The sequence below is a fragment of the Halichoerus grypus genome, chromosome 2 (assembly GCF_964656455.1).
Source record: "Halichoerus grypus chromosome 2, mHalGry1.hap1.1, whole genome shotgun sequence".
In the NCBI taxonomy this organism is placed as follows: domain Eukaryota; kingdom Metazoa; phylum Chordata; class Mammalia; order Carnivora; family Phocidae; genus Halichoerus; species Halichoerus grypus.
The window spans coordinates 164,559,084-164,840,946 of NC_135713.1; the positions used below are offsets into that span (position 1 = coordinate 164,559,084).

Genomic DNA, 281,863 nt, shown 5'->3' on the forward strand with positions numbered 1-281,863 from the left:
TTCCTGAAGGAGGTGCTGTCCAAGAAGGGTCTATGTTTGAAGGCCAGAGGTGAGAGTAAGGCACCTGTAGGCACTACAAGCAATTCCATGTGATTGGAGCATCTAACTTCTGGCCAGTCAACCAGCCTCTAGGTGGAGGAAAAGACTGGTAGGGACTGTGTGGGTTAGGCAGGAGAACTTGAACTTTATCCTACAGGACAAATGGTAGAGAAGAATTGAGCGGAGGTCAGCTTTACTAAGGTCAGATTTACCTTTCCCACAGCTCACTGGGATGGGGTTGGGTGAAGAAATGTATCTGAAGGGCTGAGATTGGAGGCTGGATGAACAGCAGTTGCAGTCCTAGGGACACAGATGGGCAAATTAGATAAATATTTTAGGAGATATGGCTGTATTGGTGGGATGGGGGTGGGGTGAAGGAGAGGGAGAATGATAGAGGGAGAATGATAAAGGGAGAATTTAAAACAAATTTCAAATATTTGTTGAAAAGATGGTTCACGGTATCTAACTTCGGTAGGTAGTGGTGCTATTATCTGAGAAAGAATGAGAGGGACAGTTTTGGGGGTAGAAAGTGAATTATGTTATTTTTTTAAAAGATTATTTATTTGAGAGAGAGAGAGAGCATGAGAGCATGTGGGAGGAGGGGTAGAGAGAGAAAATCTCAAGTTGACTCCCCACTGAGCAGGGAGCCAGAGGTGGGGCTCGATCCTATGACCCATGAGATCACAACCAGAGCCGAAACCGTATGACCGATGAGATCACAACCAGAGCCGAAACCAAGAGTTGGAGGCTTAACCAACTGAGCCACCCAGGTTCTCCGAAAGTGAGTTATTTTAGAGGTGTGTTTGAAACAGTTCAGAGATGTGTATGGAACAGCTGCCTGGAAACGTTCCTCAGGCAGGTGGCCGTAAGGAGGGAGGGAAGGACTGAAGTTTATCAAGTGGCAGTCCCAGTGAGTGCGTGAGATTCTGCGGGGTGGGTAACCGGACAGGTAACCAGCCAGGACCCCCCAAGCCCACAGAGCCTGGCGTGGTGTAAGCAAGGTCGCCCGCGGTGGGTTCACGGCGGCAGGGGGCGCACTTGGATGCGGGGACGTGAAAGAGGAGGCTGCTGAGGCTCCCAGGGTCCTGGAATAAGTTAGCTCCCAGAGCGTGCCAGGGAGACCTAGCTGAATCTGGGGTAGACCGAGGGTCTTCTGAGATCCGGCTAGCGACTCTGATCCGGGACACGCACCTGGGCTGCCGAACCTCCCCAGTGCCCGGGCTCCATCCCCCTGCCCTAGCTCTCTGGGGGCAGGACCATCTCTTTGATCAGGCTGGAAGTCCCGAGCCCTCCCGACTCCACGCGCTCTTCCAGAGGCGCTGCCCGCCGCGTCACCAAGTAGAGAGGGCCCTTGAAGTTGACGTCCAGGAATGGGACGTAAGGGGGTGGAGGTGGTGCAAGTCAGTGGAGATGGAATGGTCAACTTTGCGTAGAGATCCCCAAGGGGACCAAGGACAGCAGGAAGGGGAGGCAGTCTGGATGGGAGCAGACCGTCCTAGGGTACAGACAAGTCCGAAACCTCCACCTAGGGATCCCCAAAGGCCATCTTCCAGGGACCGGGCAAATGGCACCCAGGAGAGGGGTCCGTGAATCAGGAGAGCAGGGAAGAGGCACACCACGCCTGGACAGGGGTCCGGGGATCCGGGATGTGCAGACAGCGCCTGGATGGAGGACACTGGGGACAGGTGAGCGAGGAATCAGAACACAAAGCTCGAGGCAGCCGGGGATGGCAGCGTTGCGTGGGAGAAGCAACCGAGGCGGCGGTAGCGGAACGACCCACACGCAGCCAGAGCATCGGGACGTGGTGCCCAGGTCAGAGGGGAAGCTGGGGACTACTTAAGCGGCCCGGAGGAGAACGGAGCGCAAGAGCCCAGCTGGGTGTCAGAAGGAGACAGGCACGCAGTCCGGAGGGTATCGGGACTTCGACCGGAGGAACTTGACCCAGGTAGGGCTTCGGAGTAAGGCTCTGGAGAGACGTTGGGGCAATGCCCCCGGGGATTCCCAGCCCGGCTGTGACTCCAGCTGAAGGCGGCAGAGGAGAGGCACGACCCGCCGCTGCCCCTGCCCCCCCCTCGCCCCAGCTCTCTTGTTTGTCTCCAAGTCCGGCCGGAACCGGCTTCTGCTCGCCGCCGGGCGGGCGGGCGGCTGCTGATTGGTCAATGCCTGTTTCCAGCCCTCACTCAGCCAATCAGCGTGCGTCAGTGTTTTCATCTCGGGTTGGAATAAAAGCGCTGGAATAAAAGGAGACAGAAAAGGCGCCGGCCGGGCCCGATACACGCTGGTAGGAGCCGGGTGAGCTGGATCTTGGGGACCTGGGTCCTGGGCAAAGGTGCTAGGGGGACAGAAGGCGCACGAATAGAGACATAGGGAGAAGACGTGTGACCGATGAGCCGCCAGGAAAGAGATGACGAATAGAGGAGACTGCTAGGAGATGGAGGGACGGGGGTCCGCTTCCATGGGAACAGACTAAATGCCGAGGAAACAGCCCGGGAGGGGGGTCGCGCAGGTGGCTCGCGCCGCCGGTTTGAACCGGCTTCGCCTCTCCCATGCGGGGTTCGCGTGGCCGCAGCGCCTAGCGACCTAGACGGCGGCCAATGGCGCCGCAGTTTCTAGCCGTCAGGCCAATGAGCGGGCCGGGGGCGGGCCGTTCCGGACGCCGTGCGCTGATCTTGTGGTTGAAGGAACCAGCTCTGAGGAAGGGTCTGGAGTGCGGGCGGGAGGGCGCCTGTCAGGGTCCCAGGGAGTGGCAGCCCCCAGGTATGGCCCTGCCCAGGTATCCGGACCTAAGGTGCCTCTCCTGCCAGTCTCCAAGCTATGTCAAAGCTGCGGAGAGCCAGGTTTAATTCCACGTCCCTGAGCATGTCTTAGTCCCTCCTGTCTCCATGCCTCGGGTTACCTCGGAACCAGCCGAGGGAGAGGTCTCCCTGCCGGGCCGGGGCCGCTGTCCCGTAGCTGAAGGCAGACGCGCGAGCCCGCCGCGGACAGGCGGGCCCAGGACCCGGGCCGGGCTGGGGCTTCCTTCGCCGCGCGCACCTACCGCCTGGGCCGCGGAGGGGTGACAAGCGCCGCGCGCTGCGGCAGCGGCCCGGGTTGGCCGCTCGGGCTGGGCAGGGCCGGGCGCTGACGCCGAGGTCTGTGTGCAGGTGGCTGCCGAAGCCGGAGCCGGGCCTCCGCGCCGCGCCATGGCGCCCACCCTGGCCACTGCCCATCGGCGCCGCTGGTGGATGGCCTGCACAGCCGTGTTGGAAAACCTCCTCTTCTCGGCAGTCCTCCTGGGCTGGGGCTCGCTGCTCATCATGCTCAAGTCGGAGGGCTTTTACTCGTACCTGTGTACTGAGCCAGGTGAGACGGGCGGCTCGGGCTCGGGCTCGGGCTCGGGGTGGTTCCCGGAGTGGGAGCTTTGGGAGAGGGCGAGACAGCCCTGAAAACCCGGCCAGCGATCCCCCCCTCGCTGCGCAGCACCTCCCCTTGAGCAGAAGCCCCATTTGATCCTCAGCCAGCTCTGCCGGGTACGTGTCATTGCCCCTGTTTTGTGGATGAAGAAACTGAGGCGCAGACCGATCTTCTGGCTTGCCCAAGGCCACACAGCTGACTGCGGTAGAGCCAGAATCCCCCAAGTCCAGGGTGTTCTTCCCGCCGCCTAAGGAACATCGCAGGACTCCTCTCCTTCCAGTGCGTAGCACATCACTTGCCTTACACTAAATATGTGGCTCCCTGACTGTGAGAAAGAGGAACTCCTGACTCAGTGGCTGGGGTGCAGAAAGAGAGAGGAAGTGGCTTGGCCTCCACCCCACTGAAGGTTCATCTGGAATCTAGATGTGTTTTAGTCAGGCCATTATGGAGTCTCTTAAGGGCATGTCAGCTACAATTTCTTGTCTATTTTTGCTGCTTTATGATTTTCCAAAGGACATTTCCTCCCACAGGCTGTGAGAACATCCCAGTGGCCTTCTATCTGCACGCCATCGTGGAGGGAGGCAAGGCGGGTATTTAGGGAAATAACACTGGTTCTGTCCTCTGTCTTTGCCACACCATTGGTGTTGCTGAATACAGGCTGAGGATGCTTGTTTATAAGGAATCTAATCCCCACTCCTACCTTCACACCCCCCTGACCCCGTCCGAGGATCCTAATTGCTGTAGATCAGTAGATTCAGCCAAACAGTGGGACCCAAGTGGCTCCCCACCTCTACCCTCCTACCCTCTTCCTGGGTAACCTTGATAAGAAATGTTTCCTTCTGCCCTCCGCTGTCCCCAGCAGTGGCTCCCTAATAGTTGAACTCTGTAATGTCTCTTCCCAGTGCCTTTGTCAGCCAGCCCCTGCGTGAGTCCCCTTAGAGGGAGATAGCCCAAGTTTGACCCTCTGAATCACACCACTGGCATGCCTTTTCCTCTTAGCATTCTAAACTGGGGGGAAGAGAAAGCATTGGACCAGCTCATGCTGCCTGTAACCCCATGTAGAGTCCTTGTTTCCCGTTCCTGATAGTCCCAGGAGATTTCTGAGTGTTTCAGTCTCTAGGGAAGCTTTGCTGGACAGGTTAAGGGCAGGAGAAACGGAGGGGATGCAGAGGTCACCTGGGAGAGGGCAGAGAGTATATCATTTATAACCTTTAGCCTTTAGCTACTCAGAAATATTTCCTAATAGCCTAAGGGTTCTTGGCAGACCTTTCCGCACATCAGCAAGAAATCTTGGGAGATGGGAGAGTCACTCAGACCTTGTTCCTTGAACAAGCTTTCTGCTTTGCCCAGGAGATGTTAGCAGATTAATGACTCTCTGGAAGGAGCAGTTCGGAGTGTTTGGCTCCTCCTCTCCCTCCCTCTCTCCTCCGTTTTAGATCATGACCCTTCCTGCCTCCCTCTTTGATGGATTCATTCAGGCTGCACCAAGGGTTTTAAAAACAGAGAGAAACAGCATCATCCCCAGATGAAACTTTCAGCGTCTCGTCCAGACTGAGGGACTGTTGTGGTTGATTTGGGGGGTGGGGAGGGACCTACTGTACAAGGTCAGATTCTAGGTTTTTTTCCTGAGATTGTCCACTGATTCAATTTATTTTATGGTCTTGGCAGCCCTGGGGCTGGTCACTTCATTCCTGCCTCAGCCTTGGCTTCTTCCGCCGTCTAAAGGGGGAGGAGTTGCTGAGATTGTGGCGACACAGTGCTGAGCTGGTGCTGAAGCCCGTGAGAAGCTTGACCCGTCCCTCCTATAAACCAAAGTGAAGGTGAAGGGTCAGGGTGGAGGTTGAACATCAACTTCTTATCCCGTGCCTTTGCCCCTGCCTTTGATTTTGTTTTTTCTGACTACCTGGCAAACCTGCTGACCCAGCATCCTGGATGGACAGCCCTGCCGATTCCACATAGCTTATCTCTCTGGCCTCCCTGCTCCTTGCTTCTTGGAGTCCAAGTAGCCTGTTGCCTTTTGGAGCCAGGAGTCTCCTCCATGCCTTGCCCCACTGGGAGTGCTTGGAGGATTTAGGGTCAAGGTTTTTGCTCAGGTCTAATATTTTCAAGCTTGGTGGATGGCTGACTGGCAGAGAAGCAGTTGGGCCATTTATGGAATTTATCGTATTAGACTTGTGAAAAGCTGACTGGTTTGCAGCTGCTTGAGATGCAAATTCATCAGCTTTTTGTTGCTTGTAGGACCTTTGCTTTGAGTTGTTCTCTCAAGAAAATTTGCCTAAGCCTGTTGAAAGGTTCTCAGAACTCATTCTTGGGACTCCAGCCAGAATCTGGCCCTGGACACGGTGTTGGGTTCCAGCGTGGTGAGGTGGGAGAAGGAAAGAACCTGTTTCTCTGCTGCCTCTCAGCTCTTTCTGCCTGTCCCACCACACGAGATTGATAAGGACCCGTGCCCCGCATTTGGGCTCTGCCTCCCCAGTCCCCTCTGGTGTGGATAGGAGGCTGACTGGCTTCCCAGCCTAGGAAGTACGGGGCTTTCCCAGGACTGTGTCCTTTTGGCCTCCGGATGACCGCCATACCTACCCACTCTTGACCTCTTTCTTCATCTTCTCTGTCATCTGATGGCCTGCTTGGACAGGGTCAGGTCAGGGGGCTGTTAATCTCCTCTTCATCTAACCTCCATGTCCAGTAAGCATTTATTGAGGTATTGCGCTGGGGGTGCAGTCCCGGCCCTCAGGGAGTCTGTAGTCCACCAGCATCAGACACACAGACCATAGACTTCCCAAGTGGTGGTCCGGACTCCAGCGAGGGCAGTGGGGATCTGGTTCAACTTGGGTGGGAGGGCCTCTCTGATGTTTAGGCAGAAGTGTGGAGGGCAAGAGAGGTGAGTCGGGAGAGGAGGGGGCAAGGAGAGGTGGGACGGGGCCAGGGCCCACAGGGCCTAGGAGGCCACTTGGGGAAGTTGGATTTTATTCTCAAGGCAGGAAGAAGTGACAGAGGCAGAGGAGGGTGACGATCAGATTCACCTATTAGACTCTTAGGAATTGTTGAGGTCTTGCCACATACTGGGCATGGGGTGCGGGTGGGAGTCGTGGCCTCTGCCTGAGGAAGTCACAATCCGGCTCATCCGTGGACACCAAGGCTGACCTGAGTGCTCTGCTCTTGACCACTGCAGTCTCTCTGCGTGTGCTGGCAGGCGAGCCTTACCCCTCACGAAACACTGCAGGAAGCTGGTCCCCTGGGCCCCGAGGGGGCAGAGGGCTGCGGTCAGGCAGGGAAGCAGAGCCAGGCCTGGTCCCCCGCACGTGGGCCGAGGCTGCAGATGTGGACAGGAGACATTCCCTGCTGCTTGGAGGCCCTCTTTTTTTTTTTTTTTTTTAAGATTTTGTTTATTTATTCGACAGAGAGACACAGTGAGAGAGGGAACACAAGCAGGGGGAGTGGGAGAGGGAGAAGCAGACTTCCTGCGGAGCAGCGAGCCCGATGTGGGGCTCGATCCCAGGACCCTGGGATCATGACCTGAGCTGAAGGCAGTCGCTTAACCGACTGAGCCACCTAGGCGCCCTGGAGGCCCTCCTTTAATGGTCTCCTCCTCACGCAAAGGCTGCTGGCTTTTGAGAGCTTTTGAAAACCCACCCTTTTACTTGTATTGCTGTGAATGTGACTGTTTCCACTAGGCCTACTCCCCCCCACCCCGGGTTTATTTTGGATTTAAAAAAAACAACATTCTGTAGCAACGGGGTAAGAAGGTCTGAAGGCTGGTGCCCACGGCCTCGCAACATGTCAGAGAAAAGAGCTGGCGCCCTCAGCCTTTCCTACCAACCCTGCCTTTCTTCTTCCCATTTCATGACCCACTTTCCCTCTCCCACATCCGCTGGCCCCACCTGCCTTCGTGGTGTTGCATTAAGGTTCTGTCCAGCTTGGGTTGACTTTCAGGGATGATCTTGGGGGCAGTCCCATTCACACTGGGGGTCATTAAGGGCCACCTGGTGCTGTCCCTGACACGGTGACAGCCTTGTGTGTCTCCGTTCCTCCCGCATATTCCCTCTGAAAGCCTCTAACCCAGGTAGTCCAGCGTCAGCACAGCCTAACGGTTAAAAGCAGGAACTTTGAAGCCCAGCAGCCTGGATTCAAGTCCGGCTTCTCCATGCTGTGCTATCTATGAGACATCGGGCAAGCGACGTGGCCGCTCCAAAGCTCTTGGTGTGCTGGTGTGGAGTATGGGTGGGGGTGAGAGAGCACTAAGTGACACGGAACGAATACCACTGAATAAGTGGCCGGCACACAGAGGCAGTCTGTGGCCACAGCTCGGGGCTAGGCTCCGGCCTACCCAGGATGGCCCGCTGACTGTCTGTGTCCTGCCTTTTGTTTGCTCTGCTTCTGAGGCTGACCTCTCACCTACATCCCCCTGTTGGACCGAGATACTGCTTCCTGTTGCCGGATAGACTAAGGATTTGGGAACGAGACAGGAGATCCCGGGGCAGGGACCATTGGCAGGGAGGTCCAGAGGCCTGCATCCTGGGTGGGGGGGGGGGGGCTCAGTAAGCAGTCAGAGAAGGGGGCTGCTCAGGAGTTTGGAGGAGCCTCCAGCCCAGTGCCCTTTCTCCTTTAAGCATATGCAGCCAGTTGTTCGGCTCCCCATTCCCTTTGTTTCTCTGGGGTGGGAGGAACCCCCTCTTTGACCCAGGGATGCCAGGGGAGCCCGAGTGGGGTCATAGCACCCCCTTTCACTGTACAGATTGTGTGTGAGTCTTCTGCGAGGAGGCCTGAACAGTGCAGGCATTGTTCTCTCTTCCCGGCCCCTCAGCAGCCTCACAGCAATTCGGCACACTCTGGCCACACCAATTCCTTGCCTGTCCTCTTGGTTCACCTTCCCAGCCGGGCTGGGCCAGGCCACTCTGGCCACCCACGGAGAGGCATCTGTTTGATAAACAGGTGCAGGTGAAGTGCAGAACAGGCTGGGCTGGGGCAGGCCTGCGCTCTCGGCTGCGAGCAGAGGGGCACCCTGGGGCTTGACACTTCTTTGGTGCTTATCTGTTTGTGTCTCTCCTGGCCCACAGTGGCCCAGGTGGGAGCAGAGAGGGAGGAACAGCCTGGGTGTGGCTGTGTTTGGGCATCTGCCGGATCTGTGATTATTCATGTGGGCTGTTTACTGCCAACAAAGCTGGGCTCATCAAAGATTTAGTCTCCTCTAGGAGCAAGGGACTCTCTTGCATTGCTTCATGGGCAGACAAGAGAGGCCACTGAGACTCCCTACCCCAGGCTTATCTGTTGCTGGACATCACTGCCTAGAGGCAGGCGTGCAGGGGTCAGGCAGTCCAGTTGGCAGGGATTTTAAAGAGAGAAAGCTGGAGATGCCTGGGTGGCTCAGTCGGTTGAACATCTGTCTTCATTCGACTCAGTCATGAACCTAGGGTCCTGGGATCGAGTCCCACATCGGGCTCCTTGCTTAGCCTGGGGGGAGACTGCTTCTCCCTCTGCCTGCTGCTCCCCCTGCTTGTGCTCACCCTCTCTATCTGACAAATAAATAAATAAAATCTTTTCTTTAAGGTTTTGGTTTTTTTAAACAAATATTTTATTTATTTATTTGAGAGAGAGAGAGCACGAGTGAGGAAGAGAGGGAGAAATAGGCTCCCCCACCGAGCAAGGAGCCCGACATGGGGCTCGATCCCAGGACCCTGGGATCATGACCCGAGCCGAAGACAGACGCTTAACCGACTGAGCCACACAGGCTCCCCTAAATAAAATCTTCAAGAGAGAGAGAGAGAGAGAAAGCTAGTGGCCCAAAGTGTATATAAGTCCCTGTTCCTATGTGTAGTGGCTCCAGGATGAAAGATGGGGGACAGGGCGCCTGGGTGGCTAAGTTGGTTGAGCATCTGCCTTTGGCTCAGGTCATGATCCCAGGGTCCTGGGATCGAGCCCCATGTCGGGCTCCTTGCTCAGTGGGGGAGCCTGCTTCTTCCTCTGCCGCTCCCCCTACTTGTGCTCTCAATCTCTCTGTTGAATAAATAAATAAAATCTTAAAAAAGAAGACGGGGGACAGATACCCTTCCCTCCATTCCTGCCTCTCCTCATGAGTGCCCTCGTCTCGTTATCTCTAAACAATCCAAGATGTTTCCACCGCTATCCCCAGTTATGGCAAGTCAGAGGGACTGCCTTGAGTACATTGCCTTGGGATTTATCTTCTCTCTTGTGGCGAGTACAGTCTTGGATTTAGGGGTCCAGCTCTGGGGAAACCAGGGGTGGGCACCCTGGGGCCTCTACTCAGAAACAGTGCTGCCTGGCTCCGTCTGTTTGTTACCTGCCCGGCTCTGGCTCTCCGCTTGCAGCCGCAGACCCCAGCACGCCCCAAGCCCTGAGTCCTTTTGTGTTCTTTAGTGCAGTCACAGGCTCCAGACCCTGTGTGGCCACAGTCAGGGTTCACAAGCCAATGATCCTGGACCCCGAGGTGCCTTTTCCACCCTTCCACTCTGTGACACCTGCTCTGCTTTGCTCGTATCTGCACACCAACCTGGAAACGGCCGTTGTGGTGTGGAGACCCTGTCTTCCCACTTCACGTCCAGTTCCTGTTGCTGCTGGCCGCCAGGCGTCACCTGAAACCAGAGCCAGCCTGAGGGGCGGCTCCGCCTTTGCAGAAGCTACCCCGCGGGGGATGAGCAGCGTCTGTGGGGGTTCTGACCGGGATGCTGATGGACTCAGGTGGTCCCGTTGGTCATGTGTTTTGGCTGTCAGCAGAGTGGGGCCTCTTTTAGGAAACAAAGTGGCAGGGATTGGGGGTGGGGAGAGAATCTGGCTTGTGGCTCGTTAGGTTTTGTTTCTGTGGTTTCAGGAGGTTGACCTTGTGCCTTTTATCTCCTTAAATCCCCTCTATCTTCACCTTGGTTCCATACATCCTATTTCCTTTCTTTTCTCTGCATCCTTTTGGCCATCGTGATCTGATTCCATGACTTCATCGTTTCATTCATTCAGTAAACACCTGCTGTACACCAGGACCTGGCGAGGGGGCGAGGCCCGTGGGAGACGAGACACAAAGTTCCGCTGCACACACAGGGTTGTGGAAGCCTGCCCCCAGTTCCTTTGTCCAGCTCTGCCGCCAGCCAGTTACACCATCCCAAGCCTCCCATAATAGTGATGATAATAACAGCAATGTGCAGCTGTTGTTTATTGAGCACTTTCTATGTCCGTGTGAGCTCTAGAATGTTGTCCGGATTTCCTCATGTATCTTCACCTGACTCTAGGAGGTAGATACAACTATTATATTGTGCCATTTTACAGATAAAGAAACCGAGATAGAGTGAGATTAAGTCCTTTTTCCAAGGTTATACAAGTAGGAAGTAGAGGAACCAAAATTGAAACCCAGAGGCCAGGTTCTGGCACCTCACCCTCAGTCGATGTGCCCCCAGCAGGGCTTGTTAGTTAGAGCTTGGCATATAGCATGATTCACCCTCAGTGCATCCTTTTCCATGACCTTGGGGCAGCCCTGGGAGGCCTGGGCAGGCCTTTGCAGACCTCAGCTTTACAGCCCTGGCGCCAGAGGGCCGCAATCGGGAGGCGGGCAGTTATCGGGAGAAAGGTGTTTCCTTGACTCTCCCAGTGTGACCTCGCATCTAATCAGAGGCTGCTGGTCTCTGGCAGGATTAGTCAGCATCTCTAACTAGCAGTGCCGGGAGAAGGAGAGGCTTCCTCTGCCGCCTTCCGGCCTGGGCTCCACCCTCCCGCCCGCGGCTGCTGCAGCACTTCGTCCTCCCTATTTTTCGTTGTCTCGGTGCTGGGTGGACTTTGGAGGGGCAATTAGAGCCGAGATTGCAGGCAGCACACGTGTGGCCACAGGGGACAGCAACACTTGACCCCAGCAGGGAAAGTAAGAAAGGTGGACCTCAACAAGTGAAAGCTAATGACTTGGGACTGTCTTATAAAAACTTCTCCAAGGGGTTCAGTGGCACAGCGTCTGGGGTGCTTGATGCTGTGAAAATACCAGGGGGAGGTAGCAGATGGCTTATATGCTTGAGAAGTTTCCAGTACCTAGTAGTGTAGGAGGCCCGCTCACTCTTCCCCTTGGCTGACCCAGGAGGACCCGGGCACTGCAGTGACACCGGCAGCTTGTGCCTCCCGGGTGGTCTAGGATCGAGCCCTGACAGACGGGCTGCTGTCTGTTTCCACGGACAGAGCTGCTGTGGCCCCACAGCCTAGGCTGGGTCCTGAGGCCTCCTCTTCTCCGGTGTAGGTGACTCTAGAACGGGAATCCCAACCCGGGGCTCAGGCGTGCTTCAAGGGACACAGGAAACCCCTGAAACCGTGGGCAAGCCTTTGTGTGCATTTTCTGAGGAGGAGGAGCATAGCTTCCTTTATTGGATTCTCCAGAGGGTTTGCGACCTCCACAAAAGATAAAAGCCTCTGCATTATCGCTCCAAGGGGCCAAGTGGACAGCCGAGCCTGCTTGCAGTAGCCAGAGCCAGCCCTGCCGTTTCCAGTGGGGTCTGAATGTGCATCTGCCCCTCTGATCTTTGGGAATCCCTGCCTCCACCCTGTGATCAAGTTTCCCTCCCTGTACACACACAGAGATTGTCACCAACGGCACGGTGGGGGGCACAGCGGAGCCGCAGCAGGAGCACGAGGAGATAACCTGGATGAATGGCTGGCTCACCTGCAAGGCCCAGGATGAGATGCTAAACTTGGCCTTCACCGTAGGCTCCTTCCTGCTCAGTGCCATCACCCTGCCTCTGGGCATCGTCATGGACAAATATGGCCCAAGGAAGCTCAGGCTACTGGGCAGGTCAGTGCAGGGGTTGGGGGTGGGCAGGTGGCATTCCTGGGCTGAGATCCCCAGTCGGGAATCCTGGTCCCTGCGATCAGGTACACTGTGGAGCTCCCTAAATGCTCAGAACCCAGAGCGGGGTTCCTGTCCATTCTGCCACCAGCTTAGTAGGACTGTGACCCTTGCCGTGTGCCAGTGCTGTATAAAACAGGCTCAGGGCCCCAGGCCCGCCTGGGCAGGCTTGCAGCTGCTTGCTGTTAAGAACACTGGTTTCCACAGTCTTTTTGACCTTATACCTCCATCAGAAAAAAAGGTTTTGAACACGTACCTCCATTATAAGCATGGAATTATCAGTCACATACACATATGCCATTCTTAATGTTCTATGTGCTTTATAACGCATGTACAAAAAAAAGGTCAGTTAAAGTGGCTAAGATTAAAAATGATAAAATAGAAGTGCTGCTGCTTCTGCTCCCCCCAGCACTCCAGTGAATCATCCTGCGCTCCTCCCGAGGTACCTGTCCCTGGTCTATAAAGCTCCAGGCTGCCAGACTCGGAGTCGGTCCACCAAGCAGCTGGTCCTCTCAGGCCACGGTCCTCCCCAAACCAGTCCCCCTGGGAATGATCATCCGCAGGGCAGTGGTTTGCAATGCGTGAGACCCGTGACCGTGAAGGGAACGGGTGGAGGATCAGTCTCATTCATTCTTTGGAGCTTAAGAGGCCTTTGTCCTCAGGATGGAGCTAAGCAGAGAGGATTCCAAAGCTGCCACTCATCTCCCTCGTGCCCAGTGGGGTTCTGTCACTCGCCCAGCAGAGCGGGCGTAGGAACCTGGGGAAAGGATCGTGCCCTCTCGCTTCAGAGCCGTGGCCTCTCCAGTCTGAGGATGGGAGGAGACGGTGCAGTGTGGTGTTTACCAGATCTGCCTTTGGGCCTTGAATTCTAGGTTAGACACCTGCTAGCTAGGAGACTTTTGAGAATGTGTGTCTTTTTTTTCTTTGTTTTTTTTATTTTCTTCATCAGTAAAATGGAGCCAATTATACTCCTTAGAATTGTTAAATGAGAGAATGTATGTGAATTTTCTGAAGGCCTCTGACCAATAGTAAATACTTCCAAAGAATACTATTAACCAGAACAATAATACTAAATACTGTACTATTTCTGCTTGTTTTTAGTGCCTGCTTTGCTGTCTCCTGCTTGCTGATTGCATATGGAGCGAGTAACCCAAACTGTGAGTATGCTTTTCCTCTACCTTTTTGTCAGGGCCTGGGGAGAGAGTGCCCAGAGGTGCTCCCAGGCCCACCTGCTCTAGAAAGCCGTGCCAGGCCTGGTGCTCAGTGCTCAAGTTAGAGGGCATGCCTGTTAGCCTTCACCCAGTTACTTGTCTTAAATGGGTGGCTTGGTAAGCCAGCAGTCACTCCAGACCGACGTCTGAGAGAAGCTCCTTGGGTGTACGGTAGTCCCATCCCAGCACCAAGCCAGGCCAGTCCCCGATGGCCAAGCTAATGGCCAAGCTGAGATGAGTTCTAAGAACCAGGCCAGCTGAGGGGTCTGTGCATAAGTTGGGAGCTGAGTCCCCTGAGGCAGCCCAGGCCAGCCCTGTAAAGATGGCTTAGAAGCTGGAGCGCCTGGCTGGTGCAGTTGGAAGAACATGCGACCCTTGATCTCGGGTCGTGAGTTCAAGCCCCACGTTGGGCGTGGAGCCTACTTTAAAAAAAAAGTGGGGGGGGGGGGCGCCTGGGTGGTTCAGTCGTTAAGCATCTGCCTTCGGCTCGGGTTGTGATCCTGGGATCAAGCTCCGCATCGGGCTCCCTGCTCAGTGGGGAGCCTGCTTCTCCCTCTCCCTCTGCCTGCTGCTTCCCCTGCTTGTGCGCGTGCTCTCTCTCTCTGTGTCAAATAAATAAATAAAATCTTAAAAAAAATTAAAAAAAAAAAAAAAGACTTAGAATCCAACTGGTATCCAAGCCTGTTCAGTGGAACCATTGCTTCAAGGACTTTCAGAACAAACACCAAAATCTTAGCTGGGCTCATCCACTAATTTTTGAGCACCTGTATTTTTGGTTTCAGTGAAGCAGCTTCTTTAGGCCTCTGGCGTGCTGCTAAGGTCAGTGGACAAAGAGGGGTGGGGATACACCGTTTGCAGGAGCCCAAGCTCTGTAAAATAGGCTAGAGGGGGGTGGTGAGGAAGAGGCTGTTGCAGCTCCCCAGGTGTCCGTCACTAACCCCAGATGGCTTGTCATCCATTCCGCTTGCTCCCTGCGAGGCACTGGGCCAGGCCCTCGCCTCCCTGAAGCTCAGCTGTGGTTCCCCGATTATGAGCTCTCTGTTTCCTTACAGCTCTCTCTGTGCTCATCTTCGTTTCCCTGGCTCTGAATGGCTTTGGTGGGATGTGCATGACTTTCACCTCATTAACAGTAAGTATTGATTTTTTAAAGATCTCTCGTTCAGTCATCGCTCTGTGAGTTTGAGGCAGCTTTTGTTGGCTTCAGTTTCCTTGCCTTCCATCTGCCTACCTATGCCTGGACCTCCTAAGCAGGAGAGGGCTGCTGGGGATGAAGTGGCCTGGCAGCAAAGCCAGTCATGGCCTCCTGGGCTGTAGGTAGGTCTGAAGGCAGCCAAGCATGGCTCTCAGAGCAGGCCCATCCCTTGCCTGCTGACCTTGGCTTAGGTGCTGAGGAAGCCAGCTCACTAGCTGTGTGCCCAGAGAAGACAGGAGCTGAGAGAAAAAGGCTGCCACCCACATTCTTTTCTCTCATTTTCCACGGCAGCTCTGGCTAACAGTGCAACCTAAAAACAACCCTCCCTTGGAATCTCCCCACCCCGAACTGTTGCCTTTGTCCAGAATGGAATGAAAAACTCAGGGGCGTACATGGCTGCCTCTCTTCTTGGTTTTCTAAATGCCAGCATACAGAGAGCCACCCTGGGGTGGGAGATGTTTTCTTGGGATGCTTGAGTGCCCCCTTATCTATAGCAGCAGAATACCACAGAACGTGCTTCTTTGTGAGGTGAGAGAGGTTGTTGGAAGAAAGGAAGTCAAAGAAGGCCAAAAATGTCTTCCCTAGGAGGAAGAAGGGAGCGCTCTGCAGGCTGGCCCTTCAGAGCTGGCCAGTGGGAAAGAAGTGAGAATACTTCTTCAGAGAGATTTCTGTCTGACAGGAAAGTCTGGCTTGCCTCAGTTTCCCTGTGAGAAGGTTTTTATGACACAGTACCTGCCATCGCCATTTGCAGGGCGCTCCGGTCTCTTCCACTAAGGAGTCAGGAGTCCTGCTGTTGAGGGGCTCTTGCTTGGCTTTGAGGGAGCCCTGGGGCTGCTGGTCTTCTCGGAAGGAGCTTGAAGAGGTGCTGGCGTCTGCGGGACCCCCTGCCTGCAGGCTCAGAGCCCGCGGCCAGGGCCAGTGCCTCTTCTTTTCCCCCTTCCTGTGCTTTGCCTGGTTACCTTTGTCCCGGTGGGAAGGGGTGACTGTCTGGTGGAAGCCCATGGAAGTGGAGAGTTCAGAGAAGTCTGTGTTAGGGGAGAAAGGCACAGCCGGGGCTGTGTATGTGGTATGCTTGGGCTGTAGGTGACACGCAGGTATGGGTGACAACGGGTGTGACTGACGTGCACAAATCTGGGAACTCTGGCTGCCTTGTCCTCTGTGATTTGAGGAAGATTGACTTGGTACTCTTTTGTGCATTTTTACTTCTATTTTTTTAACCAGGTAGATTTCTTTTTTATATTTATTTTTATTTTTTTTAAAGATTTTATTTATTTATTTGACAGAGAGAGACACAGCGAGAGAGGGAACACAAGCAGGGGGAGTGGGAGAGGGAGAAGCAGGCCTCCCGCTGAGCAGGGAGCCCGATGCGGGGCTTGATCCCAGGACCCTGGGATCATGACCTGAGCCGAAGGCAGACGCTTAACGACTGAGCCACCCAGGCGCCCCTAGATTTCTTTTTTAAGCAGCTGTATCCCCTTCCCTCTCAAATTCCCAGGGGAAAACAGATGTCGAAACTGTAAGAAATATTTTAGAACTATCCAAAGTACACAAATCCCACTAAGTTGTGTAAATTTTGTGAAACAAAAGTCATGGTTCTGTTTGTTCTTTGACAGCGTGAAAATGACCAGCTCTTTCATCAAAATGAAAATTAAAAACCTGGCATCATCCCCATTATTTTAGTTATGCTGTGCCTATGTTGTGGTAGTTCTGAATTTTGGGATAAAAAAGAGATGGGTCTTGAATGTCAGGAGTTTATGCTCTGAGATGCAGAAGGATGCTTTATTGTAATAAAGCACAAGACAAATGGGTAAAAACCACCACACCATGAACCACCTTAAAGAAAGCCTTTGGGTGTAGGGGGCACCTGGCTCAGTCTGTTGAGCGTCCAACTCTTGATTTTGGCTCAGGTCATGATCTCACGGTCCTGGGATCCTGGGATCGAGCCCCATGTCGGGGCTCCACACTCAGCCTAGAGTCTGTCTGTCTTCCTCTGTCTCTGCCCCTCCCCCCACTCGCTTGTGACTCTTGATCTCCTGGTTGAGTACAAGCCCCACGTTGGGTATAGAGACTACTTTTAAAAAAAAGAGAGAAAAGAAAGATAGCCTTTAAAATGAGCTTATAGTTGTTATCAAGGAACATTTAGGGGAGGCTAACAGGCCTATAAGGATTTGTTTTCTGGATTTTTTTTTATGATTATAAACAAAAATGTTTTTATTTTAAGAAGTCAATATTTTAGGAATATATAGACTGTAAAATTCTATAAGCACACCTTCATCAGTTTAGAATATATCTCTTCAGTATTAAAAAAAATCTGCATATGCCAATGTTATTCTTTTTTGAAAAAAGGCTGTTCCAGCTTGCCTTTTTCACTTACTTCTTTCACATGTTTTTCTGCCGGTACTTAGAAATCTGCCTTATTATTTTAAACTCTAGAGCTCTACCCCATTATGAAACAGTTTTATGTTACTCTATAATATAGATGTACCATAGTTTATTTAACCAGTCTCCTCCTCATGGACACTTGGGTTGGTTTCCAGTCTTTCTGATTCATGATGATGCTAGAGGGAACACACCCCTGTGTAGACCTTTCTGTAAAATAAATTCCTGGAAGTGGGACTGCTGGCCTTCCCCATAGGTTCCATCCTGATACTATCGTACCAGCATGGATGAGAGTGGCCCTTTCTCCACACCCCTTCCCCAGACCCTGTTATTAGTCTTTTAAATATTACCCAGTCTAATCTGGTGAAAATGATATACCATGATTTTTTAACATTTTTTTTAAAAGATTTTATTTATTTATTTGACAGAGAGAGAGTGCAAGTAGGCAGAGAGGCAGGCAGAGGAAGAGGGAGAAGCAGACTCCCCGCAGAGCAGGGAGCCCGATGCGGGGCTCGATCCCAGGACCCTGAGATCATGACCTGAGCCGAAGGCAGACACTTAACTGACTGAGCCACCCAGGCGTCCCTGTATACCATGATTTTAAGAAAATTTTTCTTTAATTGTTTGTGAGACAGAGCATCTTTCTACCTCTTTTTTGTGGTCATTTGTATTCTGTGACTTGTTTCTTTGTGCGATTTGTCAGTTTTTTCTCCAGGGTTGTTTATCTTTTTTTTTTTTTTTTAAGTATTTTATAAGAGCTCTTTCATATGTGTAAAAAAATTAACTCTCTTTCTGATTGAGCAAGGGATCTTACCCTAGGGTTTTTAGGCCTCTGGGTGATCATGAATAAGCTTAAGGAAGCCTGTACTTCCCTTGAGATTGTATGCAAGCAAACTGTGTGTGTGCAGGTGCATTTTTCTGCGCAAGTGTCTGTTGCTTTCATCAACCTCTAATAGGTCTGTGTGAAGGTCAAAAGTACTGCAGCAGGAGCATTCCTGTTAGCTCCTCGCTGTCCCACTGGGAGTCAAAGGTACACAGGATACACAGTGACCAGGCAAGAAAACCATTTGATTGTTAGCCTCAAGGGTTGGGTTAGCAGAGATCTGTTTAAGGGAGGCTGGTGGCTTGTCTCCTAAGGTCTGCCTTCTTGGGTCTAGAGCAGGGGTTAGCAAACTGCTGCCCCCAGGCCAAATCCAGACCACTGGTAGGTGTGGGGCGACCCGAGCGGGTGGAGGCCGGTCGCACCGGCAGTGGAGGAATTCACCCCAGGCAGCACGAAGGACACAGAAGTTTATTGAATCCAAGGAAGCAGCTGGGCAGGACAGCGAGGGAGAGACTGTCTGCCAGGAGGCAGTGCTGGGGGGCTGTGGCTCAGGTGGGGAGTCAGGAGGTATGGGAATGTGTGGAATTTTCCTTTTTTGGTACCGGTAGGCGGTTGCAAGGGGCCCATTGGTGAGCTAGGGCTCGCGGCTGTTCGGAGGCCGCTCGGCGGACGACTGTGTCTGCACTCAGCCCGGCGGTCACCGCCGATAGAGCCTGAGGGGTCTGTCCTCGTGGGTGATCCTTGCCCCCCGCACAGCCCTTCTACCCCACTCGGCTTCCAGGGCTCACACCTGCTGCCACCGCAGTTGCGGGAGGGTGCGGATTGTGAACAAAGTTTCGTTTTTTGTATTTTTTCGTGTTTTTCAAAGATTTTATCCATTTATTTGAGAAAGAGAGAGCACAAGCGGGGGGGGGGCAAAGGCAGAGGGAGAAGCAGACCCCCCGCCGAGCAGGGAGCCGGACGCAGGACTCGATCCCAGGACCCCGAGATCATGACCTGAGCCGGAGGCAGACGCTTCACCGCCTGAGCCCCCCGGCGCCCCAGTAACCAGAGTTCTACTGGAGCACAGTTGTGCCTGCTGTTGACTGTTTGCCGCTGCCTTTGTGCTGTGGGGCAGAGTGAGGTGGCTGTGCAGACCGGCCGGCCGGCAAGACCTAACATACATGCCATCTGACGCCTCACAGCCTTTGGTCGAGAGGCGCCAAGAAGCGGCTCAGTTACTGTTCCCTGACACCCATGCCCTCACCCCCATCCTGCTGACCCCCCCTTCTGTGTACGTGGGCCAACTCCCTAAGCACTTTCTAAGTCATTTTCCCCCTCCGCCACTGCCCCTGGCCTGAGGGACCTCAGTGGGCATTCTCCTGTCCGGTGCTGTCTCAGATGAGGGCTCGCATGGCTCTCTTTTCCAGAATAGACCCCAAAAGGGGAATGAGAAGCCGGAGCTCTTGGGCAACGTTTTAGGGCTGACCAAGGCTTCTGCTGAGCAGGGCTGAAGAGCAGAACTTTAAAAAGCAGAACTGTCAGGATCGGCTCCCAAAGACGCCGAGCTAGCAGCACAATGGCACTTTCTGTTTGTGTCTCCCACCCATGCTCTAATTTGGGGGACAAAGGAGTCTTCAGGGTTGCCTTTAGGAGCCTCCTAAATCAAATCTCCTACAACTTCTTTGGGGCCTTGGATAATCACTCTGTGATAACCTGGGAATCTGGGGGAATGTGTTGCCATGGAAACCTTAATTTGGGGACTTTCTGAGGGTTTTTTTTTTTAAGATTTTATTTATTTATTTGAGAGAGAGAGAATGAGAGAGAGCATGAGAAGGGGGAGGGTCAGAGGGAGAAGCAGACTCCCTGCGGAGCAGGGAGCCCGATGCGGGATTCAATCCCAGGACTCCAGGATCATGACCTGAGCCGAAGGTAGTCGTTTAAACGACTGAGCCACCCAGGTGCCCCCGACTTTCTGAGTTCTAAGGAGGTTTGTGTTGCATGGGCTGTGGTATAAATAAAAGTGACCAGGGGCTGTGAGCTGTCACCCCATTGGTGGAGAGGGGGCCTCAGGTTGGCAAAATGCCTTTTCCCCACAGACCGGGGCGAGATGGCCAATAGAGCCTGAGAGGTCTGTACTTGTGGGTGATCCTTGCCCCTAGAGTGGAGGCTCAGAGGGGCAAGACTGGATCCCATGCCTGGTGGGCTGCCTGACAGCCAGGTGGCTTTCCCCCAGGTCCCCGCAGCAGAGCGTCTGAGCTGGGCCATGTGACAGCCTCAGGGGAGGAGGGTGACAGGTCACTCCATGGGAACAGAGCACTCCCTGAGGTGCAGAGCCTCAGCTTCCCCGCTGGACATCTGGACAGCACTCTTTGGTCTGTTTGCCCAATGTCTAACGTTTGTACAACCCTTTAAGTCGCTTCATTGGCTGGAGTGTAAATACCGGCCGGCGGCTGAGGCGGCGTCTTTGGGCCGCCACCCTGCGATCCAGGGCCTGGGGTTGCTTAGAAATGGGAGCAGATGGCAGCCAACATTGTGGACGTATCTTTTCCACTTCATTACTCTGCACCCCCCGCCCCCCCGCCCCCCCGCCGTGTGGGCGGGACAGGGGGTTCTGAGCTGGAAACCTCCCGGAGGAGTGGTTACAAAATGTTGGCAGGGTCCTCAATGAAAAATTTCTCTGTGGACTTTTCCTATTTGACTCACTGAAGTCTGACTTTAAATCTGAGGAAGAAATGATCCCATGGGAGTCCCAACTGTTTGATGAAAACAAAATAAATAGCCTTCTTCAAATACTGAGAAGAGGTGAAGGAAAAGAATCGGGGTACAGCAAGGAAGCGCATGCCCCCTGGTTGGGGGGTGGGAATTTTGCATTTCTGCTCGGCTGACCCATTTCTACAACCAGGAGAAAATCCCCACAGCACCCCAACCAGCCCTCTGGGAGCCTAGGTGCCAGGTGAGCACGATTCCAGTGCCTGGAGCCAGTTCTGTCTTTTGATTTCTCTCCTGTGCCTTAAGAACCCAAAATAGCCAGCTGAAAGCCATTGACCTGGGAAAAATTCGCCCATCGGAAGTTCTGCCTTGTGAGTTTGCTTCACCATGTGACATGTCCAGGGGTGAACAGAAAGTGTAGTGGAGGCATCAGCGGGGCTGGACCTGGCTGGGGAGGCAAATGAGGTAGTTTCGGGAGTGGAGTCCCTCCTCCCCACCCCTCCAGCAGTGAAGCGGAAAGGTGACCACAAGGACCTTTTCCTGGCAGTGTGTGCTTGGAGCTGCCCAGTTGTTTGGGGTTAGGAAATAGCCCAGCTTTGCTGAGCCTGCTTGTCCAGACTGGTACCTGGATCCCGGCCTACGCAGGTGGTACAGAGCCCTGGGTGCGCACACCAGCCACCTTTGGGCAAGGCTCACCTCTGGAAGGGGCCTTGTGGGCTTTCCCTGAGGCCCAGGGTGTGCCCCCAGCTGGTGGGCTTGGGAGACCGGGGATTTGCAAAGTCAGTGTGAGGGGCGACGCAGTGGCCCTTCTGTCCCTGCCTGCCAGCCAAGGCCCGTCTTGGGGGCCCGTGAGTAGAGAGGCATCTTAGAGAGGGTCCTCCAAGGAGGCCAGCCTGTCGTCCCCATCCTGGAGCCCAGGCCTCTGGGTCCCTTGTCCAGGAGCCCTGTTCCTTGGCCAGGACTCCGGGGCGGCGAGGGGGGAGGCGGGTGCTGCCTGCAGCTGCTGTTTTCCCCTCTGGGGAGGTCACACAGCCAGGGCCTGTTTACAGGGCCGCCGAGGGGCTGAGAATGAGTCACCACTGTATCCCCGAGCGAGCAAGGCAGGCTTGGAGGCCGGGTTCTGCCCTGCAAGCCTGTTCCAGCCCTGGCCCATGCAGAGGCAGCAGAGCGGCTAGGGGAAGCCCCCGGAGCCTGGGGAGGGGGCCTGTGTTCCCCACCTGTGAGAGCAGTTGTGAGTCCAGAGTCAGGAAACCGCCCGTGCTGAGTGTTTTCCCCATCATCTGTCATTGTAGCGCTGGCTCCAGCTTCCTCCTTGGCAACGAAGCTGGCTCTCCCCCTCCACCCAGCCCACGAGGCACACACTAGGGCACTCTGCCCAGTGCTCAGCCATCCCTCCCATCATCAGGGCTCCAGAGTAACCACTCTGTGCAGATGAGGCCGTTTGGAGGCAGAAGGAGGGTGAGGGTGGGAGGGAGGAGGAGACAGACGTGAGGATGAAATAGGAGAAAGTCCACTTGAAGGTGTGGCCCTGGACCATAGGGAGGTCAAAGGATGAGAAGGGGGCAGAGAGGTCCCAAAGGAGCATCAGAAGGGATGTAGAAAACCTCTAGTGGGAGAGCAGACTGAATGCTTAATAAGGAACAAATAGAAGGTGAGAGGTGAGGGTAATTGCCTTGGGAACCAAACTCAGGTTTCCAAGAGGCAGAGTATCCCAGTGGCAATGCACAGAAACTTGACCCACTTTGAATCCCAAATTTGACCCTGACCAGTTGGGGGGAGTCCCTTGACGTTTTTAATCCTAGAGTTTTATACCCAATAAGTGAGGGTAAAAAGTTACACCTACCTCATTGTTTTGAGGGCTTTTAAGATAATACCTATAGTAGGCATTAAAAATAGTTGCTATTATTATTATATGTTATACTAATATAATTATGCTATGTTATTATATATTATTATTTAATAATAAGGAAAATTCTCTAATCAAGCTGCTCCTGGGCACAGCAAATGGGGGAAATCTCCTGGCAGGTATGGCAGCTTTTGGAGGAAGGGAAGGAAGCAGCTTAAAGGATAAAACACAATTAGTATTAACATTTAAAAAATAATTAATGTCCTCAGGGAAATCCTCTCTTCTGTGCTTGCTATTCTTTTGTGACCACACATTGACTATTGGTGGGATGTTTATACTTTGGGTTTCATTGGTCAAGGTCACCCTTGACGTTCTTTTCAGAGGGATTTCATCTGACATAAATGAGAGGTAGACCCGAAAAGCTGAGACACACTTTGACTACCTATTTAAATACTTGTATTGGTCAAAAAAAAACCCACCATGAACTAAGAAGAAGTTAAAGGACGAACTAGGAAAACATACCTGCAGTACGTAGACAAACTGTGACTCTTTAATATATAAAGAGCCTATATAAAATCAATATGAAAAGATTAACATCCTCATAGGAAAAAAGGACAAATGAGGAATATAAATGACTGATTCTTTTTTTACAATTTTATTTATTTATCAGAGAGAGAGAGCACACAAGCAGGGGGAGTGGCAGGCAGAGGGAGAAGCGTTGCCTATTTAGGGCGTCCGTAAATGACTGATTTTAAAAATTGTAGAAAATGGGGGCGCCTGGGTGGCTCAGTTGGTTAAGCGACTGCCTTTGGCTCGGGTCATGATCCTGGAGTCTCTGGATCGAGTCCTGCATCGGGCTCCCTGCTCGGCAGGGAATCTGCTTCTCCCTCTGACCCTCCCCGCTCTCATGTGCTCTCTCTCATTCTCTCTCTCTCAAATAAATAAATAAAATCTTTAAAAAAAATAAAAATAAAAATAAAAATTGTAGAAAATGTTCAAAGTCATTAGTAATTAATGTAAATTTTTTCTTTTTTTTTTTTTTAAGATTTATTTATTTATTTTTTTTAACAGAGAGAGACATAGCAAGAGCAGGAACACAAGCAGGGAAAGTGGGAGAGGGAGAAGCAGGCTTCCCGCAGAGCAGGGAGCCCGATGTGGGACTCGATCCCAGGACCCTGGGATCATGACCTGAGCCGAAGGCAGACGCTTAACGACTGAGCCACCCAGGCGCCCTAAATGTAAATTTTTTCAATTTCTTTTTTTAATCATGGAAAAAGTTATATATACATGGTATTAGAAAGAATAGTATAATGATCTCCATGTACCCATCTTGCAGCTTAAACAGTTATCAACTCATAACCAGCCTTGCTTTGTTACTGTCTCCACCCACCATCCAGACTATTTTGAAGCAAATATCAGTCATTGATTCACTTCATCTGTATACACAGAGAAATGGATTTTAAAACAAGGATGTTGGGGCACCTGGGTGGCTTAGTCAGTTAAAGCGGCTGCCTTCGGCTCAGGTCATGATCCCAGGGTCCTGGGATTGAGACCCGCATTGGGCTCCCTGCTCAGCGGGGAGTCTGCTTCTCCCTCTCCCTCTGCCCCCTGCTCATGATCTCTGTCTGTCTCTCTCTCTCAGATAAATAAATAAAATCTAAAAAAATAAAAATAAAGATAAATAAATAAAACAAGGATGTGGATAAAGTGGCAAATATTAAAAATAAAGATAACACACAATGCTGGGATGGATACAGTGAAATAGACACTCTTCTATGCTGCTGGTGGGAGTTACCAATCGGTGTAAGTTTTCTGGAAGGGAATTTGGCATGGAATATCACGAAAACTTAAAAATGTGTATTCCCTTTTGCCTAATGATTCTACTTTTGGGCATTTACCTTAAGGGAATAATAGCTGTGTGCACATATGTTTATCTTTAAGAATGTTAATTAAAAAGGACCTGAGTTCCAACATCAGAGAAATGGTTGCATAAATTATAGACCATCCAGATAAGGAAATACCAGGCAGTCATTACAAATTATGTTGAAGGTGAATACTAAGTTAGAAAACATTTAAAGGGGTGCCTGGCTGGCTCAGTTAGTGGAGCATGAGACTCTTGACCTTAGGGTCATGAGTTTGAGCCCCATGTTGGGTGTAGAGATTACTTAAAAAATAAAAGATAATAAAAACAGGGGCACCTGGGTGGCTCAGTCGGTTGAGCAGCTGACTGTTGATTTTGGTTCAGGTCATGATCTCAGGGTTGTGGATTGAGCCCCACGTGGGGCTCTGCAGTCAGTGCAGTCTACTTGTCCCTCTCCCTCTGCTCCTTCCCCCGCTAGTGTGCACACACTCTCTCTCTCGAGTAAATAAATAAAATCTTTAAAAAATAAAAATAAGGGCACTTGGGTGGCTCAGTTGGTTAAGCGACTACCTTTGGTTCAGGTCATGATCCTGGAGTCTCAGGATCTGCTTCTCCCTCTGACCCTCCCCCCTCTCCTGCTCTCTCTCTCATTCTCTCTCTCAAATAAATAAAATCTTAAAAAAATAAAAAATTAAAATAATTAAAATTAAAAATCTTAAATAATTTTTTAAAGAAAGAAAAAAGAAAACATTTATAATATATCATGTAAAAGGGGAAAAATTTGTAAAACAGTATGTAGCATATGATCCCAGTTTTATTTAAAAGTTATAGGTATTTTAGGAAATTGATTAAAGGAAAATATATCAAAATAGTAACATGACTATATCAGGGTGATTTTTATTTTATTCTTTCTTTATGTATACTTTGTTTCAGATGTCTTACAATGGACATAAATTGTTTTTCTAATCAGGAAAAATAATCCTAATTTAAAATATAAGACGTAGGTGTTGGCCGGAAGGCTGTGTAGTAGTATGGTTTGACCTGAGGCTCTACCCACCCTAGGAATCGCCCTGCTGACCAAAATAACATGTTGGGGAGTATTTTCTTGGTGTTGCTAAGAGTGTTGTGGGCAGGGAGAGGCCGAGCAGCAAGGAGGGCAGCTGAAAGGCTCCTGTCCTTGTCTAGGTGTGAAGGCAAGGGCCTCATCCATGGGCAGATGGGAAGTCAGTATCTTTTCCCAGCTTCCTGCTCTTCCCTGTCCTGGATCTAGTTCTGAGGAGAAGACTCCAGAAGATCAAGCCAGGGTTGTATGCTAGCCCCAAGTCCATTGTTCTGTTGGCCCCTGTCCTAGGTTAGGGTTAAGGCAAACTTGAGCTTAAGAAGGTAGAAGGAAAAGGGCTAGCTAGAACACTGTCTGCTTTTTTAGAGTATTCCCAGCCCTGTTGGAAAGTTGGAGACACTCTTTGTGCCCAGAGGTGACTGCAGCAACAAGAATGTTTTTCTGGCTTGACTTTGCACCAAGTAGCCTTTCCTATACCAGGCGCTTGGCCTCTAGCTGCTCTTCTGGTTGGGTTCTAAGCCCACTTGATCCCTTTCTTCCTTCATTTTTCCTGGCTGGAGTGGCATCCCCGATTGGAATGGTTCCCTCCTTCCATATAAGCAGAACAAATCTTTGGATTCTTCCTGGGGCAGATATGACCCCAGAAATGACTCCCCTACAAGGCTGCCTTGCTGGATCAGCCAGCACAGAGCAGCCCGAATATGTGAACTCAGGAACTGAGACAGTCCTCTGAACCACAGCATACCTGGGAAGCAGGTGTGCAAAGAGTAAGATTGGCACCTTTAGGGTTCAGCTAGGTGTTCCCTGGCACACAGGAGCATGTCACATTTCCTCTGTTTCCCACTGGGGGGAATTTCTCTATGCTCTTTCTCCCCCTTAAACCTTGTCTGAGAAGCCTGAGTGGACAGAGGGTCCACTCTATGTGAGGGCTGGAAGAAGAGTTCTTTGTGTGCTAGGAATTTTGGGGGAAGCCTGGATGACCACCCTGGCCCCATGTCATAAAATGGTTTATTGGCTATATACTATAGATTTTTCTTTTAAAGATTTTATTTATTTTGACAGAGAGCACAAGCAGGGGGAGTGGCAGGCAGAGGGAGAGGGAGAAGCAGGCGCCCCGCTCAGCAGGGAGCCCGTTGCGGGACTCGATCCTAGGACCCTGGGGATCATGACCTGAGCCGAAGGCAGACGCTTAACTGTCTGAGCCACCCAGGCACCCCTATATACTAGAGATTTATTCATGTTCCTCTTTAATCCCAGGATGCCAAAACATCGTAAGTATCTTACTCGTATTTTTTAACAGTGATATCGAGACAAATTGACATACCATACAATTCATCTAAAGTATACAGTTCAGGGGCGCCTGGGTGGCTCAGTCGTTAGGCATCTGCCTTCGGCTCAGGTCGTGATCTCAGGGTCCTGGGATTGAGCCCCACGTCAGGCTCCCTGCTCAGCGGAGAGCCTGCTTCTCCCTCTGCTGCTCCCCCTGCTTGTGCTTTCTCTGTGTCTGTCTCTGTCAAATAAATAAATAAATCTTAAAAAAAAAAAAAGTATACAGTTCAGTGGTTTTTAGTATATTCAGAGTTGTGCAGCCATCACCATAATCAATTACATCACCCAAATAGAAACTCTGTACCCATTAGCATTTCCTCCCTATTTACTCCCAGCTTCCTCTACCCAAGCCCTGGGCAACCACTAATCTATTCTCTGTTTCTATGGATTTGCCCATTCTAGACATTTCATATAAATGGAATCACACTATAATGTAGTCTTTTGCGACTTGTGTCTTTCACCTATCATAATGTTTTCAAGGTTCATCCATGTTGCAGTATGTATCAGTACTTCTTTTTGTGGCTGAATACTATTCCATTGTATAGATAGACCACATTTTGTCTACCCATTCATTCATCGGTGGGCATTGGGGTTGTTTACACTTTTTTGATATTGTGAAGAATGCTGCCATAAACATTCACGTACAAGTTTTTGTGAGTCCATATGTTTTCATTTCTCTTGGGTATAAACCTAGGAGTGAAATTTCTAAGTCATATGGTAACTCTGTGTTTAACTGTTTGAGGAACGGCCAGACTGTTATCCAAAGTGGCCATGTACCATCTTAAAATCCCACCAGTGGTGGATGAGGGTTCTGATTCCTGTGCAGTCTTATCAGTGTTTGTTAGTATCTGATTTTTTTATGATAGCCACCCTAGGGGGTATAAAGGGATATCTCATTGTGGTTTCAATTTGCATTTCCCTGTGATTAATGATGTTGAGTCTATTTTGGCCATTTGTATATCTTCTTCGGAGAAATGTCTGTTCAGATCTTTTGCCCATTTAAAAAAATAGGTTATCTTTTTATTATTGAGTTGCAGGAGTTCTTTATATATAGACATAGTATATAGACACATGACCCATATCAGATGTAGGATTTGCAAAAATTTTCTCTTTTGTGTGTTGTCTTTTCACTTTCTTGCTGGTGTCCTTTGAAGCACAAAAGCGCTTCATTTTGGTGACGTCCCTTCCTTATTTTTAACTGTGGGCAAAACAGGCAGAAATGACGAGGGGCAGGAATAGCCAAGTTCAAACTGTCTCCATTCCGCAACAACGGATGGGCTTGCAGGCAGCAGTGCTCCATGATTAAGAAAACCCCAGGATGATTCCAGGCAACGGGGAGAGCATAGATGAGGTCCGTGTGAACAGCAGGTTGGCGCTGCGCTGCACATAGTGATCCTCAATGCCCAGGACGCTGTGGGCATGGGATGGGAGAGCCTCCCAGCATGGCAGCGCAGCCTCTCCGGGGGCTAGTGAGAGAGCCACAAACTGGCGGTTGGGGAGGATGTACTTTGCCCTGCATCTGTTTGAATCCGTGATACGTTGTCGAATTTACCATGCCTGGATTTGTGTGGAGTCATGGGAGGGGGCGGGGGGGGATTAGCTTTGAAGTTGTGTCAGATAGGCCCTCAGTGAGCTGTTGTGAGGTGTGAGGAGGACCTTGCTGGGAAGAGAGACTGAGTCTTTCTTGCCATCGGTCTTCTCAGGTGCCCATCACCTGGAGAGGGAGAGCTCTCCTTGCACTTAGAAATTCAGTAGCAGGAATCCCAGGCTAGCTCCCCTGTCAGCCCTGAGGGAACTGTAGAATTCTGATTGGCACCTTCCAGAAGCCTGCTGTCTTAGAACCGAAAGCAGCTTTTGCTGACATCTGGTCCTTCTGGGACGCTGATATTTTTATTTATACAGTGACACTCTCATCCCCAAATAGATTCTTATTTTTAACAGGCTTGCTCCCTTTGAGGGATGCCTGAGGCTCCCAACTTCGCTCGCTGGCATCTCAATGTAAACCCTGCAAAGACAGGAAGGTCCATGGCTTGTGCCCGAGCAAAGAAGGAGGAACACTCACCAGCCAGGAAGTCCAACAGCTCTGTCTTTACATCCGGAGTCCGAGTTCTGCATTAATCTAGCCTTCCTTATCAAGCTCAGTCGCAAGGGAAAAACTTCCAATGAGCTGTAATTACCGCCCCTCATTGACCCAGGGAGGAGAGCAGATAAGAAATGGTGCCTGAGGATACCCTGATTCCCTCCCCCACTCCCCCCCCACCAGTCTGCTGCCCATTCTCTCAGCGGGTCCCCCTTGCTTCTTGTCTTTCAGCTACCCAACATGTTTGGCGACCTTCGGTCCACGTTTATTGCCTTGATGATTGGATCCTATGCCTCCTCAGCAGTCACCTTCCCGGGAATCAAGGTGAGGGTGTGGCCACCTCACCCTCTTGTCCTAGTGTCTGAACAGAGGCCCTTCCCAAGGCTCCTTCAACCTTCTCTGAAGAGGGAAGTAACTGTGGGAGCTGGGGTTGGCCCCTCCCCACCACCCACACCTGGGAGGATGCACCTGGGCACCACAGGAGTAAGAAAAGAAAACCACTGGGCTGTGGGGGAGGGAAAATTCAAGCCTATCGTACAGGGTGTTACCGCAGGCCGCCTTTACATTTCTGCTGTTTCTGCACTGGGGTAGAGAAAAGGGATGGCTGAGTTAGTTTGTCACTGGTCACCCCACCCCCCGGTCTGTTGTTGCTGGGCTGTTACTGTCCATTGGCCAGAACACGGCTCTTGGCTAAGTTGGTTCAGCTGTTTCCCTCGCAGGCAGGATTCGGAGCCTGTGGAAGTCACGCAGGGTCAGGAGGAAGCAAACACCTCACAGTCCACCGGTTCCTAGTCCCCACTCCAAGTACTGTTGTTCCTGCCATGCTTCAGAAGCAGCTTCTCCCACCTCTGGCCTCAACACAAGTCGAATCCCATTTCCTGCGGTACCTAGCAGGGAGGCCATAGATGAGAAGGAGTCCTAGATGTGGGCTGGCCACCGGGGAATCGAGGCGCTGGACGGTGTGGGGCCAGCCATCCTGTGGACTTCTACGGGTTCTCACGCTTCTGGAGTGTGGAAAAGCCCACAAGTTCCTCCTCTACCTCTTCTTGCTGTCTCACTGCTGGTCCCCTTCCCTCCCCCACCCCAGGGGTGGGGGCTGGGCAGCTGTCTGCCAGGATACTGGGGACTCCTGCGTTGGAAATAAATGGTGGCAGTGACAACAGCTAACAGCTAACATGCTCGTGTTCAGGAGGCTTCCCACCTGCCAGGCCCTGTACTGAGCACTCTGAGGATCCCAATGCTTAGCCCTCACCAAAGCCCCATGAGGGTGCATGCCAGTACTACGCTCGTTTCACAGAGGAGCAAAGGGAGACATCCGTCGGTTCATTCCTTGAGTATTTTTTGACACCTACCATGTGCACTCTTCAAGGCGCATCAGCGGACAAGGCTAGCGGGTTCCTGTTCTCAGGGGGCTAGACTAGTAAGGGACAAGGAAAGTAATCAAGAAGTCCGTAATCTCAGCCAGGGCTGTTCCCTGGGAACTAGTGATGTGACAGTGCCGGGGGGCAGTCAGGGAAGGCGTCTCCAAGGAGGTGACATTTGGCCCAGGTTGGAGGCACAGGGGGTTAATGACGTGCCAAGGAAGCTGGGATGATTGGGATGCAGGGTATCTGATGAGCAGACAGCCGGGCAGGGCTGAGCCTCCTCCCACAGCTCCTCGCAGGGAGAGCAGAGCTGCCAGATGCCCCTGCCCACCGGCCTTGGCTGCCCTCTGCTAACCTGCCCCTTGGCCCTGCGCCGACCCTGCTGTGCCTCTCAGGTCATCTACGACTTTGGTGTCTCCTTCATCATCATCCTCGTGGTCTGGGCCAGCTGCTCTGGATTGGTTTTCCTCAACTGCTTCTTTAACTGGCCCCTGGAGCCTTTCCCGGGGCCGGAGGACATGGACTACTCGTAAGTGGACGCGGCGTCTGCCCCTACCCCCACCCTGGCCAGGGTCCCGGGCAGCACCAATGGACACTCTCCTGTGGCCTCCAGGGTGAAGATCAAGTTCAGCTGGCTGGGCTTTGACCACAAGATCACAGGGAAGCAGTTCTACAAGCAGGTGACCACGGTGGGGCGCCGCCTCAGCGTGGGCAGCTCCATGAGGAGCACCAAGGAGCAGGCGGCCCTGCAGGAGGGCCATAAGCTGTGCCTGTCCACCATTGACCTGGAGGTGAAGTGCAAGCCAGACGCTGCAGGTACCCACCTCACGGCCCTCACCTTTGAGGCCTGCCTAGGATGTTGGCAGGGGGGTCTGCGCCCCTACCCACACGTCAGCGACGGGGAGGAGGCAGCCAATCCAACCTGGAAGCCCCAGCCCCCTTCACTGGGGCCAGCAGCAACCGAGGGCTTTGTGGGTGCCGTCCCACGCAATTGCCACTTCATCCCCAGAGGGCAGGCGGCACCCCGCACCCTGGTTTACAGATGAGCACACTAAGGCCCCGAATGGGTAAGGAACTCATCCAACTCACCACACACACCTGGGTGACCCAAGTCCAGCACCCACACATTTAACCTCACCCAGGCCCATCCCTGCATCCAGCACAGGGTGATTTGGGCAGCAAACCAGGCCTCCTCTTATGGTCCACCCAGCCCCTGGATGGTGGGTGGGCTGTGGGCCACGGGGGTGCAGGCCTCGGTTCTCCTGAGCGCCCTCGCTCTCCTCCCCGCAGCGGCCCCCTCCTTCATGCACAGCGTGTTCAGCCCCATCCTGCTGCTCAGCCTCCTCACCATGTGCATCACGCAGCTGCGGCTCATCTTCTACATGGGCGCCATGAACAACATCCTCAAGTTCCTGGTCAACGGCGACCAGGACGTAGGTAGGTGGCCCCTGGACCTCAGTGCACATACCCACAAGAGGGCACCCCGCGAGCGGTGGTCACTCCTGCCTGCCTGAGGTGAAGCCCCCTGCCTGGAAGGTGTTAGGCCGGGTTGGACCGGAAATAGCAGGCCCCAACTGTTCTCTCCTGTGGCCATTAGAATGTCCCAGTTTGGGCAGGGAGTGGGGAGGGAGACTGAAATAAGGACATGTGTTCAGGGTGTGGGGCGTGGGACCGTTGACTTGCATGTTTGTAAATGAAAACACCGTGCAGAACGGAGTACTCCACCTGAGAGCTTGTTGAAAGACGGGCCCACCCAAAGGCAAGCATCTCCCCGCCCCTGGAAACCGCAGGCTTGGTTCTCGGGGAGGCTGTGTGCTGAGTATCCGCTGGAAACTTTGGGGCAGTCTGCAGCTCTGGGATCTGCACCCTGAACTGGGAGGGCGAGGCAGAGGCTTCCTTGTGTGTGTGATCCAGTTGAGGCTTGTTAAATTTGGTAAACAGAACTGATAACGCACATGCCACTTTTCTAAAACAGCACACAAGGTCTTCAGCTGATTAGAGGTTTTGATTCTACAAAGAAAATCAGTACTTCCTCAGGGCCTGAGCTGAGTCAGCTTTAGTCATCCCTAAGCGGGACAAACACAGTCGGTAAATCCTTTTTATTGGCAGCCCCGTTGGGGTGCAACTGTTTGTTGGTTTAATTGTTTTTCCCTAGGGGAAGTTACACTGGGCATCGCAAGGAGTCAAATACAGTTTTTAAAGGGGATGAGAAATCGAGCTTGAACAAAAGGGAAAGATGACAAAGGGCCCCAGACAGCACTGGTCCACTGTGAAAGTGGGCGTCCCGTGGCAAAGCAAAGTGGAGAAGCACGGGCTGTTACGTGCCTTTGCAAAATTTCGTGATGACGCCTGACACGGTGAAGGCCCCAAGCAGCCCTAGAGGAAAAACTCACCTCTTTAGCTTTGTGTTGTCCAGTGATGTTGCCCCAGATTTCTACCACAGAACATTTCTATTGTGTAACACTCCTTAAACGTTGTGGACCGCACTTTGGGGAAAGCTGATCTATCATGTCTAAACACCCTCTATTACAAGCTCAGGCCTGGTGACGAGAAGCCCCTGGAGTGTCCAGGGAAGGGGCCCGCACCGGCTCTTGGAAGGCAGATCTCCCTGTCACTGAGTCGTGGGCCTTTACTCCAGTTCTCTAAGAAACCTCTTGCTGCCGGAGAGGAATTTTTCTCAACTGTTTCCCACATTCAGAAAGTCAATTAAAAAAAAAGTCAGTTTCGAGAAGTAGAGAAAGTTGGGCCAGGAAATTCAGTCTGCAGCTGACGGGGCATTGGTTTTTCCCTGTTCTGCTCTTGTGAGCCATGGCCCCCGACACCCCCCAGCCAGCGGCTCCCAGGGGGGCTGCTGCAGGACCAGGGAGCTGGTGCAATGGAAGAGACACCAGCTCTGGCTGTCTGAGGGAGACCCGTGGTGTCGGATGTTGGGCTGGGGTCAGGGCGGATGCTGTGCCCCTCCCTCCCTCCCAGAGAGAGCCGTTGGAGGTAACTGAAAGAGCAGTGTTCCTGAGGGGCCCGGTTTGCCCAGTCTTTGGCACCCACACCACTTCCCTGTCCTGGTGCTCGGTAGGCACCGCAGGCCTGATTCGCCAGCCCGCCTGTGACGAGGCCCCGGCTGCATGTGACTGAGGCCTCAGCACACAGGAAACCATCCGCAGAGGCCCGTGCTGGGCCTTAGCGCCTCTGTTCCCAGAAGCCTGGCTCAAGCTCGGCTTCCCCCCGGCACTCGGAGAGTCAGATCTTGGTGGGAAATGGCATGGGTGCTGGGCCCAGAGCTAGCCTGCTTCCACCGCCCCCCCTTTTCCCTGTAACAACCTCTGAGATTCTGCTGCTAACCTCTCTCCTTTCTGCTTTCTTACTTTTGCTTTCTTCATGCAGTGATGGCCACTGGTAAGCAAGGGGACGTCAGAGAACACTGCAATATTCCCTCCAGTCTCTGTTTTACCAAGAAACGTCCCTCTTGGCAAGAACTGTGGGTGGGGAAAGGGGCAGTCAACTCAGCTTCTGTTTGCCTGAAAAAGTCCCCGTCATAATTTTACTGCTCTTTGAAGATTGGAGCCGTTACATCAGAGCCCCTCTGAGTGGTGCCTTCCTGGTATACTGCTAGAGGCTGGAAACTAACAGCTAGTCCCACATGAAGCCTCAGTCCCAGGCATCGGTAATTTTGTGGTTCCCAAGTCATAGACACTTCCTGGAGCTTCTCTGGGAGGTCATTGTGACATACTGGATTTCGTTAGCCGTTTCTTGGAAATAAGCAGAAGATGTGGAAAGGAGGATGGGGTGCCTTCCCGTTGCTCCGGCTTTGATTTCAGAGTTTAAAGTCTCTAAGCACCCCTCAGGGCCCCCAGGGACCCAGGGGGTGGTCTGTGGAAGACCCCAGAAGGGTCTGTAAAGTCTCAGACTCCACCCGGCACCTGCCCCAGGCTTCTGCTAGGGCCTCCCCGTGACACAGCCCGTTTTCCTCCCCAGTCGGCCTCTACACGTCCATCTTCGGTGTGCTCCAGCTTCTCTGCCTACTGACAGCCCCTGTCATTGGCTACATCATGGACTGGAGGCTGAAGGAGTGTGAAGATGCCTCCGAGGAGCCTGAGGAGAAAGATGCCAACCAGTGCGTAGATAGGGCCTGTGCCCTGGCTCCTGGCCCCCAGAGTCCGACAGGGGCGGGGACAGGGTGGGCAGCTTGGGTTTTGAAGTTCGCAGGAGGCGAGAGCGGGTCGTGCCCAGAGCTACTCGTAAGGGCTTTAAGACACGCTCTCTCTCGGGGCTCAGCACACATTTAAGTGTATCGCTTCCTTATGACGATTCTTGGGTACTCAAAAGTTAGGGTATCACTGGGCTGGATGAAAGAAGGGGAGAAGGCGGAGGAAGGTGTGTGTGCGGACACTGGGTGTCCAGCCATTCTGCTGTTGGGACTGCACTCAGACGACCAGCACAGTGGGTGAGCGATGTTGACGCGGTCCTGCTTGCCTGCAAGGCTCACTCCCCTCGGTGGGAGCAGTAAGTTGCCACACCCACAGTATGCATTGCTAGATCTGTTCATGATTGTCAGGATTCAACAAGGTGCTGGACCCCGCTTTTGTAAGGGTTGGGCTCCAAGATCAGAGGATGAGTTAAATGCCGTCTTCCATGACTCCGCCTTAACGTAATAAGCAACGTTTATTGCTGTAGGCCCTGTGCCAAACACTTAACACAGAGCATCTCAGTTAAGCCTCACAGCACCTCGATGAGGTGCATACTAGGGTTATACCCATTTTACGACTGCGGGAACTGAAGTTAGGACTTTGAGTAGCTTGCCTGAGGTCACATAGTGAGGAAGCGGTGGGCCTGGAACTCCCCGTATGTCTCCAGCACTTGGCACTCATGCTTGGATGTTGTACAGTCGTCCATGGGGTATCTGTGTGGGCACTGGGCCTGGAATCGGTAATGGTGAATTCACAAGGAAATAATTACCGAGAATGCTCTGTTATCTAGGTCAGGTCCTAGAGCCAAGAGATTGTGCCCATTCCGGTTCCATCTGCTGCATATTTGTTTCTCCTTCACCCCCTCCTGCCCCCAAAGGGGAAATCCACTCCCTCCCTTATTTGACTTATTATCTGACTTATCATTAGCTCCCTGCAGGATTTGGGTGAAGTCGGAGCCAGTTCATTTGGGTGAAATCCTGACTTGGGCACACTCCGCTCTCTGCCTCCCGATCGTTTGTGCTCAGTCTTCACTGAGGCAGTGCTGTGTGTTGATAGCTGTCTTCTCATATCCGACCTCTCCACTGAGGTTCACACTCAGTGCCCAGTCAGGAGTGTGCAGTGGGAGTGTCCCTAGTGCTGGTCTAGCCCTGACAGTCCCTCGGACATGCTTGCATTAGTCTCTGAGTCTTGCATTGTCCACAAGCTGTTTCTCCTGAGGCCTGACTCCCTGGGAGAACCCATCCTCCTCAGGAAGCCCCCAACTCCAGTGTGTGCTCTGTCTCCACAGAGGCGAGGAGAAGAAGAAGAAGCGAGACCGGCAGATCCAGAAAGTCACCAATGCCATGCGGGCCTTCGCCTTCACGAACCTGCTGCTCGTGGGCTTTGGGGTGACCTGCCTCATTCCCAACCTGCCTCTACAGGTGGGTGTGGGGTGAAGGAGAGGCCAGGTGGGCTATGGGACAATGAGACTTAAAGGTACCTGATGTGTCATGGAAGCCATCCACAAAGACAGGGGTGACTTTTCATTCATTTAATCCAACCAAGCAAGCAACCAGCCCACTGTTACTTACCGAAGGTTCTTACCTGCCAGGCTCTGTGCTTGATGCTGGGGGTGAGCTCTAAATGAAACTGGGATTATCTTTCACAGAAGACTCTTCTCTGTGAAGGGGTATCATTCTTCGTGGCCTTTTGGGCACCTTGCATGCCACGAACACCACCATCATACCATTTCCTGGAGCTGTATGGGGGAGTTGTATGGCTACTTGCTTTGCATTTGTCCAAAGAGGTCTGGGCAATCTATGGCCTCGGTGGGACCATCTGCTTCTCCGTACAAGAGTGCCTACAGGGTATCTGTGTTGTAGAGGGTGAGAAAGATGGTGACGATCACTGGGCATCAGGGTTCAAAAGCTTAATTCCTTTACACAAGATTTCTGATGCTTTTGAAACCTGACTTTTGGCTGAGATTGGGAGCAAAGTAGATTTTGTCATCTGCCCAGCTCTACCTTTAGGTCCATTAAAGTGTTCTGGTGCCAATCCCCAAGGTAATGGATACTCAAAACTCATCATTTCTTACTTATTTTACTATGTTTTAGTATTATCTGTGCTCTGGAGATTTTTACTTCTCATATGGTATTGGTGGGCCTACTGCATGATGGCGCATCACCGTGAATCTCTGTCCTCCTCATGAACTTTGAAGGGTCATGAGTGATGGCGTTGCTTCCGCATGAATTAGACCAAGTCCAGATACTATCTTGGGCCAGGTCCAGAAGGAAAGTGAGAGTCTCTCTTTTTTACAAGTGGCCACACGTTGAAGTACATTGAGCACCCAGGTGTGCACCAACCGTGGGTACTACCCCGTGTATGTGCTGACGCTGTCTATGCAGACCAGAGTAAACCGTCGGAGGCTTGTACTAGTTCCCGGTGAGAGTGTCCTTGCATCCGTGGTGCCCCCCAGCTTCCCGGTGGCTGCCCTCTCTACAAGACCGGCAGATCCTTGTCTTGACCACCTTGTCCGATCGAAGGGCAGTGCTCAGTAGGAATAGTCATCTGCTTTCTGTTTTACTTAGTTCTCGTTGAAAGAGAAGTTCTGCAGAGGCAATAAGACGAAGGAAGTGGGAAGGGGGAGCCCGCACTGGTATGCGCATGCACAGAGGGGCACAGCCCTCTTTCAGCACTGCAGAGAGCAGCCCCTGCCCCCTCCGCCGCCCACATTCCTGGGAACAGGTCCTGGCTGCTGAACAGGACGGCAGGGCTGTGTGCAAAGGGCAAACAAAGGGTCCTAGTGGCAAGATGGTCAGCTCTCGTGCTTCTCGGGAATCATTTACAAGTGCTTCTTAGAGCTTGCTCAGCCTACCAGCGGTGGCCTTTTTGAGAAGCTGAGCTTAACTTGGGAGGGGAGAAGGAAAACTAGCTGCCTATAGGGCCTGGATGACCAGGCACAGAGACCTCTGGGCACAAGTCTCAGATCAGCAAAGGTAGGAGATCAAGTCATGATTAATGATCTATTTAGTGCTGTGTCGATACACACAGAACGACCAATCCTTGGTGGAGGCAGGAGGAGCCTTTACTCGATGTTTGCCAATTTCCATGGTGCAAACGCTTCCATCGTGGCTGATTTTAAGCAGCGTGAAAGCCCCGATTGTGGAGTTGGACAGAGATTGGCGGTGACGCGCCGTCATGCAGTAGTCCCACCGATGCCACACGAGAAGTAAAAACCTCCAGAGCACAGATACTAGTAAAACATAGTGCAATAATTCAGGGAGGAGTTTTGAGTATCCATTACCTTTTTTGAATATAACTTAATTGTAAGTTTACAAATTTAATTTTTAGTCATGACTGTCTTTAATAGCTGGCTCACGAAATTCCTGAAAATTCAGGAACGGGCCCTGGAGACCTGGTGCGCACCCACGCCAGGTTGCCAGCGCTCCCATTGCTCAGGACCTCTGAGGACCCTCACGCTCTGCTCTCCCTCTGTCAGATCCTGTCCTTCATCCTGCACACGGTTGTGCGAGGATTCATCCACTCTGCTGTCGGGGGTCTGTATGCAGCTGTGTAAGTGCCCATTGCTGTGGGTGGCCTGGCGCCCGTGGTAAGGGAATGGCCTGGGGGAGGCTCGTGGTGGGACTGAGGTTCCAGAGAGGGCCAGCCGGGCATCTGGGCTCATCTTGTATCGGGGGACGGGTACCAGGACTCCTGTTGGCTGTGTCAAGGGACGGTCACGGCTGGCGAGAAGTGGGTTGGCGGGCAGACGGCTGGGTGCCCACAGGCCTTGGCATCTAACACGAAGTCAGCTCCCCAGCCAGGGGCCGTGCTCCTTTGTAGCTCGCTGTTGCCTCGGGGCTGCCGCTCAGCTGCGTCCTGGGACCGCCCCTGGCTGCCCACAGGAGGGGCCAGGGGTGGGCTTGGCTGCCCCGGAGCTGAGTGTCGATGTTCCGATGACCCTCAGCAGGGGCAATGACATGGGTAACTGAGCCCACAATGTGTCAGACTGTTTTCACCCTGAGTCTGAAAGGGCCTGGTTCCGCCCATCGCCTTCTCATTTGGCCAAGGCTAAGATGAAACCTGCCTCCTTTTCCAAGAGGCCACACGTGCAGAAGGAACCACCACAGCTGCTCTTCCCCCTTGGGCTGGGGCTTGGCTCAAAAATGGAACTCATGGGGTAGCGCCCGGCTGGCTCAGTCGCTAGAGCGTGCAACTCTTGATCTCAGGGTTGAGTTTGAGCCCCACATTGGGTGCAGAGATTACTTTAAAATCTTAAAAGAAAAAAAATGGAACTCAGACACCATCTGCTGTGTCTCTGACCAAAGACTGGTTCGCTCGTTCCTCGCTGGGAGCCCCTTCCCGCCTCTGGGGCCGCAAAGCCGCAAAGCCTGACATTCGCTGAGGTTTTGTCAGAATTCTGTCCCCCTTCCAGCAGCATCCCACGGGGGTCATCCCAGGTCTGCATGTCGTCCCCCACTGCACCCAGTGCCAGGAGGAAGTTGCTGCTGCCTTGGCAGAGTCGGAGAGGCCACCGAGAGCGTGATGCCGAGTTTCCGCGATTACACAACGCTCCTCTCGACGAGGGCGTGGCCGAGCCAGGGCCCGCGTCCAGCCTGCTCCCCGGGCCCGGTTCCCAGACTCCCGCCGCCACCACTCCTTCCACTCAGCCCGGCCAGACACCCATGGACCTGGGGCACACCCGGGTTGGGTGGGGTCCTCCAGAATCTGGGGTCTCACACTGGTCTGAAAGAGCAATTCACAGTCACAGAACTGCTTAGCAGAAATGAATCCAAGGCAGGCCCCCCACTGTTCTCTCAGGCAGCTCCTGCCTCTGCTCCGGTGCCAGATGTGCAGCCTGGAGGCCCCAGCACCCCTGGGGCCAGGCCGAGGCCGAGGAGCATTTGGAAAGCCCGCGAGTGGCACCTGTGGTGACAGGTCCCCTATCGTCCCGGCAGGTACCCCTCCACCCAGTTTGGCAGCCTCACAGGACTGCAGTCACTGGTCAGTGCGCTCTTCGCCCTCCTGCAGCAGCCCCTGTTTCTGGCCATGATGGGTCCCCTCCAAGGAGACCCCCTCTGGGTAAGAAGGGTCTGGGGCTGTGGGCTATGGGCATCTGCCCCACTCTGCAGCCTCCGAGCTGGGAGGCATCCCTCAGGAGCTTCCAGAGCCCCAACGGCGGGCAAGTTGGGACTTCAGTTAGGATCGATTCAGGGTCCCCTGGTGACTGGTGGCTGGGCAGGAGGAGAAAAGTATCCTTTCTGGACCTGATTTTGGGGTGGCCCTCCCACCAGGGGTTGGGATTCCTAACCAGGCACGGTGAGCTTGCCCCAGTCCTGGTCCCATCCCTGGATGTTCACGTCAGTAGGTCAGAGGTGGGGGCCTGGGCCCTGAGGGCTTCCTAGCGGCCATGGACACTGGGAAACTCTGACGCTGGAATGTGGAACGACGGGCCCTTAGACGGCTTGAACCTTCCAGTTTCAGTTTTTCCTTTCTTCTCCTGTGACCTCACCTTTTCCAGACATGAGTGTGGGGAAGGGTCTTGAGCCGGGCTCTGCGAAAGACCACAGCTCCTGCCCCGTCCCCTGCCTCACGTGATGGCAACTCTCATTTCGGCTTCTCCAGGTGAACGTGGGGCTGCTCGGCCTGAGCATGCTGGGGTTCTGCCTCCCCCTCTACCTCATCTGCTACCGGCGCCAGCTGGAGAGGCAGCTACAGCAGAAGAGGGAGGACGACAAGCTTTTCCTCAAGCTGAACGGCTCCTCCAACCAGGAGGCTTTTGTGTAGCGCCCACCGCCTCAGAACTGTGGCCTCCTGCCCTTGCTTCAGTGACTCACCAGTGTCCTTCTCCCCATCCCAGAGGACCTCCATGCACCCTCAGGATCCTCTCCTTCACATTTTGGAGCCCACGCTCCCTCCCAGGGCCCTGGTCCTGCTTCGGAGCTCTGCAGTGGAAGGACGGGAGAGGGCCCGGATGTGCGATTTTCCTACTGCTGGAAGCAAGGGCTGCCGTGGGCTTTGCTCTGCCACCCTCGAGGGGCCCTGGGGCCTTGAGGCTCCGTGGTGCCTGCAGGGGGAGCAAGGAGGACCCCCCAGCAGGCAGGCTCTCTCCCTTAAGTGTCTGGATTCTGCCTCTTGCCAAAGCAGTGGGGTCTGCCATCTACTGCCTGCCACCTGCCTCTCGGCTGCATGCCCACTGGCCACACCTGCCCAAGGACAAAGTCTTGCGCTGTCTGCTCCCCCTCGCCTGGCCCCTCGACCTCCTCCCTTGGCCAGTCTGAGGCTGCCTGAGGAAGGAAGGACCCGCTTCCTGTTGTTGGTGCTAACTCCTTTGTAATTCCAGCCCCCTGTGGCCTGTCCATGACCTGGCCTCCTGTTACAGGCCTGTGGAGAAGCCCCCCCTGGCTTAAAGCCTGGGGAGGGGATGGAGGACTGGATAGCCAGGCACCGCTCAGGGGCCAAGGACAAGGCTGATTAGCAGTCCCTCACCTCCTCCCTCAGGGCGAGGAGCAAGTTTCCACTGCCTCCTTCCATCCAGTCTGTGACCTGAAGGGAATTAAAACAGCACCAACAGGGCACCCGCTACACACAGCTGTTCGTATGGGGGTGGAAGTCAGGCTGTTGCCGACAGATGGAGGGCCGGGCCTGACTGCGGAGATGGATGGTGAGGGGCCTCGGGGTGCGTGACGTGTGGGATGTGTGAGAGATGTGTGTGGGGTGGAGCTGGGGTGTGGGCTCTGGGTGTCTGCCCTTATCCTCCCGGAGGCGGCCTCGCTCTGGACCTGGAGCTTGTCTGAGGCTGCGGGGTTGCAGCGCCCCCTGCCGGCAGGCTCCTCCAGGGCCCTGGAGCTGTTTACGTGAGAGAGGCCCCTGTCCTCTGCCAGGCTGGCCTGGCTGTCCAGCCACCCGCCACCTGACTGCCCCCAGAAATGTGTCTGAGACTTCCTGGGAGTGCACAGCAGGGCGGGTTGATTTTTAGGTTTATACTTTCGGGTCTTTTAAGTTTTACCAGACTCCTTTTTATAAAGCAATAAATCCATTTTCCTCCTGGGAAGGGATGCCCCTGCTAGCATTTCAGTTAATGGCTACACGTGCCTGTTTTGAGCTTGAGAAGAAAAGGCAAGGCAAGATTTTTCTGCCACTGACCAGCCCCAGTCATACCCAGTCGCTCCCCGTCTCTCTGGGTGATTGCCATCTTGGGAGCTGCGCTGGGCCAGAAGAAGACCTTACTCCCCGAGCTCGCCCCCAGACAAACTGGGCTTGTGCAGACATTTTAGAAGTGGGGGCCACCCCTCCTCTGCTGTCTATCCCAGCCAAACAGCGAATCCTGACCCTTTCCATCCCCTACTCAGATTTCCTACTCCTGGCTCAAACGCCCTGAGGGTTCCTCCTGAGCTCAGGACAAAGGGTGACACCAAGAGAGTCTCGGGCTCCAAGAGACAGAGGCAGAATGCAGTGAGGGGAACTGGTGGAGAACAGGAAGGGAGAGACCCAGGCCCAAATTTGAGCTCTGCATGAACAGTTGAGCACCTTGAACACACCTCATTTTCCCAGGCTTCCGTCCAGTCCACTCAAACATTAAAAAGCAAAAAACGTTTGTTTAAAACAAACATTTTTAAAAAGGAGAGAGAACCTAGATCAACATTTCCCAAACCATTCCTCAGAGCACTAGTTCCTATAAGATGTTAATTATTCTCACTTAAAAACAAAAACTTTCGCAGTCAGGGGCGCCTGGCTGGCTCAGTCAGTACAGCATGTGACTCTTGATCTTGGGGTTGTGAGTTCGAGCCCCACGTTGGGCATAGAACTTACTTTAGAGAAAAGAAAGAAGATGGTCAAATCTGGGAAACGCGGGGTTAAAGTCAAGCGTGTTTTCTTACAGCAGCGGGCACTTGCTGCACCCGGCGTGTTCCCGGGGGGACCGGGGGGCCCCAAGAGCAGGGGCGGTGTGCTGCAGAGGGGGCCCGGGTTTTAGCGGCCGCAGCCGGCCTCCACGCGAGGCCCAGTGGCCGCCTGCGGCAGGAACACCTCTGGCGCTTGTTAGAAATGTGACGGCCAGCTGTTACCTCTGGCCTAGTCTACATTCGGCTAAGCCCCGCCTGGCCATCCTGTGCCCCCAAACGTTGGAGACCTCATTCTGCTCTGACCTAGGGAGTTGATGGGTTACATATTTTCCTGTTACCATCCTAGCATCATGATGACAACCGAGGAGTTAGACACCATTCCTATTTTATAGCTGGAAAACTCGAGGCCCGGAGGGTACAGTCACTTGCTCAAGATTAGAGCTGGTACTCAGAGGCTTTGGAAGTCCTCAGAGAATCCAAAGCCCTCCAGACCAGGACATTCCATTCAGACCTCCAGCCCCAGGGCCCACCTGGCCCTTGGGAGCAGGGCCAGCAACAGCCCCAGGGAAGGGAAGCAAAAAGCCAGGCATGGTCTCCATTTCCTCGAGCCAAGAGCTTCCTTGGAGCAGGGGTTGAGCTCTACTTCATAGAGTCGTGTTGGCTGATGGGTGCTTGGGGGAGCAAATCTCCCCCAACCCTGAGAGGAGTGCCCTGGGAGGGGACGGGACCACGGGCTGGTCAAAGGCAGTGGGCATCAAGGGGCCACAGACCTTTGTCTCCACCTCCCCTCCCCGCATTCTTCAGGCTCCCGGTGGGAAGGAACAGGAAGTGATACCTGGAGTGAGGTCAGAGTGAGGAAGGGGGTTGGGCCACCCTAGGGAGCATTGTCAGGAGTCCCCTCCTCTCTAGTCTCCCTGGACTCTTGTCTAGGAGTCTAGTCATTCCTTTGTGGTTGGCTCTCTCCAAACCCTCCTGGGGGAAGGTTCCAACCCTCCTAAAGGCCACAGGTATGGTTGCAGGCCCCTGGGGGTCCCCTTCTGTTTTGTTCTTTCTTCTTTCCCGCTTGTATCCGGAATTGGCCTGGTCAAAAGAACGTCTGCTCCAACCTTCCTCGTCGTGGCCCTGGGCTATGTAGTCTGAGGGGACATCATACTGCCCTGGGCCCCAAGGACCCTGAAATGGGGACACACCTGGTATTGGGGGTACATAGGCAGGACTGCCCCAGGCAGCAGCATGAATACATTCAGCCCAGTGGAATTTCTGATGCACTTGCATGTCAGCCTATGTGAGTTTGAGTGACTACGTAGGGGGGTTGGGGAGGGGGACGTGCAGACAAGCAGTTGGCACTTTGTGGTGAGGGGCTCCTGTCTGAGAACTCTGAGAAGTCCTTTCCATGAGATTGGGCTTCGGGGGGCTATTTAAGCACCAGCTCCCCTCCCTCTGAAGGAGAATACAATGGCTTCGCATGGGCTCTTGGGGTGGTGAGGAGCCTTATCTGTACCAATTACCAGGGGCCCAACTCAAGGGACATATAAATGGTGGGATTATGAGGACTTGGAGCCCGAGACCCCCAAAATGAAGGAGTTAGTTTTCATAGGCGGCAGCACCCCACCGCCAGGGTTGGGGGTAGGTCAGGGAGAATAGGTGGGCTCTGTGAGCCTGTTTCCACCCGTGCCCTAACTTCCCCAAGCCCTGGGGTGAGGATGTGGTGCCAGGAAGGAGGTGTGGCATCGTCCTCAGGGGTGGCCGTCCACGGGGCAAAGCTCTGTCTGCCCGCAGGGAGCCACTGCCTGGGCCCCTGGGTCTCTGCAGGCCGCGTGCCCACCTTTGAGTTAGTCATTCTCAGCCTCCCGGGGTGGATCTGAGAGCAACCGGGGCCCCTGGCAGCTCCCAGCCCCATCCCAGAATGAGGCTCCATCTCCCTGTGCCAAGGAGGAGCAGAGGCTAGAGGCCCCACCACAAATACTATCTCGGTGACATTAGGCATGTCCTGAGCCTCAGTTTCCTTATCTGTAAAATGGAGGTAATGCCCTCACTGTGAGGCAGGTGAACATGGACACACAGCCCTTGCACAGTGGTCTACTTGGTACTTCGTAGGTACTTAACAAGTGAGAGCGTTATGTTTCTGATTCTGGAGGCGTGCAGAGAGCCCAGGGAGCGAAGACCACCCCCTCCCGTAAGCCCATCCTTACCATCAGACATCTGCTTTAGGCACCTCGGACCAGAAGAGACTTGTGGCCAGGTGGAGGAAGGGAGGTCTGCTGCTCACCCCTCTCCCTCTCAGAAACGCTCTCTATGCAAAAGCTTTAAGAAGTGGTCCCGTTGTCCGTTTTTCTTTTATGCCTCACATTTTAGTTAAGAGATTTGGCCCCAAAGCTTCTCGAGATAATTTCTAAATGTTGAGGCACCTGCCGGTTTATGCCAAGCGGGGTGACTCCGATCGCGGCATGTGGGCAGCACGTCCATGCCACCTCCTGTGCCCCTGCTCGGCTGTGCCCCGGTGTGCGCGTGTGCACGCGTGTGTTCGGGTGTGTTCGGGGCCCGTCCGGTGTGATCGCGTTTGGAGGGATGTGTGGGGGCTCGTCTGCGTGCCACCTCTCCAGCTGGCCAGAGAAGAGGGAGGGGGTCTTGCCTCACCGAATCCCTTCCCATGGCTGGGAAGGCCTGGGTCCCGAGTGGTGCCTGGAGGATTCATCGGTTCCCCGAGTTAACCAGGGGCAATAGCGTCACCGTAACTCAGTAACAGACCCCGACGTCCTGCTCCATGCTGTCTCTGGCACCTGGCTTACCTCCTGGCACACAGTAAGCACTCAATAAATGTATGCTGAGAATGACTAAGAACTGCTTCCTCCTCCGCTTCTGTGTCTCTTCCTAAGTCACACATCTCTCTGCCCCTTGCCTTTTGCTCAGATTCCCTGTCACTTGATCGAAACAAGCTCCCTGACCCCCACCCCTCCCCTGTGCTGCACTTGCCAGCCGCCAGCTTTGCTGGTTTAGCCTTCCGCTCTGCCATTTCAAGAGGTGGGGGAGGGACAGAGTAAGGGGCCTCTTGGGTGGGAAGACCAAGGCTCCTGGTGAATTGTGGTTCTAAAGGGAGCTCACTCTCGTCCCTTTTCTTTTGTCCTAAGGTGGTGGTCATGGACATGACTGCTCCTCCTAGAGATTTCCCACCAAGCGGGCCATCCTCCTGCCGGGGCCCTGGGCAGTGGCAGCAAGAGATAGAGAGCGAGCCACTGGGTGTCCCCAGAGAATCCCCAAGGAGATCCCCACCCCAGGGAGGGAAGGGGCAGCCTGGCTGGGTGGAGGGGGCTTGACGCCCAGGGGATGGATGTAGATGGCCTGCCACATCCCTTTGTTGCTACCTTTCCTTTTCCCGTGTTTGACTGAGACAGCTCAGAGAGATATTTCTCTAATATGAGGAGAGCCACAGCATAAGGTCTCTGGTGATGCAGGGGTTGTTAGATTTTGACCTCCGTGCCAGGGACACAGGAGGACCTGGGGGGACGGCCACAGGCTCCATCTAAGGGGCAGTCATGACACCATCATGGCCATGTGGAAATGAGCCTAGTGTTGTCAGATCTTCTGAGTTTTTTCAAGAGAAGCTGAAAATCCAGGGCGCCTGGGTGGCTCAGTCGGTTTAGGCATCTGCCTTCAGCTCAGGTCATGATCTCAGGGTCCTGGGATCAAGTCCAGGGTCGGGCTCCCTGCTCAGGGGGGAGTCTGCTTCTCCCTCTCCCTCTGCCCCTCGCCCCCCAACTCGTGCACATGCTCTCTCTCTCAAATAAAATCTTTTAAAAATTTTAAGAAAAAGAAAAGCTGAAAATCCTAAATTTTATTATTATTTTTTTAAATCCCCATTTTCAGGGGCACCTGGGCGGCTCAGTCGGTTAGGTGTCTGACTCTTGATTTCAGCTCAGGTCGTGATCTCTGGGTTGTGAGATCAAGCCCCAAGTTGGGCCCCTGCATTGACCATGGAGCCTGCTTGGGATTCTCTCTCTCCCTCTCCCTTTGCCCCCTAAACCCAAATCCCCAGTTTCAAATGTTGGCTCAAAAATAATTTTTTTCTTTTAATTATCATGGCTGCTCAAATAGCTTTCAAGCATATGCAGGCCAAACACTGTCAGAGGTAGGGAGATAGAAGAGGAGTAAGTAAAGGGCCTCCTTGCCTCTTTTGAGTGCCCAAAGCAACTGCTTGTCTATTTCTTTTTTTCTTTTAAGATTTTATTTATTTATTCGACAGAGAGAGAGACAGCGAGAGCAGGAACACTAGCAGGGGGAGTGAGAGAGGGAGAAGCAGGCTTCCCGCCGAACAGGGAGCCCAATGCGGGACTCGATCCCAGGACCCTGGGATCATGACCTGAGCCGAAGGCAGACACTTAACTACTGAGCCACCCAGGTACCCATGCTTGTCTATTTCTTTGACTCCAGCAGGTGACACATTTGTCTTACATCAGATTGTGGCCCTACCTGGGCCGGGACCTTTTTCTTTTTACCTTTGTCTCCCCCTAGCCTGGTGCATAATGAATGCTGTGGAGTGCGCAAGTGGGTTAAACACTCTAGTCTGGCTTCTAGAGTGGCCGGAGTCTCTATTTAGGAACAGGGAATTGTCAGGCAAAGTGCAGGGCAGAAGCAGCAACCCGTCCTTACTGGCCGAGTGCCTGCCCATGGCCTGGACCAGCCGACACCTTCCTCCGCCCCATGGGCCCAGCCCAGCAGCCAGGGTCACACGTTTATCTTTTTTTTTTTCCTGTCTGGTGTCTGTCTCTCCACCAGAATGAATGCTCCCTGAAAGCTGGCGCATGCCTTGCTTTGATCACTGTGATACCTCTAGTACTTAGAATGGTGCCTGGCATGGAACAGCTGCTCAATCAATATTTGGAAGATGAAACTTGAAAAGGGAGAGAGAGAGACAGACAGAAAAGAGGCTGAACCACGCTGAGAAGCTGGGGGAAGAGCATGCTCTCGCCCGCCAGGGACAGAGCAGAAGATGGAAACAGTGAAACACAGTCTCCCCGAGATATCCAGAGATGGGTTACAGGTGAGCCTGTGGCCGAGACAGCAACAGGGCCTGCCTGCAAGAGAAACCGGGCGGGCGGCAGAACTTTGAGATGCACAGACATGAAGATGAAGGCAAGAGGAAGACCGAGATGGAGCTCAGAGCGCACAGACGGGGGAAGGAGACAGGTGCGAAGAGAAGATGGAAGAAACACTGGGCTGAAGGTCACCACCCAGACAGAGCAGTGGGACAGAGACTGAGACCACGGGGATGGAGAGAGGCAGAGACAGGTCTGGACAGAATAGGCAGGAGGAGAGGTGAACAGAGACAGAGAGAGGAAAGACAGAGACAGAACAGAAATAAAGCTAGAGAGGAAGACAAAGGTACAGAGAGAGATGGAGGAGAGATGGAGAGAGGGTTGGAGAGGGAGCTAGAGATGGAGAGAAGACAGAAAGGTGCAGATAGAGATGGAGAGAGGAAGAGAAACGAAGAAGGACATAAGAGGCAGAAGGTCGCTGGGACCCTCGGAGATTTTAAGCCTGGAGCATGGAGAAATAGATTTGAGGGGGCAGTGGTGTCCATCCCTCCTTCCTCACAACACCCCCTTCCCCAGTAACGGTGATGTGGAGACGTGCCATGCACCGCACAACATAGCTTAAAGGACATCGCCTCGTCTTCTGATTCCGAGCTCTCCTACGAGGCGGGCACAATCATGGCCTGGTTTTAAAAATGAAGAAGCTGAGGCACGGAGCGGTTAAGTGACTTGCACAAGCTCACACAGGTGGGAAGTGGCAGGGCTGGGACTCTGAGGCATCGGGCACCACGGGGTCTGCTCCCACAGTGGGGCTGAGGGCTCCCGGGGGGCCACAGCTGGAGAGAGCTGCGTCACCCAAAGGTGAGGGCGAACTCAGCACAGCGGAAGCACGGCTTGCGAGAGCAAAAGAGATGGAAGAAACACAGCAACTAAAAATAAAATACGGGAAAAAAACGTGGACCTTGTTCAGACACTGAACTTACCTAAAAGAAGCTGTAAAATAGTATTTTCGAGATAATTAGGGAAATCTGAATATGAACCGGGTAGGAGATAATATCAGAAAATTATTAATTTTGTTAAGTATGATAAGGGCATTGTGGGTTTTCGAGAAAATATTCCTATTTCTAGAATGCACGCTGAAACACAGAGGGGGGAGGTGGCACGATGTCTGAGATCTTTAAAAAGTTTCAGCAAAGAGATGTCACGAGAGTGGCAACATCTCACCAACAGTTGAATCTGGGTGACGAGCACTGGGGGCTCCTCAAGGCCCTCAGGGGCTGCCCCTGCCCCCGGAACAGATGTACAGTTCCCTAGCTTGGCACCCAGTCCCACCTGTGTGCTCACACATGAAGCGTCACGTGCTAACCAGAGGCCCTTGTAGAATCCTGCCTCTGGGCCTTTGCACGTAATAGTTCCCCTCTGGAGATGCCATCTCCTCTTCCAATCTGGTTCAGGTGCCGTTGTCCTGGGATGCTTCCCACACCTCCGCAGCCCAGGAGGCCTCCTCTCCTGGCTGTTTCTCAGAGCAGAGCTGTTTCTCAGCTGTTTCGCTTGTTTTGCTGTTTACTTTTCCCATTGCCCAGCACGGCCTCCATATCCCCTTGTCTCAGCTCTTGTTAACTAAGAGGCAGCTCAGCAATAATTCCTCTCATCAGGCAGGGCTCAGTCTAAACATCACCTCTTCTAAGAGCCTTCCCTGACCACCCAAGTAATGTCGCCCTGTCCCGCCTCTCCATAACGTTTACCACTACTTGAGGCTATTTCTGTATTTGTTTATATTCCACTTCCCCCCACTGAACAAGGGACGGACCTGGTTTTTCTAAGTCACCCCTGTATCCTGAGCGCTGAGAAAAAGTCCCAGGACGAGGCCAGGAGCTTAATCAATATTTATTGAGTGAATGAGTAAATGTAGTTGTCCCAACGAGACTGCAGGCTCCCAGAGGGCGGGTTTGATTACTTTCTGGAGAGAGCCAGCACATGGCAATTGTTAAATAACCATTCATTGATATTATGTAGTTGAAAAAGCCCTATACTGAAGAGTCAGGGGACCGGGGTCCAGTTAATCTTGGACTTTGGGTCATAATACCTCTTCTCGGGCGCCTGGGTGGCTCAGTCCATTAAGCATCTGCCTTAGGCTCAGGTCATGATCCCAGGGTCCTGGGATCAAGTCCCACATCAGGCTACCTGTGCCTGCTTCTATCCTCTCCTCCCTGCTCATGCTCTCTCTCTCAAATAAATAAATAAAATCTTAAAATTTTTTAAAGATTTTTATTTAGGGCGCCTGGGTGGCTCAGTCGTTGGGCATCTGCCTTCGGCTCAGGTCATGATCCCAGCGTCCTGGGATCGAGTCCCGCATCGGGCTCCCTGCTCAGCGGGAAGCCTGCTTCTCCCTCACCCACTCCCCCTGCTTGTGTTCCTGCTCTTGCCATCTCTGTCTCTGTCAAATAAATAAATAAAATCTTAAAAAAAATAAAAATAAAAATAAAAAAATAAAAGATTTTTATTTATTTATTTGACAGAGAGAGAGACGGCAAGAGAGGGAACACAAGCAGGGGGAGTGGGAGAGGGAGAAGCAGGCTTCCCGCGGAGCAGGGAGCCCGATGCGGGGCTCGATCCCAGGACCCTGGGACCATGACCTGAGCCGAAGGCAGACGCTTAACGACTGAGCCACCCAGGCGCCCCTAAATAAATAAAATCTTAAAAAAAAAAAAAACCTCTTCTCTTGGCCTTCCTTCAAGGGGCTTGGACTGGGATTTCTGGGGCAATCCACGTGCCTACTTTAGGATTTGATGAGGAGTGCCCAACATGCGCAGTGCTCAGGGCTCTGCTGAGGTACCCGTAAGGGCTTGCCAGCAATGTGCCCCCTGCTGCCCCCTCCCTTCCCAGGTCCCTATCTTGGGCAGCCTGCTCACCATCATCCTGCTGTCCCTCAAGTCCAACACTGGAGTCATAATCTTCCTCTGTGTAAATCTACCTTTCCAGTATTCTCCTGAAGGTGGTACTGTCTACCCAGGCTCCCAGGTCAGAAACCTGGGTGGTTTTCTCCTTTTCTCCCTCTCAGCCAATTAGTCAACAAACCTTACGGATATTACCTCTTGAGTTGCTTCCCTCCCCTGCCCTTTCCCATCACTGTCCATCTTCACCTGGACTTCTCCAAGAGGCCTCCTAATTGGTCTCCACGCCTCTGCTCTGGCCCCCTCCATCCCCTCTCCACCCACCCCTCAAAGTGAGCCTTCAAACACCAAACTTGCTTAAACTTCTTTTTTAAAAGATTTGTTTATTTTAGAGAGAGAGAGAGTGCATGTGCATGGGTGGTGGGGGGGGCAGAGGGAGAGAGAGAATCTTTTTTTTTATTATTATTTTTATTTATTTGAGAGAGCGAGAATGAGAGAGAGAGAGAGAGAGAGGGAGAGAGAGAGAGAGTACATGAGAGGGGGGAGGGTCAGAGGGAGAAGCAGGCTCCCCGCTGAGCAGGGAGCCCAATGCAGGACTCGATCCCGGAACTCCGGGATCACGACCGGAGCTGAAGGCAGTTGCTTAACCAACTGAGCCACCCAGGCGCCCCGAGAGAGAGAATCTTAAGCAGACTCCCTGTTGGGTGTGGAGTCCACCACATGGGGCTCGATTTCAAGACCCATGAGATCATGACCTGAGCTGAAATCACCAGTTGGATGCTTAAATGACTGAGCCGCCCAGGCGCCCCAAACTTGCTTAAAACTCTTAAACGACCCCAGCCCCCTTAGGATGGACTCCAAACACCTTATCATTGCCAGGAACTGTATTAACTGCCCCCAACCCTCTCTCCACCCTGCCTGGTAAACTCTTCCCCTCCTAGATCTCAATTTAGCTGGTAGAGCATCATGCAACTCTTCATCTCTGGTGGTGAGTTCAAGCCCCACGTTTGATCTCTGCGTGGGGAGTCTGAGCCTCACGTTGAGTGTGGAGATTACTTTAAAAAAAATCTTGGGGCGCCTGGGTGGCTCAGTCATTGGGCGTCTGTCTTTGGCTCGGGTCATGGTCCCGGGGTCCTGGGATGGAGCCTCATGTCGGGCTCCCTACTCAGTGGGGAGCCTACTTCTCCCTTTCCCACTCCCCCTGCTTGTGTTCCTTCTCTCACTGTGTCTCTCTCTGTCAAATAAATAAATAAAATCTTTTTTTAAAAAAAATCTTAGGAAAAAAACAAAGAAACAACAACAAAAAAGACCAACAAAACAAAACAAACCCGAAAAAACACCCCACCCCAAAACCCACCCCTCTCCTTCCAGGAAGCTTTTGCTGACCATACCTCCAGTATAATCCCACCAAGCCTGTGTTTCACCACTCACGGGCTTTTTCTCGAACCTATCTTGTTTACTCTCTCAACAAAAGCACAGGTTTTGGGTACACAGCAGGTACTCTGCAAATACTTATTGGATGAATGACATCACACTAGGCTGCTGGGTGAAAATCTCCATCACATGCTCATTATCGACTTGAGCAAGTCTTTTAACCTCTGCCTCCTCCTCACCTGTAAAGGCGGACAGTAATGGTAACTTTTTCTGGTAGAGATGTCTGGAGGAGTCAAGTACTTAGAAGAGCATTTGCACGTAAATTTGGTTATCGTTAATGTTTTCTCAGCACAACCCTTTCCTGGATCTCAACCCACCGCACCGAGGGGACCATGCGTGCGGGTACAGAACACTCACACCTAGGTCCCCACCAGACACCTTGATGTCTGCTCCGCCTACTGCCCAGGTCTTGCGCCCGCCGGGGGCCCACCTCCGACGCTGAAGCCGACGCCACGGCCCATTTAAGGACGGGAGGGGGCGGGCCCGAGAAGTCTCCGCCTTTGCGCTGAGGTCAGCGCGCACCGCTGCGTGTGACGCTTTGGTTGCCGCAGAGACGCCCCGCCCCCGCGCGGCGCTGCGGAACCGGAGCTCCGGGCGGCGTCGGCAGCGGCGCGGGAGGCGGCAAGGCCGGGGCGGCAGGAGCCGGCGCGGCGACCGCAGCGAGAGCGGCGGGGACGGAGCAGACCACGACGAAGGCGCACAGGCAGCCGGGCCGGGCCGGGCCACGGGGAGAGCGGCCGCCGGGAAGCGGGCGGGAGGCCGGGCGGGCAGCGGGCAGCCGCCGAGCTGCGGAGCGACATGGTGCTGCTCAAGGAGTAGTGAGTGTCCCGCGGGCCGTGCGGAAGCGAGGAGGAAGGGAGAGTCGGGGATGACGATCAGGGAGCTTGATGGCCTGGCGGAGGGGATGCAGTGGCCGGACGCGGCCCGAGGGGATGGAGAGCAATGGATGGGCTGGTGGGCGGCCCAGCAGGGGCTGAGGGGACCGTGAGGGCCGGAGAGGGCCTGAGGTGGGGCCAACGGGGATAGGGAGATACGGACAGCTCCTACGGTGGGGCCTGAGGAACCGTGAGGGCCGAATAGGCCTGAGGAGAGGCCAAGGGGACAATGAGGGCTGGACAGGGCCTGAGATGGGGTCAAGGGGACAGTGAGAGCCAATAGGGCATGAAGAGGGGCTGAGGGGATGGAGATGTGGGGCGGCCCTACAGTGGGGCTGAGGGACGGAGGGGCCCGCCAGAACTGCAAGAGTGGCTGAGGGGACTGGCGGGAGAAGGAGGAATAGAGACCGAGGAGCGGTTAGACAGCTTCAGGAATGGAGCTGAGATGATGGGGAGGAGTGTGAGGGGAACCTGGAGTATGAGGAGTGGCTGCCTTAGGCATCAGGGGAAGGATTGTAATAAGTGCACAGAGGAAAAGGAGCAGGGAGTTAGGGCCAGGCTTCGGTGACAGAGGAAGGGTCTGAAAAGATAGCAGAGGGGACTGGTGGCATGACGTGGTACCCAAGTGGTAGGTGCAGAGGAGGAGGTACTTGGAAAGAAGCTTAGGATGTTTGCTTGGGACTTGGGGACACTTGGGTGAGGAGTCCAGAAGATATTGGTGAGGAGCTGATTTGTGGGAGTTAGAGTGATGAAGAGGGCTGGGATGTTACCAGGGTAGAGGACAGTTTGGAGAGGGCATCTGTTTGTGAATATATATAATAAATACACATACTGGAGTGGGGTTTGGGGGACAGGGGCAGCCTGTCTCTAGGGCATTCTTAGTCTTGGTGCAAAGAGGATAGAGAAGTTGCTTTGAGGAATTGAGAAGGTTCCCATAAAGCCATTAATTGATGAAAGACAGTGAAGGTGAGGGAGTTCTTGAGTAGTGACTGGGGTGGGAAATGAGTGACTTCTGGTAGGTGTTGCAGGGAGATAGGCTTGCTCCCGAAATCCGGGGGATCAGATGACGGGGTGGGATGTTTAAATTGCTAAATCTTTCAAACACTAGATGACTGATCACTGAAGCTAATGGTTCCAAGTAAACATTTCAAGACTTTTTTTTCCCCCAAAGAGGAGAGATCGAATGTGTATGTGCAGAATTTACAGTGAAACTGCTTCGCTGGAAGGGAGGGCAAGTGGGCAGCTTTGGGTCAGAAGCCCAGAAGTCCAGAAGTGGGAGATGTCCCAGAGCAACTGGTAGAACTCAGTTGGTACCCAGGCAGGTGTGCAGAGGGCTGTTTCCATTTTGTCACTGAAAGCACTTTGCCCCATTCCATGTGGCTTGCTCCTTGGAGGTGTTCAGGACATTTAGGACGTAGTGTGGAGCCTTGGATAACAAAGGGAGCAGAGACCCAGGTGTCATCCCAGCTTGACACTTCATCTGAACAGCATCATTTTGAAGCCCCTCCACTTCTAGTTCTTGACATCCAGGATGATGTTGATCCAGAGCTCTGAGCTTTATATGGTGAGGAGGAAGAACCTTGGGATCCCAACAGGAGGAGAGAGTGGTACACTTTGGATTTTATTATTTATTTATTTATTTATTTATTTATTTATTAAAGATTTTATTTATTTATTTTAGAGAGAGCGAGCGAGTGGGAGGGGGGAGAGGGAGAGAGAGAGAGAATCTCAAGCAGACTCTGGCTGAGGACAGAGCCTGATGTGGGACTCGATCCCAGGACTCCAAGATCATGACCTGAGTCGATATCAAGAGTTGGATGCTCAACTGGTTGAGCCACCCAGGTGCCCCAGCACTTTGGATTTTAACCTTGATTGTCCAGACAACAGGCTTTTCCCATTCTCCTGATCTTTTTTTCTGTTCCCAAATGAATCCTAGAGTCTATAGAAACCTGTAGTTCTGTGAAGAAGGTCAGGCAGGGAAGGGACCTTTGGAAGAGATCTGAGTGAGTTCTGAAGAGAGGTCCTTCCTTCCCATTCTTTGTTCTTCTACCGTTGAAGCCTGCCAGGGAAAGGTCCAAGGTGCTGGGGATGCACAGCCTGCTTGGCATCGGTGTTTCCTTCCTGCCTGACTTGTGCCGTGTGTGTGCATCCTGGGGCAGGGGACGAGGAGGGGGGCATCCGAGACACTTGGGGGGGGCTGCAGTGCTGCAGCTCGGGGAAGGGTGGAAGTGAAGGTCACACTGAATGAAGTGAGCACGGTTCCAGTCTCAGCCCAGCACTGCCCCTGTGGCCCTATTCTTTGGAATTGCACTCTATCGCTGCTGAAGTGGTTTTGCTCCTAAGGAGCCAGGGAGAAATGTCTGGGCGCGCAGCTGGGATGTAAGAGCGTCCTGTCAGGAATTGGCTGATGCTGGGCTCTTTTGAGGGGGAGACTTGGTGCCCGCCGAGGGCCTGAAGTTTTCCCTGTTGATTTTTCTGACACTTCCTCTAACAGGATTCTCCTTGATTTGATTTCGGCAAATTCTTGGATGTGATGCTTACTGCTGTTCTTGAAGATAAAAGGCGGATTGTTTTCTAGGAAGTTTCTTCTGAGGGTGCAGATATTGTGGCCTCCAAGTCGAAAGTATTTTTCTGCACTGTCGGCTTTCTCTGATGGGAGGAGGGTATTTGTGGCAGCATCCAGTAACCTGCAGGATTGGTGTTACTGGAGTCATTCTGGAGGAGGTGGCTTAGCAGGCAGTAAGGACTTGAAGCCCCTTTTGGTTTTCCTGCTACTTTTCTGCTCTGTGCCTTGCCCTTAGTGAGGTGTTTTTCTCAGACCCTTGTGTGCTTCTTGCTACATGGGGGACCTTCGTGGATTTAGAAAATAGTGAGTGGACTGTTTACCAGCCTGGAACACAGATCCCAATTGTTGGAACCACTGCATAGGAAGGAGAACATAGCAGCTCATGCTTCACCAAGCATGCAAGGGGCAGAAGGCTCCAGTGGGTTCCAGCTAAGGTCTGGGAACTGAGAATCTAAGCTCGGGAGCTGGCATGATTTGTGGTTTTGTCTCAGCTCTCTGACCTCACAGCTTTGAACTGGGGCTCAGCTGTGGCTCTGCCACCAGCCCCCGTACCCCTGTGGAATTCCGACTGGTGCGGGACCTTGCTGGCCGTGGCTTTTCCGTCAGGTTACCGACGGTACCTCCAACAGTGGGTGCTCACTGAAATGGAGAAAGAAAAGAAAGCAGTCAATTGGGGTGCCTTTGGACAGCTTCTGGAGGTCAGGACACGAGTAGAGTGTCTGCTCTTGGTGGCTTTGTCACAGGAGCTTGCATTGCAATGCCCTGCCCCCGAGCAGAGAGAGCTGGTATGTGCTCTTAGGGTGATTAAGCCCCGTCCTCGCCTTCCACCTTGAGGGCTATTGTTAGGAGATGGGGCCCACAGAGATGAAATCCCCAGGGCCTGATTCTTCAGGTCTGACTCCTCATCTTGGCTTCAGAGTTTGCAGGGACAGGTGCTTGTTTTGCTGGGAAAGATGTTAGTGGGGGAGAGGGAGAAAAGGACAGCTCCAAATGTGAGTCAGAGGCCTGGGAAGTAGCTGGTAGAGGGACGGGTTTGCACTGAATCACAGAGTTCTAAATGGGACCTGAAGGGCACAGATGATCCTGCCTCAAAGCACTCAGGGGGCCATTCTCTGCTGGGTTTTTGACAGTGAGTATATATTATGTGCAACAAAACATTTAATACTGTTCTAAGATGATGCTGTAAGAATGTTGGGCAGCATTCGGAGCCTGAAGTTGATACTGTTTTCCCTCTCTTATAGTCGAGTCATCCTGCCTGTGTCTGTAGATGAGGTAAGTTCCTTTTCTTCCTTTTTATTCATGGTTGTATATAATTGCTTGTGACCATTAGCTAAGTTGGGCTCCAAGTGGCCCATACTCTTCATGTAGTTTTCATGGTTGTTCTAACTTAGAGATAATCAGTACCTGATGAGAATTTTCCTGGTGCCACTTTCTGTCGAAGGAAGGCACTTATTTTTTATATCTGTGCAACCTGCCTTAAGCTGTTGGCCTGCTAGGTGACTTTGACTAGGGATTAAACGAGCCCCCCCCCTTTTTTTTTAAGATTTTATTTATTTATTTGACAGAGAGAGAGACAGCGAGAGAGGGAACACAGGCAGGGGGAGGGGGAGAGGGAGAAGCAGGCTCCCCACGGAGCAGAGAGCCCGATGCGGGGCTCGATCCCAGGACCCCGGGATCATGACCTGAGCCGAAGGCAGACGCCTAACGACTGAGCCCCCCAGGCGCCCCTAAACGAGCCCCTTTTACCTGCTAGGACTGTGCCTAGTGTGCATGGCTCTCTCTGGTTGTGCAACAAACCAGTAGGGCAGGAAATCTTCGAGGCCCTCCCTAGCCATATTCTAGGTGGCCGCTGGGAAGACCAAGGCCCGGAATCCTTTTACGGAGGGCAGGGAATAACAAATGGGCTTGGCTTGCCCTCTGTCCTTTTATAGTTTTAGGCCAAATGCTCCTGTGTATGGGGACCTGGCGGGATTTGCCACCAGAAGGTTCATAGGCCATGCTGACTCAGAATAGTCTCTTGGACAGCAGAAAACTGTCATAGAGCCTCCCTTGTCCCACCCTTTCTTTGAACTTCCTCCACTCTCCTCTCCTGGCGCAGCCTGTTCTTTGCACCCCTTCCCCCCGCCCCCCAGCTTCTAGCCAGGCTCCAGTTTGGGTGAAGTTTGTCAGCCAGTGTGGTGCCCTCAGTCATCATCTTTCCTGTGGTGTCAGCATGAAGCTTCTGTGATAACTTACACTCTGTTCCAAATATGAAATGGACCTTTGAAAAATGAAATCAGGCCAACAGAGCCTGCAGCACACTTTAGATGAGACAACTATCCAAGCTTCCTGACCCCAAAAGGGGTGGGCAGGTATTGGCCCTCCAGAGGATTGTCTCCTGTGGTGGGCTACACATCTGATAAGAGCTGTGGAGATCTGGAAGAAGGAGCCAGAGATGGGCCTCGAACACGCTCTGGGAGTTTTGGGAGAGGAGCATAAGAGAAACGAGACTGGGAAGCTAGGGAAAGGGCCTGGAAAGGATAGGTGTTGCTGTCCCTGGAGGCACCTGACATGTACGTGGGCCCTGGGAACCGTGTGCTTACGCTGACAGGTGTTGGCTTGGGGGGTTCCTGTTAACCCACCTCCTTCGGGGGCCTTGCTCTCTTTGTGAAAAATAAAAGTGGTGATTTTCCAAACCAGGAGGCCAAACAGGAAGGCCCAGCATGTCCCTTGCCCTAAAACTCACCTCTTGGGGGTCCAATAACACTCTCTCAACAGGATGATCCCACCCCCCAAGTCAGGAAGATGTGTCCCAAAACTCGGGAGTACCTCAGTGTGCATTTTGGGATGAAATGGATCTTTTCACAGGGAGTATCTTCATTGAACAAGGATGGAAATGTTTCTGAGACGTGTGGCCAATCCAGGAGAGCCAGGACTGTTCGGGAGCAGTATTGGCTGCTCTGCATAAGCCTGGAGATTACTTATGATGGGGCCAAGCATGGAGGAAAAAAGGAACTCACCTTGAGAGCATCTGCAATTGGCAGTTTTTCTGTAGTATTGAGGAAGTGATGGGGAGGGGTGAACAGAGCCTAAAGAAGCTTGGGAAGTAAGCGCTGGTTAGGATTCATCTTTCTGCCTGGGAATGGTCAACCTGTTCTCAGCTAGAAACCACTGATGAGGAAGCAAGTGCATGGCCTGGGTATGGGGGAAGTAGGAGCTGCTTTTCTAAGATTTTTTATTTTTGAGTAATCTCTACACCTGCCATGGAGCTTGAACTTAAAACCCTGGGATCAAGAGTTGCACGCTCCACTGACTGAACCAGCCAGTGCCCCAGAGCTGCTTTTCTGATGGCTTGAACCTTAGTTCCAGAAGATCAGAAAATCTTGAATGGGGAAGCCAAAGAAGAAACAAGAAGAAAGGTGATCAACCTTTTCAGTCTTTATCAAAAGCCCCATCCTGACTCATGGTTCCCATGGGAACAGTCCAGCATCAGCTACTGTGGGATTCACTTCCTAATTGAAAGCCTTGATTTGAGGCCCTCAGGGTGGGCTTTCTTTCTTTCTCTCTTTTTCTCTTGCTTTCTTTCTTTTTTGGGGGCCCTCAGGGCTGGCTTTGCTTTGCTTTTCTTTTCCTTTCTTTACTTTCTTTCTTTCATCTATCTATTTATTTACTTAAGTAATCCCTAGACCTAACATGGGGCTTGAAATCATGACCTTGAGATCAAGAGTCGCATGCTCTTCCCACTGAGCCAGCCAGGCACCCCTCCTCAGGGCTTTCTGTTGTAGGTTGGGAAAGAAAAGAAAGAGAAAAGAGAAGGCCATGGCTTTATAACCATCCTGATGGTCTGAATCAATATTTTAGGGTGCAATTAGCTTCTGTCTGGCCAGAGCCTTTGGCCTAATATGGCATAGGGTTTCTAGGCATTCTGCTGCAGAGCACGAAAGCCCTGGCTGTTTGACAAGGGTGTGTCCACCAGTGGTTCCTGGCTTAGATAGGCCCACCCCTTTCCATGTGGGCAGAGCTGGTTTACTTCCCGTTTCCAGAGATATATGGTACCATTCCCCTGTGGTACCTGGCCCAGCAGGGTCACATGGGTGAGACCAGCAGCTATGCTGTTTTTCATGATAATGTTTTTTGTCAGTGTCTCAGGCCCACCTGCTGCATCTTCCTGGGCTCCCACTCCCAGTGATAGAGTCTCTATTTTTCTTAGCTGAGTGTCTTAGTTCTTTGGGACAAGGGCAGGCATCATTGTCCTAGGCCTGAGGAGGCTGGAATCCTGGTCTTGCCTCCTTGGGGCTCTTTATCTGATGTAATGGTCTGACCCCCACCCCCATCCGAGTGTGGCTGCCTTCTGCTTTCCCAGGGCATGGAGCCCCTGTGCCAAAGGGAAGCCTTTGACATGAAAAGTGTCCCTCACTTGCGGCTTATGGAGGCCAGCCTTACTTAACCCCTTTGGATTAACAAATCTGCCTTCACTTGTCTCATTGGGATTAAAGGATCAGAATATCAAGAGAGATTAAAGGGGGAAGATGCCAGCCCAACAGACTGATCCTCTTAGAGCTTGCCCTCTGATTCCTCTGATTCCTGCAAGTGAAGGGGATTAGTCTCTGCCTGGGGGCCCCTCCCCAGACAGCAGTACCAGCCGACCACCCAGTCGCCTTCTTCAGCCTGCTCTTTAGGATTCGAGTCAGTGGTTAGATGTTCCTCGGCTCTTCTTTAAAACAGAATTAATGTTCCTTCTTAGGAACCCCTCGCTTAGCCAAACACTGACCCACTTGATAGGGGTTTCGTCTCGCCTCAGCCAAGAGGTGGACTTGGAAAAGCTCAGAGACAGCTTGGAGTTCCCTGAGGGCATTGAGGCAGCACTGATGTTGCTCAGGATTAGCAAGGTCAAGGTGGCTGGCTCACACCCAGATGTTCCTCTTTATGGGATTACCTGAGCCTTGATCGCTTGCCTGGGCCTTTCCTTGGCATTTTGTACTGGGTTTTTACTTTGGAAGTTAGGGCTCTTTCAGTTTTATGGTGAACAGTGAATTGTCCTGGTGTGCTGCTTCCCCTTCCGCACTTTGCTCAGAAATTTCCCTGCGGTGCTCATGAAGCTGCCCAGTAGAGCGGCGTCCAAGTTTGAGGTGCAGCAGCCCCGGAAGCTGCCCCTCCTTGCAGGCAGCGGTGTCCGCGGCAGCCACCCACAGATGCGGCCTCTCTAGTTTCATTTCAAAAGGAGAAAAACCCTTGTCTGTCCTTCCTGGGAGTCCCAGGAGTTTGGGGAGGGGATGTAGAGGGTGAGGAAAACCTTTACACCCCCGGCGTAATCAAGGATCTTTCTTTTCTCATACTCCCTAACCTGTTGTTGCTGGCGGCCCTGGCAGTGGCGGGGAGAAGGCGTCCTTTGGTATAGATGTAACTTCCTGCATTAACTGTTGCTGCTCATTCTTTTTTTCTTATTTTTCCCTCCAAACAGCTGCCGTCAAAGAGCAGGGAGCAGAAGGGCCAGGCCTGGGCAGTGCTCAGGTCATTGGTCCTAACACTGAGTTGTCCGGAGGGGGTTAGAGGAGGCCAGTAATCTTGACCAGTGACTTGCTAGATGGCCTATGACCCACATAAAGGAAAACTAGGTCCTTGCCATCTAGTAAGTGCCAACACAGAGGGTGCACTTGTCAAATTGGGATTAAAGGTACATACTGTGGGGTAGGAATCTGTGTTATCCATTATGGGAAACAGGGCACTTGCTTCAGCCCTACCAGGATTCTGGAAAGCATCTGGAGGTTTGGTTGCCTGCAAGACTGTTCTCTGAGCTGTAGGCAGGGTGACGAGCTGCACAACACTGGAGAAAAAATAAGTAGATGAACCAGTTTACAGCCGAGGTTGTGGATTTCACAGAGCACTGGGCAGCTTTCTTTAACAAGAAGTCCTGTGTTAGGATCTGTTTAAATGAATGGGATAAAGAGACTTCTAGCAGCCAACCCAGATCTTGTTTTAGGGTCTTAATACCAGAGGCAGATTCAGGGAAAAAGCTACCTTGGACTCTATAATGTGTTTTCTGGATAGTGGTGTGAGGTTAAGAATATTCTCCTGCCTCCTTAAGCCTTGATGGAGGATGTAAAGATGGGAAGGAGGAAATTAAATGCATCTGATAGCTAAGGAGAGGCCACAGAGCAGCGTTCATAGTTGCTGTGGGTGGATTAGGGCAAGGTCCCATGTGGAACTGCAGAATAAGGGGGATGCGGGGTGGGGGGGGAAATCCCAGAGTGATGTCTTTGGACAGGTGCTGGTAACTGGACTGTGTGCACCTGTTGAGAATTCTGCCCTGACAATAACTCCTGTCTCTCTGTCCCTTTAGTATCAAGTAGGGCAGCTGTATTCTGTGGCTGAGGCCAGCAAAAATGAAACGGGTGGCGGAGAAGGCGTGGAGGTCCTGGTGAACGAGCCCTACGAGAAGGACGGTGAGAAAGGCCAGTACACACACAAGATCTACCACTTACAGAGGTATGTGGCTGAGCAGCAGAGCCAAGGGGCGGCCAGGTATTGAAGCGGACATAGTGGATAACTGGGGGTGTTTCCGGGTCATGAGCTGGGCGCTCAGGTTGCTTCACCTGTGAGAGTGTGTGTGAGTGGCTCTCCTTTGCTCATTTAAAGATTTTTCACTTTTTACATTTTTTAAAAATAAAATACTTGCCCCAACCAGGCTCCCAGTCCCCAGAGGTGGTAGAGTTTGGTTTCTTAGTTGTCTGAGTATAGGGGTGTGTGTGGGTGTGTAAATGGGCGCTCCACTTTCTGGTTCTCGGACGCACGTGAGATCAAAGTCTGCACACTGTTCTTGGCGTTGCTCCCCTGCTGCCCGTCACCAGAGCTGCCCCCCGCCCGCGCGCCCTGCCCTGTTCTTGCAGAGCTCACCTGCCGGTGTGCAGGAGCTCGCTTCACCAGCCCTCCCTTGGCAGGTGCTTACAGTCATGTCCAGATGCTGACGGGCAGTATTCCCGTAAGATGCCTTCTTGCTGTATTTGTGTGTGTAAATTTGTAGTAAATGCTCCTAAAAGTGAAATTGTGGGACAGGTAGTATTTTAAATTCTGATATTGTAAAATCAGTTACCAGAGAGATTTTGGTACTTCTCTGTGGATCAAAGGCATAAATATTTAAAAGTGAGTCTGATTTATATAGCAAACCACACAAATTTGCTGAATCTCTAATTGAAACAGTAATATTTCAGTAGACTATAAGCTGACAAAAAGGACACTGAAAGCCATAGTAAACATACACCAACCTGGGTGCTCAGTCGGTTAAGCGTCTTCCTTTGGCTCCAGTTATGATCCCTGGGTCCTGGGATCGAGTCCCATATCGGGCTCCCTGCTCTGCGGGAAGCCTACTTCTCCCTCTCCCTCTGCCGTTCCCTCTGTTTGTGCTCTCTCTCTCTCTCTGACAATAAATAAAATCTTAAAAAATATATATACAACAGCTTGAATGGAAGTTGAACCAAGCTAGTTTTAGAAACTGTACAGTACTGGAAAAAATAAACGTGATAAATCTTTTTTAACTGTGGTAAAATATACATAACACAAAATTCACCATTTTTACCATTTTTTATTTTTTTAATTTAAATTTAAATTTAATTTTATTTTTTATTTCTTTTAAGATTTTATTTATTTATTTGACAGAGAGAGACAGTGAGAGAGGGAACACAAGCAGGGGGAGTGGGAGAGGGAGAAGCAGGCTTCCCGCGGAGCAGGGAACCCGACGCGGGGCTCGATCCCAGGACCCTGGGATCCTGACCTGAACTGAAGACAGACGCTTTATGACTGAGCCACCCAGGCGCCCCTATTTTTACCATTTTTTAAAAGATTTATTTATTTGAGAGAGAGAGAGCACGAGAGCGGATTGGGGGGCTGGCAGAAGGAGAGAGAATCCTAAGCAGACTCTGTGCTGAGTTCAGAGCCCGCTGAGGGGCTTGATCCCAAGACCCCAAGATCACAACCTGAACTGAAACCAAGAGTTGGCCAAGTGCACCACCCAGGCAGCCCCCCTTTTTCTTTTCTTTTTTTTTTTTTTGCCATTTTTAAGTTCAGTGGCAGTAAGCACATTCACATTGCTGTGTAACATAAACCAGGATCTTAATTTCTAGTCACTGAACTGACTAGAAATGAAACCAATTTCATTTTTATTTGGCAAAATCCCTGCTTTAGCATAGTCTGCTGCTTGGAGCTATAAAAGTGCTAGGCTGTAGAGGTCATGGATTTTGTGAGAGCGGGAGCCAGGAGGAGGGCAGCGCTGTGAAGTGGGGGAAATCTCATCATGATCCCATTTCCTTGCCATTGTGCTCTTGTCCCTCCGTGTCTCCTCTTCGTCTTCATCCATCCCTACCTTGAGTTGACTGCCAGCCAATCCTTACTAAGCCATTAGCAGTTGAGTAGAATAAGGCTCAGGACATGCCTTTCCCACAGTGCATTTGTGTTTATTTAAAGAGGACTTTGCAAACCAATAGTGAGGTTGGCAGAAGGGGCCAGTTGCTTCCTTACGAGTCAGTTGGTCCAACCAAAGTGTCAGAGAGGAGGTCTGTACCTGTGGAGGGTGGGACTTGTCTACCCTCGTCCTTAAAAGAGAGCGGGTAAACTTTGAGCTGCCACCACTACTCTTTACTTAACCCCAAAACCCTCAACTACAAAAACCAAATCAAAACCAGTGGTGCTGGGGCACCTGGGTGGCTCAGTTGGTTGAGCGTCTGCCTTCAGCTCAGGTCATGATCCCAGGGTCCTGGGATCGAGCCCCATGTCGGGCTCCTGGCTCAGCGGGTGGGGAGCCTGCTTCTCCCTCTCCCCCTGCTCATGCTCTCTGCTCTCTCTCTCTGTATTTCTGTGTCTCAAATGAATTAAAAAAAAAATTTTTTTTTTAAAAAGAAAACAATGGTGCTGAGCGCCTTGACCACCTCTCCTCATTAGGATCAAAGCCTTCCTGTCAGCCATCTAGTTGCTGCCATCAGAAACATGGGTTCCCCACCACCCTCTTCCTCATCCCTCACATCAGATCAAGTCCTTTTGACTCCTTAGTATCTCCAGCACGTCCATTTCCTTCCGTCCTCTCTTGCCTGGATTACTCTGGTGCCTCCTGACTGCACGCGCTGCTTTCCCTTCCTCTGCACAACTTTGAGTGTTCTGTCCAAAGACAGATCTGTTGCTGGCTTAGATGGATCTGGATGGCTTTCCTTCGCCTTTGGGATAAAGTCCAGACTCTTTCTTAACCTAACTTACAAGATCTTTTATGACCTAGCCTCTGCACGTTCTCTTATATTCTCTGCCTCATACCTTACACCGGCTACTCCAAACTTCCCTCTCCCTCTCTCCCAGCTTTTCCCAGCCCACTCCCATCCTTTTATCTCGCTCAGTCCTACTCATGCTTTACTCTGTGTGTTCATTTAATTCTTCCTCTCCCTGAGGAGCCTCCCCACACGCCATGCCTCCCACACCGCGTTCTCCTAGTGCTCTGCCCCCCAGAGCCCAGTGCTCACCCACCGTGGCGCACACTTACAGTGCTGTCCTCTGCCTGCTTAGGTAGACTCCCCATTAGAATGGAAGCTCCGTGAAGTCAGGAGCCATGTCTGTGTGATTTCTCTAGGTATCCTGCTGCCTGGCACACGGGAAGACTTACTTGAATGAGTGTGGCAGTGAGTGAATGAATCTCAGAGGGTTGCTCTGAGTGCCTGGGTTAGCTCTCTGCCAGGCCTAGCTCTTTTGTCTTAGGCCTCAGGCACTAAAGCTGATGAGATTGTTGGAGCCTACTAAAGACTGCATAGATTACCAGTTAAAAACTAAGGAAGAGGAATATATGTATCTTTAAAAAAAAGGCTCATACTATACATGCTGTTCTGTAACCTGAGACAAAAAGAATTGAACAGAAGAAATATTTTGTCCTGGGAGACAGATAGCCCTGAGGCCCTTGTGGCCTCCCAGAACTGATGACAGCAGATCAGATCATCTTGGATCCCATATTCCAAGTCCATCAGCCAGTCACTGTGGCCCATAAACCTAGACTGGTCCACTCTTGAAGGTGTCCCATCCTTGGCAGTGTGTAGTATAACGCCCTGGGCCCGGTGAGCTGGGGAAAAATGGGTCATGATAATGTAAGGACTGATAAGCCATGGCCGGTAGCCAAGGGTCCCACCTGCCGTCCTGTTCCTGATGGGTGGTGAGATGCTGGGGTGAGTTGTGGGGGGATGTTAGTAGGCAGCTGAGTTTGGGTGTCAGGCTCCAACAGGAAGCTTCTCACACAGAAGAGTAACCTGCTTATCTCACGGAAACTTGCTTGCCAACCCCACTGAAGAAGCTGGAGCTATGGCCTGAAGAATGTGATGTAAAAGCCCATTGTCTTTTCTGTTCTCCATTTCTCTTCATAACCGCCTTTTCTTACCACAGCAAAGTGCCCACATTTGTTCGAATGCTAGCCCCAGAGGGAGCCCTAAATATACATGAAAAAGCGTGGAATGCCTATCCTTACTGCAGAACTGGTAAGTGCAGACCTGGCCAGAAGCTGGAGTTTGGGCCCCAAGCAGACGCAGGGTGTGGTCAAGTAGGCTCGAAGGGTGGCCGTGAATGAGGGTTTTGTGTCCCACCTTCATTTTCCAGATGAAGTCAATGAAAGGATGAGCTTGGGGATCCCCCTCAGGCTGGTGGTGAGTGTCAGTGTTGTCTGGTTCAGTTTGGCAGCCATCTGGGTGGGAACCGCCAAGTGATGGCACAGAACCAGCCCCTCTTGGTTGGGAGGGTATAATAATTATGATTGTCTTTACCGATTACAGAAGTAGTGTTCTCTGTTTAAATTGTGGAAAATACATACAAACAGAAGAAAATCATCACCCCGGATTCTTCCATTTCTAGATAGTCAGTGTTGACATTTTGGTATCTTTTTAGCTAATCCTTTTTTTAATGCTTACGTGTTTATCTCCAGACACATTTTTAAGACAAATTTTAGATCAAATCATACTAACTCTTAAATTGCTCATTTTTTACTTAGAGTCTTTTCCCCGTCACTGTGTAGTCTACTATTTCTTAAATTTGTAATGTCTGCGTAGTATTCCATCCTATGAGAGCACTATGATCTTTTTAAACCACTCGTTTATTGTTAGATACTGAAATTTCCAGTTTAATGTAATATATTTGGGTTTGGCTTAGAAAGCAGCTTTGAGGCCAAGGAACTCTTGAGTGAGGCAATGATAGGAAAGGACCTGTAGGGTGACCTTCTTGCCCTGGGGGAGGGCCAGGCCTGACACCAGAAAACGTAGCAATGAAACCCTGATTTTGTTGGGGAAAAGTTGAAATAAGCCCAATTTCTTTATGACAAAGGATTTAGAAACAGCTATCCCCTAAATATATAACACAGAATGTACATGTCAGATTTGTGGGGTAGGAGACAAGGAGGAGGGGGTGTCACTGCTAAGAGCCCTGAAATGATGGCTTACGCAAAACCAGCATGTTCTAGAATTTAAGGTGGGGGTAGGGGTGGAATTACTGTCTTTTTCTTGGCTAGTCTCCTATCTAGAATTTCTGGAAAGGAAAGACTTGAAGGCAGAGAACTTTCTGTTCTAGACATTCTGGGGTTCCCTTTGAGTAGTTCAGACTCTTAGCTTTTTAGGATTCCTAGGTCTTGAGGGCTAGTACTGATCCATATCCTTAGAGGTCCCCTGGAACTTGGCTGTGAGTTGAGTGGCCTTTCCCCTAGACAACTCAAATTTGTCAGTGTAGACAATCTGGCTCTGGGGCCCTCCTGCCAGCCTCTCCTTACGTGTACTGTTACACTTGCCTTATTTGTTGGACTTCCCAGATTGTATCTGGTGAGGATGCTCCACCCATGTAGTCCTTATCCTGTGGACTTTGGGAACGACTAAAGTCTAGAGCACAGTCATTGCTGTCTCCAATCCTCAGTGGCCCTAGAGGTTCAAGAACCTTGTGTCAGGAGATGTACAATCATGGGTGGAACCTGGGATGTGTAACACTTAGAGTTTCATTGATGTAGCTGAAAATGCAAACATTACTACTCCCTTAACATTGAGCAGGAAGTTGTTAAATTCTTGGGAAAGAGGCAGGCACATACATTCTTTTTTTTTTTTTTAAGATTTTTTGTTTATTTTTTAACAGAGAGAGAGACAGCGAGAGAGGGAACACAAGCAGAGAGAGAGGGAGAGGGAGAAGCAGGCTTCCTGCCGAGCAGGGAGCCCGATGTGGGGCTCGATCCCAGGACCCTGGGATCATGACCCGAGCCGAAGGCAGACGCTTAACAACTGAGCCACCCAGGCGCCCAGGCACATACATTCTTAAAAGACAGTGTGCACTGTGGCTGGGTGTGTCTGGTCTAGGGCCAAAGGTGAATTTTCTTTATGTCTAGGAGAGTTGCCATTGAGCATGCGTCATAAGAACCTTAACCAACTTGGCATAAAGGACGCAAACAGACAGCGCAGACTCCTCCATGCCTGGGTCAGTGTTCTGCATACAGAGCTTATGCCGATTGAGAGATGCCCCAGTGCCTCTGTCCTCTGTGTAATTCTTGGGAGAGCATGGTACAGCTGACATGGGCATTTTTCTAGATGCCAAGTGTTCCTTCACATATCGTCCTGATCCTTGGCCAAAAGAAAAAAAAGATGAAAAATATAATTTCTAAATATTCAAGTGAGGAGGAGAAGCAGGGAGTAGGGGAGGGAAGGTTGGTTTCCTCAGTGGCTGCTGGCCTCATGGTGAGAACCCTCCATCATACAGAACGAATATGTTGAATCTTAGATCTATTTAGTTAGACATTGCTCTTTGAGACTCAGAGATAGAAATAAGAAGGCTACTTTCCAGTTCCCTCTGGGGATTGGTGGCAGAAAGATCAGTCGTTCAAACCCCTTAGCTTGGCCAAAGTAGATTAAAGTTTGGGGTGAGAATGGATAAAGGAGCATAAGGTAAAAGTCCACATACCCTTACTCTGAGTGGAACAAAAACAGATTTGTGATACTCTGCTCACTATCAGCTTTTTCTGTCCTCTTACCTTATTTCTTTCTGTTTCTTGCCTCCTGATGCTGATGGGTTGGAACAGGAGGAGGGGGTAAGATGAGGCATGGCCTGTGAATGCAAGTAGGAAGAGGGAAGTAAACCTTAGCCCTGGCCTGAATACAGTCTCACTAAGCCATGGTTTTACAGTACCTTATTAGTCTTATTTGGAGAGCACTATTTCCCAACTGCAGAGGATTTCCTGAGACTCCTCCAGTGTACCTAGGGTTGCAGTTTGAAGAAAAAGAAATGGTCTGAATGCAGAGGTGTTTGGAGGGACAGGGAGGACTAGAGAAGATTGGAGGAGATTGTTTGGTCCCCCAGGTTGGCATTAAAGGCCAGGGAAGGTCAGCACCCTCATAGGTTAAGAAATCTAGTTTGTCAGAACTGAGTGGATCCTTTTCTCAGGGTCTAGGAACGATGAATGTATGAAAACCCCAAATGCCGATATATTAAGTTATATTGAAATACAGAATTACTAATGACACCGGGCGTTCCTGTTTGCCGATTAAGGTGTTCTTCCCTTGTGAACTCTTCTCCATGGGAAACAAGGTAGAGTCAGAATGCCAGCATGCGGTGGAAATGCCCATTGGCTTAAATGATCAGACTCTTGTGTCCATTGATTAGCATATTCTGTCCCTACAGAGGCCAGACATGCCAAGTGCCATGGAGAACATGGATTCAGAATCAGGTGGTTGGTTGGGGAACCTTCGTGGCTCATGTCATCAACCCGGGCCCGGCTGCCGCCGCGGTCTCCACTAGAGATGGGGCTGCTAGGTGGGCCACGTAGGCGGCCTGAGGCTGCGGCCGCCAGTGCAGCACGGGAGAGTTTCTGCCGACCTGGCCTCCTCGGCCTCCCGCTCAATGAATAGCATGCCCACCATTTCCTTTTTGTTAACTGCTTTTCTTCAAGCTGATAACGGGGCGATGACTTCAGTAGGCCATGTAGTTATAATCCTAACCTGGTGCTTTCTTGCAAGTATCTTTCATCGGCTACAGGGAAATGACTAGTAGTCTCTTGGATTGTTTCTCTACAAGGCGGACCTTATCCCTTATATCTCACCCTTTCCTCATCTTAATCTCAGAGGTAACCTTAGTTTCAGTTTTGGAGTTACGGAGTTTGACTGTTAGCCCCATAAACTCCAGTATGGCCGCGCGACGTCCATGAGAGACTGAGACAAGTCCTAAGTTCAGAGGTACAGAGTGATCTAGGCTGTGGTCAGGAGGAGAGCTGGTTTGTTCCCCAGTGACATTACAGCTGCGGTCATTTTCTCTGATAAATAATTGAACTGTGCTTTCCGAGGGGTCTCATTACAATGAGCAGGAGTGCAGAGGGCGTGAGGTTTGGTTACAGTGGGAGGAAGCGTGCAGAAGGCAGACAGACAGTGCCTGGCCCAAAGTGCCCTCTCTGGCCCCCAGGAGGCGGCGGGACAGCAGGTGATGCTCTGACGGCAGAGTGGCAGGTCCTGGTGCTTGGGCGCGCCAGAGCCGGTCCCCTTTCCTTGCCCAGCTGGAGAGAATCTCGGGGACTTCTAGTGGCATCGCTTTAATGAAATTCCGGATTGGGTCTCTTGGGACTTCTGTATGAGGGAAACTTGAGGGTTGGTGCATTTGAGGGACCAGATGCACTCACGGGCCTTGTAAGGCAACTGTGGACTAAGCCCCCGGGAGTGGACAACTCCTTTCTGCCGTGGTCCCTGGGGGTGAGGGGCAGATATTCATTCAGCCTCATTAATCTTTTTCTCTCTTCTTTCCATGTCCTTGCCATGGAGCAGTTATTACGGTAAGAATTCTCGGGGTGGGGGGGCGGGTATGTATGTGGGGGAGATCTTAAATGATCTATAAGAAAAGAAGAAATAAAAATGTCACCGCACTGGAGGTTCCTGGGTATTCGTCTCTGTCAGGGGACTGCCGTCCCTGAAGCTTCACCCTTTCGCTCCTGCTGAGGAATCTGTTAACTGGCACAGTGGCCTCTTGCTTAAGCTGCATTGGCATGTGGCTTTGTAGGTCCAGCAGTCAGGACCGTGGGGCTCACGTGTGCAGGATGACCCGAGGCTCTCCCCTGCCCTTCCCACATCATGCCTTCTCAGGGTTTCTGAAACCAGGTCAGCTGACCCGACTGTGGCTTTCCCACATGTGCAGCTGTAGACCCCGGGGAGCACTGTCCATTGGCAAAATTGAGAAGTCAGCAAGGTGTCTTTTCTACATCCGCCCCCTGTGTCATCGCCCCTTCTCTCCATCCTTCGGCTCCCTCATCCAGGTGCCTGTCCCTGCTGCTAAACGGAAGCAGCTTCTGCCAACCTAACTCCGGCTGAGGAGTTCAGAGGTTAATAGGCGCCTCCCTCCGAGGAGCACCACATTTCAAAGAGCACTAAGGGAGGAAGCACCAGGGGTTCAGTTGAGAGAACTTCAGGCTTCAGTAAAAGGCTGGCTGGTGGATGGGGCACTGGTGAACCATTCCTTCTCGTGTTAATCATTAGTGCTCTGTGCGAAAGGCAGGATGGTCGAGTGGTTAAATACATGGATTTTGAAGTCAGACACATAGGGTTTTGAGGCCCAGCTCTGTCATCTCTGTGGCCTTGGACAAGTGACCTCCCCTCTTTGAACTTCACGTTCCTCGTCTGTAAAATGAGGATGATATTACTACAGCCCTCGCAGGCTGGGATGAGAATTGAACAAGAGAATGTGCCCCTAGCATACCGTGAGCTCCTGGTCAAGTTAGCTGGTACTGTAAGGCAGAGGCTGGAGTCTCTCAACCACCTGCGATCAGGAATGGGAGATGAGGGCGCCTGGGTGGCTCAGTCGGTTAAGCGACTGCCTTCGGCTCAGGTCATGATCCCAGGGTCCTGGGATCGAGCCCCGCATCGGGCTCCCTGCTCCGCGGGAAGCCTGCTTCTCCCTCTCCCACTCCCCCTGCTTGTGTTCCCTCTCTCGCTGTCTCTCTCTCTCTCTGTCAATTAAATAAATAAATAAAATCTTAAAAAAAAAAAAAAAAAAGAATGGGAGATGGTTACTCTCCAACTTCGAGGCTGGTGACTGTAGGGTGTTTTTTCCCTTGCAGAATGAATACATGAAAGAAGACTTTCTGATTAAAATTGAAACCTGGCACAAACCAGATCTTGGCACCCAGGAGAATGTAAGTAATGCTTCCCAAGAGCCCAGGAACTTCCAGGCTGCAGGGTGGGGTCTTGAGGCTCTGCCCAGGAGCTTCTCCTTCCCTGTCCCGGGGCCTTCTCTGTGGTCCTCTTTTAACAGCCTGTGCCTAGACCCTTTCTCCAGCATGGGATTGCTCTGTCTCTAATTTGCAAAACATGATCTCCAAAGACTCCTTATAGAGCTTTCTCGTAGAGCTAAGATTGGTCTAAAATACAACTCTTGGCACAGAGGAACTGTATATTTTTTTTTTAAGGATTTTATTTATTTATTTGACAGAGAGAGAGACAGCGAGAGAGGGAACACAGCAGGGGGAGCGGGAGAGGGAGAAGCAGCCTAACCACTGAGCAGGGAGCCCGATGTGGGGCTTGATCCCAGGACCCTGAGATCATGACCTGAGCCGAAGGCAGACGAACGACTGAGCCACCCAGGCGCCCTGGAACTGTATTTTTAAAACATGAAGATTACAGCCTCTATAGAGCACAATGATAACTCCTCAATTTTAAAATGCACCTGTCCTTTTGACTCTAGCAATTCCACACCTAGGAATTTATCATGTAGTTATGCTTTCACATGTATGAAATAACCTATCCACAAAGAGATTCATTGCAGCATTCTCTGTGTAGCCAAAGATGAGAAACAGTGTAAGAGCCCATCAGTAGAACACGGTCAAACTGTGGCACACCATACGGTGGTATATTAGGCAGCCATTAAAAAGAACCGATAGAGAACAGTCTTCAAGATAGACTGTTCAGGGAAAAAAACATGATGCAGAAGAGTGTATGTATGTGCTACCATTTGATTTAAAAGAAAAATCTGTACGTGGGTATTTGTATGTGCATGGAATCTGGTAGTGGTGGCGTTACTTGGGAGGGGCTGGAAGGTAAGCAAGAGAAAGTTTTTTAAAAGCATCAAAGTAGGGGTGCCCTGGTGGCTCAGTCGGTTAAGCGTCCGACTCTTGATTTTGGCTCAGGTCATGATCTCAGATTCGTGAGATTGAGCCCTGCGTTGGGCTCCGTGCTGAGCGTGGAGTCTGCTTGAGATTCTTTTTCCGTCTCCCTCTGCCTCTCCCCCCTGCTCACATGCATGCATGTGCACTCACCCTCTTTCTATCTCAAATAAATAAATAAATAAATAAATAAATAAATAAATAAATAAATAAATAAGATCTTTAAAAAAAAAAAGGGCATCAAAGGAAGCAGTCTGTGGCTAAACAGGCGGTATGTCCATGAGTGTTTGTAGTCAGCCTTTACAGACGGGAACATATGGAAATAACGTAAGTGCTGTAAGCAGCCCGGAGTGTTTTGCCCTGCTGAAATCAGAGCATTAGTTCTCACATGTGTATCTACTTAAAACCCTCCTCCCGTTCCTTTGGGTAACTTTGTGTGTAATTCTTTACTGGTAGGAATCTCACATCTGTGGCTACGGGAATAGCTGTTCCTGGGTCTTCATTCTGGATAAAGGGTACTTTGTAGCTGACAAAAACTACACCGTGGTCCTCTTGTTCCTGCAGGTGCATAAACTGGAGCCTGAGGCATGGAAACACGTGGAGGCCATATATATAGACATTGCAGATCGAAGCCAAGTACTTAGCAAGGTAGGGACTGTTGAACTGTTTAACGAGGCCTTTGAAATACAAAAATGACTTCTAAGTGTCAGAGAAACCAGGAAACCATACCGAACTGGGATCAAAGGGAAAGTTCTCTCCTGGCTATTGTTTGTTTTATTTTTTAAATTAGAATTAAGAATTCTCTTGTCCTGACTTGGGGATTCCACCAGGAAGATAGTGGCCTGTTTGGTTTCTGGAAATTATCACCGGACAGTGTAGGTGCTGAGGATAATTTGCTCAGCTGAAATGACAGAACCTGAAACTAGTTCTCAAATTCATTCATTTTTCCAACCCAGTAATTAAAAAACATCCTGCCTATTATGTTTGGAAGACTATGTTCTGTGAGTTCCAGCAGAATATATGAAAAGACAGATGCCCTGCCCTCAAGAAGTTGGTGGTGGATTCTCAGAGTAACACATGGTAGTACACACCTGGAAAAGGACAGCCTCTGCTAAATCATGAACTTGGAGGGAACAGGGACCAGGTCTGTCCTACTCAGTGCTGTGCTCCTTGGAAGTATTCTTTTAGGGAGGAAAGGTTAGATTCCTGCTCATTCAGTACTCTTCCTACTTGACAGAGGCCCGTTGGGATCAGGGCAGAGGAATTTGGCTCTCTGCCCATTGGTGGGGAGTAAGTGTTTGCTCTCCATGTCCCAGGGGTATGATACCTCTTTCCTGGAGTCACTCTCTCTGTGCTTAAAATATCTTGATTTGTGCATTTCCAAAAAGATATGAAAACCATCTTGTATTTTCCTTGCCTATATCCTCACTTCCACCCTCAAAAGTTAGTGGCTTTTTCAAAAAACTTTTTATTGAAGTATAGCATACAGCAAAGTGAATATATCCTAAATGTGTAGCTTGATGGCTTTTCTCAAACTGAACATACCGAAATATTTCTCAAACAGAAATGCTAACAGAGAGTATGGCTCTTTGTGTATTTTGTCACCTCTGGTTGTTTTGTGTGAGGAGAGAGAAGCAGAGGTGGGGAAGACTTAATTAATGTATTTGTGTTTTATTTGTTTAAGTATAGTTGACACAAAAGGTTTATTTTTTTTTAAGTACACATAGATAATCTTCTTAGCTTTGGGAAATACTTTATAACTTGTGTGTGTATGTGTGTGATTTGTTTTTTTCAGTATTTTTGTTAAGTAGGTATCATAGTAAGTTTGCTTTTCCTAAGCCCATATTAGTGCAGAAGAACACCAAAGATTAAACTTTCCTTAGGGCTAATTCACACCCAGCATTGGCTACATTATAACTAGGTGGAGTGAGACTGACAGTAATACAAGGATCGGTTCTATACATTGGACATTTCCAGTAATGATTTTATTAAACAGGTCAGTTAAAAAAGATAAAAAGCGCCAGAGGGAGATTGGATGAGATTTCAGGTTTGACAGCTAGTTCTCATCTCTGGCCATGTTTTAGAATCACCTGCAGAGGTTTAAAACAAAACAAAACAAAACAAAACAAAAACTCTGCTGCCCTTACCTGCAGGTGTTTTTTTTTTTTTTAAAGATTTTATTTATTTATTTGAGACAGAGAGAATGAGAGAGAGCACATGAGAGGGGGGAGGGTCAGAGGGAGAAGCAGACTCCCCACCGAGCAGGGAGCCCGATGCGGGACTCGATCCAGGGACTCCAGGATCATGACCTGAGCCGAAGGCAGTCGCCCAACCAACTGAGCCACCCAGGCGCCCTACCTGCAGATATTCTTACTTGCTGGATTTTAGGTGGAGTGGCCCAGAAATCTGAATTTGGAAAAAGCTTTCCCTGGTAATTTGGATGCTTATCCCGGGTTGAAAATCTCTGTTTTTAACAGTGGAAATATGTGCCTGCTTTAATGTGGGTAAAATTGAAAACAAACCATGGCAGAGAAAATCACACAACTCTCCTCTGAGGCAAATGTAAACAGTTCTGTATCTTGTTTATAACACTTTCCCATATTTTCACTATACCAGCAGCTTCAAGACTGGTATGAAGTGTACTCTGATGGAAAAAATCTAATCTCGGTCCCCCTCCCTCTCCCTTCCTTTCCCTCCCTCTCTCTCCCTCTTTCCCTTCCTCCCCCAACTCCAATTCTACAACTTCTCTCAGGATTACAAGGCGGAGGAAGACCCAGCAAAATTTAAATCTATCAAAACAGGCCGAGGACCCTTGGGCCCAAATTGGAAGGTGCAGTTCATACCCTCACCACCGGGGGGCAGGGTGTAGCATGGGCAGACCTCTCCCCAGGGAGGAAGGAAATGGCTAGGGTGGGCTAAGGGAGAGCCAGAGGTCGGCCCTCTCAGTTACCTGCCTGCCTATATGTGTGTCTCTAATACAGCAAGAACTTGTAAATCAGAAAGACTGCCCATACATGTGTGCATACAAACTGGTTACTGTCAAGTTCAAGTGGTGGGGCCTGCAGAACAAAGTGGAAAACTTTATACATAAGGTAAGTGACCAGGGTGAGGCCTTCCCCGTGTGTGTGTGTGTTGGTGGGGATGTATTTTGCCCAACAAGAGAAGATCGTACAATCCACGTGACTTGTGGCCAACGGTGGCAGACATCAGAATATTTCAGTCTGATTTCCCAGACCCCCACTTCCGCTTTCACTTAACTGTCCTCCAGCTTAATACCGTCTATCCAGGGGCACCACATGTGACAGGGAAGGAAACTGAAGCCAAAAAAAAAAAAAAGGAAACAGGAATCTAGGGTTTACTATGACTGAACTGCAGATACAACTCAGTCTTTCTCTTTTCTTGAAGCTGAAAGGCAAGAGGTCCTATGAACCAAATTCTCCAGTGCCCTGAATTCTTGAACTGGACAGACCTAAGGCATTTTTATAGCTTTTTCTCTGTGTTAGAGCCTCGCTCTTGGGCCCCCTTTCATAGACGTTGGCCAGTTTTAACCTGGCCTTAGGCTCCAGAGACAAGAGGGGAACTTGGCACAGTTGTTTCTGGGCCTTGGCTGAACCGTGAGCTCGTAGGCTGCCTGTCTTGGTAGCATTTTGGGCACAGGGCCTAGCTGTGAGGCAGGTACCCATCCTCTCCAGGGAGCTTCCTCCTTCTTGATGTGATACCTGTTGTCACATGAGGGCAAAAGTCACTGACTTTTGGGACCTGTGGGCTCATCCATATAAGCCAGCCAGGCACCTCTCCTCCCCGCCCCTTCAAGACAGTGGGCTTATCGACATGGAGATCATGGGAGGGGAGCTGCAACAGTGGCCTCTCCCTTCTGGGTTCTAACTAGGTTCCCTCTTTTTTGTAGCAAGAAAGGCGTCTGTTTACAAACTTCCACAGGCAGCTGTTCTGTTGGCTCGATAAGTGGGTTGACCTGACTATGGACGACATCCGAAGGATGGAAGAAGAGACGAAGAGACAGCTGGATGAGGTAAGTGGGCTCCTGGAGGAGACTGGGCTCTCGACTCAGTAAATCCATGAAGGAGACTGTCCTGTGGGCCTGTGGGCCAGGTCATGAGGGCGCCGCCTGTGGCTCTAGGAACATGTCGTGTCCGCGCGACTCAGGCTGGTGCCAGGTAGTTTAGAACCGTAAGGGAGAGAACAGCTAGTGCTCTTGAATTTGCAGTCTAGCCGAGGTCTTGGCATATTCAGAGAGACAAATATGGCAGTGTGTGCTGCATGCCAAGTGAGTAACTCTGCAGTGGTTCTTCAGAACTCGTGGGGTGGGGGGAGTCCTGCTGGGCTGCAGGATTGGAGGTGGCCCTGGGAGGAGGCAGGCTGGCCCGATTTGTGAGCACCATGCATGTCACCCACAGAGGACGGCAGCAGGTCACACACAACTAACTACTCTGTAAGGTTGTTTTGAGCTATTTTTATAGAGTTTGGACCCTTGGCTCTTTGGGGGGGAAGGGAGGGCTTGGCGTGGATCCAAGGAGGAGGGCTGTCTGCTCCATGGGAGCTGAAGGCCTAACACTCCTGCCTCATTTGGGGATGCTTCTCTGTAAGGCTCACTCTGAGGAGATTGTCAGTGAGTCAGGTTCAGATCCTTACTGTGTGAGGGCACCATTCTAAGGGCTTTTACATACACCATCTCCTGTGATCCCCGCCATACCTGTGAGGAGACAGCACTGTTCTTGCCCCCCGCAGATGAGGAGGTAGCGGCTCCGAGAGACCACTCCGTGCCCAAGGTCATACAGCCTGCAGGTGACGCAGTCAGGGTGAGAGCCATAGCTCTAAAGCACTTGGCTTCTCTTCCTCCCTTAAACGCCATTCGGGGCCCTCCTGCCCTCTCGGGGCTAAGATTAAGGCAGGAAGCTCTGTGTCATAACTGCCATCCATTTCTCCCTCCTTGCCCTGCGTGGGCTGGCCTGGAGCCAGATGTCAGTAGACATCGCTGTGCGCAGCCTTGCCCGGCTCCCCAGCAGTGCCTCAGACGAGACCCAGGCCCGAGTGCGCATGGTGCCCCCGCTTCACTGTGCTGGTCTTGGGTGCACACGTGGCCCAGGAGTTCTTCCTTCCTTAGCTCCTGTGGCAGGCAGATGTTCTGGTTATTCATCCAGCTGCATTTGGCAGGGAAGTGGCAGGATTTTGGACACAATTCCTGATTCTTCGACTGAGGATCTTCAGGAAGTGGTAGATTTTTAATGTCCGGACGCTGTTGATTCTGACTATGTAAGAAGAGACCTGAGTGTTTTGGTCACCTGAGTCCTGACGAAAAAAAAAAAAAAAAAAAAGGAAAAAAGTTACCAAACAAAGGAGTGCGGAGACTTTGGGGTTTAGCCTGGAGCCTCAGCCTCCCGCTGCCTGACAAAGGCCAGCCGAAAGTATACTGGGGTTCGTGGGAGCATTTATGGACAGCCTTTCACTCTTTGGGTAGAATTTGAATTCCTGGAGCTGGAAGAACTCTCCAGAGGAGCTACTGGATCTGCCTCCCTCAGATCCAAAGTTTGAGAGGCCTCACTATCAGGGAGGTATTTTTTAGTCCCCCACCTCTCTCTGCGTGTTTCTCCATTCTGTGGAGAATTGTGCCAAAAACCTAGAATACCACTATCCTCCAGGATAACTGCAAATGCAGGAAACCCGCTTTAAAATTGGAATTTAAATAGTTTGCAGTGGAAGAGAAAGCAAAACCAAGTCTCAGTTGGTAACCATCTAACTCTTGGTTTCAGCTGAGGTCATAATCTCAGGGTCCTGGGATCAAGCCCCGCATCTGGCTCTGCGCTCAGCGGGGAGTCTGCTTCTCCCTCCCTCTGCCCCTTCCACTCGTGCTCTCTCTCTCAAATAAGTAAATAAAAATCTTAAAAAAAAAAAAAGCTGCACTTATTTCTTTAAGAGCGAGCGTGTGCACGAGCAGGGTGGGGGGCAGGCAGAAGGAGACAGGGAGAGAGAATCTTAAGCAGGCTCCATGCTCAGCGAGGAACACAATGCAGGGCTGGATCTAACTACCCTGAGATCATGACCTGAGCCGAAACCAAGAGTTGGACACTTAACTGACTGAACCACCCAGGCGCCCTGTGCACCTATTTAATCTATCCATCTTGATGAATTTCAGATAAGTATACACCTGTGAAACCACCATGACAATCATTGCCATAAACAAAAACATTACCTCCAGAAGTATTTTTATAATTTTCAAACTCAGAAGTATCTCAGGCTTAGAAGGGGGAAGCTGTCCTCCTCTGCCCTGCGCCTGGAGTTCCGGCCCTCAGAAGCAGCCCCTTGCAGTTCTTATGGTTGTTTCTTTTGTTAATTACCCCCGTATTTCCAAAGATTATACTTAGGTGCTTAATTCTTTATTTCTCAACTTTAGATATTAATGGTTGACTTTTCCTGTGGAAGATTTAACTCCTGTACCCCACCCACCTCTTTTTTAAGAAGACTCACACTCTCTTTTCCTTCCTCCAATATCACAATGTGGGGTTAATTCATTATTCAGGTTGATATTATGACATATGTCATTCTTCTCCCCAACTGAGCACTTTAGTCTGCTCCTGATATTTGTTCCTTTCTTGGAAAACTCTTGTTTTTTTAAAGAAGTTAGCCTGAATCTAATACTACACTGTATGTTAGCTGGAATTTAAATAAAGACTTGAAAAAAAAAAAAAGAAGTTAGTAATTGTTTCCCTCCCTTTTGTAGCTTAGTTTTATGTATCTCTGTCATTAAGTTTTGTTTTTGAGTCTTTACATGGATGGTCTGGTCTGGTTGGTGTGTGATATGCACTGCGTAATAATATAGGTGATGTCAGTCCATCCTTATTGATTTTGCTCCCCCTCAGTTTTTTGGTTTTTTTTTAAGATTTTATTTATTTATGAGAGAGAGAGCGCGAGCGTGGGGGTGGGGTGGGGGGGAGGAACAGAGAGAGAGGGACAAGCAGACTGTGCGCTGAGCACAGAGCCCAACTTGGGGCTCGATTTTAGGTCCTTGAGATGACCTGAGCTGAAATCCAGAGCCAGCTACTTAACCGACTGAGCAACCCAGGTGCTCCCAGGTCTCCTCAGTTCTAGAAAATGTTTTTATATTGTAATTTCTCTCTCTTTGTATCACAATTTTCTCCCCTCTGTTTTGTTTTTTTTTTCTGGAATTTTTATTAGAATTTAGAAGTCAGACCTCATGAATTGACCTAATTTTCTTAAATTTTCTCTCCCTTTTTGTCTGCTTTCTGGAAGATATTTTCCAATGTTAACTTCTCATCTGTTGAATTTAAAAACATTTTATTTATTTTTATTTTTTTAATAATTTTGTTTTCTTTGTGGTTTTTTTTTTTTTTTTTAGATTTTATTTATTTATTTGAAAGAGAGAGCATGAGTAGGGGGAAGGGCAGAGGGAGAGGGAGAAGCAGGCTCCCTGCTGAGTGTGGAGCCCGACCTGGGGCTCCATCCGGGGACCCCAGGATCATGACCTGAGCCGAAGGCAGATCCTTAACTTACTGAGCCACCCAGGCGCCCCTTAAAAACATTTTAAAGTACTTCTTGTGCTGTGTTCTTTTTCTTAAGTACTTTTTGTTTTTCTTTGTGCATTATCTTCCTTTTCTAAAGCTATGGCTTTTTGTTTTTGTGTTTGGTTTTCGAGGTTTTTCTGCCCCCTGTATGTTCTTTGTTTCCTCTGAGAATTCAGGGAGGGAACACCAGGGCACATCAGAGCCGAACTGGTGTCTTTTTTTTCCCTCACTTACAAATAAGTCACCCGTTTTCAGCCCCAGCTGCACTCCCACCCTCTAAGGTACTTGGTGCTTCCAGTTCCTGAGCCTTTGGAGAACCTGCAGCACAAACAGGTCTGTCCTTTTTAGCTCCCCTCCTCACAGGCCCTGGGGTGTCAGTCCTGCTGCTCTGTGAATTAGTCACTAATCCATCCATATTTCATCTTCCAGAATGTTGCTGCCATCTCTTATCTGCTGTTCTTGTTGCCTTCATGGTTTTATTTCTTTTGCTTATTCCTTTACTCTCATCGTAGTAGGGCTTGGGGGAGGAATAGCCATAAATGCATGTCTACAATCTGCCATGATTAACTGTGAATTTGCAATAGGAATTATGACCCTTATTCTTTGATTAATGCTCAGTAGCTTAGTGTGGGTGGGTTTTTTGTGTCACTATAAGGCCACAGTCACCACTACTGTAACTCTAGTCCCTGTGGGAGGGTGGACTCACCATTCTTGGATGAGGCTCAAGGGACCAAGAGATTAGTCCTTTGCCCTAAAAAGAAAAATGTCAGGAAACGTGTCCCTGTAGGAGAGCAGTGTCTGTCCATGTGTTTCCCTCCCTCCTTTCCTCTTTCTCTCCCTTCTTCCCTCTCGCTCTTTTTTTTTTAATTTTTTTTTTTTTTAAGATTTTTTTTATTTGCGAGAGAGTGAGAGACAGAGAGCATGAGAGGGAGGAGGGTCAGAGGGAGAAGCAGACTTCCTGCCGAGCAGGGAGCCCGATGCGGGACTCGATCCCGGGACTCCAGGATCATGACCTGAGCCGAAGGCAGTCGCTTAACCAACTGAGCCACCCAGGCGCCCATCCCTCTCACTCTTTTAAGAAAAAGACTCATAATCTCAAAATTGGAAGAAGGCACCTTAAAGGTCACTTAGTCCAATTACCTGTCCAGTGCTTGAGTCCTCTCTGCAGCTTCCCCACCGGCCTGCACTTGATCACCTCCTATATTGGGGAACTCACTATCTCTTGAGCATGGTGGTAATAAAAATATTTTTATTACTAATAGAGGCTAATATTTGATTGAGGTCTTACTGTATGCCTGTAGTGTGTGGTCAGCATTTTCTGTGAATTATATCATCAAATCGTCATGTCAGCCTGTGCCAAAGTGTTATTTTCATTTTATAGATAAGAGAAACTGAGGCTCAAAGAAGTTGAGGATACCTTCTAGTTCAGTGAACAAGTGCCGCCTGGACCTTTGGCCACAAACTCTGTAGATAATGAACCTGGGAGAAGAGAACTCATTTTAACTGTTAAGAAAACTTGTTTCCTGATTTGCTGGCCTCTAGAACATTTGCTTAAAACCAGCAGAGATACTGAGTGTCAGAGTGCATGATTAAGATTCTGCAGCATTTTCTTCCCCAGCCTTCCCTTGTGGGGCTTCCTTCTAAGTCCCTGTTGCCTCCGTGATTCCTCTGGTCCCTCCATAGCCCATCCCTTCGTGATGGAGCTGAGAGGCTGCATGAGCCCCTTGCTCCGCTGGCCTACCTTGGGGGCTGTCTCTGAGCCTCCTTGTAGTCGGTCTCCCTGTCCACATGCTTGTGTGTGAATGTGCCTGTCCTTTCTCATCTCCTGAGTCGTGATGCAGAGGTCCCTTGCTCCATCCTATGGCTTTCTGACATAGGGATGATGGATCACCATCATTTTTAGATTTTAAGTCTTCAACTATGAACTGGTTACCCAAAGATTGTATAAGTGTCCCTGTGCAGTGAAATACCTGGCAGGACACTAGATTTCTTTTTTAAAAGTAATAAAATCTTTTAAAAAAATAAAATAAAATCTTCAAAAAAATCTAGAAAAATAAAAAATGGAAACCCTAAAGTTTCCAGTTTGTGATTGGGGTAGATAGAAGTTTGGAGAGTTAAGCTGATAAAGAGAAGTCACTCAGTGCTGGGCCATGGGAGAGTAGGGAGTGAGATTCCAGTAGCATGTGCAGAGGGCAGAGCTAGCTCATTGTGTTGAGGCTGAAGGATCCCTGTATGTGGAGGAGGATGTTGTTCCATGAATTCTTAATTCTCTCTCATCTGCCCAACAATGATTGACCCCAGGGCAGACTACCTGGAACATTGGCCAGCATCTTGAAATACAGGAAGTAGCTTTATTTTCTTTTTGGTACAATTTCATTTTTCAATAATAAGTATTGTATTGTATCAATAATGTATTAACATAGACATTAAACATTTTTTTGGAAATAGTGAAAAGGAGAAAGAAATCAGTTGTATCCTGGTTATTTAAAGACAACCTCTAGGGGCACCTGGGTGGCTCAGTCGGTTGAGCATCTAACTCTTGGTTTCGGCTCAGGTCATGATCTCAGGGTGGTGGGATCGAGGGTCGTGGGATTGAGCCCTGCTCCTCGCTCAGCACAAAGTCTGCTTGAGATTCTCTCACCTTCCCTTTGCTCCTCCCCCCACTTGCTGGCACTCGTGTGTGCTCTCTTTCTCTAAATAAATAAATAAATAAAATCTTTAAAGACAACCTTTAAAACATTTTAAGTCTTTCTATACACTTTTACTTAGTTACAATCATATTGCATGGGCCAAATGGGAATCCTACTTTTTTCTCTGAACATTGTAACAAATATATAACATTATAACAAATACAAAGTTTCTCACTAAAAGAGTTTCTTCACATACACGTTTCTGACTGCAGCATACACATATTGCTCATACTCTGTCATTGCCCTGTGTTGGATTTTCCTTCATGTTTCCAGGTTCTCACCGCTATAGATAATGCCGTGTAGAAAATTTTTGTGCGCTCAGTTTTTTCAGTTTTTTGGATTACTATTTGGATTTGGGTTAAGATTATTTCCTTAGAGTAAATTCCTACAAATGGAATTAGAGAATATAAGACTCTTATTATTTATTACCAAATTTCTTTTCCAAAGGGCTTTCTTTCTTTCTTTTTTTTTTAAAGATTTTATTTATTTATTTGACAGAGAGAGAGAGCACAAGCAGGGGGAGCAGCAGAGGGAGAGGGAGAAGCAGGCTCACCAAGCAGGGAGCCCGATACGGGGCTCGGTCCCAGGACCCTGGGATCACGACCTGAGCCAAAGGCAGACGCTTAACGACTGAGCCACCCAGGCGCCCCACCAAAGGGCTTTCTAAAGAGCTTCTAAAAACCGTTCTGCATGTGCCTCATATCTGTTCCTTCAGGAATGCTAGGTCTGTGGTTGCTTTTCAGTGTCTTAAACTGAGTTTTTTTTACTAGCTTTTTTTTTAATTGAAATTTTATTTTGAAATGATTGTAAGATTCCTATGCAGTTATAAGAAATAACACATAGAGATCTGTTTCTCCCAATGGCAACATGTTGCAAAACTATACCACAGTTATCACAATTGGGATATTGACATTGATACTTTTACTAGGGGTGTGTGTGTGTGTGTGTGTGTGTGTGTGTTTTGTAATCAAAGGAGTATCTCATACTTCATAGTAAAAACAATTTTCAAAAGCTATAGAAAAATAGGGGCATCTGGCTGGCTTATTTAGTAGAGCATGCAACTCTTGATCTCGGGGTTGTAAGTTCGAGTTCCATATTGGGTATAGAGATATTTATTTATTTAAAAGATTTTTAGTGATTTTTAAAAGTAATAAAATCTTTTCTTTTTTTTTTAAAGATTTTATTTATTTATTTGACAGAGAGAGACACAGCGAGAAAGGGAACACAAGCAGGGGGAGTGGGAGAGGGAGAAGCAGGCTTGCCACTGAGCAGGGAGCCCAATGCGGGGCTCGATCCCAGGACCCTGGGATCATGACCTGAGCCGAAGGCAGACGCTTAATGACTGAGCCACCCAGGCGCCCCAAAAGTAATAAAATCTTTAAAAAATAAAATAAAATCTTTAAAAAAATCTAGAAAAATAAAAAATGGAAGTCCATGTATTCCAACCCCTGGCCTTATTCCCTAGAGAAAATCAGTTAAAAACAAACAAACCAAGATTGGAGTTTCTATTTTCATATTCCTTGACTATATGTGTATACATAGCCTGCAGTAGCTTGATCAGAGGAACAAACATCAGATAAAATCTCACGGTGTTCTATAGGCCCCAGGAAACAGGAAAAAAGCATTCTTAGAGCATTTCATTATAAGAATGAAATAATGTATTTTTATTTCAGTGGCACCCTCTGAGGTGACCTTGTCTCTGAGAGTAGGGGAAGCCATCATGTTCCCTGATAGAAAGTTGCATCTTAAGCAGTAGGAAAACAGGACCTGGTTTTGCATTAGTAAATTAAAGCAAGGCAGTAAACTCTTAGGGTATACATGGATCTGGTTGAGGCCCACAGAGCCCTGCTCCCCTATATTAAATCTCAGCTTCTCTGAAATTGAAAATTTATGTGGTCATTAGTGAGCACATTTAATGAGCATATCTTTGTGTTTTTAAAAAAAATTATTTTGAGCCAAGATACGGAAATAACCTAAGTATCCATCCATAGATGAATGGATAAAGAAGATGTGGGGGCGGGGGGTAATGTGTGTGTGTGTGTGTGTGTGTGTGTGTGTAAATAGAATGGATGGCGTATCAGCCATAAAAAGGAATGAATCTTGCATCGTGACAGTATGGATGGACCCTAAAGGGTATGATACTAAGTGAAACAAGCCAGACAGAAAAAGACAAATACCATATAATCTCATTTATATGTGGAATCTAAAAAAACAAATGAACAAACAAACAAGAAACAGAAATAGGGGCACCTGGGTGGCTCGGTTGTTGAGTGTCTGCCTTCGGCTCAGGTCGTGATCCCAGGGTCCTGGGATCGAGTCCCATATCGGGCTCCCTGCTCCACGGGAAGCCTGCTTCTCCCTCTCCCACTCCCTCTGCTTGTGTTCACCCTCTTGCTGTGTCTCTCTCTGTCAAATAAATAAATAAAATCTTTCAAAAAAAAAAACAAACAAGAAACAGAAATAGACTCATAAATACAGAGAACAAACTGGTGGTTCCCAGAGGGGAGGGCGGAAGTAGGTGAAGGGCATTACAATGTACAAACTTCCAGTTATAAAATGAGTAAGTCACGGGATGAAAAGTACAGCACAGGGAATACTGTCAACGGTGGTGTAATAACTTTGTGTGGTGACCGAACGCAACTACATTTAAGTGGCGAGCGTTTCCTAATGTTTCTAATTGTTGAATCACTATGTTGTTGTACACTGAAACTAACATAATATTGTATATCAGCTGTACTTCAATTTAAAAAAAAATTATTTTGAAAGAGTTTCAAACTTACAGAAAATGGCAAGAATACAAAGAACTCCTATATACCCCTTGACCCAGAGACCCCATTCCTTTGAAGCAGAGGATAGAGCCCCAGGGCCACACACTGCACCCTTCTAGTGTCTCTCAATTTGGAGGTTACCTCTGTCCACCTGAGGCACAACAAGGTATCACGAGCTCATCATTTTCCTTCCATGACACAGCCCTGGGACGAGCCATATCTCTAAGGAGTCCTCGTTCCTTTCCATGGAGGGGGCTAGGTGTGCTCATGACTGCTGGGTGTTGCTGCCTCCAGGCCTTCTCAGAGGACAGAGCTGGGGAACTTTTACATCTATAGTTATTTCTCCCTCTATCTTACATAGTATGTTCACACGAATACTTACAACACTACAAGGTCAACTTTTGTCTTTCTAAAAATATGATAGTGCAGGGGCGCCTGGGTGCCTTGGAGGAGTGTGTGACTCTTGATCTTGGGGTTGTGAGTTTGAGCCCCATGTTGGGTGTAGAGATTACTTACAAATAAAATCTTAAAAAATAAATAAAAATAATTAAATTAAAATTAAAATATGATAGTGCCTTTATCCTTTTTTTTTAAGAACTTATTTTGGGGTGCCTGGGTGGCTCAATCGTTAGGCGTCTGCCTTCGGCTCAGGTCATGATCCCACGGTCCTGGAATCGAGCCCCACATCAGGCGCCCTGCTCGGCGGGAGGCCTGCTTCTCCCTCTCCCACTCCTCCTGCGTGTGTTTGCTCTCTCGCTGTGTCTCTCTCTGTCAAATAAATAAATAAATAAAATCTTAAAAAAAAAAAGTATTTATTTTGATAGAGACACAGTGAGAGAGGGAATACAAGCGGGGGGTGTGGGAGAGGGAGAAGCAGGCCCCCCGCCAAGCAGGGAGCCCGATGTGGGGCTCCATCCCAGAACCCTGGGACCATGACCCGAGCCAAAGGCAGATGCTTAACGACTGAGCCACCCAGGCGCCCAGTGCCTTTATCCTTAACAGATTTCTATCATGTTGGAAAATCTTGAATTTGTTAAACTCTTAGAAAGTAATATATTGGGGCGCCTGGGTGGCTCAGTCGTTAAGCGTCTGCCTTCGGCTCAGGTCATGATCCCAGGGTCCTGGGATCGAGCCCCACATTGGGAGGCCTGCTTCTCCCTCTCCCACTCTGCTTCCCCCTGCTTGTGTTCCCTCTCTTGCTATGTCTTTGTCAAATAAATAAATAAAATCTTAAAAAAAAAAAGTAATATATTAACAGACATTAATTGACAGATATATCTGAAGTTAGAGGAGCAATAAAAAATCAAAAGCTCTACCATTCACGGGGCTCCTGGCTGGCTCAGTAGGAGGAGCGTGCAACTCTTGATCTCGGGATTGTGAGTTCCAGCCCCACGTTGGGGATAGAGATGACTTAAATGAATTAAAAAAAAAAAAAGATGCCATTCATGAAAGTGAGTTTAGAGCAGTTCTACAGGTGGAGCTAGGAATGAGCACATACTGGCTTGGTGTCAACAAATAGACCTTCCTGTTGGGCGCAGCAGGTCTTTGCAGGGGATGAGGAAAAGTGAGGCTTGTAAGACTGATTTTATGACTCACTTACTGTCTGTATCCTGTAGGTTCTGACTTATCAGGTCTGGGGCCTAAGAATCTACAAGTAGCCCGGGCGATTATTTTGCTCAAGTAGGAAACTCGGGCCTAAAAGACCAACCTAAGACATTTGATGTAATTCTGGTAAAAGTTGTGAATGGCAGGGGGGCGCCTGGGTGGTTCAGTTGGTTAAGCGTCTGCCTTCGGCTCAGGTCATGATCCCAGGGTCCTGGGATCGAGCCCCGCATTGGGCTCCCTGCTCCGCGGGGACCCTGCTTCTCCCTCTCCCTCTCCTCCTGCTTGTGTTCCCTCTCTCGCTGTGTCTCTCTCGGTCAAATAAATAATACAATTAAAAAAAAAAAGTTGTCAATAGGGAGTGAATATCAGAACCTCCACAAAGGAGCAGATTTTCTTTTTTTTTTTTTACCATGCCCAGGTTCCCCATGGACTTACTGATTATAATAGTTGGGGGGAAGCAGGAAGTGTGAACAATGAACAGGAGTTTGAAATGTGGCAGGAAGAGTATTTTGAAAGTATTTCCTAGTGGAGAACTACTTCTTCTGAGGTAGAATCTCTGCAAAATGCAGCAGTATTAAAGTTTTAGCGAACAAAACAGAACTCTGAGGAGGAAGGTAGCACAGAAGTCCAAGGTCTTCAGAGCTTGTGGACACACGCACCCCCTTTACTGCAGGATGCTGCACAAATAGCAGAAAATGTGGCCTGGGTGCATACTCCATGCTAGGTGCTCTCCACAAATATCTTTATCTAATTCTCAACAACCACATGATGTGGGTACTTTATCTCTATTTTATTATTATTTTTTTTTTTTTAAAGATTTTATTTATTTGACAGAGAGAGACACAGCGAGAGAGGGAACATAAGCAGGGGGAGTGGGAGAGGGAGAAGCAGGCTTCCCGCCGAGCAGGGAGCCCGATGTGGGGCTCAATCCCAGGACCCTGGGACCATGACCTGAGCCGAAGGCAGACGCCCAACAACTGAGCCACCCAGGCGCCCCTATCTCTATTTTATTATTACAGAGACAGGCTTAGAGTGCAGTGAAGTCACTTGCTCAGGGTCACACAGTTGGTCATGGCGCCAGAATACAGTCCAGGGAGTTTGATTCCAGAGGTCATTCTCTGAGGTGCTTAAAATTTGTTGAATGAAGAAAGAATGAAAGTCGAGCAGAAAACTCATGGATAGTGAAGAAATATCTAATGGGAAGTTAAACTACACGTGTTATAGGCATTCTGCAAATAGAATGGAACTTTCAAGTTGGAAAAGATTAGAGAGATCACCTCCACACTATCCCCACAAGAAGTTGTGTCCACTTCTGCCAGGCAGGTGCAGTTCACAGGGGCCACTCGGGGCTTCCAGAGAAGACCCCATCCTGCTTTCCAGCAGCCTCGCACTTCTGCTAAGCTGAGATCTACCCACCCTGCTCTTTGAACCCCTGCCTTCTTGTGCCACACTCTGCCTACCTGACTGACTGCAGAGCCTCTCAGCAGAGCCCAGGAAAGGAAATTGCTGTTCCCTCTGCCTGGACCACTCCCCGCACATGCCCCCTCCAGGGAGCCACAGGACTTTCCCCCTCACTTCCTTTGCCGGGTCTCTACTCAACATCACTTACCAGAGAGGCCTTCCACAGCCCACTTCCCCACGGACATTCTCCATCCCAGCAGCCCCCCCCCCCGGCATATATTGGTTTGTTCGTTCTCCCCTCCTTTGCCCCAGAATGTAAGCACCAGGAGGAGAGACTTGGTCTGTTTTGGTTCACTGCCGAATCCTCAGGCCTGGAGCAGTTTTGTGCAGTTCCTAGCGCAAAAGAGTTGCTTCATAGATATTTGTTGAATGAGTGAATGAAGAAAGAGAGGAGCTTAAGAGCTGCACCCCAGCACTGGGACGCAGGGAGAGGAACAGAAATCACGGATGGTGGGAGCAGTGACACGGAGCTATAAATGGTCCGGCTTTGGCTGTACATATGCAGAATTCTACTCTTCTGATTTGCTTTGTGCACAAAAAATGCTCCACCCTCTTCATTGGCAGGACTGAAGAGAAGGCAGAATGTATTTGTGTTGGAGTTCCATCAGCAGCAAGAGCCTTCAGTTTTTCCTGTTTTTTTCTGTTCCAGATGAGACAAAAGGACCCAGTGAAAGGAATGACCGCGGATGACTAAAGGCACCCCTCCCCCTTCTGCACTGTATGTACTGAATCTCTCCCTTTGCATCTCATCGACATGAAAATCAGTTTGGGTCCTTGGGGCCTCAGCAGCTCACTGTGGAGTCAGGAAACTTGCTTCATGGCTCGTCCTGTCCTCCAGTAATCCTGATGACTGCCATGCTAAACAGCTCTCAGGCTTCCATTGACAGATGTTGTGACTATTAGACCAATTCAGGGACATGTGATCTTATAATGAACCGCCCAGACAGACACATGGACCCACCCAGTAGTGAGAAGTGGGGCTGGGTTGGGGCGGTAGACACAGAACTGAAGCTTATCTTCAACTAAATCCTCCTCCTCTCGTAACTAGAGCCATTTCAAGTTGAAGCTGGCATTCAGGGGTGCCCCTGGTACCCCTGTGCCAAAGCTAGTTCCTGGCTCCCCACTGCTGTCATTCCCTGCCCTGCCCTTGGAAAATGCTGGCCAGACAGCTTTTCCTCGGGTTCATCGTTTATCTGGTGCTTCATTTCCTTCCTCTTTAAAGCCTCTGATCCTATACTAAGTAGCTGTCCTCATCAGAGGCAGCCTCTTTCAGATGCTTGGAGAGTATTTCTGCCCAGGTCATAGGAGCAGGATGAGGTGTTCCTGTTTCCCGGTGCCGCTCTTTCCCAAGCCCCGTCCTTCTCTGAGCTCCCGGGACCCTGCATACCTCCAGACCTGCTGATACTCCAGCAGCTCTCAGTGGGCTTGGTCATGGAATTGAAAACCTGGCCCTGCTTCCCATTGGGTCTGAGAGGAAATTATTTTATCAAGTAAACTCTGGTTGTCCTCTAACACTAAGGAGCTGAGGAGGCCTGGGGTCTCACCAGCAGTAATGCAAAGCTCTGCTCGCTCTCCCTGCCCCCTTGTGCGTGAGAACTTCTGGCAGATGAAACAGTAGGACTGAATGGACTGTTGCAGTGTCGGCTGCTTGGACCATCGTTTCCTCCCCCCACCCCCTACTGGCATCTTGGCTCCTTTTGAAATTCCGCCATCAATGATTTACAGTGTGTTTCTATTTTCCTCTGTTGCTTCCTTAATAATTGTATTTCTCTTCTAGTTTTGCAAGACAGTGGTCAACAGGAAGGCCCAGCAGCTCCACCCTCCCAACTGACAGGCCATCTTCGGACGCAGCCTTTCTGTGCCCATTCTTCAGGCAACTTTCGATCCCTTACTGTAGCTACTTCTAGATGCCCTTTAATATTGTGAACAAATAGACCGTCTGGTATTATGAAGCCCGTATGTGCGGGAGCCTGCTCCTCTGAGATATGTGGCGTGTAGGTTGCTGTATTCACAGCTCCTCCCTCTCCAATCATTTTGTTCTCAACCCATTTCTGTGTGTTCCGCCCCCCCCCCCCCGCCCTGCCCTTTATTTCCAAGTGACATTTTTAGTCTTTCAAAATAGCTGCCTTTTGTGATGTGGTGATTTAAATGATTTAAGTTCGTTTGTTTTCAACCTTGGGATACACTGAGGTATTTTTGCTTCCTGGGCAGATCTTTGCAATTTTGAGTGCTCACCTGGGGAGAGATGAGTTAGAAATACAGTTTTTTCCTCCAGTTCCACAGAACAGCAGTGTGGCTTCATAACTCTGATCTCTGCTCTCAGTAGCCCATTGTTAATGTGCTGTAGGCACCAAGGAAGTACCCAGGGCCCAGCCAGTCTCTGTTTTAAAAATGTAACAAATACAGATAACTCCTGCCCCAGGATCGCATCTCTGGTCACTAGTCTTAGAGACACCTGTGGCTTCTTGGCCCTCCTGTTGCCCACCCTGTCTGAACCTTGCAGAGCCCACAGTATGCCCAGGTCAGTTCTCCACCTGGAGGGACCTGTCCAGTGTCCCCTTAGAATTGAGTCGGTCCTATATGTACTAATTAGTCTGTCCCCCAATTCCCCCCCTTCCCCCCTCCCCCCCCCCCCCAGGAGCTCTGTATGTCCATGCTCCTCTTCCCTTTTGGGCTGGTGCTGCCACTCAGCAATAATCCTCTTTTCTCTGTGCTTTCTTAGATTCCTTCCTCTGTCTCTGAGGCTGGTCAGGACACAAGGGTCCTGATCTTTTCATGCTGCACAAAACAAGCATGCAAAAAGCTTTTCCCCAGCAGAACATGTTCCCTCTTGTCTCCAGTTGCTGGAAAGGAATTTGGGAATCAGGAACTCAGCTCATCCCGCCCCCATGCTGAGTTCCGTCCTGGACAATCAAAAGCAAAAAGCAAGTAGTGATCATAGTATAGAACTCTACCAAAGGAGGCCGGTGAAAAAGTCCAGACTCCAGGGGAGGTAGAAGCTGCCGAGTGCTCCATGGTTGTAGACAACTTGGCGGAAACCAAGTCTGCCTTCCCAGCGGGAGAGTCTGAGATAGCTGTGGTGTCACCTGACATTTCCCAAGCCTCGCGAAGTATGTTAGCCAAGTGTGTTGTGATCCAAGCCCATGCTAGTCTGGGTGCGGTGGCTCATGAAGAGACCACATCTGTGTTGGGGGAGCGAGAAGTAGGGTGGGATCATTTATCCTTATGTTGTCGTCAGTTTGTTTTGCCTTACTGATTTCTAAGTGCAATAAGGGAGTGTTTCACAGGATTGCACCTGTGACATCCTGATGGCTGCTTCCCTGTGACCCTCTTGGGGCAACAGCGGACAGACTCAGACCCCTCAGTGTGGTTGTCTCCCACCTCCATTGAGGCCTCTGTGGGACCAGGAAATGTCCTGTTACACCTTCCTTGCAGGCTCCTCACCTTGTGGGGTCTATAGTAATGGATCTGGGGCAGTTCAGTTGGTTATTAGGATTCCCAACTGCTGGTAGCATCTATTTGGGAAAGTGAAGCATTCCTACTGGAGAAAAATGTAAATGTTTTCCTATAAGCTCTGTATTAGCTATAATTATATTTGTGCTTAAAGTTTTCCCTTCATTCATCAGCTAAATCCAGGTGTGGGTTATCCTGGGAGAAATGAACCATGATGTTCTAAGCAGACAGGTGGATTGAGGGTCATCAGATGTTAGTCTCCTTGCCTCAGCTCTTCTCTGAGATCCACACATACCACTCCAACTCTGGTGGGCCTTGCTCTTTATCTGGCTTTTCTCTGGCTCCTCCCATCTCCACCTGTTGCCCCAGTTTGAAAGCATCCACATGAGCTGAGCTAGAATTTCCTGATGTCAGCTGGATCTGGGGCTCCAGCCCACAGAAGCATAAGGAGGGGTGTCCCTGGTCTATTCTATCCCCACGGATAGTATTGCTGCTGGGCAACAGTGTTGGCTTTTAAGTATCCCCCTTACCTTCTCAGCCACCTCCTGACTAGCACTGACTAGCACTCAGAGGGCTTTACGATGAAAGGCTCAGCCCCAGGGGTAGTACCTGACGGTGTGCCGTGCCCCTTCAGACCAGCTGCTTCCATCAGATCTCCAGGGTCGGAGTCGCGGTTTGAAGCGGCAGTGCCTCTGTAAGGGGGCGGTGCTGGGCTCTGGCCTCACAGAGGGAGGTCAGGGACAGGGTCAGTATTGTGGGCATGTGTATATCTCCCCAAGTTCTCTTACAGTCCCTGCTGGGACTCCCTGACTTATTTTAGTTGGTTCCTAGTGCTACTTCTTTTACAAAATACACTTTGTAGAACTGATTAGATTACCTTGTTTATTTAATGTGAGTTTGTGCCTTTTTGTCTCAATCTTCCAAAACAGGTATATTGGGGGAAAAAAGCAGTCTAATAAAATCCTAGACAGAGCTTTCTGGAGTCCAGCTTATTGGTGATGTCCTTATGTCCATTTTACAACTTAGATATCTTCAAACTCTTGCTGCTGTCCTCCATTTTACCAGGACTAGGAAAAAGTACAGGATAGCTCCAAAATTTTTTGCAGGTCAATTTCTGTAAATTAAAACATCCCATTGTCATTTTACTTATGCAGACATCACATATCTGAAAGTAATTCAGCCATTTTATACTGGCAGGATTTCCTTTTTGCTTTTGTGCCCCCTCCCTCTTTTTTACTATCCTACCAAGCAAAACATTTATTTAAAGTCGGAGTTCTTAACCTGGCTTCCAGGTCTGTGACCTCATAAAACTTGTTTGTAAAATTGTGTGTGCATTTTTCTGGGGAGAGCCATGGCTCTCATCAGATCCCCAAAGGAATCCCATGCACCGCCCTCCCTATCCTCCAAAAAAGACTAAGAACCAGTTATTTGAAGAAAATCTTAATCTTTGGCAAAAATCTTAATTTCTATTCATCAAATAGAGGCAATGATTTATTTTTCATTCTTTGGTGGCTAATTTTTTAAGAGTCCAGGCACCCCCAAAGTCTAAAGTGTAATAGGTAACCTAATGAGTGTGAAAAGCGGGAAACACTTGAAAGTGGAAGTGGAGGAGAACTAAGGATGGAGGAGCTCTATGCCCAACACGAGAGCGATTACCTGTAGATGAGGGGCAAAGAGGCCGCTTCACAGGCAGGACAGTGGCTGGACTGCCACCCCCCCTTCGCCCTTTGGACCTGTGGACGTTGGGGAGGTGGAGGGGCACAGCGCAGAGGCCAGAGACCTCAACTCCGATAACCGGCCAAACGGGCCGGGCCCAGGATGCTGGTGCGGGCCGGGCTGCGGCTTCCGCCGGAACACTACCCCTCCCGGCCGGCCTCGCGCGGGGCACCCTGGGAGCCGCGGGGCTGCCAGTTGCGCGCGCCGGGCGGGGCAGTGTTGCGTCGGGTTCTGCTGGCGCGGAGACGCGCCTCTTTCCTCCCAGCCTTTCACTGTTTCGCGCTCCGTGGGGAGTCCCGCCTCCTCCCCCAGGCTGCACCACCCAGAGCCCTCCGTGCCCTCAAGCCCCGCCTCTTACGGAAGCCGAGGCGGAGGGTCAGAATCCGGAAGGAAAACAATCGGGCGAGAGTAAGCTAGCCGGGACCTGCTGCCGGAGGGAGGTGGATCGGGCCAGGAGCGGCGGGGGCGGGGAGGCGCGAGCCTGCCGGGCCGCGGCGTGGGGACGATGGCGGCCGTGAACCCACGGAAGGCGACTGAGCCGAGAGGCAAGACGCTCAGGTGAGGAAGGCATCTGCGGGCAAGCCGGCCTGTTCCGGGCGGGATCACCATCTCCTACCCTTTCGGGGCTGCGGATCTGGGGTACAGCCAGACTGGGAGAGAAGGGGCTAGGCCTGCAGGGCTGATTCTAGCTCAGAGACCCTCCCCAGTTCTCCCAAGCCAATGGCGAGGGGGCTGTTTTGGGCCCAAGCCCCGCACTCCCTCCAAACTCAGGCCGCCGAGCTCGTTCCCATTTGGGCGCTCCATGCAGGTGTCTCGGTTGGCTTCTGGCGGAGGCAGCAGTATTGGGCTGTTTGAAGTTAAAAACAGAACAAGGCATTCTCCTCTCAGCTCTAGAATAGAAATCTTGTTCTTTTGATCAGCACATACATCACGGGGTCTGCCTGATCCCGTTGTGACCTCCCGAAATCCGAAATCAGATTTAAGTAAAATCCGTTAGTGCAGTGATACAGCCTGGTACCATGCTTGCTCTTTAACGAAGAACAAAGCTGATCACCAACTTAGTGCAAGTCACGATGCAAGGATTTGCTGCTAATCGTCGGATCCGGAGTGAGGGCAAGAAATTCCGACTTTTGCTCTCCATCCACTTAGAGTAGGTCCCTGGGAAAACAAAGAGCCTTGGACTAAAAGGGCTGCTTTCCTTAATCCTCTGTTGGACAGCAGGGGGAGATCGTAAACAAACAAAGTGCAGAATCTCTGGCCGAATGCCTGGGAAGGTGGTTTGTGTATTGTTTCGTTGATGTTCGTAGGGAGGGGCAGGAAGTTGTATTAAGCCGGCCAAGAATTTCAAGTTGTGCTTTTTAGAACACGGACCTCTAAGAACAGGATCTGGTGGAGAAGAGATGATTTTGGACATCCTGCTCTTTTCTCCCATCTCTCTCAACCCCCTGTACCCTTGCCCATTCTAGGTTTTCCTCTGCTGGAGGTCCTCCTCATGGTGTACCTAGGACTCACCTAAGGCTTGGTGGCTGGACCTTGGTCTCTGCAGGTTTTGTAGCCCCTGACTGCTCTGTACTCAGCTGAGTCTGGGGCTTTCTTGGAGTGTTGCTGTAACTACTCAGTGAAAGAGATCTGCAAGTGTCTCCTTCCCCTGAGCCTCTAATGGGATCCATTGTGATTGAGAGCTGCTGATCTAGTTGTCTTGCTTCCATAGGGTTTATATGAAGCCAAGGTTGAGGATGCTATCCAGCTGATGACTTTTCCCAAAAGAGGGTAGACTTCTGAGAGAGTTGTTGAGAACCCTGTCATTTAGAATCTTCACCTTTAGGCTCCCTGAAATGCTTGGCAGAATTGGTTATGTTCCAGGGACCTGCTAGGAAGAAGGAAGGAAGGGAATGTGGTGGTGTTATCTTTGTTATTTTTGAAATTCTCCTGTCTTGTAGTGCTGAGTCCTCTTACAAGGTAAAAACTGAACCTCCAAAATCTTTCTGGTGGCCTTAGGAGCCCTGAGGTGTGAATGGCTGGTGGAATTATTGAATTCCTGACTACCGACCCCATCCCCATTCCTTTCCTCGCCTGACCCTGAAACCTTGGCGCCCACTTGGCAGCCTTTCCTCATGTCAGCAGCAGCAGTGCCGCCAGCTGTGGGCAGCTGTGGGCCTGCATGGAGGAGCCAAAATGGGGTGGAAATTTCCTGCTTCAGGAACAAAGTGAGGATGAAGGGCTTGTAGTTCAGTGCCCCTGTTCCCACTACCAGGTACAGAAACTCGCGTTTCCCATTATGGTTGCACTGGATTGTGGTGCAGCCATTAGCAGACCCATTCGTTACCTGGATAAGGTCCTACCTCCCCCCGCCACGACTTCCCTTCCTACCCCTACACAGCATACATGTGGTGACGTGGAACGTGGCCTCTGCAGCACCTCCTCTAGACCTCAGCGATCTTCTTCAGCTGAACAAAGACAACCTGAATCTGGACATCTATGTCATTGGGTAGGTGTCTGCAGTGCCCCTTCCCCCATTCCCATTTCTGAGATCGATAAGCCCGACCAGTCCAAAGTTGTCCCCGTGGGGTACTACTGTCACCTGTCCTCCTTTGCTGTGGAGGCTGAAGGCTAGGAGCTTTCAGCCTGCATCGGGACCAGTCAGTGTCTCTTGTCCTGAGTCAGTAATGGCAAGGGGTTGGCAGTCATTGGCCACGGGAGGGAGAGCTCATGGTCATGAGTACCCAAGGTTTGAAAGTGCCGAGGGCAGTACTAAATGTCTGTGGCAGAGGCGCTACCCTCCAGGCCAGGGAGAGAGCCTCTGACCTGGAATGGGCAGTTTGCAGGAAATGAACTGTGGGATCATGAGCCTCCTTTCTGACACTGCCTTTGAAGACCCATGGAGCAGTTTCTTCATGGATGTGCTTTCCCCTCTGAGCTTCGTCAAGGTAACTTACAAGTTCATGGGCAGTTGGGAAATGTGTCTCACCTCTTTCACTAACCCCCAGTCCTTTGGTCTCCTGCTCAGACTTTCATGCTGTTTCCATTTATTTAAAGGCCTAAACCTCAGTTGCTCCCGGCTTCCTGGGGCTCCCGCCTGCCTTGTGTCTTTCCAATGTAGCTGGAGCTGAGCTGGGACCCCAGGGGTTAGTTTAACACCTTGACATTTTTCATGTTGGGAGAATCCTGGGGGAAGCACAGCAGGCCTTATTAACACTTCGGTGCCTATCCACCGTCAGCCTTCAATCCCTATTCACGTGCCCAGCCTGAAATCCCTGAGTATAATAATAACTGCTAACGGGCGCCTGGGTGGCTCAGATGGTTAAGCGTCTGCCTTCGGCTCAGGTCATGATCCCAGGGTCCTGGGATCGAGTCCCGCATCGGGCTCCCTGCTAGGCGGGGAGCCTGCTTCTGCCTCTGCCTCTGCCTCTCTCTCTCTCTCTCTCTCTGACTCTCATGAATAAATAAATAAAACATAAAAAAAATAATAATAATAACTGCTAACATTTACTGAGTGCTTACTTGGGAGTAAGCATCACAAATAAGCTCTTGATACGCATTATTGAGAACTCTTAACTCTCTTGAAATGTGGGTATTTTACAGATAAAACCAAGACTGAAAGGTCACAGAGGGTGTCTGGGATTTGAATCTAGATCTTTCAAATTTCGTAACCCGTGTTCTTTTTTTTTTCTTTATTGCATTTAGCATGGAATTTATTTTTATTTTATTTATTTATTTACTTATTTTTAGAAGTTTTCCTTTTATTCATTTGAGAGAGACAGAGCACGAGCAAGAGCATGAGCAAGGGGAAAGGGCAGAGGCAGAGGGAGAAGCAGACTCCCCACTGAACAGGGCACCAATGCGGGGCTCGATCCCAGCACCCCAGGACCATGACTGAGCCAAAGGCAGTTGCTTAACCGACTGAACCATCCAGGCGCCCCATAACCCATGTTCTTAACTATTATACTTTATTGCTCTGCTGGTGAGCTCTGAGGCTGACAGGTATCCCATGGCTAGCCTGCTGGTATCAGAGGGTGTCCTCGGATCACAGGAGACATGTACCTCAAATTCTCAGGGGCCCAGAGGTTAGGAGAGGGGAGGAAAATAGTTCTCAGTCCGAAGGGCCAGTATTCTTTGGGGAAAGCAGACCATAGGAGAATCCACAGGAAGGCTCTAGATTGCTGGGTCTTCACCTTTACGTCCTGCACAGCTGGGGCATGAAGCATACTCCCATTCAAAGCACCCTGTGCAGTGCTTCTTGGAAATACCAGAATTCCTTTAGTCCCTTCCTGGGTGACTCATTTCTTCAGAATTAATTCTCTTACCCCAGTTTGCTTAAGGGTGCTGAGGCAAGAGCTGTGAGTCCTCTCGAGGGCAGAGCCAGGAGGAGGGAATACAAGCCTTGCCCTGCTGCTAAGGCTGGAAAAGGTCAGTCCCCAAGCCCTTGGCTCTCTCCAGATGAAGCTCAGGCCTCTTCCTACAGATGTGGAGCTACCCTCTGAGAAGGCAGAACCACTTCTCTCACCACCCACTCTCTTCCCAAGACCGGAGGCTTCCTTACACCCCGGCTCACTGGCAAGGGATTGGTAGAATGGAATCAAGCCAAGGAAATTAGCTCAGCTTGTGGCAGGGACACAACCCATTCTACCCATGTGGCCTCCCGTGTTTGGGAGGCCTGCCTCAGGGCCTAGCACCCAAAGCAGATGGGTGACCCTCTTTCCCCTAGCCAAGAACTGAGGTGAAAGGGTGAGCCCTGCTTGCAGCCTCTTCGTTTGACAGGAGTTTGCCAGTTACAGGTTGAGAAGCCTGGGCCTGACCCCCTTTGTTGGCTCCAGGGCCCCTAGCTCCCTCCCTTTAGCCCCTTCCTTAGCTCCTCCTACTTCACTTCCTCCAACAGAACTTCTCCTACAAGTCTCCCGCCTTTCCCCACAGCCCCACCCTTTCTCCCAGTCCCAGGCTTTCCTGCCACCCGATCCCCCTCCCTTGCTCCTTCACAAAGCACACTGGTGCCTTTGTGCGGGGTTCCAGTGGTCCAGACCTGCTCTGTGGGTTAGGATTAAGCTTGAAAGTTCTTCTGGACCTTTATCAGTTCCTTAGGAGTCAGTTCCATTGGCATATATGCTTGTCAGTGGGAGAGACCAAGACTGGGGCTAGAGGGTGGGGTTGGAGACACATTTGTAGCAACCTCTACCCAACGCTAGGTTCTCACACCTCCTCACTCAGTCTTGGGTTTGGGGTTCCCCTTGCTTTGACTCCTCCACTGTGCCAGAGCTCCTGGCCTGCGGGATCAAGTTTCATAATTCCTGGAAGGCCCCAGTACATGCTCCCCACCCGGGGATTTCCTCCTTGGCCTCTGCAACCTCAAGCTCCGGAAACAGCTACTCGGGTGGTAGGTGTAGACAGCCTGAGGCTGAGAGAGAGGGTCACTGGCTATGGCCCTTTCCCACCCCACCTCACAGAGCAGGGATTTTAGGGATCCCGGACCTCAAACATTGTTATACGAGTAGTTTTCCTGGTTCCTTAGTCTCCTTGAGCCTCAGCCTTCAGGGACAGTAGTTCCTTACAAGGTTGGCGTGAAGATTAAATGCAGTATGGAGGATTTTAGTAGACTGTGGCTGTTCTCCCCGACCTGCAAACACATGTCCAGCATGCTTGCTCTCATTGCCTCTGCATTGCCTTCATGGAAATCCAACTACCCACAGTGTATAATTATTTGGGGGAACATTTTCTTAATTTTTTTCCACTGAACATTATAATGTATGCAGAAATTAGGTGTATTTTTTATGGCTTTTTGTTTGTATATGCATCAGTGTTACCACCAGTCAAGTCAAGGTAGAGAATATTTCTAGCACCGTAGAAGGGTCTCTCATGTTCTTTCCCTGAATTTACTTTTTTTTTTTTTTTTAAAGTAGGCTTCACGCCCATTGTGGGGCTTGAACTCACGACCTTGAGATCAAGAATCGTGTGCTCTGAGCCAGCCAGGTGCCCCTCCCTGCATTTAAAAAAGTCTTTAAACCAGGAGTGCCTGGATGGCTCAGTCAGAAGAGCATTAGACTCTTGATCTTGGGGTTGTGAGTTTGAACCCAACATTGGTTGTAGAGATTACTAAAGAAATTTTTTTAAATCCTTAAACCAGGAAAGAATAGCTGCCAGTTAATCCTTCCAGCATCCATGAGATAGATGAGATAGAGTCCTGGTTTTTCAATGAGCAAATAGACTGAGACTTGGCCCAATAGCAAATTCTAAGAGCCCAAGTGGAATTTGAAACCAGATCTGGCTGACTTCAAAGCCAGTGCCCTTAGCCACTATCCTGCATTGCGCCATCCCTCTCTGAGGCCCTGGCCCGCGGGGGTGGCAGCCCGGAGCGCCCTAAGGACCCAGAGAGCAGGGTGAGAGGAGTCGCTAGGCTGCATGGTGCTGGGCCTGGAGAGTCGATGCCCTCCTCGTGGCAGGGTGCCCTGGTAGCCTTGTCTTCTCTGCCTTCCACCTGAGCAGGAACAGGCGCTGGACCTGGCTTAGCTCTCAGAATGCATCATTTGGCAGTTCAGAGCAGTAAAACTCTGAGCCTGGAGCTGAGGTACCGTCGACCTCAGGGCTAGGGAGGGACTTGCTCAGCTTGTGCAGGGAAATGAATGACCATTGTCCCCCCTGTGCTGTAGGTCTCCAGTGTCCGCATGCAGGGGCTCCTCTTGCTGTTCTTTGCCAAGCATCAGCATTTGCCCTTTGTCCAGATCCTCTCTACTAAATCCACCCCCACTGGCCTCTTCGGGTACTGGGTAAGGATGAGTTGTCTGAGTCATGAGCTGGGAGGCCTTCTGCCACTGGGCTGGGGAGGGCTGGACGCTGTAGGGGTGAGCAGATGGAAAAGGGGGGTGGCGTGAGTCTTCCACGCCGGTGCCCCGCATACCTACTCTCCTGCCTCTGGGAGCTTTGCACCCTTGAGACCTCGGGCCGGGTGAGCAGGGCTCTTAGATGGAGAGAGGTCACTCCAGGGAGCTGAGCATCTGGCCCTGGGAGGTCTTGTGGCGGGAGAGACCATCTCCCCTCAGGCTTGGGATGGGAAAGGGGAGGTGTGTCTCACCCAGAGCAACTTCCACCCTTCTGCCCACTTGTCCTACCAGGGGAACAAAGGGGGCGTCACCATATGCCTGAAGCTTTATGGCTACTATGTCAGCATCATCAACTGCCACCTGCCCCCCCACATGGCCAACAATGACCAGCGGCTGGAGCACTTTGACCGGATCCTGGAGATGCAAAATTTTCAGGGACAGGATATCCCCAACATCCTGGAGCATGAGTGAGCATGCACTTGTCAACTGCCGCCCCTGTCCTCGCCCCCACACCAGCCCAAGCTAGCATTCTCCTCAGGCAGCCTGGGTTCCACCCCAGCCCTTCCCAGCCTCTTCCCTGACGCCCCATCTGCTCTCCTGTCCAGCTTTACCTGCCTGGGGTCTAGGACCTCTTCCCTTTCCCTGGCCCCCATGTCCTGCTTAGGAATTCTGGACACTTCTGAAGATCCCACATCAAGAACCCCAGGGTCCCTGAGGTCACCCACAGGGACCTGGTTCTCAGCCTTGCCTGGTGGCCCGTTGAGGGAGGGGGAGGGAGGGCGAGAGCCTGCTCTGTGTTTGTTATTCACCCCTGGCGGCTGGTCTCTTTGGCTTACACGGCAGGGAAGCGGCCATGAGAATAGTTCATTAGGGCTCATGCCGTGTCGTCACTGTCTCTGGCTCCTCTCCCAGCTTCCGGCACCTCACCTGCCGCCCGAGCTCTGCGCTGGAGGAGCGAGCAGGCCTAAGGCCCATTGCTCCTCCCTTCTCTCACCTCATCACAACCCTCAGCTGCCTTCTTTTCAGCTGCCTTCTTTTCTCTCTGCAGCCTCATTCTCTGGTTTGGAGACATGAACTTTCGGATCGATGACTTTGGGCTGCATTTTGTCCGGGAATCCATAAAAAATCGGTGCTACAGTGATCTGTGGGAGAAGGATCAGGTATCAAGTGAGGGAAGGGTCCGGAGGGGTGATCGGAGCCCGTTGTGGAAGTCCAACATCAAATGTGGGGGGCACTGCTCAGGTCCCTTAGCCACCTGTTCTCCGTTTCCAGGCCTCTGAAGTCCTTGTTCCCGGGTGGGGAGGAGTTTAACAGGGCTTTGCACCCAGGGGCCTGATCTTCCCCTGGAGGAGCTGCTGGGTGTGCGTCAAGATAGGGAACAAGAAGGGCTTTGGCTTGCCCTTTGGGGGGACCCTGGCTACCCCAACCTCCCCTCTGATACATGTTTGCTGGTGACTCCCAGAGAGACGGAATTCAAAGCCTGGTCCCTGTAGTCCAAGGACTGGGAAATGGCAGGCAGCTGCCTCCCCTGGGACTATGGGATAATGTTTGCAAAAGGATTCAGCTTTCCTGAGGCTGGGGGTGGAGTGGGGATGGGCCGCTGAGGCCGTCACTGGAGCAGTGAGGAAGTGAGGTGGTGTTGCTTGACTCTTGACCTGTGGTGATGGCATGTGCTGATCCCTCGAATGGAGTGTGTGCTGGGCCACTGGGTCAAGACCACTAGGAGACGGGCCTGTGGCTTTCTCTCCAGCTCAGCATTGCCAAGAGACATGATCCACTGCTCCGGGAATTCCAGGAGGGCCCCCTGCTCTTCCCACCCACCTACAAGTTTGATAAGAACTCCAACAACTATGACACCAGGTGAGGGGGCTCCCCCAGGAGAGGATCAGCCTGCCACCGATTTGGAATTAGCCTGTGAGGAGGGAATGAGGGGCCAAGAGGCCTGGGAAGTCAGGTTGTGTGGGCCCTAGTGGCAGAGGGAGCTACCTCAGAATAGAAGTGTTAGGGAAGCAGGAGTAGATGCAGCCATCCCCTCAGGGGTGGCACCTCCCACCCGCCTCATGCAGCGCTGACTGTGGGAGCTGTCCCAGGTTGTCCTCAGAGAGCAGGAAGGTGCTGGCAAGGGTGGGGGCTGGGGGCAGGGGCAGGGCAGGTAGGGCGAGGAGGGGGTGGGGGGAAGCAGCTGATTCCTCACTCGGGAGGGACTGCGTTCCAGCATTCTGGGAACCCGTGCTTCCACTCCCCCAGGCTTTCTGGTCCTTCCCAGACAGGGGCACAGAGCTCTTGGCTCATCCCGTTACTGGTATCGGGTACCCCTGCCCCAGCTGTGAGTGGATCACGTACTACTTAGGAAGATGAAGTAGTAGGTGTCAATAGAGAAGTTTATGGGGAACAATGTAGAGACAGTGCATCTAATAGTTAGAAATACAGCTCTGCTCCTCCTCAGCTGCATGTCCTTGGATAAGGTATTTAAACCTCAATATCATCATCTACAAAATGGGGCTGATAGTAGTACCCACCTCATGGGGTTGAGGATTGAATGAGACCTTGGCACGTGCTTGGCCCGGTGTCTGGCGGCTGGTGAGCACTGTAGCAACTGCTGGTGTTCGATTCGCGTCTTCAGGTAGTAGTAGTTCTACTGAAAACCTCTCTAGGACCCGAGAAGGGGCCAGGTAACCACCCAAACTTGAAGCTTAGGCAGAGGGCCAAGAGCAGCTCCGCCATGAAGTTCCCAGCCCAATTTGGCAAGGATTCTCGTCTCTTTGAAGAAAAAGAACACCTTCCATGTTAGAGGGTTTTTGTTACACCCGGAGCAGCTCCTTCACGTAACTCCTCTCAGCAGGACTGTCTTATGAGGGAGGCAGGAGGTGCCTCCAGGGCAGGGCCTCTGGAGTGTCGGGAGTGAACAGGCGTCTCCCCAGCCAGGCCGGGGTGAGAGCTGGAGCGGACGGCCCTGTGCTGGCAGGGGCATGACAGAGCCCCAGCGTCTCCCCTCCAAGGAAGGGAGAGGGGGCGAGGCCTTTCAGGAGTGTGGAGCAAGACGTGCTGGGGTCATGGGCTGGCAAGTGCACACAAGAAGAGGCCACGAACACTGGAAACAGAGCAGGCCGGAAAGGAGGTAAGAGGGCAGGAGCCAGCTGGCGAGGCGGCCCGGGGCCCCAGCTGCAGGGAGACTGCTAGTTTCTCCAGCCATCCATTGGAAATGAGAGCTGTCATGGAAATTGTGAGGCCTCGGTGGGATGGGCCTGGGCCTGGGCCTTGGCGGCTGGGACCTCCGACCAGTGGACTTCAGTGCTCACTTGCTAGCTGGAAGATTGCTGCTGGCAGGCCATGTGGCCCGGGGTCCCTTTGCCCCCACCCCGAGGTGCGGTAGGGAAGCCACCAGGAGACTAGAAGGCAGTGAAGACAGCTGAGCGTCGGCTAGGCTGTGATGAGCAGGTACTGAGATTGGGTACAGAGGCCCCGAGATGTTAAAGGACTTCCCCAGGAGGCTCAGCTGGTAATGGCGGAGCTGGACTCGGTGGCCCGCAGTGCTTCTGTCTAGCCCACAGCACCTCCAGATTCACAGCCAGCCTTGCCGGCAGCAGCAAAAAGGAGGGCAGGATAGGGATAGCAGAGGGTTGCCAAGGAGGAGGCAGATACTTACTTCCACATAATAGGTACAATCCACATTGTGACTGACATTACCGAGCACTTACCACGTGCCTGTGTAACCAGACTGTTCTTCATCCTTGAAAAACCAGCTCAGACATCATCGCTGTTAGAAAGCCTTCCCTGACCCTTCCCCCATCTCACTGAGAGTTCTCTCCTGCCCATATGCTGCCTGAAAGCCTTGCACACACCATGCTTTCAGTGTCGTTTTCAAGACACAGTGTGCTTTTCCTGCTGTACTATGAATGCCTGAAGAGACTGGATCTGATTTATGACCATCTCTGGTATGTAGCATAGTGCCTGGCACATGTTCGAATTGGGAGCCTGAGAGGACAGAAGGAAAAGATAAGGTATTTAAGGAGCAGCCAGTCTATTAGAGGAATCCACCCACAGCAAGAGATCCAAATAAGCACTATCAAGTCCAGGAGTTGGCCAGTAGAAGATTCTAGAACTCTGGAAGTGCTGAAGGAGGTTGAGCGAATGGTAAAGAGGTGGGCAGCTGAACCAGGAAGAGTCAGTCAGAGCTGCTGTCAAGGAAACAGCAGAGTTTGGCAGAGAGGGGAGAGGGGCAGGCATTCCTGTCAGTCCACAGCGCCGGTGAGAGGCACCTCGAGAAGAGCCTGACCAGCTGTACCAAGTGACTGTGAGTGAGTTGTGTTTGGGGCACGGTACACGTGCATCTTTGCCCAGCGACAGCAACCTCCCCTAAGCCAGGACGTAATGAGAAACGAGGTCAGCTCCATTACAGAGGAGGGTGAACAGGCCCAAAGCAGGAAATCCTGTTAAAGTCAGGGATTGCCATAGGGTTTTGTTACAGTTGACGTGAGCCTGGTCAGCCTCTCCACTAGGCAGTGAGCAGAGGATAGTATCAACCTAGTCAAGACTCAGGTCCAGAGTTCAATACGACACTTAGAAGCCATCCATAGGGAGCCGAAGGGAAAAGTTCCATTTCAAACCCAGAAATGGAACACATCACTACTTTGGGGTCAGTAAATTGGCTCAGCTTTCTGGGCTCTTAAAGAGAAATTTGCAGAGCTTGTTGGTTCTGATTTGTCTAAAGTAAGGACATAGTGATCTCCAGAAACAATTCTTGTACTTAGTCACAACCATTCAGCCAAAAAGCCTAAGTGAGGTCCGGTTCTGGTAAGGCATGCGATGAGACAGTTCTGGCTGCTGGGAATTGGCCACATTGGAGTGCAGTGGGAGGAGCATGGAATTCATGGACCTGGGCAGGCATCCGACTTCCGCCTGCACAGGGTGACGTCTGAACTTCAGTGTCTAGTAGTGGGGGGAGAATGTGACCTGTAACATTCTTCCGGTGCCGAGAGGATCAGGACAGTCCATGAGACACCTATCACAGTGTCAAAGGTGCAGAAGGACCCCCATCTTTTGCAATTGTCATTATTAGAAATGGAGAACTGGGCAGGGGAGGGCCCCACTGGGGGGCTTAGTCGGTTAAGCATCCAACTCTTCATTTCGGCTCAGGTCGTGATCTCATCAGGGTTGTGGAATCAAGCCCCAAGTCTGGCCCCATGCTCAGCACAGTCCGCTTGAGTTTCTTTCTCCTTCTGCCCCTCCCCCCTGCATGCATGCGTGTGCACCTCTCTCTAAAATAAATCTTTTTTTTTTTAAGAAAGAAATGGAGAACTGAGAGAATATATGTAATATTTAACTTGTACATACACTTTTATTTATTTATTTATTTATTTATTTATTTATTTATTTATTTATTTTTAAGTAGGCTCCATGCCCAACATGAGGCTTGAACTCATGACCCTGAGATTGAGAGTCACATGTTCTACCAACTGAGCCAGCCAGGCGCCCAAATTTGTACACATTTAACTTGTTTCTTGCCTTTTTTTTGTCAGACAAGCTCCTCGAGGACTTTGTCAGTCCCGTTTTTCAGATCCCCAGTTGCCCAGCATATAATAAGGGCTCAGTAAATCTTCATTGAAAGACTGAAGCATACAGGTGCCCAGTGATAAGCCTGGGCAGGCCCTGGAAAAGGAGAAAAGGAAGACAGGTTGAGAGGTACTGAGGAGGAAGGAGAGACAGGCTGTGGTCAGGACTTGGGGAGGATCCTGAAGTGACAGCAAGTCACCATAATAGGGAAGTTGGGGAGGGGGAATGCTTTGAAAGGGAAAGTGGTACATTTGTGTGGTTCAGTCCCAAGTTTAAGCATTGCTAGGTACTGAATGTCCAAGGTGGATTCGGAGATTGTATGTCTGTCGTCTCTGGAGTGGAAATAGCATATTCTGATGTGCTCTGAACACTCCTCAGAAGAGTAGAAGGTTGAGACAACCCCAGGAGCCCCAAACAGATGTGGTTGAGCCAGTTAGCACTTCTTGACCACTCCCTTAACACACCTTAATTTGTTTAATCCTCACAATGGCTCTTTGAAGTAAGTACTGTTATCACCCCATCTTAGAGCTGAAGAAGCTGAGGCTGGGAGAAGTGAAGCCACTTGCCCATGGGCACATAGCTTTTTCTCTCTCTTTTAAACTAGATTACCAGTTAATTATAAAATGATATAATTCAGGAACCGGCAGATGGAAAAGAGGCCTAGGGCAAGGTGTGGGGAGAGGGCGAGGAGCTTCCATGCCCTCTGAGCCTGCCACTCTCTCCAAATCACGTGTTCACCAACCAGAACCACATAGCTCTTAATTAACAGGGCAGAACCTCCCCCCAGATCCTGGTGTCTGTGGAGTCGGACTTTACCAGCGAGACATCATTCTGCCTCTCTGTTGCTAGAAGACTGTATTGCTGTTGAATTGACAACAGTATGTTGGAAATGTTTATTTAAAATAGTAAATGGGGGCGGGGCGCCTGGGTGGCTCAGTCGTTGGGTGTCTGCCTTCGGCTCGGGTCAGATCCCGGGGTCCTGGGATCGAGCCCCGCATTGGGCTCCCTGCTTGGCGGGAGGCCTGCTTCTCCCTCTCCCACTCCCCCTGCTTGTGTTCCCTCTCTCGCTGTGTCTCTCTCTGTCAAATAAATAAATAAATAAAATCTTAAAAAAAAAAAATAGTAAATGGGGGCACCGGGGTGGCTTAGTCCGTCAAGCATCTGCTTTCGGCTCAGGTCTTGATCCCGGGGTCCTGGGATCGAGCCCCGAGTCAGGCTCCCTGCTTGGCGGCGAGCCTCCTTCTCCCTCTCCCCTGCTTGTGCGCTCTCTCTCTCTCTTTCAAATAAATAAAATAAATTTAAAAATCTTAAAAAAACAAATAGTGAGGGGCGCCTGGCTCCCGCATCGGCCTCCCTGCTCAGCGGGAGCCTGCTTCTCCCTCTCCCTCTCCCTCTGCCGCTCCCCCTGCTTGTGTTCGCTCTGTCAAATAAATAAATAAAATCTTTAAAAAAAATAGTAAGTGAATAAAACGACAAAAAATAGCATTGCAAACTGGTTATCAGCATCTGAAACTGTATACGTTAGGATTAGATGGGCATTTTTGAGGAGAGAGATTGAGTTTGGGGTTTTCGTGAGTTTGGGTTCCACAAGCAGTTGTGCATAGTACGGTCCAGGCTGCGCAGGAGATCTCAAGAGCCAGTTCTTGCCTCCCACGCTCCCACACGAACCAGTATGCCGACTGGGAAACAGAAAACAACAGCAATGGATAACATAATAGGGGAAGCACTGGTGCAGAATGCTTTGGAGGCGGAAAGTAGAGCTCAAAGACGGCTTTCGGACAAAGACAGCACTGGAACTGGGCCTCTCCCTGTGAAGAAGGGTGTTCCGGGCAGCACAAACTGCACGAGGAAAGGTCCAGAGGCTGGAGAGTCACTGTGGTGGGTGGGTATGGGACAGTGGTGGGAGATGGTGCAGGATGAGGGGGTCAGGCTCCTTAAAAGCCGTGCTTGGGGACCTGAGCTTTATTCTGGAGGCAGTGAAGACTCCTGAAAGGTTTTAAAGTAGGAAACCATCTGACTAGGCTTTACTACTCTGGGTTCATTTAAACTCAAGGGGGAGGAACCCAGAACAGCAGCTGCCCCCACCCCCATTCCAGGACTTGGGGCCCCCCCTTGGAGGGCACTGCCTGGTCTTAAGAGAACACCCCTATAGCTGCCTGGGCATGGCTGTGTTAGGAGTCAGAGGCTTGCCTGTCTTGGGCAACCACAGTTTCTTAGGGGGGGAAAGCACTTCTGTCTCCAGGGGTGTACAGCCTCTCGGGCCCCTCAGTGAAGTTAGTAAGCAAAGAACAGGCCAGAGGTTTCTCAGTTGACTTTTTTTTTTTTTTAAAGATTTATTTTTTTCACAGAGGGAGACAGCGAGAGAGGGAACACAAGCAGGGGGAGTGGGAGAGGGAGAAGCAGGCTTCCCGCGGAGCAGGGAGCCCGTTGCAGGGCTCGATCCCAGGACCCTGGGATCAGGACCTGAACTGAAGGCAGATGCTTAACGACTGAGCCACCCAGGCGCCCCTCTCAGTTGACTCTTGAGAACAAAGAGTCACAATAGCCAGTGATTACAGGGAGCTTATTTCGTGCCAGGCACTGTGCTAAGTAATTTTGTGTGCTTTTCCTCATTCAATCATGTCAGCAACCCTGTGAGGTAACTATTACCTTCATTTTACAGATGAGGAAGCTGAAGTCGAGGAGGAGGTGGCCTGGTCATGAAGAGCTTGTGCTCTGTGGTCGTGCTGCCTGGCCTTGAATCCTGACTCCACCACTCAGTAGCTGTGTGACTTCGGGAAAGTTCGCTGAGTCTCGACTTCTCTGCCTTTGAGAGAGGGGGACCAGCGGTACTGATGGCAGGCACACAGTGAGCCTCCCCGAGTGCTTCCCTTTCCTGAGGTTGCACCGTTAGTGAGAGGGAAGCCCAATTCCAGCTTACCTCTAACTCTAAAATCCAGACCTCAGCTTCTTCGGTCCACTGCTGCTTTCGGTCTAGAAGTCAGAAAAGCTTTGAAGTGGAATGTTTCCGAATCACAATTTGATTCATAAAAACGTAGACTAGACTGGAGGTCCTTGGCTGAGCCTGACAAGGGCCAGTATGCTTCTGATTCTCTCGGGCCCCCTCGTCCCTGCTGCCATGCCACACTCCCACTGGGGCCCAGGGGTCTCCTGGCCACTGAGAGGCCCTGGTGTTAGGGGCTCCAGCAGGCTTGCTGGGGGTACCGTCTTGCTCTCCTGCCAACCCTTCTCTCCACATTCGTTTTCCCTCCACCCCCAGTGAGAAAAAACGCAAGCCTGCGTGGACCGACCGCATCCTGTGGAGGTTGAAGCGGCAGCCCCAGGCCAGCCCCCACACCCAGAGGCTGCCAGCCCCCCACTTCTGCCTGTCTCTGAGGAGCTATGTCAGCCACACGATGTACTGCATCAGTGACCATAAGCCGGTCACCAGCACCTTTGACTTGGAGGTGAATTTCCAGGCTGCCTGGCACTTGACAGAGCACCCGCGGGGCCACCTCCCAAACCCCCCAGCCCGGGATTCTAATGTCAGCACATCTCCCAGGGGAGACCTGTAGGAGGACACGATTGCCACTCCTCCCAGGTCAGGTATCCCAGCTCTGAGAAGCTGTTGAGGGCTCCGTCAAAAACGTGTCCAGACCCTTTGTAAATAGGTTTCCATTTCCTCTTGGTACTGTCTCTTGGGGCTAATGGGTTCCATTATGCTTATTACCTACCATGTAAGTAGGACTTCCTTCTGTTTGTCTTAAATCTACCTGGATCAGGTTGCAAAGGGAGCTCCCTCCATCCTTGCTTCTTGCCATCAAATGACCAAGGCAATGTTGACCTCCTTTGAGACCCGCTGGCTGCCCTCAGCCTTCACTTTTTCATGGCTGGTTTGTCTGTCCTTATACCGTTGTGTCTCTCCACATGCCTGTAGCTGTTCTCTCCAGGGCTACCCCCCCACTGTGGGTCAGGAACCCTAGAGGCCTGAGAGCAGCTACCTGGCTTCTTTCTTAAACCTCTCAGCAACTCCCCCATTCTCCCCCACCCTCTCCCCTCAGCACTTGGCTGTCTGCTTGGTTACCCACTGGGCCCCCAGCCCCATCCTCCCTGGCAGGGCCAGCCACCCCTAACAAGCCTTTGGCCCTTTCTCCTTCCAGCAGGCCAGCCAAGATCTGATACTGTCTCGGGGCAGCCTAGTGGAGTTCTGTGCCCACCCCCTTGTGTGCCCCTCTTCCCCCTCACTGACGCTGATGTGTTGGAAAGTTCACAGCAAGAACGTGAGCCTCAGAGAAAGGAATGGTGCTATGGGATTTCACCCTCTTTCCCACCCCTATGTAGCTGAAGCCATTGGTGTCTGCCCCACTGATCACCCTGATACCCGAGAGGCTGTGGACCATGGAGAACGACATGTTGATCAGCTACTCCTTGACCCCAGACTTTCTCAGCAGCCCCTGGGACTGGATTGGACTATACAAGGTGATGTGGCAGGCAAGACGTGGTGTCCATCAGCCATACCCTTCTGGTTTATCCATCCTGGGGGCTCACGGGAGCTGGGTACAGAGACTGAAGAGCTCGTGCTCATCACACAGGGGTCCTTGCCCCCCTAGAGGCTGGCGGTGAAGGGGAGGGTGCATACAGTACAATGGCCAGCCTGAGGCATCTCCTTGGGACTTGTCATAGGTGCTTTGTCCTCCCAGACCACCGACTGCCCAATCCCCTCTCCCACAGGTGGGGCTGCGCCACATTAATGACTACGTGTCCTATGTGTGGGTCAGGGACAACCAGGTCTCCTTCAGCGATGGGCTGAGCCAGGTACCTGCCCGCTTCCCTGAGATAGGTATTCCATGTCTCCCACGTGTGGCCTTGCCTGAGCACTGCTCTGTCTTTTGGAAGGAACAGAGGGTGGGATAACTTGTTGCTGAGAGCTGGGTGGGGCCCAGGCCGGGAAGCTGACCCCATTCCTCTCCATCCTCCCACCAGGTATACTTCAATACCAGCAATATCCCTGAGACTGAGGACCAGTTTCTCCTCTGTTACTATAGCAACAGTCTACATTCTGTGGTGGGGATAAGCAAACCCTTCAAGGTATGCTGGTGGGGGAAGGGGACTTGAGCCCCTCCTCAGTTCTCCAATGCCACAGGCCTAGGAACCCACTTGGACCATGGAGCCGCATGCATTGGAGAAGGGGAGTGATGGAAAGGCACAGACGAAAATCTGCTCTCCCCTACCCCCTTCTACTCACCGCCTGTTTTATCCTTGCAGATCCAGCCTGGCTCCTTCTTGGCGGAGGACCCACTGGGGGAAGCCCAACCACACATCTGAGCCCGGATGAGAGTGGATCCAGGGTGGAGGCCAGAGCTGGTCTGCCCACGCCACCCGCAGCACTGGGGGCCCAGCCCAGCCCCCAGAGGAGGCAGCAGGTATCCTCCGTCTCCCAGGCGGAGCTCTAGCCACACTCCTTTGCTCTCTCCGGTCCAGATCTCTAGAATTGGCCACTTAAATACAGGTTTTTGTTGCTGAGATATGAGTGAAACCAGCTAGTTTGTCAACAGTGAAGACCTGGGACAGTCCACTGGATGTGGGAGGGACCCTCCAGCTTGTATCTTGTTTCTTGATTTTCCCCACACACACTCCCAGTCCCGCCCAAGCAGGCCTGCCAGGCACATGCCCCATCTGGCACAGGCCTGCATTCTTGTCACGCCATCCTGGGCCTCAGGCTGCCTGGGAGGGGGGAGAAGCTCGCATCTGCACAGGCCCCATAGGCCGGTTGGCACAAGCAGCCCTGGGTTCCAGGAGTCTTGGCATCTCATTGCCTCTCCCCCTGGGGGATGGGCAGAAGGTTTGGGATCCCTGCTTGTAGCAAAAGCAATTAGACTAAGTGGGCAGGATGGAGGGGCCCCTCTACCCAGGCTCTTATTTAGGTCCTGTGGGCAGGATGATGAGTGTCCTGCCAGCACCCCTGCCCCCATGGAGTCTGACCCAGGAAGTTCCGGGGCTGGTGGGTCAGGCTCCATGCCCTAACCTGCCCTCTTGTGAAGGGTTGGCAGGTGGTAGAGGAACTGTGGCCACAGACTTTTCCAGGGTGTTTCTTGCCCAGTCAAGCTCATCTGCTCCTACCCTTGCCTGCAGTCACTGGCCAGAAACCTGCCCTCTCTCTAGACTGCCCTAGCACCTAGAAGTGGAGGCAGACAGAGAAGAGAGCCAAAATCTAGACATTTTGGGGAATCTGGCCTTGAGGGTCTTCAGAGAACATTGTCTAGGTGCTGTGTGGACCCTCAGTCCCACTCCCGCCACTTGCCTCCAGCCACTGGTGATTCAACGGCCCTTCTCCTAGGAGAAGACACCTCAGGGAACCTGCTCTGTGATTGTCACGCCCATCCTATGACCTGAGACTGAGGGACACTCCAGTCACTCTGTGATCCATACTCCACCCTGGGAGCCGTGTGTACCATCAAGAACTGTCCCCCTGGCTTCTAGTGGCCCGTGGCTGTGTTCTATGTCTGTTGTATGGGGGGGGATAATTAGAAACATGGCTTTTACACTTGTGTGTGGCTCCATGATGGCAGCGGCGGGGGAGCTGGTGGTGGTGGTGGTATGACTCCATGCCCTTGCTAGACTCTAGGACGAGGGCCCTGTAGACCTAGACTAGACTTGCTGTGTCCGAGAGTGGCAGATGGCGCCCGGATGAGAATGGGGTGAGGTCCAGGGGTGGTGGCCCCTGGGTCCCCGGCACAGTTGGGGCGAGCCACCTATGCTATTAGGCACTTCGTTTACCTTGCTGCGAAGTAGAATGGGTTTCTGAGACCTGACGGCTCTCAGAAAAGGTGCTCTGCATTCACTCGTTCATCTCTCCTCACCCACATTCCTTCATCTTAGTCTTGAGCCTTGGTCCCAGGTCAAGCTATCCAAAAAAGTCACCATCTTTTTTCCCCTGAGCCTCCTGCCCCAAGGTCTCCACAGTAATCTCTGTCCCTGCCCCAACACACTCACACCTGAGGAGCCCTGACCACTCGCACTTGCCCACCTCTGGCCTTCTCACCTGCACAAGCCTCATGGCTGCTGCCCCACCACACCTGTCATTTGCAGCCAGGGAAACCAAGGCTCAGAGGAGTGGCGTGATCCATCCAAAGTTACACAGGCAGCCGTGGTATCATGCAGAGCCAGAAACACAGGAATGAGGTCAAGACCTGGATTTGAATCCAAGTTACACTTGGTTGTCTGTAAAATACAAATAATGTATGCAATCACAAGATCATTGTGAGAGAACAGTTGGAAAAACACCCAAAGCAACAGCATACCTATCTCCTTACTCTGATCTATGTAGCCCTGGGGCTGGGTCTCAGGGGACACTCCACCACCACCTTCTGCTTGTGGAGCATGCTTGTCCACGTGCCCACCTCTCCCCTTCCCCCTTAAGTCTTCACACACCCCTACCCGTGCCTCCTGTTGGAGGGGCCCCCCTGGCCTGGGAGGGGCGAGTCCAGCAGTGATTGAGAGGTCGGGAAGGGGAAGGGGGAGTGTTCTGCCTCCTCTTGGCCCCAGTCAGGATATGGCCGCTCTGGGCCCAGCCCTGACCCGCTGGGTGGAAACAGGAAATGTGTGAGACTTGGTGTGCACTGGGTCTCTGTGCCTGGCTCCAAAGCTGATAAGGGCCATTGTGTGGCCACCGGGGATGAGCCTTCCCTAGATAAATGTGCTTCTCAGAGGAAGGAAGGAAGCTTTGCTGGCCTTTCCTGGGCGGGGGATGCCGTGGGGAGGGAAGGAAAGTGTGCCCCAGGGGAAGGTGCTTGTCCAGGGGGCTGTCGGGGCCAGCACTGGCCCATTGGACTCCACCCCTCCCATGCCAGTGTCTCCCTCTGGAAAGGTCACTTTTCCCCATCCTCTTCCCCTTCTTACTTCCTATAAGGAATGGCTGAAGACCTGAGGGCTCAGTCCCAGGCCAGGAAAGTGTCAGCAGTGATTTAGCAACAATAAAGATAGAAAACAGGACATTGGGGGTGAGGGGCACCTGAAGGTACTATGGAAAAGTAAGAAGCCAACAGGGCTAAGGCCGCGCAGAGCCAGGGAGTCCAGTCCTCCCAAGCATTAGAGGCCCCTGAGGAGGGCAGGACAGGGGCCTCCTCACAGTGCCTTCCTGCCTCGCCAGCTAAACTCTGCTCAGTGTGGCCAGCCCCCAGCAGCTCTGGCCTCCCAAACTCAAGGGGCTCACCTGCTGCTGTCGGAGAAGGAGGCAAGCTGGGGAGACCTGCTGGAGGGGCAGCGCCTATTGACAGATCTTGTTGGCTTAGGGCAGGATGTGCGTTCTGGTTTGGGGAACACTGCTCTCCAGCTGACACCAGTGAGCGGGCAGCAGGAGAGGCCTGGCCATGGAGCTGTTGGGGAGAAAGACCTCCTACCCTTTGACCTGGAGGCCAGGGTCCCCCACGAGTGGCTGCATCAGCCTCTCTGGTTACCTGGGACAACAGGCATTTCCTCCGTCCCTCAGCCCCTCCTCTTCCTGCCCCAACCCGCTGAGCCAAGAGGCCTCCCAATCAGACCTGGGCTGCTCCAGCTGTGTCCTGAGGAGCTGGACCAGACACATCCCCTGGGGCTGGAGTTGAAGCTGAACCAAGTGGCCATCCCAGTGTGGGACCAGATTCCTGGCTCTGGGAGCAGCCCGAGCCAGTGGACAGGCAGGCTGTTGTTCAGCAAGCACCGGGCTCTCTGTCGGCGGAATGGCGCTGCAAGTGGAGCTGATACCCACTGGGGAGATCATCCGCGTGGTTCATCCCCACAGGCCCTGCAAGCTTGTAAGCGGGGATGCTCTGGGCTGGGAGAAAGGGTGGCAATATCTTCCCAGGGCCCAGCAGCTCCCTCAAGCGAATCCCTCAGGAAAGAGGTGAGCAGAGGGGAGGGGTTCTGACCCTTGGTGGGACAGGAACAGACTGGACAAGAAGGGATAAATGGAAGGATGGCGTAAAAGTTTAAAGCGCCTCTAAGAGCAGGATTTTTCAAAGCAGGGATCTGGGTTTAAATCCCTTCTCTTCCAGCTCCCCGGTCCTCCGTAGGCTGGGCTATGAACTGGGCATAACACGCAGGTGACAGGACTGCTCTGAGGCCAAAGGACTGGCGGTGTATGTAAAGCTCCAGACGCATAGTGCACGTTCAGAGCATGCCTCCCCTTTCTTCTGGCCCAAAGAACTAGGACTGGCCAGCTCAGAGCAGTACCTTGAGCAGGGAACGGTGTGTGTGTGTGTGTGTGTGTGTGTGTGTGTGTGTAAGCCACAAACGGGGAGGAACTAGGACTGGCCAGCTCAGAGCAGTACCTTGAGCAGGGAACGGTGTGTGTGTGCGTGTGTGTGTGTGTGTGTAAGCCACAAACGGGGAGGAACTAGGACTGGCCAGCTCAGAGCAGTACCTTGAGCAGGGAACGGTGTGTGTGCGTGTGTGTGTGTGTGTGTGTGTGTGTGTAAGCCACAAATGGGGAGGAACTAGGACTGGCCAGCTCAGAGCAGTACCTTGAGCAGGGAACGGTGTGTGTGTGTGTGTGTGTGTGTGTGTGTGTGTGTAAGCCACAAATGGGGAGGAACTAGGACTGGCCAGCTCAGAGCAGTACCTTGAGCAGGGAACGGTGTGTGTGTGTGTGTAAGCCACAAATGGGGAGGAACTGACCTGGGCTGGCAAAAGTGGGGCGAGTTGGGGGTGGGAGGACAGTGCCGGGTTTGCTCTGAGGATGCATTCCTAGAATGAGGAGATGCACCCTTCCACCCAGCACTGCAGCAAGTGCGCCGGGTGTGGAGGAGGGAGGGAGGGAGTGTGTGTGTGTGTCTGCGTGTGTGTGACTGTGACTGTGACGCGCCCCGTCCCGGGAGCGGCTTGCACAGTGTGCGGCACCAAGCCTCCGCGGACTCGGGCGGGGGCTGGGGCCGGGGCCGGCCGGGGCGGGGCGGGGCCGGAGGGTTCGCGCGCGCGCGCCCGGGCCTGGGCCCTGCCGGGGATGACGACAGGCAGCGGCCCGGCCCCGGGCGGGCCCTGGGCGGGGAGAGCGTGCCGGGGCCGCGGACTCCGGAGCCGGCCACGCCGCCCAGCCTGGCCCCCGCCTGCGCACCCGAAGAGCCGAGCCGGTGGGTAACGCGGCGCGCGGGCGCGGGGCGGGCAGCGGCCGCGTGGTCCCGGGAGGGCTCCGCTGGCGGGCGGGAAGGGGAAAAGGACGCCAGGCCCGGAGCTGCGGTGCGGGCGGCGGGGGTCGCCGGTCCGGAGATCGCTGGGGCCGAGGGTCGGCCCCGGCCCGGCCTATGCGGGGTCCCAGAACTCGGCCGCGTGGAGAGACTTAAGATTACTTGCGGATAACGTGAGGGCGGGGAGGGGCGGCTGGGGTCGCAGGACCCAGGCACCCTGTGCGCCCTTGGGGCCCCTCCAACAGCCGGGCTCTGCCTCTGGGTTCCGGAGAGGCCGCCCGCGCCCCTCCCCTTCCCGTACTCCGCCCCCCCACCCCCCTCCCCCGACCCTGCAGCGCCAGTTTCCCCGCGCGTCTGGGAGCCTGTGAGGGCGGCGGCCAGGGTCTCCGAGATGAATGAGAGAATGAATGGTTGGCCCACGGCCTTGTTCAACTCCCGGCACGCTCTGGGCCCTGTGATTCATTCATTCGTACAGGCATCCACGAGGGGTTACTGAGCCCCTACTGTGTGCCGAGCTGGGTGTACGCCCCGGCGGGAGCAGTCTCCTGGGAGAGACTGACAAGGAAACCGGCGATTAGAGCGTGATGCGATAAGGAGGGGGCTATGTGTTGGGGGAGGCAGGAAGGGGTTCTGGAGGAGGTGATACCTGAGCTGAGTCTTCAAGAATGACTAAGAGTCAGTCAAGTGGGGAAAAGGAGGGTGCGCCGGACCAAGGAAGGTGCAGGTGCAAAGGCAAGAACCTTAGGGAGAGAGCCACTTGTGACAGGGGCGGGAGCAGTTCCTTCTGGCTGTGTGTGGTGCTGAGGGAGGCATGGGGAGAGAAGGGACTGGAGAGGGCCACCCCTGGGATCACACAAGAACACAGGCGCACTGGGGGTAAACTGAGGACAGAGTCTATATGCAGGCACCTGGCAAGAAGCATTGGGTGTGAAGAATGGGTGTGGCACACGGAAGGGTGCCCTATAAACTTACACTCTATTAACATAAGATGTTAATTGATCAGATATGCACTTGTAAATACCACAGGCTGTTGTGGGAAAATGGATTGGAGGGAGGAAGGCAAGGAGGGCAGTTTGGAGGTTGCTGCCTGATCCAGGAGCAGAAGAGTGAAGGGGGAGCAGAGGGAAGGTTTTAGCAGGTGGTGACTTCCTGGTGTGAGAAATGGAGAGAGGGGAACAGGCTTTTTGATCCGAGATGGTGATGACTATCTGGAGGTGCCTCCCCACTTTCAGGATACTGAACAAGGAGGAGAGGTCAGGGGGCAAGGTGCTCTGTCTACTTCTGCTGGGCCCCCAAGCAGAGGTGTCTGGCAGGCCAAAGGCTCTAGAGCTAGAGTGTATGGCCCTTGACTGGGGCCCTGGTAGAGAGCCCTTTAGTCTCCACCTTTCACCTCCACTGCCCCTCACAACAGTTCCCTAGAGTCTGGAACAGTCCTTGGTGGGACAGCCTGGGCCCAGACCTAAGATATGTTTGATAAATATGAATTGAGCATCTGTTCTGTGCCCAGTACTTCCCTGAGATAGGTGATGGTTCTTTCTGCTTCCCCAATAGGCCATGAGGCTGCCTCCGTAGAAATCAGCTTTTAGCAGAAGTCTGGGGGTCCTCAGAACACCCTCTCCAGACCTGCATGGTCCTTTGAGGCCCTTTGAACATTTGAGGCTGCCCACTGCCTTCCCCACTCCTCCAGAGGTCAGGCCAGAGGGCACCTGGCTCACACTAGGTAAAGGGCACTGGATGACCCAGGTCTGCTGGGTCTGCCCCATCCCTGCCTTTACAGGAAACAACACAGCTGGGAGGACACCCAGAGGCAGTCTTGGGAAATCAGTCCTGGGTCACTCATGTGGCCGTGGCTTCTCCCCAGCCTGCAGCCAGCCCCTAGGTGCAGGGCCATGCTGGGGGCCCAAAGGCAGTGCCCACTCCCTAGCTGCTCCTCCTAAGGCCTACATGTCGATAGTCACACAACGCCGACAGGGGTATTCACTGGGCACTGCAGTCACGGGGTTACTGAGGAAGGTCCCAGCCTCTCAGGGTAGCGAGTTAACCTTTACAGAGAAGCGGAAGCTTGGAAATCCACCAGCCTCGCTCTCCGATAGGGCAGCTCTGCAGCAGCAGTGAGTGCTAGAGTTCCCGGTTCCAATCCCACCCCTCCTTCTACTAGTCCTGGGATCTTGAGCAAGTCATGCCCTTGCCCAGCCTCAGTTTCCCCGTCTGTAGGATGGGGGTAGTAGCACAGAGCTCATGGCTTGGCTTCAGGGCATTGGAGGGAGTACCATAAGACAGCGCTGAGAATGCAGGAAGCGCCTGGCTCTGCAGCCTTGGTCGCGGTCTCTCTCACACCCGCGGCTCCCCGCCCCTGCCCCGGGGCTGGCGCTTCCGTCCAGTGAGGCGGAGCGGGCGGGGGCCGGAGCCGGGGCTGGGGCCGCCCCTCAGGCCAGCCGGGCTGCAAAGACGCCCCCTCCTTCCGCCGCTGGGCGGCGGCTGTGGGGGCGCCAGCGGGCATCCCGGGAATGCGGCGGCGCGGCTCGGGGTGGGGGTGGGGGTGGTGGTGGCCGGCAGGACCCCTCCGCACGCGGATTCCCCTCATTCCAGCCGCTTGACGAGGCAGCGGGCGGGGCGGGCTCTGCGGCCGCGAAGCTCCGCCCGCTCTCAGCTCCTCCCCTCCCGCCCGCTAGCGGCCGCAGTGCCCGCCGTGTGCCCCCCTTACTGCAGAGAGCTGTGCTGTGGTGGGGGCTCGCTCGACCTCGATCCCCCCCCCAGTCCCCTAAAGCACTCCCCACCCTGAGTGGGCTGGAGGCAGAGTCCCCCTCCCGGCTCCCGCTCCCTTCGAGATTTTAAACCTGGGGGCATTGCGGAGGGCGCCCCCTTTCTCCCTGAGCCCGCCTCTGCGGGTGGCGTTTAATAACCGCCCCCTCCGCTCCCACCCATCTCCCAGCTGCGCACCCAGTCGCCTGGCCCCTGCAGAAGGCCCCATCTCCCAGCTGGTGCCCTCCACCCCCCACCCCGCGGGGTCCCCCGGGCCGCGGCTCCGGCCGGGCTGTTGTTCTCGAGGTAATGAGCCTCCCACGAGGCTGCAGCCCGCACCTGCCGCAGCTTCACCCCCTCTCCGGGGAGCCTGGGTCGGAGGGAGGGGAGCGCTGGGGCTTTGGGTCCCTACTCCGCATTTTTCCCCCCCGGCTAGACAAGTCAGTGTCCGCCAGACTGTGCCTTGGGTTCCTTATCTGTCAGGCGGGGAACAGGTAAAGTTCTCGAGAGCTCTTTGTAACTGGCAGACACGCCTGAGGGGCTTTCCCCACTAGATAAGAAGTGGGTCTGGCCTGGCCCAGGGCTTTTAGTAGGTCTGACCCAAACATGTGTGGAATGAATGTCAGGCCAAGAGAGGGAAGTGCTTATTGAGAGACTGGGAAGTGCCTTAGCGCTTTTATCTTAGCCTTCTCAACAATCCTTTTAGGCAGCTATTAGCCACATTTTAAGGATGAAGAGGAGGTTCTAAGAAGTTGAGTGACTTGCTCCCAGTCATACCGCTTGTAAGAAATAGCCCAGTCTTTTGCAAGCATCAAAGGCTTTTAGACATCACCACCTCCACCAGCGGTGGGATCTAAGCTAAAGTTGGCTCCTTAAGTGCTTCCAAGATCCCAGTGAGGGTGCGGCTGCTTAGGGCTGGTTTGGGAGAAGGAGGGTATCCTGGGGGATCCAGAGGGACAACAGAGGGAGGCTCCCTCCAGAGGAGGGACAGAATTGAGGAGCCCCTGAGGCACAGAGGCCCTAGTTGGGGTGTCTGGGATAGGGGAGAAGGGTATAGGCCCCAAATGCTGAAAGTCGGACGTACATTTTCCAGATGGGAGAATGAGACCTCCATAGGGGCCGGACACAGACCGCGCTCGGCAAAGACTCTCTGTGGCCGTCCCTGTCCCTTGGGTGCTCGCTCCGTGCTGATTCGGAAACCTAAAGAGATTTTCTTGGGGCTTAGACACAGGGCCACCCCCAGAGACTACATAGGGGTGGACAGTGTCCCGCACGGAGGCTCCGCCCGCCTGGGCGCGCCGGCCGTATTTGGACATTTGGATCTATTTTTAACTTTCCCGGGACTCGAGGTTGGGGTGAGGGGGGAGGGAAATCCTGCTTCCTCCGGGATCCACGGGCCTCAACCCTCGTCGCGCGCCTGGCCTGGTGCGTAGTGTAGACACGGCCCGGAAGTGAGTTTCGGGTCCGTGTAGACGCGGCGGCCGCGCGGGTTCCGGGCCCCACCCTGGAACCAACGACGTCCCTCCTGGAAAACCTGACTCAGGCGGAGCCCCTGCCTGGCGGGGAGCCACGCCCCCCCTTTCCGCCCCCGCACCGAGATCCCCCGTAGTTCCTACCCCACCCCCACCAGCTGGACAGGGACCCCCCGAGTCCGAGCCTCGAGGGAGGCGGGGTCGGCTGGGGAGTCCCGCTTTCCTGAGGCTCGCGGAGGGGGCGGTGCGGGGGGCGGGCCGGCCCCTCCCTCGCTGACGCCGCCGCCGCCGCCGCCGCCGCCGCCGAGCCCCGGACGGAGAGCACCGGCAGCGGAGCAGGGCGCCAGGCCGGCCTGGCAGGATGCGCTACCGGGCGTCGGTGAGCGGAGGTGGCGGGCAGGGCGGGGGTCCCGGGCGTCCCTCTGTGCCTCGCGGCGCCGCCTCGGCCCCGCCAGGAAGCGGGTGCGGCCCAGGAATTTCGGGTGGAAAAACGTCCCGGAAAGTTGCAGGGGGAAGAGGCAGAGGCAGGGAGGGCCGCGGGGCGCTCGGACCCAGGGCCGGGCCAGTAGCCCTCGGAGAGGGCTGAGAGCACAGAGACCCGTCACCCAGAGGGCAAGGGGGCGGGAGCTTCGGCCAGATTTGGCAGCAGCTTCGGAACAGGATGGGGGGGGAGGGGGGAGGGACAAGCCTGGGAGAGGCAGGCCAGACCCAGAGGGGTGCCCCAAACCAGAGATCTGGGTGCTCTGTGGTTGGAGGAGAATTGGGGGCCTCTGTGGGATCTTCGCCCCTTCCCACCACTGCCACCTTGCTTTTCTCCGACCCTTGACACACTTAGTGTCAATTTCCTAGAGCCCCCCCCCCCCCCCCCCCCGCCACCATTTGAAGAGTGTGGTGTGGGGTGAGGGCCTCCTTGAGCCGATATGCGCTGGAGGCAGCTGGGCTTTCCGTGGTAAAACCCCCACCCCCTTGAGGCTTCTGGGGCTCTCAGGAGGAGAGTGTCTGGGGAGTCTGGCAGCTGGAGGAGAGGGTGTGGCCCAGCTATGAGAAGGAGGGCCCCCCCAACTTCTGGGGTGGGTGTCCAGCCCAGCTGGGATGGGAGGCCCCCTGGGGGAATCCCCCTCACGTGGTCTGGGGGTGGCTTCTTGCTTGGTCCCTAGACTCTCTCCCCCTGGAGATTTTGATGGGTGCGGGTGGCAGAGATGGCCCCACCCTGCCTGCAGAATTCACTCTGAGCCATTTGTCCTCCAAAGCACCTGTCACACGTGGCCCAGAGCTAAGGGACCTGAGGTCACCTGGTCTAACTCAACTCCTCCTCCTTGAGGAGGAAGCAACCCAGAGAGAGAAGGGGATTTGTCCAAGGTCAACAGAGCATTCTTTTCATTATTCCAGGGAGTTTCTTCTCATGACCCCTTTTTCTCTACACAAAAGCAGTGCCTGCCTGGATTCAGTGGCCTTGCTTCCCGTGTCCTCTGGGTCTTCTGTGCCCCAGTGTCCTGTGTCCGGGTCCCATGTGTCCCACCTGGTCTCCGTTCTGTGTGACCCATGTCCTCAGTGTTCCAAGTACCAGCTTCCTGTGACCCAGGCCCACTGTACCCAGCATGGTCCGTCTCTTGGGTATTCTCTGCGTCCTGTGTCCATGGGCCCCTGGTTTCCCTGGGAGTCCCACAGGCTGAGGCGGAGGACAAGCGGCCTTACCTTACCCTGCTGGTTCTGACCGTCTCCCGTGGTGCATTCCCTGCAGGCCCTGGGCAGTGACGGGGTGCGGGTAACCATGGAGAGTGCCCTGACCGCCCGGGACCGGGTGGGGGTACAGGATTTCGTGCTTCTGGAGAACTTCACCAGTGAGGCAGCCTTCATCGAGAACCTGCGGCGACGGTTCCGGGAGAACCTCATTTATGTGAGGCCCAAGTGGGAAGAAGCTGGCAGGGGGGTAGTGGTGCTGGGGGCACAGACACAGGGCTGAGGGGGGAAAGAGGTATCAGGAGCCTCTGGGAGAAACTTCTGACCCTCCTCCCCCAACCCCCAGACCTATATTGGCCCCGTCCTGGTCTCTGTCAACCCCTACCGGGACCTGCAGATCTACAGCCGGCAGCACATGGAGCGTTACCGGGGTGTCAGCTTCTATGAGGTGCCACCCCACCTGTGAGTGACCCCCCATCTCCACCTAAGATGACCCCACCAGACCCTCGCTCTAGAATATCCCTGACCTCCCACCTGGGATGAATCATTATTTACATGTGTGAGGGGTCCCACGATCCCTCACCCTAGAGTGACCCTGATCCCCACTTGACATGAATTTTTCAGCCCCATCTGGTGGGACCTCGCCAGCCCCCACCCCAGCTCCCACCCCTAGCTCCTTCCCCCGAACTCCACCTGGCCATGGCCCCCCAACCTTAGTGACTCTCTGACCCCCACTCTAAGGGACCTCCCAACCCCACCTATGAGTGACCCCAACCTCTACCTGAATGACCTCCAGGACCCCCACCCCTAAGTGATCTCCTCAGTCCTCCATCTGAAAGCGATAGTGATCCCCATCTTCAGCTATGAAGGACCTCCCTTGACCCACACCCTTGAGGGTCCCCCAAGCCCCACCCACCAGCAAACTCCAACCAGATGTGGGAATCCACTTCCTCTTCCTATCTTGCCCCACCCCCACCCCTGGAGCTCCTAACAAGCCTCTGTCGCAGGTTTGCAGTGGCCGACACTGTGTACCGGGCACTGCGCACAGAGCGCCGGGATCAGGCCGTGATGATCTCTGGGGAGAGCGGGGCAGGCAAGACAGAGGCCACCAAGCGGCTGCTACAGTTCTATGCTGAGACCTGCCCAGCCCCGGAGCGGGGGGGTGCTGTGCGTGACCGGCTGCTGCAGAGCAACCCCGTGCTGGAGGTGAGGGGACAGCAGCGTCTGCAGGGCGAGAGGGGCAGGGAGAGAAAGCCAGACATCCCTCTTACCCCCTCCTCTGCTCCTAGGCCTTTGGAAATGCCAAGACCCTCCGGAATGATAACTCCAGCAGGTTCGGGAAGTACATGGATGTGCAGTTTGACTTCAAGGTACCCGTGGATGTGTCAGGACAGGGGGAGCAGGAACCCCATTCAGTAGGCGCCCACTCGCCAGGTCTTTGGTACCAGCAAATATTGAGTGAGCGCCTACTCTGTGCCAGGTGCTGTTCCAGGGCTGGTGGTACAGCAGTGAAACAAAACAGACAAAAATCCGGCCTCCAGAGAGATAGACAGTAAACAGAAAAATGTAATTTAGGTGACAAGTGCCATGGCAAAAAATAAAATGAGGTAAGGGGTGGGGGCAGTTGCTATTTTAAATAAGGCAGATAGGGTAAGCCTCACTGAGAAGGTGGTACTTTGGTAAAAAGCTTGATGGAGACAGGGGAGCAAGCTGTGCAGATACCTAGGGGAGAGAGTCCAGGCAGCGGGACTAGCCGGTGCAAAGGCCCTGAGGTTGGGAGTGTTTGGTGTGTAAAAAGACAGCAAGGAGGCCAGTGAGCAAGGCACCAAGATACAGGAGAGGAGGCTGGATGGTACAGGCACTTCTGGGTCTTTGTAAGAACTTCCTTTAAAAACTCTGAGTAGAGGGGCACCTGGGTGGCTCAGTTGTTTAAGCACCCGACTCTTGATTTCACCTCAGGTCACAATCTCAGGGTCGTGAGATCGAGCCCTTCATCGGGCTCCAGGCTCAGTGGGGAGTCTGCTTGAGATTCTCTCTTTCCCTCCCCCTCTCCCTCTCCCTCTCTCTCAAAAAAGCCAACCAACCAACCAAAAACAAAACAAAAAAAACTCCACTAAAACAAAACTCTGAGCAGATGTTAACTAACTTGAATTTAAATAAAAACTTGAATTTAAAAAACAAACAAGGGGCGCCTGGGTGGCTCAGTCAGTTAAACATCTGCCTTCGGCTCAGGTCGTGATCCCAGGGTCCTGGGATCGAGCCCCACATCAGGCTCCCTGCCCCGCAGGAAGCCTGCTTCTCCCTCTCCCACTCCCCCTGCTTGTGTTCCCTCTCTTGCTGTGTCTCTCTCTGTCAAATAAATAAATAAAATCTTAAAAAAAATAAAGTAAAATAAAAAAATTAAAAACAAACAAACTCTGAGTAGAAGGGGAGCCTTTGGAGGGTTTGGAGCAGAAGCGTGTTGTGATGTGGCTTTTCTCTCAGATCCCTCTGGTGCTTTGTTGAGAGTAGATGGTAGGAGCGGCAGGCCGGGCAGGGAAACCAGTTAGGAAGCTGATGATTGTTACACCGAGGTGACAGGTGCCGTGGCTCAGACCAGTGTGGCGGCACTGTAGGCTCTGGATGTTTTGAGGGTGACGGCAACAGGATTGGCTGTGTGACTAGACGTGAGGTTAGGGAGAAAAAAGAAGCTTCCCAGGGGACAGCGAACTTCTTGGCCTGCAGACCTTGAGGGGCAGAGTGACCAGCAGCCAGGATGGGAAGAGGGGGGGACACCAGGAGTTCAGTTCGAGGCCCGTTGGTGTGAGCTGCCTGTCCGACACCCAAGGGGAGCAGCCAGGTCGATAGGGCTGCAGGCCCTCGTTTCTTAGATGAGGACACTGAGGCCAGAGGGGGTGACTCGCCTGAGTCCACACAGCTAGTGGCAGCGCTGGAATTAGAGGCCGAGGAAGGAGGCGAAGCCGGGGCCCATCCCCAGGCCCCCTGAACAGTCGCCACGTCCTGCCCTGCCCGCAGGGTGCGCCTGTGGGCGGCCACATCCTCAGTTACCTCCTGGAGAAGTCCCGGGTGGTGCACCAGAACCACGGGGAGAGGAACTTCCACGTCTTCTACCAGCTGCTGGAAGGCGGCGAGGAGGAGATACTGCGCAGGCTGGGCTTGGAACGGAACCCCCACAGCTACCTGTACCTGGTGAAGGTGCGGAGCAGGCGGGCAGGGCCGACGCCACCCAGCGGGTGCAGCCCCAGGGCCGGTAACCCCGCTCTGCCCTTCCCCCCAGGGCCAGTGTGCCAAAGTCTCCTCCATCAACGACAAGAGTGACTGGAAGGTGGTCAGGAAGGCCCTGACAGTCATCGACTTCACTGAGGATGAAGTCGAGGTGAGACCTGTGCTGGGGACCTTCCCTTTCCTCCCTCTGCACCCTGAAAGTCTCAGGCCGCTTTTACAGCCCATTGCTTCTCTCAGACACTCCCGCCAGCCCAGTCCCCGCTCCCACTGACCGTGCACTGGTGGCCCTCATGGGCTCTCTGCCCCTCCTGAGACCCCCTCCACCTCCCCCCTCCCTGTTCGCCCAGGACCTGCTCAGTATCGTGGCCAGCGTCCTGCACTTGGGCAACATCCACTTTGCTGCCGACGAGGAGAGCAATGCCCAGGTCACCACCGAGAACCAGCTCAAGTATCTGACCAGGGTGAGTGGGCTGAGGAAGGGGCGAGGGCAGAGCAGGCGGGGGCAAGGAGGAGTCTACCCTCACCGTGCCCACCCCCCGCCCTTGGCAGCTGCTCGGCGTGGAAGGCTCAACGTTGCGGGAGGCCCTGACACACAGGAAGATTATTGCCAAGGGAGAAGAGGTGAGGTCAGGCCTTTGTCTCAGGGCTCGGGGGTCGAGGGTGCAGGTGTTCCAAGGCCTCTTCCGAGACTCCTGCCTCCGGCAATGAGGCCTTGGGTCCTGACGCCATCTTCCCTCTGATAGGGCCACTGTGCCGCTGCCCCCCCCCCCCCCCCCGTGTCCCCCACCCGCCAGGCTCACCAGGAGGAGGACAGAGAGGTGGAGGTTTTCTGGTGTTGAGCCTGAGTGCATAGAGGAGGGGGATGGAGAGGGGTCCTCGGCATTGCCCTCCTCTCTCACCTTGGCCGGCAGCTCCTGAGCCCGCTGAACCTAGAACAGGCTGCGTACGCGCGAGATGCTCTCGCCAAGGCTGTGTACAGTCGCACTTTTACCTGGCTGGTCAGGAAGATCAACAGGTCGCTGGCCTCCAAGGTGAGGGCTTGGCCAGGCCGCTTGCCAGGCAGCGGGGAGGCCTGGGGCGGGGCGCCGTCTGACCCCAGGTCCCACGCTCTTGGCCCTAGGATGCTGAGAGCCCCAGTTGGCGGAGCACCACAGTCCTCGGGCTCCTGGACATTTATGGCTTTGAAGTGTTTCAGCACAACAGGTCAGCAGCCCCCTTCCCCTGCCTCTCTCCTCCCGTCTGCCCTGTCCTGGCCCCGTCCCCCCTTCCCCCTGCCTCTGTTCCTGACACCGCCCCCAGCCGCCTCGGGTCGGGTCCTGCTCCGTGTGTTTTCCCTTAGCTGCTCAGAGGCCGAGTCCGGCCTCTCCCTGCCCCCACTCCTGCTGGGTCCCCCTTGACCTACTGTGAGCTCTTCTGTTTCCCCTCACAGCTTTGAGCAGTTCTGCATTAATTACTGCAACGAGAAGCTGCAGCAGCTCTTCATCGAGCTCACCCTCAAGTCGGAACAGGAGGAGTATGAGGCAGAGGGCATCGCGGTGGGTGCGAGCCTGCAGGTGTCCCTGTGGACACCCCACAGGAAGCCAGGCATTGGGGTCTCCTAGAAGAGGTGCCAGGACCCCATGATGATGGCTTCCTTCCCTTTTGCCCCTCAGTGGGAGCCTGTCCAGTATTTCAACAATAAGATCATCTGTGACCTGGTGGAGGAGAAGTTCAAGGGCATCATCTCCATTTTGGTGAGTCCTCTGCTCCTCCAAGGCCTCATGTTGGAGGCTGGGTGGGAGGCTGTTACTCCCTTCCCCATTCTCTTAGGCGTGTCCACGGAGGGCCCGAGTTTGGTGTTGAGCCGGGACAGGGCAGGGCTGTGCGTGGAGGGTGAAGTGAGGTGCTGGCCTGGTCTGGAAGCAGTCTGTGGGAGGCTCCCTATGATCTGCCCGGTGCCCTGCGTCTGTGCTTCCTGGCACAGTGCCCCTGAGTCTCCTGTGCTCTCTAGCTCCTTCCCTGATACATCCCTCACCCTCTGCCACACCCCCCAGGATGAGGAATGTCTGCGCCCTGGGGAGGCCACGGATCTGACCTTCCTGGAGAAGTTGGAGGACACGATCAAGCACCATCCGCACTTCCTGACGTAAGCGGGGTGGCAGCGCAGTGTAGGGACAAGGGCTCGCTTGCGGCAGAGCCCGTGAAGCGTGAGGTTCCCCCACCCACGATCAAAAACCACCAGCCACAAGGAGATGACGGGGGGAGGTGTAAGTTGAGGACGGGCACACAGAGCCCCAGGTTGTGCACCCACAAAGTAAGAAGCTAAGAGGAGCGTGGCTCCCTCTTTATTCTTGTTTGAGAATGAAACTTGCTAAAATTTTTTTAGTTTCCTTATTTGGAAGTTGGTTTTTCTTTAAGGAATCCCCTGAAGTGGGGAGGGGAAGAGAAGAAGCAAGCACCTCTGCCCCAGCTCTGTCGTGCTTCTTCTCTTCCCCTCACGTCCTCTAACCCGAAGCCACCCTGTAAGGACGTACTCGTGGAGCTGTCTCCGCTTTACCGAGGCCCCAGGAGGTGAAGCCGTTTGCCAGAGGTTATCACGTACTTAGTAAGCTGCAGAGCTCGGACTGGGGCCTGGAGCTGTTGAACGCCAAAGCCCTGAGCATTTTTTGCTTAATGGTATCTGAAAAACCTTTTTCTGATTGCAAAAATAATGGTGCTCATTAGAGAAAAGTTGGAATGTGTGCAAAGGCCGCTGGTTATCCTGTCACCCAGAGGTCATCACTGTTAACAATTTGAGGCATTTCCTTCCTGCCTTTTTCTATATGTTGTTGTTGTGTTTTTTTTTTTAATAGCTGAGAACTTACTGTGTATAAGGTTCAGGATCATGTTATATCCTGAGTATTTTCCTGTATCATCAAACAGAGAAATTTCCTCAAAACACTTCTCCGGTGGCTCTAACTCACAGATACTCCACTGCTCGCCCCCAGCTTCTGAGGGCCCCTGGCCAGCCTCCAGGTTTCTGCTGGGTGACAAGGCTGCCCCAGACATCTTTGTGCCTTACATCTCTGCCTGGATCTCTGGTTAATTGCTTGAAATAGTCCTTAGAAGTAGAAACTGGCTTAAAGGATATAAACCTGCTTAGGACTTCAGTAATCTTTGGGGGCAGATTCCGTTCTTAGAATGTAGTATGCAGCGCCCGGCGCTCCGAGCAAAGTCACGCAACAGCCCCGGGCAGTGAAGCAGGCCTCTGCCCAGCGCGCCCGGCCGTGCGGACGCCTCGGGCCCGGTCCTGGCACTGTGGGACCCTGGGCAGGGCTGTGTGCCTCCCCGAGCGTCCGCGACTGCCTCTGTGCGGGGAGCCTCGTGGCTCCGCTCTGTCTCCCGCCTGGTACAGAGGGCTGGGCCTTGGCCCCGGGCATCCCTGCTCCTTCCCGGATGCCTGGTTCCTGTCTTGAGCCTCCTCAGCAGGTAGGGCCTCAGGCCGGCAATCTGTAGCTTCCTGTCCTTCCCCAGGCACAAGCTGGCTGACCAGCGGACCAGGAAATCTCTGGACCGTGGGGAGTTCCGCCTCCTGCACTATGCTGGAGAGGTGACCTACAGCGTGGCCGGTGAGGATTCTGGAGCTGGGTCCCTCCAGTGGGCAGGGAGAGGGGCTCTCCCTCACTTCGTGTCTGCTTCCCCCTCCCAGGGTTTCTGGATAAAAACAATGACCTTCTCTTCCGGAACCTGAAGGAGGTGAGGAAGACTGGGGAGAGGGATCGGGGTCTGGGCACCGACTGACCGCCGCCCCAGGAATCTGTCCTGCCTGCCCGCCGTGCCCTGACCCTGAGCCCCGCTCTGCCCCCACAGACCATGTGCAGCTCCGAAAATCCCATCATGAGCCAGTGCTTTGACCGGAGTGAGCTCAGCGACAAGAAGCGGCCAGAGACGGTGCGGAGGCTCTGGGACCTGAGGGGGCATGTGTGTGTGCACGTGCGTGTGTGGACGCGTGCCTGCCCGAGCCGGGAGCTGGCGGTGCACGGGCGCTGCGCGTCCCCCGGCACGCCTCTGTCTGCGTCTGCGTGAGCTCCCCCGAGCGCGCCCGGCCCTCAGCGCAGACCCACCCGTGCACACCTGAGTCCCTGCGGGAGCTTGTCCGTGCGTGGGCACTGGTGTGCCTCCACCCGCTCGGCAGACAGTGGGATCAGACGTTACGAGGCACTTAGGATGCCAAGATGAATAGGTGCTCTCATAGCAATGTACACAGGGCGCTTTGGAAACTTAGAATAGGGAACAGCAAATTGCCTGGGGGTGGGGGGCGGTCAGGGAAGGCTTCCTAGAAGAGGAAGCGTCTGAGATAACGTGGGACCGAGTAGGCGGTTGTCAGAGGGACCGGTGGGAGAGCGCTGTAGGCCGCGAGAGGCCCAGCAGCACAAACAGCCCCAAAAAGACCAGGAGATCCACAGGAGAGTGACATCATCGAGGAGAGCGGCTGGGAAGGGCAGGTGTGGCCCGTGGGTGCCAGATGCCGGGAGAGTGGCGGTGAGCTCGGGGCAGGGGTGGGGCTGTGGGGCGTGCCAGGAGGAGGGCCCCGGCCGGGAGGAGCGACGCTCTGTCGGAGATGGAAGCCGGGTGCTGCAACCTGACACACGCCGGCAGGGCAGGACTGGGGACCGTGGGTGGCCAGCGTCTGACTCCCCAGGCCCCTGCTCTCTGCTGCGTCCCCCCCATCCCCCCGCGCTGGGAGGACACCAGCACCACTGTCTGGGCCTCTCCAGCGGCTGCAGGTTCATGGAGCCACTGATCTCCAGGGGCTCCCAGGCAAGCCGGACTCCACTGGTCTAAAACAGGCCCTTGATGGCACCGTGCCCCGGGGCCTGTTCCTTCTGTGCCCCTAACTCAAGGATCACCCTCCACCCAGTCCTGCACGCCAAAAACCTGGGCAACCTCCGTGACTCCTCAGTCTCCCCCATCTCCCTCATCCAGACCACTGCTGGCTCTTGCCAGTTTCTGCTGCCTGAGTACTTCTCAACTCCTTCCCCTCGGCCCTTCCCCGTAACCCCTGCTCCATTTCAGTGCTCTGAGCCAGCCAGCGTCCTCCCTGCCCTCCTGGCTTCCTAGCTGCCCTTGCCGCCCACCCTCCACATACCCGCTTAGAGATATTCCAGAATGCAGATCTGTGCCAGCTCTTCCCTCACTCCAGATTCCTCACTGGCTCCCTGTTTCCCTCAGGATAAGTCAGTCTCCTTAATGTGACTCTCAGCCCTGTTGTGATACTGCTTCTGCCTGCCTCTCTAGTCCTATCCTGTTGGCTCCCCACCTGGGTGCTTGCACTGCTTTTAGCTCCCTGGGCACATCAAGCTTTTGTGCAGGCTATCCCTCTGCCTGAATACCTTTCTCTCCTCTCTTCCTTCTGGCTATTTCCGACGTATCCTTTAAATCTCAGCCCAAGGGTCATTTCCAGATGGCCTTTCCTGATGCCCCCTACCCCACAGACTGGATTAGTTGCCCCTTCTCGATGCTTTTGGAACCCCCAGGCACACACCTCTGTCACTAGTGGGATTGCAAGTCTGTTGAGAAGTCTGCTTCTCTCACAGTCCTGAGACCCTTGAAGGTCCTGCCGAGCAGTGTGCAGAGATAATGGTTGGATGCATAGGAGTAGGATGTATTGTTAAGGACTGTGGCCTTGAAATTCTAGAAAGAGTGGGCATCAAAGGGAAATGTAGAATTGGGGTTGTGGGGAGACCTAAGCAGGGTTTTTACTGATTTTTTTAAGATTGTTTTTTTTTAATTTTAAGTAATCTCTACACCCAACTTGGGGCTCGAACCCACAACTCCAAGATCAAGAGTCCTATGCTCCACGGACTGAGCCAGCCAGGCACCCCCTGAGCAGGGTTTTTAGATGCGAGTGAGGTTCCTAAGTTGATGTCTCTAGCTCAGTCTGGCCCCTTTCTCTAGTGTGATCAAGGGGAGGCAGAAGGAAGAAAGAAGCCGGGCACAGGGTAGCCGTGGGAATTGGCACTGCTCTGTTCCAGGAGGGGGCCTCTGCAGGGTTCAGCAGCCCTGCCCCAGTGAGGGGCAGCTGCGGGGATCCGCAGCCTGGCCAACCTTCCTTTCACCTTGGCTGGCCAGGTTGCCACCCAGTTCAAGATGAGCCTCCTGCAGCTGGTGGAGATCCTCAAGTCCAAGGAGCCCGCCTATGTCCGCTGCATCAAGCCCAATGATGCCAAACAGCCCGGTAGGCCCCTCCCACCCCGTAGGCCCGTGAGGGCTGGGTCTCCCCTGCAGAGGTGAAGGGCCATCCGTCGGTGAGGGTCTGCTGACCACCCTGTTACCCCTCCCCCAGGCCGCTTTGATGAAGTGCTGATCCGGCACCAGGTGAAGTACCTGGGGTTGATGGAGAACCTGCGCGTGCGCAGAGCGGGCTTTGCCTATCGCCGCAAATATGAAACTTTCCTGCAAAGGTGGGGGCACGGCCTGGCTCAGCGCCAGGGAGAGGGGTAGGAGGCTAGGAGCCTTTGGGATCCTGAGAGAGGAGACAGGGATTCTCAGCCCCATTTCAGAGGCTAGGACCCTGAGCTTCTGAGCTGCTGTGGGACGCGTGCCAGGGGCCCCTCCATTCTGCAGGCCTGCTGTCAAACTAGGTGGACAGAACATCAGCTCCCTCCCCTCCCCCCACCCACTTCCAGCCCTGCCCTCATAGAGCACCGGGTTAGGGGTCCATAGGCAGGCATCCACCTGCTTGTCACCAGAGGAGATGGTAAAACCTGTGAAGAGGACAGAGTTTCAAAAGCTCAGAAGGGATATAGCAGCATTGTGGTTAGTCTGAGTTAGGGGCTGGGGAGTCAGTCAGGTGTGAATTCCATCCCTGCCACTTTCTAGCCCTATGGCCTTAGGCAGATGAGGAGATATCAGTTTCCTCCTCTTCCAAATGGGCATAGTGACAGAGTGACGTCCCTGGCTTTTCGTGAGCTGCAGGGCAGTGGGAGTACCCAGCAGGTGCCCAGGAAAGCTGGTTTGGGCCCCCAGAGGAGGACAGTGGTTGGAGTGGGGGCTGGGTGCATCTCTGCTCCTCCTGTCCCCAGATACAAGTCACTGTGCCCAGAGACATGGCCCACATGGGCAGGACGGCCGCAGGACGGGGTGGCTGTACTGCTCAGGCACCTGGGCTACAAGGCAGAAGAGTACAAGATGGGCAGGTGAGCGGTGTCTGCCCGGGCGCGCTGTTTGGGGGGGCACAGGGGCGGCACGCAGGGGCTGATCACTGCTGCCCTCTCAGGACCAAGATCTTCATCCGCTTCCCCAAGACCCTGTTTGCCACAGAGGACGCCCTGGAGGTCCGGCGGCAGAGCCTCGGTGAGAGAGAGGTCCCACCTTTCCTGTCCCAGGGGGGTCTGTTCTGGGGAGCAGGAGAGAAATCACTGCATTTGGGCCCCACCTCACCCACATTCGGCTCCCCTCCTCCTACCGGTGCCAGCCCTGCCCCTGGATGCAAACTCTGAGCGTGCTCGCCCATTCCTGGGCCCCCTCCTCCTCTCCTTCATATATTCTCCCTTCCCTTCTCTGTCCTCTCCCTCAGTAGCTCCTTGGGCCACTCCCTCATTCATGCCACTCAGTGAGCTCTGGCAGCGCCAGGCTCCCAGCTGGTTCCCTTGGGCTCTGGCCAATTGACTTTCTTTCCCAACCACAGCCACGAAGATCCAGGCCGCCTGGAGGGGCTTTCACTGGCGGCAGAAATTCCTGCGGGTGAAGCGATCAGGTTGGGGCGGGGGAGGGGCGGGGGGCGGGGGTCTCCAGAAGGGGCGGGGTCTGGGGCTAGGGTGGGCCACCGCGGCGAGGAGATCAAGGTCAGCCGTCTTGTGGTCCCACAGCCATCTGCATCCAGTCCTGGTGGCGGGGAACGCTGGGCCGGAGGAAGGCAGCCAAGAGAAAGTGGGCCGCGCAAACCATCCGGCGGTGAGCACTGGGGGCAGCACCAGGGGGTGGCGCAGAGCAGGGGGGTGGGGTGTCCCCTGGTTTCTCAGTGCCACCCTGTCGGGCCCCCACCCCCAGGCTCATCCGCGGATTCATCCTGCGCCACGCACCCCGTTGCCCTGAGAACGCCTTCTTCCTGGACCACGTGCGCACCTCTTTTTTGCTCAACCTGCGGCGGCATCTGCCCCGGAATGTCCTGGACACTTCCTGGCCCACACCCCCGCCTGCGCTGCGTGAGGTCTGGGGCCTTCCCTGCCGACCTAGGGACCATGAAAGCGCTCGGTGGGGGGGGGGGGGGGGCCGCTAATAATCTTGTGGCCAGAGAAGAAGCTGTAGGACTCCCCAAGGGAGGGGAACTGGAGCTAGGCCATGGAGAATGAGTTCTTTTGGGAGAAAGGACTCAGGAACGCAGGGGTTGTCCAGGTGGCGGGGGCGTCGCTTTGGCAGCAGGCCTGCACTGGCCATACGCCGCTCGTCTTCGGAAGGGAGGGAGCCGGGCCGTCCAGGTGCCCTGACCTCACTTGTGTCCCTCAGGCCTCGGAGCTTCTCCGGGAGCTGTGCATGAAGAACATGGTGTGGAAGTACTGCAGGAGTATCAGCCCCGAATGGAAGCAGCAGGTGCGGAGGGCGAGGAGCCAGGCGTGGACCAGCCAGGGGGGCGGGGAGGCCGTGGGCTCCCCACAGACAGTGCTGGCCAGGAAGGAGCATTGAGCCCCGGGCGGGCAGCATGGCCTCAGATGGATCCCGGGCCCTGTTTGGCCTCGTGTATGAAACCAAGGCTGGAATGGATTTTGGGTGGCGAATAGGATTGGTCCTCTGGGCCAACTCCACAGGGCTGGTAGAGGCTCCCCAGAGCCCTGGGCTGAAAAGACCGCAGGTTCAGTCTGATCCATTGGTCATGTCTGCCACGGTTCCAGAGATGGCCATCCGTGACTGAGTGCCTCGTATTTGCCAATTCAGTACGGGATGATGCTAAAGGACCCATCAGCTCGGATGACCTGTGGTAGTTTGGGGTATCAGCAATCGCCAGCTTCAAGATGCCAAGCTAGAGCTGAATGTCAGGGGTCCCGGGGCCTGATATGATGGGCACTTAGCCCCAAAGTCGAGCCTGGCCCCTGACAATGCTGTCATGACCCTTCTGGGAAGCTCTCTGCCTCGTCAGTGGGGATGGGGGCAAAGCAGAGGAGGGGTCAACAGGAGTGTGGGTGGCCGGGCCTGGCCTCCGGTGCTGGGGCCAGAGAGAGGGCAAGAGCCTGTCTCAGTTCCTGAGGCTGGCCTGCCCCTTCCCACCCCCACGATGGTTGCTACCCCTTCTAATACCTCCCCCACGCGCCTCCCCCCTTCTCCTCAGCTACAGCAAAAAGCCGTGGCTAGTGAGATCTTCAGGGGCAAGAAAGACAATTACCCCCAGAGTGTCCCCAGGCTCTTCATCAGCACACGGCTTGGTGAGCCCCTGACTTCCAGTGCTCCCCGCCTCCAGCACCATCCGACTTAGTCCCCTCTCCCCTCCTCTGACGTCCCGCTCCCCCATCCGGGTTGCAGGTGCAGACGAGATCAGCCCCAAAGTGCTGCAGGCCCTCGGCTCTGAGCCCATCCAGGTGAGACGCCCGTTCTGCGGCCTGAGGCGTGGAGGGGGGGCTCGGGGCCTGGACAGAGAATGACGGGTCGCCCCGGAGCCCCCTCAGCCGCTCCCCTGACCCCCGCCCCGCCTCCCACCGCAGTATGCCGTGCCCGTAGTGAAATACGACCGCAAGGGCTACAAAGCCCGCTCCCGGCAGCTGCTGCTGACCCCCAGCGCCGTGGTCATCGTAGAGGACGCCAAAGTCAAGCAGAGGATCGACTACGCCAACCTGACCGGTGAGCCAGAGCCCGGGGTGGCCTAGGGAGGGCCCGGGCTCTGACCCTTGAGCCCTAACCTCTGCCCTTCCCGTCAGGGATCTCTGTCAGCAGCCTGAGCGACAGCCTCTTCGTGCTGCACGTGCAGCGGGAGGACAACAAGCAGAAGGTCCGTCTCTGGGGCCTGGGAGGCAGGGCGGGGGTGGGTTCTGGAGATCTGGGCGGGGCCTGACCCTCCCCTCCCGGCCCCCCAGGGGGATGTGGTGCTGCAGAGTGACCACGTGATTGAGACCCTGACCAAGACCGCCCTCAGCGCCGACCGCGTGAGCAACATCAACATCAACCAGGGCAGGTGAGGCGGTGGGGCCGGTGAGGGGGCCGCGTGTGCGCCCGCAGGCGGCCCTCACACACCCCCTTCCTTCCAGCATCACGTTTGCAGGGGGCCCCGGCAGGGATGGCATTATCGACTTCACACCTGGCTCAGAACTGCTCATCACCAAGGCCAAGAACGGGCACCTGGCTGTGGTGAGTGGCGCCAGCAGGTGACCACCTGCCTCCCTACCAGTAGCCCCAGGGCTAGGGTGAGCTTCGGGTGGCTACGCTTCCTTGGCGGCTTGGCAGAGCGCGGGCACCTCACCCACGGGTCTCCATCCAGGGCGCATCAAACCACCTCTTTCATCCCATTGCCCATAGAGGCCCAGAGAGCAGGGCCATTCGAACCCCCACAGTGCCGACGGTCATAAAGATGGCAGCATGGGGGTGGGTTGGGGAAGGCCTAGGGGCGTTTCAGGGGTGCTGGAGGCAAGGCCCACTCGGGCAGGGCAGGGAGTCCTATGGGAGTAGGATCAGTCCCCGGGACTGAGGTCACCAGGCACCCACCCCTCAGACCTCCATGAAGACAAGCAAAGCTCCTCTGTCCGCTCCCTGCTCACCGCTGGGGCTTCTCTCTCGGCCCCTGCAGGTGGCCCCACGGCTGAACTCTCGGTGATGAAGGCGCCCCCCGGACCCCCTCCCACTTCCCAATGCTTTGCTTCTCCCCCCTCCCCTTCCCACTTACCAAAGACTCGAGCTTCTAGACAGGGACCCAGGGACACCTCGAAGCCCACCGACAAACTCCCACCTTTCGCTCAGCCCTCTCTTGAGGGAGCAGCGGGGGCCAGGGAGCTGCCCCAGACGTGGGCCAGGCCGGGCCACAGCAATAGGGAAGCTGGGGCCAGAGGCAGCCATGCCAGCCCCACTGCCGATGCCAAATATTTGAGAGAAGGGAACTTTTGCTGAGGTTTTCTCTGAGATTTTTTGATGCTTTATAAGAAACTATTTTTTAGAAAAGCCATTTTCCCACCCCAAGACACACTGGATGTGTTTTCCCTGACTCCAGCAGGGCAGGGAATGTAGCTGAGAGGGGGTGGGCGGTCTGGGCCCTGGTGCCCTCTCTGCTGCCCAGGCCACCCTCTCCTCTCCATTCCCTCGGCACCTTTCCGTCTGTCTGCCTGTCTGCCCACCTGTACCCTTCACCGCCCACTCCGACATCCTCCTGGGGGCCGAGACCACCTTTGCCTGCCCCCCTTCTTCCTGCCTTAAAAATGCCCTTCAAAATCATCATCCCAACCTGAGGATGTCCTGGAGTGGGGGAAGGAGTTTTAGACCACAGAATTTGCAAGACACAGAGATCATCCAGTCTAGCTTCCTGGTGTGACAGAACAGGAGACAGAGGCCCACGAGGAGAAGGGACTTGCCCTTCATCTAGCAGGTTGGGGCAAAACCGGGACTGCAGCCCTGTCTTCAGCATACCTCACTGCCTCTCCCAGGGACAGGCTCATGTCTTAAGGGTGCATGTGGCTCCCTAACCAGCAATCACCCTTGGGGGCCAACAGGTGGGAGAAGCACTCCTGCCTGGGTCTATGCCTTAGGATGACAAACACCTTGTCTATATACTTTGGCCCCAATTCAAGGATATAGGGCCTTTCCTGGCCCCTGACCCCCTCCCTGTCCTGGGAGCCCGGGGAGGAGGCTGGCCTTGGGAGGAGCTGCGGAGGCATCACCTCTTTCTGCTGCTTCCCCCCACCTCCCCAGAGGGCCTGGGGACTGCCCAACTGCCTCTGCCCTCCTGGGGGGGTCTCAGCCCACTGCTGACACTTCTGCAATCCAGAGAAACACTAAATAAAGCAATACGTGTTTGCCAATAGCTGTCTGCTCGTGAATGTTAGGAGAGGGAGAGGACCCCTAAAAGGCAACCAGCGGTCTTGTATTAGAATTAGAATGGTATTAGAATTGTATTAGAATTTTTGCCTTGTCCACAGAAGGAAGAAGGCAGGGTTCCTTCCCCAAAGGAAAGCAGAGGTAACCAGTAGCTGCAACATGGATTTGCTCTTTCTTTCTTTTTTTTTTTTAAGACTTTATTTATTTGAGAGAGAGCAAGCACGAGCGGGGTGGGGGGCAGAGGGAGAGAGAGCGAGCACGGGTGTGGGGGGGGTAGCAGAGGGAGAGGGAGAAGCAGACTCTTCTGCTCAGCAGGGAGCCCGATGTGGGGCTCGATCCCAGACCCCGGGATCATGACCTGAGCCGAAGGCAGACGCTTAACCGACTGAGCCACCCGGGCGCCCCTGGACTTGCTCTCTCATTGACTGCTCTACGGCACGGCTGCTCAGCCTGACCCAGTGCTGTGGGCCAGGGGAAGACACATCACACCCAGCTGCCGCCCGGTGGTCCTCAGCCCGGTGGACAGACACAGCCCGGTGTGGGAAGTGCGGGGCCCCACGGGGCACACGGACTCATGACTGGCTCAAGTCAGGGAGAAGGGTCACAAACACTTCACAGAGAAGATGACCTTTGGCGTGGGTCCCAAAGGATAGGCTCCAAATTCTGTTGCAAGTGGCAAATATCATCTAAATTGGGTTGGGCAGAAAAGGCATTTATTAGCACTAGCAACCTACCAGTCCCAGGGTAGGGCTGCTTCTAGGCACTCAAACATTGTCAGGAATGTGTCTGGAGCCATCTCTTGGCTCAGCCTTGCTCTGGTGGCTCCATCATCAGGCAAGCTCTCCGCTCGTAGCAAGGCTGCGAGCAGCAGCCGTGGGTGTTCATTCTGCCAGGTTAGCATAGGAGGTGGGAAAAAAGTGTCTTTCCCAGTCAGCCGAAAATCTCAGAGCCGACGCACGGTGGGCCAACTTGAATGAACTGCTCTTCCCTGACTCAGTCACTGTAGTTAGGGAGGAGAGCATATTCTTTTTTTTTAATTTTTTTATTGTTACGTTAATCACCATACATTACATCATTAGTTTTAGATGTAGTGTTCCATGATTCATTGTTTGTGCATAACACCCAGTGCTCCATGCAGAACGTGCCCTCCTCAATACCCATCACCAGGCTAACCCATCCTCCCACCCCCCTCCCCCCTAGAACCCTCAGTTTGTTTTTCAGAGTCCATCATCTCTCATGGTTCGTCTCCCCCTCCGATTTCCCCCCCTTCATTCTTCCCCTCCTGCTAGCTTCTTCTTTTTTTCTTTTTTTTTTTTTTTTTTTTTAAAGATTTTATTTATTTATTTGAGAGAGTGAGAATGAGAGAGAGAGAGAGCATATGAGAGGGAGGAGGGTCAGAGGGAGAAGCAGACTCCCCGCTGAGCAGGAAGCCCGATGCGGGACTCGATCCCGGGACTCCAGGACCATGACCCGAGCCGAAGGCAGTCGCTCAACCAACTGAGCCACCCAGGCGCCCTTCTTCTTTTTTTCTTAACATATATTGCATTATTTGTTTCAGAGGTACAGATCTGAGATTCAACAGTCTTGCACAATTTACCGCGCTCACCAGAGCACATACCCTCCCCAGTGTCTATCACCCAGTCACCCCATCCCTCCCACCCTACCCCCCACTCCAGCACCCCTCAGTTTGTTTCCTGAGATTAAGAATTCCTCATATCAGTGAGGTCATATGATACATGTCTTTCTCTGTTTGACTTATTTCGCTCAGCATAATACCCTCCAGTTCCATCCACGTCGTTGCAAATGGCAAGATCTCATTCCTTTTGATGGCTGCATGATATTCCATTGTATATATATACCACATCTTCTTTATCCATTCATCTGTCGATGGACATCTTGGCTCTTTCCACAGTTTGGCTATTGGGGACATTGCTGCTATAAACATCGGGGTGCACGTACCCTTTCGGATCCCTACATTTGTATCTTTGGGGTAAATACCCAGTAGTGCAGTTGCTGGATTGTATGGTAGCTCTATTTACAACTTTTTGAGGAACCTCCATACTGTTTTCCAGAGTGGCTGCACCAGCTTGCATTCCCACCAACAGTGTAGGAGGGTTCCCCTTGGGAGGAGAGCATATTCTGACATGTGCCTGCCAGGCATGGGTCCCCTGTCTAAGCCCCGACCCCACCCCTAGGACAGAAGCAGCATGGACCACACCTGACTCGTGGTCCAAGAGCCGGGAGCCGATGGCTTCCCAAAAGATCAGCAGAGTGTTGCCTCCAGAAGAAAGGGAATGAGTGTCACAGGCTGCCTCCACAGAACTCCTCAGCAGATGGCTAAGAGGTTTCCCAAGTGGGAGAGGCGTTGTGAGCAGAAGGGATGGCACGTGAAGGCTTTAAAGGCAAGAACAAGTTTAATTTGGGGTCAAGCTACCTGCAGAGGCGTTTAGATGCAGCCTCTGGGGCAGAAGTTCCTGATGAATGTGCGACTATCTTGGGCTTGAACGCAGTCCTGTGCGCACACCTAGATTTGACACTCCCCCCGCCCAACAAATTACAGAAAAATGAAAGCACCACAGTAATTAGTCCGCTCTATCAGTGGCAACGGGGGCTGCAGGAAGCCGACAGATAGGATAAGCATTGCGCCAGGCGCGATGACCAGCTCTGCGGCTGCCGCAACACTCCTTCGTCTCACCCATCGGAATGTGTGCTGGAGTGATGTCACAGACAACCCACAGGGACCCGCGGACCCTTGTCCTTAGAGAGGTAACCAAGAATGCTTCGCACCGGGGCGCCTGGGTGGCTCAGTCGGTTAAGCGTCTGCCTTCAGCTCAGGTCATGATCCCAGGGTCCTGGGATCGAGCCCCGCATTGGGCTCCCTGCTCAGTGGGAAGCCTGCTTCTCCCTCTCCCACTCCCCCTGCTTGTGTTCCCTCTCGCTGTGTCTCTGTCAAATAAATAAATAAATAATAATAATAATAAAAAGAATGGTTCGCACTCCAGCTCACATCCCGCAGGAAGTCCAGGGCCCTCCGGCACATACCTGCCCATCGCAGGAGGCTAGTTCAGGCTCTGGACGAGAGCCTCCCCCCGACTCTCCATTCCTTTGTTCCACCGGATTTCCTTAATGCCTATTGTGTGCCAGGCTCTCTGCCAGGCACTGGGGACACAGCAAGAGCAAAACCCACCAAATCCTTGCTTTTATGGAGCTTATGTTCTAGAGGAGGAGGGAGGAAAATAAACAAAGCAGAGAAGGGGGAGAGGGAGAGGTGGGTGTGCAGTTTACGGTTCCCAAGGCGCTGGCCAGGGAAGGGTTCCTTGAGGGGGCCACGTGGGCAGAGACGTGAGGAGGTGGGGCAGTGACCATGGGAGACAGCAGAGGCAACAGCAAGTGCCCAGTGTGGAGGCTTGTCCCAGGACGAGGAAGAAGAATCAGCGGAGCCGGTGAAGGGTGAGTTGGGTGGGGGGGGAGAAGAGAAGATAGGCACACGTGCATCTTAACCTCTTTCAGATGCTCTTGACTTTCCCAGCTCCGAGAGGACAGAGGCGAGCAAGTTGGCACCTCTCGGATGCCTTCCTGCAAGGGCGTCTGTGTGAGCAGTATTCCTAAAGGACCGAGGCAGTGAGGGGCATATCCCTCACAGCAAGGCAGACAACCCCCTCTCAGCAGACCTACAGCATGTCACCACTTGGGAGCATCTCACTGACTTTTCTGGGGCGGTCCGGCCTCCTGCCTTGGTTCCCAGCACGCTCTCCTCCCCAAGACCCTCCTTGGAGGCCTCTCCTATTTCTCCACACAGCTTTCCCCTAATCTCTGCCTCTGCACAGTTTTTTTGTCTTGTTTTGTTTTGAAGTAGGCTCTATGTTGGGCGCCTGGGTGGCTCAGTCGGTTAAGTGGCTGCCTTCGGCTCAGGTCGTGATCCCGGGGTCCTGGGATCGAGTCCCGCATCGGGCTCCCTGCTCCGTGGGAAGCCTGCTTCTTCCTCTGCTGCTCCCCCTGCTTGTGCTCTCTCTCTGTCAAATAAATAAATAAAATATTTAAAAAATAATAAAAATAAAAAAATAAAGTAGGCTCCATTTCCAGTATGGAGCCCAATGCGGGGCTTGAATTCACGACCCTGAGATCATCAAGACCTGAGCCGGGTTCAAGAGTCAGACGCAGCTGACTGCTTCTCCTTCTCCCTCTGCCACTACCCCCCGCTTCTGCTCTCTGGCTCTCTCTGGCTCTCTGTCAAATAAATAAATAAAATCTTTTTTTTTTTTTTTTAAACGTCCCTTGGGTCTAGGTCTCCCCTCCTTGCCAATCTCCTTGCTTATTATCCAGCTTAGTTGTGATCTGTTTCCTTCCTCCCTCCCTCCCTTCTTTCCTTCCTTCCTTTCTTCCTCTTTTTCTTTCCCTTTTCTTCTTTTAAAGTATGTTTTCTGTCATCAGAACCCACAAGCAGTCTCTGGGTGAGGCCCTGCCTCAAAGCTCCGCCATCCTGGATGAGGGAAGGGCAGGCACTTCTGTTTCCCAGAGGGCCAGAATTCACACGGGGATGGCTTCTGCTGCTGGCCTGTGGTAACACGCTGTGACCACGCCAGAGTCACAGTGAGTCACAGCAGGCAAGGTACCTTTGCTCCCCTTCCCTTCCCAGAGCAGGCCCAGGGGTGTGTGAAGTAGATCCGGAAGAGGTGTGTTATTCATGTAAGATCAAAACCCAGGACTGACTGATATATTTTTTTTCTTAATGTCTATTTCTGCCATCCTGCCCCAACCTTCTGTCCCCCTCCATGCCTATTTCAGAAGTCTGAGGACATAGCACAGTGACCATAGCTCTCTGCTCCTTCCAGGATTTGAATGCCAGCTCCCCACTCAGCAGCTGTGTGTTTCTGGACAAATAACTTAACCTCTTGGAGCTTCACCTGTAAAATGGGGATGTTTGTAAAATACCAGCTATGAGGTTGTTAAGAGGATTAAATGAGATGATCCATATAAAGGCAGTTAGCGCTATGCCTGGCAGGTAGTAGTCCCTGAATAAACGTTAGCCGTTCTCATAAAACATTTATGTAGTGCCTCCTACACGAGATGCTTGGCCTTTGAGGAGCTCTAGCGTGGGACACAGACCTGTAAATGAAAGATTACAGCACAATAGGCAGGAACTGTAATGGAAATAATATGGACACAGTGCTGTGGATGCAGAGAGGGGGTGATGGTTGGTCAAAAAAGGGGAGACATTTGAATTTGAGATCCGGAAAGCTATTCCAGAAGCGTATTCCAGAAAGAAGAAACACAGGGTTCATGTAGAAGCTGCTAAGAGGAGACCATGGTCCCATTTTATGCTGTGAGCTAAACTGGGAATTTTAGCATCTGGAGACTGTTAAAAGTTGTGCACAGGGTAGCAACAGACTTAGAGTTGTAATTTAGAAAGCACACGTGGGCAGATGTGTGCAATGCACTACAGAGCACCAGTGAGCAAGCTGTTCACAGGAATACAGCTATAGATACTCAATACAGAGATAGAGATCACGATAGGAGGGAGAGTAGAGGATACCCGTGGCCACAACTAGGGTTTAGAAGAATCTGGACAAATGGCCTGAGAGACTCAGTGGAGAGAGCTCCATACTTCTACCTGGCTTAGCACATTCGGCTCCGTCTTGAACGCTCTTCCCCCACTTGCCATTCAACATTCAGCTCAAGCCACCTCCTCTGGTAGGCCACTTCATATTGAACCCCTTTACAGACTGGATTGGGGGCCCTGCTCTGTGTTCCTAGAGCCCCTTGTTGGGTTGGGTCCCTATCGTAGCGCTTGGCATTCCCTTGTCATTGTTTCCTGGTTCCGCCCACTGGTCTGTGAATTCTGTGAGGTCAGGGCCCAGCCTTGATCACCTTTGCACCCGCAGGGCAAATGTGGTGTCAATAACTATTTGCTGAATGAATCAATGCAAACAAAAACCTAGCCCGTCTACAGAGAAGCTGGAGGAACCACCAGAAAAAGACTGACGTCTCCAGGAGCTCAGGCCCTGGGGCCACATCCATCTTTTGTACTCCAGTTGTGTCTCGGAGTCGCTGCCTAGAAATCCTGGGCCTTCCAGGAATTTGAAGCCCGGTGCAGCAAAGGGGCCGTCTGGCCCAAGGCGCAGATACAAACCCCGGCCGGCCATCTGCTGGCTGAGCCCCTACCCGGTGCCCCAGACTTCGCCTCTCCGCGCCCTGCAGTTCCGATCCCTGCCAGGCAGCGACGCACGTGAGAACGCGTGCGCAGTGCGCGCTCGAGCCGTCCTTTGCCCTTCTCCCAATGGCGGGTTGCGGTCCCCTTCCCGGCATCCTCGCGGGGGCAAGGTGCGCGTCATTTCCGGTGGGGAAGGCCCGCGGCCGCCGCCGCCATTTCGGGCACTGCTGTGAGGCTGAGACCGGAGCCGGTCCGCTGGGCGGCGGGCGCCGGGGCAGGAGGGGCGCGCGCGGCGGCGGCGGCCCAGCGTGTAGGCGCGGAGGCGGCCATGGCGGGCAACTTCGACTCGGAGGAGCGGAGTAGCTGGTACTGGGGGCGGCTGAGCCGGCAGGAGGCGGTGGCGCTGTTGCAGGGCCAGCGGCACGGGGTGTTTCTGGTGCGGGACTCGAGCACCAGCCCCGGGGACTATGTGCTCAGCGTCTCCGAGAACTCGCGCGTCTCCCACTACATCATCAACAGCAGCGGCCCGCGCCCGTCTGTGCCACCGTCGCCCGCCCAGCCTCCGCCCGGTGAGGACGGACGGGACGGGAGGCCCCGGGCGGGGTGAGGGCCGCGGAACTCCCCAGCCTGGCCGGCTGCTCTTCGAGAGCTGACCTCCACGAGGGACGTGGGCAGAGGGCTGGAGTGACCACGGCAGGGGGTGGCGTGGTGCCTGGGCTCGTTCCCACCACGAGCGGGTGTGTGTGTGGGGGAGGAGGAGCCGCTGACCCAGGCCTCTGGGTGTGACTTGGGAGGACAGCCCAGGGGAAGGGGAACTGCTTCGGCCCCAGGGTGGGGCTAGCGCCCGGACCAGGCACAAGGGCAGGGCCGGGCAACGTGGGGACAAAGAGCTGAGGGGGATATTGGCACTGCGGGGGCATCACTTGGCAGCGGTTCCCAGAATGGATTCGATAATCCTACAAGTGGCTTTTTAGGAGAAACATTTCCTGTAGTGTTAGAGAGCCGGGTTTGGTTTGGAGAGCTATTCTCCCCTGCTGGCCTTTGGTAGGAAGTCACCACATACTAGCCCGGAGGGATGGAGACACCCTCAGGAAACCGGTCAGCTTTTTCCTTTCTTGGGCATTTTTCCAAAATACTTTTACTGTCCTCTTCCCCCGCAGAGGACGAAGGTGGTGAGTTAAGTGCCTTGGTGGTAGAAGTAAGCCCTCTGTGATCAGCCCGGAACAAGTTGATGTCCAGCTGACGGTGTCCAAGAGATCTTAACGTCCAGAGACTGTTTTCTACAATTAGGGGGTTCTAGTTTTCAAGGTATTTTGTGGAGGACAGATTCCCCCCCCCCCCCGCCGCCCCCGGAAATAAGCCAATGGAAACAGTCCCTTCCTTTGAAAGTGAATGGAACTTCCAATTTCATTGGACTTAAACATTGTCAGTGCTGTATGTCAGGGCCTCTTCTTGGTCAGTAAGTTAGGGCTGTGACCTGGGTCTTTCTTACCAAGGATCACTGAGATGTGACTGTCTTACTTATGCCTTCAGAGTTGTTTGGAGAATGTTACGGAGATTTATGCACTTAGTACCTGAGATTTGTGAAGTACAGAGTAATTCTGAGGTGGTTATCATCTTACCATCACCTGTGTAACGGCACCAAGAGTCTTAGTCTTTCTTATTGTTCCCACGTTGAAGCAGTTTTCTTCTGACCAGCTGAGGCTAGCTCCAGGCCAGTCTCTTACCTTTTTGGGATAGTCCTAACTTAGATTTATTCACTCTGGCCAGAAGTGGGGAGATGGGATAGTCTCTTTGTTGCTAACACATGCCAATTATAAAAAAAAGAGAGTATGGGATCTTTAAGTCCACAAATTATCCTAGGTCTTCTCAGTCTGGTTGGTTTAATACCATAACATGAGACAAGAATATCGATGTAACATAACTTTGCCCTAAACCAGATGTATTCTGCTTTTTACCACCTTCTTGGTATCTAGGGTTTTGCATTACAACGCAGTAATATGATGGCAGACAGTCACTGAAACTCAATTTTTGACCTCCCCCCCCCCCCAATTTTCAGCCTTTTGTGTATGCATTTTGCAAAATTTGGAGATGGCAGCAGTCAGGTTTGCTAGCTTGAGCTTTCTCCACACCTTGGTGTTAATGACTTTGTATCTCTGCACTTACCTTGATATTGAGCTCCACCTTTTCTTAACAGATATGAGTTCAGATCCTTGGCCCAAAAGAGAAGGTGAAGATTGCCAAAGTTTGTGGATGGGGTGTGGAAAGTTCACAGGCATTGTGGTAATTCTTGTTTCTGGTAATGTGCCCAATTTTCCACCTAAAGCAATTGATTGAGTTGCTGTCTTTATAATAAAGATTACTTAATCTTTGTTCTCCCCCTCCCCCATCAAGCTCTTTTTCTTTTGAAACTACACAGAGAAATTTCTTGAATTTTAGAATAGCATGTAGAATATTAATAGCTAACATTTATTGACTGGTTATTCTATGCCAAGTACTTTGCTGAGTACTTTCGGTGCCTTATCTGATTTTCTGCCTATAACAATCTGGTGAGAAGTACTATGATCTCTATTTATTAAAATATTTTCTTTTTATAGGTGAGGAAACTGAGAGTCAGAGATTCAGTAACTTGCCCAAGGTCACACAGCTGGTAAATGACTGAGCCAGATTTTGAACCTCGGAATTCTGACCAGAGGGCTGACACTCTTATGCTGTACTTCTTTCTCTTTCCTTTTGAGATCTGAACAGTGCACATAGAAGATTCAACACTTTTGTCTCTGCCATGGGGTCCTAGGTTCTGTTTAAAGATCAAAAGGAAAGGATGAAAAGAAGAAACTAGCTTTAGTATTTGGACAATACATGTCTGTTATTTAAAAGTCAGTGATGAGGCTTTTAAAATTATTTGTCAAATTGAACATGAAAAATGAACTTTTTGCTTAGGACTATATAGCGTATTTTGTGGACATAATACGTGGGTAGAATTTGTATGGAATGGCTTAGATACAGTTTTTAGAGGAATAGGGGTAGGATGGATCAGGTATTTTTAACCTTTTCTAGCGAATCTTTTTTTTTTTTTTTTTTTTAAGATTTTATTTATTTGACAGAGACATAGCGGGAGAGGGAGCACAAGCAGGGGGAGTGGGAGAGAGAGAAGCAGGCTCCCCGCAGAGCAGGGAGCCCGATGCGGGGCTCGATCCCAGGACCCTGGGATCATGACCTGAGCCGAAGGCAGACGCTTAAAGACTGAGCCACCCAGGCGCCCCTCTGGTGAATCTATTTTTAACATTGATGTTCAGCTTCCACAGGCTGTCATAGTCTGGGAGCACCCTGGTTGTGCCTCAGGGCCGTAAGGCAGGGCTTGGTCAAGTCTACTGGCCATACCCTGTCAGGTTGGACTTCAAGGTAGACCTCTTGGGAAGGCTTTGCAATCACTGATTCACATGTTTCTTCAAACAATGAGGTTTTTTGTTTTTTTTTTAAAGATTTTTTTATTTATTTATTGAGAGAGAGAGTGATAGAGAGCATGAGAGGGGGAGAGTCAGAGGGAGAAGCAGACTCCCCGCCGAGCAGGGAGCCCGATGCAGGACTCGATCCCAGGACTCCAGGATCATGACCTGAGCCGAAGGCAGTTGCTTAAACAACTGAGCCACCCAGGCGCCCCCAAACAATGAGGTATTACTAGACCTTGGCCAGTAGACAATTCACAAAACTGAACAAGTGTGACCTGGGAGAGTAGTTATAAGTCTGAGCTCTGGAGCTTGTGTTTGAATCACTCTTCCTGGCCACTTACTACTTATATAAGTTTGGGCATGTTCTTTTATTTTTTTAATTTTTGTTTTTAAAGATTTTATTTATTTGCGAGAGAGAGAATGAGAGAGAGCATGAGAGGGAGGAGGGTCAGAGGGAGAAGCAGACTCCCCCCGAGCAGGGAGCCCGATGTGGGACTCGATCCCTGGACTCCAGGATCATGACCTGAGCCGAAGGCAGTCGCTTAACCAACTGAGCCACCAGGCGCCCGGGCATGTTCTTTAACTTGCCTCTGCCTCAGTTTCCCCATCTATAAAAGAGAAAATAGTAATACTGACCTCATAGGGTTGTTGTGAAGATTAAATGAGTTTTAGTGTATTAAATGCTTAGGAATGGGGCTAGCATATAGTAAGTACTTAATAAGCATTGGCTATATTAGTCTTATGAACATAACTATGAGGTTGGGAGAGCAGGAGTTGAAGCAAAATGGAAAACTGTTCTCAGCATTGAGAGGCTCACAGGCAGGCATGGTGTGGGTTGGTGAGCACCGGTAAGATAGCGTGTGTAAGGGAGTAAGTGCTGGAATGGAGGGTGATGGAGTGCATCAAGAAGTGCGAAAGGACCTTGGATCCAAGACATGGAAATATGATGGTACCTGTTGTTACCTGCTTAACCCAGAGCCTTCTACCCATTGTTCTAGTGGGTGAGGGAAGCATAAAAGCTTGCCTCATTTTGGGGCAGGGAGGGGCAGAAGTTAGGGTGGCTATTGTTTGCATTGCCTCTTCAAGGTGGTGCCTGGACCAAGCCACTCTGTAGAGATCTTGTGGGACTGTTTATTACCTAATGCTGCCTTTTTGTACCTCCGCCATCTGTGTTTCATTTGTTTACCTCATCTTTGCAGTTTTCAAACCTGGTCTGCATGTTTTACTAAACAGTTACAGAGTATCCCTCCATCCAGTGGTTCTGGAGAAGTTCTTCAGTGAGTTACTTATAGGTTTACAACCAAAAAAAGGATGCCATGGTAAAAGGAAGTAGGTTTATTTATTGCTGGACTTCTCAGCCTTTTACTGTGCTCATGTGAAATTATGACCCTCCCAAGAGACGTAGGTATTTGACCACAAGACATTTTGAGAAGTGTCTTGAGATTCTGTAGAATCTTCTCTGGGAACGAGTATAGTGGACTTTGGATTTGGGGATTAATCGAAAATTTCTAAAGGAATTGAGATGTTTGGGCAGGGTATTAAGCTGAATTTGCTTTTTATTAAGCACCTGTAATGTACCAGCTGCTTTTAGGAACTTTATTACGTAGGTGTTTGGTTCCATGAGAAGTTAAATAACAATTCGTATAGCTAGTAAATGGCAGAACCAGAATTCATTAAACCCAGTCAGTCTGAATCTGCATAGTACCATGCTGATACCCACCATTTTTAGAAAGTTCTATTTGCTTAGGAGGCCAGATATTTGATACTTCTTTAGGAAACCTCAGATGGAAGTCAGCAGCCTTTTTAGCCCTTTGTATTGGACAGGTGGTGGGGTGTGTTTAAGCAGTTTCTATAAATACCATAGGCAGAAGAGGAGGAAAGGAGTGGGAATTAAGGAAAGAGGAAGGGAAAACGGAAGTGCTTTGAGATCAAGGAGAGGCTGATGATGGAGCTGCTATAGTGGTACCCGTGCCAGAAGTGACCTGGCCTGTTTCAGCCCACCGAGCTCTTAGGTGTTTTTTTTTTGTTTGTTTGTTTTTAGGATTTTATTTATTTATTTGACAGAGACACAGCGAGAAAGGGAACACAAGCAGGGGGAGTGGGAGAGGGAGAAGCAGGCTTCCCGCTGAGCAGGGAGCCCCACGCGGGGCTCGATCCCAGGACCCTGGGATCATGACCCGAGCCGAAGGCAGACGCCCAACGACTGAGCCACCCAGGTGCCCCTCTTAGGTGTTCTTCATAAAACCTTCAGGGAATGGTGGTGTAAAAATTGATGTAACCCGAGGGCTAAAATGCTTAGAAGTAATGAGTTGAGCATATCCAGAAACCAAAAAAATGTGTAACTGCTTGCATTGATTTTGATTTCTGAATGTGTTTGTTCATAACTGCATGTTCAGAATACCAGCACAGGTTTATGTAGAACAAGTCAGTGAGGTTTTCCAAGTCCCAGCAATGAGAACCTAGTCATTGGTTCTTTTCTCTAGACTGACTGACTATATCTCCTTCCTTTCCCGCCCTTCTATTTCCTGCTCTTGGCTCTTTGTGGTTGGAAGGAGATGAAGTAGGGAAAAGGAGCCGGAACACATAGCTATGATGAGGTTTGGGCTTATCTGAGACTTATGTTCTTTTCTCCTCCCTTCCCTTCTGGCGTTTGGATCAGTGAAGCTTGATGGTCCATATATTTGACTGCTTTAGCAGTACACAAAAACAGGCACTCCTCTGGTGGAATTATTATAGTGTCGATAGAATAGAAAAAAATTTATAGGTAAAGAATATCAAAGGGGTGCCTGGCTGACTCAGTGGGTAGAGCATACAACTCTTGATCTTGGGGTTGTGAGTTCGAGTGCCGTGTTGGGTGGAGAGATTACTTTAAAAATATATATATATATATATATTTTAAGAATATCAAAGATTTTCCTTGGTGTTTTGCATGTATTTCTGCGACTGCTGGGATTGCCAAGCCAAGCCAAAAAAAAAAAAAAAGAGAGAAATCATTGTGGGTCCAGTTTACACCATGCAGCATTTGAGCAAGAAATGAATTGAACCAACTTCCTACCTTTATGTTTATGGCAGAGGAGCTGCGATTTTTTCTTTTCATAATTTTCATGGTGATCTTTCTAAGCATCTTCGCCTTGTGATCTTATTTGTTCTTCTAAACTCTGTCTCCCCTCCTCCCTCCAAAAACAAACACAAAACACATTTTATTTGAGCTAGTACAGTAATGGAGGAACCATAACAATGGATGACAGGGAGTGGTTACCTTCCTTTTTAGAGTAAAAAGAGTGCCTTGGAAATGTTCAGGGATGGTCAGAGCTGTTCCTTCATGGTGATTTTGTTGTATCTAAGAATACAATTTGTTGTTGCTACTTTTTTTTGTAAGAATACATCTCCAGTTGAAAGTGAAAGCCAGCGGGGAAATAATGTCTTCCTAAGACCTGCTGCTTTGTTCCTTGCTCACCAACCACACCGTGTATGCTTTTATATCCCCAGCTCTGCTGTGAGCTTCTTAAAACTGGGAACAGACTTTCATTTAACTTCTTTCATTTAACTTCTTTCCCTCACTTCAGAATTTTGTTCATTAAGAATAATATCTAACATTTACTGAGTACCGTCTGCCAACCACTGTCCCCAAAAGGCAACTAGTGAAAACCATTTTGGCTATTGCACCTTGGCATGTAGTTGGGTAAATTCTAGCAAGGGAGCTTTCCTCCCTAGATGTCATTAGGACCATTTTCTAAGCCATTTTGTACTCCGCTGGTGTGAGGGTCCTCCCTACCACTCTGCCCTGGAGGCTTTCGTGACCAGGCAGTGCTAAGTAGGTCTCATTGGAGCTCACATTGACCCAGTCCTTAGCATAGTTCAGCAGGCCTGAGGGATCACTGAATTAACCTAGTGGTAATAGGCAGAATGACCGTGTATCTCATTGCCTACCAGACTTGAATGAGAACAGTCCCCCTTCAGTGATCCGTTGGAGTGAAGAGAAACTCCAGAATATAGAACCACCACGCTCTGGTATATTCATAACCAAAATTCTCTCTCGAGTTCAGCACTTGGAACTACTGGGGTTGTGTCCTGCGGGTACCTGATGAGTGTTTGCTGTAGATACGTAGTCCTGGGTCTGGGCATCTGTTTCAGCATTTTGAGTTGGAGAGCCAGCCTGCATTACTGAGTGTGGGCTATTAACTTGTTTTAGCTTACAGCCGTGAATTCCACAGATGGACTTTTGCAATATAAAAAATGTGCAACTGTCCTTTACATTGTGTCTTGGTGTCTCGTCATGCATTCATTTGTGTGAAAAGAGAAGGCACTCATCAGTACTCATTCTGTTTTGAGGACTTCTGGTTAACTTCCAAAGTTTATCTTTTCACTTCTCCCCACTGATGAATTTTAAATGTACGTTTTCTGGTCATTCTGGAAGAAGTGATTTTTTTTTTAAGATTTTATCCATTCATTTGTCAGAGAGAGAGAGAGAACAATTAGGGAGAGTGGCAGGGAGAGGGAGAAGCAGGCTCCCCGCTGAGAAGGGAGCCCAATGTGGGGCTCGATCCCAGGACCCTGGGACCATGACCTGAGCCGAAGGCAGACGCTTAACCGACTGAGCCACCCAGGTGTCCTGGAAGAAGTGATTTCCAACACTGAACAAAATAATTGGGTCTCATTTCTTTTAGAGTGCAAATTAATTTAGACATCTGTGCTACCACAATAATCCTATTTCACCACATTAATCACTATGGCTTTTATTTTAAGATTTATTTATTTATTTGACAGAGAGAGACACAGCAAGAGAGGGAACACAAGCAGGGGGAGTGGGAGAGGGAGAAGCAGGCTTCCCGCTGAGCAGGGAGCCTGATGCAGGGCTCGATCCCAGCACTCTGGGATCATGACCTGAGCCGAAGGCAGACGCTTAACGACTGAGCCACCCAGGCGCCCTGTAATCACTATGGCTTTTAAAGATTATTTGAGAGAGAGAGCAAGCGGGGTGGGGGGCAGAGAAAGAGGGAGAGAATCTCAAGCTGACTCTCCACTGAGCTCGGAGCCCGACATGGGGCTCAATCCCACAACCCTGAGGTCATGACCTGAGCCAAAACCAAGAGTTGGACGCTTAACTGACTGAGCCACCAGGTGCCCCTGTCACTGTGGCTTTTAGATGGTGGACCATTGTTGCTGGAGTGAAGAGCATAAATTGACCATTTTCCCTTAACAGAGGACTTGAATACGTAACCTTCCCAAAAGAAGCACAAATAGTAAACTTGGAAAACAAAGATGATATTTAAAGAGAGGTATCATTTCTCATTAAATTGTCAGTGAGGGGCGCCTGGGTGGCTCAGTTGGTTAAGCGGCTGCCTTCGGCTCAGGTCATGATCCCAGTGTCCTGGGATCAAGTCCCTCAACAGGCTCCCTGCTCAGTGGGGAGCCTGCTTCTCCCTCTCCTCCCTGCTCATGCTCTCTGTTGCTATCTCTGTCTCTCTCTCTCTCAAATACATATATAAAATCTTAAAAATAAATAGTCAATGATATTTATTTAGATTTTATGTATGTATTAGAGAGTACGAGCAGGGGGAGAGGGAAAGGGAGAAGCAGACTCCCTGCTGAGCAGGGAGCCTAGTGCAGGGCTGGATCCCAAGACCCTGGGATCATGAACTGAGTGAGCCACCCAGGTGCTCCAAATTGTCAATTTTTTTTTTTTTAAAGATTTTATTTGTCAGAGCGAGCACAAGCAGGGGGAGCAGCAGGCAGAGGGAGAAGCAGGCTCCCCACTGAGCAGGGAGCCCGATGTGGGACTTGATCCCAGGATCCTGGAATCATGACCTGAGCTGAAGGCAGACGCTTAACCAGCTGAGCCACCCAGGCGTCCCTTGCAGTGATTTTTTAAATGCTGTTTGGCAAGGATATGGGGCAAGTGGGAACTCATAAACCAGTGGTGGGAGTGTAAAATTGTACAGACTTTTTGGAGGGCAATTTGGCAACGTAAACCTTAATGTTCTTACCGTTTGATCCAGCAGTTAGATTTCAAGGAATTTATCCTAATGAAATAATAAAAAGCTCATTAATAGATAAGAACAAAAATGCTCATAATAACATTTTCACTAGTGAAAAGTTAGGAATACTTTATAGTTACTAAAAGTCGTGTTCTTGAAGAGATGAGAAATTTTTTATTATATAAAATAAAATCTTTTTATTTCATAATAAAAAAAGGCAAGATATAGAACTTTATAGTAACCTAACTATAAAACGCTTGTATATATTTATGACATACTTGTATACACACATACACATATATATATTAAATTTTGGGAGGTTATAACTTAATACTGAGTTGTGGGTTAAGACTGATCAAAAAAACAAGCTCTGCAAAAACCAGTTTTCTATAGAGTTCTTTATTACTTTATCAGGAAACCAAAAGGTAAAAAAAATCCAATAAAGATGATTTGATATTTTGGTGTTTAGCAGAGTTTAAATTAAAGGGTGTATTCCTCACTAGAAACTGTTTTTCATTTGAACTGATATATGTTAATTTATTATTCTTCAGTTCTAGAATCTTGGGATAGAGAGGGAATACATTCTGAAGTATGCCCTGTGTGTCTAGGGCCATACACATCTTTGCATCATGTGAATTTTAAAAATTCCTAATGTCTTTTCTCTTGGACCCTAGTGTGTCATCAGAGGTTGAGAATTTTATTTTTCTTTTTATTCATTTTTTTAAGGTTTTAAGTAATTTCTATGCCCAACGGGGGGCTGGAACTCACAACCCCAAGATCAAGAGTTGCGTGCTCTGCCGACTGAGCCAGGCAGGTGCCCCCAGAAGTTGAGAATTTTAACACTTTATTTTTTCAAGCATCCTTATTTACCTTTTTTTTTTTTTTAAAGATTTTATTTATTTATTTGACAGAGAGAGAGATAGCGAGAGCAGGAACAGAAGCAGGGGGAGTGGGAGAGGGAGAAGCAGGCTTCCCGCCGAGCAGGGAGCCCGATGTGGGGCTCGATCCCAGGACCCTGGGACCATGACCTGAGCCGAAGGCAGACGCTTAACGACTGAGCCACCCAGGCGCCCTCTTATTTACCTTTTGCATGACCTGAAGGAACAATATGGTTTACATGTTTTATTTCAGTGAAGACCTTAGGAATTGATTGTTAAGCAGTTAGCTTCTTGGTTTGTCTTTTTAGTCTCCTTGGTTTTTTGCCTAATTAAGGTTTTTTGTTTGTTTTGGTGGCTGTCAGAAATGAAATTGAGAACAGCAATCACAGATTTAAAAAGATAGCCTTGGGGTGCCTGGCTGGCTTAGTTGTAGAGCATGGGACTCTTGATCTCAGGGTTGTGAGTTCAAGCCCCACATTGGGCACAGAGCTCACTTAAAAGAAACAAAACCTTTTTCTTCTTAGGAATTGTACATTCTAGATGTGAAGAGAAGGAATGTATGAGCCTGGTGTAGATAGATAGCAAGTTCTTCCCACCTCTTGGAAAAGCTGCTGGGACCTATGAAAAAGGAGAGCTTGCTACATTTCCTGAGGTTGAAAAGAAGATTGCAACAAAACCTTGAACCTTAATGCTACTCTGTAAATGCAGTAGCACAGAACATTTTGGGAGAATGAACAAAAAGTCTCCATGTTGCTTTGTCTTTGATCCAAGTGTGAAAGCATGCTCTGATTGGCCTGGTCTCTTGTTCCATCTCTGCTGCAGGTGTGATGGGCGTCTTTCTAGGGTATGTTTTAACTACAGAGTATGATTTCAGTTTACCGTAAGAAGAGGGGTTATCTTTTCTAGAATTTTCTTCTGATTATTGACTAAATGTGTTTGGGAAATGCTTAAAATCTGCATTTCATCTTCTTTGTAATACATTTTTAAATAATGGCCTGCTCTGTTTTTTTCCAGGGGTGAGCCCCTCCAGACTCCGAATAGGAGATCAAGAGTTTGATTCATTGCCTGCTTTACTGGAATTCTACAAAATACATTATTTGGACACTACAACATTGATAGAACCAGTTTCCAGATCCAGGCAGGGTAGTGGAGTGATTCTCAGGCAGGAGGAGGCAGAATATGTGCGAGCCCTCTTTGACTTTAATGGGAATGATGAAGAAGATCTTCCCTTTAAGAAAGGAGACATCCTGAGAATCCGGGATAAGCCTGAAGAGCAGTGGTGGAATGCAGAGGACAGCGAAGGCAAGAGGGGGATGATTCCAGTCCCTTACGTCGAGAAGTATAGACCTGCCTCCGCCTCAGTATCGGCTCTGATTGGAGGTAACCAGGAGGGTTCCCACCCACAGCCACTGGGTGGGCCGGAGCCTGGGCCCTATGCCCAACCCAGCGTCAACACTCCGCTCCCTAACCTCCAGAATGGGCCCATTTATGCCAGGGTAATCCAGAAGCGAGTCCCTAATGCCTACGACAAGACAGCCTTGGCTTTGGAGGTACATAATGTGCAAAATGTAGAAAGAAGAGATCTGCTACAGGGTCTCCCTTTCAGACCTCTTAGAGCTTTGTAGGAATGCTGAATACAAACACCAGCATTGTGATGTTGTAGATGTCGAACCATTAAGTACTGATGTTGGCATTTAATGTCAGGTTTTCTCTTTTTTGTAGAAAACCTATTTTGGAATGAGTAAGCTTAAAATTGTATAACTGAATGTTCTGATTGATCTACTAAACATACTTTGACTTCTTTAATAACACCACCTGAATTCACAGGAATTAACCTAAAATATTTTTTTCTCATCTACATTCTATTCTGATTCTTTCTTTCTGCTTATCATTGTCTAAAATAAGGTGGGCTCTGTCAAAGCACTTAAATGGAATTTTCCCATAAAAACAAAATGTTTTTACTTTAGGGGGCGTGGGGTTTCTTACAATTGACTGCTTGTGTTCATAAAGTAAGAATTCAGGAGGAAAAGTAAAGCATAGTACGGGTTAGAAGAGATCCATACCCAAAACTATACACTCCCAAAGAAGAGCAGGTTTCCTTAGTTTTTGTTTGGTGCATTTTATTATTTTTTTTATTTTTATTTTTTTTATTTTTTTTTATTTGAGAGAGAGAGAGAGAGTGAAAGAGAGAGCACAAGAGGGGGTAGGGTCAGAGGGAGAAGCAGACTCCCCACCGAGCAGGGAGCCTGATGCGGGACTTGATCCCGGGACTCTGGGATCATGACCCGAGCCGAAGGCAGCCGCCCAACAAACTGAGCCACCCAGGTGCCCCTCGTTTGGTGCATTTTACAGGCAGGAAGCCAGTTCTTCCTGAGGAGTAAATTCCTGCCTTTTACTGGTAAATAGTTATCCCTGGTAGCCCATCTCCTCTGGCCAGCCATTGCATTGTATCTATTCCTTTATTCCTCTCTTTGGTATTCACAGCTTTGTCTCTTACCTTCTCTCTCCCTCCCTTTCTAAGTTATACAGACCTAGTGGTTCAGTGTAAAAGCTTGTACAAAAGTGGCATGCTATCTCATCTTTCAGAACCTACTGATAGAACTTGAATGTAAGTAAGTAGCTAACTTTCATAAGTACAGGCTGAAGTTATGTGAGCACAGACTAGCAGAGAAGGGGCAAAAGTGCATTTTTATAAACTGAAATCTCTAAATGCTGTTTCCTTTGGGTCTTGTTCATACACTGGGAGTAAGAGCTGCCTTCTGCCTGAGTAGAAGTGTTAGCCTACAGAATAAACTAGGATTTATTTGAACCAGTTTCTGATATTACTGGATTTGAAATTTTTCTTTTAAATTCTGGATAGTGGATGCATAGAGGGCTAGCTGAGTCTTAGAGGTTTGACTGAAAAATGTATTTTTATTTTTATTTATTTATTTTTAAGATTTTATTTGTCTGACAGAGCACAAGCAGGGGGAGCGGCAGGCAGAGTGAGAGGGAGAAGCAGGCCCCCCACTGAGCAGGGAGCCTGATGCGGGGCTCGATCCCAGAACCCTGGGATCATGACTGGAGCCGAAGGCAGATGCTTCACCGCCTGAGCCACCCAGGCGCCCTGAAAAATGTATTTATAAAGTGCTTATTTTTTGAGATCATGTTGTGACTTAAAAGTATCATGTCTCTGCTTTGAGGAGAAATGAAATGTACAGGTCACACCATTTTTTCCCCACTTTGAGTTTGGAGGATAAGGAAAACAGAAGTTTCTCGCCTCATGTTTTCATTTAAGCAGATGATGTCAACATCCAACATGGTGCTCTGCACATGGCAGATGTGACTCTTGACATTTATTGCAGACCTTGTTAGCACTGGGCTGGAGTATGAAAAATAGCAGTCATGAAACAAGCCAGTTAACAGCCAGGAAAGAATAGTTATCACATTAATTTTGTTTCCATTTGCATTTCCTCCCTCCCTTCCTTATTTCCTTTTTATTTACTTATTTATTTTAAAGATTTTATTTATTTGTCAGAGAGAGAGAGAGAGAAAGTTGGATGCTTAACCGATGGAGCCACCCAGGCACCCCTCCTTTTTTTTTTTTTTAATGTTTTATTTATTTATTCATGAGAGTCAGAGAGAGAGAGAGGCAGAGGCAGAGGGAGAAGCAGGCTCCCCACCTAGCAGGGAGCCCGATGCGGGACTCAATCCCAGGACCCTGGGATCATGACCTGAGCCAAAGGCAGACACTTAACCATCTGAGCCACCCAGGCGCCCCCTGCTTTTTTTTTTTAAACCCCTCCTTTTTTTTTTAATTTATTTTTCTAAGTAGGCTCAATGTGGGGCTTGAACTCATGATCCTGAGATCAAGACCTGAGCTGAGATCAAGAGTTGGACACAACCAACTGAGACACCCAGGTGCCCGTCTTTTTTTTTTTTTTTTTAAGATTTTATTTATTTTATTATATTTTTTATTAAAGATTTTATTTATTTGAGAGAGATAGCATGAGCAGAGGGAGGGGCAGAGGGAGAGAGACAAGCAGACTCCCTGTTGAGCGGGGAGCCCAACTTGGGGCTTGATCCCAGGACTCCGAGATCATGACCTCAGGCGTCCCAAAGATTTTATTTTTAAGTGATGACTCCATCCAGTGCGGGGCTTGACTTCAACCCAATCCCAAGACCCAAGAGTTACATGCTCTACCAACTGAGCCAGCCAGGTGCCCCTGCATTTTCTTTCTTTTCTTTCTTTTCTCCCTTTCTTTCTTTTTTTATTTATTCATGAGAGACAGAGGCAGAGGGAAAAGTAGGCTCCCCGCAGACCAGGGAGCCCGATGCAGGACTCGATCCCAGGATCCTGGGATCACGACCTGAGCCGAAGGCAGATGCTTAACCGACTGAGCTACCCAGCTGCCCTGCATTTTCTTTCTTAAAGAGAATTGTTTTTTAATGATGCCTGCCTCGATTAGAGGCTTTAGTGCTAAAAATGGTTGAGCTACTCTCCCTGCTGTGAAACATAGATTTTGTGAAATAAATAAGTAGAAAATAGTTTCAGTAAGTTTTGTTTTTTGGTTAGATACTGGTTTTCAGCCACATATATTGATTGATTGCTGAAGATGGCCTCTTTCAGGTTAGAACGTAATAACCTAATGTATTTAAAAACATGGTGTCAGTTTAGCATCATAGAATTTTAGAGAAGGAAAGGACCTCCGATATTTTTATTTATTGTATAAAAATAACTGATGTTTAGACATGTTGGATTGTTCAGACTATTTGGAGGTAGAGCTAGAATGAACCCAGATCTACTGTGGTACTTTTTCTACCATACCCAATTCAATCTGTGATTCTTCCTGTTCTATAACAGTGCTGTTGCCCTCCTCAGTGTAGGTTTTGTGTAGTCTCACTGACAGCATGTCCTCAGTTGTACTGTATGCAAGGACAGTTGTGCTGTCAGTACAGTAGCTAAGTTGTTTACAGTTCTACTTTCCCATCTCTGTGTTTTTATAAGAGCTGATGCCTTGTCCCTGTTGAGGTGAGGCTGGGAGATAAGAGTAGGAGGCTCTGGTGTTCTGACCTTAGCATTCCCGTTAAACAAAACCATTCGTTGCTATATATGACCCACTATAAATCGAGATCTGTAGACTAGTTAGGTACATTTTAGTGGAATTTTACACTTAACTTGAAATCGATAAATTAGAATCATTGCATTTTACAATTGGGCAGGGCCCTAGAGATACTGTGTTAGACCAGCAGTCTTCAGACTGCTTCTCAGTGTCCCTAGGGAGAGGGGGAAGCCAAGGGTGTAAGGCTCTGGGTTCCCTCTCTCGCTTTAACCAAAGCAACTTTGTTTTTAACTGTGTTACATATTCGGATCTCTCTAAGATTTTCTTTTTTTTTTTTTTAAGATTTTATTTATTTATTTGACAGAGAGATAGCGAGAGCAGGAACACAAGCAGGGTGAGTCGGAGAGGGAGAAGCAGGCTTCCAGCTGAGCAGGGAGCCCGATGTGGGGCTCGATCCCAGGACCCTGGGATCATGACCAGTGCCAAAGGCAGACGCTTAATGACTGAGCCACCCAGGCGCCCCTCTCTAAGATTTTCTTTGAGAAAAGGATTTCTGTACTTAAATCTGAAAAACGGGTTTCAAGAACCACCTGCCCTCACCTTAAAGATGAAATTTTGCTGCATTGGTACATTTGCTATAATGACAGTTCCCCAGTAGAAAATAATTAATTATTAGATATTTCCTCTTTTCCTACCCACCAGATTTCTGTAGTAGGGATGCAGGCTGTAGAAGGTAGGGATTGATTCTAGCTAATCAAAGTAGGGGTATTCCTCTGCCCACTATAGTTCTGTGGGTCAGTCAGTCATATCCAGGGGAGTATAACTAAATCAGATCCCATCTGTTCCATTCCAGAGTCCCCAAGATTTTAAACATGAAGATACGCCGAATGTTTTGAAGAAGAGATACTGGAAATAACACTAGAATAGTGCAGAGGCACCTTTCATTTTTTGTTTAATGGCACCTTGCAGCTGGAATAGGATGAATCTTGTGCATTGCAGGTGTTAAATTTTTTCAATGCCTCTGTAGACTGTCCAGAACAATCACGTTACTTTTATTTATTTATTTATTTTTAAAGATTTTATTTATTTATTTGACAGAGAGAAAGAGCACAAGCAGGCGAGTGGCAGGCAGAGGCAGAGGGAGAAGCAGGCTCCCCACAGAGCAGGGGGAGCCTGATGTGGGACTCGATCCAGGACCCTGGGATCATGACCTGAGCTGAAGGCAGTCGCTTAACCAACTGAGCCACCCAGGCGCCCAATCACATTACTTTTAAATGTACTAATCACATAACTTACGTTCTTTGATTCAGCCTGGCATTTTGCCTTTGATAGACGATAAGACTTTAGAATCATCAAGGAGCTTCTCATGTGTTCTTAGGCTTGAACCTGTTCCTCGGCACAGAAGGGCGAGGTTGTAAAGTGCTTTAGGTCCCTGATTATCTGCATTAGTGGCTGCCACAACTCTGTATCTCCTCATGTGGAAATCTGTAAAACCTAAGTTGGGAAGGCCTTTTGACCTATGCGTAGGAATTTGGAGTAAAGACCCCAATTTTCCCTGTTAGAAAAAAAAAATGAGATTGGAAAGTATAAGAACACGAGTGGCAAGTTCTTGCTCTGTCAATTTGTCTTTTTCTGGAATTGTAGCAATGGATTTCTGTATTGTTCATTGAGACAGGTATCTGCCTTTCCTCTCCTTTCTGTCCTTCTTGGACATTACCTTTATTTCAGCTCATAGAATCTCAATTGGAAAGGACTTCAGAAGTAAACTGATCTAGCCTCTCAGACATTAAAGGCAGGCCTTCTGGTATCTTCACAGATGATTTCTAAGCATTTGTTTGGATATCTCTACTTTTGGAGAACCTGCTGTCAACACAGGAGTATAGTCCAGAGGTTCCAAACTTTCTTGGTTCATAACACCTTTAGTGTCTGAGTAATATTTCACCGTGTCCCAGGCCAAAAGAAATAATTAACAGTTGGCATCGATTAGATAGATAGGTTCAAACAAATTAAATATTTATATCCTAATAACTTAGTACCCACTTGAAAAAAAACATAATGGAAAGAAAACAATATTTTAATTTTAAATAACTGTAATTACTGTTAAGTAATAAGACATGTACATCTGTTAGACACCATACAGTTTCTCAAACCTCGGGATTATATTGAACACCGCTACCCTCATTTCTTGTTACACACTAATTTCAAATGTAATGAATTTCATGAGGTACTTGTTTTTTATCTTAGCAACTGCCGAAACCCAGCTTTGCAAAGAGATGACATCTTTGAAAGGAATGTAGTGCAGTCTCATGTAGAAATTGTCAATTGCCTTGAGCTAGTAGTTCACATGGCATAATATATGTCAAGTATTGCTGTTTCCCTCAAAATTGTATTTCATGGCATCTTCTGAATTTGCTGCAATGCCTCTGACACCGTACAGTTTGGGAGCCTTGGGTCAAGTTCATTGTGTTAGTTTTTAGAAAATTCTTTATGTTTAGCTAGAAAGGTGCCTAGTATATGTAGTTACCTCCGCAACTTGCACCAAGGGCATCGGGAACTTAGTTTTAGGCATTATCAGCTGTTGAGCTACAGAAGATCTTTTCTTATTTGGACTAGCACTAGGGTGAGACCTGTTTTCCAGGATTTGTTGGGATGCTTTTTCTCTTCACCTGGAAGCCTACCGGTTAAATCTCAAAGACCTGCCACGTTCTTTTTCAGTGAAGGACTTTACAGGCATACGGTTTCTGTCACAACCACTCAACTGTCATTGTAGCAAAACAGCCTTAGACAAAACAACAAATGAGCTTGTTGTGTTCTACTAGAACTGTTTACAAAAACAGACAGCAAGCTGGATTTGGCTCATGGGCCATAGTGTGCTGACCCTTGTTTTAGATTGCTGTCATTTTCTTAACTTTTATTCTCCTTCAGCCAAATCTTGAAATATTTACTAAATATGTTCTTGGTGTGTTTGAAAATGTTTGAGGATAAGGCCTCTGTATTCCATCTCTCTATGTGCTTTTCCCTGGCTCTATTTATATGAATTTGTGTGTGTTTCCTGTCCTGAGGTCACTGGAATCCTGCAGCAAATCAGGATCAAAGGAACACTGGCAACTGTTAGATAGTAGGGACAGAAACTAGAAAAGTAGTCACCTGGGGTTACACCAGCAAAGGAGGTCAGACAGATCCCTGATGTCTCCTTTTTAACGACTACCAAAAATTAATGCTATCTGGGTTCCAGTTTTGTTCTCAACTATCATGGGAACTTACTGGTGAATATCAGTTGAGTAATCTTTTGTTCCTGAACCAACTGTAGATTTGACTACCTGTGTACCAAGATTGTGATTTACCTTGGGAACTACACAGAGCTAGGGAAGAAACCAGTTTTCATCAAGTTCCCTAAGAGTGAAAAAACTGAAGTACCAACATTCAGTCCTCTTTCTAGATGATGCCATGATTGATTTGCAGACTTGCTCCTAAGGATGTGATACAGGATCAGGAAGCTGAGAAACTGACTGGACAATATAACAGTACCTCAGTGAAAGAATTCTCACTGTCTCTTCTTTACAAGGTGGTAGTGAGGTCTGCCTCATAAAAAGAAAGGTTAACTGCCTTGTGCTTCAAATACTATATAAGGTCTTTCTTGTTCATTAATAGCAAATTAGGATTTTTCCCATCTATAACTTGAATTTTGAAATCAGTAGTGTTAGAACTACAGTTACTACTACACTCACCGCAGTACATTTGCTTGTATCTTAAGATTATAGCATTTTGGGGGCAAGTATTCCGTTTTGCTTTCTTCATCTTTGAAATAGTTTGCCAGGCTTCAAACCCATATATGTCCCCCTTCACCCACCCTGGCCTGGGCTTGGGAATTCTGCGTTACTGAGTTGTTGCCTACTAGGAGGAGGAGCGTGAATTCTCACATTGTTTGACTTGGAGAAAGAACTGCACTGAGTGTAGCACGGTGTTTTCAGACTGCCCTGTCCCCTCCTGCACTTCCCCAACCTGCACCCGCCAAGCTTGACAGCCATCTATTCTTCAAACTGTGGAAGCACTTGGGTCTCATGTGATCTAAGGATAGTCATGTTGCCTTTGGGATTTGTCTTCTCTTGACCCCAGGAGTCCCCATGTGTTTTTGACTATTTCAGGAGAAAGACTCCATAGGATACAAAGGGTTATTTAATTTTTTTTTTTTTAAGATTTTATTTATTCATTTGAGACACAGAGATACAGAGATAGAGTAAGAGCGTGACCGGGGTAGAGGCAGAGGGAGAGGGGAGAAGCAGGCTCCCTACCGAGCCAGGAGCCTGACGTGGGGCTTGATCCCAGGACCCCGGGACCACAACCTGAGCCGAAGGCAGACGCTTAACCATCTGAGCCACCCAGGCGCCCAAAGGGTTATTTAATTTTAATAAGGTCTTTCTCAAAGTGTTTGTACTTTAAGGCCACTTTGGATAGGTTAATTAGCTCAATTGACTGCTTCCGACTTTTTTTTTTTTTTTTTTTTTTTAAGATTTTATTTATTTGCGAGAGAGAGAATGAGAGACAGAGAGCATGAGAGGGAGGAGGGTCAGAGGGAGAAGCAGACTCCCTGCTGAGCAGGGAGCCTGATGTGGGACTCGATCCCGGGGCTCCAGGATCATGACCTGAGCTGAAGGCAGTCGCTCAACCAACTGAGCCACCCAGGCGCCCAACTGCTTCCGACTTTTTTATCCATTTAAAAATCAGAACCATTAAAAAAAAAAAAAAAAAAAAAGAATCGTTTCAGAGTTGTGGCATAGCCTTTGTTTTCACCCCCTGATATTTGGGCCTCTCTGCCAAGAACCTAATCAACTGTAAAAAAAAAAAAGATTTTGGATTTCAGAATATGGTGTGGTTTTCTGAGCCTCTGTAGGGTAGAACCAAGAGACTGTGTACATTAGAGATGGCTCTGATGTTATCCAAAGGTCTAGTCTGTACATAATCACCCTCCTCCCTGCCAATGACATCTTGCAATGTAGGAACCCCTATTGTTTCTCCCTTTGAACTCTGAAAGAAGAAAAGCCTGAAGGCAGATCAGAGGTTCCGTCCTGCTTGTGAAGAAGCCTGGTGTGGTTCTGTGGTACTGATAACAGCAAGAGGTTGGTCTAGTCCACGTTTCAACCTACCCTTCACTTCTTAGAGCTCTGTAGGATGCAATTTGAGATAGCACTTTAAATGCTTAAGGATGGGGCGCCTGGGTGGCTCAGTCGTTAAGCGTCTGTCTTCGGCTCAGGTCAGGATCCTAGGGTCCTTGGATCGGGCCCCACATTGGGCTCCCCGCTTAGCGGGAAGCCTGCTTCTCCCTCTCCCACTCCCCCTGCTTGTGTTCATTCTCTCACTGTGTCTCTCTCTGTCAAATAAGTAAATAAGGGCGCCTGGGTGGCTCAATCGTTAAGTGTCTGCCTTTGGCTCGGGTCATGATCCCAGGATCCTGGAATCGGGCCCCACATTGGGCTCCCTGCTCAGTGGGAAGCCTGCTTCTCCCTCTCCCATTCCCCCTGCTTGTGTTCATTCTCTCACTGTGTCTCTCTCTCTCAAATAAATAAAATCTTTTTTAAAAAAATAAATAGGGACACCTGGGTGGCTCAGTCATTAAGCGTCTGCCTTCCATCTCAGGTCATGATCCCAGGGTCCTGGGATCGAGCCCCGCGTCGGGCTCCCTGCTTGGCAGGAAGCCTGCTTCTCCCTCTCCCACTCCCCCTGCTTGTGTTCCTTCTCTCGCTGTGTCTCTCTCTGTCAAATAAATAAATAAAAATCTTCTTTTTAAAAAAAATAAAAATCTTTAAAATAAATAAATGCTTAAGAATAAAAACAATATAGCATTGAGAGAAAAGAGAAGTGTTTAAACCTATACCCAGTTTTGCTATCAAGTAGAATGGTGGGGTTAAGGATATATCCCGAAGAACCGTCTTTTTTTTTTTTTTTTAAAGATTGATTTATTATATAGAGAGTGCACATGTGCATGCGTGTGAGCAGGGGGAGGGGCAGGGGGAGAGGGAGAGAGAATCTCTAGTAGACTCCCCGCTGAGCGTGGAGCCCAATGTGGGGCTCAGTCCCATGACACGGAGATCATGACCTGATCTGAAATCAAGAGTTGGACACTTGGGGCGCCTGGGTGGCTCAGTTGGTTAAGTGGCTGCCTTAGGCTCCGTCATGATCCTGGGGTCCTGGGATCGAGCCCCACATCTGGCTCCCTGCTCAGCGGAGAGCCTGCTTCTCCCTCTCCCTCTGCCTGCCACTCTGCCTACTTGTGCTCTCTATCTGTCAAATAAATAAAATCTTTACAAAAAAAAAGAGTTGGATGCTTAACCAACTGAGCCACCCAGGTGCCCCCTAAAGAACCATCTTCTAAAAAACACCAAGGGGGCGCCTGGGCGGCTCGGTCGTTAAGCGTCTGCCTTCAGCTCAGGTCATGATCCCAGGGTCCTGGGATGGAGCCCCGCATCGGGCTCCCTGCTCAGCGGGAGGCCTGGTTCTCCCTCTCCCACTCCCCCTGCTTGTGTTCCTGCTCTCGCTGTGTCTCTCTCTGTCAAATAAATAAAATCTTCAAAAAATAAAAAACACCTAGAAAATCTGGGTAAAATCAATTCTTCTTTTCATCTTTTCAAAAATTTTTTAAAGATTATTTATTTATTTATTCAAGAGAGAGCAAGAGGGAGAAGCAGACTCCCTGCTGAGCAGGGAGCCCGTTGTGGGGCTGGATCCTAGGACCCTGGCATCATGACCTGAGCCCAAAGCAGATGCTTACCCAACTGAGCCACCCAGGTGCCCCATCTTTTCATTAGATATGAAATCAATCATTTGGTAAAAGGTACTGATTCTGAGTATACAACTTGGAGTTTACATGTGTATGCACGTATGGGATAACCACCCAGATGAAAATATAGAACATTTCCAGCACTCCAGAATGTTCCCTCATGTACCTTTTGTGTGTTTTTAATATCAGTAAAATGATGAATTTAGATATGATAGCTGTTAGGGGTGTTAGCTGGGATGTTGTCAAAGTAGCTTCCCCCTGACCCCCAGCCCCAAAGAAGCTCTACACCCAATGTGGGGTTTGAACTCACTACCCCATCAAGAGTCACATGCTGTACTGACTGAAGCAGTTGGGTGCCCTGTCAAGCCAGCTTCTTAAATTGGCCCCTTTGTCCCCATCTGGAAGGGAACCTAACATGAGTGGCAATTTAGATTTTTGACATGAGTACATGAGCATACACATCCCCCAACCATTTTTCTCTTTCTTAAGGTTAGGGACTTCTATTATTCTGGGTCCAGCTTTCAGAATAGCACTTAGCATGATGTGTTTTTTAACAGAAAGTACAGGGGCGCCTGGGTGGCGTAGTCGGTTAAGTCTGTGACTCTTGGTTTTAGCTCAGGTCATGGTCTCAGCCTTATGAGATCCAGCTTCCTGCTCCGTGCTCAGTGAGGAGTCTGCCTCAGATTCTCTCCGTCTGCCCCTCCCTTTTGGAAGCTCTCTCTCTCTCTCTCAGATAAATATATAAAAATATAAATATTAACATAAATAAATCTTTTAAAAAACAAAATACAAATAAATACTAAAATGGGGAAAAGAAGTACTGCACTTGATATAATTGACCTTAACGTAGCAAGGGGTTAGCAGCATGGTGACATTAATTCCAGTGGGGTGGGGGGTGGGGGGGACAGTCAAGGATAGTTGACAGGTCGGAAACAAGGAAAATTCACTACAGAGTAGTCAGATGTTATCAAGTGGATGTTGTTCCTGATGCAATACTGCAAGAGTTTAAAAAAAGGAGCAGGTAAGATAAAGTCAGAACTCATGGGGTGCCTGGCTGGCCCGGTAAGTTGGTAGAGCATGATGACACTTGAGCTTGGGGTTGTGAGTTTGAGCCCCACATTGGGCGTAGAGTTTACTTAAAAAATAAAGTCTGAGAACTAGAATTGGGGGTATAAGAACAACTTTCAGATTGTTTTTACTAGCTAGGAAATTTTCACTTTGAGGTCCTGGTCTTTCTTTCCCCAGAAGACTAGGAAGATCTTGACTTGTCATGGTTGACTTGCTTGGGTGTCAGGAACTTTGAATTAGAAGATTGCTGATAATAAAGAACCCTGGTGCTAGTAGCCTGTAGGGACTGGATGTGCTTGCAAGGATGGGTATGCAGTATCATCCCTTTCTTCTCCCCTTACCCTGTCAGCCTTAATCTTCCCAACATCAGCAGACTGAGCTGCCTTTTCTCACTCTTGTATCTTCCCTTTTATGTCAGATATTCTCTAGTTTCTGTCTTCCTTTTCTCAGCATCCTATGACCCCCACAATCTTTGGCCTCTGTGGTTGTCAGTAGTTCTTTAGAAAATTATAGACAGGTCAGTAGGCAAGCTGTTTGTCCTGTGAGTGAGATCAAGCTGGTTTGACAGAAGGCCCTGGTCCTAGCCTCGAGTTGACTTTGGCCAGTAGTTGATACGGTAGAAACATAAATTGGCTTTGGAGCTGATACTTCTGAGCTCAAATCCCAGCCTTGCTAGTGGCTGTGTGACCTCAGGTGTATCTGTAATTGCTCTGAACCTCGGTTTTTTCATCTATAAAATGTAAAAATTCCTGTCTTACAAGGTTATTATAATGACTAGAAATTAATTTATATAAAATACTCTGTACAGTAGGGGCACCTGACTGGCTCAATCAGTAGAGCATGCAACTCTTGATCTCTTGAGTTCCAGCCGCACGTTGGGCATGGAGCCTACTTTATTTATTTATTTATTTATTTAAAAGATATTTATTTGACAGAGAGACAGCGAGAGAGGGAACACAAGCAGGGGGAGTGGGAGAGGGAGAAGCAGGCTTCCCACAGAGCAGGGAGCCCAATGTGGGGCTTGATCCCAGGACCTTGAGATCATGACCTGAGCTGAAGGCAGTCGCTTACCAACTGAGCCACCCAGGCGCCCTGGAGCCTACTTTAAAAAAAAAAAAAAAATCCTTTACAGTACTTAGTGAAAGTTCAATAAATAGTAGTTACTAACTTAATGAAGCCAAATGAACAGTTACGCTTAGAAACCTCTTGTAGCCTCAGAACTCAAGATTTTGATAATCAAAGGATAATGTTCTTTAGTCCAGTGTCTCACCACTTACCTCACCATTGTTCAGTATTTTGCCACAAGATGAATCCATTCATCAGACTGATTTTGTCTTAAGTTTTATAGAATAGTGGTATATCCTAGATTGTCAAAACTTTATAGTTGATGTTGCAAAGGAAAGCTTTTCATATACAAGCAAAAACATGATGTCTCCTTATTGTTCATGAATAGGTACCGAGTGGCATTGAGGGAGCAACAAGGTCTGTTAGTACATGGTGGGGTGGGGATGGGGAGCTGGCAGGCAGTGGCCTGCCAAGTAGAGCTTGATGAAGAAGGTAGGGGCTTTGCAGAGAGCTGATGGAATTTGGAGTTTTAACCTTTACCTTCCGAGGTGGGAAAAGCCTTGCCTTGGTAGGAAGGTGATAGGAACACTTCATTTTCTGGGACCAAATGCAGTTGCATTCCATGAGGACCTTCTGCTCTGCAGGCAATAGCAGGCAGTGATCCATGCACACGAGTGGTTGGGGGATTGCACTGCTGTTGTATGCTAGTGAGGGTAAGGGACCTCTTCCCCTAGGCCGCAGCCTGTGGGGCAAGGAGGAAGCTAAGGGTAGTGGGTACCAAGAAAAGGAATATTGGGTCATTCTAGTTGGGGTTGCTCATCCAAAGATTAAAATTTCCAAAAAAGTATCATTTTCTAGGAACCTTTCTATTTTCTGTACTCTCTATTTTTCTGCACTGCTAAAGTCCCTTCTTCCTTCTGCCTGCACTAACCACAAGTAATCAGTCTGGTGGCTGGGGCTTGGGAGGCAGCAAATAGCCATTTCTGTAATGTCAGCCCTAGAGCAATCACGTGGGCAGGGTATGCCTAACCAGAGAATGGAGTTTTTCAGTTTGCATTCATAACTGGAAATAAAGCACTTTCCTTATTCTCCTCCTGCAGGTCGGTGAGCTGGTAAAGGTTACGAAGATTAATGTGAGTGGTCAGTGGGAAGGGGAGTGTAATGGCAAACGAGGTCACTTCCCATTCACACATGTCCGTCTGCTGGATCAACAGAATCCTGATGAGGACTTCAGCTGAGTATAGCTCAACTAACAGTTTTGCTGACAGATGGGAACAATCTTTTTTTTTTTTTTTCCGATTGTCATCTATACAGTTTTCTTACAGATGTCAAAGCAGTCTAGTTTATATAAGCATTCTCTTACCTGTGATCTTTTTAGACTGAATTACATCTCTAGTCTCATTTACCATATTCAGGGTACGAAACTGGAGGGCTCGTGTGTTAACTTCTGAATTGGCAATTTTAGGTGGTAACAGCCATGCCTGAGTGTATCAGAAGGGATGGATATTTTGCCTGCTTTCCCTCTGGTAGTGCAAATCAACCTGTGGAAAACTGATGGACAGGAGAGGAATATTGCACGCTGCTTACCCTGATTTATTCAATGGTTTTGTTTTCATTTTGAAACGATGCTATCAAATGGCAATAGACTGTTCCCTTCCACCCCCATGAAGTAATCTTGCACCGTGTGAATAGTAAGTACCCAGTGGGATTGCTTTTTCATTTATAGATGATGACCACTGTATGACTCATTCTGACAGTTCAAATCCTGAGATTTCTGAGGACACTACTAGAGGCATTTGTCTTCCTTTCTAGTCAATGCTTCATACTTTTTCTTGGGATTCTTTAAATCCTTGTCATTCTTTTCCCCCAAACCTACAAATAGGTTCATTCTCAAGAAAAGTGTTTCTTTTCATTCCAGATGACAAGCAGGATATGCAGAGCACTTTATTCAGTGCATAGCTTTAAGCCAGTATTGGATTCACTGAGTGGACACCCAAACTCCCAGCTTTCTGCCTTCCCTCAAGGGGTCATAGTAGGTTCACACTGCTACCACAGCTAGACAGACTCCTGGCTAATGGGATCCAGCAGGGCCATTTCTCCTGAGTGCCAGTATCCTATTAGGGGACTCTTTGAAATTCTTAGCTTCTACTTGCTTAGAGTGGAAGGACCAATCACTTAGACTATTCCATAGATGGTTGTAGGGCCAAATTCTGCCCTTTGCTTTATATGCAACTTGTATAAAAGTCAAGTTAAAATTACATGAGTTTGGGGTAGGGTTAGCGCTTTGAAAAACATTTGAACCAATCATGAATTACTTATGTATTATTCATTTTACATGGCCAGAATAGTGCTTGAAGTGCATTACATTATCAACTGCCTTCATTTTTGGCTCTTTTTCTTTATGTTCCAGTTTAGTTTACAAATCCTTTTAAGTATAGAATGGTTTATATGGGGTCAGGTGCTCCAAAGAATAGACTTCTGAGACCAAAAATGATCTAGGCTATTTAGACTACAATATGAAACCTTCAAAGTTAGTTCCCAGTCTAGGAAGGCACTTACTGGTCTATGGTGTGATATGACCCATAGAAACACCTTATATTTTGCTTTGGGCCTCATTTTAGAAAAGTAATGTATCTTTCTAATTGTTTTTACATAGGTTAATGATTAATATGCATTCTTTGAACATATACCAAATCATGGTATCCCAGTGACTAGCACAATACCTGGCATAGTCGGTGTGCAGATGTTTGTGTGAGTGAATGAGGGGTATGCAGAAGCTCTTTATATGGCACAGGGAAGCCAGCTGACACAGGATTACATACCACAAGCAAACTAGTGAGTTGACGCTAATTTAATGTATTTTTACCTCACACTAAGGTAATGCTTGATAAAGACATTAATATTCAACTTTTAAAAGTTAGCACAGTGCAATGCACATAGTGGGTGCTCAATAATGTTAAATGAACAGATTTGCAATACTAGACTTAATTCCATCTCACTACTCTTAAATTTTCAGTTAGAGCATAGATACTGTAAAATCCAAATCCAAATACACGTTAAAATCTTGTTTTCCTGAAAGTATGACATCTAAAATACTTGTAGAAAAACCTTGTCATAAACTGATTTGAATGTTTGTATTTTCTTTTGCCTTTGACTTTGATATTGGCTTGTAATGTCTCTTTTTGTTATGTAATATTAGTGGAACATTCAACTCTACCCAAATCATAAGAATTTTTCAATGATCAGTTGTCTGAAGCCATTATATGAACTGTTAGGTTGGATTTGGCTGGGTGTGATAGTTGTTGGACCTTAAATCAAAGGACTCCTAATAAGTATCTTCCAAAAGCAAATGCTAGAATCCTATTCCAGTGCATATGTACATTGTCACAGAGCAAAGTAAACTGTAATTGGCTGCTATATTTTATATAATCATTTCTGCAAAAGCCCAGTTTTTGGATACTAATATTTGACATGGTTAATTCTTATTAATTTGTTGGAATTGTTTATTGTTAATAATGCAAATAGATAATTTTTAATTATCCTTAAGTAACATTTCACTATTAATGGTTTGAAATGGGTGGTAAGCAAACCAATTTGAAATAAAATATGAACATGTGCCATTGTATTATAACACTATACACTTTCTTGACAGTTAAATTTAAAAAAAATGTTTTTTTGTAGCATGTATTGTATATGTTTATAGTATATGTAGTAAATAAAAATATGGCCAAATGTTTGGCTTGGTGATCTTTTGAAGAAAGTAATCTTTGAATATTTTTCACAAAAGAGCTAAATCTTTTATGCTTAGGGAGTAAGAGGTGTGTACATTCAACAACCTACAAACAATCATATAATCAGATAAAGAAGCAATTATACATAATCTGTAGGTACTCATTAAAGATGAGGTTGATCGTTGGTGATATTTTGAAGGGTCTCCAGAAATCATGAAATAAATTGATTTGAGACGAATGTAAGAATGATTATGTAATGATCAGAAAGCTGGAATAATGTGGACAGAGAACATCAGATTTGTCCCGAAATGGTTATATGTGGGTGTAAAGAAAATAAGGGTATGGTAGGGGGCTTTATAAAGCAAATGAGAAATTTAGATGTTATATAATAGGTTTTTAGAATGTTAGTGTAGATAATAGTGTAATTTCTCCTTTTTTATGTAAGTAGCACATTTTCAGAATAGATAATTTAGTAAATAAAGAAAAGGTCAAACATTATGTTCTTTCCATCGTTTCTCAAAGGATGTGTGTATGTAGAGACACAGTGTGACACTATGTATACCTAAAAGGTTGACATTATACTCTAGTTTTGTGTCCTACGGGTGAAGTTTTAAAATGAAAAGGACAGGGGAGCCTGGCTGGCTCAGTCAAACCATGCAATTCTTGACCTTGGGGTCTTGAGTTCAAGCCCCACACTGGGCGTAGGTATTACTTTTAAAAAAAATGAAATGAAAAGGACAAGCTTTGCCAGTTACTTATACAGTATTCTGCCTTGGCCCCAAAATAAAACATCCCATTACTGCTGTAGACATAGCAGATTGTCAACCCAGAGTTAAAGGAATCTCCTCCAAAGGGAGCCAACTTTGGCATACACAAGCTTAACAGCAAGGTGATTTAAGTATGTTCCAACTTTTCATCGATAAAAATAAAGTGTTAAAATCTTGTTTTAATATGTTGAGTGTTGGGGTTCCTTCACATAACCTTGAGTGCTCATACCGACTCCTGTATTTATCACCCTGATTTTCAGATTAAATTCTATTCCTCTTACAGATATGAAGAGAGAAGCCCCCTCCATAGAAGAAAATGTGAAAATAGGCCTCTTAAGTTTGGCAGGAGGAGGCTAAGTATTTGGACTTCTACTGCCATGCATACCCTGAAGATAAAAAGAATGGGTGGAGGGCAAACAGGAACTAACTATCAAGAAGTGAGGTTCAGGGGCGCCTGGGTGGCTCAGTCGTTAAGCGTCTGCCTTCGGCTCAGGTCATGATCCCAGGGTCCTGGGATCGAGCCCCGCATCGGGCTCCCTGCTCAGTGGGAAGCCTGCTTCTCCTTCTCCCACTCCCCCTTCTTGTGTTCCCTCTCTCACTGTCTCTCTCTCTGTCAAATAAATAAATAAAATCTTTAAAAAAAAAAAAGAAGTGAGGTTCAGGGGCGCCTGGGTGGCTCAGTCGTTAAGCATCTGCCTTCAGCTCAGGTCATGATCCGGGTCCTAGGATCGAGCCCCGCATCGGGCTCCCTGCTAGGCGGGAAGCCTGCTTCTCCCTTTCCCACTCCCCCTGCTTGTGTTCCCTCTCTCACTATATCTCTCTCTCTGTCAAATAAATAAAATCTTAAAAAAAAAAAAGTGAGGTTCAGGGGCACCTGGGTGCTCAGTCAGCTGAGTGTCTCTCTCTTAGTTTTGGCTTGGGTCATGATCTTAGAGTTGTGGGATCGAGCCCTGCATCAGGCTCTGCACTCAGCGAGGAGTCTGCTTGAGATTCTTTCCCTCTCCCTCTGTCCGCCCCCCCAAATAAATAAAAGTGGGGCACCTGGGTGGCTCAGTCGATTAAGTGTCTGCCTTCGGCTCAGGTCATGATCTCAGGGTTCTGAGATCGAGCCCTGCATTGGGCTTCCTGCTCAGTGGGGAATCTGCTTCTCTCTCTCTCTCTCCCCCTCTACCCCTTCCCACCACTTGTTCCCTCTCTCAAATAAAATCTTTAAACAGAAGGTGAGGTTCATAAAAAAGAGCAATGCTTGAGGATCCTCTAGGGATATAGGATGAAAGTAAGCAAAAATGAGCACTCAGGCTGGCTTTTAGTCAAGGGGACGCTTCCAATATTTCTGTGGTTGTCCTGATTTTCTTAGATTTGAGATCTGCATTAATCCTATAAAAGTGAGCTCTAGAATATTGACTAAATGGTCAAAGGTAAACTGACTTGGACAGAATTTTTTCTGTCCTCCCACTTCAAATGGGGAAGACTTTGGACATTTAGCTTTCTGGGAGTGGGAAGGAGAATAGTTGTATATCAGGCATGTGGAGGTTGACTTGTTCAAAGCCTCTGTTTACTTTGGGAAAATTTTATGGAGTTTCTAGCTTCATTTCAAGCTGGTGACCCAGATGGGCTTCTCCAAGGTTCTGAGTACTAGGCAAGGAAACTAGGAAAGTAAAACCCTGAGTTGAGATTAAGATGGGCTCCTCCTCTCTCTTTTAAGCCAGGAAAGTCTGTGAGTGAAAATGAATTTGGTATTATATAAGGGTATAATACTGTTTGTTGGATACCTCTGGGCTGCCCTAGTGTTCTCTGTGATGCGGATCGAGCTTCCTAGAGTTGCTCTGCTGTTTGTACACGTTTTCATACACAGTGCTACCTCCCTCTCCCCCTAGACCTCCAGCCTAACTGCAGGCTTCCCATGAGCCCTTAACGCTTGGGAGCCCTAACACAAAGTCTTGGCTGGTGTTGCTACAGTGTCTAAAGATTACCTACCGTGGGGTGATAGCAATCTTGACCTCACTCATCTTTTTGGAATTCTTTGTTTTGATAGAGTATCACACGAACCTAAGGATACCTGTACTGCCAGAGAAAGAGGTTGTTCCAAATATGAAGTATTTTAGTAAATAAATAAGAAGTACTCCTCTATTGTCACCAAAGGGAGAAATTGACTCCATATTTTGCGGGCTATTTAGCTGTCAGGGCTAACTGGGTGCTTCTGTGACTAGTTTTGACCAGGCTAGAGCAGTTCTGAGTGTGGTGGCTCCTACAGAATAGATCCTTGCCCTTGTGAATCTTACATTCTAGGAGTAGCAGGACAAAATCCAAACCCATAACTCCCATGGGGGCCCCTGGTGACTTTCTGAAAGTAAGTGTTCTGTCCAGGTCACCAGACACAGCTTGGTGGGCAGCAGCTTTTTGTGAATAACCGCTTGGAAAAGGCCCCCCTTCCTCTATGTGGACAGCCCCATGCCAGGCTCATGGCTTCACAAGTGCCAACAAGAGTGTGATTTGGATTACAACCCCTCTTGCCTCCTCAACTGAGTGCCCTTGTCTGGTGCATGACTGTACATGACCATAAATAGCTTTGATTATTCTGTTTAATGTTCCAGTTGCCTGCCCATTTATAGATGTCTCTCTCTCCCATATCCCCCTCATCACCAAATTCTGTCAGCTCTGCCTCCAAAATACTCCCTTTATGCCTCTGTCACCACCACCCAAGCAGCCGTCTTCCGTGTGGACCACTGTGACAACCTCTTCCTGGCCACTCACTTTCCCTCATCTGTTCATTAGAGAGCAACCAGGATGGCCTTCCTTGGCAGACTTGATCATGGCATTCCCTTGCTTAAAAAATCCTTTAGTGCTTCCTCTTAATCATACACAGTCTGCATTCCATACAATGGCCTACATGGAAGTGCTCACCTTTTCCTCAGCCTGCCTTAGTCTCTGCTCTTGGCAGGCTTTCCTTTCAGCTTCTCAGATGAGGGGCACCTGGCTGGCTCTAGCATGCTACTCTTGATTTTGGGGTCGTGAGTACAAGCCCCATGTTGGGCATAGTGATTACTTAAAGGAGGGGAGCAAATCAGCTTCTCAGATGAAAGCCCTTGCCCATTCTAGGACCTCCCTCCCCCCCAGCTCTGATCTACTGTCTTGGTTCCAGCTTAAATGTTACTTCCTCAGAGATGCCTTCCCTGAATCCCTAAATCTCATAATCAGTCACATCATTTACCTTCATGGTGCTCATCTCATACTGTGATTATATATTTCTGTGGTAATTACATTCCATCTCTGTTAGACTGTAAGTCCGCTCCAGCAGGGCAGGAGCTACATGTGATTTGTTCATTCCATCTTGAGAGTCCAGCACAGAGCCTGGCTCACAGCAGACAATACATGTTTATTGAACGAAGAATGTTTCCTTCAGAGTTTTTAGTGTTGGGGAACAGGGACCCAGCCGATTACCTCTCAGCTGCTGTCTCTAGTTTTCCTGATCTTGTGTATGCTCAAAGACTAGGTTCATTTTAATGTGAGAGTAAAACCCATTTAGGAATGTCGTTCTGTTGCAGAAACATGAAATGCTTGTTAAAGCCTAGTCTCAAGGGTTTGGGTCCTTTCCTGTGGCCATGTTCCTTTCCTTTTGCATAGAAGGAGAGGTGACTGGATCACTTAGAGGGGACCTATATTCATAAATGAAGATTATTCACTGGTTGTATCTTTTTAATTTTAATTCCAGTGTGAACATACAGTGCTATATTAGTTTTAGGCGTATGATACAGTGATCCAACAGTTCCATACGTTACTCAGTGCTCATCACGACAAGTGCACTCTTGGGGCGTCTGGCTGTCTCAGTCCAGAGAGCATGTGACTCTTGATCTCAGGGTTGTGAGTTCAAGCCCCACATTGAGTGTAGAGATTACTTAATTAAAAAAAAAAAAAAAAAGGTGCATTCTTAACCCCCTTTACCCATTTCACCCATCCCTCCACCCTCCTCCCCTCTGGTAACTGATGTTCTCTATAGTTAAGAGTCTGTTTTTTGGTTTGTCTCTTTCCCCTTTGTTCATTTATTTTGTTTCTGAAATTCTATATAGGAGTGAAATCATACAGTATTTGTCTTTATCTGACTGGCTTATTTTATTTAGCATTATACTCTCCAGTTCCATCCATGTTATTGGGAATGGCAAGATTTCTTTTTTTTTTAAGCACCCCAACTCTTTTTTTAAGTGCCTTTTTTTTTTTTTTTTGAGAGAAAGGGAGAGAGCAAGGGAGTGTGGGATTGGGGAGGGGCAGAGGGAGAGGGAGAAAGAATCTGAAGCAGACTCCGCACTGAGTGCATAATCTGATGCCGGGTTCGATCTCAGGACCACGAGATCGTGACCTGAGCCAAAACCAAGAGTCGGACAGTTAACCCAGTGAGCCACCCAGGCACCCCGACTCTTTTTTTTTTTTTTTGCAAAGATTCCATTTTTTTTATGACTGAATAATATTCCTGTGTGTGTGTGTGCGCGCTGTACCTCACATCTTTATCCATTAGTGTGTGTGTGTGTGTGTGTGTGTGTGTGTGCGCGCGCACGCGCGTGCTGTACCTCACATCTTTTTTTTTTTTTTTAATTTTTTTTTTAAGATTTTATTTATTTGCGAGAGAGACAATGAGAGACAGAGAGCATGAGAGGGAGGAGGGTCAGAGGGAGAAGCAGACTCCCTGCTGAGCAGGGACCCTGATGTGGGACTCGATCCCGGGACTCCAGGATCATGACCTGAGCCGAAGGCAGTCGCTTAACCAACTGAGCCACCCAGGCGCCCTGTACCTCACATCTTTATCCATTCATCAATCGATAGATACTTGCTTGGGCTGCTTCCATAGTTTGGCTATTGTAAATAATGCTGCAATAAACCTAGGGGTGCATATATCTCTTTGAATTAGTGTTTTTGTATTCTTTGGGTAAATACCCAGTAGGGAAATTACTGGATCATAGGGTAGTGCCATTTTTAACTTTTTGAGGAAACTCCATAAGGTTTTCCACAATGGCTGCACCAGTTTGCATTCCCACCAACAGTGCATATGGGTTCCTCACTAGTTGTCTTATTTTTAATTTCTAGTTTTCACAGTACTTTCTTTTTCTTTTCCTTTTTTAAAAGATTTTATTTATTTATTTGACAGAGAGAGAGTGCAGAAGCAGGTGAAGCGGCAGGCAGAGGGAGAGGGAGAAGCAGCCTAACCACTGAGCAGGGAGCCCGATGTGGGGCTCGATCCCAGGACCCTGGGATCATGACCTGAGCTGAAGGCAGACGCTTAACTGAGCCACTCAGGCGTCCTTAGCAATACTTTCAAAAAGACCGAACCCCATTACCAATAATGTCAAGATTACGTCCAAATTATTTTGGCCTAAAATGCCAATTGTAATGGAAGTAGCTTAATATATCCTGGACACTATTCAAAGTAATTACTTCTTACCTTGCCATTTGGGTCTCAATAACATAAACCTCAGAGGCAGCAAGTCAAGAATGCAGCTAAAAGAGGCAAGGTCCTTGTGAATTCTTTCTGTAAATTATAGTAAAGGGCATGACCCCACTCTAGTATCAAGGTGGGTTGGAAATAAAGAGAAAATTGGCCTGAGTCTGGGGCCCAAATCCTTTTAGGAGCCTTGTGATAGAACAAGAAAGAAGGAGAAAGCCAGATCCCATCCCCAAAAAAGAATGTAATAAGAGGAAGTGGTTTATTTAAATTCTTTGGCCACATCTTTTCTTCCAGTAGAATCAAGTTCTTCCTCTACTTTCACTTTTTCTTTTGAATAAAAAATTGCCCCAGTTTCTCATTTCCCATGTTAGGCATGCCTGTGGGATTAGATTTATGTTTGAACCAGCTAGTTGCTTCTTGTTTCTTAGCAAGCTCTGCCATATGATCAAGGGCAGTCTTCTTGTTGTCATGACGACCGACATTTACATAAGCAAGAACTGGGGGAGAACACTGTTGTTTGGAATGGGATTTGTGGTAAATTTCATCGTAATGGAAAGATAAAGCACTGACTTGGCGGGCTAGCAGCTAGAATTGGAACAACAGAGCAGACTTCCTATTCCTTTTAGTGAGATCTATTTGATAGGTACCACTTTTGGCTATCATAAGTAACTGCCATACCTGGAAAAAAAAAAAAGGAAAGAATGTGATCATCTTTAATTCTGTCTTTAATCACATTGTCAGTAGCAATCAGGATATTGTGTGTTTGTGGGAGGGGGAGAGAGGCCTGTTCTTCTAAAGCAAAGGTTATTGATCCAGGATCTTTTGACCCCTAGGGGATCCGGAGATAGACCTCATAAGGGGTATGGCAGAGATTACTCATTCAAGTCCATGTTCTCTTCTGTGCACACTGCCTGACTCCCTTGCCGTTGTGTACGACCGAATGATTGAGTTCAGCCAATGGACTGTGCAGGAGTGGCTGCGTCCCTCTCAGGCCTGGCTTATGGAAACCTGCCGCAGGTGCTCCTCCATGTTCTCTGTTTCCATCGGGCTGGAATGGAGCTGACACCAGGGCAGAGACTTCATCCACCTGCCCCTAAATGATTGCACGAAGAAGGGCCTTTCCAGCTTAGTTACCAGCTAGGTAGCAAGAAATAAACTTATGTTCAACTGTTATATGGGGGCATCGGGCTGGGTCAGTTGGTGGAGCACATGACTCGATCTCGGGGTTGTAAGATTGAGCCCCGTGTTGGGAGTAGTGATTACTTAAAAATAAAATCTTTTAAAATTTTAAATAAATTTTAAAAATCTTCTTAAAAAAAACCACTATATGTTTTGAGGTCAAATAGTTGCAGCAGTTAACCCATTCTAATACAAAGGAGTTGAATCGGATAGGCGAGAGGCTAACCAGCTGGAAGGTTATGACCTCATGTGACACCAAAGCTTTGTAGAAATTAGTAAGATGCTAGAATCACCTCAGATAGCCAACAATTTTGTAGTGTAAGTATGTCCCATGTAATATCTGAAATTGAAATTAAACTGAGTATCCTGTTTTTATTTGCTAAACCTGGCAGTTCTATCCCTGGCTGCCCTTTGGAGAAATACTGCTGTGGGTTGCCGCTCCTTCCTCCAGGGGTACTGCCTTCCTTCTGAAGCATAAACAGGCCACACCTGGACGTCTGGGGCCAACCCGCTCATTCCGTCCCTCATACTCTTGTCATCTTGCTAATTGCCCCAAGTGTAAGTCCCCCCATCACCTCTCATTTTGTTCCTGGCATCCTCAAGCTGCACTGGGTCTTCTCTGAACGTATGGAACCCCATTTTGGACTTTACTCCATCTTTGAAGCTCTTGCCATCCGATTATGCTCCCTACCCAGTTTACGGTCATCAACCAACCTCCCTCTCATTTATGAAAGATTTTGACATCTGGTTTACAGTGTCTCTTCACCTCAAGGCCTGCTGTCATCTGGGGTGACCCATCCATTACCTTGGCCTCTCTCTCTTTTTTTTTTTTTTTGTCCGCTTAAAATCCATTATCTTGTACTCTTACATCCTGGAATCTTAAACATTTTACTCTCTGACCTCTACCTTCTAGACTTCCAGTTCTTTCACTTTTCCCAAAGCCCTTCTTTCATTTCAAGGATTCCTCTAGTCCCTAAATTTCTCAACCATCAGCCACCTCCTATCCTTTTATTTTTCTAAGTTAGATAATGAGCAAATATATAAAATATTGTCATGTCTTAGAGATATCTAACTGCCTGCTAGACCTCTCCATTTGGATGTCCTGAAGTCACCACATATTCCAAACTGAATTCATCATCTCTTCCCTTTTCTTCCTCCCTCCCTTCCTTCCTTCCTTCCTTAGATTTTAAGTAATCTCTACACCCAATGTGGGCCTCAAACTTACAAGCCTGAGATCAAGAATCGCATGCTCTACTGACTGAGCCAGCCAGGCACCCCTTCTCCTCCCCTATCTGCTCCTCATCCACATTCCCTATCTCAGTTCTGTCCGCATTTGGCCAACCCCAAAACCTGGGACCATCCTTTATTCCCTCTTCTCGTTCATCATCCCATTTCCAGTCGCTTACCAAATCTAAACTCCTAAGCATCTATAAAATCAATCCACTTAACTTCATCCCCACTATTGCTACCTTCGTTCAAACTGCCAACTTCTCTCATCCAGACGACCTCAATAGCCACCTAACTGGTCTCCTGCTTCTGGTCTCAGCCCTTCCAGTCCCTCTGTCACATTGCAGTCCTAGTGAGCTTTCTTTTTCTTTTTCTTTTTTTTTTTAAGATTTTATTTATTTTTGCGAAAGAGAGAGAAAGCACAAGTGGGGGGGGAGGGGCAGAGAGAGAAGCAGGCTCCCCGCTGAGCAGGGAGCCCAATGTGGGACTCAGTCCCAGGACCCCGGGATCAGACCTGAGCCAAAGGCAGACGCTTAACTGACTGAGCCACCCAGGCGCCCCTAGTGAGCTTTCTATAATTCATATTATATTTGATTACATTCTCCTGCAGCAGATTAGACAGAAGCTCTTTTATGTTCCAGTTCCTGCTTCTCTCTCCAGCCTTAGCTTTCCTTGCTCTCCCTCCCGTACTCTGGGCTCTAGCCACACTGAATTTCTTGACCTTTCTTTACCCGACCCGCCTACTGGCCCCTCTAGGCTTTCGTTTACAGTCTGTACCTCTATCTGACTCATCTTCTCTCTCACCTTCAATTACCAGTCTTATCTGACACTCTAATTTGGGTTAGATGTCTGTCCCATGTCCTCTGTTGGCAATATGTGCTTACCATTGTAACATCACACTGAACTGAAATTACCTGTACATGTCTGTCACCAGACCAAGATTGCTCATTGGTTTATTTCCAATACCCAGCTCTGCTTGAACACACAGTAGTATTTTTGACCAAAAAAAAAAAAAAAAGAAAGAAAAAGAAAAACAGAAGATAGGCTAGATATCATCAAAAGCCAAGTGGGAGCAGTGGGCAGTAATAATCCTAGGGACATAAGAAAATTACTGTGTCAGGGCTCCTGGCTGGCTCAGTCAGAAGAGCATATAACTCTTGATATCTGGGTCATGAGTTTGAGCCCCATGTTGGGTGTAGAGATTGCTTAAATAAATAAATATTTTAAAAAAAGAAAAGAAAAGAGAAAGTTACTGTATCAGTTAGCTTTTGCTGCAAAATAAACCATGTCAATACTTAGTGGCTTAAAACAATAATCACTGGGACGTCTGGCTGGCTCAGTCGGTAGAGTATGTGACTCTTGATCTCTGGATAGTAAGTTTGAGCCCCATGTTGGATAGAGATTACTTAAAAAATTAAAAAAAAAAACAGAACCACAAAATTTTATTTATCTTACAGTTCTGCAGCTTAGCAATTTGGGTTGGCTCAGCTGGACCATTCTTCTGGTCTACTTAGCTTCTGATTGTGGGCTGGCTGGTCTTGGATGGCCCTCAGCTGACACAGTTTATCTCTGCTTCATGTCCTCCAGCAGAGTAGCCTGGACTGGTTTTCATGGCTATTAACAGAGTTCCGAAAGAACAGGCAGAATCACACAGAGCCTCTTAAGGCCTGGCCTTAAAACTGGCACAATGCCAATTCCACTGCATTCTATTGATCAAAGTGAGTCTCAAGGCCAGCCAGGATTCCAGAATTGAGGAAATAGACTCCACCTCTTGATGGGATGAGCTGTAAAGGGGATATTGCAAAGGGGAGCAGATATAGGAAGAGGTAAGGATTGTGGCAATTTTTGCAATCTACAGAAGATACCCCATAAAATGAACTATTTGACTAAAATGTATAAAGAAGCACAAATTACTAGGAAGCATCCTAGTGATGACTAGACAAGTCAATACCCAAATGTTTATAGTTTTTCTTTTTTTTTTATTATTTTTCGGTAGGCTCCAAGTGCAACACGGGGTTCGAAGTCATGACCCTGAGATCAAGAGTTGCACGTTCTACAGACTGAGCCAGCCGGGTGCCCTATAGTTTCTCTTTATTTTATTTTATAACTTGACTATTTTGCATGTGCAAGCATGATTTTTAATTTATTTTATTTTCTTAAGTTATCTCTACACCCAACATGGGGCTTGATTGAACTCGACCGAGAGGAAGAGTCGCATGCTCTACCCACTGAGCCCGCCTGGCGCCCCAACCATGATTTTCAGCACCTGCCAAAGTAGGTGTTTGGAACTGGGACTTGGGGACTGAGAGGAAAGGCACATGGGAAGAGATTACTGCGAATGGAAAGACTCTGACAGCGAACTTCTTAAGGTCAGGGTTGTGTCCAGTTTATTCACTTTTATCTGTAGCACCTTACATGATTACCACATGGAAAACACTCAGCAAATATTTGTTAATGACTAATAGTAAACCTCTCTTTACTATCATAAAGGAGAACTAAATGTCTAGTCTTACTAGCAGTGCTGCTGCGTGTGGATGTAGAGGTTATGACCTAACCAAGGACGCGTGGGGCACGGAGGAAGGGACTTGAAATCCAGCCTGGGCTCTGCTGGCCAAGACTCAGGCCTGGTTCCTGGCTTTACCTGCCTGCAGGGGGCATAGTTTTAAATCCAACCAGCCCCCTTTAGCTTGCTAAGCAGCGAGCCTCTAAGTCTGGGGGTTGGAGGGGCACCGTTTTATAAAGCTCACAGCAGTTCCCTGTGGGCCGGCAGCGCCCTGATAATCTGGGGGAGCAGAGAACGGGTAACTGAGGAACACAAGATGGCACGAAATGCACAAAGCAAGAAAAGCATAAACCTAGAGACACTGTTCTTAAAAATTAACGTAAATGAGGGATTGAGAGAAATAGGAGCAAGGAAAAAAAAAAGGTAGAGTGCAGTTAATATGTCTGAATCCAAAGGAGAAACCAACCAAGAGTTAACAGAGAGACCAAAACAGCGGGGCACACAAAACATGATTTGTTTCTGTAAAGGGCAAATCTATGAGACAGAAAATAGATTAACGGCTGCCTGGGGCTGGGAGTAGGAATGGGGATTGACTGTAAATGGGCTCAAAAGTTTCATTTTAGTGTGATGGAAATGTTCTAAAATTAGATTGCGGCAACGGGTATATAACTCTGTAAATACGCTAAAATTCATTAAATTTTATGCTTAAAACAGGTGGATTCATGGTGTGTAAATTATATCTCAATAAAGTCATTTAAAAATATTTGTCTCAAAAAATAAATAAAAATAAATAAATAGTAAAAATATTTGTCTCGGCAAGAAATAACAAGTGTTGGGGTGCCTGGCTGGTCAGTTGGTAAAGCATGCCACTCTTGATCTTAGGGTCGTGAGTTGAGGTCACGAGCCCCGTGTTGGATGTAGAGATTGCTTAAAAATAAATAGGGGCGCCTGGGTGGCTCAGTCGTTAAGCATCTGCCTTCGGCTCAGGTCGTGATCCCAGGGTCCTGGGATGGAGCCCCGCATCAGGCTCCCGGCTCAGCGAGAAGCCTGCTTCTCCCTCTCCCACTCCCCCTGCTTGTGTTCCCTCTCTCGCTGTGTCTCTCTCTGTCAAATAAATAAAATCTTTAAAAAAAAATTAAAAATAGAAATACCATATGATCCAGTAATTCCATTACTATTTACCCCCGAAAGTGAAAACACTAATTTGAAAAGATATATGCACCCCTATGTTTATTGCAGCATTATTTACAATAGCCAAGATATGGAAGCAACCCAAGGGTCCATCAAGAGATGAATGGATAGGGACGCCTGGGTGGCTCAGTGGGTTAAGCGTCTACCTTCAGCTCAGGTCATGATCTCAGGGTCCTGGGATTGAGCCCCGCATCGGGCTCCCTGCTCAGCGGGAGGCCTGCTCCTCCCTCTCCCACTCCCCCTGCTTGTGTTCCCTCTCTGGCTGTGTCTCTCTCTGTCAAATAAATAAATAAAATCTTCTTAAAGAAATAGATGAATGGATAAAGAAGATGTGGTAGTAAATATATATATATATATAGTGGAATATTACTCAGCCATAAAAAAGAATGAGATCTTGCCATTTGTGACAACATGGATGGACCTAAAGAGTATTACGCTAAGGGAAATAAGTGAGACAGAGAAAGACAAATAGCATATGATTTTACTCTAAAAAACAAATCAAACAAAAAACCAAATAGACTCTTAAATACAGAAAACAAACTGGTAGTTGCCAAGGGGAGATGACTGGGGACAGAATAGGTGAAGGGGACTAAGAGATACAAATTTCCAGTAATAAAAGAAATAAATCATGATAATGAAAAGTACAGCATAGGAAATATAGTAAATAATGTAATAACATTGAATGGTGACAGATGGTGACCACATTTACTGTGGTGAGCACTGAATGACGTGTTGCCAAATCCCCATGTTGTGCACCTGAAACTAATATAACATTGTATACTGCATAATAATTATATTTCAATGGTACAGAAAATTTTTAAAAAACCATTGTTCTGAGTATAATAAAATTATTATTTGTCTCTTGTCAGTGTGAGCCACACTAAAAGTGAACAAGACCTTGAGTGTATCTGATGGATACAACAGGAAGCACCACCTCTAAGGCATTAAAATAAAAATTAAAAAATTGAACCTGACTCTAATCCAGCTATCAGTTCACAGGAAATATGAGAAATACAGGAACAAGTTAAATAACCCCATAAGGAAGTGAAGAAACAAATCCAGGATGTGAGATATTCTACAAGACAAATGGCCCAGTTTCTTCTCAAATAAATGGTATGAAAAAGAAAAGGGACAGGAAGGAAGATCTGTTATGGATAAAAAGAGACTTAAGAGCTCTATCAAGTGATATATTTTGTGAGTTTAGTTTGTATCCTGATTCAGGTAAACCAATGGGGAAAAAAAAACCATTTGAGACAAACATGGGAAGTTGAACATGGGCTGAATATTAGATGATATTAGAAAATAGGGGCACCTGGGTGGCTCAGTCGAGTGTCCAACTCTTGGTTTTGGCTCAGGTCATGATCTTGGGTTCGTGAGATTGAGCCCTGCATCGGGCTCCACGCTCAGCGGGGAGTCTGCTTCTCCTCCTCCCTCTGCCCCTCCCCCCTGTTTGTGCCCTCTCTCTCTCAAATAAATAAAATCTTAAAAAAATAAAAATGAATGAATAAATAAATGTTAATCTTGTTGGGTGTAATAATGATATTGTGGCTATATTAACAAAATCTGTTCGTGATACTGTGCAATACAAAACAATGGTCCTCCAAAGATGTCCACATCTTAATCCCTAGAACCTGTGAATATGTTACTTTACATGGCAAAAGGGATTTTGCAGTTGTGAATAAGGATGTCAACATGGGAAGATTATTCTGGATTACCTGGTAGTTCCAATGCAATCACAAGTATCTTTGTAAGAGGGATGAAGGATGAGTCAGAGTCAGAAAAGGAGATATGACAATGGAACCAGAGGTTCCAAGAAGGTGCCTTGAAGATGGAGGAAGGGGCAATAAGCCCAGTAACACAGGCTGACTCTAGAAGTTGAAAATGTCAAGAACATAGATTCACCCCCAGAGCCTCCAGAAGGAACACAGCCGCCCTGGTGACACCTGGATTTTAGGACTTCTTTATCCCCCAGAACTATAATATATTTGTGTTGTTTTAAGTCACAAAATCTGTTGTAATTTCTTACAGTAGTAATAGGAAAACATTACAAATATCTTCATGAATACAGCCTTTGGTTTAACCAAATTATTTTTAGCCTAAATTCCCAGGAGTAGGTTTACTGGGTCATGGCTATCACCACATTTGAATATTTTGCTTTCCAAAGGGTGTTTACCCATTGTCCACACTGCCAGCGAGTAACCTGGAAAGCATGGAACACCATTCGATTTTTTTTCATCATTCAACTTAAAAAAAATAGTGAATTTAAAAGTACATCTTGGGGTGCTTGGCTGGCTCACTCTATAGAGCACGTGACTCTTGATCTTGGGATTGTGAGTTTGAGCCCCACATTAGGTATAGAGATTCCTTAAAAAAATCTTAGGGTTGCCTGAGTGGCTCAGTTGGTTAGATGTCTGACTTTTGATTTCATCTCAGATCATGATCTCAGGATCATGAGAACGAGCCCCGCATTGAGCTTCACGCTCAGTGTAGAGTCGGCTTGTCCCTCTCCCTCCCCATCTGCCCCTCTACCCACTCTCACGAACGCTCTCTCTCTCTCAAATAAATAAATAAAATATTTAGAAACAAATAAAATAAAATCTTAAAAAAATGGTTAAGATGGCTCAACTAAAAGAAAAATTTTTTAATAAAAAAATAAAACGAAGTTCTAAAAATATAAAAAGGTTAAGATGATAAATTTTTTGTGTATTTTACCATAGTTTAAAATTTTTTTAAAAGATTTTATTTATTTATTTGACAGAGAGAGACTCAGCAAGAGAGGGAACACAAGCAGGGGGAGTGGGAGAGGGAGAAGCAGGCTTCCTGCGGAGCAGGGAGCCCGGTGTGGGGCTCGATCCTAGGACCCTGGGACCATGACCTGAGCTGAAGGCAGACGCTTAATGACTGAGCCACCCAGGCACCCCCACAGTTAAAATATTTTTAAAATTTTAATTTAAAAAATTAATTTTTCAAAAAGTATATCTCAGGCACTTTATTTGTATATTTTTATTACCAGTGAGAATGAATATATTTCCATTTATTTACTCCTTGAATTTTCTCATGTATGAATCAGGTTATACCCTTTTTCTATTTTATTTATTGGATTTACTATTTAAAGATTTGTTTATTTAAGAGAGATAGAAGGTACATGTGCAAGCTGTGGGGGGAGGGGCAGAGGGAGAGGGAGAGAGAGTCTCCTAAGCCAGCTCCACGCTGAGCACGGAGCCCCATGCAGGGCTTGATCCCACAACCCTGAGATCACGACCTGAGCTGAAATCTAGAGTCGGACACGTAACTGCCTGTGCCAGGATTTACTATTTATTCAAATAGTCAATTTTTACTTTCAATGCTAAAAAACCTTATTCCAGAGATCTGAGTTATTTGATTCTATTTTATGCTAGTATTTCTCTAAGTTGATTCTTTTTTTTTAAAGATTTTATTTATTTGACAGAGCACAAGCGGAGGGAGAAGCAGACAGAGGGAGAGGGAGAAGCAGGCTCCTTGGGATCCCGATGTGGGGCTCCATCCCAGGATCCTGGGATCATGACCTGAGCCGAAGGCAAATGCTTAACCGACCGGCACCCCTCTGTAAGTTGATTCTTAACCTTACTTTGTCAAATTTAAAAACCAATTGGCAAGTGGCATAAAGTGTAGACCTAACTTCTCTCTCTAATTTACTATTGTACTCAAGCCACTTATTAGATAAACTTTCCTTCTTCCTAAGTCATGGAATCTTAAGAGATTTGGAAGTGATGGGTTTTACTAGTGATTTAGAGAATAGCAGACTCTTGTTTGGGATCAGCCACAAAAGCAGAAGGATGCAGATGTGGTGGATTGTTCATACGCCCAAGCCTCTCCTTGGCACCTGACAGGAGCATTGAGGAGAGATGGCAGGACGGAGAGGAGGGGCCCAGGGAGCCACCTGTACTCCCATCTTTTGGCACAATATAAAAGTGGGTATTTTCCGGTGGGTCAAACGAACAAGACAGTAATTTGCTGGGCTGAACCCACTTGCCTGTAACCTACCAAGAGGGGAAGCCCTTCAGAACCCTCCCAACAAATGTACACAGGTGTCCTCAAGCAAGCTAGCTGCTGGCTGCCTGCCATATATATATAACTAAGGAGAAGTTATCCCAGCAGTGTAAATATGAGTCCATATTAATATAATTTACCATACTTACTCATTAAAGAAAAATAGTTCATAAAAATAGAGCCCAAAAAGTATGCAGTAAAAAGTCAACACCCTTTTTAAAAAAATTCTTTAGTTTCTATACCCAGTGTGAGGCTCGAACTCACAACCCCAAGCTCAAGAGCCACAGGCTCTCCTGACTGAGCCAGCCAGGTGCCCCAACACTCACTCATTTTTTTTTTCACGTAGACTGCTCGTTTATTAGCACTGGTGCTGCGACATAACGGTTTCCAGTGAAGATGCTGAGCTGCATGGAGGTGGCAGAACAGGGTGAGGCTCAGATGGGTGAGTGGCGGGCTCCTATTTCTTCCACTCGTTCTCGTCGTTGTCCCACTTGGCTGAGAAGGCCTGAATCGGGCTGACCTTCATGTCGAGCATCCTCTTGGTCTGCTTGACCACTCACTCCTCTTCAAAGGTGTGCGGGCCAGGAGGTGCACATAGTGCTTCTCCCAAATCAGAATGAGAGCGATGAAGCCCAAGAACATGGTGGTGCCCACAACCATCTTCTACTCATTCGTGCTCCTGTTCATTTCAGCAAAGCTCTCGTTGAACGGAATGCGGTACAATCAACCTTCTCATCAGTGGAGGGCTGCTCCAGGGAGCCTTCTCCTTCTCTTTCTTTTATTTTTTATTTTTTATTTTTTTACATTTTTTTTACTGTTATGTTAATCCCCATACATTACATCATTAGTTTTAGATATAGTGTTCCATGATTCATTGTTTGTGTCTCCTTCTCTTTCAAGGCCTTCAGGCTGGCAGAGAGGTTCTTGTCGGGGGCCACATCGGGCAGGGGATAGTCACAGACTATCTGTCCCCTGGACAGAACTCGGGAGAGCATAGCCTTCACTCTTCACGATGCTTCCATGCGCTCGTACACACAGTGAGGTGGAAATTGCTCTCTTGCCAATTAGGCTAAACACTCTGGTAGCCAACATTCGCCCGCTGCCCTCTGCCCACCGCGACCGGAAGAGTTAAACTCATTTTTTTTTTTTTTAAAGATTTTATTTATTTATTTGACACAGAGAGACACAGCGAGAGAGGGAACACAAGCAGGGGGCGTGGGAGAGGGAGAAGCAGGCTTCCCGCTGAGCAGGGAGCCCGATGTGGGGCTCGATCCCAGGACCCTGGGATCATGACCTGAGCTGAAGGCAGACGCTCAACGACTGAGCCACCCAGGTGCCCCTAAACTCATTTTTTGATAAACATTCTTACCAAATTAGAAATAGAAGGATCTCTTTAACTTGATTAAACAAACAAACAAACAAACAAACAAAAACTAGGGGCACCTGGGTGTCTCAGTCGGTTAAGTGTCCTACTCTTGATCTCAACTCAGGTCTTGATCTCAGGGTCGTGAGTTCAAGAAAAAACAAAACAAAACAAAAACAACAATAACTACTTATCAGAAACCAATAGAAAACATTACTCTTAATGGTGAAATATTAGACATTTCCATTAAAATATGGATTTTAACAATAAATGCCCATATTGATCTCTTATTCAATATTCCTCTGATGCTCCATAGATATGGAGAAAAGCGAATAGGAGCTATATATCTATTCTAAAGGTAGAGACAAAATTTTCATCAGTGCACTCTGGAAAGCCAAGCCAATGAACTGAAAAACTATTAGAATAGGAGCGCCTGGGTTGCTCAGTTGGTTAAGTGACCAACTCTTGATTTCAGCTCAGGTCATGATCATGATCTCAAGGTTTCGAGATAGAGCCCCTCGTTGGGTCCACTCTCAACGGGGAGTCTGCTGGAGATTCTCTCTCCCTCTCCCTCTGCCCCCCAACCCCGTGCTCTCTTTCTCTCTCTCAAATAAATAAATAAATAAATAAGTAAATAAATAACTGTTAGAATAAAGTCCAGTGAGGCAGATGGATGTAAGGTAAATTCAAGAATCCTTAATTCTTGTATATATTAGCAGTGATGATCAGAAATAAAAAGCAGGGGGCGCCTGGGTGGCTCAGATGGTTAAGCGTCTGCCTTCAGCTCAGGTCATGATCCCGGGGTCCTGGGATCGAGCCCCGCATCGGGCTCCCTGCCCCGCGGGAAGCTTGCTTCTCCCTGTCCCACTCCCCCTGCTTGTGTTCCCTCTCTCGCTGTGTCTCTCTCTGTCAAATAAATAAATAAAATCTTAAAATAAATAAATAAATAAAAAGCAGAAGGAAACCCTATTTATAATATCAATAGTCTCTTAAATACTTGGAAACAAAATTAAATGGAAATACATAAGATCTCTAGAAATCTAATTATTTAAAATAATTAAGATCATACCAAAGACACTTGAAGAAAATTAGAGAAATGTATTCCTAAATGGGAAGATGTATTTTTTAAAAGATTCCCAATTTTCTCCTAATCAATCTATAAATTCAGGACAACTCGATCAAAATCAAAATGGATCTTGAGAGAATGTTTCAAGTTGATTCTCCAGTTCATCTGGGAAACTAATAATACAAAATGAGTGAAATTTTGAAAAAATTTACCCTATCACATATGATAATGTGCTGTAAAACTATTGTAATAAATAATATCATATTGGGTCACCTGGGTGGCTCAGTCAGTTAAGCATCTGCCTTCGGCTCAGGTCATGATCCCGGGGTCCGGGGATCAAGCCCCGCATCGGTCTCCTTGCTCAGCGGGAAGCCTGCTTCTCCCTCTGCCTGCCGCTCCCCCTGCTTGTGCTCTCTTTCTCTGACAAATAAATAAATCTTAAAAACCCTGATTTTCGGGGCACCTGGGTGGCTCAGTTGGTTAAGCAACTGCCTTCAGCTCAGGTCGTGATCCTGGAGTCCCAGGATCGAGTCCCACATCAGGCTCCCTGCTTAGCGGGGAGTCTGCTTCTCCCTCTGACCTCTCCCCTCTCATGCTCTCTCTCATTCTCTCTCTCTCTCTCTCAAATAAATAAATAAAATCTTAAAAAAAAACCCTGATTTTAACCTTCTTTTAATGCATTTTTTATCGTTTTCTAAGTATAATTGTATTTTTAACAATGCAATAATACTGAACATGTGATCTTATTTCTTGGCTTTTATACTTAATCACACATTGTGAGAATTTTTTTATGTGCATTTTCATATATACATCTATATTGTAAAGGTAATTCATATATTTTAAAAATTTAAACAAATTCAAAAGATTTAAAATAAAATAATTAGCCTGTTTTTACAAATAAAAACACAATGATAACTTAAAAAAACAACAACAACTAAACTGCAAGGTCCTGGAGGCAATGACTCATCGTATTTTTTTATGTCCTATTTCCTTCTTGTAGTGCTTAGTACACTACCATGTATGGATACTTTACTCAAGACAGGTCAGGTGAGGTCTTGTTTCCATTAGAGGAAATTTTTCAATGAAGTTGGGAGATTTTTAGGTAAGGGCGTGATTTAATGACCTGGTGATTGTTTTAAAGGATTTTCAATGGAGTAGGAAGTACTCATTAACACAGGAACTGTGAGAAGAGCAGTACCATACTGTGAGAGCCACCTCAATACAGCACCATGATTTTCTTTTTTAAGTGATCTCTCCACCCAACGTGGAGCTCAAACTCATGACCCTGAGATCAAGAGTCACAAGTCCTACGGACTGAGCCAGCCAGCGCCCTGTGCACCATGATTTTTTATAACTGTTTATAGTCCCAGATGCTATATCAAAAATGCTTCTGCTTATTCATTTATTTTTAAAGAATTCTTTTTTTTTTTTAAGATTTTATTTATCTGACAGAGAGAGACACAGAGAGAGAGGGAACACAAGCAGGGGGAGTGGGAGAGGGAGAAGCAGGCTTCCTGCAGAGCAGAGAGCCCGTTGCCAGGCTCCATCCCAGGACGCTGGGATCATGACCTGAGCCGAAGGCAGACGCTTAACGACTGAGCCACCCAGGCGCCCCTGCTTCTACTTTTTTATTCAACATAGTACTGGAAGTCTGAGCCACAGAAATCAAACAAGAAAAAGAAAAAGAAATGAAAGACATCCAAATTGGTCAGGAAAAAGTAAAACTTTCACTATATTTTTAACAGATGTAAACTATTTATTGAATATTTGCCACCAAATTTTGTTAAATACATTATCTTGCAGCATATCACTTTCAAGGATTGATTATTTATTTATTTATTTATTTATTTATTTATTTATTTATTTACTGGGGGGAGAGAGAGAGAGAGCACAAGCAGGGGGAGCGGCAGGCAGAGGGAGAAGCAGGCTCCCAGCTGAGCAAGGAGTCCCAGGCAGGACTCAATCCCAGGACCCTGAGATCATGACCTGAGCCGAAGGCAGATGTTTAACAACTGAGCCACCCAGGCGCCCTCTGCTTAAGATTCTTTCCCTCTCCCTCTCCCCCTCCTCTCTCTCAAATAAATAAATAAATAAATTACCTTTTAAAAAACTTTCACTATTTTCAGAAGACACGATACTATATATAGAAAACTCCACCTAAAGTCCTAAAGACTCCACCAAAAACAACGATAAGTGATAAGTGAATTCAGTAAGGTCACAGGATACAAAATCAATGTACAGAGATCCATTGCATTTCTACACACTAATAATGAAGTAGTAGAAAGATAAATTAAGAAAACAATCCCATGTATAAGTGCACCAAAAATAATAAAATACCTAGGAATAAACTCAACCAAAGAGATGAAAGACCTATACTCTGAAAACTATAAAACACTGATGAAAGAAATTGAAGACAACACAAACAAGTGGAAAGATAGTCCATGCTCATGGATTGGAAGAACAAATATTGTTAAAATGTCCATACTACCCAAAACAATCTACGGATTTAATGCAATCCCTATCAAAATACCAACAGTATTTTTCACAGAACTAGAACAAATAATTCTAAAATTTGTATGGAATCACAAAAGACTCCGAATAGCCAAAGCAGTCTTAAAAAAAGAAAAAGCTGTAGGTAACGCAATCCCAGATTTCAAGACACTACCAAGCGGTAGTAGTCAAAACAGTTCTGTGGTTGCACAAAAATAGACACACAGATCAATGGAACAGAATAGAGAGACCAGCAAATGACACATCCAATAAAGGGTTAGTATCCAAAATATATAAATAACTTATGCAACCCGAAACCAAAAGAACCCCCTAATAATCCAATTAAAAAATGGGCAGGAGACATGAACAGATGGCCAACAGACACATGACAAGATGTTCAACATCACTCATCAGGGAAATTCAAATCAAAACCACAATGAAATAGCACCTCACAACTGTGAGAATGCCTAAAATCAAAAACACAAGAAACAGCAAGTGTTGGTGAGGATGTGGAGAAAAAAGGAACCCTCTTACACTGTTGGTGGGAATGTAAGCTGGTGCAGCCACTATGAAAAACAGTATGGAGCTTCCTCCAAAAAATTAAAATTAGAACTACCATGTGATCTAGTAATTCCACTACTGGGTATTTACCCAAAGAATACCAAAACACTAATTCAAAAAGATATATGCAGGGAGCCTGGGTGGCTCAGTCGTTAAGCGTCTGCCTTCGGTTCAGGTCATGATCCCAGGGTCCTGGGACCGAGTCACGAATCAGGCTCCCTGCTCAGAGGGGAGTCTGCTTCTCCCTCTGCCCCTCCCCCACCCCCCACTCATGCTCCCTTGCTCACTTGCTCTCTCTCACAAAAACTAAAATATTTTTTAAAAAGATATATGCACACTTATTTTTATTGCAGCATTATTTACAATAGCCAAACTATGGAAGCAGCCCAAGTGTCCACCAGTAGATGAATGGACAAAGAAGATGTGGTGTATATACACAATGGAATATTATTCAGCCATAAAAAAGAATGAAATCTTGTCATTTGCAACAACATGGATGGATCTAGAGAATATAACGTAAAGTAAAATAACCAGTCAGAGAAAGACAAACACCTTACAAAACAAGTAAGGATACCTGGGTGGTTCAGTCGGTTAAGCATCCGACTCAATTTTGGCTCAGGTCATGATCTCAGGGTCATGAGATGGAGCCCTTCGTTGGGCTCCACGCTGGGCAGGGAGCCATCTTAAGATTTTCTCTCTCTCCTTCTGCTTCTGACACCCCCTGCTCCCCCCCCCCTTAATTGCATGTGCACTCTCTAGCTCTAAAAAAAAGGGGGGGGAGGAAAAAGGAAGAAAAAAAGGAGACAAACCAAAAATACTTTTTTTTTTTTTTAAAGTAGGCTCCACGCCCAGTGTGGAGCTCAACACGGGGCTTGAACTCACATCCCTGAGACCAAGACCTGAGCTGAGATCAAGAGTAGGACGCTTAATGACTGAGCCACCCAGGCGCCCCCCAAAACACTCTTAACTGTAGAGAACAAACTGATGGTTCGCAGGGGGGAGGTGGGGGGGGTGGAATAGGTGATGGGGATATCCCGATGGGCACTGAGTCACGTATAGAGTTGTTGAGTCACTGTATTGTACGCCTGAAGCTAAGATAACACTGTACGTTAACTATACGGAGATTAATATTTTAAAAAATGTTTCTGTTGATATTTTTGTTGCCTTGTCAGTTATTTCTGTCCCTCGTAGTTCTGTGTGTTGAGAGGACAGGCAGGACAGTCAGAGAATCAATCTCGGTTTAAGATTTCTGCCTTCTCAGCAGTTTCTTAGGAAGAGGCAGCTTCAGACAGACCTCAGCCGGTCTCAGGAGACACTGTTCAGGAGAGAATACCAAGTGGTTGAAAGGAGGTCACCTCAAATCTCTGCATGTCCATGACAGACAGCCCTGTCGTCAGCATGGCAGCAGAGTGAGCTTTGGAGGCTGAGGTACGTTTTGTGAGAATGGGGGCCGGCGTGGCTACCTCTGGAGGCCACTCGTTTCTCTAAAATGACCACTCTCTACCTCTTCACTGCTATTCTTCTCAAGAGAACTCCATATTTACTGTTCCCACTTTCTTGCCTCCTTTGTGCTTTAGTCAAATGCGGTCTGGCCTCCAACATCCCTTTAAAACTGCTCCTGAAGGTCGCTCGTGACCTACTTGCTATATCCAATGGCTTTTCCTCATGGCTTATCTCGATGTCTCTGTAGAATTTAATATGGCTGACGACCTCCTTGTTTTTGAACTCTTCTCATTCGTTTTATATATATATTTTTAATTTATTTTTATTTTTTTAAGTTTTTTTTTGGTGGGGGGAGAGAGAGAGAGAGAGAGAGAACACAAGCAGGGGGAGGGGCAGAGGCAGAGGGAGAAGCAGACTCCCCGCTGAGCAGGGAGCCCGATGCGGGGCTCGATCCCAGGACCCTGGGATCATGACCTGAGCCGAAGGCAGACGCTTAACTGACTGAGCCACCCAGCCGCCCCTCACTTGTTTTTTATGACACTAACTTCTGATTCTCGCTCAAGCTTGAACCATGAAAACAATAAATATAGCTAACCTTCATTGAGTATCAGGTTCTTTTCATGAAATCTCCCTTTCAGTTCTCATTTGTATGAGGAAAATATCGTTTCCATTTTATAGATAAGAGAACAGAGGCTTGGGGCGCCTGGGGGCTCAGTAGTTAAGCGTCTGCCTTCGGCTCAGGTCATGATCCCAGGGTTCTGGGATCGAGCCCTACATCGGGCTCCCTGCTCAGCAGGAAGCCCGCTTCTCCCTCTCCCACTCCCCCTGCTTGTGTTCCCTCTCTCACTGTGTCTCTCTCTGTCAAAATAAATAAATAAAATCTTAAAAAAAAAAAAAAGAAAACAGAGGCTTAAAGAAGTTGAGTAATTTGCTCCCCTTGCACAGGTGATAAGGACCCACGGAACCCAAGGAGTCTAGGAGCAGAACCCACGACCTTAACCATTGTAATGTTTCTGATTGAGCTGGAAGGTATTTCTAGAGGTCAGCAAATTCAGCCGCTTTACTTCATTTCTGGAAAATAAACAAACAGAAAAAGCCTTCGGGATTTTGATAGGGATTGCATCAAATCTGTATTATTGTTGTCTTAGCAATATTGAATCTTCCAGGGTGACTGGCTGTTCATTTGAATTGTTTTGTACTGCCCATTTGCTACTATACAAATATACAACTGATTTTTTGTCTTAATACTTTGTATTGAACTCTAATACAGACATTGTCAGAAAAAAATCCAAGAACTGGGTAAACTACAGATTTGATGGGCATCACACACAGCACTCAGGAACTGACAAATGAGAAGGAAAAAGCCTTGCAGGCACAAACATTAAAAGAAACGAGAAAAATATTTTGTTGTAGCTGTTAGTTATTTTTTTCATTATAAAAGTAATATATGCTTGCTTTTATATGTTCAAATAGTATCGAAGTATATAAAAAATTACAAGTTTCGGGGCATTTGGTTGGCTCAGTTGGTAGGGCATGTGACTCGATCTCAGGGTCGTGAGTTCAAGTCCTACGTTTGGTGTCGAGCTTGCTTACTTAAAAAAATATTAAAAGTTTCTCATTAAAAGTCTTATTAAAAAAATACAACTGATTTTGTGTGTTGATTTTGTATCCCTCAACTTTACTGAATTAGTTTAAAAGTTCTAACAGGGGCGCCTGGGTGGCTCAGTCGGTTAAGCGTCTGCCTTCAGCTCAGGTCATGATCCCAGGGCCCTGGGATTGAGCCCCGCATCGGGCTCACTGCACAGCGGAGAGCCTGCTTCTCCCTCTCCCTCTGCCTGCCATTCTGACTATCTGTGCTCTCTCTCTATCTCTCTGACAAATAAATAAATAAAATCTTTAAAATAAAATAAAATAAAAGTTCTAACAGGTTTTGTTTTGTTTTAAAGATTTTATTTATTTGACAGAGAGAGACAGCGAGAGAGGGAACACAAGCAGGGGGCGTGGGAGAGGGAGACGCAGGCTTCCCGTGGAGCAGGGAGCCCGATGGTGGGACTCGATCCCAGGACCCTTGGATTGTGACCTGAGCTGAAGGCAGACGCTCAACGACTGAGCCACCCAGGCGCCCCTTTGTTTTGTTTTTTGTTGGAACCTTTAGGGCTTTCTACTTATAGGTCAAGTCTGCAAACAGAAATTATTTTACTTCTTCCTTTATAATCTGAGTGCTTTTTAATTCTTTGTATTTCCTAAATGCTCTGGCTAGAACTTCCAGTACTATACTGAAAAGCTGGGAAAAGGGGACATTTTATCTTGTTCATGATATTAGGATATTAGGGGGACAGCTTTTAGTCTTTCACCACTGAGTACGATGTTAGCTGTGGGTTTTTCATATATGGTCTTTATTATGTTGAGGAAGTTCCCTCCTATTCCTAGTTTATTACCATGAAAGTTCTTTTTTTTAAAATATTTTATTTTATTTTTCAAAGATTTTACTTTTTTTTTTAAGATTTAATTTATTTATTTGACAGAGAGAGACATAGCAAGAGCAGGAAAACAAGCAGGGGGAGCAGGAGAGGGAGAAGCAGGCTTCCTGCTGAGCAGGGAGCCTGACGTGGGGCTCGATCCCAGAACCGTGGGATCATGACCTGAGCTGAAGGCAGATGCTTAACGACTGAGCCACCCAGTTGCCCCAAGATTTTACATCTTAAAGTAATCTCTACACCCAGCATGAGGCTCGAACTTACAACCCTGAGAGGAAGAGTCACATGTTCTACCAACTGAGCCAGCCAGACACCCCTAAAGATTTTATTTTATTAATCTTTTTCTAAAGATTTTGTTTTTAAATAATCTCTACACCCAATGTAGGGCTCGAACCTACAAGCTGGAGATCATGAATTGTATGCTCTACCAACTGAGCCAGCCAGGCACCCTGTTAAATGCTTCTTTTGGTATCAATTGAGCAGATCATGTTCTTTTTCCTCCTTCATTCTATTAATGTAGGGTATTAATTACATTGATTTTCTTAAAACATCTTTGCATTCCTGGTTAACTCTTATTTGTTCATGGTGTATAATCCTTTTACTATGCTGCTGAATTTATTTATTGATTTATTTGAAGATTTTACTTTTTTAAAAGATTTTATGTATTTATTTATTCATTCATTTAGAGAGTCAACAGGGGGAAGGGCTGAGGGAGAGGGAGAGAGAGAATCTCAGATAGACTCCCTCCGGAGGGCAGAGCCAGAGGTCGGCCTCGATCTCACGACCCTGAGATCATGACCTGAACCGAAATCTAGAGTCGGGTATTTAACCCACTGAGCCACCCAGGCGCCCCTCTATGCTGTTGTATTTAGTTTGCTATTACTTTGTTGAAGATTTTTGCACCTATTCATAAAAGATATTGACCTGTAGTTTTCTTGTCATGTCTTTGTCCAGCTTTGGTGTGCTAGGTAAATGAGGTAGGAAGTGTTCTCTCAGCTATTTTTTGGAAGAGTTTAAGAAGGATTGGTGTTAATTCTTCTACTACTTTTTTTTTTTCAAGTTCATTTGTAGTAGTCTCTACACCTAATGTGTGGCTCAAACTCACAACCCTGAGATCAAGAGCCTCATACTCCTCTGACTGAGCCAGCCAGGAATGCTATATTAATTCTTTTTTTTTAATTTTAATTTTAATTTTTAAATTAAATTTATTTTATTATTATTTATTAAATATTATATATTATTAAATATTATAAATATATTTATTTAATATATAATATATAATAATATAATATATAAATAATATTTATATATTAAATATTATCTATTAAATTTATTATTTTATTATTAAAGTTATTTTTAAAATAAATTTATTTTAAATTTATTATTATTTAATTTTTTAAAAAGCTTTTATTAATTTATTTGAGAGAGACAGAGATAGCAACAGAGAGCACGAGTGAGCACAAGCCAGGAGGAGAGGGAGAAGCCGACTCCCTGCCGAGGAGGGAGCCTGACACTGGGCTTGATCCCAGGACCCCGGGATCATGACCTGAGCAGAAGGAAGACGCTTAATGACTGAACCACCCAGGTGCCCCCAGTTTTTCTATTTCTTGAATCAGTTTTGGTACTTTGCATGTGCTATGATCTGTTTCTACACACAACACTTCTGATACCAAATATGTTGTGTTCCCACACCAAACGATTTTCCAATTATCTATGGATAATTGGATATCTATGAGTATCCTGCAAATTAAGTCAATTCTGATACTACCCAGAGTTAGTACAGACCCATGATATGGAGGTTAAGGGTTCCGTTCCACAAGACTGTTCCCCACTTCAGATGCCAGTTGCAAGTAGTGGGTCTCCAGGTTATCCACACTTCTGTCCAACTTGGCTGCATTTTATGAATTACCACAATTTTTTCAGGTTTAATAATTTGCTGTAGTAGCTCACAGAATTCAGGGAAACGCTTTACTTATCCTTACTGGTTTATTATAAAGAATACAAACAACTAGATCAAGAAGCACATAATGTAAATTCTGGAAGGGTCCCAACCACAGGAGCTTCTGACCCTGTGTGGTTTAGGGTATGCCATCCTCCTCCTGGCATGTGGATACATTCACCAACGTGGAATCTCTCTAAACCCCATTGTTTGGGGGGCACCTGGGTGGCTTAGTCAGTTGAGTATCCAACTCTTGATTTTGGCTCAGGTCATGGTCTCAGGGTTGTGAGATGGAGTCCGGAGTCAGGCTCCGAGATGGGCGTGGAGCCTGCTTAAGATTCTCTCCCTCTGCCCCTCCCCTTGCTCTCTCTCTGTCTGTCTCAAAAAGGGGGGGCGCCTGGCTGGCTCAGTTGGTTAAGCGTCTGCCTTCGGCTCAGGTCATGATCTTGGGGTCCTGGGATCGAGCCCCGCGCCGTGCTCCCTGCTCAGTGGGGAACCTGCTTCTCCCTCTTCTTCTCCTTCTGCCCCTCCCCTCTGCTCGTGTTCTCTCTCTCTCAGATAAATAAAATCTTAAAAAAAAAAAAATAGAAAGGCGCTTATTATAAATAACAGAAGCTTCTCACCAGTATCACTTTGGAAGTTTTGAGAGTTTTAGGAGCTCTGTTCCAGGAACCAAGGATAAAGGCCAAATATATATATATATATATATTTTTTTTACTATATCACAATATCACAGTATGTTTCTAGGAATTTGTCCATTTGTTATCCGGTTTATTGGCGTACCATTGTTCAGAATGCTCATACTCCTTATTTCTGTAAGGTTTGTAGTCATGTCACCACTTTCATTTCTGATTTTATACTTTTTTAAAAAAGATTTATTAATTTGATTTTTTAAAAAAGATTTTATTTATTTGACAGAGAGAGACACAGCGAGAGAGGGAACACAAGCAGGGGGAGTGGGAGAGGGAGAAGCAGCCTAACGACTGAGCCACCCAGGCGCCCCCAAAAAAGATTTATTAATTTGAGAGAGAGAGCACGAGCAGGGTGAGGGACAGAGGGAATCTTCAAGCCGACTTCCTGCTGAGTGCAGAGCCCCACGTGGGGCTCCATCTTACCACCCATGAGATCACGACATGAGCCAAAACCAGGAGTCAGATGCTTAAGTGACTGAGCCACCCCACTGCCCCTATACTTTTTTTTTTTAAGATTTTATTGTAGAGAGAGAGAGTGAGAGTGAGTGCAGGGGGCAGAGGGAGAGAGAGAATCCCAAGCAGAGTCTGCACCCAGCACGAGCCTGACGCAGGGCTCGATCCCACCACCCTGAGATCATGACCTGATCTGAAATCAAGACTTGGACACTCAACTGACTGAGTCACCAGGTACCCCTTGTTTGATTTTAATTTTGAGCCTTTTTTTTTCTTCTTAATCTAATTAAAGGTTTTTCAATTTTGTTGATCTTTTCAAAGAACCAGCTTTTGTTTGGTAGATTTTTTTTTTTCCTACTCTCTATTTTATCTCCACTTTAATCTTTATGTTTATTTCCTTCTGCTAATTTCGGGTTTAGTTTGTTCTTTTTGTAGTTCCTTAAGGTGTACAGTTAGGTTATTAATTTGAGATCTTTCTTTTCTAGTGTAGGCATTTACAGCTATAAATTTCCCTCTTAGCACTATTTTTGCTGCATCTCAGAAGTTTTGGTATATCGTGTTTTTGCTTTTATTCATCTCAAGGTATTTTTTAATTTCCCTTGTGATTTCTTCTTTGCCCCATTAGTTATTTAACAGTGTTATTTAATTTCCACATATTTATTAATTTTCCAGTTTTCTTTATTTCTAGTTTCAATCCATTGTGATAGGAAATGATATTTTGTATGATTTCAGTCTTTTAACATTTATTAAGACTTGTTTTGTAGCCTATCATATGGTCTCCAGTTCCTTAAATTACAGAGGAACACGATGTTTGCTGAAGGTCACATATTTACTTATAGAATTAGGACTGGAAAACCCAGGTCTTTTCTCACTTTTACCATTAAATTTGATAAGTATGTTTAAAGTGTAAAGGGGCTTAGTTTAAAATGCAATAAGGAGCCACCCAGTCTCCTTAGCTGGCTCTTCTGCTTTCACATATCTCTTAAAAGTAGCTATTCTTCAAGGTTTGTTTGGTCTTCTACCTGCACATATTCTCCAGTTGCTTCCATGGCAGCCTCCTTTCAGTTTGGAATGCCAGTCCCCTTTTCCAATTCCATGCTGGTAATTTCTACGTGGGTGATCTGTGAGAACCTTAGAACTAACATGTGCTAAAAGGAATTCACGTCATTCTGTGCAGTACATCAGCAACTTTCCCTACCAATCCTATTTTTTGTTAATGGTACTACCACTCATTATCCCAGTGACTCAGGGTGGGAAGATGGAAAGTCTATTTTAATTTTTGTTTCTCCTCACAAAATCACATCTGATCAGCTACAATTTTTTTTTTTTTAAAGATGTTACTTTTTAAGTAATCTCTACACTCAGCTTGGGGCTTGAACTCACAACCCTGAGGTCAAGAGGCACATGTTCTACCAACTGAGCCAGATGCCCCAGCTACAAACTCTTGCAGCTTTTCTCTGCAGTACTATTCCTATTTGTCCTTTCCTTCCCATTTTCACTGCAACCACGTATTCCTTTTACCTGTATTATTGTAGCCTGATAGTTTAATTTCTCCTTTAAGCATGGCTGTGCAATCTTTTTCGTTTGTTTAGTTTTTATTTCATCATCATAAATGTAACTCTGCAATCCAGCTAGACTTGGAGGGGAGTAAGGAAAATATATAATCCATAGAACTGCAGTGAGAGCACAAAGATTATAGAATATTTCAACCAGATGGGTGTGGAAGAGGTGCTCTCCTGAGCCACAGAAGGAATGGTGTGGTAGTTAAAACACAAGTCAAATTTATTAGATTTGTCCCCAGTCAGCAATGGTGATCTTCCTGCTGATCTTGCCATTTCTGGACCCAAAGCTCTCCACGGCTTCCACGATATTCATGCCCTCTTTCACCTTGCCAAAGACCACGTGTTTGCCATCCATCCAATCTCTCAATCTTGGCGGTGCAGACGAAAAACTTTGTGTTGGGTCCTGCATTTGCCACGCACAGATGCCAGAACCCATATGCTTCAGGATGATATTCTCGTCATCAGATTTCTCCCCATAGACGGACTTGTCAGCACAGCCATTGCCTGTGAAGCCACCACCCTGGCGCATACAACCCCAATAATCCTGAGAAAGCAGGAATCTTTATAACCAAATCCTTTCTTCCCAGTGCTCAGAGCACGGAAGTTTCCTGCTGTCTTTGGAACTTTGTCTGCAAACGGTTTGAAGGAGAGGGGGCCCAAGGGATCCCCATGCAGAGCGCTGTGGAAGAACGCGGTGTCCGTGTCCGTGTCTGGGCCGCAAGGTGGCTCCCAGGCGGCGGCTCTGCAGGGCCTGCTGTGCAGTCTTCATTAATCTTTTCAAAGTGTATCTATGATGGCATCCTCCGTGCAAAATCATAGAAACGTAACTCCCTTGTGCCCACGGCATAAGGTGCAAACTTCCTAGCTCACCATCCAAGGCTCTTCATAATTTGGCTCCAAACTAGTTTTTTTAAAGTAGGCTCCTCGAACTCAGGACTCGGGATCCAGAGTTGCATGCTCCACAGACCGAGCCGACCAGCAGCCCCCAGTCTACTTTTTATTCCACATCTATCGCACACCCCACCAGATAGTTGTAATCTAACCTGATCTTCAGTCTTGCAACCAATACTCTATTGAGCACAAGTTGCTGGGAATCCATTGGGAAGCAAAACAGGCCAGGTTCTTTCCCAGTTCTGCCTCCTCGATCTCGATTAAGCTTGGTGCCACTCTTCCACACCTTGCACTCCAGACTAGACTTCTCTAACAACTTCCTTGTTCCTATCCATGGTGGGCCTAGGGTGGAAAAGAAGGCTAAAAGGGAGGAGAAAAGGATTGCGAAGTGCAAGGCTGAGCTGAGGTGTGAAAGCTGCGAGGCCCTTTTTCCTTACCATTTATAGCAGACCCCCACTCTTTACCCCGTGTCTAAATGGTATGAAAAGGCCCAGGGCTGGGCTCGGCTGAGAAAACGGGCAAGGTAGGAGAGAAGTTGGTTTCAGTGAGGAAGGCCTGCCATTACAAAAACCGTTACAGTTTTCTCTGCCCGCAGGTCTAGGCGTGGGCCCTCGGTCACAGCCCGGGATCCCTCGCTCACTCTCTTCAGGAGCGGTCCAGGCGGCTCCCCGCCTCATGCCCCCTCTCTCGGGGCTGCTCTCCCTCCCAGCCGTCGCAGTTCCCGCCTCAGCCCTCCAACGACCGCCCAGCCCAGGGAGGAGGGACGTCTAGCTGGTTCCAGCCTCTTCGGGCTCTGGGCTCCCGGACCCGCCCCCCCGCGCCAGTTGCCAGGGAGCGGTTGCCATAGAGCTGAGCAGTTGTCCGCGTGCGCAGGCGGAAGTCCCGGATTGAGGCGCCGCCATTTTTGCTGCCCGGACACGGAGCGAGAGGCTGAGAGAGTCGGAGACGCTATCCGCTTCCATCCGTCGCGCAGACCCTGCCGGAGCCGCTGCCGCTATGGATGATCGGGAGGATCTGGTGTACCAGGCGAAGCTGGCCGAGCAGGCTGAGCGATACGACGGTGAGTTGGGGGGGCAACAGGGGGCTGGAATTCTCGGACCCTCTGCCGCCGCCCACAGAGGCCGGGAGCAGGAGACAAAATGGCGGCATCGTCTCCGAGCCTGGTCGGGAACGTGGATTCGGGAAGTAGGAAATGGCATGTGGGCTCCCGGATCGGTGGGAGGCCCCAGGCCCGGGAATTTGACCCCTTTGGCGTCCTTTGCTGCAGACACCCGCGGGCCAGGAGGCTGAGGCGAAAGGGTGGAGGAGTTGGTTGTAAAATGGCGGCTGGGGGGAGGGCGAGTCCCGGGGCGGGGGAGGGGGAGGACATGGCGGGTGCTGTCTCCGGGCGAGCGATCCCCAGGGGAGCTTCTGGGCCATCTTGGGATGTGGAGAACAATTGGGTGGGGTGATGGGGGGAAGAAACACCCGCCACATGGGGGAGAGTAGCACCAGGAGCTGCAGCGCGGGCGCCTTTCAGGGAAATATGGCGGGTGGGGGCGGTGGCTTTTCCCCGGAGGCCCAATGTGGGGCGGCGGCTGTGGAGTCTCACAAAGGAGAATCCTTGCGAGCGGAGGGCTTCTTGGGTTTGTGGTGGAGGGCAGTCTGGGCTGAGGGTTGGGGAAGGACAGAGTGGGAATCACTGCACTTCATCCTTGAGCGGAGGCCAGCTGAGATGCTGCGATCGGGATTTCCTTTCTGTAGGCCGGCACACCTTGTGTTGAGGGTTTTTTTAGCCTTTACGTTCAACCTCGCCTTCTTCTGGGGAGGTCTAGGAAAACCTCACTCACGGTCCCTTTCCTCGGACTTCTGGAGAGCTCGAAGTTCTTGTAATCATTTTCTGGCACCGTTAGTTGGGGGTTCTGGTGGATAGAGCTTTGAACAGGAAACAAGGAGACCATGACTCTCAGTCCCTCGAATGCCCGTGCCTCAGTTTACCAGTTTGTAAAAACGTTGATTTTCCTGTTGACACGCACCATTATGACAAATGGAAAGACCTGTGGGAAAATAAAGTTATTTCAAATAACGTTTAGTAACTGCCCTTTGGTCGACTCCCCGGGATCGGAATGCGTGTTTGTACTCCATTGAGGATCTTAACCTATCCCAAGCTCTCACCTTTTGGAATTTGAACATAGGGCATCCCGGAAGATCCTATTTTCTTTTTTCTATTTTAAATAAATGGCTTTGGGTACAGATTTGAACAGTTCTTTGTTCATTGCTTGTTTGCCCCTCAAGGTTCTTCATTTCTTCAGAACTTGATCGAAATGTCCATTGTGTCCGTTTAGTTATTCTCAGGCTGCTTTTTTAAAATTGCCCCTCACTCCCTTCATTTTGGACCTAGGTACTTGAATTACCCCCATATCCGTTAAACTGTGGTATTATAAAAACAAAAATTCTTAAGTGTGGCTTCTGTGCTTTTAATGCTCTCTAGCGTGAGACAAGGTTGGAATCCAGTGCCATCGATCTTCAGATTTTTTCGTAATTACTGAATGTTTTGTAGGGCCCTTGCTTTCCTTGAATGCCAGGTTGGTCATGTGAATAGCCTCAAGGGTAGTCCCAGTGTATCATCATACATTTAGGATTCAGGAATTTGAAAATTAGGAAAAAAAGGCCAGGAACTCAAATCGAAGAAAGGTGTAGTGCACTAAATTTCGTTTTGTAAATCCTTCAATGTCTCTTTATTGAACAAAAGTCTTGGGAGGGGGAGGGAAATAAGATGGGGAAGTACAGCTCAAGGTCAGATTTGTCTTTATTTCAGTGTTTAAAAGTGAAACAATGTAGGTGTGCTGGTAGTGGAAGTTCTTTTTCTTTTTTCCCCTATGCAACCAATGGGTTCCTCTCTCAATCTATTAGTGTCCTTGGGAGGAAACTTGAAATTATATTTGAATGCTTTCTGGTCGTAAGAATTTAGGCTTTGAGTAAACTTGCTATGATAACCAAAAAGGATGTGGAGGAGGTTTTGTTTTTGTTTCTTTTTTTTAATTTGTTTTAAAAACTGAATTTGGAAGCTCATGGTTGTAGCTTTCAAGTAAGTGACGGTTTAGTAGTAATATTTTGGATTTGGGTGCTGAGGAATTTTAATGAAAGCCCTTATTGGTTATTCAGCAGAGCACTATCTAGAGAGAGCCACATCGTTAGTTAAACGTTTTGTCTCCTTCAGGATAGAAAGTGGGAGGGAAATAGAATCTACCAGGTGGGGAGGAACTCCAGTGACTGTTGGGCACAGGACAGGGAGGAATTTATTGGAAAGGAAGAAAAGGAAGGCAGTCATCAGGAATCAGCCTTTACCTGTGTCCACTCTTTTATTGGGTACAGTAGTTCAGTTTTGTTTGTGGTGACTAAAATTCCCCATAGTTTTAGTCACCGAACAATAAGTGGTGTGGGGAGTGGAAGAAAGGAAAAGTGAGTTTGAATGATTTGGTTTTGGGTACTTGGATGTAAATACTGGCTTTTCTTGTTCCTGCAGTATCTTATTTTGCATACCCTGTTGAACTTTTTTGTAGCATTATTTAGTTATATCCTGGGGAATTGGAATTAGTTTATATGGATAATTTAATGGTACTAGAGGAAGAGCTAAGCTGTGTTGAGGAAAAAGACATTTGTGGGTTGCAGATAGGAAATATTGAAGTTTGGGACTAGGACTGTTCACCCTGAAGATTAAATTAAGTCAGAAGTCTAAGGAATAGTTTTTATAACATTTGTAGCTGTTTGAGTCAAATCTATTACCTTTTAGCATTCCTGAACCAAGTCTTACCCTCCCATATATATGAACCACACTAGTAAAGAGAAGAGATGATTTCACATTTTTCAGAGTTGGAGGGGTCAGCATAAAGTACATTTGGGTTTGTGAGGTAGTTGCTCACTTTGTCCTTTCCTTACCTTTTCCCTGTGATGATTGATGCCATCTGGGGTAAGAGTAAAGTTTTGATGGTCACTTTTGATCATTCATTCTGTGAATGCATCAATACTAGGAATGCATCTATTCTAGTCACTTACTTGAGAGCTGTCCTTTTTTTTTTTTTTTTTTAAAGATTTTATTTATTTAACAGAGAGACAGCGAGAGAGGGAACACAAGCAGGGGGAGTGGGAGAGGGAGAAGCAGGCTTCTCGCGGAGCAGGGAGCCCGATGGTGGGGCTCGATCTCAGGACCCTGGGATCATGACCTGAGCCGAAGGCAGACGCCTAACGACTGAGCTACCCAGGCGCCCTGAGAGCTGTTCTTTTTAAAACACCAGAGCCTCATCTCTTTAGCTTATTCTGGTAGTCCGTGAAGGGTGGGGACGTGTTTTGAAATAACTCCTTAATACATGTTAGGAAAAAAATGGGTAAATAGTAAATTAACTTTATAGATTTATTTATTTTAGAGAGGGAGTGAGCAAGGCATGAGCAGAGGGAGATGGGGACAGAGAATCTTAAGCAGGCTCCACGCCCATCGAGAAGTCTGGTGCAGGGCTCGATCTCACGACCCTGAGATCATGATCTGAACCGAAACCAAGAGCCCGATGCTTAACCACGACTGAGCCAGCCAGGCACCCTAGGAAATTAACTTTAGTAATGAGTTTAAAACAGGTTGTGATGTTCTTTTACTTAGGCTAGTAATTTTTATTACTGCTTTTTCAGTTAATGGAGTCAACTTTATTGTATATATTTTTTCTCCTGCCTAAACATAAGCAGAATTGGGTAATGCAATAGGTAGCTTTTAGTCTTCATATTTAAAGCAGATGCTCTGTTGTGTTCAGAGTTTTATTTTTAGTTTTTTTTTTTTTTTTAAGTAAACCACCACATGTGGTTCTTGAACTCACCGACCCCAAGATCAAGAGTCACATGGCCCACCACCTGAGCCAGCCAGGCACCCCTACTTTAGACTTTTATACAATATTGTGCGTAGTGGGCAAATTTCAGTTTATTTTGTTGGCTTTCCAAACTATGGAATATAATGAAATCATTGTAATCTGAGATGACGGGAGTAAATTCTTACTACTGTGGACATTCCTCGGCATCCTTTTCACCTTTATATGAAAAGGTCTCAATTTGAATTCTGGTAAGAGGTAGAACACACAGTCTGAGCAAAATCTGGATTCAGTAAGTCAAGAAAACACATTGAAAGTTTATACAAACAAGCAGGCTTTTCATAATTATCTAATGGCTTGGTCAAGGGAATATGAAATATTTAAAAAATTTCCTGACTTTCACCTGGTATAGCAAGTGAATTTTCAGTCTGGTAACTTATGTACATAATTTTACAAATGAGTTACCAATACTTTAAGAAGTTGATCTGAAAGCCTAATTTTTTAAAAAGAGGCCTGTAAGGCTGATTTTGCAGCAGTTTTTTTTACGTTATGTTTGTGTGTATTTAATCAGTAATGACAGGAGTAGGGTAAAGGTTAAATTTTTAAACTATGTAGTGCCACATTTACATAGAATTTCACTCACAAACCACTTTCACAAACATTTTTTACTTATTTCACGTATCAGTGAACTAGATAATGTTACTTCCATTTTATGGTTCAGGAAAGTGAATTTGAGATTTAATGATTTTTTTTTCCCTCTACCACATGACTGGTTGGCTAGTAAATGGCAAAGCCAGAACTTGTCTGGTGACTTTTAGACCAGTACTCCTATTTCTCCTAAGCCACTCACAAAAGACCTATGTGTAACTAAGTAAGGTGGTACCTTGGGGTGGGGGGGGAGTGTGCTATTTCTTTAGCAGTTACTTCAAATAATATGTCTTGGTGTTTATGACTGGTATCCATCATAAATAGTAGATAAAATATCTTCATGCTTTTGTAAGGAAACCTCGTGCTTTCAAAACAATCCCATTTTGGGGTACCTGGCTGCCTCAGAAGAGCATGTGACTCTTGATCTTGGGGTCTTGAGTTCAAGCCCCATGTTGGGTTACTAAAAAAAATAGTCTTTAAAAAAAAATCCCATCTCAAGGCACAGTGAAAGAAGTTAGAATGAGGGATTTTAGGTAATCTCAAAATGTGTGTTTGCATACTGTTTCCTTGGTTTGTCATGATGTTTGTGCTGGGGTATGGCTAATGCCATGCATTTCTGCAAAAGCTTTTTTAAAAGCAATCCCCCCACCCCCACTTTTGTCTTGGTGGATGCAGCCTTTTAGTTGATGTAGTCAGAACACTTTTAGGAGGGGGAAAGGTTGGCAAATAATTTGCAAATGTTGTTCCAAATATTAGCCTAGATAGCCGTTAAACAGAATCCATTAAGGGGTAATGAGGAACAGCAACAAAAAGTTATGTCTACTATTTCTGAAATGGTTGGTTAACAGTTTGATACAGTTAAATACCGATGTACCCTAGATGACAAATTGGTTTGCCAACATAATTCTATGGTTTGAGCTCATTAACTAACTATTCATGTTAATGAGGTTACATAATAATAACTGGGTCATAATAACTGTCATAATAATTAAAGGGTCATCCAAATCAGGATGCCTTGAAACGAAGGGGTACCAATTCATGATAGTCCTGGGACAGTAAGCATAAACTATGATTGTCCTGAGCTGCAAACTTGCCTTATGGTTATCATACTTAACACCATTTGTTCTACTCATCTCATTTAGGTACATACAAAAGTTTTTAAGCTTTGTCCATCCCCTCTACCACAGAGGTATCTTAGATTTAAGTCCCTTTCTTTCTGAAATGAAGTCAACATTTGGCAGAACATAAGAGAAATCAAAGGCAGAGTGAAAGATTTCCTCCTTCCCTCTCCGCCAATTGGGAACTTGAAAAGTCAAGGATATGGTAGTTGCTGAAAATAGAGCTTGCTGGCATACCAACTAGTCAACCTGACTGATAGTGTCGGAGCCAAGTATGTTGGTTTTGTATATGTCTACCTTGAGCTAGATCAGTGTTTAAAAATACTTAGATGTTAGCAGCAGTGTTTGTCCCTAAGCTCAGAACTTTTTTCCCCAAATACGTTTTTACAGTCTCACCCATACCTTGTTAGGACTATTCGGTTTAGAATATTGAATTCTGTTTAGTTTAGAAACATGGCCATGATCCTGGTTTATCTTGTTTGAAATTTACCCTCTTGCCTGCTAATTTACAGGGTGGTTATGAAATTATAGGGTTTAGTAAAGGGCAGAGTATAATACTTGCCAGATAATATTATTTGTTGTGAAAAATACCTTTTTTCCAGTATGAAAGATGAAGTAAATGTTTTGCTGCTGATATACTATGGTCATATTAGAAGATGACCTACCTTTTTTGAGTTATTCCTAGCAAGCGTACTCTTGTGGTTTTAGTTTCCAAGTTAGATTTGCATAAAGAAAAACTAGTTCTCAAAATAAAATCCTTAATTGTAACTCAGATCTGAAAATTTGCATATCCCGAAAGTGAAGGTGGCTAACTTATTCCCAAGCAATATAATCTATAATTTGGCCATGTTGAGCTGCTTTGTAGTTCTTTTGATATTAATTTCAGGTTAATATTCAGGAGAATATGACTGTCTCCTTGGCAAATACAACACTTACATGTGGATTTGGAATGAAAGGTTCCGTAGAATAAAAATATAAAGTAATTCAGGGTTAAAATATTTTCTTTAGCAATCTCACATTACTGACTAGGAACATAATGATACTACCTATAACCAGTTTTGTGAATCGGGATTCTAAAGGCTTAGGATAAGCCTTGGGCAGTGAATGGGTTCTAATTAATAGAATGCTACCAATTAATATTACTTAATCCTTGGTGGTTAGTCATTTGAGGTCTTTGGAGGACCTTGGAATGGTTATTGAGAACACCTTTGTGTTGTAGAAATGTGTCCTACTTAAGAATTTGTGTGATTGATTTTGATTAATTGATTTTGTAAAAAAGATTTTATTTGAGGGGGGGAGGGGCAGAGGGACAAATAGACTCCCCACTGAGGGAGGAGCCCGACCCTGAGATCATGACCTGAGCTGGTCATATGCTTAACTGACTGAGCCACCCAGGCACCCCTTAATTGATTTTTTTTTTTTTTTTTTTTTGGTAATAGGTTAAATTTTAAGTAGTAAAACTTTATGAAAGTATTACCATGAAAATTTCAAAACATTGTGTGCTCTTTGACTGGAAAATATCACTGACAGTTATGATACTGTTTTTAGGTTTTCCAAAAGGAATTCATTAATGAAATTTTGACTTCTTTCTCACAACTTTAAAACGGCTGAAAAATTTTTTTTTTTTTTAAGATTTTATTTATTTGACAGAGACACAGGGAACACAATCAGGGGGAGTGGGAGAGGAAGAAGCAGGCTTCCTGCTTTCCTTTAGGAAAAGGTGACAGGTAATGGGTAACATCACTGGGATGGATCTCTCACTCCCAGGCTGATAAGACTGCCATACTTGTATGTAAACATTAAACTGCTTGAAGCACTATTTCTGTTCCTTAGATTTTAATTTTATAACTTAAAAGTTGCTTTGAACTTAATGTCTTTCTGTTTAGCATTTTCTTTCATACGAAGGAGACAGAAGGGTATGTAGGTTGAGTATATTTTCCAGTGGAGAGGCAACAAGAGACAGAACAAACACTGGACCAGAAGTCATTAAATTTAGGGGGGGGGGGTCCTGTAATGTCCAGACTTTACCTCAATTACTTTCCCTTTAGACATGTTACTTTCAGGGCCTGTTTTTCCCATCTGTATAATAAGAGATTTCGGAAAGTTATTTTATGAATTTGCGGCCTGATTTTTTTTTTTCCCTACTTCAGCCAACTTAGCTACTGGTTCGTGGAATAGAAAACTCCCATTCTCCAAATTTGCATTTATATTTGTACTTGTGTTGAATGAATTATAAGGTTGAACTGTATGAAATTGCCAGTTTCAGTCATTTTTTTGGTTGAAATGTAGTTAACATATGATGTATACAGGTATACAGTGTGTAGTGATTCAATAATTCTATACATTATGCAGTGCTCAGCACAATAAGTGTAGTTATTGTCTGTCACCATACCAAGTTATTACAATATTATTGACTATATTCCCTATGGTGTATGTACTTTTTATCATTGTGATTTATATAACTGGAAGTTTGTACCTCAGGTTCAATCATTTTAAACCTACAAAAATGATCATTTTCTGTGGTACAACCTAAGTTAAGTGGTGGTTGGAAGGTCAGGAAGGTGAGACCTCCATTTCCCAAAAAGGCATTAAGCTTTTAAGGAAGTACCAGGGTAATTGAGGTACTGTACATGAATATTTTCTGAGGTTGGTTTTGCTTTTTGTACTTAGCTAATTGATTTTTACCTGTTTTCGTTTCCTAGGTCTGTCGTCTTTTTTTTCTCTCTCAGGATAATAGATTAAATTTGCTCTGTTTGCAGGTTGTTGTTTTTTCTTTTTTCTTTTCTTTTTTTTTTTAAAGATTTTATTTATTCATTTGACAGAGATAGATGCAGCGAGAGAGGGAACACAAGCAGGGGGAGTGGGAGAGGGGGAAGCAGGCCTCCTGCTGAGGAGGAATCCCGATGTGGGGCTTGATCCCAGGACCCTGGGATCATGACCTGAGCCGAAGGCAGACGCTTAACGACTGAGCCACCCAGGTGCCCCTCTTTTTTCTTTTGTTTTTAAGATTTTATTTATTTGAGACAGAGAGAGGGCATGAGAGGGGGAGGGTCAGAGGGAGAAGCAGACTCCCCATTGAGCAGGGAGCCTGATGTGGGACATGATCCCGGGACCCTGGGATCATGACCTGAGCAGAAGGCAGTTGCTTAACCGACTGAGCTACCCAGGCTCCCTAAATAAATCTTTAAGAAAAAAAAAAAACCCAAAAAACTGGGTGCCTGGCCGGCTCAGTCAGTTAAGCGACTGCCTTCCGCTCAGGTCATGATCCTGGGGTGCGGGGATCGAGTCCCACATTGGGCTCCCCCTGCTCTGCAGGGAGCCTGCTTCTCCCGCTCCCTCTGCCTGCCACACCCCCTGCTTGTGTGCTCTCTCTCTGTCAAATAAATAAAATCTTTAAAAAAATTTTTTTTTTTTTTTTTTAAGATTTTATTTATTTGCGAGAGAGACAATGAGAGAGAGAGAGCATGAGAGGGAGGAGGGTCAGAGGGAGAAGCAGACTCCCTGCTGAGCAGGGAGCCTGATGTGGGACTCGATCCCGGGACTCCAGGATCATGACCTGAGCCGAAGGCAGTCGCTTAACCAACTGAGCCACCCGGGCGCCCCTTTTAAAAAATTATTTATTTGAGAAAGAGACCTGGTGGGCGTACGAGTGAGGGTGGGGCAGAGGGAGGGGGAGGGAAAGAGAGATTCCCAAGCAGACTCCCCACTTAACCTGGAGCTCCACATGGGGCTCCATCTCACGACCCATGAGATCATAACCTGAGCTGAAATCATGAGTTGGATACTTAACCGACTGAGCCACCTAGCCGTCCCTGTTTGCAGTTCTTTTTTTCTTAAGATTTTATTAATTTTTTGAGAGAGAGAGAGTACAAAGGGAGAGTGAGAGGGAGCAGCAGACTCCCTGCTGAGCAGAGAGCCTGATATGGAAGTCGGCCCCAGGACCCTGAGATCATGACCCAGGCGTCCCTACAGTTCTTTTAACGAAGCACTTTTAGGGTCACTGTGTAGTACAACTTCTGGAACTGTGTAACAGGTACTGCAGATATTTTGGAGAAAAGGTGGCACACACAGTTTTTTCCCCCTCAAAATGAATCTTTGTTTTTTGTTTTTTTAAGGATTTTATTTAGTTTTTTGACGGAGAGAGATAGCAAGAGCAGGAACACAAGCAGGGGGAGTGGGAGAGGGAGAAGCAGGCTTCCCGCCAAGCAGGGAGCCCAATGCGGGGCTCGATCCCAGGACCCGGATCATGACCGGAGCTGAAGGCAGATGCTTAATGACTGAGCCACCCAGGCACCCCAAAATGAATCTTTAAAAAAAAAAAAGATTTTTGTTTATTTAGATTTCTTTATTTGAGAAAGAGAGTGAGTGCACAAGTGGGGGGGGCAGAGGGAGAGTAGCAGATTCCCCTCTAAGCGTGGAGCCTGACTTGGGGCTGGATCTCACAACCCTGAGATCATGATCTGAGTGAAAATCAAGAATTGGGTGCTGAACCGACTGAGCCACCGAGGCACTCATAAAGATTTTATTTTTGAGTAATCTCTGCACCCAAAAAGGGACTAGAACTCAAAACCCTGAGATCAAGAATTGCACACTCACCAGCTGAGCCAGCTGGGCAGCCCAGAATTTATCCTTTTTGGCTAGTTGTCAGAATAAAAAGAATGGAAAAGACCACTGTACTTACTTTTCTTTCCAGAAGAAAATTGGTCTCAGTGATAATATTTCACAGTTGGTAAACTGCAGTTGTAAAAACAAGTTTGGATTTATTAGATTATGTAGTAGTAATATGCTTCCTTAACTGTAAACAGTAGAATCTCATTTGTAAATGTGGAAGTTTTCTTACTATTTATTTATTTATTTTAAAAAGATTTTACTTATTTTGAGGGAGAGTGCACAAGCAGGGGGAGGGGCAGAGGGAGAGGGAGAAGCAGGCTCCCCCACTTGAGCAGGGAGCCCAATGCGGGGCTCCATGCCAGGAGCCTGAGACCATGACCTGAGCCAAAGGCAGATGCTCAACCAGTTGAGCCACCCAGGCTCCCCTCTCTCTTTTTTTAGAGAACTGATACTCTCCCTCTTATCCCTCTCCCATTTCTAGCTTTGAAATCTAAGAAATCCTTGACTTATTTCTCAGCCTTCTAGCTTTTAACATGGCCGTTGAGTATGTTGAAATGTTATTTAATCAAGGAATAGAGAAATTAAAACAATGTTGAGCATAAGAAAATTACCACTGTTCGTAACTTCTTGATATGAGAATAAAGCTTTATAACGGGCTGGATAGGAAAGAAACTCTGGGAACTTAATGATACAGCAATATGGCCCTCTACTTTTTTTCTCTTTTGAGTTTTATTTATTTAAGTAATCTCTACACCCAAAGTGGGGCTCGAACTTATGACCCTGAGATCAAGGGTTGCATGCCCTTCTGACTGAGCCAGCTGGGTGCCCCTGGCTGTCTACCTTCTCTTTATGTACCTTTTTAATATGTGGCTTTTTTTTTTTTTTAAAGATTTTATTTATTAGAGCACAAGCAGGGGGAGTGGCATGTAGAGGGAGAGGGAGAAGCAGTCTTCCCACTGAGCAGGGAGCCCAATGCGGGGGACTCCATCCCAGGACCCTGAGATCATGACCTGAGCCGAAGGCAAGACGCTTAATGACTGAGCCACCCAGGCGCCCTTTGCCAACATTTCTTTAGTCATTTTGTCTTTACCTTTAATTCTTGTCTATCAGACTGCAATAATATTGTTTACCACTTTTTCCTCCACTTTAAAAAGCTGAAAGTTTTGGAACACTAGTATATGTATAGTAGTCTATTTTATTTTAGTTTTGTATGGCTTTGAAGATCATTAGATTAAGAGAATGTTTGCTTTATGCCTATTTTAGGGACCAGTCTAAAGTCTTTAGGTCAAGTCTTGAGGTCAAGTCTAGATCAAGTAGATTTATTTCACTAATCAAGATGTTTAAAGAATCAAAATTACTTTTTTCTCTTATTTTTGACTTTCGGGTTTTTAAGCTTAAAAATCTGAAACTGATTTTTTAAGTTTACTGACACTTGTGAAGCAGAGGAATTTAGGAGGACAGTCATTACTAAAAATAGTAGTCGGCTAAATTGCATTAAAATTAACTTGAGCAACTGGGATATTTTCCAGCTGAAGTATCTGTTCAGTGTATTTTCTGTATTTTTTTTTTCAGTTTTGATATATTTATGTATTTATGTAAAATGTGAAAAATCAAAGGTAGGAAGAAAACTTGTATGAACTGGTGTTTTCTGTGCAGTAGTTTTTTTTCTTTTTTAAAGATTTTATTTTACAGAGAGAGACACAGCGAGAGAGAGAACACAGGCAGGGGGAGTGGGAGAGGGAGAAGCATGCTTCCGGCTGAGCAGGGAGCCTGATTCGGGGCTCGATCCCAGGACCCCAGGATCATGACCTGAGCCCGAAGGCAGATGCTTAACGACTGAGCCACCCAGGCGCCCTTGTGCAGTAGTTTTTTGTTCTGCTGTTTCATTGTGGGGTTTTTTGTTTGATTGTTTTTTATATATCTCTATATCCGGTTTTACTTAATTTTGCACTTTTTTTTTTTTAGACCTGAAAATATTTAAAATAAGCTCTGTGCCCAATGTGGGGCTTGACTTCACAACCCTGAGATCAAGAGTTGCATGCTTATGCTCCACCAACTGAGCCAGCCAGGTGCCACTGGTTTTACTTAATTTTTTTTTAAATAAGGAGTTACTGTTTATATATTAGCAATAAGTATTTTATTTTTTATTTATTTTTATTTATTTATTTGACACAGAGAGAGAGAGAGCACTCAAGCACAAGCAGGGGGAGAAGCAGGCTCCCTGCTGAGCAGGGAGCCTGACGTGGGGCTCAATCCCAGGACCCTGGGATCATGACGTGAGCCAAAGGCAGCCATTTAACTGATTGAGCCACCCAGGCGCCCCTGGTTTCACTTAATTTTGTATCATGGACATTTTTCTTCTATCATGAACTATTTATAAATTTTTTAGAAAGAATTTATTGTTTTAGAGAGAGCAAGTGAGCTGAGTGTGCATGTGAGAACGGAGGGGAGGAGGGAGAGGCAGAGAGAATCTCAAGCAGACCCCTAGCTGAGTGCTGCGCCCTGAGCCCAATGAGGGGCTCAATCTCAGGGTGACCTTAGCTGAAATCAAGAGCCGGACGCTTAACTGACTGAACCACCCAGGTGCTCCTATTTGTAAATATTTTTTATTGGCTATAGACCTGCCCACTGACAAATTACTATAAGTTTTTGGGTAGTATATTGCTAGTAACAACTGCAATGAAATACTTCTATCCAAAATAGAATTTTCTTTAATTTGGGCTATTTGCTTAGGAGAGATTCGGAGGAGTGGAATTTACTGGTGAAAGTAAATAAATGTAAAGCTTTTGGCTTCTTTGCTCTCGTTGTTCTCTGAAAGGATTTTTTTACAGTACCACCAATTTATAAATGTGCAGTGCATAATTTTTTCACCACAAAACTTCATACATTTAAGTATTTTAAATGTTACTTAAAATGTGAAATGCATACTTTTAATTTTTGAATTACAAAAATCTAAAATAAAATGTAAGAAAGTTAAATTGTGTAGTCCCACGAAATAAATACTGATAGCTACTCCGCCCTGCCAGTAGTTACTATTGTTATTGTTAATGGTTTGAATATACTTTGAGAACTTCATTTTGCTCAAGTGCTAATGCATGTATAAATGCAGAAACATACATCATTTTATAGACACCAACATGCTGTTGATTTAGCATGCATTATTATTTTAAATAACACCAATAAAGGAAAGTGCTGCCAATTGCACCATTGACACATCACTAAGAAAAATCTGGATTTCTTTGATGTTACTGTGAAAATGTTTCCTAAAATAGCTGATGTACAATCTGCATTATATTTTTTTTGTGGAAACATAACATATTATTTAGCAACATGCCTTTTTTTCTCAACCACACATTGTGAATATTAAAAAATACTTTGGGGCAACTGGGTGGCTCATTTGGTTAAGCATCCGACTCTTGATTTTGGCTCAAGCCATGATCTCAAGGGTTGTGAGATCCACTCTCGGCATGGAGTCTGCTTAAGATTCTCTCTGCCCCTCCACCCTCTTAAAAAAAAAACTTTAAAAACAAATTGGATGGTTTTAGCCAGACTAACATGAAAACTTAACAAATGGTGTGTTGATATAGGTCAGTCTAATCTCTAAAAAAGAAAAACTTAAGGAATTTTAGTGTGCAGCCAGGGTTGAGAACCACTGGAATCAATCATTGTTTCTCATATGCCTCACTGAGTGTACTTATTAAAAATTTAAGCGTTTGGTCCGTATCTAAATTTAATTCATGTCTCTGGGTATACGGCTGGGTTTGACTAGATGACCTTGTAATGTTCCCTTCTGTGGGCTGTCTCAGCTGTTTTTTCAGCAGTTAAGTAATTGCCAGGGATTGAGTTTTAGAATATTGGAAGCTGTGTGTAGAATATTGGAAGCTGCATAGCTTTTTGTTTAAGTTTTGTCTGTTAAACTTTTAACAGACGATGGTTAATGGTTATGGATATAGTTGCCCAAGTGTGGTATTACAGGGTTAGTTACTGCCTTGCAAATGATGGAATATTTAACATAACTTTAGCTTTACTTTTTTTTATTTTTAAAAATTTATTTATTTATTTTTAAAGTAGGCTCCACCCCCGGTGTGGGGTTTGAACTCACAACCTTGAGATTGAGAGTTGGGTGCTCTACTGACTGAGCCAGTTAGGCACTCTATATAAATTAAGGTTTAAACTTAGCTATAAATGCTTATCAAATTTAACCTGACTTAAATATTATTTATCTTGTTTCAGGGTTGCACTGCACGCCTTATGGTCTAATGTTTCTTCCCTTCATTTACTGTAGCTTGTTGATTTCTGTCATTTTCCCCTGTATTGGCTTCTGTATTTTTTTTTTTTTTTAAGATTTTATTTATTTTAGGGAGAGAAGAGTTGGCGCGTGTGCGCACAAGCTAGCGGAGGAGCAGAGGGAGAGGCACAGACTCCTTGCTGAGTGCAGAGCCGGATGTGGGACTCGATCCTGCGACCCTGAGATCATGACCTGAGCCGAATTCAAAAGTCGGGTGCTCAGCCGACTGAGCCAACAAAGTATTCCCATTCTTGGGGCTTTTTAATGAATAGATATTTCTTTAGTGAGTTTTGGGAATGAGTTTCCCCTTATAAATGATAAAAGAATTTATCATTGTACCTAATATAGAAGAGCTTACAGTCTAGTTTAAGGAAAATTGTGTCTAAAAAAAAGAATGAGGGGCAACTGGGTGGCTCAGTTGGTTAAGCGTCTGCCTTTGGCTCAGGTCATGATTGTAGGGTCCTGGGGTGAAGCCCTGCATGGGGCTGCCTGCTTGGTGGGGAGTCTGCTTCTCCCTCTGTCTTGTGTTCTCTCTATCTCTCAAATAAATAAATAAAATCTTAAGAAAAATAAAAACTGATTATTGTTAACTTCTGTGATAACAGGAATTTCAGAAAAGGGGAACTGAAGGCATTATGGGCTGTGGTTATCAGGGAAACTTGAGTAATAGAACCAAATAGATAGAATGAATTCATTGGGGTGGGTAAGATTTGGGTGGTGGGAGGAGGAGGTTCTTTCAGATACATCATCAAAAGTATAGTATTGGAATTAAGTACATGAGGCTTAAGAATGGAGTATCTAGGCTAGAAAGAAGAAATGGAGACAGATTATGCAATAGGTTGTATATATTAGGCTTAGATTCTAAACTCTGTGTTCTTTATTTAGCTCATTAGTACATGAAGCACATTGTTAACATTTCTCTAAAGGGCTTACATCCTCCTGGATTCCTCCCTCCCCCTTTTTGTAAATCTTGGAAGACAGGCAAGCAAAGAAAAGCATTTTAACATATTGAGTTCTGTTATGTGCCAGAGAATTTGCCTATGCACTCTTAAGTCTCAGAAGCCAGTGAGAGATGGGTATCTCAAGTTGTAGATGAGGAAACAGGAAACAGTCTCATAGAGGTTATGTAATATAGGTCAAATAACATGTATGTAAATACTTAAGCCAGAATGAAAGTCTCATCTAAGTCTTTCTGGCTGTAAAGGTGGTGTTTTCCTAGCATTGCTGTGTTTCTCACAGTGTGTGTGTGTCTTTTGGTCCACCTAATAAGAGTACAAGTGATAAGTATATTTGACAAGAACAAATAAAATCTTAAAAAAAAAAAAAAAATGAAGTGTTATTAGAATAGGATGTCTTTAAAGAGGCTTCCCCGTCCTCCTGTTTTCTGTTTCAAAAATCCTTTTTCATAGTACTCAACACAAGTGTACTTCTTTCTTTCTTTTTAGAGATTTTATTTATTTTAGAGGGAGCATGTGTGCCTGTGGAGGGGAGAGGAAGAGAGAAACCCAAGCAGACTATAAGCTGAGCACAGAGCCCGATGTGGGGCTTGATCCCATGAACCTGAGCCGAAAGGGTCAGATGCCTAACCGACTGGGCCCCCCCCCCCGGCGCCCCCCACAAAGTGTACTTCTAAATCAATTTGTAATCCTGTCCACTTTAAGCCATTTAAACATTTGCTTAGTGGGGAACCTGGGTGGCTCGGTTGGTGTGTCTGCCTTGGCTCAGGTCACGATCCCAGGGGCTTGGGATTGAGCTCCACGTGGGGCTCCCTGCTCAGCAGGGAGCCTGCTTCTCCTTCTCCCTCTGCCTGCAGCTTCCCCTGCTTGTGCTCGCTCGCTCTCTCTGACAAATAAATGATATCTTTTAAAAAAGATTGGCTTAAAGAAAAATCCCAGGAGCAGTGTACAAATCTTGCCAAATTGTTCACTTCAAAGCCAAATTGTTTACTTCAAATTATTCCTTCCTTTATAACTCTTCTTCGTCTTCCCTTTTTTTTTTTTTAAGGTAATTTTTACATCCAATGTGGGGCTTGAACTTGTGACCCTAAGATCAGGTGTCCTTTGCTCTACTGACTAAGCCAGCCATGCACACCTTTGTAATTCTTAACTGACTCTTAGGATACATGTCCTGGGGCACCTGGCTTGCTCAGTTGGTAGAGCATGTGACTCTTGATCTCAGGTTGGGGGTTGAGCCTACTTAAAATACATACATATATATATCCTAATATTTTGCGGGTTTTTAAATGTAGTCATCTTTATCATATTACAATAGCGTTTTATCTTTATAGGAAAATATAAGTGATACAAGACTCCTAAAGCTCACCTCAGGTTTTTATTGTAACCTTAGATCCTTTCTATATTATTTGCTATTGGAATTAAAGTAGTTAAGATTTTTGGGGCGCCTGGGTGGCTCAGTTGGTTAAGCGACTGCCTTCGGCTCAGGTCATGATCCCAGGGTCCTGGGATCGAGCCCCGCATCGGGCTCCCAGCTCGGCGGGAAGCCTGCTTCTCCCTCTCCCACTTCCCCTGCTTGTGTTCCCTCTCTCGCTGTCTCTCTCTACGTCAAATAAATAAATAAAATCTTTAAAAAAAAAAAAAAGTAGTTAAGATTTTTTTTAGGGGTGCCTGAGTGGCCCTGTCTGTTGGGCGACCAACTCTTGATTTCAGCTGGGGTCCTGGGATCAAGCCCTGCGTTGGACTCTGTGCTCAGTGGGGAGTCTGCTTGAGAATTCTCTCTTCCCCTCTCCCTCTGTACCCTTCACCCCCATGCTTGCTCTCTCTCAAATCTTTTTTTTAAAAAGTGGTTTTTTTTTATAGATTATAGTTTTGAGTAATGTAAAATCTCAGTGTTTTAGCATCCCATAGAGCTCTTAAGTGATTTGGAAGCACACTCATACCAATGCAAATAGCCTTTAAAGTGATGGTACCACAACCTTTGAGTACACCTAAACAGATGAATTATTTATTTATTAAAGATTTATTTGAGAGAGATTGAGAGTGTGAGCAGGGGGAGGGACGGGCAGAGACGGGCAGAGGAAGAGGGGGAGAGAGAATCCCAAGCAGCCTCCCCGCTGAGCATGGAGCCTAACTTGGGGCTCAGTCTCACGACCCTGAGATCATGACCTGAGCCAAAACCAAGAGTCAGATGCTTAACCTGGGGTGCCTAGGTGGTTCAGTCAGTTAAGCATCTGACTCTTGGATCTCAGCTCAGGTCTTGATTAGGCTTGTGAGTTCGAACCTTGGTGGAGCCTACGTTAAAGGAAAAAAATGCCCTCACTGGTTTCATGAGACCAGAAATATCCAAGTGAAAACTGCTTCTCATTTCCTGTTACTATTTCCTTTTTAAGTAAAGATTCATATGGTAAGTCCCTCTTACAGTACGTTGGAAAATTCCCCCCAATAAACTTGCATACTTCTTTTTTATAAATAACAATAAAAACAATTTAACTTCAGACTTTTTTTTTTTAAAGATTTCATTTTTTTTAGAGAGCGAGCACAGGCGGGGGGGAGGGGCAGAGGGACAAACAGATTCCCCACTGAGCAGAGAACAGGATATGGGGCTCGAACTCAGGACCCCGAGATCATGAACCAAAGTAGATACTTAGTTGACTAAGCTACCCAGCCACCCCATAACTTCGGACATTTTAAGTTGTTGCTTTAATTGCTGTTAAGCATAGACAAAATTTATGGTCTTATTAATTAATTGTTCATAATTCTTAAGTGTATCTCAGTGTCTGACTTGACAGCCTTTTTTTTTTTTTTAAGATTTTATTTATTTGAGAGAGAGAATGAGAGAGAGCACATGAGAGGGGGGAGGGTCAGAGGGCGAAGCAGACTCCCTGCTGAGCAGGGAGCCTGATGCGGGACTCGATCCAGGGACTCCAGGATCATGACCTGAGCCGAAGGCAGTTGCTTAACCAACTGAGCCACCCAGGCGCCCCCCCCCCCTTTTTTTTGAAGATTTCTTTATTTGAGAGAGTGCAAGTGAGCATGAGTGGGAGGGGCAGAGGGAGAGGGAGAGAGAATCTCAAGTGGACTCCACGCCGAGCACAGAGCCCCCAATTTAGGGCTCCATCTGACAACCCAGAGATCACTACCTGAGCTGAAACCCAAGAGTCTGCTGCTAAACCAGCTGTGCCACCCAGGCGCCCTGACTTGATGGCCTTTTTTATTTTAGTGTGGTTCCATTGGCTTTTCTTTTTCTTTTGACACACTGTAGTACTCCCTCTCCTCTTTTCCCAACTTCTGTACTTAGGTGGAAGGGCCATGTGAGCTGTTCTCATCAGTGAAACTTGAGCAGAACTTAAGTAATTGTAGAGGCAGTGAAAACCCCTTTCCTGATTATTTTGTTCTTCCCTCTTCTGCTTTGACCAGGAATCCTCAACTACCAAAAGGGATAGGTCCTCATTTAAGAAACCTTTGTTGTGTGAAGTCTCTGAAATTTGGGGAGTAATTTGGTTCCCAAGCATTCCTATCCTATCCTTTCAGAATACAGAATTATCAGTCACAATTTAGGGTTATATCCTCCCCCTGCCCCCGGGGTTTATCAGTTCTTTAGAAAAGGTTTAAAACATGTTTACAGCCTGTTTTGTGTTTTCAATTTTGAGATGCTAAGTAGATTATATCTAGTCTACTTTGCTTTCCAGAATCTTAGGGGATTGTTTAAAATTATGTGCTAGCTTTGGGGCGCCTGGGTGGCTCAGTCGTTAAGCATGTGCCTTTGGCTCAGGTCATGATCCCAGGGTCCTGGGATCGAGCCCCGCATCGGGCTCCCTGCTCCGCGGGAAGCCTGCTTCTCCCTCTCTCACTCCCACTGCTTGTGTTCCCTCTCTCGCTGTGTCTCTCTGTCAAATAAATAAAATCTTAAAAAAAAAAAGTTATATGCATCCTTTTAAAAAAATAAAATTATGTGCTAGCTTCTTTGAAGATGAAAATTGTCCTTTGACTGTTAGCTTGAATACGTGCATGCCATATGAAGGACACTTTACTTCCATGGCTACCTCAGAACATGAATGAATCGTAAAGGGGCATGACACTTAACTTCTCTGTGTAGACTAATTCTCTGGTGGAGTTCCTTCTTTTTATTCCTTAATTTCTAAACTGCATCTCTTAGAACTATGTACTGATATTTTAAAGGAGACATTCATCACATTAAAGTTCTGGCCAGCCAGAGCTCTTTTATCTTTAGGTCTTTTCGTTCTCCATTTGGCCCTCAGTCTAGCACTTCTCCCAATTTATTTGCTGGCACAGGTCTGGGTTTATGTTTTTTATTCATTTGGGACTCACCCACCCCTCCACCCCCCATGCAGACATCAGGTTTTCCTTTGCTGCTGTACTTACTCCCTTTTTAGCCCAGAAGACACAAATATTTTTTCTACATATGGTGCAAGAGACATTCATCTTTTTTTTTTTTTTAAGATTTTATTTATTTATTTGACAGAGACACAGCGAGAGAGGGAACACAAGCGGGGAGGGGGAGAGGGAGAAGCAGGTTTCCTGCGGAGCAGGGAGCCAGATGCAGGGCTCGATCCCAGGACCCTGGGATCATGACCTGAGCCAAAGGCAGACGCTTAACGACTGAGCCACCCAGGCGCCCCTCAAGAGACATTCATCTTAATGCAGGGATCTCTGCTCTCATTGTTAACAGTATCTCTGATAATCATAAGATGGGAACATTGCTAAATTTAAGCTGTTGACACTCCTTCTAAGTTCACCTCTTTTTTATCATCAAAGGATAAAATACCTTTTTGCAGCAGCTGGGAAAATGCTGGAAGATGTTTTTTCTCTTACTTCTTGCTGTTCTGTTCTAGTGCAGATGGCTTTCTGTGATGGTAAGTCTCTATTGTATTTGTCCTTGTTTTTAGATTTTTAGTTATTTGTGAAGTATCTGTGTGGTAATTAATAGTCCTCATGTGATAAAGGAAAACTCAAGATGGTGGCATTTTATTGGGATGTATAGGTCTTAGACTGCCACTTACAATTGTACAGTAGATTCTCCTTTTTTTGGTAGAAGTATTCTGCATAGAAATTTTATCTCAGGTAAAGACTTCTCTATTGGTATATGCATATAAAATATATTCTGGTATATCTCAAACAATTTCAAACAGCCAGGCCTGAGAACTAATAATTAGTCTAGAGAGATTTTTACTCAGATGATTTTTATAATTATACCAAGGTGAATTGTACAGTTTTACAATTTACAGAGGTATCTTGCTTTTTTCTTGACCCCCTCCGTCCATGATAGTTCTGCGTCATCCCTAAGATTGCTTTGCATTCTTTCCATTTGACATAGTGATTTGGGAAACTTGCCTTCATGCAAGCCAGTCTTTGGAGGAGTTTCTTTTCAACAGTCTCCAGTCAACTGAAGATTCCACTGTCGTCATCATCATGTTGTCATCCAAGTTACTTTTCACCGAAAGGGGGACTAGAGTTTGGAACGTAGCTACTTAATTAATTCATCTTAGTTTATTTTTTTAATTGTGTTAAAATACACAACAAAATTTAACCATTTTTACTTTTTTTAAAGGTCTTTATTTCCCTTAAAGATATTTTAGAGAGTGAGCGAGCGAGCAGGGGAGAAGGGCAGAGGGAGAGAGACAATCCCAAGCAGACTCCCTGCAGGGTGTATAGCCTGAGGAGGGCCTTGATCCCAGGACCCCAAAATAATGCCCTGAGCTGAAACTAGGAGTCATTGGCTTAACCGACTGAGCAACAAAGCCCCCCCCAAGATTTTATTTATTTGAGAGAAAGTGAACACGCACTTGCTGGGGGAGGAGGGGCAGATGGAGAGGGAGAGAGAGAATCCCAAACAGACTTCATGCCAAGTGCAGAGCCGACGTGGGGCTCGATCCCAGGACCCTGAGATCATGACCCGAGCCAAAATCAGAGTCTGATGATGAAGCGACTGAGCCACCCAGGCATCTCTGTCTTAACCATTTTTTTTTTTTTTTTTAAGATTTTATTTATTTGACAGAGACACAGCGAGAGAGGGAACACAAGTGGGGGGGGGGAGTGGGGGAGGGAGAAGCAGGCTTCCCGCAGAGCAGGGAGCCCGATGCGGGGTTTGATCCCAGGACCCTGGGATCATGACCTGAGCTGAAGGCAGATGCTTAACAACTGAGCCACCCAGGCACCCCTGTCTTAACCATTTTTTTTTTTTTTTTTTTTAAGATTTTATTTATTTGAGAGAGAGAGAATGAGAGACAGAGAGCATGAGAGGGAGGAGGGTCAGAGGGAGAAGCAGACTCCCTGCCGAGCAGGGAGCCCGATGCGGGACTCGATCCTGGGACTCCAGGATCATGACCTGAGCCGAAGGCAGTCGCTTAACCAACTGAGCCACCCAGGCGCCCCTGTCTTAACCATTTTTAAATGTACAATTCACTGGTATTGAATACATCACATTTCTGTGCAGTCATTACCACCATCTATCCTCCTATCCCTTTTCATCTTGTCAAACCAAAACTGTATACCCATTAAATAATAACTCTCCATTATCCCTCCCCCCAGCCTGTTACAATATCTGTCTTTATGATTTTGACTAAGTACCGCATGTAAGTGGAGTCATAACGGTATTTGTCTTTTTGCGATTGGCTTCTTTGACCTGGCACAATGTCAGGGTTCATCCATGTTGTAGCATATTGCAGAATTTTCTTTTTTTAAGGCTGAATAATATTTTATTGTGTTCATTTATTACATTTTGATTATCCATTTATCCAGTGATAGACACTTGGGTTGTTTCCATGTTTTAGCTATTGTGAATAATGCCGCTATGAATATGGGTGTACAAATAGTTTTCATGACCCTGCTTTCAATTTTTTTCATTATATTCTGAGAAGTGGAATTGTTGGGTCAAATGGTAATTGCATTTTACAAAGTTTTTGAGGAAAGAGCATATTGTTTTACACAGCAGCTGTACCATTTTGCATGCCCACCAACAGCACAGCGTCTTAATTTCTCCACTTCCCCCCCAATGCTTGTTTTCTGTTTGTTTGTTTGGGTGGTAGCCATCCTTAGTCTCTTTTTTTTTTAAGTTTTTATTTAAATTCCAGTTAGTTAAAACAGTGTAATGCTAGTTTCAGGTGTACAAAATAGTGATTGAATAATTCTGTACACATCAGCTGGTGGTCACCACAAGTGCACTCCTTAATCCCGATCACCTGTTTCACCCATCCCCCACCCACCTCCCTTCGGATAACCGTCAGTTTTCTACAGGAAAAAAAAGTCTGTTTCTTGGTTTGGCTGCCTCTTTTTTCCCCTTTACACATTTGTTTTGTTTCTTAAATTACACACATAGGTGAAATCATACGGTGTTTGTCTATCTCTGACTTACTTTGCTTGGCATAATATTCTCTAGCTCCATCTATGTTGGAAATAGCAAGATTTCATTCTTTTTTATGGCTGAGTAATATTTCATTGTGTATATATACCACATCTTATCATTCATCAGTTGATGGACACGGGCTCTTTCCATGATTTGGTTATTGTAAATAATGCTGCTATAAACATCGGGGTGCAGGTATCCCTTTGAATTGCTTTTTGTATTCTTTGGTTAAATACCTAGTAGTGTCATTGGTGGATTTGGAGGATAGTTCTATTTTTAAAACTATTTTTAGAACTTTTTATTTTATTTATTTATTTGAGAGAGAGATCATGAGTGAGCATACAAGCAGGGGGAACAGCAGAGGGAGAAGCAGACTACCCACCGAGCAAGGAGCCCAAGTGGGGCTCTATCTCAGGACCCTGAGATCATGACCTGAGCTGAAGGTAGCTGCTTAACCAGCTGAGACACCCAGGCACCCCTATTTTTAACTCTTTTTGAGGAACCTCCATACTGTTTTCCACAGTGGCCACGCCAGTTTGCGTTCTTAGTCTTTTAAATAGGATAAAGGAAAGAGCTAGGATTTTTCCTTCACTCTCTTGGTCTAAATGAACCCTAGGGGTTTTTGATTGGGAAAAGTGGCATTTTTTTAATCCTCTGCTATAGATTGCTTTGATGGGCTTATTTCCCACCCACCCCCCTTTTTTACACCAACCAGTCACTTTTCTGTATAAAAGACAAAGTACAGCCCTACTTCTTCTGCCTGCCTTTTCTTGATAATCTATAGCAGAGGAATTGGTAAGGCTTCTAGACCAGGTTCTCAGAATATCCCCAAATGCTTTGACTCTTGTAAATTATGAAATGGTGATAAAACCGTTAGTCCTTTGGTGTATAGGTAGGATTCAAGGTCAGATACTTAAGTCTTGTTAATTATTGTTGTTGTTTTTACAGAGCTGGGGGGGGGGAGGGGGGAGAAAGAGAATCTCAGCCTCAATGCCCAGGGCTCCATCCCACAATGCTGAGACCATGACCTGATCCAAAATCAAGTCAGACGGTTAACTGACTGAGCCACCCAGGAGCCTTGTTAATTGGGAATATTATTTGAATGTATAGGCACTTGACCAAAGTGTGCTAACATAGGACACTATATTAAATTCCCCTTTATATATTTAAAGAACAGACCTCAGACCTTCAGGATGATACTTTGGGTCTCAGAGGACTTCCTCAGGGACAAATACAACTAAATTTTCTGCTAAATAATACTAGGTGCGGGAAATGGGGCACCTGGGTGGCTCAGTCGTTAAGCGTCTGCCTTCGGCTCGGGTCATGATCCCAGGGTCCTGGGATCGAGTCCCGCATCGGGCTCCCTGCTTGGCAGGGAGCCTGCTTTTCCCTCTCCCACTCCCCCTGCTTGTGTTCCTGCTCTTGCTATCTCTCTCTCTGTCAAATAAATAAGTAAAATCTTAAAAAAAAAAAAAATACTAGGTGCGGGAAAAAATGGCTATTGAAACTGCTGAGAAAGGACTTTAGACTCTCTGGTCCTACCTAGAGAGGGAATCCTTAAAGATTTGATTTACCTCTGACCTATTCAGTCAGGGCCACCAGAATATATTTGTCATTCTTTTTATTTAACATATTTTGTCTTACCATTTTTATTCTTTCATCAAATGTTCGTGTGTCTTTTGTGGCATTAGATACGGTGCTCTTCGGGGAATATACAGATGAAGACACAGTTTATGCCCTTTTAAGAAGGTGATTAAATTTTTTTAGGAAGGTAATATTTGATGGGAGAAAAACACTGATCCTCAATACAGAGAAATATGAACATGGATTGAAAAGTACAGGAAGGCTTTACAGAAGAGATGTTTGAGTTTGATTCAGAGGGATGAATAGTTTCCCAGGCAGAGGAAGGGTCATTGGCCAACTGATCGACCTTTACATAAAGCAAACCAAAGATCTCTCCAGAACTTTGAGTGATAGAACCTTTTTAAGGCAGTGCCTGATGCTCTGGCCCTTTTCTTCTCTTGGGGTGATTACTTTCAGTGTTCTAGGACTTAAGAATTTGTTTCTTTGAGCACTTGGAAAGTTAGTTGAATGGAGTGGTTAAGAGTTCAGGCATTTAGGTTAGATTGTCTGGGTTCGAATTCTGGTTTTACAACTTACTAGCTGTGTGGCTTGACAAGGCAAGTTATTCAGCTTTAAATTTTTTTTGTCTTTGAAGTCAGGATTATGTTTTGTAACAGCTGGCAATGTTTTATCTATGTTGGGAGTGATTATGGTTACGACCCTGGATGCTTCTTGAGTACAAGGTACATTAATTCTGTCAGCCAGTACAGTGCCTGCTCGTTTTCCCATGACTGATTCTGAACAGTTTGCTTCCATCCTGACCCTGGGTCTCATTAGGAACTGTAGAATTAGGCTTTGTGGTAACTTGTAGTCAGTCTAATAGGTGGAAACACACCCCCTTGCAGATTTGTACTTTATAAGATTATAAGACTCTTGAATCTCAACAGAGACTTGCTTTACCAGCTGTCAGGGACAGTCTTGGGAGAATGGTGTTTACTGGGATGTTGATGTAGAAATACTATTGGCATGGGAGTATCTGTCCTGCTAGGCATTGGCATTAAGCTTTTTGGAGATAATTATTCTGGAGGGTTAACTTGGTGGAAAAAGATGTGTTTTAAATGGGAACAGACCACGTTTTAATGTATTAAGCTTGTGTCTCTTGTCATTGCAAGCATTTATTGCATCTGTTCTTAGAAAATCAGAGGATCCTGGGGCGCCTGGATGGGTGGCTCAGTTGGTTGAGCGTCCCGACTCTTGGTTTTGGCTCAGGTCAGATCTCAGGGTCCTGAGATGGAGCCCCATGGCGGGCACCTCGCTCAGTGGGAGTCTGCTTGAGATCCTCTTCCTCTGCCCCTCCCCCTGCTTGCATGTGTGCTCCCTCTCTCTAAAAAATAAATAAATCTTAAAAAAATAAAAGCAAAGGATCCTGTCAATCATACTTTTAATGGAAAAAAAAGAGCAAGATCCCCATTCAGATGAATTCAAATAAATATTCAAATTTGAGGTAATATGATTAAATCACAGTACAGCTCTGGAGTCAGATTGTCTGGGTTTGTAATCTACTGAATTTGTGATTTTGAACAAGTTTAACCTCCATATTTTTCAGTTTAAAATGGGGATAATACTGCTACCTACTTCAAAGGTTTATTGAGAAGGTTAAATGCGTTAATTCATGCAAAGTATTTGGAACAGTGCCTGGCATGATGTGTTTTATTTGTGAATGAGTTTATTGAATGAATATATTTACACAAATACTTCAAAGAGCAAAACCAAGAACCAAAGCTAAATTAAGGTCAGGATGAAAAATAATGGGACTCTCCTTCTGGCAGGATAGTCCAGTAATGAATAGAGGCAAGCTGGTTTAATGTAATGGATGTCTAACTAGGCTGTTACACAGTAAAGGGGAAATGACCTGGAACCAAACAGGCTTATTATTATTAGTATGTTTGATTAAGATGCCTTTTCAGTTGTGGATATTACAAATTTCAGAGTTTTTGTAACTGGTGATTTTCATTCAGGTACCCATTGTCCCCAAACTAATTGGAAGTCCCCAAAATTTTATTGCCCAGACATTATGTACCAAACTGCCTGTGCATCCACGTTGTAGTCATTGACTCTCCATTCGCTAGTTCATTAGTTATGATCATACCTGTTGCAAACCGATTTGACAGCCATCCTCCATCCCAGAAATGCTTAGATCACATTGATAAAATAGTTGTTGCAAAGATTTTATGAGGGGTGCCTGGATGGTTCAGTCAGTTAAGTGTCTGCCTTTGGCTCAGGTCATGATCCCAGGGTCCTGGGATCGAGCCCCGCATTGGGCTCCTTACTCAGTGGGGAGCCTGCTTCTCCCTCTGCCTGCTGCTCCCCCTGCTTGTGCTCTCTCTCTCTCTCTCTGTGTCAAATAAATAAATAAAATCTTTAAGAAAAGATTTTATGAAATACTAGTTATGTTGAGAATTTTATGTGAATATAATTGTGTTAATTCTCTGCTGATGGTGGTTTTGAGGGTATGCCCAGTTTTGGGTAAATCTGAGCTTTCACATAAAGTTTTGGGATACATTATAGTTAGGATCATGTTTCTGTTGCTGATGTTAAAAGGGTAAGGATGACACCAAGGTTCTCCTGAGAGCTTCATTAGAGACATAATTTGTGCAAATTGGTACAAAGCATTGGTATAGAACTCCTAGGGGCTAGTAGGAAGTGCTTTCCTTTTCTGACTAATGCTACTACTCTCTCCCTTAATCTACTACCTTCAGGAATGGAGAAATTCCTGAAGATGAGGGGCTAAGAGGAGTAGGGTTTTAAAAGTTAAAGTAAATAACTCCTGGAATGCCTGGATGGCTCATTTGGTTAAGCATCAGCCTCTTGATTTTGACTCAGGTCATGATCTTGGGGTCATGAGATAGAGTCCTACGTCAGGTTCCATGCTGGGAGTGGAGTGGAGCCTGCATAAGATTCTCGCTCCCCACCCCCCGCACTCCTCTTCATAAATAAATAAATTAATAAACAGAGGTAAATAACTTCTACAACTCAGTAATAAAAATGCAAATAAGCCAGTTAAAAGGTTGGCAAACCAGGGTGCCTGGGTGGCTCAGTTGGTTGAGTGTGTGACTCTTGGTTTTGGTTCAGGTCATGATCTCAGGGTCCTGGGATCCTCCCACATCCAGCTCCGTGGGGAGTCTGCTTGTGATTCTCTCTCTCCCTCTGCCCCTCCCCCCCTTGTGTGCACACCCGCTCTCTCAAATAATTAAATTTAAAAAGGCAAAACATCTGAATATTTTTCAAAGAATACACAAATGGCCAATACACACATGAAAAGATGCTCAACATCATTAGCCATCGAAGAAATAAAAATCATGATCTATACAACTTTACATGCACTAAGGTGATTTTTTTTTTTTAAAGATTTTATTTAGGGGCGCCTGGGTGGCTCAGTCATTAGGTGTCTGCCTTCGGCTCAGGTCATGATCCCAGGGTCCTGGGATCTAGCCCCGCATTGGGCTCCCTGCTCCGTGGGAAGCCTGTTCTCCCTCTCCCACTCCTCCTGCTTGCGTTCCCTCTCTCACTGTGTCTCTCTTTGTCAAAAAAATAAAATCTTTAAAAAAAAAATATTTATTTATTTGAGCGAGCGTGAGAGAGCACAAGTAGTGGGAGCCAGCAGAGGGAGAGGGAGAGGGAAAAGCAGGCTCCCTGCTGAGCAGGGACCCAGTGCGGGGCTTGATCCCAGGATCCTGAGATCATGACCTGAGCCCAAGGCCGACACTTAACCCACTGAGCCACCCAGGCGCGCCCCCCCTTCTAAGAAACTAGCAAATATTGGTGAGAGTATGGGGAAATTAGAATCTTCCTATATTGTTGGTAGGAATGTAAAAATAGTGCATGCCTCGAGAAAAAGAGTTTGGCAGTTCCTTCTTCAAAACGTTACTATGCCAGGGGAGGGGGTGGGGGGATGAGTTAGCCTGGTGATGGGTATTAAAGAGGGCACGTTCTGCATGGAGCACTGGGTGTTACACGCAAACAATGAATCATGGAACACTACATCAAAAACTAAGGATGTAATGTATGGTGATTAACATAACGTAATAAAAAAAACGTTATTATGCCTGCAGTTTCACTCCTAGGTATATATGCAAGAGACCTGAAAGCATACTTACATAAATTTATGTTCATAGCAGCATTATTCATAATAGCCAGAAAGTGAAAATTCACCTCAAATGTCCATTAACTATAAATGTATAAATAAAATGTGGTATATCCATGTAGTATATGAAGTATATGGTTAGGTGCTGCGCTCTGGGTGAACCTAGAGAAATGCTAAGGGAAAGAAGCCAGTTACAAGACAACATGTTACAGGCATACTTGGTGATATTGAGGGTTTGGTTCCGGACTACCGGAATAAAGTGAACATTGCAATAAAGCGAGTCAGATGAATTTTTTGGTTTGCCAGTGCCTGTAAAAGTTATCTTTACAATATACTGTAGTCTATTAAGTATGCGTGTCATGTCTAAAAAAAATTACATACCTTAATTAAAAATACTTTATTGCTAAAAAATGCTAACTGTATCTGAGTTTTCAGTGAGTCATCTTTTGCTGGTGGAAGGTATTGCCTCTCTGTTGATGGCTGCTGACTGATAAGGGTGGTGGTTGCTGAAGGTAAGGGCAGGTGTGCCAACAAATGAAGTTTTTCTGCATCGATTGACTTCTTTTCGGGAGCAGTTTCTCTATAGTATGGGATGCTGTTTGATGGCATTTTACACATGGTAGAATTTCTTTCAAAATTGGGAGTCGAGCTTCTTAAACCCTGCCGCTGCTTTATTAACTAAGTCTAAGTAAATTCATCTCAAGATACCATTTTCTTAGTTCCATTCATAAGAAGCAACCTAATTTACTTGTTTTATCATGAGATCGAAGCAATTGAGTCAACCTTCAGGTCCACTTTATTTTGTTACTTTTTTTTTTTTTTTTGAGGTACAGCTTACAATGTTAACTTTAGTTTCAGGTTTACAACATAGTGATTCAATGACTATGCATTATGCTGTGCTCACCACAAGTATAGCTACCATCTGTCACCATACAACACTTGTTTTTATTTTTTAAGATATTTATTGGGGCGCCTGGGTGGCTCAGTCGGTTGGGCATATGCCTTCGGCTCAGGTCATGATATCAGGGATTGAGTCCTGCATTGGGCTCCTTCCTCTGCGGAGAGCCTGCTCCTCCCTCTGCCTGCCACTTCCCCTGCTTGTGCTCTCTCTCTCTCTGATACATACATAAAAGAAATCTTAAAAAAAAAAAAAGATTTTATTTATTTGAGGGAGAGAGCACACACGAGCTCAAGAGTGCTCGCTCAGTTGGGCGGGGGCAGACAGAGAAGCAGACTCTCTGCTGGGCAGGGAGCCTGATGCGGGGCTTGATCCCAGGACCCTGGAATCATGACCTGAGCTGAAGGCAGACGCTTAACCAGCTGAGCCACCCAGGTGCCCCACCATACATTATTAGAGCACCACTGACTATATTCCCTATGTTGTACCTTTCACCCCTGTGACTTATTCATTCCATAACTGGAAGCCCGTACCTCCCATTCCCCTTCACCATTTTGCCCATCCCTCTACCTCCCTTTCCTCTGACGACCACCAGTTTGTTCTCTGTATTTATGGGTCTGTTTCTGCTTTTTTGTTTGTTCACTCATTTATTTTGTTTGTTAGATTTCATATATAGGTGAAACCATATGGTTGTCTTTCTTGATCTTATTTCACTTAGCACAATACCCTTTATGTCCATTCATGTTGTTGCAAATGACAATATCTCATTCTTTTTTATGGCTGAGTAATACTCCATTATAGGGATATATGTGTGTGTGTGTGTGTGTGTGTGCGTTTATACACACGTATCTTCTTTATCCATCTACCGATGGGACACTTAAGTTGCTTCTCTGTCTTGGTTGTTGTAAATAATACTGCGATAAACAGAGGTGCATATATCTTTTCAAATTAGTGTTTTCATTTTCTTTGAGTAAATACTCAGTAGTGGAATTATTGGATCATATGGTATTTTTGTTTTTAATTTTTTGAGGAATCTCCGTACTGTTTTTCCACAGTGGCTACACCAGTTTACCTTCCCACCAAAGGTGCGTTAGGGTTCTTTTTTCTCCACATGCTTACCAACACTTCTTTCTTTCTTTTTTTTTAAGATTTTATTTACTTGACAGAGACACAGGGAGAGAGGGAACACAAGCAGGGGGAGTGGGAGAGAGAGAAGCAGGTTTCCCATGGAGCAGGGAGCTCGATGCGGGGCTTGATCCTAGTACCCTGGGATCATGACCTGAGCCGAAGGCAGACGCTCAAGAACTGAGCCACCCAGGTGCCCTATTTCTTGTCTTCTTGATACTAGTGATTCTGACAGGTGATATATCTCATTTTGGTTTTGATTAGGTCCACTTTTTAAGAGTTTATTTATGTAATGTCTACACCCCACATGGGTCTCAAACTCATGACCCGAGATCAAGAGCCTCATGCTATACTGACTGAGCCAGTCAGGTGCCCCAGGTTAGGTCCACTTCTAATTCTCGTTCTTTTGCTATTTCTACCACATCTGAAGTTAACTTCCTTCACTGAAGTCTAGAACCCCCTCAGAGTCATCCATGAGGATTGGAATCAACTTCTTCCAAACTCCTGTTAATGCTGATATATTGACCTCCTCCCATCAGTCATGAGTGTTTTTAACGGCATCAAGAATGATGATTCCTTTCCAGAAGCTTTTCAGTTTATTTTACCTGGATCCATCAGAGGAATGACTATGACAGCTGTAGCCTTACAAAATTCTTTCCTCCCCTCCCTCCCTCCCTCCCCTTCCTTAGTAAGCTCTACACCCAACGTGGGGCTTGAACACATGACCCCAAGATCAAGAGTTGCGTGCTCTACTGACTGAGCCAGTCAGGCACCCCTCAAATGTATTTCTTAAATAATATTTAAAGTTGAAATTACTCCTTGATCTTTGGAATGCAGAATGGATGTTGTGTTAGCAGGCATGTGAAAACATTAATCTTGTCCAGCTCCATCAGAGCTCTTGGGTGACCAGGTGCATTGTCATTGAGCAGTAATATTTTGAAAGGAATCTTTTTCTGAGCAGTATGTCTCAACAGTGGGCTTAAAAAACTCAGTAAACCAGGGTGCCTGGGTGGCTTAGTCGGTTAAGCCGACTGGCTCTTGGTTTAGTCTCCGGTCATGATCTCACAGTTACTGGATTGAGCCCCATGTTGGGCTCCCCACTTGGTAGGGAGTCTGCTTGGGATTCCCTCTCTCCCTCTGCCCCTCCCCCCCAATAAATAAATCTTAAAAAACACTCAGTAAACCATGTGCTGTCATCCAGGCTTTGTTCCCTTAAACAGCACAGGGAGAGTAGATTTAGCCTACTTGTTTTTTCTTGTTTTTAATATATATATATATTTTTAAGATTTCTGTTTATTTGACAGACACAGCAAGAGAGGGAACACAAGCAGGGGGAGTGGGGAGGGAGAAGCAGGCTTCCCGCGGAGCAGGGAGCCGGATGGTGGGGCTCAATCCCAGGACCCTGGGGCCATGACCTGAGCCGAAGGCAGACGCCCAACGACTGAGCCACCCAGGCGCCTCTTAAGATTGTAATTTTAAGTAATCTCTACATCCAGCGTGGGGCTCGAACTCAAAACCCTGAGATCAAGAGTTGCATACTCTACAGACTGAACCAGCCAGACACTGGATTTAGCATAATTCTTTTTTTTTTTTTTTTAAGATTTTATTTATTTATTTGAGAGAGAGAGAGCCCAAGAGGAGGTAGGGTCAGAGGGAGAAGCAGACTCCCTGCTGAGCAGGGAGCCCGACGTTGGACTCGATCCCAGTACTCCAGGATCATGACCTGAGCTGAAGGCAGTCGCTTAACCAACTGAGCTACCCAGGCACCCTGGATTTAGTATAATTCTTAAGGGCCTAGGATTTTCAGAATGGTCAATGAGCATTGGCTTCAACTTAAATTCACCAGCTGCATTAGCTCCTATCTAACAAGAGTCAGCCTGTCCTTTGAAATTGTGAAGCCAGGCTTTGGCTTCTCTTTGGCTGTGAAAGTCTTAGATAAGGCTGTTTCCTCTACACTGAGAATCTTTTGTTTAGTGTAACCACCTTCGTTAATGATGTTAGCTAGATCTTTTGAATAACTTGTTGTAGCTTCTACATGCTTGACCTTGTTACGGAGATGACTTCTTCCCTTAAACCTCATGAACCAAACCAACCTCTGCTGTCCTGCAACTTTTCTTCTGCAGCTTCCTCACCTCTCTCAACCTTCATATAATAGAAGAAAGTTGGGGCCTTGCTCTGGATTAGGTTTGGCTTAAGGGAATGTTGTGGCTTGTGTGATCTTCTATCCAGACCACTAAAACTTCCTCCGAAACTATCACTGATAGGGCTGTTTTGCTTCTATTCCTATGTTAACTGGTAAAGCACTTTTCATTTCCTTCAAGAACCTTTACTTTGTATTCACAACTTGGAAGATTGTTTGGCGTAAGAGGCCTAGCTTTTGGCTTGTCTCAGCTTTCAGCATGCCTTCCTTACTAAGCTTAATCATTGCTAGCTTTTGATTTATAGTGAGAGATGTGTGACTCTTTCTTTCACTTGACTTAGGGGCCATTTTAGGGTTATTAATTGACCTTATTTCAGTATTGTAGTGTCTCAGAGAATAGGGAGGCCTGAGGAGAGGGGGAGAGATGGTGGAGGGTGGGGAGACATGACATGGCACTGAATGGCAGGCAGGTCAGTGGAACCGTCAGAACACATTTGTCGATTAAGTTTGCCATCTTATGGGTGTGGTTTGTGGTGCCCCAAAACGATTAGAATAGTAACATCAGAGATAACTGGTCACAGATCACCATAATAAATATAATAATGAAAAAGTTTGAAATATTGAGAGAATTATTGTGACAGAGAAACATGAACAAATGCTGTTGGAAATCAGATACCGATAGACTTCCTTCACACAGGGTTGCCACAAACGTTCAGTTTGTAAAAAAAAAACAAAAACAAAAACAAAAACAATTCTGTGAAGCATAATAAAACAAGGTATTTCTGTATATGGTTCCATTTATATGGAATATCCAGAATGGTAAATCCATAGAGATTAAAGTAGGTGGTTACTAGAGTTGAGGGAATTGGGGGTAGGTGGGAAGTGACTGCTAATGGGTATGGAGCGTTTCTTTTTCAAGTGATGAAAATATTCTAAAATTGGTTGTGGTAATGGTTGTACAACTTTGCGAATATACTAAAACTACCACTAAATTGTACATTTTAAATGGGTGAATTGTATATGTGAATGATCAATAAAGCTGTTACTTACTAAAACTGGACAACTGCTGCTTCTGTAGTTGTACCATGGTCTGTCTTGCCTTGTTTTTGGCTTTCTAAATGAAGAGAATGTTATATTTAATTGAATCTGGGATAGAATATCATTGAGTGCTTTAAATATATTTTTCCCCTTTCTTCCCCCCTTACTGTAAAAATATTGTTGAAATGTTGAGAAATTTTGGGGCGCCTGGGTGGCTCAGTCATGAAGCGTCTGCCTTCGCCTCAGGTCATGATCCCAAGGTCCTGGGATCGAGCCCCACATCGGGCTCCCTGCTCTGCGGGGAGCCTGCTTCTCCCGCTCCGCCTGTTTGTGCTAGCTCTGTCAAATAAATAAACCTCTTTAAAAAATGTTGAAAAATTTTAAAGCATAGAAAAGTGAAGGAAATGTAAATTATTATTTTGGAATAGTACCCAGAGACATACTTTTAAATTTTTGGTGTGGTATTAGATATTTGTGTATAGTTTTTTTCATATATAATGTTGCAGAGTCCTACAGTTTAAAAGGATTAATGGTCTTTTTGGTGTAGCTAGGTTACTTTTTAAATTGCTTTGTTGGGGCCAATTTAGAAAAGCGAATTACTGGTTCACTTCTGAGGCATGTTTAATTTGTTAGTTTTTGGAAAAAAAACAAAAACAGAAAAAACTAGTATGCAAGTGAGCTTGAAATTACCCTCTGACTCCACTGCCCCTGAATTTACCTTTTTTTCCCATGACTGTACTTCTTTTTTTTTTTAAAGATTTTATTTGACAGAGAGCACAAGCAGGTGGAATAGCAGAGAGAGGGAGAAGCAGGCTCCCCGCTGAGCAAGGAGCCCGATGTGGGGCTCGATCCCAGGACCCCAGGATCATGACCTGAGCTGAAGGCAGTTGCTTAACCAACTGAGCCACCGAGGTGCCCCTTCATGGCTATAATTTAAAAAAGATGTTTCAAATGAATGCCAGGCTTCCACAAATGAATTAATGGTCTTACTACTGTACTTCCTAATACATTTTTTTTTTTTTTAGAGATTATTTATTTGACAGCGAGAGAGGGAACACAAACGGGGGCAGTGGGAGAGGGAGAAGCAGGCCTCCTGCTGAGCAGGGAGCCCGACGCGGGGCTCGATCCCAGGACCCTGAGATCATAACCTGAGCCGAAGGCAGACGCTTAGTGATTGAGCCACCCAGGTGCCCCCTAATATTTTTCTTTAATGTTCCAGAATTACATTTTAGAAATCTGCCTTATTAAAGTATTTGGATACGATAAAATCTCTTTTACGTGTACAGTTGACAAGTCTTTAACAACATGGGTTTGAACTGTGTCAGTCCACTTACGTGGCAGATTTTTCGGATTTTTTTTTTCCCCAGTAAATACATTTTTTCTCTTACAATTTCTTTATAACATTTTCTTTCCTTTAGCTTGCTTTATTGCAGAATGCAGTATATAATGCATATAATACACAGAAATATGTGTTAATTATCAGCAAGACTTCTCGTCAACAGTAGACTATTAGTAAAGTTTTTGGGGAGTCAAAAGATATACTTGGATTTCTGACTGTGACTGCTTGGTGGGTCTGCCCCCTCTGCTCTCCTGTGTTATTCAAGGATTAAGCTGTACATTTCAGTGTTTCGATAAATCTATTCAGTGTTTTGATAAATCTATTCAGTTGTATAACCACCACAGTAGAACAACTCTTACTCCCCAAATTTCCTTTGCACACAAGCTCTCCTCACTTCACCCCCATACTTTGGTAACCACTTTGTTATCTTTATAGTTTTGCATTTTCTAGAACTTAAAATGAATTAGACAGGTTTTTTTTTTTTTTGGTCTTTTTTCAATTAGCATGATTTTGTACATCCATGTTGTTACTCATATCCATGGTTTATTTTTTGTTCTTGAATAGTATTCCATTGTATACATGGACTTTGGGGTTGTTTTCATCTTCTCTATTTTGAATAAAGTTGCTGTGAATGAACATTTTTGTAAAAAGTCTTTGTGAAGATATGTTTTCATTTCTCTTGGGTAATACCTAGTAGTGTAATTGCTGAGTCTTAAGGTGTTCTAACTGTATAAGAACTACCAAACTGTTTTCCAAAGACCTTACCATCTTAATGTTTCTATTATAATTTCCTGATATTCCTGAAAGGATAATGTTTTTAAACGTATTTCCCTGGGATTACACATAATTTAGCTATTAAGCAGTGTTTCATAAAGTTACCATCTGCATCGTACCTTAAGGTATTCCTTATGTTTAGTGTTAATGTAAGCTAAGGGTGCTTGTTAAAATGCAGATTCTTGGGTCTTAGGACCAAAGATTCTGAATCAGTGAAATTGGAGAGCTATGCATATGGTAATATGGCGTTTAGTCTTTTCTAAAGGCATAGTTTTCATTAATATATTTATTAGGTTAGTGTTCATTGAGCTGTTTTTGGTTCTTCCTCTGCATTCACATGCGTTGTTCTATTTTTTTAAAGATTTATTTATTTATTAGAGTAGAGAGAGAGCATGTACGCAGTGGGAAGGGGCAGAGGGAGAGGCCGCGATCTCACAACCCTGAGATCAGGACCTGAGCCGAAATCAAGTCAGACGCTTAACTGAGCTGCCCAGGTGCCCCTTGTTTTAAGTAGGCTCCTTACCCAGTGTGGGGCTTGAACTCATGGCCCTGAAATCAAGACCTGAGCTGAGATCAAGAGTCAGATGCTTAACTGACTGAGCCACCTAGGGGCCCCTCATGTGCATTGTGTTACCTATTTTTTCCTTTACTTGGGGATCTCCTAAGATTTATCTGGGCCCCTTTCTTTGGTCGCCACCTAGTGGTAACAAATAGGAACCATTAGAAGTTTTGCTAGTTAATTGAATTCATATGAGGTGGACAATGTCCTAAAGGAGGAAGGATGGAAACATCCAAAGATAAGTTTGGTTTGTGTTTGTGATTAACTAGATGCTCAGATGTTATGTTTGCTATATGAATGTTCTTTCCTCCCATGACTTTGAAATACAGTTTATTTGTATTTACTTGGGAAATAATTTATTTGTAAGAAAATATATTTTAGAGCCTATAACTTTTTTTTTTAAGATTTATTTTAGAGAGTGGTGGGGCGGGGGTGAGGGGCAGGAGGAGAGGGAAAGAGAAACACAAGCAGACTCCCTGCTGAGCGCAGGGCTTGGCCCTTCCACCCTGAGATCACAACCTGAACGGAAACCAAGAGTCGGACACTGAACCGACTGCACCACCCCTGGCGCCCCTAGAGCCTATAACTTTTTAATTTTTATCTAAACTGCCAGCTCAATTATTTGTACTAGGAAATGGGCAGGTGTCTCCCTAGTTCCCTTTTTATTTTTTAAATATATATATATTTTAAGATTTTATTTATTTGACAGAGAACACAGCAAGAGAGAGAACACAAGCAGAGGGAACACAAGCAGGGGGAGTGGGAGAGGGAGAAGCAGGCTTCCCAGTGAGCAGGGAGCCTGATGCGGGGCTTGATCCCAGAACTCTGGGATCATGACCTGAGCCGAAGGCAGACACTTAATGACTGAGCCACCCAGGCGCCCCTTTTAAAGATTTTTTATTTGTTCATTGGAGACACAGAGCACGAGCAGGGGGAGAGGCAGAGGGAGAAGCAGGCTCTCCACTGAGCCAGGAGCCGGACGTGGGGCTCGATTCCAGGCCAATGCTCAACCATCTGAGCCACCCAGGCGCCCCCCCCCCTTTTTTAAAGATTTTATTTATTTGACAGAGTGAGAGAGCACAAGCAGGGGGAGCAGAAGGAGAGGAAGAAGCAGGCTCCCTGCAGGGAGCCCTATGTGGGGCTCCATCCCAGGACCATGGGATCATGACCTGAGCGGGAGGCAGACGCTTAACCATCTAAGCCACCCAGGTGCCCTCTCCAGTTCCCTTATTTAATGAGTTAGATCCTTCCAAACCATGCTGTGAATTACAGTTTTGAATTATATGAAGTTTTGATTCTATACGTCTTTTATTACAGATTCTCTTGTTCTTGGCTTTTAGTTTACTTTCTTTTACATGTTTTTAGTTTTTTTACTCAGTTTTTTAAAATTTTAAAAATTTCATTTATTTGTTTGAGAGAAGGGGCAGGGAGAGAGAGGAGAACCCCAGTGCGGGGCTCGGTCCCAGGACCCCAGGATCATGACCCGAGCCAAAGGCAGATGCCCAACTGAGTTACCTAGGCACCTCTCCTAGTTTCGATGATTGTATTTTTGTTAAAATTCTTGCCTTTTTGGGTGCCTGGGTGGCTCAGTCGTTAAGCGTCTGCCTTCGGCTCAGGTCACGATCCCAGAGTCCTGGGATCGAGTCCCACATCGGGCTCCCTGCTCGGCGGGAAGCCTGCTTCTCCCTCTCCCACTCCCCCTGCTTGTGTTCCCTCTCTCGCTGTCTCTCTCTCTGTCAAATAAATAAATAAAATCTTTAAAAAAAAAATTCTTGCCTTTTTATACTAGCTTGACAGAAAAAAAGACCTATTGTGAAGGGATATTGTATAACAAAACTTACTCTGTAAGGTCTGATTTTACTTTTCCCTTACAGAAATGGTGGAATCAATGAAGAAAGTAGCAGGGATGGATGTGGAGTTGACAGTTGAAGAAAGAAACCTCCTATCTGTTGCATATAAAAATGTGATTGGAGCCAGAAGAGCTTCCTGGAGAATAATCAGCAGCATTGAACAGAAAGAAGAAAACAAGGGAGGAGAAGACAAACTAAAAATGATTCGGGAATATCGGCAAATGGTGAGATTATCATATCCTACACATCTTTAAAGAAAGATGCCTTCTTGGCATCTGGTTTTGGATATTTTATTTTAAAGTTTTATTAATTTAATCTCTATACCCAGTGTGGGGCTTGAACTCATGACCCCATGATCAGGAGTGGCATGCTCTTTCTGGCTAAGCCAGCCAGGTGCCCCAGGTTTTGGACATCTCTTTTAAGATTGATTGATTCATTGATTTGAAAGCGAGAGCGTGCAAGTAGGGGGAGGGGCAGAGAGGAAGGGAGAAGCAGGCTCACCACTGAGCAGGGAGCCTGACGTGGGGCTCCATCCCAGGACCCTGGGATCATGACCGGAGCTGATGGCAGGTGCTTAACTGACTGAGCTACCTTGGTGCCCCGGTTTTGGACGTTTTATTTTATTTTTATTTTTTAATTTTTTTAAAGATTTATTTGGCAGAGAGAGACCGCAAGAGAGGGAACACAAGCAGGGGGAGTGGGAGAGGGAGAAGCAGGCCTCCTGCTGAGCAGGGAGCCTGATGCAGGGCTCAATCCCAGGACCCTGGGATCATGACCTGAGCCGAAGGCAGACGCTTAATGGCTGAGCCACCCAGGCGCCCCAGGTTTTGGACATTTTAGATCACAGCCTAGTACGCATGTGTTGTATACGTGTGTAATAACATTTTATATTTTAATGGATTTGCATTTTTTACTTGGATTAGGGAATATAGTCTATACAATATTTCAGGAAAGAGATGAAGAATTTTTCTCTGGAAGCTGCAGAGGGCGTTCAGTTTTGAACACCACACAAGTAGAGAAATAATTTAATCTTTATTTTTGTTGAGTTAGCTGCAAAATGCTTCATTGAGTGACTTGAAATTACCATTCAGGAGAATTTAGCAAGTGTTTTTGTACTTCTTAAGAACCACACAGGGGCGCTTGGGTGGCTCAGTTGTTAGGCATCTGCCTTCGGCTCGGGTCATGATCCCAGGGTCCTGGGATCGAGCCCCACATCGAGCTCCCTGCTCAGCGGGAAGCCTGCTTCTCCCTCTCCCACCCCCTGCTTGTGTTCCCTCTCTGGCTGTGTGTCTCTCTGTCAAATAAATAAAGTCTTTACCAGAAAACAACAACAACAACAACAACAACACACAATTTGCTAGGTGCTGTGGTGTGAAGATGAGACAAATAATGTTACTATGCTTATGGAGGCTCAGTCTAGTCATTGGTTTTTTTTTTTAATTTCTTATTGTTATGTTAATCACCATACATCATTAGTTTTTGATGTAGTGTTCCATGATTCATTGTTTTCATCTAACACCCAGTGCTCCATGCAGAACGTGCCCTCCTTAATACCCATCACCAGGCTAACCCATCCCCCCAACCCCCTCCCCTCTAGAACCCTCAGTTTGTTTTTCAGAGTCCATCGTCTCTCATGGTTCGTCTCCCCTCCGATTTCCCCCCCTTCATTCTTCTCCTCCTGCTATCTTCTTCTTCTTTTTTTTTTTTTTAACATATAGTGTATTATTTGTTTCAGAGGTACAGATCTGTGATTCAACAGTCTTGCACTGTTTTTTTTTTTTAATAGAATAGAAAATGTTAGAGGGCATTGGACGTTTCATGAAGTTACTGTTTCAGATATTACATTTGTTTATATAAATACATGTAATTTTTCTTACCGTGAGTTTTTGTGAAAAAAGTACAGTAGCTATTGATCTAGTCAGTGGTTTTCAACTAGAGGTGATTTTGCTCTTCAGAGAACATTTGGCAATCTTTGAAGACATTCTTGGCTGTCACAACTTGGTGGGTGCTACTGGCATCCAGTGGGTAGAGACAGGGATGCTGCTTGCTGTATATCCCCTTGGGCATAGGACAGCACCACAGAGCAAAGAATTATCTGGCCCAGAATGTCAATAGGACTACTGCAGAAACTGATCCTGGTGAAAGAGGCACATATATACATGTTTAGAATACAGCGAGGGAAATTTACAGGAAGACTCCCGAAGTAGCCCGGGGAATGAAATTGGTAGGAAGAAGGAAAACAGACTACCTTTTTTTTTTTTAAGATTTTATTTATTTATTTGACAGAGAGAGACACAGCGAGAGAGGGAACACAAGCAGGGGGAGTGGGAGAGGGAGAAGCAGGCTTCCTGTCAAGCAGGAAGCCCGATGTGGGACTCGATCCCAGGACCCTGGGATCATGACCTGAGCCGAAGGCAGACGCTTAACGACTGAGCCACCCAGGCGCCCCCCCCCTTTTTTTTTTTTTTAAGGATTCTATTTATTTGTGAGAGAGAGAGAGCACAAGCAGAGGGAGAAGCAGGGTCCCCGCCAAGCTAGGAGTCTGATGCGCGGGACTCGATCCCAGCATCCTGGGATCGTGACCTGAGCTGAAGGCAGAACACTTAACCGACTGAGCCACCCAGGCATCCCCAGAAACTACATTTATTAATCATCTCTACCTCTGTTGGACACCATTTTGAATGGGGAGATATTTTTTATAAAGTACATATAATTGTGCAAGGTAGGGTATTTAAATGACTCTGTAAAGAATAGGTTATTGTTTTACTTTATAGATGGGAAAACTAAGGTTCTGAGTGATTGATTAACATACCTGGGGTCACAAAGAAGGATATCAGTGTGTCCATTAACCTCAAATATGTTGGAACAAGAATATGGATTGTCAGTAGAAAAGTTTGGTGTCTCAGCAGGATGATGAAATGAGAAAGTTAAAAGTGCTGAAGAGAGAGAAGTCTCTGTGCTAAATTGTGGCATATGGACTAAGTAGGGAAGGAAGCAAAGAGAGGGACTGATAAATTGGGGAAAGATGAAAGATTCAAGAGGCTGGGTGTCTTGATGTGTCCCTAAGTAGGAATAACAGGAATAAAGGAAGTAAAAAATGAAGTTACAGTCCAGTAGTAAAATAGTAGAATTTAAGACTTGGATAAAGCAACAGAGTTAGGGATATTGACAAAAAAGGTCATGGAGTTGAGATCAAGGAACTGTGTTGAAAGGAACATGGGTGTAATACCTTGGTGTGATACCAGGTATTAGAGGGATAGGCTATGAATATGGATGAAAGACCTATAGAGATCCACTGATGACAGATTCTTAGAAATTAGAACATGGAGGATGAGCTTCCAAAGAGGAGCTGTTTGGAGTAATAGCCAGTTATACTGAGTCGGTGGGGAGCTAGGAGAATTCAGAAGTTGTCTTGGTCCTCTAGTAATTGCCACTTGAAAAGACACAAGTGAGGTAGTTTTTTCAGGAAAGATCAGGATGAGATTATAGAAGAGAGAAGAGGGGAATTCTTTACAATGGAAAGAAGGTTCCGGACGGCATAAGAAGAACTTGGAAAGGTCAGTAGTGTCACCATGAATTAATAGAAAACAGAGAACAAGATAATGTATGTGTATTCGGTGGTGGTATGCATTTTTAGTGTGATAAATTTTAGATAAGTGGCAATATTTACTTTAGTGTACAGATTTTTGGTGCTAATAACGGACTATGGATCTCAGCCACTAAAGTGATTGGCTGTTGAGCATAGTAGTGGTTAGAAATACGGGCATTGGAGGCAGACTGTGCCTGGGTTTGAATTTTTATTCCATCCCTTGTAAACTGTGACCTTAGGCTTTACAGCCTGTCTGGGTTCAAATCCTGGATCTCCCTTTTGAAGTTCTTTAAGTTGTTGATTTTTGGCCAGATACCATAATCTTTGCTTCCCCATGTAAATGGAGACATAGTTTCTACCTCATTAAATATGCTAATTAGTATAAATGTGCAGCATTTAGTAAGTAGTAATTAGTGTTACTCTCAGTTCTGTAGCTGAATCATGAGGTTGTTGGTTTGTTTGTTTTTGTTTTGTTTTGTTTTAAGATTTTATTTTTAAGTAATCTCTACACCCAGTGTGGGGCTTGAACTCAGCTGTGCGATCAAGAGTCACATGCTCCACCAGCTGAGCCAGCCAGGTGCCCCTGTGTGGTGGTGGTGGTGGTGGTGGTGGTTTTTTTAAAGCACTAAACTAACAGCATGTAGAAGGAAGATAATTACTATAACCTGGAGACAACTTTTCTCTGCTTTTTTATCAAGAGTGGGGAAGAAGGTTTGGAGAGAGATGTTATGTTTACTGTGGCTCTCTTCCTCAAAACTAGAGGGAGAATGTGTCAATTTATGTAATTTCTTAGACTTAAACAATTTTTGACTTCTTTTTTTTCAGGTTGAGACTGAGCTAAAGTTAATCTGTTGTGACATTCTGGATGTACTGGACAAACACCTCATTCCAGCAGCTAACACTGGCGAGTCCAAGGTTTTCTATTATAAAATGTAGGTTCTATACTAGAAGGGAAAATGTCAGATTAAATGTTGGCCCCCTAGAATTACTTTTTCTGTGTAGGTGTTCAACTTTCATTGAAAGAATAGTTGTTTAATGTTAGAAGGATAGTTACATGGGAGGAAGGATTTTTAAAACTTAATTTTTGAGTGCTCATTTGTGTATTCACTGCTAATGAACAATTATTGTTGCATTTAAGGTGGTCAGACTGTTTATTTGTAAGAGTACTAGATTTTAGCTATTTGCATTTGTTTTTGTGTGGAGTTACCCACCAGCTGTAGCAATGTATTACAGAGTTCAATTTTAACATTTTATGTACAAGTTTTATTTCACAATTAACAAACTGTCATGCCGTTTTTTTGGAACCACCTTTTTATGTTTGATTGTAGCCAGTGATACATTTGTTGATTTTTGAGGCTTTCCAGTTAATTTCTCTAGGATTTTGCTTATTTGGTATTCTGAACTCTGAGGAGAAAAACTGAATAGTCCGTCTTTGCTGAAAGAGACTTTGTGAAATTATTGAAGTATCCATGTTAATTATTAAATATATTTTTGTCACATATTTCATTTTATAGACTATAAAATTTCGACAGTTTACTTTCATTTAAAAAGTTATTTTTCCTAATTCTATTTGTTTTGTTTTGTTTTAGGAAAGGGGACTACCACAGGTATCTGGCTGAATTTGCCACAGGAAATGACAGGAAGGAGGCTGCAGAGAACAGCCTAGTGGCTTATAAAGCTGCTAGTGATATTGCAATGACAGAACTTCCACCAACGCATCCAATTCGCTTAGGTCTTGCTCTCAACTTTTCCGTATTCTACTATGAAATTCTTAATTCCCCCGACCGTGCCTGCAGGTAAGTCATGGAAGAGAAACAAAAGCTCTCACTGTGAAAGTGGAAAAAAGTTACAAAAGAGAATTGTTTTGTTTCCTGGGATTGCCTTTGCAGCCTTGGCCATGTAACAGAGAATTCTTTTGGCTCTTAATGAAACTGTTTGGATGATTTTAAGACCAACCCTATCTCAGCTCACTAGGATAGCAGTTTTGGATTATGTTGATGGGGAAAATTTTTGTTGGTAGGTTGAATTTTTAACTTTATAGTGGGAGAGTGGAATTATAATAGAATTTTTTTTATATTAGCTTTTAGTCTTTGTAGGCATGTTAATATAGTTATGCTCTTAGTGTACATATTTTCTATTTTATTATGAGTCGTTCTCCATCTTTGTATGTTGGTTCCATTTTTTTTTTTTTTTAAGATTTTATTTATATATTTGACAGAGACAGAGACAGCGAGAGCAGGAACACAAGCAGGGGGAGTGGGAGAGGGAGAAGCAGGCTTCCCGCTGAGCAGGGAGCCCGATGTGGGACGCGATCCCAGGACTCTGGGATCATGACCTGAGCCGAAGGCAGACGCCTAACAACTGAGCCACCCAGGCGCCCCCATTTTTTTTATTTTTACTTTTTAAAGATTTTATTTATTTATTTGACAGAACATAAGTAGGGGGAGCAGCAGAGGGAGAGGGAGAAGCAGGCTCCCCAGTGAGCAGGGACCCCCGATGTGGGGCTCGATCCTAGGATCCTGGGATCATGACCCGAGCCGAAGGCAGATGCTTAACTGACTGATCCACCCAGGCACCCCTATGCATTTGCTTTAATTTTTAGTGTTCCGTTCATGCTCTTCTCCTACCCTTTAAGATGAGTTCATATTTGACTTCCTAATTTGCTCGTTCTCTAGGGTTTAAGTACTTTCTCCAGAGTAGCACTTCATACTTGTTTTATAATAGTTTTATGTATCAGTCCTCTATTCTTACATGTTCATTGTGGACTGGGAGTGTTTCTTCTGTTTCTTCACTAGTGTCCTGCATCACTTGGTGTACATCATACAGCGTACCCAGTAAATGTTGATTTTGTTTCTTTTAAATTCTAGCAAATGGCTTATATATCACATTTCTGTGAGTTCTATATTGCCTTTTTGTTTTTGTTTTTTTTTTTGCTTTTGTTAACATTAAATTCTTTGGAATTAAACTGAGCTGTCCAACATTTCATCTTTTTACATTAAAATTTTAAATAAGTCAGCTGTTGACTAGAACTTCGTAATACTTTTATTATGCATATATTTTGGTGGTGGTTCAGGTTAGAGTTTGGTCTGTGTATTCTGTTTACTGATATGCTTGTCAAAAGCCTAGTAAGAGGGCGCCTGGGTGGCTCAGTTGGTTAAGCGACTGCCTTCGGCTCAGGTCATGATCCTGGAGTCCCGGGATCGAGTCCCGCATCGGGCTCCCTGCTCTGCGGGGAGTCTGCTCCTCCCTCTGACCCTCCCCCCTCTCATGTGCTCTCTCTCTCATTCTCTCTCTCTCAAATAAATAAATAAATAATCTTTAAAAAAAAAAAAAAAAAAAAAAAAAAAAGCCTAGTAAGAAATGGTGCTCTGGGGTGCCTGGCTGGCTCAGTTGGTAGAACATGTGACTCTTGATCTTGAGGTCAGGAGTTTGAGCTCCACATTGGGGGGAATGTTTGTTTTTCTTAAAAAGAAGTACTCCAAAAATTTGCCTCCAAATTTGCTAGATACAAAATTAAATAGAAAGTTAATTTTCATCACTTACATCTGTTTTTTCTTTATTTCGGTATTTAAAACCCAAGATACTCAGTATCACTATTACGTACTGTAGGATAACTGAAGAAAAAGATTTTTTTTTTTTTAAAGATTTTATTTATTTATTTGACAGAGAGAGAGACAGCGAGAGAGGGAACACAAGCAGGGGGAGTGGGAGAGGGAGAAGCAGGCTTCCCGCCGAGCAGGGAGCCCGATGCGGGGCTCGATCCCAGGACCCTGGGATCATGACCTGAGCCGAAGGCAGACGCTTAACGACTGAGCCACCCAGGCGCCCCTGAAGAAAAAGATTGATTTCTAACATGTCATTTCTGTTTTTGGGCTTATTTTTGTAATATATTTATGTAAATACTTTTAGGTTGGCAAAAGCAGCTTTTGATGACGCAATTGCAGAACTGGATACGCTGAGTGAAGAAAGCTATAAGGACTCTACACTTATCATGCAGTTGTTACGTGATAATCTGACACTATGGACTTCAGACATGCAGGGTGATGGTAAGGAAACTCCGAAGTTGAATGCATCTCTTTCAGTTGTTGGGTCTTTTTACTCTTAGGAATTTCTTGGTATTTCTTCACATTAAGCTACAGTTTAGACTCAGCCTATCCTCCAAACTATCAAATTTTAATTATTGCCTTTATAACAAATGATCTCAAAGTACAGTTTTCGTTTGGGGCTATACGATTATGTATAAAAGACTTGTTTGGAAAGGGGGATCTTTTTTTAATATTCGAAGCTTTAAAAGTTTTGTCTCTAATGTTAGCTAAACTTATTTGCTTCTCTCACTGTTTTGGAAGATGGAGGCTCAGGAAGCAGCTCATTTTATCTTTCTCCGATTCAATTTTAGGGATCTAAGTAATTGTATTTGAATGTCACGATCACTGCTTGGCTGACTAGTATCCTCAGGTTAAAACTAGTTGGTGTCAGTAAATATGAATCATCTTCTCTGGAAATCTTTATCTAAAGAAGGAACTTGTTTGTCTCTGGATTTTATAGAGCAAATGGAATGTCCTGCTCTTAGTCCTTATTTAAGAGGTCTAGTGTAGTCTCTGTTTTTGTTGTTGTTTGTTTTTAGTTATAAATAGTATTTTACAAAGCTTAGTCTTGTGATGGGGAGTTAATATTTATCCTCTAAATGCCCAGATTTGCATAATTGTTGATTTTAAAGGAGATTTTAGTCTGCTTATTCCAAAGAATCTTTTTTATCCATGATAGATCATTGAAGGGTGGGTGGGGGGAGGTGGAGGGCACAGAGTGCAAAAACTAGAGTGATGTGATCATTTTATGAGCTAGCTTTACAGTTGGTGGTGGTGGTATGGGAAGTGGAAACAAAAAGTTTGTCAATTTTAGTTGCAGATCCTTTAAGAGTATATTACCCAAATTGAATCATATGTTGTATTGCTTGAGGCTGGCTGTGTCTGTTGGTTAAGCCAGCATGCTGGACTGTCTTTGGAAGCGTTCCACTTCTTAAATGTACCTCTGAAAATGGGTTTTCCGGGCTTGTATGTTGTGTTTCCTTACTCTGGAAGGATAGAGTCAGATCTTAGACTTCTTAGGTACTAAAGTGAGAATTAGGTGACTCATTTAAAGCCAGCTAGCTTTATGAAATATTTAGATATTTGACTAAGGTTGGTTTGAGATATGTGGCACATGTGACCTACTTGCACACTTACCCAACAAAGCCAGATGGAGCCACATACTACTTTCCAACACAGCACTTCAGGCAACCGCTGCCAGTCTGGGGGATTCAAAACCAACCATCTCTGAACTAATGACTTGAGGTTCCTTCCAGCTTTAACATTCTGTTGTATTCTAAACAATAACTACTCAGAAGAATGGCCAAACAGCTCTGGACTCTTCACAGTCACCCTCAGAGAAGACTAATAACTCTCCCTGTGTGGAGAGTTTGGTAAGCGGTATTGACCTAAGTAAGGTATATACCCCTCTGACCTCTGGGGGCATTTTTCTGAGGGTGAAAATAACAAGGTCACCTAGGTTGAAACATTGCTTTTTTTAGACATTTCATGCCAACTTTTATAACTAAGCTTGCTAGATTATAAAATTAAATGGAAATAAAGTATATTTTCTAATGTTTTATTTATCACTGGTAACCAATAATTGATTAATCAGAGTAAACTCTATGTCATTCTGTTTTTACATAGAACCAAAGATAATTCTTTTTCTTGGTAATCAAACATTTTATGAAATAGATTGCCTTCTACAATAGGGTATTTTCTTGAAACTACTTTACATAGTTGCAAAGGTTCTTTGTACAGAGATTTTTTTTTTTTTTTAAGATTTTATCTATTTTTCAGAGAGAGAGAGATAGGGAGAGCAGGAACACAAGCAGGGGGAGAGTGGGAGAGGGAGTAGGAGGCTCCCCGCCAAGGAGGGAGCCCGATGTGCGGGGCTCAGTCCCAGGACCCCCCGGGATCATGACCTGAGCCGAAGGCAGATGCCCAACCGACTGAGCCACCCAGGCGCCCCTGTACAGAGATGTTTTATTACATTTCAGCATAGATTTCTCTTTAATCCTAAAAGAGTTCTATTTAAATATAGTAAAATCCACTTGATTCATAGTTCTTACGACTTTGTAACTCGGACCACTGATTAAATTTGGTTGAAACAGACTAATTTTTATTTAAGAGCTTTTTGATAAAATATTTGAAATTATGAAACATACGTGTAACAGTGAAAAATTCAAGTAGTCTCGACATTTTAGTAAGATTAACAAATTATCTGAATTTACAAATCGTTGTGGTACTAGTAATTTATTCGCTATTTTCCTAAAAGGTATAGTATTACATATACTATATGGAAATTGGTTTTTATTACATTAGTTTTATTAATTTGGTTTTTGTGTCTTAGAATCTCTGCAAAATTGCAGCCATGAAATTGGCAGCTTCCCAGGATGTTGGATTTAGTTGAGCATTATTTAGATAGTTTTCTTTTTAATTTTATTATGAAAAATGGTGTAAAAAAACACTTGAATTAAAGGTTTCTAAAGGAAGAAATGTGTATGTGATTCCCGAGCTTTTACTGAGATGTTTTTTTAACTGCAAAATATGTTTACTTCTGTCTGTGTTGGAACATCTTTATAAACATTACCACTATTTCTCATCAAGTGATTTCAGTCCTTTTCTCTTAACCTATGTTCAGAGGACCGTTTCATACACAAGTCCATAGAAAGGAAATGTGTGTTCTCTGCCTGTTCCCTTCTTCCCCCCAAATCAGGAAACAGTGGGCAAAGAAATACATATCCAAAGAAACCTTTTTTTCCCCCTTCTGTATACCTTTTAAGAGGATATTATTTCATCCTTTTAAAGGTAAGAGGAACAGATACTTTGTAGAGTGAACTTTATACAAAGTTAAAAAGACCCAAATCTGACTCCCCTAAATCATTGATGTTTTCTTTTGTCCTGCTCTCTGGGTTTATTTTTCTTGTAATGTTGCTTTCATGTGATTGTTCTCCCTCCCTTTCTCCTTGCAATATAGATTCCTAAAGGAAAATCCAACTCTTCCTTTCCTAAAAACTCTACTTTGTAAGTCATTATCATGGCACAGCAAATTCTGCTTTTTAGTTTTGGTTCTTCACTAATCATGCCTGCATATATCATCATCCTTTTGCTTACAAAACTGCCTGTTCTACATTCTAGGATGTGAAACCTTCTAAGACATTTATGATCTGCTACTCCTGTCTACCTCTGGTTGGGTGTGACTCATCTGACAATATTCTATGCCAAAGTTACTTGGAACTTTTGGCAAATCTAATGGTTGCTTATAAATGAATTAGAGTGTGCTCTGTTGTTAACCATATTTTGTGGCAGTGTATTGCTGTTAAAAATGAGCGTGAATGTTACTATCATTTCCTAAGTTCGAATACATTTTTTTGGGAACCATTGGGTGGTGCATCATTTCTTTCCTCAGTAAATGGTTTTTTGTCTTTCTTTGCATGTCTTTTTCTATATATATGAGTCAAAAATTTTTATGTACCTTAAGTACTTTTTAAGAGTCACATTTCAATATCAAACATTTTTGTCAGAGAAGAAATTAAAATGTCTAAAACTATATTTACCTAATCCTTGTTGCTGTAACTGCATTGTTTATCATATCAAGGTCTTTCAGACTGTTTAAAAAGCACTCCTCTGGGTTAAATGCTTTATGTTGGTATGCAGCCAGTCTTAGTGTCATTTGTCCATCCTAATTAACAAGCAATATGAATGGATGGATTGTCTGAACCGCAATGATTGTTGGATTAGTTAATTGATACTTATTTTGATTCAAAGTATTAACTACATAGGAATTGTAGTGATTTGTTAGAGCACAAAACAATGTAACTTTTACCTGTTTCATTATTATTTAGCAAAAGCCTGCATGCTTTCTGTATTATGGCTGACTTATTTAATGCTTATTAATAGGTAGATGATTCTCCAGTGAATAAGCTGGCTTTCTGTTGCATGTCGTAGTGCAGTTGAAACTCCTCAGGCCAATCATCATGTTTTAAGGGAAGAGAAAAATGGCATGAGAGAACTGGTCCAAATGCCCTTCTTTAATAACCTCAGCGGTCTGGTTTACTTTGAGCATGCCGTTTCACTCTGGAGTAAGAAATTTGGTTTATGGTTTGGTGTGACTGGCTAAGATACAAAATGTAAACTCGTTTAAAAAAAGCAGAACCCTCCCTCTAAAACTATAGAACTTCTTTGGAGCATTTTACTGCTCAGTTTTCTACTGAAGCATTTCACATGGAGCTTGTTGGGTAGATTTTACCAAAAAAAAAACTAAGTACCCTTGATTCTTGAAGAGGTGAGGTTATTGAGAAAGTATTTTGGCCCAAGATATACATGAAAGCTTGAAAATCATTTAGTAATATGGTTACGTTGGCTGTCTACTTTTAAGAGCTTATTTAGCATAAAAATAGTTTTACTGTGCATCAGTTTTTTTCATCCTGATTATTGACCATTCAGGACCTTGATCCAGCAGCAGTTCTTGGCTTAGGCATCTCGGGTGTCAAGGAGGATAGAAGTCCTTTGGCTGTCTGTGTTTAATACCATTTGTAGCAAATATAAGGAGTCTATGCTTGGAATGATACCTTTCTTTGTTACCACAGAGTCTAATTTAGTCAGTATAAAATAATTAACTCATTCTTCTTTGCAGGTGAAGAGCAGAATAAAGAAGCGCTGCAGGATGTGGAAGATGAAAATCAGTGAGACATAAAAGCCAACAAGAGAAACCATCTCTGACCACCCCATTCCTTCCCATCCCGCTCCCATTGGAAATTCCCCCATTGTCACTGAGAACCACCAAATCTGACTTTTACATTTGGTCTCAGAATTTAGGTTCCTGCCCTGTTGGTTTTTTTTTTTTTTAAACAGTTTTCAAAAGTTCTTAAAGGCAAGAGTGAATTTCTGTGGATTTTACTGGTCCCAGCTTTTAGGTTCTTTAAGACACTAACAGGACTGCATAGAGGCTTTTTCAGCATTACTGTATTGTCTCCTGCCAGATGTGGCAAGATCACCATTAGAAATGGAAATTACATTCGAAAGCCATTAAATTTCTAGGTGATGCAAGCATCTAAGAGAGAGGTTAATCACACTATAGAGGCATTGTGGTATCATTTTTCCTTTTTCTAATTGTTTAAATCGAATTTTATACCAATGTTTAAAATTAATTGGGTGTTAGCTTGAAGTGGTTAAAGATTGCTTGGAGAGTTGTTGTAATGGTTTTGCTGTAAAAAGTGTTTCAAACTCTGCTGAAATGTTGCTGAAAAGCATGGTGCTGGTAACAGTTCAACAATCCGTGGCTGCTCATTCTTGCCTACTTTTACTCTCCCTCTAAAGCAGGTTAGCATTGAAGGTGGTATGGAAAAGCCTGCATGCGTGTTCAATTCTTTGTTTCTTCTCCTTCCCTTTCCCCCTGGGCCCCCCCCCCCCTTCGCTCGCTCAACCTCTTTTGTTCAGTATGTGTAACTTGAAGCTAATTTGTACTACTGGATATCTGACTGGAGCCACAGATACAGAATCTGTATTGTTCTTACTGAAACACAGCATGGAATTAACATTAAACTTAAATAAAACAAACCTAAATTAAAAATGCCAAATACTATTGCGCCTCCATCCTTTATCTTTCTAAAATAAACTCTAGTCCAAACACATTGACAGTATTGTTTGCCTGAATGTGGAAAGATTCCTCCCCTTCTTCCACAAGTCACTTGTGTTTCCCAAAGATGATGCGTATTTTTAGAAAAAAAAACTTTCTCTACCTGTAACCTGGTTGTTGAAGAACACCCAAGTCAATTCATTCCTATCCTATCTTCTCAACCAGGTAGCAGCACAGTATTTATTTTAATCATTAAAGTACAAACTCATACTTACACAAGGTGTAGTTATGGGTCATTTTCTAGCATGGAATTTTGGGTTGTAAACCAAATAAGGCTGAATGTGTCAGAATAATCTTCCTTAGGCTGAAGTAAAATTACTTTACCCCCGCATTACCACTTCTAAAGGTCAGTGGCAGGAGCAGAAAATAATTACATTCATTCTCAGTAGTACATGTACACATGGTAGAACTGTGTGGCCACCCCCTTACTAGAGACACTCATTGTTAAGTAGTTTCTTCTAGAAATAGTTTATACATCAGTGTGTGTAGGTATTTAGTTACTATAGACCATTCTGTATCAGGCATTTAGATCTAATTTGAGTGACTGTGTAACCTGGATGTACTCCTGATTTTTTTAAAACTAGTTGACTCCTTTTGGACATTCAGATTGTTTCCAGCCTTGCTATTATAAATGGTGCTGCATTAAATATCCTTGTAACTGTCTCCACTTAAATATTTGCATGTGTATTTGTATGATACATTTCTGGATTTCCTGTGGGAGGGAACATAACTTTTCAACTGATAAATACTGCCCATTTCCTTCCAAAGGGGTTGTTCCACTTTCATAGCGTGTTCCCACCCCCCATCAGCAATGTGTGAGAGTATCCGCTCCATCACCACACTTGACTCATTGCTGAATGAGATGTTGACACCAAAAGTATACCCTGGCTTAATTCTCAGTAGTGAAGACTTAGGAAATTAACAGAATAGTGATGTGTCCTAGTAGTTTGTATCTTATTAAAATATGTGTATGCCCATAATTAGAATAAAAAAGGTTTTTTTATATTGCTATTCCATTAGATAGTTGGAGAGATGTGGATCTGTGTCCAAGAGATTTTCAGGTTGATACGTTTTTTTTCCAGCAGTAAAGTGGCCGAATGTCTGCTGCGTCAAGGTCCAAAACTGAAGGAAGGAATTCTTAAACTTGTATCACAGATTTTTAAAGATAATGGGACTTGGGGTTTTGCAGTCTGCTCCAGTACTAAACACTAATGCACAGGTGCCTGGACTTGAAGAGTCAAACACATGGGTAATGTTTTTACAAAATAGTCTGGCTAGTGGGGGTGATTTCTGTCAAGTTATGTTGTTACAGGTGTGTGTTTAGTGAAAGCGTTCTCTAGTTGGCTCTGGATGGACTTCTTGTATTCAGCAAACTCAGGATACCATGAGCATGCTCAAGAATGTAGCAATCTTGGTATGGAGAGAAAAGAACTTGCCACCCAAAGAAGCCATTAACGGCACTTGGGAAAGGATTGTGATGATTGGTACAGGTCTTTAGATCCCTATAAGAAATTGAAAGACCGGCAACCAGGAAAGACTGCAGAAAGGTGACAGCCCTGTAAGGACAGTGTCACTCCCACTTCTGTCTGCGGTCTGAAAAGGTGGAGTTGTTTCCGCTCTCTTTAGTGCTCTGAGGATCAGTTGGTTTCAATAGAAACTCGAGATACCATTACAATTTGAATGCAATTTATGTTTCACTAAGAATGATAATTCTTAGTGTTTTGCTTTGAAAAAAAATGTTTTAAACCCCAAAGGTATTTTAAAATGTTGGAAGCACCAATAAATGTGTCTTTTCCTGCACTTGGGTTCTGGAACTGGTGGCCAGAAAAAAACATATGCAAAGTTATGTTTTGCTTCTTCAAGGAAGATGAGAATGAACTTTTAAGTTGGATTATTGTAAGGGGAATTTGATGGAATAAATGTAAACCTCTAACTTGGCTTTTGCCTTGAGAGTTTAGTAAGATCACAAATCAGCTGCTGTGCTATTGATCCTAGGACAGTAGGAGAGTGAGCGTGCTGAGATGGCATTTTAAAGATGAATCTTTGTTTTGAAAATTGTAACAAGTAATAGGAGTCACTGGTGAAATTCTAGGATGGGTCATTAAAGGAATTGTGAGCTTTTAGAGGAAGTTATTCTGGATCCAGTCGGCTAAGCAAAATCAAGCCATATCTTGATTTATGTATCATTTGAGTTACTAATCCTGTAGTTGGTAGAACAACTAATAGCTAACATTCAGTATTGGCTGTGTACCAGGCACTGTGCGAATTTTTTTAATTTTAAATATTTTTATTTGAGAGAGCACGAACACGGGGTAGGGGCAGAGGGAGAGGGACAAGCAGACTCCCCACTGAGCGTGGAGCCAGAAGTGGGGCTTGATACGAGGACCCTGAGACCATGACCTGAGCCATAGTCAGGCGCTTAACTGACTGAGCCACCTAGGTGCTCCAGCACTGTGCTCGTTATTAAGCAGTGTCTTTGTAATCTAGCACATAAATACTCAATAGTTCTATGAGTTGTCACCTGCATTTTGCAAATAGGGAAACGGAGAAGGTGAACTTGGCCAAAGCCACATAGCTAGTTGTATTCAAACAGGATTCATAGTTGGGTTTGTACGACTACAGAGCCCATGTTTTTAACCATTAAGCCGTTCTTTTTGTTTATCAAAATTAATGTTTGAAATATTTTCTCTAAAGTGACCATTTAAAAAATATATTTTAACATTTCTGAGATCATCTGTTTTGCAATTGATAGACTCCTTTTCAAAAGCTATAATATGCATGTTAAACGAGCCCTGTGCTGTCTCCGTTACACTACTTTGGGGAAGACCCTGGGTTGGCACTCTTGTAGGATCAACTCACTGTGCCAGGTTGTATGTACAGGTCTGCTCTGGGTAAGGGAGGGCTGAAGATTGTTTTTCTTAAAAAGTGCCTTGCTTTTTGGACATTTGCTGCTTTCGTAATTGAAGTAAGAGTGTGTAGTTGCACAACCCGGGAAGTATGAATCCTGTCCAGAGGCTACTTCTAAAGCTACAATTGACCATTCTTCCAGTTGTGCTGAAACTCCTGGCACTCATGCTTCCATCCTATATTGTTTGTTTCTAGGTCTTCCCCCAGGCCCTTTCTTTTCCATTTAAAATTCTGGTGTTCATACGTTTGGGATGATAACAGGCCACAGTAACTGCTGAGTCCCCTCAGAATTTGCTTTTGATGGAATTCTAGGAACAACTTTTTTTTTATAAAGATTTTATTTATTTATTTGACAGGCACAGCGAGAGAGGGCACACAAGCAGGGGGAGTGGGAGAGGGAGAAGCAGGCTTCCCGCCGAGCAGGGAGCCTGATGCGGGGCTCGATCCCAGGACGCTGGGACCATGACCTGAGCCGAAGGCAGACGCTTAACGACTGAGCCACCCAGGCGCCCCATTCTAGGAACAACTTTTAAGAACATTTTTTCCCCACTAAGCCTTGTTCCTCATTAAGATGTAAGCCAGAACATTTAAGAGATGCTCATTTTGCCTAGGTAGATTATAATTGTTAATTAGCAAATAATAGATTTATAGAATAATCTGTTGTGACGATGTGGAGAAATATATACTGTTGGCATTCTTTTAAGTTTTATATTCAAGTATGAAGAAAATACTTCAGAAGCATACAGCTTAATACACTCCCACAGAGGGAATACACTGTTTAACCATTACTCACATCAAGGAATAGAACAAGACCAGCATCCTAGAAGACTCTCTCATGCCCCCTTCTCAGTCTGTAATTACCCGCTTACTCCTGCAACTGAAACCAGTATCTTGATCATTGCTATCAGTTTTGCCTGTTTTTGAACTTATATAAAAGGAATCATACAGCAGTTTTTCCCCTCAATATTATGTGCGATCACTCCATGTTGCCTGTAATAATAGTGTGTTTTCATGGCTATATAAGTATTCAGTTGTATTAGTATACCACTGTGTATTCTGTGGATGGACATTGGATTATTTTCCATTTTGGGATGTTACCAGTAATGATATTGACGTTCTTGTACATCTTCTGGCATAAAAATCAGTGTTGCATATATACCTGAGAATGGAATTACTGGTTGTGGGGAATACGTATGTTCAAGCTTTCGTAGATAATTGCAAAACAGTTTTCCAAAGTAGTTGTGCTGTTTTACAGTCCTTCCAGCAATGTATGAGAATCTTAGTTGCTCCACATCCTCAGTGGCATTTGGTATGACCGCTGGTTTTAGTTGTAGTCTTCTTATGGGTATGTTGTGGAATCGCATTCTGGATTTAACTGGCATTTAACTGATGACTAAAGAGACTGAACACTAAAATACGTCTACTGGACATTTGTATATCCTCTTTTGTTAAATACCCACTTTTGCCTGTTTTTCTGTTGAGTTGTCATTTTCTTACTGATATGTAGAAAATATATATTAGGAATAGAGTATGTTTTTGGAGTTGTTACTGCAATTATCTTCTATATTCTGTGCCCTGCTTTTTCATTATCTTGGTGTCTTTTGACAAACAGATGTTAATTTTAATGTAGTGTAATTGGTCCATATTTTCCTTTAAGGTAAGTGTTTTATATATTTTAGTTAAATATTTGCATACCCCAAGATCATTAATCTTTTATGTTATTTTTCTGGAAGCATTGTTTGACCTAGCATATCTAGATCTAGAATCATCTAGAATTTATTTTGTATGTGGTAGTAGGGAGATGTTAAAAATACTACTTTCCTGTATGGATATTCAAAAGGCCAGCACCACATACTGTTTCATTGGTCTGTTTGTCTCGGTGCCACTGCAGCTCTGTATGTTCAGTATCTGGTCATGTGAGTTCTCCAGCTTTTTGTTCTTCAAGATTGCACTGGTTGGTCTTGGCTCTTTGCATTTCCATATGTTTTTTAGAATTGGCTTATCTATTTCAACAGTAGAACAGCAACAACAAAACCTGCTGGGATTTTGATAAGGATTTTAATATAAATTTGGGAAGAATTAATATCTTTACACAATTATGTCTTTTTGATCTATGAACATAGTATATTCCTCCATTTCTCTAGATCATTAATTTTTTTTCAGTAATGTTTTGTAGTTTTCTTTGTAGAGGTCTGATACCTTTTGTTGGTCTTATTCCTAGGTTTTTTATTTTTTGATGTTATTTTAAATACTATTTAAATTTTTTCATTTTCACATTGTTGCTACTTAATTTTGACTATTGTATATTATCTTGTATTCCATGACCTTGTTAATTTATTAATTCCAAGTTTGATGTAGATTCTGTGACTTTTTTTCTTTTTTTTTTTTAAGATTTTATTTTTAAGTAATCTCTACACCCAACATGGGACTCGAACTTAAAACCGTGAGATCAAGAGTCGCATGCTCCGCCGACTGAGCCAGCCAGGTGCCCCGAGACAGGTTTTTTAGAGGATTATCTGACAAAATAAATGAAATTTTAAACATATGCATCCTTTGCTTTGCATATAGTATATGCTCACAAATACATGCAGAATATGTCCATTTCAGCATTATAGTAGCAAATTAGAAATAACCTAATGCCCATCAATCATGGTACATCCTTGCTATGTACACTATGTTGTTTAAAAAAAATGAGATAAACCATTTCTGCTAATATAAAAAGATGTCTGCATATGTTAACTGAGAAAAGTAAGATACATAATCTTGCATGTAAAACAGGAAAAATGTATGTGTACTTGCCTATCTTTAGAAAATTTCTGAAAGATGTAACTTTTTAAAATAAAAAACGCTCCAGCTTTCTATTGAGGTATAATTGACATATAAAGTGCATGTACTATACAGTTTGATAAGTTTTGGCATGTGTATATACCTGTAAAACTATCATAATGAAGATAGTCAATATAGCCTCCACTCTCACAAGTGTCTGTTGTACTTTGTTATTTGCTCTCTTCCATTCCTGATCAAGCACTAATCTGCTTTCTGTTACATTAGTTCGCATTTTTTACAGTTTGATATAAATGGAATCGTATAGTATGTACTCTTTTGTTTTTAGAGGGAGTGTCTGGCTTCTTTCAGCATAATTGTTTTGAGATTCATCCATGTTGCATGTATCACTTCATTCCTTTTATTGCTAAGAAGTATTCCATTGTTATGATATACCACAATTTGTTTATTCACCTATTGATGGACAATTTGGTTGTTTCCAGTTTTTGTCTGTTACAAATAAAGCTGCTGTGAATGTTTGTGTACAAGTCTTTATGTGGGCATATATTTCCCTTGTTTTGTGGATAAGTAGAAGTGGAATGGTTGGATAGTATGATAGGTGTATATTTAGCTTTTTAAGTCAAACTCTTCTTCAAAGTGATTGTGCCATTTTATATTTCTACCAGCACTGTCTGAAAGCAGTTTTTCTTTTTCCACATTCTCTCCAGCACATTGTATTGCCAGTCTTTAATTTTTCCATTCTTATAGGTGTATAGTGGCATCATGCTCATTGTGTGTGTTGTTGTTGTTGTTGTTGTTGTTTTAAGTAGGCTCCACGCCCATCACAGCCCAACTCAGGCTTGAACTCATAACCCTGAGATCAAGACCTGAGCTGAGATGAGCCAGTTGAGCCACTGCGGTGCCCCTCATTGTGTTTTTTAATATTTTCCTAATGACTAATGAAGTTGAGCATCTTTTTATGTGCTTACTTGCCATCTGTATATCTTTGATGGAGTGTGTTTTAATAATATTGAGTCTTTTGATCCATGAACAAGGTATATCTAATAGTTTAGGCATTCTTTAATTTCACCAATATTTTGTACTATTCAGTATACAGGTCTTTTCACGTCTTTTGTCAGATTTCTAAATATTTCATAATTTTTGCTATTTTTGTAAGTGCTTTTTATTTTTATTTTCTCAATATTTTATTCATTTGATAGCACAAGCAAGGGGAGCCGTAGAGGGAGAGGGAGAAGCAGTCTCACCGCTGAGCAGGGGCTCGATCCCAGGACCCCGGGAACATTACCTGAGCCAAAGGCAGATGCTTAACTGCCTGAGCCACCCAGGCGCCCCAGTTCCTGCTTTTTAAAATTCAATTTTTAATTGTTCATTGCTAGTATATAGAATAGAATTTGATATTTGTGTATTGATATTATACCCTGTAACCTTGCTAAACTCACTCAAGAGGGTTTTGGGTTTTTTTGGTAGATCTCATCAGATTTTCTTCATAGACAATCATACTGTCTGTGAATATAAAGTTTTCACTTATTTTTTGCTCCAATCTGGAGACTTTTTATTTTGCCTGATTGCTCTGGCTGGAACCTCCACTACAATGCTGACTGGAAGTGGTATAGACATCCTTGTATTGTTCCTGGAAAGATTTGATGTTTCACCATTAAGTATGATGTGAGTTCTAAGTTGTTCATCGATGCCCTTTATTAGGTTGAATTTACTTAGTTTGCTGAGAGTTTTTTATCAGGAATGGAAGTTGGATTTGTCAAATGCCTTTTCTGTATCTATTGAGGTGATCATATGGGTTTTCTGGTTTGTTAATATATGTAATTAAATTGATTGCTTTTTGAATATTAAACCAACCATTCCTGGGATAAACTCCAGTTATGTATTATCCTTTAAAAATATTTTTAGATTTGCTAGAATTTTGTTTATTGTTTGTACTAATATGTTCATGAGCCCATCCATACCTGAAAGTTCTGGGGTGATGAAATGTTAATAGCACCAAAAGTTCTTCTGTGGCGCTGTGGACAAAATAGAACAGCTGGCTTTCACAACGGGTCTGCATGAAGGAATGGAAGAACACTTTAAATGGTAAATATGAAGGTAATATAAAAGTCTTAGATTTTCAAAGAAATTAAGATGTGTTTGAGAGAAAAAGGGTAACTATAATGTGGGGTTTATAACATACGTAGGTAATCATACATATGGTTACTATAGCATAAAAAGGCAGCCAGAGGGTGGTAAATGGATCCATTTTGAATGCAAGTTTCTCACATTTTACTTGAAGTGATACAATATTAACCATGAAGACCTTGAGAGATTAAGGATATATGGTAATATCTGGCAAGCACTACATAAAAATAATGAAAGGTATAGCTAAAAAGATGTAGATAAACTAAAATGTAATTGTAAAAAAGTACTCAATCCAAAAGAAGGCAGGAGAGGACAATAGCATTTGTGCTGCCAAATCTTCTCTCAAGGAGAGATTGAAAACTCAGTAAGACCTAATTTTGACAGCTGGGAACATTTGTTCTTTGTTTTTTTTGTTGTTGTTGTTCTTTGTTTTTTTGATGACTGGAAACTTCTCAACAGTGTTGACATTTGGAAATGAATCCTCTGAGCAAATTACAGAACAGTTCTGCAGATTATGCCATGTTGTGCTTTTTGAAATAAAGTCAACATTAAAAAATAAGCCCAAATAATTTTCTCATCTAAAAATCTGTTGACTGAACTGACATTTCAGCTGCCACCCACTGCTGGTGATACAGAATTTATAGTTTTGATTTCAGCCAAGTAATTGTCTGATAAAAATTAAGTCTTTAGCCTAACAGAATCTAGAGTCTCATCATTTACAGTAAGCTTGGAAACAATCCAAAACTCAGCATATGAAGAAACAAAAACGTGACCTATACTCGAGACAACCAATGGAGATTATCCCTGAGACGACCTAGATATGTAATTAGCAGTTTTATTGTTCTCTCACCATAGCAGACAAGGATTTTAAAGCTGTTTATTATTATAACTGTTCAAGAAGGAAAGGAAAATGTGTTTGTGACCAATGAGAAGAAATTCCTGCAGAGATACTGAAACTATGATAAACGGGCACCTGGGTGGCTCAGTTGGTTAAGCATCTGCCTTCAGCTCAGGTCATGATCCCAGGGTCCTGGGATCGAGCCCTGCTTATCGGGGAGTCTGCAGTCTGCTTCTCCCTGTCCCTCTGCCCCCCCCACCCCTCGTGCTCGCTTGCTCTCTCAAAATCTTAACCTTAAGTGGACATTTTGGAACTGAAGAATAGATTATCTGAAATAATTCGCTGGATGGGCTTAAATGATGGAAAGATCACTGAACTTGAAGTTAGCTCAATAGAAATTACCCAATCTGAAGGAGAGAGAAAAATAATTTTAAAAAATCAGGGGTGCCTGGGTGGCTCAGGTCATGATCCCAGGGTCCTGGAATCGAGCCTCACATTGAGCTCCCTGCTCAGCCAGGAAGTCTGCTTCTCCCTCTGCCCCTCCCCCCACCACTCGTGTGTGTGTGTGTGTGTGTGTGTGTGTGTGTGTGTGTGTGTGTGTGTGTAAATAAAATCTTAAGAAAGCACAACAGCTTTAGGGCACTGGTGAGATAATATGAAAAGGTCTAACATACATGTAAATATAGTTCCAGAAGGAAAGGAGAGAGGAAAAGGGGATGGAAAAAATGTGAAGTATGACTAAAATTTACTCATATTTTGTAGAAGACAGTTTTACAAGAAGCCCAGTGAAAAATTAAAGAAAATGAACACTTAGGCACATTATAATGAAACTGCTGAAAATTTAAAACTATTGAAAATAGCACGCATACTGACAAATTATATACAAGGGAACAATGATTCAAATCATTGACTTTTCATTAGAAATAACTGAAGCCAGAAGACAATGTAACAGCAAAATTAAAGTGTTCAAAGAAAAACAGCCAGTCCAGAATTCTATAGTGAAAACATCCTTAAGAATGAAGGTGAAAGGGACGCCTGGGTGGCTCAGTCATTAGGCGTCTGCCTTCGGCTCAGGTCATGATCCCGGGGTCCTGGGATCGAGCCTTGCATCGGGCTCCCTGCTCCTCGGGAAGCCTGCTTCTCCTTCTCCCACTCCCCCTGCTTGTGTTCCCTCTCTGGCTGTGTCTCTCTGTGTCAAATAAATAAATAAAATCTTAAAAAAAAATGAAGGTGAAATAAAGACATTTTCAGATAAAAGAATGAAGAATTAGTTGTGAGCAGATTTCACAATAGAGAATGTTGAAGTTCTTCAGGCTGAGAAGAAACTATACCAGATAAAAATGTAGATGTTTAGGAAGGAGTGAAGAGTGTTTAAGACAGTAACATGGAAGTAAATATTCTCTTTTTGATACGTTTATTTTTATTTTTTTATTTAAGTAGGCTCTATGCCCAGCACGGAGCCCAGTGCAGAGTCCAACACGTGGCTTGAACTCATAACCCTGAGAACTAGACCTGAGCTGAAATCAAGAGTTGGATGCTTAACTGACAGAGCCACTCAGGTGCCCCTCTTTTTGATATCTTTAAAAGAGCTTATCGGGGTGCCTGGGTGGCTCAGTCGGTTAAGCGGCTGCCTTCGGCTCAGGTCATGATCCCAGGGTCCTGGGATCGAGCCCCGCATCGGGCTCTCTGTTTGGCGGGAAGCCTGCTTCTCTCTCTCCGTCTGCTGCTTCCCCTGCTTGTGCTCTCTCACTCTCTGTCAAATAAATAAAATCTTAAAAAAAAAGCTTACCACTTTAAATTTATAACATCATATCGTGGGGTTAATAGCTACATATGGCAACTATACCAAGTACAAATAACTGAAACACTGGGGGGGTTCGACAGAAGATGTGGGCAGGTGGAAGAAAGGGTCAATGAACTTAAAGAAAAGGTAGGAAAACTGGATATCCACATGCAAAAGAATGAAGGTAGACATTTACCATACATATAGAAAAATTTATGAGCTAAAACTATAGAACTCTTAGAAGAGGGGCGCCTGGGTGGCTCAGTCGGTTAAGCATCTGCCCTAAGCTCAGGTCATGATCCCAGAGTCCTGCGATGGAGCCCTGCATTGGGCTCCCTGCTCAGTGGGAGCCTGCTTCCCCCTCTCCCTCTGCCCATCCCCCCTGCCCGTGCTCTCTTATGCTCTCCCAAATCTTAAAAAAAAAAAAAAAAACTTAGAAGAAAATGGGTAAACCTTCATGACGTTGGATTTGGCCATGATATCTTAGGACAGCAAAACCACAAGCAACAAAAGAAAATAAATTGGTCTTTTTTTTAAAGATTTTTATTTGACAGAGAGAACCAGCAGGGGGAGCAGCAGTGGGAGAGGGAGAAGCAGGCTCCCCGCTGAGCAGGGAGCCTGATGTGGGGCTTAATGCCAGGGCCCCGGGATCACGACCTGAGCCAAAGGCAGACGCTTAACCGACTGAACCACCCAGGTGCCCCTAAATTGGTCTTAAAATGAAGAACTTACTGTACATCAAAGGACACTATCAAGAGTGAAAAGACAACCCGTGGAATGGGAGAAAATATTTATAAATCATCTATCTCATAAGGGATTAATATCCAGAACATATGAAGAATCCCTACAATTCAACAATGAAAAGAACTTAATTCAAAAATGGGCAAAGACTCAAGTGGGCATTTCTGCAAAGGAGGTATACAGATGGCTAATAAGCACATGAAAAGATGCTCAGCCTCACTAGGTATTAGGAAAATGAAAATGAAAGCCGCAGTAAGATACCACTCCACACCCATTAGGGTAGCTATTATAAAGACAAACAGAAAACAATAAGTTTTGGCGAGGATGTGGAGAAAATGGAGACTTCGTCCATTCCTGGTAGGAATGTGTAATGTTGCAGCCACTGTGGGAAACAGTTTCGTGGTTCCTCAAAAAGTTAAAGGTAGATTCACCATATGTCCCAACAATTCCACTCCTAGGTATGGACCCCAAGAACCAAAAGCAAGAACTTAAGATACCCGTATAATATTCCTAGCAGCATTATTCACAAGAGCCAAAAGATGGAAACAACCCAAGTATTCATCAACAGATGAATGGATGGGGCGCCTGGCTCACTCACTCAGTAGAGCATCTGACTCGATTTCTGGGTCATGAGTTCAAGCCCCACTTGGGGCATAGAGCTTACTTAAAAAAAAAGAGGGCGCCTGGGTGGCTCAGTCATTACGCATCTGCCTTCGGCTCAGGTCATGATCCCAGGGTCCTGGGATCAAGCCCCACATAGGGCTCCCTGCTCCTCGGGAAGCCTGCTTCTCCCTCTCCCACTCCCCCTGCTTGTGTTCCCTGTCTCGCTATGTCTCTCTGTCAAATAAATAAAATTAAAAAAAAAAAAGAAAGAAAGAAAAACCATACAGATGAATGGATAAACAAAATGTGGTATGTTCATATTTTTCAGCCATAAAAGGAACAAAGTTCTGATACGTACTACAACATGGAGGAGACTTGAAAGTATTACGCTGAATGAGATAAGCCAGTCATAACAAAACAAATATTTGATTCCGATTATATATAAGTTACTTAGAATAGGCACTTCCTAAAGACAGTAAAATAGAGGATACCAGGGGCTGAGTGTGGGGGAAATGGGGAGTTCTATTGTTTAATGAGCACAGAGTGTCTGTCTGGGATGATGAAAAGCTTCTAGAAATAGTTGAGATTGTTGCACCAGATTATGAATGTACTTAATGCAAGTGAATTGTCAACTTAAAAATGGTTAAAGTGATTTTTTTTTTCCTGAAGAAAGGCAGACTGCCACATGTGGTGCTTCATTTGGATGTGCCTAGAGTCTTGGAAGCTGACTACCCTACGTTTTCCTACAAATGGACCTTGAAAGCTGGTTTCGAGATTCTAGCAGGTGAGGGCAGCTACTCATATACCCTTGACTGAAAAACGGTCCTCCTCCATCAGGGAAGGTTGTCCTCTTGGGGCACACAGCTTCGGAGGGACATGCATGGAGTGGTGGAGAAGGAAGGAGACACCTGCCTAGGCAGCCAGATCAGTTGAGTCAACCTTGGTGATCAGTAGGGTGACAGATGTCACAGCCAGATTGCCCTCACATCCTAAAATGAAAAATTTTATTTATATTTTACCACAACGAAATAATTTTTTCCACAATGAAATAATTGAAAAGGATTGCCCTCCACACTCAATTTTAATTTTTTTGTTCCCTTCACTTTCTTTTTTTTTTCTTTTTTCTTTTTTTTTTTTAAAGATTTTATTTATTTATTTGAGAGAGAGAGAGAGAATGAGAGACAGAGAGCATGAGAAGGAGGAGGGTCAGAGGGAGAAGCAGACTCCCTGCCAAGCAGGGAGCCCGATGTGGGACTCGATCCCGGGACTCCAGGATCATGACCTGAGCCGAAGGCAGTTGCTTAACCAACTGAGCCACCCAGGCGCCCTCCCTTCACTTTCTATCATACATTTCCAAGACATCTCATCATGTTTATAAATTAAAAATGGAAATGACTACATGACTCTCTAGCCTTCAGATGGGCCATAATGGAAGTTAGGTCCATTCCTTGTTTCTGTAGTGTTTTGGTTGTTTACCAGTCTTTGCTTTTCGAATGGTTACTGCCCTAGAATACTATGGCGATGCTTTTTGGCTTTTGTCCCCTTTTCTTCCCTTGGCTGGCACCTCTTCCTCCTTTCCCACTGGCTCAGGGACTTCTTTTGAAAGACATGCTTGACCCTGTGTGCCTTGCCCATAGCCATGGTTTTATTATATGACCTCACCCCCTGGCCCTTTGACCCCAAGGAGGTGAGTTACAATCTGAACTGAGCCATTTCTCTCCTGAGAAGCTAAATAAGAGTCAGAAAATATTCCAAGGTAGCAGTGGCTGAAAAGCCACCCCAACTTGGGGCTGAGGCCACCATTTTGGATCATTTATCTACTAATGAATCAGAAAGCCTGTGTTGACAGAGGCAGGATGGAGGAAGGTGCAGAGCAGTGAAGAAAACCCAGGAAGCTCTGAGAGATCTTGGTTTCCCAGTTTTCTGATTCTCATAATGTAGTAATTCCACTGGCTCACAGCTAGCCCCTGGGAAGCCACACAAGTGCTCCCCAGTTCAACATGTTCTCTAGATAAGAGATCACGCCTACCTGTGGCCAGGGGACACACAGAAGGGAATTGGGGCCCGTGACAGATAGGAACCCACTGGGCAAAGGTGAGCATCGCCTTTGGTCAAGATGACAGCAAGGACCCTGAGAGTCAGCCCTGGAAAATCTTTCCTGGCTGAGCAGGAGCCTGCTGGTTCTGGGAGCTTGGGGGATGAAAAGGGTGAACCTACAAGAAACCCAGTGGGACCTGGGCATCTTCCACTAGACCTGGCAACACCATTTGCTTCTTATAGCAGCATAGGGTAGAGATTAAGAGTATGGATCCTGGAGCCACAAGGCTTGGGTCCAAATCCCAGCTCTACCCTTTAATTATTCCTTAAGCATGCTCCTCTGTTCCTCAGTTTTCCCATCTATAAAATGGGGACTGAAACAGTATCATAATTATGAGGAATAAATGAGTATAATACTTAAAGCAGTCTACATGTCTGAGAGCTCTATATGGGTGTTACTACTGCTAATAGTTCTGGCACCTTCTCTCTGGTTCCTATTATTTTCTTAGAGTCCTTAAGGACTCCCTTCCTGCTGAAATAGCGCAAGAACTAATTGCCTTGCCTGAAACGATCTCTCTCTTTTTCCCCTCCCTTAGCGCTCTGGGCTCGTGCGGGGTTTGCTGCCTTCACTGGTGGCGGAATGTCTAAGAGGGGAGACTATAGGTTTGTCCTCTACCAGGTGGCCTGTTACAACTGAAATAAGCTCCCATCTCACACAGAGTGAAAACCAGTCTTTATAAAGTCCTACTTGACCTGGTCCCCTGTTCTGTGCCCTCATTTAGGGCTCTTCCCTTGCCCCACCCGGCTCTTGCTATTCTCAGTCATGCCACACCTGCCCCCATCACTAGGGATACTGGCCATCTCCCCCACCTAAACAGTCCATTCCAGGTATCTCCATAGCTCCCTCCCTCATCCCCTCTGAGTCTTAGATCAAAAGTCACTTTCTTTGGAGGTCCCCCTCACCTGCCTATTTAAGCCCAACCCCCCACAGCTAATTCCTTTGTCTTTTTTTTTAAAGTAATCTCTACCCCCAGTGTGGGGCTCAGACCCATGAGCCAGAGATCGAGTCACATGCTCCACCGATGGAGCCAGCCAGGTGCCCCTATTGCCATCTTCTCACATGCTAGAGTTGCTGTGTGTTGGCTGTCCTGCTGATGACTCTGCCCCAGGTGCCTAGACCAGCGCCTGGTGGTAGAGTTAATCCTCCACAGCTGTTTGTTGAATGAGTGCACGGCAGCATGGCATGCTGATCCTGGCATACAAAGTCTTGGGGGGCATTAGTTGGATCCTGGTTGTGTCACTTACCAGGTGTGTGATTCGGCACAAATATTTAACCTCTCTGAGCCTTCGTTTTCCCACCTGTAACTCGAGACCTGCCGCTAATGAGTTCTTGGTGACGCGTTAAGGGAGACAGTGTGCTGAGTGCGCCTCGGTTGCCATCCTCCCGTTCTTTCCGGGCCTTTCATCCAAATCTATGTGAAGGAGTCTCTTAAGCCAACGCGATTGCAGTGAACGTTTTCATTTACTTTGAATTATAGGTCATTATAAATATTAACAAATAAGACTTAAAAAGGACACCCTCGAGTAGGTAAGACGAAAGTACAAAAATCGAGTGTGGGGCTGCAGGTTAAGGACGTGTTGTGCAGCCGCCACATGGTAGCAAAACGGTGGTAAGCAGTGCGCGAGCATCCGCGTCGACGACAGCCAGAGTCCATGCATCGGGGTCCCGCTGTGAGAACGAGCAAACGGAAGGACATGCACGGGCCGGGAGGCGCAGTTCCCGCTCTCGCCGCTAGGGGCCAGGCGCTCCCCGCTTCGGGGGTGGAAGGCGGGCCCGTCTGGGACTGGCCAGTGGGGGCGGCGGGAGGCGGGCGTGGAGGGCGCAGCGCGCCGTCGGGCCACTTCCTGGTTACAGACACCAGACTCGGGAATGGCTTTTGGCCGTGGTGGGGGAGGGGCGTCAACGTTCCCGTCTTTTTGTGGGGCTGACAGACCAGAGGAGGGAAGCCAGTCTGAGGTCGGAGGCAGAGCGGATGACTGCAGCTTCCGAAAGAGCTGTCACAGAAATCCAGTCCGCGAGGGGTCAGGAGCAGTGCCCGGCCCTGGCGAGGAGTTCCTCACTCCCTGGGGGGCCCTCCTCCCTAGGCGCCCCACCCCCCACTTGGGCTGGTTGTCCAGAAGACCCATCTTCCATCCTGTCCCTGGGGTCAGCTGGGACCAAGTCTACCCTTGCACAACCTGGGGCAGTAGAGAGCCCTAAATGGGCTCCTTACACTCGCTGGGCCTCAGTTTCCCTGGTGTCTAACAAGGACGTTGTATTGGGTCAGACTCACGGCCCCTTCTAGCCTTGCCCTTCAGCATTTCAGTATCTTCACAGAGCAGCTCTGCAGCTCCTTTCCTGAGGCCCTCCCAGAGGCAAAGCTGGAAGACACCCAGGGCTCACCCAGCCAGGAGGCCCCTCAAAAATAGGCCATCTCTTTCCTTAGTCCCCCAGAGGTTCCCCCATTCCAGCCCTGTGGAGAAAAGAGGAGCCCTTGCCTCAGCCCCCACGGGGAGGAAGGTCTGGCCCACGGACTCAGAGGTTAGGGAGGGATAGCTGAGTTCCGGGCCTGGACCCTGGGGACCTCTGGGGAAGTTCTAAGTGGATCAATGATTTCAAAGCCATCTAGGGGATGAGGCAGCAGGACAGCGCTGTGGTCCCACCCCTTCATCAGGCGCCAGAGCTTCCCGAGTCTTCTGAGTGTATCTGCTGAGCCCTCCACAGCCCAGGAGGGAGAGGACTGGGGAGTACTATCTCCCAGCCAACCAGAGGATGCGGCAGTCACAGGACCTGGGCTGAGTCCTGGTTTGCCCTTGCCCTGCTGTGTGACACTGACAGACTACTCAGCCTCTCTGAATCTGTTTCTTCATCTGTCAAATGAAGATGACAAACCCACCTCACAGAATTGTGAAAATTCATTAAGACAGTGCATGTAAAAACCCTTAACATACACAAAGCCGCTTCAAAGACAGGAACACCAAGGCTCTGTGACCAGCCAAGTTGCCAGGTACTGTGTGGGGGCCAGAGTCCTGTGGTCCCTGCAGACCGGGAAAGGGCTGATGGGCACTTGGTGGAGTTCGAATCATCACCCTAGGCCTCAGATGGTGATGTGCTTTGTGTCTGCGGCCCGCAGGGCTGAGCCCCAGGCAGGAAGCTAACAGGACGGGCCTCCTTCCCTTGAAGCATGGTGTCCAGAGCTCTGGGCCGGGGGTGAGGCAGGGGCCAGGGAGCCTGGCCTACCCCAGCTGTGGCGGGGCAGGGAGGCCTCACTCAGGCTCGTCACCTTCCCTCTCTGGGCCTCTGTTTTCCGTTAGTGCAGTGCTGGGGCAAACACACAAATTCCCTGGCTCTGCATTTGTTCATACAGCAGTCTTGAAGGCCCCTTGGTAGGCAGGAAAAACTTGGGACTTCACACGTGGGCCCCCAAATTGCGATGCCCTCAATCTGACTCAGGGTGCCAGGCCCACCAGGCAGGGTGTCTCTCTCAGCCCTTGGAGGTAGGAGCCAGCCTCACAGGCCCCTCAGAAAGGAGGCCCTGGACTGCCACCCAGCACTCCTGAAAGGGACATCAGTGGCCACAGTAAGGCCAGGATGTGTGGGCGTTCACCTGGACCCCTCACTCCCCAGGCCTGGACTCAGAAGTGGGGGGTGGGTGAAAGGAAGAAGAGGGTGAAGATGAGGACTTTTTGCTTCATGAAAAAAAAAGGGGGGGGACCCTTTTCTTGATTACAGCTGACCTCATGCTTAAGCTGGTAAGAATGAGAGCCAGGTTCCTTGGGAGGAGAAAGATTAAAGTGGGGAGAACTGGGTCTGAGGACTGAACTAGACCCTGCCCCAAGATCAGTTTCACCACAGTGCTTCCATCACTTCCCCCAAAGCTATGAGCTGGGGCTGGCCTGGCAGGCAGGGGTGGGGTGGGAGCAGGGGTGGGTGACATCACCTCTAGGCCCCACTCCTGTCCTAACACACCCTGTCTCCAGAGACCCCAGGTCTTGCACAGCGACCCTAGCCCAATCACCATACCCTCCCCTCTAGGCTTTTATCTAGGCTTTTATAGATCATTCCCACTGCACACATTGCCCTTCCCCTTTGTCTGCCCAGAAACTCCATTCACCCTTCAAGGCCTTGCTGAAGCATCACCTCCTCCAGGAAGCCCTCCCGGCCTCCCAGTAGAGTCAGAGTCCATGGCACTCACAGGTATGTCAGCCCGGCCTTGGCATTCCTCCCTCCCTGTTGTAATGGTTTGTTTTTAGCTCCTTGATTAGACAAGGAACTCTCAGAGGGCAGGCCCTGGGTCTCATTCATCTCCAAGGGCTTGTGGAATCATTGAGTGAAGTGCTTGCCAATTGCCCATGTTCAGTGAGAGCCTGTGGGAACTTCACCTCGCTCCTTGCTCTCAGGTCAGCTTTTTTCCACCCGCCCAGTAATGCCAGAGATGAACGGATGTAGTAAGAACCTCCTTTTTGGGAATACTTCCCCAAATCTCCTTCCCCCCCACGCCCCGCTCCCTAATGTCCCTCTCGGGAGTGCTCACTGGCCTGCCAAGGCGCCCCTCCACTCCTGTTCTCTCAGCCTGGGGTCCCCCTGACTTACTGCTGACCTCCAGTAGGGCCCTCAGCCCCCGGACGGCCCCGTTCCCTTCCCTGGGGTGGGTGCTGAGGCCAAGGTCCTCTCCCCCCTCCCGCCTTCTTGGGCCCCAGGGGCTGAGAGCAGGCCCAGCTCTCCGGCCTTGCTGTGCCCGGAGCGGCGGAGCCCCCCTCAGCCTCCGAGCAGGGGCCGCCGTGGCGCAGCGTCCGAGCGGGCATCCTGGATCTCCCCTAAGATGAGGGCCGAGGCCCTTGGTGGCAGCTGAGGAGGCCCAGGGCCAGGCCGGTGCCGGGCCAGGAGACAGGCAGGGGTGGGTGCGGCGGCAGGTGGGGGCTGGTCAGTCGCTGAGCACGGCCCCCGGGAGCTCGTTGGTGAGCGTGTGCCAGCGCTCGATCCGCTTGTCCTTGTTTTTTAGGCAGTCAAACCAGTGCTTCAGGCGCTCGCCCTTAGCGTTGATGCCCAGAACCACACCGCCTGCGGGAAGGGAGCCAGCGGGGTGGCCGGGGACACGGTGACTCCCGGGGGCCTGGGGGCAGGTGCCCCTACCCCAAGGCCGCCCCTCCCGATTCTGTGCTCCAAGGCTCTTCTCCCCACCCCACCCACCGGGCTCTGAAGCTGGGCAGTGGTCTGCCAACCACACCGCACTCTTAGCCGGCCCTCCTGCCCCCGCCCGATCAGGGCCCTGGGATCCCGTCCTTCCCCTCTCCAGGACCGCAGCGAGGCGGGGGGTGAAGGGCAATGTCATGCGTCGGGGGCCGAGGGATGGGCGCAGTTCTACTCTGCACAGCCATGAAGCTGACCAGGAGTTCGGGGCCACAGGGCTCAGAGGCCAGCCCAAAGCACTGACCATCATCACCTCACACCCCTGCCCCACCAAGACTGCTGTGTGGCCCTCCCAGGCCTCTCTCCCTCTCTGGGCCTGTCTACTCCTCTGTCACATGGAGTCAGGCTGGGTAAGGTCTGAGGCCCCCTGTGTCTGAGGGCAGACAGTCTGGGGAAAGCTGGGGCCATAGAGGCCAGGAAGGAGGGGCTGTGGCCTGGATTCGGACCCATGTGGCCAAACAGCATTCTCATTGTGTGCTCTTACCAATGAAATCGTTGGATTTTCCAATGTCATAATCCCAAACAGTAACTTCCAGAGTCTTCTTCGCTAGGTCCCCATGCTTAATCTCGTAACAGAATTCCTGGTGGCCAGAAGAAGAGAGTCAGGGCCAAGGCCACAGGGCCTGGAACTTGGCCAGTGGCCAGGAAGGCTCTGAGGTGTGGTGAGGGGTGTGGTGAGGCGGGGGAGGGAGGGAGGGAGGGAGGGAGGAATGGGAGGGTGGTCAGTGCTTGGTGGTGGACGAGGGCAGATTCTCACCCATTCCACCCACTTCTGCCTGGAGCCTGGCTGGGGTCCTCAGGGTCCCCTGCCCTCCAACCTACCTGCTCCTCTGTCCCTGAAGCTGCTCTCTCCAGATCCCCAAGAGCTTCCTTACTGCCAGATCAATACACACGAGCTGGCCTTGGTGTGCTTGACCTCTCTTGGGTCTGCTCTGCTCACCACTCCCTTCTTTGTGAAACGCTCTCTTCCATAGGCGCCTGGGATGATCTGACATCTGGTATCCCCTTCACCCTCTGGAAGCATCTCCTTAGTCTCCTCTGCCTGCTCCTCAGTCACTCAGGCTCTTCCCTAGGCCCCTCCGCTGCTCTCCAGATGTATCTGCCCCCTGGGCTGAGGACCTGGGTATCCACCTGGACCAGACCTTCTCAAGGCCCCAGGGCATCTCACATTCTCGCATCCCACCCAGAGCTTCCCCCACCTCACTTGCACCTCCCCTCTTGCTGTTGGGCTCCCCCCATTCCACCTCCACATCCTACACGGCCATGTCCCATCAATTTGATCCTGGAAAGAGCTTTCCAGGCTTCCCTGCCCCTCCATCCATACCACTTTGGCCTGGTTCAGCCTGGCCTGTCTCTCCCCTGCCCCCCCAACCCCCCTGTGGCCGAGGGCTCTCCTGGGGGCCCCTCCTACCCCTCAGTTCCCACAGTAGCCCTTGGAAAACTCAGCCCCCCCCAGGACCCCTGTCCTGGGGGAGAGCAAGCAGCTTCCCAGCAGCTTCACCAGCCCCTTGTACCTCATTGAACTCGGGGTTCAGGGTCTTCTTCTTTACTGCTGTCTTATGTTTAGATTTCTTGTCCACATCTGGCTTCAGGTATCTGAAATTATAACCAACCAATGGGCAGAGGGTGGGGAGAAGCTGTGGCTACAATTGGAGCCAGCAGGGCTTGGAAGAGCTTCTCGCGCCCTGCGCCTCCCGTTCCTACTAACCACAGGATACCCAGCACTACTCTGTGGCAAAGGTTAGTGGTCAGCTGCAGGGGGGAAGCAAGTGGTTCCTTTGTCACCTAGACTTCTGTCTGCGCCCGTTTCTGAAGTTAACCACAGAGTCTCCTTCTCCCCTAGAGGTTTTTCCTTGTTTCTGGAAGTCTAATTTTCATAAAGCTTTCATTTCCCACCAGAAAAACATTTTTAGCAGAGTTGGTCCCTTGTTAAGAGATTACCCTTTTTTTAAAATAGATTTATTGACATACAATCCACATACTATGAAAATCCTCTTTCTAAAGTATGTGAATTATCAGATGTAATTATATAAATACTGTCTGCAGTATGTAATGTATTCGTATATTCCCAGAGCTCTACGACCGTCACCTCAACCTCACTGGGGCTTTGAGGGAGAGGGAAGCCTGGCTTGTGAGCAGCTCCTCTACAGCTCTTAGCTCCTTAGACTTTGATGCAGAAGAGCTTTCATCAGGCTCAGAGAGGTAGAGGGACTTGCCCAAGGTCACACAGCTGCTCAGCACAGGGCTGGTACTCAGAAGCCGGGAAAGGAGCTCCTTTGCAGAACTTCTTACCCTGTCCCTGAATAGACACTTGAGTGATAACTGTCCTGCCTCTGCTGAGGGTGCTTTGGGGGTGGGGACAACCCCTGTCTCACCAAGGGCTTCCCGGCACCCTGCTGGGGGCTCAGTACACTGGGTAGGTCAGCAAACACCTGTTGCACGGCTGAATTCCTAGAAGTGAAATTACCCACCCAAAGGCACACATGCGTCAAGCTTCTTGCTCCATTATGCCAAAGTGTCCTCTGAAAAGACCAAATAGATGATGCACAGTACCCTCAACAAAGCTGAGTATCGTTGCCTTAAAAATCCTTGCTGGTTTGCAGTAATCTCTTGAACGTCAGCCTTAGTAACATATTTACGGATGTGTCTCCTCAGGCAAGGGAAACAAAAGCAAAAAATAAACTATTGAGACTACACCAAAATAAAAAGCTTTTGCACAGCAAAGGAAACCATCAACAAAATGAGAAGACAACTTACTGAATGAGAGAAGATATTTGCAAATGATTTATCTGACAAGGGGTTAATACCCAAAATATATAAAGAACTTATGCAACTCAACACCAAAAAACCCCAAATAATCTGATTTAAAAATGGGCAGGGAGCCTGAAAAAACATTTTTCTAAAGAAGACACACAGATGGCCAACAGATACATGAAACCAGTAATCATCAGGGAAATGCAAATCAAAACCATGATGAGGTACCACCTCACACCAGTCAGAATGGCTCAAAAAGACAAGATGTCAGTGTTGGTGAAGGTGTGGAGAAGAGGAGGCGCGCCTGGGTGGCTCAGTCAGTTAAGCGTCTGCCTTCAGCTCAGGTCATGATCCCGGGGTCCTGGGATCGAGTCCCGCATCGGGCTCCCCCCTCAGTGGGAAGCCTGCTTCTCTCTCTCCCTCTGCCTGCTGCTTTCCCTGCTTGTGCTCTTTCTCTCTGTGTCAAATGAATAAATAAAATCTTAAAAAAAAAAAAGATGTGGAGAAGAGGGAACCCTCATTCACTGTTGGTGGGAATGTAAACTGGTGCAGCCACTGTGGAAAACAGTATGGAGGTTCCTCAAGAGATTAAAAAATAGAAATACCAAATTTCATTACTGGGTATTTACACAAAGACAATGAAAACACTAATTCAAAAAGATATATATACCCCTGTGTTTACTGAAACATTATACGTAATAGGCAAATTATGGAAGCAACCCAAGTGTCCACTGATAGATGAATGGATAAAGAAGATGTGTGTGTATGTATGTGTGTGTGTATCCATATATACATACAGAGTATATATAGTTGTGTGTATATAAGTATATGTACACACACACACACACAGTGGAATATTAACCATAACACAGAATGAGATCTTGCTATTTGTGACAACATGGATGGACCTAGAGGGTGTTATGCTAAGTGCAAAAGTCAGAGAGACACACACCATATGATTTCACTTATATATGAAGTCTGAAAAGCAAAGCAAATGAACAAAAAACCAGAATCATCCTCATAAACAGAGAACAAACTGGTGGTTGCCAGAGGGGAGGGAGAGGAAGGGGAGGGGACAAGTGAAATAGGTTTAGGGAATTAAGAGGTACAGACTTCCAGTTATTTAAAAAAAAAGGGGGGATTAACATAACAATAAAAAAATTAAAAAAAAATCCTTGCTGGTTTGAAAGGCAGAAAGTGGTATCTCATTGTTGATTTGTATTACATAAATAACACTAGTTCATTATGAAAACACTACAAAATATGTATTGAAGAAAGTTGGATGTGGGAGAGAGAAATGAAGACATAGATCCACACAAACACCTGTTCTTTAGCAGCTTTATGCAGTCATCAATAGCTGGCAAGTCACAAAAACCAATAGGAAACACTTAACAAAAATGGCAATAAGCACACACCTGTCAATAATTACTTTAAATCTGAATGGTCTAAATGCTCCAATCAAAAGACAGAGGGTGACAGAATGGATAAAAAAGACTAGACCCATCCATATGCTGTCTACAAGATACTCAGTTCAGACTTAAAGACACAGACTGAAAATGAAGGGATGGAAAAAAATATGCCATGCAAATGGAAGCAGGGGTGAGGGTGAACAGCAGGGGGTGGGGATGGGGGGATGCTGAGGTAGCAATACTTACTTACATCAGACAAAACAGATTTTAAAACAAAGACTAATAAGAGACAAAGAAGGACATTATAAAATGATGAGGGGATCAGTCCAACAAGAAAATATGATAGTTATAAATATCTATGCTCCCAATATTGTAGCATCTAAATACATAAAGCAAATATGAACAGACATAAAGAACAAAATTGACAGTAATACAATAATAGTAGGTGACTAACACCCCAATTACATCAATGGATAGATCATCCAGACAGAAAATCAATAAGGAAACAGTGTCTTTGAATGGCACATTAGACCAGATGGACTCAAATTAACAGACAAAACAAACAAACAAACAAAAACAGACATGTACAGAGCTTTCCATCCAAAAATAAGGCAACACACATTCTTTTCAGGTGCACATGGAACATTCTCCAGGATTGATCACCTGTTAGGCCATACAACATTTAAGGGGTGCCTGGGTGGTTCAGTCGGTTAAGCATCTGACTCTTGATTTTGGCTCAGGTCATGATCTCACGGTTGTGAGATCGAGCCCCATGTCAGCTTCCATGCTCAGCATGGAAATCTCTCTCTCTCTGTTTCCCTGTTTCCCTCTCTCCCCCTCTCCCTCTCTCTGCCCCTCCCCCTGTTCTCTCTCTCAAATTAAAAAAAAATTTTTTTTTAAACTCTACATTTAAGAAGATTGAGGGGTGTCTGGGTGGCTCAGTCATTGGGCATCTGCCTTCAGCTCAGGTCATGATCCCAGGGTCCTGGGATCAAGCCCTGCATCGGGCTCCCTGCTCCGCGGGAAGCCTGCTTCTCCCTCTCCCACTCCCTCTGCTTGTGTTCCCTCTCCACTGTCTCTCTCTGTCAAATAAATAAATAAAATCTTAAAAAAAAAAACAACATTGAAATCATATCAAGCATTTTTTTTCCAACCACAACAATATGAAACTAGAAATCAATTAGAAGAAAAAGCTGGAAAAACTCACGAACACATGGAGGATAAACAACATGCTACTAAACAGCCAATGGGTCAACAAGAAATTGAAGAGAAAATGTAAAAAGCCATGGAGGCAAATGAAAATGAAAACACAATGGTCCAAAATCTTTGGGAGGCAGCAAAAGTAGTTCTAAGAGGGAAATTTACAGTGATACAGTCCTAACTCAAGAAACAAGAAAAATCTCAAACAATCTAACTTACACCGAAAGGAACTAGAAAAAAAACAACAAACAGGGGCGCCTGGGTGGCTCAGTCGTTAAGCGTCTGCCTTCGGCTCAGGTCATGATCCCGGGGTCCTGGGATCGAGTCCCACATCGGGCTCCTGCTCAGTGGGGAGCCTGCTTCTCCCTCTCCCACTCCCCCTGTTTGTGTTCCCTCTATTGCTGTCTCTCTCTGTCAAATAAATAAATTAATTAATTAATTAAAAACAACAACAACAACAACAACAAACAAAGCCCAAAGTTAAAAGAAGGAAATAATAAAGATCAGAGTAGAAATAAATGAAATAAAGTCTTAAAAAATAGGAAAATACTCCCCCCCAAAAAGGAAAATACCAATGAAACCAAGAGCTGGTTCTTTAAAAAAATAAACAAAATTGATAAACTTTTAGCCAGACTCATTAAGATAAAAGAGAGGACCCAAATAAATAAAATCAGAAATGAAAGAGAACAACTGACAACAATATAAATGATTATAAGAGATTACTATGAAAAATTACATGCCAACGAATTAGACAACCTTGAAGAAATCAATAAATTTCTAGAAACATACAATCTTCCAAAACTAATGAAAAAGAAATAGAAAATCTGAACAGACTGATTACTAGTAACAAAATTGAATCAGCAATCAAAAAAACTCCCAACAAACAAAAGTCCAGGACCAGATGGATTTGCAGGTGAATTCTACCAAACATTTAAAGAAGAGTTAATACCTATTCTCTTTAAACTATTCCAAAAAATGGAAGAGGAAGGAAAGCTTCCCAATACATTCTATGAGCACAGTATTAGTTTGATACCAAAACTAGACAAAGACACTACAAGAAAAAAAAAAAAAGGGAAAGAAAGAACTACAGGCCAATATCTCTAATGAACATAGATGCAAAAATCCTCAAGGAAATATAAGCAAACCACATTCAACAATACATTAAAAAGATCATTCACCATGATCAAGTGGGATTTATTCCATACATGTAAGGATGGTTCAATATCCACAAATCAATATGATACACCACATTATATGATTATCTCAAGAGATGCAGAAAAAGCATTTGACAAAATTCAACATCGATTCATGATAAAAACTCTCAACAAAGTCAGTTTAGAGGGAATATATCTCAACGTAATCAAGGCCACATATGACAAACCCACAGCTAACATCATACTTGGCAAAAACCTGAGAGCTTTTCTTCTTAGATCAGGAACAAAACAAGGACACTTGTCACTTTTATTCACCATAGTACTGGAAGTCCTAGCCACAGCAATCAGATAAGAAATGAAAAGGCATCCATATTGGTAAGGAAGAAGTAAAACTGTCACTATTAGCAGATGGCATGATACCATACACAGAAAACTCTAAAGGGTCCACCAAAGATCTGCTAGAATAAATAAATGAATTCAGTGAAGCTGCAGGATACATAATGAATATACAGAAATCTGTTGCATTTCTATGCACTAATAATGAGTTAGCAGAAAGAGAAATTAAGAAAACAATTCCAGGGGCACCTGGTTGGCTCAGTCAGTTAAGCGTCTGACTCTTGATTTCAGGTCAGGTCATGATCTCAGGGTCATAAAATTGAGCCCCACATTGGGCTCTGCTCTGGGTGTGGGGCCTGCTTGGGATTCCCTCTCTCCCTCTGCCTCCTCCCTCCCCTGCTCACGTGCTCTCTCTAAAACAAACAAACAAACAACCAAACAATATGGTACTGGTGCAAAAACAGGCACATACATCAATGGAACAGAATAGAGAGCCCATAAATAAACCCAAGCTTATGTGGTCAATTAATATACAACAAAGGAGGCAAGAATATACAGTGGGGAAAAGACAGTCTCTTCAATAAATGGTGCTGAGAAAACTGGACCACTTTTTTTTTTTTTACACCATATACAAAAATAAACTCAAAATGGATTGAAGACTTACATATAAGACCTGAAACCATAAAACTCCTAGAAGAAAATATAAGCAGCAATCTCTCTGACATCAGCCTTAGCAACATTTTTCTAGATATGTCTCCTCAGGCAAGGGAAACAAAAGCAAAAATAAGCTGTTGGGACTATATAAAAATAAAAAGTTTTTGCACAGCAAAGGAAACCAACAACAAAATGAAAAGAAACTTACTGAATGAGAGGATATTTGCAAATGATATATCTGTTATCAGGGTGAATACCCAAAACATGTAAAGAACTTATGCAACTCAACACCAAAAATATCTGACAAAGAAGACATCCAGATGGCCAACAGACACATGGAACGATGCTCAACAACACTCAGCACCAGGGAAATGCAAATCAAAACCACAATGAGATATCACCTCACACCTGTCAGAATGACTAGTATAGAAAGACAAGGAGTAACAAGTACTGACAAGAATGTGGATGGAGAAAAAGGAATCTTCATGTACTGTTGGTGGGGATGTAAACTGGTACAGCCACTGTGAAAAATTGTCCAGAGGTTCCTCCACAAATACCAA

At 47.5% G+C, this 281,863-nt stretch overlaps 7 protein-coding genes, 2 long non-coding RNA genes, 1 other non-coding gene and 2 pseudogenes across 24 annotated transcripts in view; 6 read left to right on the forward strand and 6 right to left on the reverse strand.

Moving 5' to 3' along the window:
- Window positions 1–1,696: 1,696 nt before the first annotated feature.
- SLC43A2 (solute carrier family 43 member 2) lies at window positions 1,697–40,831 on the forward strand. Of its 5 annotated transcripts, none has more exons than XM_078068082.1 (15): window positions 1,697–1,984; window positions 2,213–2,331; window positions 3,183–3,381; window positions 11,989–12,202; window positions 13,358–13,413; window positions 14,520–14,596; window positions 28,960–29,052; window positions 30,488–30,621; window positions 30,706–30,908; window positions 31,383–31,529; window positions 34,065–34,203; window positions 35,565–35,697; window positions 37,755–37,828; window positions 39,214–39,337; window positions 39,881–40,831. In XM_078068082.1, the coding sequence occupies exons 3-15, from the start codon at window positions 3,222–3,224 to the stop codon at window positions 40,040–40,042; spliced, it is 1,716 nt and encodes a 571-aa protein (XP_077924208.1). In that variant the 5' UTR covers window positions 1,697–1,984; window positions 2,213–2,331; window positions 3,183–3,221; the 3' UTR covers window positions 40,043–40,831. The 5 variants fall into 5 exon arrangements, with proteins under 5 accessions (XP_077924208.1, XP_077924209.1, XP_077924210.1 ...); XM_078068083.1 differs by having other exon boundaries at window positions 2,213–2,320; XM_078068084.1 differs by lacking the exons at window positions 1,697–1,984; window positions 2,213–2,331 and adding an exon at window positions 2,707–2,796.
- An 11,185-nt stretch (window positions 40,832–52,016) lies between these two features.
- PITPNA (phosphatidylinositol transfer protein alpha) lies at window positions 52,017–92,475 on the forward strand. The gene is made up of 12 exons (XM_036091131.2): window positions 52,017–52,275; window positions 56,140–56,170; window positions 61,218–61,363; window positions 65,279–65,370; window positions 69,661–69,668; window positions 70,947–71,021; window positions 72,552–72,635; window positions 74,740–74,817; window positions 74,969–75,079; window positions 75,895–76,017; window positions 88,699–88,767; window positions 89,827–92,475. Exons 1-11 carry the CDS (start codon window positions 52,256–52,258, stop codon window positions 88,741–88,743), a joined length of 813 nt encoding a protein of 270 aa, XP_035947024.1. The 5' UTR covers window positions 52,017–52,255; the 3' UTR covers window positions 88,744–88,767; window positions 89,827–92,475.
- LOC118534985 (uncharacterized) lies at window positions 92,371–93,399 on the reverse strand. The gene is made up of 2 exons (XR_004916984.2): window positions 93,159–93,399; window positions 92,371–92,616 (listed from the first exon to the last, which is right to left on the reverse strand). It is a non-coding gene; the product is annotated as an uncharacterized LOC118534985 (long non-coding RNA).
- Window positions 93,400–93,590: 191 nt separating this feature from the next.
- INPP5K (inositol polyphosphate-5-phosphatase K) lies at window positions 93,591–112,101 on the forward strand. Of its 5 annotated transcripts, none has more exons than XR_013446060.1 (13): window positions 93,592–93,776; window positions 95,599–95,706; window positions 96,037–96,145; window positions 99,857–99,973; window positions 100,319–100,494; window positions 101,076–101,187; window positions 101,778–101,887; window positions 108,840–109,026; window positions 109,901–110,038; window positions 110,291–110,374; window positions 110,543–110,647; window positions 110,825–110,982; window positions 111,867–112,101. XR_013446060.1 is itself a non-coding variant. In XM_036091124.2 (12 exons), exons 1-12 carry the CDS (start codon window positions 93,724–93,726, stop codon window positions 110,882–110,884), a joined length of 1,359 nt encoding a protein of 452 aa, XP_035947017.1. In that variant the 5' UTR covers window positions 93,592–93,723; the 3' UTR covers window positions 110,885–112,101. The 5 variants fall into 5 exon arrangements, 3 of the variants coding, with proteins under 3 accessions (XP_035947018.1, XP_035947017.1, XP_035947020.1); XR_013446061.1 differs by having other exon boundaries at window positions 111,897–112,101; XM_036091124.2 differs by having other exon boundaries at window positions 110,825–112,101.
- TRNAE-CUC (transfer RNA glutamic acid (anticodon CUC)) lies at window positions 105,426–105,498 on the reverse strand. The gene has a single exon. It is a non-coding gene; the product is annotated as a tRNA-Glu (tRNA).
- LOC118534986 (uncharacterized) lies at window positions 108,139–110,936 on the reverse strand. The gene is made up of 3 exons (XR_013446062.1): window positions 110,805–110,936; window positions 108,501–108,553; window positions 108,139–108,386 (listed from the first exon to the last, which is right to left on the reverse strand). It is a non-coding gene; the product is annotated as an uncharacterized LOC118534986 (long non-coding RNA).
- Window positions 112,102–114,229: 2,128 nt separating the features above from the next.
- MYO1C (myosin IC) lies at window positions 114,230–136,789 on the forward strand. 4 transcript variants are annotated; one of them, XM_036091119.2, is made up of 32 exons: window positions 114,230–114,351; window positions 121,675–121,830; window positions 121,960–122,075; window positions 122,621–122,819; window positions 122,903–122,983; window positions 124,629–124,808; window positions 124,891–124,989; window positions 125,186–125,299; window positions 125,388–125,459; window positions 125,750–125,869; window positions 125,959–126,041; window positions 126,268–126,373; window positions 126,491–126,571; window positions 126,872–126,963; window positions 128,331–128,425; window positions 128,506–128,552; window positions 128,667–128,747; window positions 130,929–131,034; window positions 131,143–131,260; window positions 131,882–131,995; window positions 132,076–132,152; window positions 132,487–132,555; window positions 132,668–132,752; window positions 132,849–133,008; window positions 133,305–133,388; window positions 134,122–134,215; window positions 134,313–134,368; window positions 134,492–134,627; window positions 134,705–134,775; window positions 134,861–134,958; window positions 135,032–135,131; window positions 135,568–136,789. In XM_036091119.2, the coding sequence occupies exons 1-32, from the start codon at window positions 114,277–114,279 to the stop codon at window positions 135,592–135,594; spliced, it is 3,192 nt and encodes a 1,063-aa protein (XP_035947012.1). In that variant the 5' UTR covers window positions 114,230–114,276; the 3' UTR covers window positions 135,595–136,789. The 4 variants fall into 4 exon arrangements, with proteins under 4 accessions (XP_035947012.1, XP_035947016.1, XP_035947013.1 ...); XM_036091123.2 differs by lacking the exon at window positions 114,230–114,351 and adding an exon at window positions 115,525–115,665; XM_036091120.2 differs by lacking the exon at window positions 114,230–114,351 and adding an exon at window positions 120,174–120,312.
- Window positions 136,790–143,131: 6,342 nt separating this feature from the next.
- CRK (CRK proto-oncogene, adaptor protein) lies at window positions 143,132–171,892 on the forward strand. Of its 2 annotated transcripts, none has more exons than XM_036091128.2 (3): window positions 143,132–143,525; window positions 154,276–154,811; window positions 168,312–171,892. In XM_036091128.2, exons 1-3 carry the CDS (start codon window positions 143,285–143,287, stop codon window positions 168,447–168,449), a joined length of 915 nt encoding a protein of 304 aa, XP_035947021.1. In that variant the 5' UTR covers window positions 143,132–143,284; the 3' UTR covers window positions 168,450–171,892. The 2 variants fall into 2 exon arrangements, with proteins under 2 accessions (XP_035947021.1, XP_035947022.1); XM_036091129.2 differs by having other exon boundaries at window positions 154,276–154,641; window positions 168,312–168,516.
- Window positions 171,893–187,729: 15,837 nt separating this feature from the next.
- On the reverse strand, window positions 187,730–188,369 carry LOC144381192 (cytochrome c oxidase subunit 4 isoform 1, mitochondrial-like; annotated as a pseudogene).
- Window positions 188,370–201,541: 13,172 nt separating this feature from the next.
- LOC144380921 (peptidyl-prolyl cis-trans isomerase A pseudogene) lies at window positions 201,542–201,847 on the reverse strand (annotated as a pseudogene).
- Window positions 201,848–203,077: 1,230 nt separating this feature from the next.
- Window positions 203,078–254,687, forward strand: YWHAE (tyrosine 3-monooxygenase/tryptophan 5-monooxygenase activation protein epsilon). 2 transcript variants are annotated; one of them, XM_078068091.1, is made up of 7 exons: window positions 203,078–203,269; window positions 241,477–241,676; window positions 245,867–245,973; window positions 246,631–246,837; window positions 248,951–249,087; window positions 252,086–252,132; window positions 253,745–254,687. In XM_078068091.1, exons 1-6 carry the CDS (start codon window positions 203,206–203,208, stop codon window positions 252,091–252,093), a joined length of 723 nt encoding a protein of 240 aa, XP_077924217.1. In that variant the 5' UTR covers window positions 203,078–203,205; the 3' UTR covers window positions 252,094–252,132; window positions 253,745–254,687. The 2 variants fall into 2 exon arrangements, with proteins under 2 accessions (XP_077924217.1, XP_077924216.1); XM_078068090.1 differs by lacking the exon at window positions 252,086–252,132 and having other exon boundaries at window positions 203,080–203,269.
- A 15,382-nt stretch (window positions 254,688–270,069) lies between these two features.
- DOC2B (double C2 domain beta) overlaps window positions 270,070–281,863 on the reverse strand; it is a 34,176-nt gene continuing 22,382 nt past the window's right edge. Inside the window, exons 7-10 of one of the 2 annotated variants that reach the window (XR_013446063.1) lie at window positions 275,311–275,392; window positions 274,281–274,377; window positions 272,675–273,667; window positions 270,070–272,635 (exon numbers count right to left, since the gene is read on the reverse strand). Coding sequence is in view for 1 of the 2 variants with exons in the window: in XM_036070917.2 (XP_035926810.1) it covers window positions 273,531–273,667; window positions 274,281–274,377; window positions 275,311–275,392 (316 nt within the window). In the remaining variant the exon portion in view is untranslated. Of the gene's footprint in view, window positions 273,668–274,280; window positions 274,378–275,310; window positions 275,393–281,863 lie in introns of both variants that reach the window. The other variant, XM_036070917.2, reaches the window with a different exon arrangement.

Coding starts and splice junctions, on each gene's coding strand:
- YWHAE (XM_078068090.1), top strand. CDS start 203,206: ATGGATGATCGGGAGGATCTGGTGTACCAGGCGAAGCTGGCCGAGCAG. Junction 246,838..248,950: donor TCCCCCGACCGTGCCTGCAG/GTAAGTCATGGA, acceptor AAATACTTTTAG/GTTGGCAAAAGCAGCTTTTG. Junction 249,088..253,744: donor TTCAGACATGCAGGGTGATG/GTAAGGAAACTC, acceptor TCTTCTTTGCAG/GTGAAGAGCAGAATAAAGAA.
- MYO1C (XM_036091119.2), top strand. CDS start 114,277: ATGGCGCTGCAAGTGGAGCTGATACCCACTGGGGAGATCATCCGCGTG. Junction 121,831..121,959: donor TCCGGGAGAACCTCATTTAT/GTGAGGCCCAAG, acceptor CCCAACCCCCAG/ACCTATATTGGCCCCGTCCT. Junction 126,042..126,267: donor GAAGTGTTTCAGCACAACAG/GTCAGCAGCCCC, acceptor TTCCCCTCACAG/CTTTGAGCAGTTCTGCATTA.
- PITPNA (XM_036091131.2), top strand. CDS start 52,256: ATGGTGCTGCTCAAGGAGTA. Junction 74,818..74,968: donor CCTTGGGCCCAAATTGGAAG/GTGCAGTTCATA, acceptor TCTCTAATACAG/CAAGAACTTGTAAATCAGAA. Junction 75,080..75,894: donor TGGAAAACTTTATACATAAG/GTAAGTGACCAG, acceptor TCTTTTTTGTAG/CAAGAAAGGCGTCTGTTTAC.
- INPP5K (XM_036091124.2), top strand. CDS start 93,724: ATGGCGGCCGTGAACCCACGGAAGGCGACTGAGCCGAGAGGCAAGACG. Junction 96,146..99,856: donor CCCCTCTGAGCTTCGTCAAG/GTAACTTACAAG, acceptor CCTGTGCTGTAG/GTCTCCAGTGTCCGCATGCA. Junction 99,974..100,318: donor CTGGCCTCTTCGGGTACTGG/GTAAGGATGAGT, acceptor TTGTCCTACCAG/GGGAACAAAGGGGGCGTCAC.
- SLC43A2 (XM_078068081.1), top strand. CDS start 2,799: ATGGCCCTGCCCAGGTATCCGGACCTAAGGTGCCTCTCCTGCCAGTCT. Junction 30,909..31,382: donor GTGCAAGCCAGACGCTGCAG/GTACCCACCTCA, acceptor TCCTCCCCGCAG/CGGCCCCCTCCTTCATGCAC. Junction 34,204..35,564: donor GAGGAGAAAGATGCCAACCA/GTGCGTAGATAG, acceptor CTGTCTCCACAG/AGGCGAGGAGAAGAAGAAGA.
- CRK (XM_036091128.2), top strand. CDS start 143,285: ATGGCGGGCAACTTCGACTCGGAGGAGCGGAGTAGCTGGTACTGGGGG. Junction 143,526..154,275: donor GCCCGCCCAGCCTCCGCCCG/GTGAGGACGGAC, acceptor GTTTTTTTCCAG/GGGTGAGCCCCTCCAGACTC. Junction 154,812..168,311: donor AGACAGCCTTGGCTTTGGAG/GTACATAATGTG, acceptor CTCCTCCTGCAG/GTCGGTGAGCTGGTAAAGGT.